General features: G+C 45.1%; 5 protein-coding genes and 2 long non-coding RNA genes across 30 annotated transcripts; 4 read left to right on the top strand and 3 right to left on the bottom strand.

Moving 5' to 3' along the window:
- Positions 1–87,766: 87,766 nt before the first annotated feature.
- Positions 87,767–88,942, bottom strand: LOC117201051 (uncharacterized). The gene is made up of 2 exons (XR_004482947.2): positions 88,734–88,942; positions 87,767–88,580 (listed from the first exon to the last, which is right to left on the bottom strand). It is a non-coding gene; the product is annotated as an uncharacterized LOC117201051 (long non-coding RNA).
- A 233-nt stretch (positions 88,943–89,175) lies between these two features.
- Positions 89,176–112,775, top strand: MAX (MYC associated factor X). Of its 6 annotated transcripts, none has more exons than XM_049706422.1 (5): positions 89,176–89,460; positions 90,190–90,216; positions 97,498–97,605; positions 109,892–110,015; positions 110,278–110,489. In XM_049706422.1, exons 1-5 carry the CDS (start codon positions 89,425–89,427, stop codon positions 110,418–110,420), a joined length of 438 nt encoding a protein of 145 aa, XP_049562379.1. In that variant the 5' UTR covers positions 89,176–89,424; the 3' UTR covers positions 110,421–110,489. The 6 variants fall into 6 exon arrangements, 5 of the variants coding, with proteins under 5 accessions (XP_049562379.1, XP_049562380.1, XP_004262182.1 ...); XR_007475739.1 differs by lacking the exons at positions 90,190–90,216; positions 110,278–110,489 and adding exons at positions 110,496–110,580; positions 111,265–111,494 and having other exon boundaries at positions 89,190–89,460; XM_004262134.4 differs by lacking the exon at positions 110,278–110,489 and adding an exon at positions 111,265–112,775 and having other exon boundaries at positions 89,194–89,460.
- Positions 112,776–113,824: 1,049 nt separating this feature from the next.
- Positions 113,825–122,129, top strand: LOC117201044 (uncharacterized). The gene is made up of 2 exons (XR_007475746.1): positions 113,825–116,240; positions 119,196–122,129. It is a non-coding gene; the product is annotated as an uncharacterized LOC117201044 (long non-coding RNA).
- Positions 122,130–123,743: 1,614 nt separating this feature from the next.
- Positions 123,744–208,655, bottom strand: FNTB (farnesyltransferase, CAAX box, beta). 3 transcript variants are annotated; one of them, XM_004262129.3, is made up of 12 exons: positions 208,180–208,652; positions 186,471–186,535; positions 175,542–175,614; positions 173,264–173,355; positions 158,040–158,186; positions 157,854–157,937; positions 147,142–147,228; positions 141,027–141,156; positions 138,023–138,155; positions 131,801–131,912; positions 130,238–130,352; positions 123,744–125,232 (listed from the first exon to the last, which is right to left on the bottom strand). In XM_004262129.3, exons 1-12 carry the CDS (start codon positions 208,321–208,323, stop codon positions 125,101–125,103), a joined length of 1,314 nt encoding a protein of 437 aa, XP_004262177.1. In that variant the 5' UTR covers positions 208,324–208,652; the 3' UTR covers positions 123,744–125,100. The 3 variants fall into 3 exon arrangements, with proteins under 3 accessions (XP_004262177.1, XP_033281399.1, XP_049562359.1); XM_033425508.2 differs by lacking the exon at positions 147,142–147,228 and having other exon boundaries at positions 208,180–208,655; XM_049706402.1 differs by lacking the exons at positions 123,744–125,232; positions 130,238–130,352; positions 131,801–131,912; ... (5 more) ...; positions 186,471–186,535; positions 208,180–208,652 and adding an exon at positions 159,878–171,138 and having other exon boundaries at positions 175,542–175,563.
- Positions 208,656–218,003: 9,348 nt separating this feature from the next.
- On the top strand, positions 218,004–242,265 carry RAB15 (RAB15, member RAS oncogene family). 5 transcript variants are annotated; one of them, XM_033425652.2, is made up of 8 exons: positions 218,073–218,838; positions 235,722–235,782; positions 236,728–236,788; positions 237,276–237,353; positions 238,020–238,109; positions 238,892–238,956; positions 239,332–239,397; positions 239,556–239,711. In XM_033425652.2, exons 1-8 carry the CDS (start codon positions 218,715–218,717, stop codon positions 239,569–239,571), a joined length of 561 nt encoding a protein of 186 aa, XP_033281543.1. In that variant the 5' UTR covers positions 218,073–218,714; the 3' UTR covers positions 239,572–239,711. The 5 variants fall into 5 exon arrangements, with proteins under 5 accessions (XP_049562373.1, XP_033281543.1, XP_033281725.1 ...); XM_049706416.1 differs by lacking the exons at positions 218,073–218,838; positions 238,892–238,956 and adding an exon at positions 218,004–218,061 and having other exon boundaries at positions 239,556–242,265; XM_033425834.2 differs by lacking the exon at positions 238,892–238,956 and having other exon boundaries at positions 218,086–218,251; positions 239,556–242,265.
- Positions 242,266–244,292: 2,027 nt separating this feature from the next.
- On the bottom strand, positions 244,293–272,384 carry CHURC1 (churchill domain containing 1). Of its 13 annotated transcripts, none has more exons than XR_007475740.1 (5): positions 272,250–272,384; positions 262,177–262,312; positions 260,545–260,618; positions 257,386–257,554; positions 252,222–254,762 (listed from the first exon to the last, which is right to left on the bottom strand). XR_007475740.1 is itself a non-coding variant. In XM_033426436.2 (4 exons), the coding sequence occupies exons 1-4, from the start codon at positions 272,367–272,369 to the stop codon at positions 244,423–244,425; spliced, it is 393 nt and encodes a 130-aa protein (XP_033282327.1). In that variant the 5' UTR covers positions 272,370–272,384; the 3' UTR covers positions 244,293–244,422. The 13 variants fall into 13 exon arrangements, 9 of the variants coding, with proteins under 9 accessions (XP_033282327.1, XP_033282390.1, XP_012386977.1 ...); XR_007475742.1 differs by having other exon boundaries at positions 257,386–257,551; XR_007475741.1 differs by having other exon boundaries at positions 260,545–260,615.
- Positions 245,357–248,950, top strand: GPX2 (glutathione peroxidase 2). The gene is made up of 2 exons (XM_004262132.3): positions 245,357–245,726; positions 248,276–248,950. Exons 1-2 carry the CDS (start codon positions 245,505–245,507, stop codon positions 248,624–248,626), a joined length of 573 nt encoding a protein of 190 aa, XP_004262180.2. The 5' UTR covers positions 245,357–245,504; the 3' UTR covers positions 248,627–248,950.
- Positions 272,385–281,466: the final 9,082 nt, after the last annotated feature.

Below are 281,466 nucleotides of genomic sequence, written 5' to 3'. Positions count from 1 at the left end.
TCCCAGTCTTGAAGGAAAGCCACAAGAAATGCAAGGCAGTGGTCTCATTCCTCATCCTCCCAGCACAGACCCCAATCTGTCTCAGCTATCAGGTTCAACTGGGACTCAGATCTCTCCATGGGAAACTTATCAAGACCTGTTTGGCACTAGAGTGGCTACCTCTCTGGGAACTTCTCTTCCAGTCCAGAGAAGCCAGATATTAGATCTAAGTCTGGGCCCGGAGCAGAAGCAGCTGCTTCCCTTCCGGTCATTCAAAGAAGCCCAGCCTGGCCAGCAGCACCGTTCCTACCCAGTGGGACTCCTCACCAGTGAGGCTCAGGCAGCCTGAGAAGTTCACAGAGGTCCAGAGCAGAACCCCACAGTGTGCCTGGGTTCCAGGAACTGAGCATGAGGCTTGGTGAAAAGGAATGGGGGTGGGTTGGGAGAGAGAGCACAGAAACGTCAATCTGGGCAGAGAAGAAAGTTTGTAGCATCGACGAGATTCAATAATTCTTCCAAGCTTTGTGGAGCAAGCGCTCTGCTCAGTTTCTACTTTTGAGACACATGCACCTTATGGGGAAATGCAACACAGCCACAAAAGAGACTCAACAGAACAGGAGTCGGCCCTCTGACTTCATGCCCTTGGAGAGGCAAGGGCAGTAAGGGAAAGAGAGAGCCTGATGGCCAGAGCTGTAAGGGAAGCCTTCGTGAGGAGGGGAGCTTGAATGGGCTCTGGATGGGAGGGACAGTTGGCCAGGGAGGACATTCTGGGCCCAAGAAGGTAAAGAAATAACTTCACGGAACTCCATGGAAGTTCTTTCCATTGGGTGAGTGCAAGTTCTAACTTTGAATATTTCCCTATGTGATTTCCCTCAGGACAGAGAGAGCGTCTCTTCTTGCCCTTTATTCATTCCTCCAAGTAGTCTCTAAGGAACCAGAGCACCCCAGAACCTGGTGGTAATCTGAATACTGTTATTACCACCACTAATAATAATAATAGTGCTCATGACTATCATTTACTGAACGTCTTCTCTGCTCCAGGCACTGTGTTAAGTGCTTTACACACGTTAGTCTCATTTAATCTTTACAACTACTTTACCATATGAGTACTATTATTATCCCCATTTTATAGGTGAGGAAACTAAGACTTGTAGATGCTAGATTATTTGCCCCTATGAATAATAACTGGTAAAGCCCAGGCTGGAACTGAAACTTTAACTCCAGAGCGCTAACATTTAACCACTAAGCATATGATCCCACAGTCCTCAAGTATTTCTTTGCCCAATTAGACAATGGATGCCATGTTTCTAGAAGATGGATTTATCCAACTCCCCTCTGCTCTTCTTGAATTAGGGAGGCCTAGTTCAAGTCTCATCATACCTCTGAGACCCTCCCCAACCCCTCCAGCCCTCACACAGCACCCCTTTTCCTGAATTCCCACAGCGCTTAAAGCACGAGTCACTGACGACAGCTCGTCATCCAAGGTCTCAGGTCATTATCTCATTCAAGGAACATCTTGTCTCTCCAACAAGGCTGCAAACGACCTCAGGTAAGGACATGTCTTACTTCTCAAGGCAAGAGAAATACTTGGTGAATTGGACGAATAACTCCTCCTCCAAGTTGGCACAAAGGCAAGCCTGCGGCGTGCCCTCCAAAGGGCCCCGCTCCAGACTTCAAGGTAGCCGTGCTGGCCACTGGTTTATCTTGGCTGGCGGCCCCTCTCCATACACTCTCCTTCCTTGCCCTGTATCAATATCCTCACTCACTTGCCCATTCTTACCTGGCAAACAGAAACCTGGCAGCTTTCTACCGCCTTCCTGATGGGCTGCCTAGCTCTTTCCTGCCCAGAGGAGTCACAGCAGCCTATTCCCAGAGAACTCCTGGCCCTCCCCCAGGACTCTCACCTGGGTGAGATGTGGCTTCCCTGGTGTGCTTCCCTGGAATGTCACTGTGCAGCATCTATGTCCTGATCCCCTCAGTACTTTCTCCATAAACTTCCGAGGAGGAATCAATCAACGCTGTAATCATTGGGGTGGGGGGGAGGGCTGGGAACTGATTGATGGGTCTAGTTGTTTTATTGTTAGCCAGTGTAAGTTAAGTAAGTCCAATCAATAAATTTTATAGGCCTCCCCAGATTGCTCCAGAGGCGAGACCCAGCAGCTTTCACCTCAATAGATTTAGACCCCTGCCTAAACAAAAAGCAATACTCACCAAGAGAAGCAGTTTGATTTCCTTTGGAGAGAATCTCTTATTGTCCTTGAGCCTGTCCTGATTTAAATCAATAACCTTAACAGCTTCCAAGAAGAAATCAGTTGCCTTTGGAGTGTCTCTGTGCCACCACCTGCTCTCCCCCGCACATGACAATTTTAGATTCCTGGATTGAACCACGCAAAGCAGTGAGGACTAATACCTCTGCCTGTCCTGTCCCTGGGCACCAGTCCCTCCTCCCAGCCCTGGCAGGCCAGACCTCTCCCCTCCTTTTACGTTCTCTTTCTCCTGTCCCACTGTCCCAGATCTCTCCCCAACCAAGACTCCCCATAAACCCACCCCTGCTCTGCATCCTTGGCTTCCAGAACCCTGTGTGACCAGGCTGATTACCAAGGAGCTGGTCTTCCTTGTCACTTTCAGGGTGGATGTTATAGTCCCTCCATGTGGCACTTTTGTGTCTTTACAAGAGTATCTAGGAAGCAGAGTGAAGATGGCAGTAGTAGTAATAGCCATAGTAGTAAGATCTCAGTGGAGTGACTGCAATGGTGAGGTTTTCAGGCCGCGGGCTGGGGAGTCTATCTTGGGCCAGTAACCTTTCAAGTTATTCCCCAGAGAGAGTTACCATCTCTGCACACTTAGGGCCCAGCCTGGCCCTACCTGCCAGGACTGGTTTAAGGATCAGCCTCATTGCCTTAACTCTGTCCCTTCATCAGGCTGGTGAGTCTCCACTTCCCTATTCTGCAGGGGCAACCACAATGGAGCCAGATGTGAAATGGTCTGTCTAGGGGCCAGGAGCCAGCAGGAGCTCAATGCCCAATGTCAGGGCATTATGCCCATGAAAACCCCCAAGCCACCCATCTGGGATGGTGGCTGGAAAGGCTCCCACACTATTTTCATTCTTAAGTGGGAGCAAGACCCACCACTCCTCAGCCATGGGACCAAACTTCTATTTTATTTTATATTTATTTATTTTTGGCTCATGCCAGGTCTTTAGTAGTGGCATGCATGCAGGATCTAGCTCCCTGACCAGGAATCGAACCTGGGCCCCCTGTGTTGGGAGCGCACTCTTACCCAATGGACCACCAGGGAAGTCCCCAGGATCAAACTTTTAAATACTGGTATTTCCATGGTTGCTCCAAAACCCATTCTGTGCTGCCAAGACAGATTCTCCAACCAGGCCATTAAATGGTCAAGATCAGGTTGTGTTAAAACAATTCCTATGCTGGAAAAACCTTCAAATAAAATGTCGAGTCTTTGTCCTAAAGAGACCCAGGAGTTCCTGCAGCCCAGAGGCCATCTCCACCTGAGAGGCTAAGCAGACCTCAGAGCAGTGGCGTGTTAGCACCACGGGCAGATCATTTTTAACATCCTCCTCCTCCTCCACGTGACAACTTTGAGCAATAATCAGGAAATGAAACAAATGATAATAATGGCCAGAAAAGGACAGGTTTTTCAGAGATTCATATAAATCCCATTTCACAATTAATTTCAGAAGTTGTAATGCTGTCCATATATTTGTGTGTTTGGGATCCATTTTAGCTGCTTTCAAGTGGTCTCCACAGTCAAAAAAAATTCAGCTAAAATACCTTCATCAGAAAATTCACCATAAATTTCTATTATAGTTGGTAAACTTCTGAAGTTTTTCTTCCGTAAAAAAATCAGAGAAGGGCTTCCCTGGTGGCACAGTGGTTAAGAGTTCGCCTGCCAATGCAGGGGACACGGGTCCGAGGCCTGGTCCGGAAGATCCCACATGCCGCGGAGCAACTCAGCCCGTGCGCCACAACTACTGAGCCCGCGTGCTGCAACTACTGAAGCCCACGTGCCTAGAGCCTATGCTCCACAACAAGAGAAGCCACCGCAATGAGAAGCCTGCGCACTGCAACGAAGAGTAACCCCTGCTCGCCACAACTAGAGAAAGCCTGCACGCAGCAAAGAAGACCCAATGCAGCCAAAAATAAATAAATAAAATAAATAAATTTATTTTTTTTAAAAAATCAGAGAAAATGGCTGAATGACAGTAGCTATTGGAATTACTTGATATGTTGCTTTAGAACGAGCATCCAGCTCTTGATGAAAACAATCAAGTCATTTAGACATTGTTCTTTTGAGTTCTTCTGGTATGGTCACATGGACAACAAAATGGAACCATCTCGTATTCTGTTTCTGCATGTTTACAATCATTTGCTATCACTGTTATTTTGACTCTATTGTTTACACACAGGAATATGTAGTTCTACAGAGTTTGGAACTGAAGGGTTTCCAAATCATTAGGTACTTATTCTGGAAACAAATGTTTGTGGGTGAATCCACTTGAGTTAGGGGCTAATTCTCCAAATAACGTCCATGTAGAACAGAATATTCATCAATAGATAAGTTATTTAAATCTGTTAATTTGAAGCATATATAGATATATTTAGATATAGATACAGATATATTTAAAACTCAACAAGAACCATAGCAATTATTTAGAACTTAGACCAACAAAAGATTTTTTTTCAAGGAGGCTATTTTTATCACTGACATTGTTCAGGATTGCCAACACATGTTGATCATAAAAGGTAGACTGAATTTTAGTTTGTTTTATTGTTTTAAAATCTGCTACAATGTATCGCTTATTGGCTGCACATGGGATGGACAGATCCCACTGTCTGCTCCACCCCTGGGGCCCCACTGCTCAGATGAGCGGCAGGGATAATTGCAGCCCCTGGCCAATAGCGGGTCAACCTATGAGTCTTGCATTCAAAACCTTGCAAGGGGGACTTCCCTGGTGGTCCAGTGGTAAAGACTCCCCCTCCCAATGCAGGGGGTATGAGTTTGATCCCTGGTTGGGGAGCTAAGATCCCACATGCCGCCAGGCCAAAAAACCAAAACTAAAAAACAGAAGCAATATTGTAACAAATTCAATAAAGACTTTAAAAATGGTCCACATAAAAAAATCTTGAAAAAAAAGAAAAAACCCTTGCAAGGAAAGTCTGGGTGAGAACTCACAAAGTAGAGGCCTGCATCCAGGTCACAGACCTATTTTGGGGGGCCTGTAATATTAAAAAAATAAATAAAAATATAACCCCCAACAGACAGTACCTCAGTGTCTTCTGGCAGGGCGTGTGCTGTAATTTACCACAGTCTCTACCACTCCCCATTTCTACCTTGTCTGATTTGCCCACTTGAGTCAGCTGCCTGGCCCTTGTAGGCATCTGAGTTTGTGACCCCTACTTCATGACTGTTTCTAGCGCTGTCCTGATAGTAACCTAAATGTTTTCCAGTTATTTCGTTTTGTAGGGTCTGCTCTGTTCTTCTTTGCCCTCACTGACCAGAGCTCATGGGCCTCTTCTGAAGCCTTCAGCTCCACACTTCAGAGACCCTTTTCCCTCTTGTTTAACCTGGTGGTTCTCTTCCCTTACATCTCATGTCACCAGTGCCACTCTGCTTCAGGAAGGAGCACTTGGGCAGCCACGGAATGCTCCTTCCTGAGCATGAGTCAGGCAACTGCCTCCCTCTGAGTGGGAAACTTGGACTTCAGCTTCATCTGTGACCCCGCAGAGAGGCCAGCGAGGTGTGGCGGGCACGCACTCAGCCTCCCACACTCAGAGTCCAGCAAACAGCTGTCTTCCCTGGTTGGCAGGTGGGGAAACAGGGGGAAAAACCACTTTCAAGCCCTGAATGTACATGCCGAGTCCCACCGTGGTTGGCTTAACTGAGCATCATGCAAGACACATTCCTGGCCAAACTGCCCCACACCAACTTGAACAAGTACTTTCAGCCAGTGGTGTGCGGGAGCTGGCTTGTGCCAATTCCTGAGAAGCAACCGTTAAGCACTCTGGCATTTTACCAGCGAGTAGGTACCTTGAAATTAGCCCAGGTAGAAGTATTTACACCAAGGAAACTGACACATGTTATAAACCAGGGCTTTATAGGGGGAAGAGGGGGAGGCAGCTTACCAGCATACCACTGCTTTTAGCCCAACCCAACCTTTCCTTTGAACCCAGACAATGACTAGAAACTCTCACTTATGCTTTAAGAGAGACTGTACAGTGCTGTAAAGAGGTGGGCTCTGGAAACACACCACCTGGGTTCAAGTCTACCTCCTACCTGTGGGACCCTGAGCACACTGTGAAACCTCTGTGCTTCACTGTTCGCATCTCGAAGGTCGAGGTAGTCATAGCACCTTCTCACAAGACTTCCATGGGCTTAAACGAGTTGATACATGTAAAGTACCCAGAGCAGTGCCTGCACATAAAAGGCACTGCACAAACATTAGCTATTATTATTCTAAAACTGAAATATCTTTTAGTTCTCTTATTTCAGCTGTGTAGCTAGAAGATGCAAATATCTAGTAACCAGTTTAAAGCCTGCATGGCTTGCTGAATATAAATATCACTAATATACACTCTTTCAGATGAGTGTATATCAAGTCAACTCATGTCCTCTTCCTGTCAAAAAAATAGCAATGACACATGGTAAAAAGCTTATTAATACGATTATTCCAAAATATGGGTATTGGTTTTGCATCTTAATCCCAGAATTAGAAAAAGTCTCCTCTTGTTAGTTTTTTGTTATAAATTCTGCTTTTTATTTTCTTCATTTTTAAAATGCAATGTATTTTTTACATGTTAACAGCCATGGAATCAGGATGGGTATTTGAACTGATGTGTACATATGACGTGACCATGTTTCTTTCTCCCGCGCTAAAAGCAGTTATTAAATTGATGATGGATCTTACAATCAGTGGTGTCTGAGAATCTGGGAAAGGCAGTAATAATAGTCAAGGGCAAAGTCAGGACAGGACCCAGGACTCCAGCATCCATGCCTAGTGTTGTGTCCCCAAAATGGACTTTTTTTAAATGCGCAAAGATTCATCCTCATTCTTCAATTAAAAGCACAGTGCACCATCCCAGGGGCTGCGATCTGACCACCAGAAAGGAAAGCACTAAGACAACGTGAAAGCAAAGGGGACGTAGGAACTAGGCTTCAGAGCAAGGGACAAGCACAGTTGTGCCAGGCAGAAAACACACACACCGCGCTGGTATTTGGTTCTACTCACCCCCTTCCTGGTTTCACATGTTTGGTCTATACACCACACTTTCTCTATAATCTCAGTTTCCCCCACCTGGTTTCTTCCCCAAGCAGCTTGTGGAGTTTAAGAAGGAGAAATCAACAGAAGACTCAAAGGGCCCCTCCCCAGCTGTCTCCTGAGCACACGCTTCCCTCAGTCAGTCGCTCTGGGCACCTTTAACAACCACCGTGGGAGACCCCGAGCCATAGACCCTGGGGTGCACCTGTGTGAGGCTGAGGCGCAGCTACTGGGACCCCGAGAGAGCTGCAGCCAGAGCAGAAGCCACAGGAGAGACCACGCACAGAAGCCAGTCTATCATCCACACGCCAATGTCTTTTGTTCTTGTTTTGTTCTTACTCTGTGTCCTGTGCCCCAGATCCCCAACAACACAGCAGCGGGAGGGGAACACGCAGAACACGCAATCCAGGGCCTGGCCCATGTGGATACGGCAGTGTTGGCAGCCCTGCCCTAACCCTTTTCCTGTTTGCAGGACCCAGGAGACCAGGTAGAAGAGGAGGACGAGGCACAGTCGTCTCTGGCACAGAAGGCCTGCGGTGCTTTGCAGCAGGAAGGCGGAGGCCAGCTCCACCCCCGCCCCCCCTCCACTGCCCCTTCCTGGCTCCGGAGGCACGCACATGGCAGCCATAACATGTGCCACTCAGCCTTCCTGCTACAGGGAGCAGGCCTGGCTGGAGGCCCCCGCTGCTGCCCCCCAGGATCCACCCCCAGGTCCACATTGAGACCACACTCCCCAGGCCTACTCCCAGCAGATGCTGAGCATGGGGGTGGGGGAGGACTCTCCCCCAGGTCCCCAGGAGTCCTTCAACAGGCAGCTTTGGCTCGAGCGCTCCCCATCCACCTGCCTGAACCTTTCTCAGAGCTGCACTACTGTCTGAGACTCTTCCTACCTGTACAGTGAAGAATCTAACCTTGCCCCCAAAGTGGTCTGGCCTTTGCCCTTGGCTCCCAGGAGATAATCTGTTTGCCTGGGGCCTTGGGCTGGCCAGAGAGTAACAGTACGGTAGGGACTGGCCAAACCAGAAAGACCAACAGTTTAATTTAGGGTGGGGCTTTGAGTCATGCAGTATCAGTCAACCTGGTGACTGAGATCAACTACATGGGCAATCGATGGATCATGCCTACATGACGGAGCCCCAGTAGAAGCTCTGAATACCAGAGCTCAGGTGAGTTTCCCTGGTTTGTAATACTCCATGCATATTGTTACACATCAGTGCCAGGAAAGTAATACATCTTGACTCCACAGGGAGGAGACCATGGAAGTTCAGAGTCTGGTACTTCCCTGGACTCTATCCTATGTACTTGATCCTTGCAGATTTTAATCTGTATCCTTTCCCTGCAATAAACTGTAACCACAAGTAAAATAGCTTTCAGTGAGTTCCCTGAGTTCTTCTAGCAAATTACTGAAACTTGAGGGTGGTCTTGGGGGCCTCTGAACCTGCAATTGGTGTCTGAAATGAGGGAAGTCTTGTGGCAACTGCTCCCTCTAAATTTTGCAGTTGCCCATGCCTCTCCTTCCCAGTCCCTGCACTGGGGCCCAAGCTCATCCCCTTCCTGGGCTCCCACCCTTTCATCATCCACAGACATTTCCCCACCAAATTTCTTTTGTGTTCAATCCCATCTTGGTGTCTCATTCTCAGTGGACCTGAATGAACATAGGTGGTCTGTGAGCCACCAGCACTGGAAATGCAGATCCTGAGCTCTACCTCAGGCCCGCTGAGCCAGACTCTCAGAGGTGGGGCTGGGGATCCACCCTGCGGATCACCTGCCCACATGATGCAGATGCCACTGGCCTGGAAGACTGACAGTTCCTGAGCAGCTGCTGCAGTGAAGACTCAGAGAAAAGGCTGCCACCTGTGGGAAGTGAGCTTCTGAAGCACCACCGGGCTGCTGCCCTTGGTGTAACGCTAAGTTCTCGGCCGCAGGGTAGGACGAGTGCAATGACTGTAGCAGCTGGTCCCACACATTAGGCCAGGTGCTTCCTGCCCCTGGCACCCCTACTCCTTATCTGAGGCATCAGTCCATCATCCTCACACTCAGCCTGCTCTTTGGGAGCCCATGCTTCAGAACATCTCCCTGCAGCATCTCCGACTATATTCTTTTTCCCACCAGGATACTGGGGCCCCAATTCCTTTCTAGGGCTTCTTGTAGGCCAACGTCACAAAAACTCAATCATTCCAAAGCCTGACAAACACAGGCCACTTCCTCTTTGCATTTCCTCGTACAGATTTCCATTTTTTACAATACTTCCATTTATTCAACAAATATTATAGAATACTTAGTACGTACCAAATACATACTAGAGTAATTGAACCTAACCCCTGAGTGGAATCAGCCCAGACACAAGGGACCAAAGAACTGCAGAGCTTGAGACCACATAGGTATCTGATCTCGTAACAAGAATAATAAGGTGGCCAGATTAGTCACCTAGAGATTGTCCTAGAAATAAATGACCATGAAATCCAACAGGTGAATGCACTGCTGATGTGATTAAGGTGCCTCCAAAACTCCCCTGGGAGCTTGGTTGGTATGAATCAGTGCTCCTGACCTTGATGACCACATCTCTCATCCTCTCCTCCAAGACCTGAACCTAGATGGCTGAGGACAATAACCTAGACAAACAGCTCTTAACACCTTTTGGATTAGGGACCTCTTTGAGAATATGATGAAAGTTATGGACCCCTTTCTCCATAAATAGCATCATACATGAAAAATTGTGTATACATTCCAAAGAGTTCCATCCCCAGCTCACAGATTTAGCTTCAAGGATGTTTATCACAGCATTACTAATATTAGCAATTAAAAGAGAAAACTCTCTCTCTGCTCACACTTCCGACTCCAAATGTTTGTGAAGACCAAATATATATATTTTATTATGTCACAGTAATAAAAACATTATAAATGACCTAAATGTCTAATAATGGAATTAAGTATAGAATGTCCATATAATAATGTATTCAGAAGCCATTAATATATTTTTAAATAGCCTTGCTGACATGGTAAGAGCTAACACATATTGCTTATCCTATGACAGACAAGATTTAAGTTCTTTAATTATATTAACTCATGTGATTCACACCAATACCCTACCAGGTATATTTTAATTTTACCCTTATTTTACAGATAAGGAAGCTGAGGTAGAGAAGTTAAGAAACTTACTCAAGGTTATAGCATTATTAAGTGAATCCATTATTAAGTGGATTCATTATTGAATCCAGGAGATCTGAGTTTATAAACACACAAAGGTAGGATACAAAGCCACATGTATAATAAGATCCCATTTTGGTTAAAAAAACAAAAAACAAAAAACTGACTGGAGATCCCCTGTAGTGTTTTTAATATACATCCACAATTTCTTTGATTCTTTTTGTTTCAAGAGTTGGAGGTTAAATCCTCTCCCCTCGAGTGTGGACTTGACTTAGTGATTTTCTTCTAACAGAGTGTGGCAGAAGGAACAGGGTGTGACTTCCAAGAAGGTCATAAAAGGTATTGCAGCCTCCTCTTTGCTCCTTCTCTTGGATCACTTGGTCTGGCAGAAGCCAGCTGCCATACTGTGAAGACACTCAAGCAATCCTGCAGGAAGTCCACATGGTGGGGAACTAAGGCCTCCAGCCAACAGCCTCGTGAGTAAGTCACCTTGGAATCAGATTCTCCAGCGCCACGCAAACCATTCATATCGTTCCAACCCTATGAGAGATCCTGAGCCAGAACCACCCAACTAAGCTGCTCCCGAATTCCTGACCCATAAAAACTGTAAGATAATAAATGTCTTTTGTTTTGAATGACTAAGTTTTGGGGTAATCTATTATGCAGCAATAGATGAGTAATACATCCCTAAACTGTTAGCCATAGTGAGATTATGGGAATTTTCATTTTTAATTTTGTCTTACCTGTATCTTCAAATTTTTCAATAAACCTATATTATTGTATATCCAAACAAGCACATGTAAAATAATATATTAAAAAGACTAGAAAGAATAAAGAAAAGGACAGCCACCCACCATTCTGGGTTATGGACATCCCATCAATTACAACTACTCTGTGAGACGTTTGACTTGAAACATCTGAATCATCTTTTGCAACATATGTTCTATTAACCTCACTGGGGATGAAGCTGTGAAAGGAGACGTTGTGGCTCTAAAGGCAAAATGGCTGAGCAGAGCAGGTCAACCTGGACTCCTTCCTGATTCCTGATGGAGTAGGGCAGGGTGGAAACAGCCCTGAATCTGTGCCCAAGAGAACTAAGATCTCAACTTGTATGTGGCCTCAGGCAAGTCACAAGGTCAGCAGGTCCATTTTCTCATCTGTCAAATGAGCATTACTTCTGCAGAATTCATTAAATTAGATATTGCCAAATATATACCATCTTAGTCTGTTCGGGTTGCTGTAACAAAATAGCACAGCTTCGGTGGCTTAAACAACAGGAATTTCTTTCTCACTGTTCTGGAAGCTGGAAATCCAAGATCAGGGTGCCAGCACGGTCACATTCTCGTGAGGGCCCACTTCTAGGTTCATAGCTGGTATCTTCTCACTATGTCCTCACACAGTGGGAGGGGCCAAGGATGTCTCTGGAGTCTTTAATAAGGGCACTAATCCCATTCATGAGGGTCCCACCCTCATGGTTAAGCACTTCCCCAAAGCCCCTCCTCCTCATACCATCATTTTGGGGGCTAAGGATTTCAATATATGAATCTTGGGGGGACAAAAACATTCAGATCATAGCATTTATATTTATGATTATATGTAATATAAAATAGAAACATTACTTCCCTGCAAGAATGATTCCTGCAACATATGGTTTTGTGAATGTAATACCATGAGCTAACAACTCTTGTTTTTAAGCTTGCTTAGTTAATGCTGAAGTATTTTAAAATAAATTATAGATATCATGATATTTCACCCCTAAATACCCTCTCTAAAAAGTAAGAACACTTTCCTGCCTAATTGCCTGACATTTTGGCCAATCAAACAGCAAGAAAATTCAGCCAATCAGAATTCAGGAATGACTGCATTACCCTCACAAATACCTTGCTTATAAGCCTAGGTTATCTGGATCCTGTAATTTAATGGCAGTAACAGTTGATTGGTTGGCCCTTTGTAAATGAACTGAAATGGACCAGCTGAAATGGAGAAATATCCATACCTAGAAACTTACAATAGAATAGGTTTTACCCATCTACAATGTGAGGTAGGATGCAGTCTGAAGAGGTTACACAAGAAACAGAAGGGAGCCAGAAAGAGACTTCCAGTCCCTGCCAAGTTGGCAGATCAGGAGGGCTGCTGGCTCCCTTTCCCAAATCCAGGCTAGAGAAACTACAGAGGAAAACAGGGATTCCAGGAATTAACAACAATAGCAACAAGGCGTGAGAAGCCCCTGGAGAGATGGCTCAGAGAAGGGCCTGGCCTTGAGCCATTTCCTGTACACCTCACCAGACAAGCAGCCAGTGCTCCCAGGGAATATGTGCCCCCAAACAGGGCACTGTCACTCCTTCAGAAGAAAAACAGCAAACTACACACGCTGCTATCTGAAGAAGAAGCAGTAGAATATGAACAAACAGAAAAACATCTAAAACAAGACTCAAGTAAAACGAAACAGATAAGACAGAAGTGATATTAAACAAAAAATTTAAAGAACAAGTAGAAATGTTATGTATGAAAACTCTAATACTGAATAGTGGGCATAGGTCCAGGTGGGGTTGAAACAAGACCTAAGGACCAAGCCAAAGAGATAACAATGTAGACCTGGACAGGGAGACTACGGAGCTGATTCACCACCTCCCATCCTTCCCCGACCCCAGTCTGGCGTTTGCCTTGAGAGCTTTCTCATTAAAGGGGTTGAAAGAGAAGCTGGCATCCCTAATCTCTGGCGCACTTGCTCTGCTATGCTTGCTGTCATTGGACCTGCACCTTGGAGGTCCCTCTCCCTTCCTACCTGGCCTTTTGGCCCAGTGACTCCAGGTGAAATTTCTCCCTTCTGATGCCCAACAGGAGGAACTAGCTACATAATCTGTGGGTCCCAGTGCAAAATAAAAATGCGAGGTCCCTCGTTAAAAAAATGATTAAGAATTTCAAGATGGCAACAACAGAGCATTAAACCAATGGTACAGCCCTTCTGAGGGTGGGTCCCTGTGCGACTGCTCAGACTGCAAGTCCACAAAGCCTACTCGGCCCACAAGGTTTGGGGGCTCCAGGGCCTGCCCAGCCCCACCCTTGCAGCTGGGAATGCGTGGATTCCACTTTTGTCAAAATCCACCCCAGGCCATCTCTCCTTGCAGCATTCTGGCTAAATCTTACCAGAAAGTTTTGCCTTTTCTCACCAGAGTCTTCCCATCAGATGAAACCTCAGAGCAGCAGTTTCTTTGGGAACCTCTTGAGGCCCTGAATTGCTCCCAGGCAAGCACTCCCACCCACTCAACCTCCAGCCTCCAGCTACAGGGGTAGGGGGCTGCCAGCAGCCATTCTGGGGCTGGGGGGAGGGGGTGTCACTACTAAAAAAGAAAAAATTAGGGCTCATCCCTTCCCTAGGGCCATCAGTTCATAAAATTGCATTATCAAAAAAGCCACCAGACTTAGAAAAATTTTGAGTCAGGCTAGGAAATTTTGTTTATCTGCTGACTGAAAAAAGTGGAAGGACAGTGAGGTAGCTCAGAGTCATTAAACCCCATGGTAAAAACCTAAGGGTTCTGGCATTTTTCATCCTTTCAGTGGGTTCTGATTGGGGCAGATGGGAAAGCCTGTGCACTGAGGGGGAAGGGAGGGTAAAACATATATATCATAAAGTCTAACCATTTTAACCATTTTTTAAATGTACATTCACACTTGGTGGTGCAACATCTCCCCTATCCGTTTCCAGAACTTTGTCATCATCCCAAACTGAAATTCTGTACCCGTTAAACAATAATTCCCCATTCCCTCTTCCTCCCAGCCCTTGGGCCTCTCTATTCTACTTACGGTCTCCGTGAATTTGTCTATTCTAGGTATCTCATATAAGTAGAATCATACAATATTTGTCCTTTTGTGTCAGGCTTATATCATTCAACATAATGTTTTCACTTACTATACATGCTGCAGCATGTGTCAGAATTTCATTCCTCTTTATGAGTGACTAACATTTCATTGTATGTATATATCGCACTTTGTTTATTCATTCATCTGTTGATGGACATGTAGATTGTTTCTACCTTTTGGCTATTGTGAATAATGCTGACATGAACGTTAGTATACAAGTATATGTTCAAGTCCCGGCTTTCAATTCTTTTGGGTATATACCTAGAAGTGGAATTGCTGGATCATATAGTAATTCTGTGTTTAACTTTTTAAGGAATCACCAAATTATTTTCCACAGCAGCTCCGTAAGTTTTCATTCCCACCAGCACAAAGGCTCCAATTTCTCCACATCCTTACTAACACTTATTACCTTCCAAGTTTTTTGTTTTGTTTTTTGTTCATTTTTATAACAGACGCCCTAATGAGTGTGAAGTAGTATCACACTGTGGTTTTGATTTGCAATTCTCTACTGACATTAAGCATCTTTTCACGTGCTTATTGGCCATTTGTGTATCTCCTCTGGAGAAATATCCAAGTCCTTTGCCTTTTTTTTTTTTTTTGCTGTACACGGGCCTTTCAGCGTTGTGGCCTCTCCCGTTGCGGAGCACAGGCTCCAGACGCGCAGGCTCAGCGGCCATGGCTCATGGGCCCAGCCACTCTGCGACATGTGGAATCCTCCCGGACCAGGGCGCAAACCCTCATCCCCTGCATCGCCAGGCAGACTCTCAACCACTGCGCCACCAGGCAAGCCCCCTTTGTCCATTTTTGAGTTGCATTTTTGTTGTTGTTGCATTTCGGAGTTCTTTATATATTCTGGATATTAATCCCTTATCAAATACATGATTTGAGGATATCTTCTTCCATTTTGTGGGCTTGCTTTTCACTCTCTTGATAGTGTCCTTGATGTACATAGTGGGGAGGTTTTTGAAGAAATAATATTAACATGGCAGACTACTGATGCCTAAAAAGGGTGCAAGATATTTTTCATTGGTCCCCCCCATCCCAGATCCACTCTCCAACCTTTCCCACCCTGCTTCCGTCACTAGGTGGCTGGCTTCTAGGTACAGCAATGTAGGGGTCCCTTGCCCTCTGCTTCCCAACTGGGTTAAGTCAAGAAGAGACATCATCAGGAGACCTGCAGGGCCACAGGTTGCCTGTACCTCTACCAAAGATGACAGTTCCTGTCAGGTGGCTCTATGATTTCCAGGTCTGGTAACTGGCTCACCCTCGTGCACCTTAAGGCCTTTCACATTTAGGTGCAATAATGGCTCCCTGCTAACCCTAGCCAACAGATACTGCACCATGCATGTCTGTTTCCCTTAACCCTGAGTAGGGGAAGGAAACCTCACCTAGGACCCTCTTAGGGTCCCTGGTTGGGTCTGAAAATTAAATGGACAAAGACAGATTAACAGGAAAAAGCATACAAATTTTATTAAAATTTTACATGTACATGCGAGCCTTCACAAGAGAATGAAGATAAGAAGAAGTGGATAGATCAGGAAGCTTTTATACCTTTTAGACAAAGAAACAGTAAATTTGTCAAGATTTGAGAAAACAATGGGGTTTGGGCTTGGGGTAGTCCATAGTGAAGAAGTATCTAGGAAGATAAGGGCTAGATTAACAATATTTGTTTGTACAGATTTCTCTGCCCCAAATTCCCATCTCTAGTGATAAGAATGTCCCTCCTGGTACAGGGAGGGTACCTTTCACATGGGAGTTCAAAATGCCAAGGTGTCATGTTTTAGGGTAGCTTGTCCTGAACCCCATCACCTGCCTACACCTTTGTAAGCATCTCCTTTCTTAAACTCTCCTCAATTACTCCACTTGAGCATTTCCTGCTGGAACACTGACTGATACAAATGGAAACACTTTAAGAGGCACTTTAGAGGCAGGAAGACCACAGTTCAAGTCTTGGCTTTACCACTCAATAACCACTCAACCACTTAACCACTCAACCTCCGACCAGTTCATCTCTCTGAGCCTCCTCGTCTAGCAGGTGGAGAAAATGACCCTTACCAAATAGGGTTGTTGGGAGGATGGAAAGAAAGAGCAAACGTGAATACCCAGCATGCAGTATATGCTCAAAAAGGGCTAATTCCCTTTCCTTTGCTGGACAAAGCTGGTCTTTGGCCCCTCTCCCAGCCTCCTTTTACTTCCCTGTTCTGCTGTTCTTATGTAGAGCTCCCTATCTTGGTGCTTCACCACTGGTCTGGTCAAGTCCTCACAATCTAGATCTCTTCCTTGCCACCTAAGTAGCCCCCTAAACAACCTCACAGACCCTCGTCTAAACCAGCACACTCAACTGTCCCATTCCTTTAGAAGTCTTCCTGCCTAATGGAGTGGGTGAAAACATGTTTTCCCAACAAGCTCATCCCACCCCTTTACTCATGCAAACATGATAGTCCCAGGTAAGAAACATGCATAACTCAATTAAAATTCCAAACTCCTTGAAGTATATGTAAAGCTGAGAAGAAATGCTCAGGACACTTGGCTAGAAATTCTCCCACACTCTGGCCCATTACAACTTCTGAAATCCTGCCAGACGTGTACTGGGATGGTGGGAGGCAGCACAGCAAAAAGCCGAGACTGAGAATGTGGCCTCTGGAGTTGGTCGTCCTGGGCTTAGATGCCAGCACCCCCACTCACTAGCTGTGTGACTTAGGCAAAGACCCAAACCACTCTGATCCTTAGTTTCCTCACCTATGAAATCAGGGTATTCATGGCAACTTCATAGGACGAGGGTGCTGATTACATAAAACAATCAACTGTAACAACAAAGTGCTGAGCATGGTTCTGGGTACATGATTCACACTCAATAAAATCTAGTTATTTCAATTCTACTCCACACTAATGTACTTAGAAGGATCCACAGGGCACAGTGGAGCCAGGCACTACAGGCAAATGTTTTATCATATTGTTTTTAAAATGTTTCTTTTTTGTTGTAAAGGTAATGACTATTCATTGTGTAAAGTTTGGAAACTATGAAAACATATAAAGAAAAAAATAAAAGTCACCTGTAATCTTACATACAAATACAACCACTTTTCAGTGACTTTCCTTCAGGACCAATACACATTTATTTTCTTTCATGTGTATTTGTATTCACAGTTGGGTAGTTTTTATAAACCAAGAATTTTTATACTGATTTATCACTGCCACGACCTTTCCCCCATGTCGCTGGTCTTCTAAAACATGATTTTTAACTTAAGCCATATATTGGTTTAGTTGCACATACATCTTTAAAATCACGTACTGTATAAAATAACACACTAAAGTAGAAATACAACTTTCTTCCACTCTCACATTTCATGACATAATGTATTCAAAGTTTTCCCATGTCTCTTTCACATTTAGTGTCTCTGTCATCCCCTGAGCCACTTTTTGAGTCATCTCACAGTTTTCTATAGTACATTACCTTCTCTTCCATCTCAATTGTTTCGAGTTATAGCACTTTTTGAATCTACTTGCTGTTACTGGAAATTTTATCCTAAAACACAAGTAGAACAGTTAATTCTACCTAAAACAGTTCTGTTTTTCTTTTTAAATACAATGTTAAATAATAGAAGGTAGATTTTTCATGTGCCATGTGATCTCTACAACATAATTATTTATAGTTTATTTTCCAAATGTTACCTTTCTAACATTTGAAAAAAAACTATTTGTATTATAAATACAAATCAGTATTATATGGACATGATACAATAGCAAAAGAAAAGGTGATTTTTCACTGATTCAAAATTTTCCTTCTTAAGATAGAATGTACTTAATCTGTCCCCTATTAATGGATATTTAGATTCTTTTCCATCTTTCATGGAGTTTATATTTGAAATGGCTTGGAGAAGAGCTGGGAGAGAAAAAAAAAACCAAGATCCACTTCAAGCGATAACCTCTATTTTTGACTGTTCTTAGCAGCATCCTGCTGACCTCCTCCTACCATCTTCAGAACTGATGTTCGTTGACTGTCACTAGTACTCAGGGGGCTGAAGCCCCAGGCCCAGGGATAGTTCAAGGTCAGAAAAGGAGCGGGTCGGGGGCAGGGCAATAATTTGTCAACCAGCTCCGCTTGCCCCCTGCTAAACTCCAGATGCCCCGGGAGCTGCCAGCCGCAGGGGATACAGTCCAGCAGGGGATCTGGTCATCAGGCAGATGCCCAAGCCTACACAACCCCGAGTTCCTGCAGGCCAGTGTCCCACCCCTTTGCCAGTTCCTCATTTTATATAAATCAAGGTCTCAGGCCTCCAGGGAGTCACCAACTGAAGACAAGTCAGGACTGAAAAAGGAAAGAGAATTAGAACAGGGATAGTCAAGCAGAGGCCTCTGGCCCAACAATGTGACATCTAGGATTGGAGTATCCCAACAGACAAATACACCATTGACAGGGGACTATCAGGGACACTGACAGTTGATACTCTGGAGTCTGTCTAGTGGAGTATAGAAGGAAACAGAGCATTTCTCTCCTGAAAATTCCCCCCAGTTGCCTAATACCTCCAGAATCTACGCAGTTCGCTTTGCCAAAGTCATCCAAACTGAGTGGCAGGATGAGTTTTTCGTGGCGATTGAGCATTTAGAATGTTCAGAACCAAGTGAGAGTCCAGAAGCAGCTGAGGAAGTTGGGTTCTGCCCAAAGGTGTGCTGGTAAAGGTTTAACAACAGGCTCTCATATGTCTGGGGTTGGGGGAGCCAGAGCCCCAGCAGTAGCACTTGCCAATTTCTATGGTGTGAATACTCCCATCATGGCCAATTTCCAGCTATGAACATGATGTCATTGAATGCAGAGTTGTAAAGAGATGTGCATTATATAATATTTCCACCATACAGATACAATAGGCAGAAATAACCTCAAGAGCATGGATAATAGCATAACAGAGTAAAATAGTTACGATGTGATAAGTTTTATGCATTTATTACCTTTCATTTTAATATAATTTATTTAATTATAAGCTTACATAATTTAATTTTTAATAATACATGTTTGACGGCTTGCAAAACTTCTGAAAATCAATCAGCTTTCATGAGCTGGTACGAGACAGCACACCATTTTGCCTTTCACCCTCCCCTATCACTGGCATATCTTTAATCCCCACTTCACTGTAGAGTCAGGACAGCAACCTTGGGCAGAGTGAAAATGCCATGTTGAATCTGAATGGCATTTGGACTGTTTCCTCATTTCCCTACTTCTCTGATGACACAACCTGTATTAGTCAGGATTCTCCAGAGAAACAGAAACAATGGGATATAGATAGATGGTAGACAGACAGATACATAGAAAGATGAGACAGAGAGAGAGAAGAGGAGATTTATTACAAGAATTGGCTCACATGGTTATGGAGGCTAAGAAATCCCACAACCTACTGTCTGCAAGCCGGAGAACCAGGAAAGCCAGGGTGTAAGGCAGTCTAAGGCAGTCTGAGTCCAAAGGCTTGAGAACCAGGGCAGCCAGTGGTATAATTCCCAGTCCCAGGATGAAGGTTTGAGAACCAGAGGGACACTGTTGAAAGCTCCAGAGTACAAAGACCCAAGAACCTGGAGCTTCAATGTCAGTGGCAGGAGAAGATGGACATCCCAAGTCAAGAAGACAGAGATAGAATTTGCCCTTCCTTGGCCTTCTTATTCCATTTGGTTCCTCAACAGATTGGATGATGCCTGCCTACATAGGTGCAGTCAGATCCTCTTCACTCAGTGTACTCAATCAAATGCTAATCTCTCCAAGAAACACCCTCACAGACACACAGAAATAATGTTTTACCTGCTGTCTGGGCATCCCTTCACCCAGTCAAACTGACACATAAAATTGACTGTCATACAACCCAAAACTCCTCTTTAAAATTTGTTTCAGGGCTTCCCTGGTGGCATAGTGGTTAAGAATCCGCCTGCCAATGCAGGGGACACGGGTTCGAGCCCTGGTCCGGGAAGATCCCACATGCCGCGGAGCAACTAAGGCCATGTGCCACAACTACTGAGCCTGTGCTCTAGAGCCTACGAGCCACAACTACTGAGCCTGCAAGCCACAACTACTGAAGCCCGCGTGCCTAGATCCTGTGCTCTGCAACAAGAGAAGCCACCGCAATGAGAAGCCTGCACATGGCAACGAAGAGTAGCCCCTGCTCGCCGCAACTAGAAGGAAGCCCACACATAGCAGTGAAGACCCAACGCAGCCAAAAATAAATTAAATAAATAAAAGATTTTTTAAATTTAATTATAAAACTTGGCAGATGTGCAAATAAAAAATGCACAGACAATAATATAATGAGAATTTGTGATTTACCCAGTTCAGAAAAATAAAATATGTCAAACTCACCTGAAGTTTTCTGTGTATCCTCCTCGTCACATCCCCTTCCCTCCTCCCCAGAGGGGACTACTGTCCTGAATTTGATGATTACCATTCCCACATTTATCTTCATAATTTTAGTACATGGTACATATATTACATAGTATATATGTATGTATGTATATACATGTATGTGTACATATGTTTCTAGTCTCTTTTTACAGATAGGAAAACACAGAACTCAGAGTCAATCTTGCTTGAATAAAAACATCTCTTTTATTAACTTTTTCCTTAAGTGTCTGAAGAAAAGAGCTCACCCAAAACAGCCTTGGTAGTGAAACTGGCCCCTTTATTTCTAGCCTAAGGACAATTTAGAAGGGTGGGTGCACAACCGCCCATTTCAGGACTGGAATAAACGCTAACGAGCAAAGGGGAGTCTTTTCTAAGACTTCCAGATGATGGCCTGTCTTCTGTTTCCCTGTGAAAGCCAGCAGCAGCAGACCATGGTTGTCACTAAAGATACCATCTTCTGGCTTTTCACAGTCTTTCTTTATAAATGCCACTATGAAGACATCTTATTCCATCATATTATTATGGAATCCTTTACTAACAGTAATTTCCGTCTAAGAGGTAAGAGTTTACATAGTATTTCTATCTTATCCCTTTTTAAAATGACAAATATTGACAAACATCAAGCAGGAAGATGTTATTAACAAAGGTTGTCGTAAGCTAAAAGTTACAAGAGGAAGATTTGTGATTCTTTATCGAACTTGATTATAAAAGTTTTTATCAAACGCTGTCAGATTCGTAAGCTGGGGAGAGACTGCAGCTTTATAACTTGGACCTAAATGTGCAAAAGCAGATGTAAAATCTTAGAATTTAACATCAGCTTTGAAAATGTTAAATTGAGAGTTTGAGCCTTTTTCACTTTATGAACTGGCACACTGTAGAAAGCAAGGGCTGTATTGATTTCTGACAGAAGAGGCCATCTCTCAAATGGATTTGAGCCTTTTCATATTCCATTTCACTCTAAAGACACACTTTAACTGATGTCCTCTTCATTTCCATTTAATGTGTGTGACTTAATTGAAGAAGAAAGAAAACAGCTTTACAGAGAAGGAACTCTTCCTGAGAGCCTGTTGGGGTCACTGCGGGGGTGGAGAATATAACCAAGAAAATCTGCTCACTGACATGAAGTTCATGTTGCGGATTTTTTCCCCCAAGTGTTCTAGTTCAAAGCAGATTCAAAGCCCTTTCCTTGGGCTATTTTTGCAAAAGCCCAAGAAGAAAGTTGCCCTTTGTGTCACTCTTTAATTTTTTCACCAACCATCCCTCCCTGGAGAGGCCTCCTCGCCACCTCTGTCTGCCCACTTACTTGCCTTTCTGGGAATGCAGTGCTCTCACCTCAAGGTTTTGGGGATGGGAGGGCCTGGTGAGCAGTGAAGGACAACTTCTGGGAACCTGCTTATCTGGGCAGAAACTCACTTTAGAATCAGTTGTGCATGTTATGAGACAGATAACCAGGGTGGCTTTTATGCTCAGGATTCCAGTCCATTGGTGTCTGTGTAGAGACCCAACATTGGTTGGCAAAAAGGCTAAGCAGGTCTTAGTGTAGCCTGTGATCAAAGGATGTTGGAAAGGAGCCTCTACCCCAAAGATATCCTCTGTGTTAGTTTTCTACGTGTAATTCTGTTACAAATTATACAAATTTAGTGACTCAAAACAGCACAAATTTATTATCTTACAGTTCTGGAGGTCAGAAGTCCGAAATGGGTGTTATGGGGCTAAAAGCAAAGGTAGTGTTCCTTCTGGAAGCTGTAGGCAAGAATCCTTGCCTTTTCTAGGTTCTAGAGGCCTCCTGAATTTCTTGGCTTGTGGACCCCTCACTTCCATCTTCAAAGTGCATCAATACAAGCTCTGCTTCTGGCATCACATCTCCCCTCTCAGCTTCTGACCCTCCTGCCTCCTTTATATAAGGACCCTTGTGATTCCATTGACGCTATAATCCAGAATAATCCCCATAGCTCATGAGCCTTAATTTAATCAATCTGCAAAGTCCCCTTTCCCACATAAGGCAACATATTCTGGGGACTGAGAGGTGCACATCTTTAGGAGGCCATTTTCAGCCCACCACACCTCCCTACTACTAACCTGAAATTATGCCATTTGAGAGACATTCCTTTGGGTCTTAAATTTCATTTGTTTAAGAATCCCTTTTAAAATGCAAACACTCCGCTAACTTCCCTGGTGGTGCAGTGGTTAAGAATCCGCCTGCCAATGCAGGGGACACGGGTTTGAGCCCTGGTCCAGGAAGATCCCACATGCTGCGGAGCAACTAAGCCCATGCGCCACAACTACTGAGCCCGTGTGCCACAACTACCGAAGCCTGTGCGCCTAGAGCCCATGCTCCGCAACATGAGAAGCCATCGCAATGAGAAGCCCGCGTACCTCAACGAAGAGTAGCCCCTGCTCGCCACAACTAGAGAAAGCCTACATGCAGCAACAAAGACCCAACACAGCCAAAAATAAATAAATTTATTAAAAAATAAAAAATAAAATAAATAAAATGCAAACACTCCTGGTAAAGGTGATGCCAAGTGTATCTGAGAAAGACCTGGCCTGCTCCTGAGTTCCCTCTGCCCTTAATTCTGCTACCCAATAAGGCTGAATTATGTTGGTCTATGGAAGCCACCACCCTGGCCCTAAAAACCATGAGACAATGAGGAAAATAAGATGATAAGATTATATAGGTGAATTCATCCCTTAACTGATCAGACAGAGATGGCCAGAGTCACCGTAAAGAAAGAAAACGAGCAGGAAGATCCCTGTGTAACCAGATCAAAGGAATTATTCTGGAATGTCTCAAGCAGAAGCAAGGTGATCTGACAAGGAAGCAGGGGAAAGAAGAGGCACAACGCTCACAGGCCCACATGCCCAGGATCTCTGTCTACCTGTCCAGATCCACTCTCTTCCTTCTCTACCTCACTCTGTGATCTGAGAGGCTGGCCCCTCTCAAGCTTTTCATCTTCCAGCTGTGTTCAGATTGCGGAGGCCACAAGCAGGATCAGGGGACAGTAGGAGAGACAGGCCCGAGTATTTCCTCCCCCCATTCCCTCCCTGCTAGACTGTTTTGGCAATGGCCGTATTCCTCCACCAAAGGCCATGGATCCTGTGGAAATGCTCTCCCTTACAGCTGCAGTTACCGCTCTCTCCAGGTTCTGGTACTGCTTCTTTTTTCACCCTGGAGGTGGTAATTACTCCCAGAGTTGCCAGATTGGAGATAGACTGGGGGTGATTCAGCATCCCCTGTTGGTTTTGAGATATGTTTGAAAAGAATCCCTTCTTTAAACTCTCTGCAATTACTATTCCCTTTTGAGTGTGCAGTTTTTTTTTCTTCCTGGGCCTAGTCTGATACCTGCCGTGTCCTAGCACCGCCCCGTTTGACGGGAGCATGCGCCTAGCCATTGGGCCCCAGATTTTCATGCTCAATGCCATTAAACTCTGGTCTTTACCTAACTCCCCCTGTGCCAATTCCGGAAGCCCTGAACAACCAGCTGATACCTTGATTCTTCACGTAGCTTCTCACCCCACGAGAGAGAAGGCACCCATTGGGCTAAAGTCAGCTTAGCAGGTTTGTGTCTTACTATACATTAATAAATCAGCTATTTTTGGTTTATATTTTTCTTTGAGCCATGTTACTGTAGGTCATCATTGTTGCATCCAATCAAACTTGGGGCATGAGAAGACAGAGTGTCTGGACTGGCAAGGCTAGAAACAGACCAGACGCTGGACCATAGGAAATGCCTGAAGGTCAATGCCACCTTGCAAGGTTTCCTGGTAGCCAGGCCTTCTGGTGTCTCCTGTGATGTCACACATCACACTTGCTTTTAGACTCCCACAGCCTTTAATATCCTTCATTGGGCTAACACTGTATGATCCTCCCACAGACTGTTATCAGCTAACACCTTGCAGGGATTATGACAGCTGGCTCAGAGCAAGAACGTGTAGAAATGGGACATGGCTCAATGCCCAGAGGAGGGAAGGAGGTAGGAGGGGGAGAGGTGGGGTGAATCTGAAGCAGGACGAGGCTGACAATAAAGGGGCGGTCAACTCGATTTGTGTTACTTTATTGCAGCTGTTCCCTGGAGCTCTCAATCCCTGTCCCCTCTGTGGGTCCAACTGCTAACGTTGGCTCTGCCACTAACCACCTGTGCAAACCTTATCTTCTTCAGATAATGATTTCTTCAACTGAAAAAGGAATGCTAAAGATCCATGAGTCTATTCTACATGCATTTAGAATGTTACATTCAAGTATTTTTTTTTTTAAGTATATCAGAGCAGCATCTAGTTGGGAAGGAGAGATTGAGTTTAACATGGGTTATTTAGGCTTCAGGTTTAGAGCACAGGAGACTGAATGAATTTAGGCTTGGAACCCAGCTCCACTACTTAATGGTGACCCTGAGCAAGTCATTTAACCTCTCTGAGCCTAAGTTCCTCATCTGTAAAGCAAGAAAATGCTTCCCAGCTTGCTCAATTGTAAGGATGATATCAGATAATGTCTATGTACCCTGGACGTAAGCCAGGATCTCATATCCCCCAGGCTCTGCACAGAGTTACAGTTGAAGAAGACAATTCTAAAACCAAATGGAATTTATAAAGTTTTCTAATCATACCAGCAGCACTCAAAGAACATAAAAGGGGATCCAATTCACTTGAGGAACATAAAAGGGGATCCAATTTATAAACCACAGCATAAAAATAATCTTTTCTTCTTCTGCCCAATTCCCCTACCTCTCACCCACCTACTACGTCAGAATCTCAACTCTAGAAATCTCACAAAACTCTCCCAACACTAGACTTGTCAGATTTAGCAAAACAAAACAAACAAGAGAAAGGATGCCCAGTTAAATGTGAATTTCAGATACACAACAAATCCCTTTTTTTTTTTTTTTTTGCGGTACGCGGGCGTCTCACCGCTGCGGCCTCTCCCGCTGCGGAGCACAGGCTCCGGACGTGCAGGCTCAGCGGCCATGGCTCACGGGCCCAGCCGCTCCGCGGCATGTGGCATCTTCCCGGACCAGGGCACGAACCCGCGTCCCCTGCATCGGCAGGCGGACTCCCAACCACTGCGCCACCAGGGAAGCCCCAAATCCCTTTTTTTAGTATAAAAATTTCCCATGCAATATATGGGAGCGTACTTATACTCAGAGATTATTTGTTATTTATCTGAAATTCAAATGTAACTGGTGTCCTGTATTTTATCTGGCAACCCCAACTAACACCCAACCCACAAAGGTTTTTTTCTGCTTTTCATTCTTCCCCATCCCATGTTTGTTATGTAGGTTTGTCACAGCAAAGCCCATTAACAATTCCTGGGAAATAAAAATAGAAACTGGGTAATAAAGCCTAACCTTTCTTTTTTTTCTTTTCCTTGGTGCTTCGTCTAGTTTCCGTTGCTCACGGGGTGCCATATGAAGAGGTCTCGCGCACGGCACTTCAGACCACAGCTCCCAGTGTGACACGCCTGCACCACCACCTCAGCTGGGCGGGGCTGGGCGCAGAAGCGCTGAGCACGACGTTCAATTCAAGATGGCGGCAGCGGGCCGAGCGCAGGGGCACTGCACCCGGCACTGCGAGCTGTAGCCTGAGCAGCCCAGCTGTAACAGATCCCGCGAGAACTCGCTTCCCTCCCTGATGATGAGATCCCTATAAAGCAGCCCCACCGGGGCATTTGGGGGGAGCCTGTGGTATAGAGCAGCTGTCGCTAACTATTTTGGCATCAGGGACGGGTTTCATGGTAGACAGTTTTTCCACGGACGGGGGTGGGGGGATGGTTCAGGCAGTAGTGCGAGCGACGGCGAGCGGCAGATGAAGCTTCGCCCGCTCACCTCCTGCTAGGTGGCCCGGTTCCTAACAGGCCATAGACCTGTACGGGTCCGCGGCCCGAGGGTTGGGGACCCCTGGTCTAGAGCACAAGCTTGTGCTTCTCCATTCTTGGATCCAAGAATAAGGCTTTCCTTTGCTTCTGAACCAAACTCAGCCTATTCTATTGGCTCCAGTGATACTGGGCAGGGGGGATTCTTATTGGGTCCCAATTTGAAAAGGTCAGTAACAGGTTAACTTACTAAGTTTCTCTCCCTTCATTTTTTTTTTTTTTTCCTTCTACACTTTCCCCAGTACCAGCCTTGTCCACAGCAAAGGAAAGCTTTGGAGCTGTCTCAGCAAGAAGAGTCCTTTCCCTTCCCTCCTGCCTCTCCAGTCCTGCCTCTCCGTACCCTGATTCTATATCTTCCAAAGCTCAGTAGCCAGGAAAACTCTGAGAAGGCAGGAGAGAGGAAGAAGCTAACTGTCAAAGAGTAAATTTTTGTCGGGGTTAGGGAGTGAAGGCATCACTCTCACACATAAAGAAGGTACTTAGCCCAGGGTCTGGAATATAGTAAACACAGAGGGCACACCTGCTCTTACCCCAGCTCCTCCCCATGACTGCTACTAGGGAGACATCCTTTCCCACCCACCCAGCCCAAATCTGCAGCCTCGTTCTTTATAGAACACTCTAGGAAGCTTAAAAGCCTAAAAGAGGCCTGCCCATCCCACTGCTCCCACACAGATACTGTGGTGGTCCTAAGTCCCCTGGGGCTGGATCCACACCAACTCACAGTCTCCCCATTCCAGGAACAGTCTCTGCTCTGCTGCTTAGAAGCCCCAGGTAATCATAGCATCCCTCTGTTTGCAGGGTCACATGACCCACTCTGCTGGCCACCCAGGAAGTTCAAGATTTCCAAAGCACCCAATGAGCCAGGGGTGCCTTCCAGGATAGTGGCCTTGGTTCCTGTTCCAGATGCTGCAGCCCCACTGCTGCTGAAGACAGTAATGCTCCTCCATTCGGGGCCACCTGAGGGAGTTAAATTCCCATTACAAAGACAAAGCCCACTGAACTGGAAGAGAGTGGTCCTGAGTGCCAGCAAGAGCCTTGCCTCAGTCCCAAAGGGGTGCCGGGTCCATTAAAGCTTTGCACGGCTGATTGCTCACCTGTTCTTTATTTTCCACTTCACTCAGTGCACTAAACAGTGTCCTGGAGAGAAGGACCCAGCAGAACAAACCAATAAAATTGAACATTTCCCCCTCAATGCTCTTTGAGGCAGACCCTCCAGGCTGACTTCCCTTTTTTCCTTCTAAGAATGGGAATCCAATCTGAGACAGGTCAGACCCAGGGCTTTAAAAAAAAAAAAAATTGCCACCACATTCATTTCCCCTTATAACTACCAGGGGGTTTCTCTACTGTTCTTTCTTCTTTCTATATCATTGCTACTTCCCAAAAAGAATCACATAAAAAACAAAAAATAAGCTGAGCTGCACGGGACTTTCTAATTTCAATTCATTTCAACAAACATATGCTCTGAGGAATCAACCCAACTTGGAGGATACAAACTAGGATAAAGCCAGCACCCATCCTCCTGATGCCCACAGTTTTGTGAGAGACTCAGATGTAAGCAGCACAAAGCAGGCCTGCCATCACAGAGAGGAGCTGTGTGCACGGGGAAGGGGGTGGGGACAGGGCAGGGATGAGAGCTGGATTTAAAAAGAGGAGCAGTGTTATTGTGTGTCTGCTTTGTTATTGTGTAGTTTTGTTCTGTTGTTTTGGTTTTTTTACTTTCTTTCATTTTCTATTCCCCTACTCTTTTTGTCATCAAGCCCATCCCCCAGGAAACGGGATGGCCGAGCTTGAACTTCATAATCCTCCAAACCCCTCAACATTTCCCCCACCTCTGACTCCAGAAAACAGACCATTTCATCTAGCTGTTCCTATAGGTCATTCTGTCCATAAGAGGTGCAGTATGCAATATATATTTTTTTAATTGAGCATTTACTATGGAAAGCGATGAGAAAATGGCTCTGGAAAACAGCCATGAGCAAAACACATAGACCCCACCTTCGTGGAGCTTACAGAGCAGCGTTGAGCATAAAGTTAAGGTTTTAAATGCACACACTTTGGAGTTGAAAAGAGCTGAGTTGTCTTACCATGCATGAGACTGTAGGCCAATTAAATTCTCTGTGACTCATTTTGCTGATATGTAAAATGGGGACAGTAATACGCAACTCAATGGTTTGTTATGAGGTTTAAATGAGATGTGCGTAAGTGCTGGGTGTGTGTCAGCATCTATTATTAGTGTTTGTGGTGGTATTATTGTAACACATATTTCAGCACCAAAAACGATAATGCTGACATTACTGTGCTTTGCTGTTTTCAAGTTGTTTCACATGTGTCTGTTTCATTTCATCAACAATATCATAAGCTTCTTGAGGGCATGACAGCACATGGTAAGTATTCAACAAATAGCTGTTGATTTTAGGTTGCAGGAGAATGTGTAATTTTTCTGTAAAACCACTGAGGTTTCCATTTTAGGCAAGAGCATCTCCAGTCAGAGAATCTCCATGACTGAAATGCCAAATGCACCCGTTTGCTCAGCGAATAAAGCAGAGGGAAGGATCAAGTGAATTCCAAGTGGGCTGTGACAGCCTCCTGTGACAGATAGCCTGTGGAGCAGAGGAGAACACAGCTGAATAAACCCAGGCATAGAGAGAAATGAGTGCAGCCATGGGGACGCCCGGTGGCATGAAAGATAGTGGGCCAGTGTGAGACTGGAGAGGAAACCTCATTACTTCCCAGAGAGAAGCAGGGGCTGCTCTTCAGGTGGAGTGGTGCTCAGGAAATTCCAGAACATGGTTGCATGAGAATCCAATGGAACAGCTAGTGAGTGGCAACCACCAACTCAGAGGGTGGGGAGGTAAGTGATCAATAGATGCATAATTGAGTGGAAGGATGCTTCTTTTCAACACCCACCCTCACCCCCTGCCATCCTCCACCTCAGAGAGCCAGGTTCCACTGAAGAGAAGCCTGTGTGATACGGAGAGATTGGGAAATGTTTGTTTTCCTGGGAGATCCCACAGATGCCTGGCGGATAGAAGGTGGCCAATAGATATTTACGCATGATTATTTGAATTCTAAGAATCAGAAATCTATAATGCAGTGCTATAAGGGGATTATCTAGGCCTGTCTCTTGTTTATTGGGTGGAAAACTGGTCCAGAGAAGTCAAGTGACCTGCCCAAGGCCCCGCAGGTCCTGAAGTAGCTGGGAATCATAGATCAGATTGCCCACGTCTGGGCTCATTGCTTGTTCTTTAGGCAAACCTGTCCGCAATTAGCAGCGTCTCTGTCTCTCGTGGCTGGAGCCTCAGCAGCACCTCGACCTTCATTCAAGCTAAGGTGGCTTCACCATGGTGCTTTCCTTTTCCCAAATTCTCCTCCAACCTGGATTACATAGCTGCTGTGCCTTGTTTCCTCCCCCCTCTGGTTCTAACCACACCTCTTTCAAAGTGTGAGAAACCTTAGTGATGAGCCAACATTCCTTCCTTCACCGAGCAGAAGCCTCGGTCCAGCTTACCTCTTGTTATTAACACTGTCATTATCATTATTATCATTTGGGCACCAACTACTAGCAAGGCCCAGGCAGTGACAGGCCAACGACTGAGCTGGTCCCCCCCTGCCCGGCACTTAGAGCCCCTCTGTCCCCTGGCAGACACTGCAGGCCTCCTGCAAGCCTCCCACAGCCAGGAACAGGAAGAAAAAAAACGAGTTGATGCTGGCCTGAGCTGAGTCATAAAGACTCAGACCGCAGAGTCTGAAGGAAGGTGACTGGACCGTCTGGGCTTTGTGAGCAAACAACTCAGAGACTGTAGGAAGATCACTCCCGGCCCCTCCTGGTGACAGAGTCCCTGCAGGTGATCTGCAGGGCCCAGGATGAGCTGGGGCTCCTCGAACCAGCATTTTATTGCTGATTTTTAAAAACTGCCAGTCATTGCCAATCCCTGTTTTACACCTTTTAATGGTTTCTAAATTGTGTGCTCTTTGCCCTGAGGTGATTGGAACACCAAGGGCAGCACTTTATAAAATAAATAGATAATGTATTTGCTTCCCTGCAGGATGGAGATGAAGCAAGCAGGAATGGGTGGGAGGAGACACAGAAGGAAGCCTTCTGAGGGTTTGCAGGGTGCAAGGCCTCCCTCTTGGCAGGACCTTCCTTCCCTTGTTCCCCCTACAGTGCTACACTGGGCTTCTGAGCACCAGCAGGAGCCAGAAAATTGGAAGCTAGGAAGTTGCCTGGAGTCATTTGGAAACGTCTATGGGCTTTGCTGCTGCCCACCAACCAGGCACAGCCACCGTGAGAAGATGGAACGAAAGGGACTGTGTCCTTGTGCAGCCTCAGAGAACATAGGAGGGGAGAAGTAGGATTAAAAAGGAAAATCTAGGGCTTCCCTGGTGGCGCAGTGGTTAAGAGTCCGCCTGCCGATGCAGAGGACGTGGGTTCATGCCCCGGTCCAGGAAGATCCCACATGCCGCGGAGCGACTGGGCCCGCGAGCCATGGCCACTGAGCCTGCGCGTCTGGAGCCTGTGCTCCGCAACGGGAGAGGCCACAACAGTGAGAGGCCCGCGTACCGCAGCAAAAAAAAAAAAAAAAAACGAAAATCTAGACCAGCAATTCCACTCCCAGGTATACATCTGGAAAAAACAAAAACACTGATTCAAAAAGATACACGGACCCCAATGTTCATAGCAACACTATTTACAATAGCTGAGGTATGGAAGCAAACTAAATGCTCATCAACAGATGAATAAAGAAGATGTGGTATATATATGCACAATAGAATATTAGCCGTAAAAGGAATGAAATTCTGCCATTTGCAACAACGTAGATGGACTTAGAGAATATTACGCTTAGTGAAATAAGTCAGACAAAGACCCTATGATATCACATATGCGGAATCTAAAAAATATTGATAATACAAACAAATGAACATAGCAAAACAGAAGCAGACTCAGAGATATAGAAAAAAACTAGTGGTTACCAGAGGGGAGAGAAAAGGGGAGAGGGACAAATTAGGGGTATAGGATTAAGAGAAACAAACTACTACGTATAAAATAGATACATAGATAGCAACGACGATGTATTGTATAGCACAGGGAATTATAGCCATTAGCTTGTAATAACTTTTAATGGAGTATAATCTGTAAAAAAAACTGAATCACTATGCTGTACACCTGAAACTAATATAATATTGTAAATCAACTGTACTTCAATTTTTTAAAAAGAAAGAAAAAAAGAATAATCTAGAACATCTTCCCCAACTCCAACTGAAAGGCCAAAAGGCCAACCAGGAGTTGCTGACAGCCTCATTGTATTCCTTGCAAAGTGGCCAATTCAGCCTGGTGATTAAGAGGGAGAAATTTCTTTGGGAGCTTTCCTGGTGGTGCATTGGTTAAGAATCCGCCTGCCAATGCAGGGGACATTGGTTCGAGCCCTGGTCTGGGAAGATCCCACGTGCTGCAGAGCAACTAAGCCCGTGCGCTGCAACTACTGAGCCTGCACTCTAGAGCCTGCAAGCCACAACCACTGATGCCCGCAAGCCTAGAGCCTGTGCTCCGCAACAAGAGAAGCCACCACAGTGAGAAGCCTGCTTGCAGCAACGAAGACCCAAAACAGCCAAAAATAAAATAAATATATTTATTAAAAAAAAAAAAAAAGGGTTCTTCGGGATCAGATCTGGATTCCAGTCCCCTGCTCTGCCACCTACTTGATGTGTCATTTTGGGCAAGTGGCTTCACTCTTCAGAGTTTTAGTTTATTCATCTTAGTTAATTAAATGGTGATAAAGAAGGCAAAAATACCTTATTCATATAAATGTTGGGAAAAGCAAAAGGAGATGGATAATCCAAGTAAAGTGCTTACTTTGCCCAATGCTGGGCACATGGCAAACAGTAAATATTAGTTATTATTGTTATTATGTATTTAGTGCTGTATTAGGCAATCATGGGAGAGGCAGAAATAGTCACTGTCACTGAGAAATACGTTCTCCAACATCCCACCCTGTCTCTTCTCTGCCCACCAAATCTGATTTATGTTCAGAAGCTTCTCCAGGGAGTGCAAAGAGCCTGGATTTGTGCCCCAGCTCTGCCGCTCACCAGCCCTATGCCTCTGCATACATCACCTAACTTCTCTGAACCTCAGTTTTCTCTTCTGTAAAATGGAAATAGTCATAAAGACTCTGCCTACTTCATAAGGTCGCCATGAGGTTCAAATGTGATTATGTGTGAATATGCCTCAAAAGTTGTAAAGTTCTGCAAAACTTAAAAGTTATGATCCTACCCAATCCTATAGGTTTCACTCAAGCCCCACCTTTTCTGAGTGAAATCCAACTCAAACTGTCTTAAGTGGGAAAAAAAGGATTTTCTTAGCTCTTGCAACTAAAAAATTCTGAAGTAGCTGGCTCCAGGTTTCCAAAAGACAAGCTTTTCAGAAATCTGGTTCTCTCCTTTTCTCAGCTCTGCTTTCCTCTATGTTGCCTTTATTCTCAGGCAAGCTCTTCCTGTGAGGTGGCAAAGACAGCCACAAGCTGCTCTGGGCTTGCAACCTATCAGCTCAGCAACCCAAATAGAAACCATCCACCCCTGTCTTGAAAGATCCAGCAAAAGTCCCAGAATTGAGTCTCAGGGGCCTGACCCAGGTCCTGTGCCTGTTTATGGCCATTTCACCTGTGGCCAGGAGAATGGAATATGTTAAGCCTGGGTCATGTGCCAGGTGATGAGGTCATTCCACCCCCAACCACATAAACAGAATGAGAGGAGGTGGTCCCTTAGAAGCAAGGCAGGGCGATGTTGCTAACAGAAGGGAGAAGGAGATTCTGGACAACAACATGTCCACCACACACAGATTTTACTCTTGTATTTTCTGGTACGACGTAGGAAAAAGAAGTAAGAGACAAACAAAAAATCACAGAGAGCAACCAAACACTTGCTTGGTGGTATGTGGTTGAATCAACAGTTTCTTTCCCTGGAAAACTCTGCCTGGTAATATGACTTCAGGGAAATGAAGGTCCCAGCCCATTTCAGGAAGAGAACCCTCCTCTTGCTGAGAAACACAATGGTGAACGATAAAAGGAAAGAGAAACCTATTTCCTGACTCATTAAAGCAAGAGGGTATTTAATAAATAGTATTTGATGATAAAGTTCTGACAAGGCCACTCACTTAATAACCATGATTCTGACTCTGATTCCTATTTCACTTAAGAATCTACATGACCCCAGAGTTCCGGCTGCTATTAATAGAGGTCATGTTTTGGGCAGGCTGCCTGAAGCAGGTTCTGTGCACAGGAGGTGGGTGGGGGCCCCATGAAACCACAGTTATTTCAGTCTAAGTCACAACATCATTTCAGCCCAATTCCACTTCCCGTAGGGGCCTGGCAGACCCTGCCATCCTATCACTACTTCTGCCTCCTAAATAACACTTATTTTACTGTTTTATCATATTAGAAAAGCTATATTACTTTTTGAGTTTCCTGAAAAAAATGTACATACTTATTTCAGGAAACTCAAATAAAAGCATCAAGTTCCCATATACTACTCAGTCTTGTTGCAAATCCTCACATCTTTTTCCAGGCATATATAAATACAGTACATAAGATTTTTAAGTGAGATCATATTGTTTCATAACATATACTGGGAATACTTCTCTATGCTTATGACACCCTCCTATAGCATCAATTTTAATAAATTCAAGTTTTTTTATTATATGAATGTACCACAAATTATTCATACAGGCCCCTAGTGTTGGACAGCTAGATTGTTTCCAAATGTTACTATTATGGTATTCTCTGGAGACATTAAAAAGTAAAATGAATGCACACCTAGATAATGGGGTTACAGAAGGGAGATATAATGGCCAGACAGCTAGGGTAGGAAATATGGGGCTCAATACAGAAAAGGAACTATGAGAAAAAAGAGTTGTTCTCAGAAAAATATTATTCCTGTCTGACATCATGTAGACCACAGCTGGAATCCTGGAGTTTTTCTGGGCTCTGCTCCCAGCTCAGTGGAATTTTTGCTATTTGAAGAAGCTTTATCCATCTGGGTCCCCTTATCTCCATCTGGTAATAATGGATGGGTCACTAATTCCATGAGCTTTGATTGTATATGTTTTAGTTAACTAACTAGACAATAAATCACCCCAAAACTTACTGGCTTAAATCAACCATCTCATTTGCTTATGATTCCGTGGGTCGGCAAACAGGGCTCTGTTGGGTGGTTATCCTGCTCTGTATGCCACTGGTTGGGGTCACTCATTTGGCTTCATTTACTTGGTGGCTGAGCAGGTAGGTCTAAGAAGATTACTCACATGTGGGGCACCTCAGCACTTCATCACATGGTCTTTCTCTCTCCACGTGGTTAACTTGGGCTTCCTCACAGCATGGAAGTCTCAGGGTAGCCAGACTTCTTACATGGCAACTGCTTCCAAGGAGGACAAAATTGGAAGTTGCTGATGTCTTTAAGCCCAGCCTTAGAAGTTACACTGTATTATTTCTAGTGCACTCTGTCAAAGCCAGTCTTAGGATCAGTCTAGACTCAAAGAAAGAGGACATAGACTCTACCTCTTGGTGAGAGGAGAGGCAGAGAATTTGCATCCATCTTTAACCTACCACAGTAAATATCATGAGGACAAAGGTTATAGGTTTCATCTGTAATGAAGAAAACTGGAACATTATCATGTTGCAAATCACTAAGTCCCAAGTATGGACTCAACCAGCTAAAAGAGTTTGCCCCAATTCTGAGCAATTAACCAAAAAAGAATCTTACCAGGGTGGCATGTGGGAAATGGAATCCCTGGCAGAACTCACAGGAGACAACAGTAACACTCATCCTGACCCACTGTACCCACCCACAGTGCTGGAGAAGGGTATTGGGCCATGGGCATCTCTCCCAACTCCTCCCTCTGCCGTGGAGCTTACTTGTCCCTGGGCTCCAGCAAGGCATCTGCTTCTCCTTTTGCAGATTCCTTCCTCACTCCTTAAATATAGCAGTTCCTTCCCAAGTCTATGTTATATGAGTTTTGAGATCTTAGTAAGAACTTTTTTTTGTTGAAATTACAAATATTGGTTCTGAAAGTGTTGATATGCTTCCTCAGACTGGTGAAATAAAAGAAGGTACAAGTTGCCCTATGAAAATAATGAATTTCCTATGTAATAATAATAATATTTTAAAATAATATTTTTCCATATAGGAGACTTGAAAAAAAAAACTAAAATCCCTCTCATGTCATTGGGCCCTAGAGGTCTGATGGAAGGACCCTGACTATACCCGTCACAGTTATTGTGATGACACAGGGAGTTTCTTGGTCACCCCCACTTCTATCTGAGAGCTAGTTTTATAGTTTCTTACAGGTTTGTCCCAGTGCTGAGCATGGTCTAAATTTTATATCAAGTCATTTATTGCCTGATTCCCACTTGACTGATAAAAAAAAAAATGCTGCTACCTGGTGTATAGTAACTCTGAAACAAAGCCATGTGGCGGTAGTATGTGGGCAAATGGGCCACATGATGGCAGGAAGTTGGACCCTCTATAATCTGTGCACAACTTCAGACCCAGCCATGGAGGTCTACCTTCTCTGCAGAAACATACAGACTGTGGCCTCTTTAAAAAGGGCTTACACTTAGTGTCTTTACTTTTCACTCTAAACTGATCAGATTAGAGCTGACCAGCTCTTAAATATTTAAAGTTTATTTTTCGCGGTCCAGCCTGAAGCCTTGTGCCTATTTGATTTTTATACCTCATACCTAGCTGATGGTTGATTGAGACAAATATCATCTTTTCAGAACTGAAAATGACTCCACTTTTTTCCTTCCCTGTGCCTCCCTCCAATCACAAGACAGTGGTCTAAATGCTGAGGGTGGAACAGATGCCCACTTCCAGGGGTGAGGGGAGCTTCTACCCCACCCATCCCTTAGGCTTCTCTTGTTATTGTCCCTAGACCACTGGGAAGAAATCAAGACATTATTTCATTTGATCAGAATCACTTAGAAATAGCAGAACCATTTTCTGCTTCACTGCAGCTCACAATATTGAGATGAATGAATTAAAGTAAATGCCTACTAGAGAAAGCAGTGGAGTGAATTTTAATGCAGCGCATGGAAGACCTTCCTTTGGAATCTTTTCATGTCATGACCATTGTGTAGACATTGGGGCATGTGCTTTGGGACTTGTATACCAAGTTCTTGGCCCTGGATACAAGCTCTGGACAGGCTGAACCAAATGTAGGAAGATAGGGCACTGGGCCTCACATGGTCCTCCCATCCACCTTGCCACCTTCTAAGTCTGAAGTTAGCAGGTTTCCACATACTGAGCTTCCTTCCGTGCTCCCAGAGGAAGAAAGCGCCCCCTTTTGTGGAGAGTTGTTCTGTCCCTGATAGAATGGGCTCGTTCACCAGGTACCAGAGTGTTTGGAAAGATTCTAGGAAATAAGAGGAAAGAGGCGTGTGTGTGTGTGTGTGTGTGTGCGTGTGAAGGGGGGGTGGGCGTGAAAGAGAGAGAGAGAAAGAATGAGGGTTCATTCCCTGGCTTTCTCACATCGTAGGCTGGCTCTCAGCTCTCACTGAGCTGGGTCAGTACATCCCACCCAGGCCACGCCCTCCCTTCCCTCAGAAACCTGAAAGGAGTCACTAAGGGGCGTTTGACTTCATTTCCCGGCCTGATCTGGGCATTGTAACAAATGACTTTATCCTGGCTTTATGTTTGGCCTTTGGTGACACCCTGAGGGAGACGCTGCATCTTCCTCACACACACAGGCACACATAAAGTACACCCCCCTCACACTCCCCCATCATGGCAGTACTTTCCTGCTCTGTGCAGGAGCTGTGAGGACCTAAACACTACAGTGTAGCATCGGTGTGCAGGAAAGAAAAGAATAGAAGGAAATTTCACTTAAAACGACTTTGAGTCTGAAGATGGGCTATTTTTTAATCTTTATTTTGAAATCATTTCAGACTTATAGAAAAGTACTTTTTACAGAAAAATACAAAAGTACAAAGAATTCCTGTACATGCTTCACCTCATTTGCTTATCATTTTCTATCTATCTATCTATCTATCTATCTATCTATCTATCTATAATCTATCCTGTATACTTTTTTCCTAAACTGGTTGAAAGTTAAGTTACAGATACGATGCCCTTTTATCCCTAAATACTTAAAAAATGGTCATTCCCTCTTATGACCCCAATACAATATCAAAATCAGGAAATCACTTTGATTCAATAGTAGTATCTAGGGGCTTCCCTGGTGGCGCAGTGGTTGAGAGTCCGCCTGCCGATGCAGGGGACACGGGTTCGTGCCCTGGTCCAGGAAGATCCCACATGCCGCGGGGCGGCTGGGCCCGTGAGCCATGGCCGCTGAGCCTGCGCGTCCGGAGCCTGTGCTCCGCAACGGGAGAGGCCACAACAGTGAGAGGCCCACGTACCACAAAAAAAAAAAAAAAATAGTATCTAAACTACACATCTTTTTCAAATTTCATCAGTTTTCCTAACAATGTTCTTTAGAGCAATAGACAAAAAAATATTTGATCCAGAATCCGATCCAAGATCACCATTGTCAGATCTCTTTAGGTTTTTTTCAATTAGGGTAGTTCCTCAGTTTTTGTCCTTCATGAATTGACTTTTTTGAAGAATATAAGCCACTAATTGAATAGCCTGTCCCTTATTTTTGGACCTTCTGATGTTTCTTCACAGTTAGAGTCAGGGTGTGCGTTTTCGGCAGGAATACCACAGAGGTGATATTGTGTCCTTCTTAGCATATCACATCCGGAGAGACATGATACTGATTTGTCCCATTTGTCCCTTGTGATGCTAACTTTGATCATTTGGCTCAGGTGGGGTCTGTCAAGCCTCTCCACTGCAAAGTTATTATTTTTCTCTTTGAAATCAATAAATATTTTATGAGGAGGTATGTTGAGATTGTATAAAAATACTGCTTCTCATCAAACTTTCACCCACTGGTTTACACATCCATTGACAGTTCTTGCCTGAAGGCTGCCAGATGGTGATTTTCTAATCCTATCCTTTCTTCTACACTTATTGGTTGGAATTTTACTGTAAGGAAGGGCTTTTTCTGTTCCTCCATTTTTTTGTTTGTTTATATCAGTATGAACCTATATTTTCTTATTTTATTCAATGGATTACAAACCACTACTATCTTTTTTGTTTTTGAAGTTCAGATTGTCCCAGATTTGGCCAGTGGGAGCTCCTTCCAGCCATCATCTCCTTTGTCCTTTTTTTTTTTTTTTTTTTGCGGTACGCAGGCCTCTCACTGTTGTGGCCTCTCCCGCTGCGGAGCGCAGGCTCAGCGGCCATGGCTCACGGGCCCAGCCACTCCGCAGCATGTGGGATCCTCCCGGACCGGGGCACGAACCCGTGTCTCCTGCATTGGCAGGCGGACTCTCAACCACTGCGCCACCCGGGAAGCCCTTCCTTTGTCCTTTTGACAGGTCCAGGCAGGGCTATTTTTGAGAGAGGATGCTCCAGAACTGGTCCAGAATATTTCTCCAAACTATGAAAATTTCAGTAGCAATCAGGAATCTCATTTTTAACATTATGACAAAACAAACATTATACACCAAGGAATTTTAGAGTGCCAATGGAATAACAAAATGTTTATTTAAATACATTTTATTGCCTCTCTATGTACCAGACTCATGTTTCTATAAGTGAGGGCTTGACTCCTTCCCCCATCTCCTGGCAAGTCCATGTCACAGTGGACCTACTGAGGAAATAGCAGGGGAGAGAGAAGAGTCAGGGAGGTGAGGGAAGGAGAGAGTGAGGTAGAGAGGGAAAGGAAAGGAAAAGAAAGAAGGAAAGAGGGGGACTCCTCTCCTCTCCTCATTCATTCAGACCAGCCTGGCACCTACAGCCTCCTACCATTCCACATCCACACTGACCCCCTCCAGGAAGTCAGCCCTCTGCTGCCATGAGCATTCGTGTTGGCGGAATGAAGGATATTTTGTCAGAGGTTAGAAACAGTCACCTTCACCTCACAAAAGGCGCTGGGAGACAATCTGGGTTGTATGGAAGGAACTCAGGTTTCTTCAGCCCAGAAACACCACCGGAAGGGAGGGAGGAGAGAAAACACTGGGTTTGTGATGTCCGCATCTCTCTCCTCACTGGGACGCGCATCACAGGCTGGAGGCGCTTCCGGCAGAATTGAGCGCTGGGGAAAGCCGGCAATAAATCAGCTCTGTCTTTACTAGCCGGGGGTTGCTATGGCAATAGGAATACACTGTAGGGTTTAAGAGATGTAATTTTCTGTGATTCACTGTATGTTTTTAGCCATTTTTCTTCCTGTGTTATCTTCGTGTGGCAATTGCCTATTAATGCTGCTCCACACCTAGACTGAACTAAACCGTCCCTTCTCAGAAGTGATGAAAACCCTGGAGACCAGTAAGTACAAGAGGGTTATGGCCCATGAACCAAGGGTAACCTGGGAGAACAGCCAGACTGGTTCAGGACATGGGTCACTTAGTGTGGGTCACGCCACATGTAAGGAAGAATAGTGGAGAATGAAAGGCCCCAGAAATGTGGCGCTGGGTTGCTTGGAATGGGAAACTGAATCACAGTACTCACTGCAGTCAGGGTGCTCACATGGTGTCAAGGGCAAACCCCATGAGTCAGTAACAAACACCCTGAAGAGGGAAGCTAGGACCCAGGTTTCTGGACAAGGAACTAGGAAAGCATACTAACCTTCTGTCAGTCTAGCTCAAGTTTTACTGCTGTGTGTTATTCCTTCCATTTCTTCCTTTCTTCTTCTTTCCTTCCTTTAATTTTACTCCTTTTTTTTCACCATAAAATATGGAGGAGGGACTGAGAGGAAATAGAAAACTCCATCAGTCTGCTTGGCTAGTTGTTAATAGTTGTACCAGTAGCCTTTTCATTTCAGGCAACAGAAAACCCAACCTAAACTGTTAAAGCAGAAAGAGAACTTACTGTCTCTTATAACTGAAAAGTCCAGGGCTTTGGGCTAGCCTTAGGCACTACTGTCTTCAGGGGCCAGATGACATCATCAACATCTGGGCCCTCTGTCACACTAAGTTCTACCGATGTTTTGGCGTTTTGGCTGTAATAACATAAAACTCAGCTAACAGAGGCTTCAAGGAAGTGAGGTTTCTTTTTCTCACACAAGAAATCTGGAGATAGGTTTATTTTTCTCATATAATAAGTAGCCCAGAATAGGCATAGATGACACTACCATGCAGCAGCTCGGTGATGTTATCAAGAACTTAGCCTCTGGGGCTTCCCTAGTGGCACAGTGGTTAAGAATCCACCTGCCAATGCAGGGGACACAGGTTCAAGCCCTGGTCCAGGAAGATCCCACATGCCGTAGAGCAACTAAACCTGTGCGCCACAACTACTGAGCCGTGCTCTAGAGCCCGCGAGCCACAACTACTGAGCCCGTGTGCCACAACTACTGAAGCCTGCGTGCCTAGAGCCTGTGCTCCACAACAAGCCAAGGCACCGTAACGAGAAGCCCGCGCACCGCAACAAAGAGTAGCCCCACTCGCCACAACTAGAGAAAGCCCGCACGCAGCAACGAAGACCCAGTGCAGCCAAAAATAAATAAATTTAATAAATTAATTTTAAAAAAAAAAGAACTCAGCCTCTTTCTTCATTTCAGCTCCACCATCTTTAGAGTCATAGGAGGACGGCTCCAGTTCCAGGCATTCAAGGCAAAGAGAAGAGGCTAGCTGCATCTGATTCTTTTATCCAGAAAAGGAAATCCTTCCCCAAAGCCCCTAGTTGTTTCCAATTGATTGGACACATAAGTGTCACGTGCCACATGGCCACCTAGCCACTAAGGAGGCTAGGAAAGCATGGTCTTGGGTTTTTCTGGTTCCTACAGCAGAGGCAGGGTTTGTCATTGTCGCTGTGTTTTTTGTTTTGCTTCAGCTAATAGTCAAAGAAAAGCCATACCCAGTATTGTGGAATGGTTCTGCCTCTTCATTACAGGGTCTGACTGGTTACTCCATTGTTGTCATTTCCCAGCCAGGAAGGGAGAAAGTAGAAGAGAAGGGCAAGAAGATTCCTTTTAAGGATGTGATGCCGGAGTTGCACTGATTACTACTCTTCTGCTTGCATCCCACTGGCCAGAATTTAGTCACATGGTCAGAACCAGCTGCAAGGGAATCTGGGAAATGTAGAATTGGGGTAGCCATGTGCCCACCTAAAACTTGAAGAGTTCTGTTACTAACACAAAGAAAGGGAGGGGTATTGGGGGACAGTCAGCAATCTCCCCCAGAGCAGTTATGCAAGAAAGGGTTTGAATGGGTATTGGATGAGCCAGCCAACCATTTCTGTCTCTGTCTTATTCTCAGAGAGGCTTACCTTTGAGGAAGTAAGACAGCGTCAGCATCACCATCCTGACACCCTCTCTGGTCCAAGCTCATTTGTAAAAGAGCCCAATCTCTTTGCAGCTACCCTGGCCACTCTCATTAAATCTCCTTCGTTCTGGTGGGTCCCCCACCTATTCCTGAACCAAGGGGATGCAATACAGTGCTCTGATTGGTCCTACCTGACTCACCTGCTCTGCCAAATCACCAAGACCTTTATGGGCCTCAAGTTGTTCTTCTGTAAGATAGACATAAGAGTAGAATCTACCTCACAGGGTTGGTGGAATAGCGCTGCGGGTAGCCATTTTCCATAAATGCATCCTCACTTGGCCTACTGACCAGACTCACCCTAACAATGCCATCTTAGAAGACCTTTAAAAATCAAAGCAAAAAAAAAAGTTGTACAGCTGCCTATATTTCATCTCACAGCACATTCCAAAGTAAACATATTTATTCAGCACTTGCTTCAGGCACCTGGCACTCTGCTAAGCACGCTACATACATTCTATCATCATTGTCACAGTAACTCCAGGAGAGAGATGCTTTCACTGTTTTCACTGAACAGATAAGGAAATTCAGCTCCTGGCCCTAAGGTCACAGCCAGCGCAGCAGTGGAGCCACCAACCTAGGAGTAACTTTGAACCTCCACACTCCGCTCCCTTTTGCTGGGTAAAAATAAGCCAAACACTTGTGGGATCGTGGAACTCTTCTTGCTGATTGGGGCAGTCACAAGAGAGTACCACTCAGATCTCCCTTAGGGAGGGAACCTGCTGCAAGGGACGTAGCCGGCTAGCCGCCTCCAGCCATGGCACCTTTGGGACCCTGCAGCTCGCACACTGAGCACAGCAGGGGAACCTCAGCCGGGCCAGGACACTCCTCAGCTCTTGGGCTTCCGATCAGCCTGGCCAAGACTTTCTCAGCTTAGCTGGGCTCCAGTCTAAGGTTCTTCCTACCCAACCCTCTTTCCTGTCCTCTCTCCTTTGGCAAGTCTCAGACCTGCATTGTTGCCTGAAGGCTCTTCTCACTGACCTCTGCTCCCCTGCCCTTTATCCTTCATAGATATTCGTTTATTGCATACCTAACTCCATCCTGGTGTCTGTTTCTCAGAAGCCCCAAAATGACATGCTTCCTGTACCTGCTTTGACTCACTGCGTGGACTACACCACAGGTATGCATGTTTCCAAAGATTCTTGAGTGTTAAAAAACAAGCAAGCAATGAAAAGAATAATTCAAAATTGGGGGTGGGGCGGATCTAATGCAGACCAATGAGGAGGCTCTTGGCCTGACACTCAAAAAGTGGAGGCTCCTTCTCTGAGCAAGTTTCTAAATAGAGAACAACAGCCATTGCTGATCTTTTTTTTTTTAATATGTCTCAAAATAGGTTTTTTAAATATAAATTTATTTATTTATTTATTTTTGGCTGCATTGTGTTTTCGTTGCTGTGTGCAGGCTTTCTCTAGTTGAGGCGAGCAGGGGCTACTCTGCGTTTCGGTGCGCGGGCTTCTCCACTGCGGTGGTTTGTTGCAGAGCACGGGCTCTAGGCGCACAGGCTTCAGTAGTTATGGCTCATGGGCTTAGCTGGTCCGTGACATGTGGGATCTTCCCAGACCGGGGATCGAACCCATGTCCCCTGCAACGGCAGGCGGATTCTTAACCACTGTACCATCAGGGAAGTCCCAGATTTTTTTAATTATACAAGTTTCAGATGTACAGCATTATAATTCAACAACTAAAAATAAACAAATTTCAATGAGTACAACATTGGTATTGCCAAAATAATTTTAAGAATGGTAATATCAAACAATTCCAGGGTGCTTAGACTGCTGCATATTCTTTAGACACAATGACTAATTTAATCCTCATAACACCTTGAGGAGGTAGGTACTAAGTCACTCTCATTCTAAAGTACAGAGGTTAAGTCATTTGTCCAAGGTCACACAGTTACAGTCTGGAGGAGTCAGATTCACACTCAGGCATTTTGGTTTCAAAGTGTATGCTTCAATCCTCTTAGTTATATGTCTCATACTCAGCCCACACTGGCACTTTTTGGTAAACTCATTTTGAACTTTCATAACTAATCTGCCTCTTAGTTTGCTGTTGAATCTGTTGAAAAGAAAAACCAGTATATAGAATGAAAATTGGTATTTTTAGAAGAGGTTTAATTAAGCCATATTTTGTATTCTATCCTAATTTAAATCTTGAAGTGATTTTTTTTTTACTTTAGACTGTTATCTTATTTTTTTTAACTTTTTATTTTATATTGTTTTTTAGTTTTTTGGGGGGTTTTGTCTTTTTTTAAAATTTGGTTGCACCAGGTCTCAGTTGCAGTATGTGGGCTCCCTTTTAGTTGCGGCAGGTGGGCTCCTTAGTTGCAGCTCGCTGGCTCCTTAGTTGCAGCATGCGAACTCTTAGTTGCGGCATGCATGTGGGATCTAGTTCCCTGACCAGGGATCGAACCCAGGTCCCCTGCATTGGGAGCACAGAGTCTTAACCACTGTGCCACCAAGGAAGTCCCCTTATTTTATAGTGTTGTGGAGTTGATTAACAATGTTGTGATAGTTTCAGGTGTACAGTGAAGTGATTCAGTTATACATATACATGTATCTGTTCTTTTTCAAATTCTTTTCCCATTTAGACTGTTACATAATATTGATCAGAGTTCCCTGTGCTATACAGTAGGTCCTTGTTGGTTATCCATTTTAAATATAGCAGTGTGTACATGTCAAAAAAAATCCAAAACAGTGCTGATCTTAAAAGGGTGGAAACCCAGCTGCTTTGGGTGTGTTGGAGGGAGTGGGGGAGGGGTCTGAAACTTGCCTGGAGTCACACCGCAGGGTTGCAGATCGATTCCAGTTAGTCTAATTCTCATCCAGATGTTTCCCACACTACTCAGGCAAGGAATTGATTCTTTACAGAAAGAGCAAAGACTTAACTCAGCCAAAGGGAAAAAATGATCAATTAAGCACAATATCAATACACTGGCTTTTGACAAGGATCTCCAAACTGCCGTGGGATTGCCCTTGCTGCCCCTGGAAGCATGCGTCACAACTACCCCACCGCACCTTAAGGCTTATCCAGTGATTGCTAACTGGTAGCACCGGTGGATGCAGCCTACAGCCATGTTTGACTTGCTCCCCACAGTGATTTTTATAAAACTTAAAATTAGTTGACAAGATTTATCAACTGGGATATTTTACATAAACATCTGGACTCCTTGCTTCTGCTGCAAATCAGATGATCTGGCCATGCTCATTCTGCCCATCCACTTCCTGCTTCAGACAGGGCCGGAATCCCCACTACTGCTATCTTACTACACCTGCTGGCCCTGAAGACTTTTGAGTTCATGACGCCAGGGTTATACTGCTCAGGACAGTAAACTTCCCTGATTTTGAGCACTCAGGTTCAGATCATGAGGCCTGGAGAGCACTGGGCTGAAGTTAGCTGTGAGCTCCTTAAGAAAAATGAGTTACTAAGCAAATTAATTTGGGATTAAGGATTTCAAGAGGGAATTTTTTTGAAGTACTTTTCAAGCATTCCAGCAGGAATGATAAGCATTATTAGCCCAGCTGGGAGGTTTGTCAGCAGTGACAGTTTGGGGATGGGTGACGACCAGAGGCAGAGACCTTGTATTAGAAGAGGTGGGACTTCTGTCCTGGCTTTGCCCTTACCCATGATACGATCTTGAGGGTTTCCTTCACGCTCAGATCAGGTGCCTGGTGTTATAACAAGAATAATAAGAGCTAACGTCTGCTGAGCGCTCATTACCTGCAAAGTAGTTTGTTAAGTGCTTTGCGAACCTCCTCCCATTTCACACCAAGCCTCCAAGTCAAGTACCAGTGTTACCTCCAAAGCACAGGAAGGCTTCGTGACCTGTCCAAAGTCAGAGAGTCCGTAATTGACACAGCCAGGACTTGAAGCCCAGACACTGACTCCAGATCCCACACGTGTATCTACTACACTGTGACGCTTCCACCTGCTTCACGGGGTTGTCCTGAGAATTTTACAAGATGATGTAGGTCAAGTGCTTTTATAAACTATAAAGTGATATAGCAATGTTCACTATTATCTATCACTTGAGCATTGCAATTTTTTTCAAAATTGGTGCTTTACCTAAAAATTACCAAGTCAGTTTGGGCCGTTTCTGTTTCTTTCAAATTAATGATTTTTTTTTTAAGATAATCGGAGGAAGCCATAACTCAAACATCATTTGTCCTGTAGTGCCCTCTGCTGGCAACAGTCAGGAAAATTATGAAATTATAATAGGTGAGAGTGATTCCCTCGTCCCACTTGAACAACTATTTCTGGAGCACGTACTTTGTCCCGGGCATTGTACCAGCTGTCACGTGGCCTAGAGGACACAGGAGGTCCCATTCCAGCCCAGCTTGCCCCCTGTGATTTAGGTATAGGAAAATGAAAGCCACAGGGCAAGGGTGACCCCACTTCCCATCCTGACACCACAGAGAAGAGCCCAAAGCCAGACAGCGTTGTCATTATCTCCCTTAAAAGGACAAAGTGAGCCCCAAACCGTGAGGTAAAGGGCACTCCTGCCCAGGGATATGCAGGTAAATGTTTAACAGTCAATTCTCTGGCAGGGAGAAGCTCTGATTTGTGGCATTTGTCCATTTCGATGGTGGAAATACTCCCACTATGACCAGTTTCAAGCTACCAGCATGACGATTCACAAGATGCTTAAAATTTTAACAATTGGCCTCTCAAAAGCCGGCAGGAGCTGCCTCCAACACACCACTTCTTTTATCTCTCGAAAAAAACAGACCTTCTCATCTTCCTTCCCAATCAACTGGACTCGAGAATTCTTCCAGCTGGTCCACACTAACGATCAGGGACAGATCAGCCTCACCCCAGCAAGGCTGACATCTAACAGAGAAGGGCGGACTGCCAGCTGGAGTGTTCCCTGAGCATCCTCTGGTGGCTCTAGCCAATGGTCCACTTCCCCTTCCCTCTTTCCAGCTCTGAAAGGGAACCTCCTTCACATTCCACCTTCCTGTCTTCATCTCCAGATTCCCTGCCTCAGCCCAGAAGCCTCCACTCCAGCAGAGGGCACCTCTTAGCTCCTGGAGGAGCCCAGGACCAGGGCGTAAGCAGGCAGGCCAACACTGGACCGTATGCCTCTCACTTTGTCCAACACAAGGAAGAAGCCCTGCCTTGGGCCCAGGAAAGAAGGAGGAAAGTATGGGGCCATGGGTGACCTGGGGAAGGAGTTCCCCATTGTATCCAACTAGAGAGGTGAGCCAGGCAGAGCAAAACCCAGCTGCTGGGAGCTCCAGAGGACGCATATCCCGAGGGCAAGCTTTCTATTCAGCCCAGAAATCATCCCTGGGACCCACCAAATAAAACCAGAAGAATGACGACCACAGTTCTCCAGACAGCAGCTACCAACCTCCACCTCCCATGAGGTTACCATTGCCCCTTGCTTCCTGCCCCGACCTGCCCTCAGATCTCCTTCCGCAGCCTCAGTCCCCTCATCCCCAGGTTCTGGCATCCTAACGGATGAGGAAACCCACAGTGAGAAGACTGGGTTCCACTCTGGCTTGCATGGGTCCTTGAGAAAGTTTCTAAACCTCCTGAGGCTTGTGTTCTGAAGCCAAAATAGAAAAAGTCATCAGAGAGTGCTGTGGAGAGGATTAAATTAGAATGTACGTGAGAAGGACTTTACAAATCAGAGTGTTCCATAAATGTTTGTTATTTTTCTACCTGAGAGAAGTATTTATTTATTTTTGAATTTTATTTTATTTATTTTTTTTATACAGCAGGTTCTTATTAGTTACTATTTTATACATATTAGTGTATATATGTCCATCCCAATCTCCCCATTCATCACACCACCCCCCTCTCCCCCCTCAACTTTCCCCCCTTGGTGTCCATACGTTTGTTCTCTACATCTGTGTCTCTACTCAGAGAGGTATTTATGTGGGGTGGGTTTTTTTCTCTCTTATTAAAGGAACATATTTTTTGTGGAAATTTTGAAAAATACATTTGAGTATTAAAAGAAAAAAAATTCAAATCACCTACAGTGAGCCACCATGCACATCTGGTATTTCCCCCAGTCTTTTTTTCTATGTATATAGATACACCTTGGTTAAAAGAAAGGATGAGGATATTAATGACTCAGGGGTAGTGGTCTCTCCCTGCTCCAGCCTGCAGGCCTGACAACAGCGTTTCTCTTCATCCCTGCAGTAGGAAAGAGGGCAGTTAGTCTCTCACTAGAAACAAGGCCTGCTGGGATCCCAAATAAAGAGAGCTCGGAAATCGAACCTGTTCTTCCTGATAGAGGCCTTCAAACTTTTTGTTCTCCAAGCCAGTTTGGAAAGACCACATGGCCTTAGGGATCTCCTTGCCTGCCTATCGTGATTTGTAAAATCAATTTTTAAAAATTAAAATTGGGAAGCTTTTCAACTAGTAAAGCATATATTGCTGCAGTCGTGCTGTTCAAATGCTGATTCTCGGGCACTTTTCAATGTGGAACTGAATTTGCCGTAGGAAATACTTTTGAAAACCTCACCGTCTTCTGTGGCTGGCCCACGAATCACCAGAGGAACCCATGTAGAACATCAATGCAAATCTGTTCCGCTGGGCTCTCTCTCGGTATCTGACAAAATGTCATCTTTTCATCGACGTTACCAAGATCCTCTCCCTCACTTCTGCCCTAAAACAGGTGTTTCTTTGGCTGTCAGAAAAGACCTGGGTCTCTCTTCCTCTATAATGATAATGGCTGGGCCCCGCTGCCTGAGTCCTACTCACCCTGACTTCTCCAATATTCCAATCCAACTCGGAGTAGGAGGTAACTCCAGGTCTCCAAACACTTGGGAGGGGCCTGAGATGCTCACATGACTTAAGTGCATTGATGGGAGAATGCGTCCAAAGAGCCATGTCCCGAATGTCACTTCTGTGTGGCTGCATGTACTAGAAGAGCTTGTGACTAAGTATTTCCAGTCCAGATGTTTCAGGCTAGAGAGTGCGAAAACCAGGACAGGCACTCTTCCCCTAAATGCCTAGGATAAGTCCAGCAGCTTCTTGCCACTGCTTCTCTCCAGACACACACAGTAAGTGCAAAGAGCAAAGGACACCCCCTCCATTGGTCCTCTCTGCTGCTGCCAGAACAAAGGTCTCGGTGACTTCTGTCTCCTAAGAGAATGTTCAGCCCCACCCAGAGGACAGGTCCTGTCATATTCCTTCAGGGTCCCTTACTGTTTGTGAGAGGTCACCTCGTATCTACGGTAAAAACCTGAGCTTGGGACTCAGCCTGACCTCGGCTGGAATGCTAGCTCCACCTCTTCCCGGGAAGTTTGGCCTCAGGCGAGTGTTTCTACCTTGTGAGCTTGAAGAAGGGGCTGTGAGTGTGTCCAGAGGTCATTTGTGAAAGAACGCTTTGCAGGTGCTCAGCGAATGGTGATGAGGGATAAGGGGCTCCTTCCTGAAACAGGCCGCTCAACACTTCGCTCTCAAGCAAAGCTGCAGCAGTAGGACAAGCTAGCTAGGCTCAGCAAAGGTAGTCTCACGGCTCTCACGCCCCTGTTGGCAACTGTCTCTTTTCACTGAACTTTCACAGTCCCCTTGCGGCCCTTCCAAAGTCAGCACCTACCAGTCAGGACTCTTCTCTTTGGTTGAGCTGTGCTTCTGAGTGGCCAACCCCGAGGCCTTTCCCACCTCTTAACCAGGACGTCCCCTGTCAGCAGGGAAAGGGAAAGGGAAAGGGAAAGGTGTTGGGCCATCACCAGCTCTTGGTAAAGCGCATCACCTTTTTATGATCTCCTCTTTGTAGGCTCACTTCCCAGCACCAGAACAGCAACAGAAGTCCAGGGTTCCAGAACCTACTTCAAAGCAGGACAAGACCTCTCCGGCTCCTCCCCACCCACCAGCATGCATGCAGCCTCCCTTTCCAGGGGCAGAAGTCAACGTAGAGGCAGGAGCTCCAAGCCCTAAGACCACCCAGATAACTTAAATACGTCTTCACCCCTCACCACCAGAGCCCAGGACATCCAGTTCATCCCTTATCCCTGACTCTCTTCTCCATAAGGCTCAGATGTCACCTGTCAGTGAGGCCAGCCCTGGAAAAGCACACACCCCTCACCATCCCCTGTCCCCAATTCCCTATTAAATGCAAAGTCTGATCTTCCCTGTAGAAACGTTTTAGAAAAGCACTTCTCTTCCCAAATTCTCTTGAGATGTGACTCAGACAATGTCACCCTGCCAACTTCTTAGAGTCCTTCGTAAGTCTCAGGAAGCCAGCCTTCCGGCCCCTCCCCCAGCCCTGGGAGCAGCTGGAGCCCTGTGGGCTCCGTGGGATCGCTCTGGGAAGCAGCCGTCACATCTCCCGTGGGTTCACATCTTTCGGGGCCAGCACGGCGGTTACGGCAAGGCACTTTCCCAACATCCTGACCTGACAAACGGGGAGCCCCTTGGGCCGGGGAACAGCCCTGGGGCTAAAACCCTTGCTGGCTTCCCCACCCTAAACAGTCTCCTTCCCCTGATACAGGGGGCCCCCCCGCAGGCCCGCTGAGAGGAAAGCTGCAGAACTGAGAGAAGCAGCTTGTGACCCGGAAAGTGAAAGGAACCAAAGTAAAAAGGCTCAGATTACTCGTAGCTGGTCTGGGAGGCCACGGTCAAGCTTTCCGCTCAGAGGAGACAATGAAGAGAGTGTGGAGACAAGGAAAGTGAAACTGAACCTGCCATGGCCGCTGCTGATCCACTCGCCACCCAAGGAAGAAGTCACTGCTGCATCTGCTTCCAGTACTGCCGAGACCCGTAATCACAGAGTGCGGCCACAGCTTCCACCAGGCCTGCCTCATCTGCTGCTGGAAGCGGGCCTCACCTGCCCTCCTGCCCCCCTGCCTCCAGTGCCACCAGAGCCTTCAGGCCAAGAGCTTCAAACGCAACAGGTAGCTGGGAACCGTGGATGTCACCAGACTGCTGCTGGAGCAGGAGGCAGGGCCCTTGCCTCTCCGGTCTGTCAGAAGCACCTGGAGGAGACTCCCCTGGTGGCGCAGTGGTTAAGAATCTGCCTGCCAATGCAGGGGACACAGGTTCGAGCCCCGGTCCAGGAAGATCCCACATGCGGCAGACCAACTAAGTGACTAAGCCCGTGTGCCACAACTACTGAGCCTGCGCTCTGGAGCCCACAAGCCACAACTACTGAGCCTGCGCTCTGGAGCCCGTGAGCCACAACTACTGACGCCCGCACGCCTAGAGCCTGTGCTCCGCAACAAGAGAAGCCACTGCAACGAGAAGCCCACACACTGCAATGAAGACCCAACACAGCCAAAAATAAATGAATAAATAAATTTAAAAAAAAAAAAGAAGCAGCACCTGGAGGACTAAAGCCATTGGTGCGAAGGACCAGGAGGCCCACCCTCTGCGGGGTTTGCCTGGACAGCGGAGCAGAGTGACGATTCCCATTCACATGGGCTGGCAGGGTTTAAGGCAGAGGGATGAGAAGGGGGTTTAACCTGGAGATGATCAGAGAAAGGGAAGGGAAGTGGGGGAGGGATGGAGGAGGGATGGGGAAGAGAAGGGAAGAGAGGGGAGGGGACCTGGCAGGCAATGCCTAGTTTTAGTGGAGTGGAATATTTTCCCAGTATAAGCCACCATCATGTTCACAGAATTATTCTTAAAAGCTTTACAGGAGAAAGTCATTTTTTCAAGTGGCCTGGTGGTTAAGAGTTAGGGATCTAGAGTTAGTCATATAGATTCAAATCCATGCTCTGCTTCTTCCCCCAGGGGTTGCCTTGGATAAATGTCTTAACTTCTCTAAACCTCCATTTCCTCATCTATAAAATGATGGCAGTAGTTCCTACCTTTAGGGTTCCTGTAAGAATTAAGTGAAGTAATGTTTATAAAGCACTTAGCACAGTGCCTGGCACATAGTAAACTCTCCGTTACTACTCTTTTTATTATTATTGTCACGAGTGGTAGATAAGCATCTGAATGAACAAGGTTTTCCACAGCTAAACCTTATGGAAGATGCATGTCCAGCCCTAGGACAACAAAGATCCAGAAGAACAAATTTCAAAATAGCCAGTGTTCGGGTGCTAATGGCTCCATCTATAGTGTTCAGTGGATACGGCTTGATCTACGAAGTGTATAGCCAGACTCACTGCAAACATGCTCCGTTGACAAAAGCAGACAATTTGATTTCCCTATTTCTTGGTTCTTTTTCTTATAATGAATTTTCTCTGCCTCCCTCCAAGATTGGATCTGTAAGGCCTATTAATTCACAGGAAGGGCCAACAGAAGCAGGGAGAGCACTGACACATCATGGCCCAGTTCCCCAGACCTGCTCATGGCTGTAACTTGGGCTACGAGCCTTCCTGTTCCTCCCCTGAGAGTACACGGAAGGTGTGGAGATGCCATGACACAATCCACCTCTCAGGACTTGACCCATGGTATCAGGAGATGGACTCATCGTGGCCCCCTTGAGGCCAAAGCTATAAGCTCAGTTTTCTCAAGGTCACCTTTATATCTTCAAATCAGAGAAGATCGCAGGTGCTTGAGCTATCCAGGTATGATCCTAGCTCCATGGCATGAGTTCAGAGGTGCTGCAAACCACGCCCCCCAAATCTCCCTTCCAAACCCCTGTCCCAACACCTGCTATCTAGACCAAAAAGGTCACTCCTTGTGTCACAGAAATGACAAATAGGTTTCATTGCAAGTGCCAATTCCAAATTATTGAGATTGGATTTTGTTTCAGAAAGATTCTCAGGCCTTTTCTGGTCTCAGCAGCATGTTTGCAATCCATTAGCAGTATCTGCAATGGAGACTGGAAAAGAAGCGCCAATGGTTTTGCACAGGACTGTCATCCTTAAAAGAATTCTTGTTACATTTACAGTGCAACTATACGCCAGTCGAGAACACATGAACTTGTGATGACTAACAACCATTACTAGTAGGGCCTTGAGGTCACAGGAGTCAGAACAGGGACTTTCTGAGAAGGGGGTTTGAGAATGGCATGCTGCCTGAGATATGGTGCTGGTGGTTGAGGAGGACCAGCCCAGATGGGGGCGCAGATGGGAAGCTTGGGTGCCTTTGGAGCAGCCCCAGGCCTTGGGTTTCTTGGGAAGGGACCTAAAGGAAGGTAGCTGCCTCCAAATGGGTCACCAAAGCAAATTCTAGTGCAACCTTTTGAGCCCCACCCTGCTGCCAGTCTGGGGCACTCCCATGCCCTCTGCCCAGAGGGAAGCATACAAAATTCTGACTGCACTGGAAGTAGCAGCCATCGTGTACCTTCTACGCTCCAGCTCCAAGCTTGGTGGCTTCACACACACTGTACACATTTAACCCACTCCCACGTGGTAGGATTTTCCAAATTCTCCAATATTATATGTTATTGACCTATTTATTATAATTATCCTGTGCTCATAGTTTTTTTTAAAAAAAATCAAATAGTACAGAAGGGTCTCAGATGAAGAGTAAGCCCCAACCCCACTTTCCAGAGATAACTACTCTTCAAAGTCTCTCATAGGACACCCATGTCTGTGGCAGCATTATTCGCAATAGCGAATTCATGGATAAACAAAATGTGGCATGTATGTACGATGGAATACTATTTCGCCAAAAAAGGAGTGAAATGCTGACACATGCCACAGCATGGATCAACCTGGAGGACATTATGCTAAGTGAAATAAACCAGACACAAAAGGACAAATATTGTATGATTCCACTTACGTAAGTTTATCTAGAATAGGCGAAACCAATAGAGAGAGAAAGTAGAAAGGTGGTTACCAAGGCAAGGGGGAGAAGGGAATGGGGAGTTACTGTTTAACAGGCACAGAGCTTCAGTTTATGACGGTGAAAACATTCTGGACATGATGGTTGTCCAACACTGTGACAGCACTTCATGTTACTAAACTGCAGACTTAAAACCAGTTAAAATGGTAACTCATGTATATTTTACCACAATTTAAAACAACGACAACAAAAAAGCTGTTCTGTACTCTTCCATGAGGAAGTAGAGGTAATCTCACTTTGCACAGCAGTGCAGGACCCTAAACATGACTGTGCAAGCTGACACCATTGAAACTGACCTAAATAGTCAATGCGAAAAATGATGATTGTTCTATGACCTTTAAATGTTTTGTCAAAACGTTAAAAACCCTCTTACTGTCCATTATAAATGTAGAGGGAAAAAATAGTAACTCTATATAATACACCGTTATTTAAAACATTAGGAATTTTGAGAGTTAATTGTTCTATTTCTTGGTAAAAAACTTATCAAGAGTAGTTTGAACAGTGCTTGCCTTCTTTTTCTATTCACATAATTTACAATACAGAGCAAGCATCATTTGCATGCCTTCATGAATTTTCATGCTTCTTTGGATCTTTCCAACATTTTACCCATTGAACATTCAATGTCGTGAAATAGATCTAAGGGGTTCTTTAGTGTCAAATGTTTATTTATTCTATTTTTTGGCTGCATTGGGTCTTCGTCGCTGCGCGCAGGCTCTCATCCAGTTGCAGCGAGCGGGGGCCACTCCCCACCGCGGTGCGTGTGCCCCTCATTGCGGTGGCTTCTCTTGCTGCAGAGCATGGGCTCTAGCCACGCAGGCCTCAGTAGTTGAGGCTTGCGGGCTCCAGAGCGCAGGCTCAGCAGTTGTGGTGCATGGGCTTAGTTGCTCCGCGGCATGTGGGATCTTCCTGGACCAGGGCTCAAACCCGTGTCCCCTGTATTGTCAGGCGGACTCTTAACCAGTGTGCCACCAAGGAAGTACTCAAATGTTTTTTTGTGTGTGTGTGCTTTTTGTTTTTTTTTTTTTTTGCGATATGCGGGCCTCTCACCGCTGTGGCTTCTCCCGCTGCGGAGCACAGGCTCCGGACGCGCAGGCTCAGTGGCCATGGCTCACGGGCCCAGCCGCTCCGCGGCACGTGGGATCCTCCCGGACCGGGGCACGAACCCGCGTCCCCCGCATCTGCAGGCAGACTCTCAACCACTGCGCCACCAGGGAAGCCCTACTCAAATGTTTTTTGATGTCATTTTTTTCTGAGACTTCATCCTTTTTGTCACCACCACTTTCCTCATTTATACTGACATGCCCACCTTCACTAGGTTCCTCTGCCTGCACATCTAGAGTCTCTGTAATGGCAGCAGTGTCAACATTCCTATGGCCATCTATTTTTTTTTTCTAACTTCATTTACATTAGACTCAAATCCTGCAAAGTTATTTGCACAGTGGAGTAAAAGTTACTGCCACACTGCACGGAATCCAAAGTAGAAATAAATGCTCCATTTCAACCATAAGCAGCTTTCTGTTCCTAGTACAATTTAAACTACAAGATGTTGCTACCAAATGTAAAATAGATAGCTAGTAGGAAGCAGCTGCATAGCACAGGGAGATCAGCTCAGTGCTTTGTGACCACCTAGAAGTGTGGGATAGGGAGGGTGGGAGGGAGACGCAAGAGGGAGGAGATAAGGGGATATATGTATATGTATAGCTGATTCACTTTGTTATACAGCAGAAACTAATACCATTGTAAAGCAATTATACTCCAATAAAGATGTTTAAAAAAATAATAAAATAAACTACAAGAGGTTGAAGGGACTTGAGCTTGCTTTTATATTCATTGGACTTTTTCAATATAATTTGCACCGTAGCTTCGTGCAGGTTTAGATCCCATCCTACCTTTGCTTTGACGTTGCCATTTTCAGATTTTTTGGTCACATACAGTTTTACTTCCAGTGTTATCCCTTTTCATTTGTTTGCTCCACTTCCATCTTTGTTGGCCAATTCTCTTTTTTGATTAACTATCTCCGTAAAATGGCATGTGGGTTTATGACCGGAAGACAAGGAAGCAACGCAAGCAAGTGCTTTGCTATCTGTACATGAACCGAATAACAGATGTGCGTGAATTGAATAAACAGATTGGTTTAATAACCAATAGGCTTTAAAATAAGTGACATGACTGGTCACTGATCACGATGTGCATCTGTTGTTTATGTAGTGATCTGTGGAATGAAGAGCTAGCAGTGAAGTTTGTACTTTATGCAATTACATTTAATATACAGTGGTAACTGAAATTGGACACATGTTATTGGGGGACTGATGTTCCTTAAAATGTGGTAACTTAAGTTTGCATATTGGAACTATGCAAAGCAAGGACTGCCTGTAATAATAATGGATGTTAGACTATTTGTTATATACCAGGCCTTATTCTAAGTGCTTTAACCTATAATCCTCCCAACCACCACTATTGGTTCCCATTTTACAAATGAGGAAACTGAGTCACAAAGAGCTAAAAGACCCAAGGTCACACAGCTGGCAGTGGTGGAGCTGAGTCTGTGTTTTAAATTTATATGCTGTACTTCCTTTGGTAGAGATGAGAAAGAGTGATTTTTTTTGGGGGGGAGCGTGTCATGTGGCTCATAAAAGTGGCAGCGTGTGTGCCAGTCCACCACAGCTGCCTCTCCCTCCCAACCTACCTAGGAAGATTATCATTCCAACAAGAGTAGTTATCACCACTTTCCCTGCTCACAGAGGAAGAGGTGTGCAGCCTCAAACACCACCTTTGTTTCTTAATTTTTTTCCATTTCTTTTGGAATAGGTAATACATTCACATAAGCTAAAATTCAAAAGGTACAAAGGACTACATCACCCTCTCCTCCAGCCATGCCTCTCCTCCCCAGAGGCAACCGAGGGTACCAGTTTCTTCTCCCTCTGCTCTGAAGCTGTCCCAGAACGTCTCATACCACCTGCCCCTCCTTTCATGTATCTACTAAAACTCAAGTTTGAACAGGGTCAGAATTCTGGGTTATAGAAAATTTTGGAGTACAAGAAATAATAAAAGCACAAAATTCTTTAAAAATTATCTTGGGTTTGTTTGTTTCCAGGGACTTGAGAACCACTTGGATACCATGAGGAAACGGAGTTTGCTTTGGAATTTGAGGACGGAGGAGCAATGGAGAACCAAGAACTCCTGGTAGGATGAATGGGCCAACAGGGCTGCTCAGAGAGGGCCCTGACTCCCGAGGGGCGGGGAGAGGAGGGGAGGGGAGTTCTGCAGCGCCCTATCCCACCTCGTAGTCTGCCAGTCACTCATGCTCAGAGCGGGCTCTGTACGCAGGCTCTGAATCTCATACTGTCTAGTTTTTAAAGGACTTAAAGGGCAAAGAAAGGAATATCTTCATCTACCATGCTGGCTTTTTCAGGACAATATTGATTTCAAATATTCTATCCTGCTGTCCCCTTGAGCTATCACAAATGTTTTAGAAACCCCAACTTTGCAGTATCCAAACCACATCTTCGAAACGGCCTCTCTCCTCTAAACCTCTTATCTTCTGCAGCACAAAATCCTTTCTTTGAACACGGATCTCAAATTTGGGGCTCAGATAATAAGGTAATCATAGAATACGTGAGTAGAAGGAACTGGCAAATTAAAGCAAAAGGGAGGGACAGTCAGTGTAAGAACACACCCTAGCCCATTTTTATTGAGAGGCCGTTTAGTGTAGCACTGATGGGCATGGATGCTGGAACCAGTCTGCCTGGGTTCAAATCCCAGCTTTGATGCTTACTAGCTGTGTGTCCTGGACACAGGGGTTAACCTCTCTGTGCTTCAGTTTCCTCATCTAGTAAAATGAGGGGATGGGTACCTGGTTCTGAGGGGCTTTGTGAGGATTAAGTATGTTAATACAGGACAGTGCCTGGGGCAGAGTGGCGCTCTGTATGGAGCCGGTCTAGCCACTGGGTCCTCACCCTGTGCTGGCTGCTAATCTCTTTACACACACGAGTTCATCTAACCTCCACAGCGGCCCTCAGTACTTCCACTTGGCATGTGAGGAAACTGAGACCCGCAGAAGCTAAGTGACATGCCCAAGTCACCCACCCGACGCAGAGGAGCCAGAATTCAATCCCAGCCCCCAGACGCGCGCATTTGCCACCACCCTGCACAGTGCGAACACACTCAGGGGCACAGTGAGAGAGCTGTTTTTAAGCAGGCCAAGTCCTCGTTTCTCTGCAGCCTTGCACTTCACTGTCTGCTCACCTGAGGTTGCTCAAAACCACTCTGGTTGCCTCGATCCAATGGCTTCTCGATATCAGCCGCTGATGAGTCCATGTCCACCTGACTCCAGTGAAACTGTCATCACGTGCGAGAGTCAGAGGAAGGCCTTCTGACAGGAACGACATCCTCCAGCCAAATGAGGTATGGGTGGAATGAGCTTCTGGGGCCATTCTGCTCTCCAGCACCATTGCCGGGAAAGACTACAACAAAATATACCCACATCTGCTTAGAGGAGGATTAGGGCAATGTGGAAGGAAGAAAAGGTTGCGGGAATATATGATAGCTTGGTACACACTTTGAAGCCTTTGGAAATTATCACTGTCACTGTTTGGGCACCTTTCACCAATTAATCAATATGTCTGATTAGCTGGGATCAAATTTAGGTTAGCGAGTTATTAAAACACGAATATAACGTTCTCACAGAGGCACATGATGACTATCGATAAGAATATTCATGGACAATAATGTAAACAGGGTAACATAAAGACCATCAGACCTGGAGTGGCCCAAATGAAACTAATTAACGGGCTGCATGTGGCTATACGGACTGCTAGGGGCTGGGTGACTTTGGGCAAGCCACGTCACATCTCTGTGCCTCAGTTCCTCACTGGAAAGGAAAGGGTTTGACCGGGCCATCTCTTTCAACTCAGCACCAATCGAGGCAACAGTTCTGAATGTCTCACAGATAACGCTCCTCATAGCACCCTATGTTTCCTCCATGACGCTTCTCACGATGTATAATCAGGCACTTGTTTTCATGTTTAATCACTGTCTACCCAGCCAGACAAAGCAAGGACCACATCTGACTCAACCACAACACGTAGCACGGGGCCTGGCACATGTGTATGAGTCGGTTCATGAATGAAATGCAGGAAATGTGTTAGACACACACTATTCACTAGGACATAGTGTGGTATTTACTAGGCCAAGTATGTGAAGAGTCTGAACTTGCAGAGAGCAGTGATTAAATCTAAGAGAGCGAAGGACTGAGAAAGATTTTCTGGAGTTTTGTTTTATCTGCTCTGGGTCCCAGAAGATCCCCAGGCAGATATATATGTGTTTGCCGTGCGGGGGAGGATTAAAAACTGGGAGGAGGGAAAAGAGGAATCTTGTGTATTAAGACTATCAAAGAAAGGCCGAAAATACATGTTTGGGGGGAACTTCGAGCCATCTGATATTTCTGGAGCATACAGTGGGAGGCAAGAATAACCTGGAATAAGAGACAGCAGCACCATTGACAGGTCAAGGTACCAGAGGAGGCCAGGGAGTGAGGATCTATAATGTGGAGCTTGGCAAGCACCAGGGCCACATCTTCTTCTGAAGCAGGTGGTGAGGAGGAAAAGATAGGAGAAGGAGTATCTGAGCTCTGAGGGGGAAGGAGTCTGTTTCTGTGTTCCTTTGACACAGAGGTCAGCAAACTTCTTCTGTAAAGGTCCAGACAGTAAATCTTTGGCTTTGTTGACCACATGGTCTCTGTTGCAACTTCTCGGGTCTGCATGCGTGAGGCCAAAGCAGCTACGTACAATACTTAAATAAATGACGTGTCTGTGTCCCAGTGAAATTTTATGTATGGACATGGAAATCGGAATTTTACATAATTTTTACATGTCACAAAATAGTATTCTGCTTTTGATTTCTCTCTAACCATTTAAAAATGTAAAAACTCTTCTTAGCTTACGGGCTATACAAAAACTGTAGTTTGCCAGCCCCTGCTTCGAAGGAGATTTATTGAGTTTCTACTATGTGCCAGGCACTAAGCCAGGTTTTTAGGATACAAGATCACTTCCTGCAGGACTCACAGAGTGGCACAGGAATAGGACATAGAAACAAAAGACTACAGTTATATGCAAGCCAAACCCAGTGCCTGAGGACATGAATAAATCAATGTCCTCAATAAAAGTATTGCATCAAAATAGCAACATGTATATAAGTTTGGACTTTGACCACCATGAGGGCTGCATATACCATGCACTGCACAGATCCAGAAGGTACCATTGACATAGGCTCCAGTGTAAATGGTACCCCCTGGAGTTGTGTGAGGGCCCTGGTGGGAGCCCAGAGGAGAAATATGAATTCATCCTAAAGTTGTACAGGAAGGTCTCACAGAGGAAAAGCAATTTGAGCTGAATCTTGTAAGTTGAGTAGGAACTTTGCCAGGCAAATAAAGCAGGATAGGGCATTCCAGGAGAAGAAACGGCATGAAAGAACACAGTATGTGCATATAGAAAAAAGCAAGCAGTTCAGTTGGAGCTCAGAGTGTGGAGTGGTGAGCCACAGAAAATGCGGATAGGAAAAGGGCAAAGGGGCAAACCGATGAGTCCTAAACAGCTGTCCTAAAACAGCTGTTTATCATACTAGCTACCAAAAGTTTCAAGAAGATGAACAACAATCTTAAGTTTCTTCTCAAAGCATTATGTTCTCCAGTATTTACTGAGCGACTGCTACGTGTAAGACATTGACGATAAAATGAGGCATGAGAAATATGACCTCAGTCCTCAATCCTTGAGATAAAACATTTTAAATCAAACAAATAACATTAGATACCAATGCCATCAATCCCCTCTACTATTTCATGTCTGGTTTTGGAAAAGTGATTTATCTCAGGCTACTACAATTAACAAAATATCTGAGCAGCTTCAGGACCTTCTGGATATGTACACTTAAGAAAGAGTAAAAGGAGTTTCACCTCTCAGCAAAAGCCAGTAGAAGCTCACTTTCTTAGATATGACTGAATAGGTTGGGCTTAGCAAGCAGACAGACCTGGGTTTGAATCAGGGTCTGGCACTTATGGCTGCATTATTGTATACAAGTGTAACCTCTCTGAGCCTCGGTTTTCTCACCTGTAATACAGGGGATAATCACCTGGTAGAATCAATTAAGTGAGATAGTACATGAGAATGGCTTGGCAGAATGCCTGATACTTGGAAAGTGTTCAATAAATAGTGGCTTAGGGCTTCCCTGGTGGCGCAGTGGTTGAGAGTCCGCCTGCCGATGCAGGGGCCACTGGTTCGTGCCCCGGTCTGGGAAGATCCCACATGCCGCGGAGCAGCTGAGCCCGTGCGCCATGGCCGCTGAGCCTGCGCGTCCGGAGCCTGTGCTCCGCAACGGGAGAGGCCACAACAGTGAGAGGCCCGCGTACCGCAAAAAAAAAAAATAGTGGCTTATATCAGTCATTCATTACTGACTTACTCAATGCTGTCAGCTGGGCAAGTGAGCTAGATATGGTCACTGCCTCTCTTCCCCCATATTCTCCATCATTCGATTCTGATCAAAGGCAGGTTGATTGGGCAGAAGCAGTTCTGCTCCCCCTTGTCTTGGAATTTTTTCTGGAAAAGATGCATTACGTATTCTTTATTTGCGAAGAGTGCCTTTTGGCCTATGGCCAGTTTCTCCCCCAAGTCACATGGGAGTTGAGGCATGAAGTAGGAACCAGCACTTGAGCTAAGATCTATCACCATCATTTTCTGCTGATTCCTGTCACCAGTGATTAATAGTGACAAATTCAGGGAGCACAAGACCACAGTTAGATTTACTTCTAGCATAGGGAAATGAACACAGTAAAAATGGACTATTAAATATCCTCAGATGATTTTTACATATTTTCAACATGTTCCCCATGAAACATCAGTCATACTATGGGAAGCCCAAGTGTGGGCCATCTGTCTGTTTCCAAGCCTTCCAGCTGGCTCTGGTCACTTGCATGGTTGGAAACCAAAAATGTCCGCATGCTCCTAGTTGGGACTGTGTTCTCATGGCTACCTCTGGTCCAATTTCTTGTTTATGCTGAAATCTGAATCTCCTTCTAGCCCTGCCTCCTTACTACTGTTTTGTTCCCTTTGCTGGCATGGACCCAAAGAAGGAAATCGGTCCTTTTTGCATTTAAATTGCCAAGGCAACTGATGACCCAACACTTTTTACCAACGGTGTGGAGTAATTTCTTTTCAGAAAGTAGACGTGATTACGCAGCACCAGACCTGGCTTCACACGTGTGCAACTCATGCTGTCCCACAAGCACCGGTGCTCAGAGGGGCCTGCACTTAGGGTTTCATGCTTTGTGGTCACTTGTCTTTGAAAATCTTTCCAAATTCTTGAAATTTTATCTCTGAATTTGTGCTCTTCTGAGTGAAGTCTGATTGATCAACAGAGCATGCGTCTGGGACTCACTCGCAGTCCTCCCGCCAACTCCTTGCCTTCCTGGGGCAGGTTCTCAGCTGCACCCCTACTCCAATCCCCATCCCCTGCAACTACCTCCCACGTCTGCATGGTGCCCCAGGCCCCCCTTCCCACCCCCACCCTGTGACCTACACCCAGCCTCTCACATGTCCACGGTGGGGTGGGATGGTGGGCACGTGGGAACTGGAGAAGTTTGGTCTGACTTCCTGGCCCAGGCCAGGTCCGGAGCAGGGAGCTTACAGATGGTGGGCGGCATGCGCATGCGCCGAGTCGCAGCTGAATCCGGGCGCCCACAAGGATCTGCACTTGTGGAGTCCCCTATGCATGTGGGAACACGGGTTAAATAGCAAATTAAAACCAGCGAGACAGAGAGAGACTGCAGTTGAAAGAAAAAAGGCTTTATATTTTAGTACCTCTAACGTAAACTTTTGCTGCATTTTGAACGTTTTCATTTTGCAACGGGCTCCACAAGCTCTACAGTCGATCCCGGCTGTCGTTCAGTGCGTTTCTGACCGTCAACATTCCTCACCACGTTTCTTTGATTCTTCTTGACTCCCATGGAGGCTGCTCATCTCCGTCTTTTCCTGTTCACCTCTCAATCCTTTCTCCGTGCCCCGCCCCAAAGCCCAAGTTGTCCTCACTGTGCTATGCAGAGTTATTTAACACTCTTTGTTTCCATTTTCCACCTACCAGATCCAATTCCTGAAACCTAACTTTTCATGACCAAATAACCTAGAAAATGTTTTGTGAAACAAAAAACAGGTTTCCCTCTGAGAGAAATTCTACCATCAGTTTTTTGGGGGTTTTTTTGGCTGCATTGGGTCTTTGTTGCTGCTGCGGGCTTTATTTACCGTGAGCAGGGGCTACTCTTCCTTGCAGTGCAGCAGGCTTCTCATTGCAGTGTCTTCTCTTGTTGCAGGGCACGGGCTCTAGGCGCTGGGGTTTCAGTAGTTGTGGCACACGGGCTTCATTGCTCCACGGCATGTGGGATCTTCCCAGAGCAGGGCTCAAACCCGTGTCCCCTGCATTGGCAAGCGGAGTCTTAACCACTATGCCACCAGGGAAGCCCTACCATCAGTTTTTAATTAGCAGGATTTTTTTCCTCGATTGTGTGTGTATAAATCACCATTTTCTTTTCATCAATATTTACCAAGTCATATTCCCTGGATCATTAGTCCCACAGAAGAGCCCATTTGAAAAAGAGAAAGAAAAGAATTCCAGGGACAATAAGTATTTGGGAAACACCAAATACTCTGCTTCCCTCCTCCCAACTTTTTTGTTGTTGTTGTTGTAGATGTCCTTGTGGCATTACTTTATTAAAGAAACTGGTTTGGGGACTTCCCTGGTGGTCCAGTGGTTAAGACTCCACACTTCCACTGTAGGGGGCGCTGGCTGGATCCCTGGTCTGGGAAATAAGTTTCCACATGCCCAGCATTGCAGCAGAAAAAAAAAGAAAGAAACTGGTTTGATTTTATTTAAAATAGCATTTCCCAATTTATTTGTCAATGGAACTCATTTCTTGGGGAAGAGCTACTAACTGCCCACTTTGCAAGAACTGCCTGAGAGCTGGCAAACTTTTTCTGAACATGGCCCACTAATAAATATTTTAAGCTCTGAGGGCCGTTTAGTCTCTGTGCAACTACTGACCTCTGCAACCACACACAATATATTACTGAGCGTGGCTGTGTGCCAATAAAACTTTATTTATGGACACTGAGCTTTGAACTTCCTATCATTTTCACATGTTACAAAATACTCTTTTGATTTTTTTCAACCATTAAAAAATGTAAAAACCATTCTTAGCTCAATGGCCAAACATAAACAGGTGGTGTGGGTGGTTCTTGGCCAGCAGGCAGTAGTTTGCCAATTCTTGACTTAGAAGAAGACCAAGAAAAAAAGTTACTTGTAAACACAAGTTGAGTACCGTTTCTCTACCTTAACGGTTACTGATTCTGAAGTTTTTCTAATTGAGCGTTTTATATTTAGTCTATTTTTAAAAAGTGTTATTACCACTTGTGGTTCAAATGGTTCTGCTCCCAATACGTCAGCTCTTGGTGATAAATAATTATCTCATGACTGCTACTAATTATCTACTAATTACCTCTCAGCACACGCTCTCCTGATCCAAGCAGGTTAGCTCTCCGAAGCACCTGCCCTCTGCCTTTTGTATTCCCTCTTCATTCTCCATTCTGCAGTCACTCTGATACTTGTCAAGGATAGAGTCTGGATGCAGTAGAACCAGTCATGTTCCTTGAACTCTTTCCATTTTCACGTTTTAAGATACATATACTTCCCTAGAGCCCAACTCCAGAGCCAAGGAACTGAACCACAAAGCAGACACCCACATGCTTTACAGAATAACTTACTCATTCCCAGTCTTTTCATAATTACACCCACAGACACATGTTCTTGACTTCATGACATGTCCCATTCTCCCTTAGAAATACATGGGCACATCTATTTTTGAACTAAGGTGAATTAAAATTAATTTTCTGAGAAGCTATTAAGATTATCACTTAAGATCACTGAAGGTAGCCTTGAAGTTGCAAAAACTCAGTTTGAAATTCCATTGCGTGATATACACTTTAAAGTTCTAAATATATTTGTGTTTTGTCTCCCTTTTTAAATTCCTTTACAGTGGGTATGTGATGGGAATAGAATCAAACAAAGAAGAAATTATAGAGCAGCATCTGTGGGAAATGATGAAAAGGAAAGAATGCATGTGATTACTTCAGTGTTCATGTGACCACTTGTCTCTATCTAATTTAGAGACAAACAGAAATTGAATGACAGAAAGTCACCTGTGAGCTTGAGAAACTCTATCAGTTCCTAGAGGATAAGGGAAAAAGTCTTCTGTCCCAACTGAGAGACTTCAACAAAACCATTTTAAGAAACAAACATGAAAATATAAACAATGTCTTAAATGAGGAGTTACTCCTCAACTACCCAAGCTCGGTCAATAAAGTTTTAAAGATGGGATGTATTGGAGGACTGACCATCAGGATGGTGGCAGTGGGTGGGTAGGTGGCTGGTGACATTCATCCTTAGGCAACTCCAGCCATATGGTTTGGAAGATATATGAGGGAAGCCATCAAAGCAATACTCCAGGAGGAAAGCCATTGGTATTGTTCATGTCTAAAAGCTCCCTAAAGACTCAGGCCTCATTCTAAGGAAGGGGAAGTTGATTACCTGATTCCCTGCTTACTTTTGACATAACACTCTTAGAATATTTACCCCTGCAGCACAGCCAGAGCCAGTGGCTGGTGCATCAAGTGGCGAGTCAGAAGATACAGACTGTCTTCTTAGCTGTGCCACTGACTTGCTGGGTGAGCTTGAAATTCCCTCTCCAAGTTCTGCTTCTGCCACCATCGTCACCAGATGCTTAGAAGCACATCAAGGCCTTAGAGTCCAGTGGTTGAGAACATGGGCCCTGAAGCCAGACTGCATTCAAATCCTGTCTTTCACCTACAAGCTGGGAGACCTTCTTGACGTTCCTTAGCACCTGTCTCTGTGTTAAGTTTCCTCTTTTTGACAAATGTCACTTGACGAGTGTTAGTCATTATTGGGAAGATTAAGAAATGCCCTTATCCCCTCCTAGCCCTGCCTCAGGGGTAGAGAGGGAGCCAGGTCTAGCCCAGGTGGCAGTGAGGATCTAGGGATTTGAGGGATAATAGTAGAGAATCCTCATCTGATGCAATGAGGCCCTGACAACAAGGAGAAGTCAACATGCTTCTTGAGGGGTGATGATGTTCCTTTACGTGTGGTACTATGTGCACATAATAACTCTGTGAAGGCTGTTATTCTGATTCTAATTAGCTCCTTTTTTTCTTTTTTTTTTTTTGCGATACATGGGCCTCTCACTGTTGTGGCCTCTCCTTATGCGGAGCACAGGCTACGGACGCGCAGGCTCAGCGGCCATGGCTCACGGGCCCAGCCGCTCCGCGGCACGTGGGATCTTCCCGGACCAGGGCACGAACCCGTGTCCCCTGCATCAGCAGGCGCTCTCCCAACCACTGCGCCACCAGGGAAGCCCTAATTAGCTCCATTTTGCAGATGAGTAACCAAGACTTAAAGAGATCAGGCAAGTTGTTAAACATCCCAGAGCTAGTGAGGGGCAGAGCAAATATTTCAAGTCAGGTTCCCTGGCTCTAAGGAGCATAAACACTACACAAGCTAAGGATCAAAATTCCAGGAGATGGGAAGTTATTGCTTAATGGGTACAGAGTTTCTGTTTGGGGCGATAAAAAGTTCTGGAAATAGTGGTGGTGTTACACAACATTGTGAAGGTAGTGAAGGCCATTGAACAGTACACTGTAAAATGTTCAAAATGGTAAATTATGTAGATTTTACGTACACACACACCAAAAAAATGCCAGGAGAGAGTTTGGAAGGGCCCCAAAACTCCCTGAGGTCAAAGACGGATAGGGAAATCAGGGACCAACCTAGGAGTCAGCAATTGAGAAAAACAAAAATTAGAATGTACTTTTGTCCCTCCCTTGCAAAGAAGATAGTTTGTAAAACTCTGGAGCAATAGCAAACTTGAGTTTATTCCTTGAAGAAAGCATTTTGCACCCTTGGAAGCCCACAAACTCAAACACACCAATTTTATGAGCCATTTCTAGGGCTTCACAGAGAAAATGTATTTTAAAAGCTGGAGAACTACCAAGGGGGAGAAACCCCACCTTTTAAATGAATAAAACCGTAATAAGTACACTGACAGCTGTGTCTGTTGGACAATATTTCTTTCTTATATGATTAAGGTTTAGAATACAAAATGTTCTTGCCAAGTAATAAATGAAGCTAAATAAATGTGTGGAAGAGTCAGGAAAATAGAACAGACAACACCTCTGTAAATCCCACAAGAGAGATTCACAATAAGCAGGTTCTTTCCAGTCATAAAACAGCCTATGAAACAACAGCGCACAATGAATGCTGGTCCACTTTGTTAAGGAAGCTGTGGATTATCTAGGAAAAGTCATGGAGTCTCATTCAGGACTTGGGCCGGCATTTGGGGAGTACCTGAGCCCTCTTTGTTTTCTTTACAGAATAGCAGTAATAGCAGTTCCCTCTCTGGCCCTCCACTTTGGTCCCTCAGGACCAAAGTGATATTTTCACATACACACATACAACGAAGCCCCAGCCCCATCTTCTAGACAACAGTCCCCAAATTTCCTGCCCAAACAGTCCTGAGCTTACTTCCAGGGACTGCATTGTGTCCTTCTCTGGTTAACGCTCCCAAAACCCAAGGGTGGCCAAGGGCAACATATGGATGGAGCTCAGACATGCAGACTGGTGTGTCCACATGTGTGTGCACAGGCCCCTCTCGGTAAAGAGCAAAGCCACAACAGGAAGAGAAGGGGGGTGGGAATGGCTGGGCAGGCACTCCTTGGACTGCCATGTCCGTGGGCAGAAGTCCAAGAATTCTCAATTTGAACTTGACCTTCTAGGTTATTATGAAAGTATACATGTCAAAGTAGGAGGATACAACTTATTTTATTAAGCAGTTCCCTGGCTTGATCTATAACTTTTGAAGATGTAGACATGTGGTGTGTGGGCCTCCATTTGTCCTTTCCCCCCAGGCCTTGCAAATGTGAGGGGAGGGCTTGTTCCTAGGTTGCATCCTTCTCCTCCAGATGCCACTTCTGGGGAGCAGAACATGCAGTTCCCCCTCCTGCTTATACCTAAGAAGTAAATCAACTCATCCTTGTTTTGCAAAAAAGTCTGTGTTGATTCCTAGAGGTGAAAACATTAAAGCTAAACCATTAGTCTCCAAGTTAACTGAACTGGGCAAGAGAACCAACACTTTCTCCAGGAGGGGTGAACAATTCAGTGATATCCCACAGGAGCTAAAAGGTGATGAAAAGTCCTGCTTCCCCCTGGGGCGGTCACTGTTAGTCTAGGAACAGAGGAGGAAGGCAGGCTTCTCCCTGCAGCTGGAAAGCAGCCCTGGCTTTTTCTTTGTGTGAAGAGAAGATACATGTGGAAAACACCTGTTGGCTGGGAGCTCAAAGCATTTTCCTTTTTCTGTCCCTAAAGAACCTGTCGACAGCCCTGGAGGAGACGGGAGGTAAATTGCTCAGAATAACAAGTCCAGTGAGACATCTGAATGGACACCAGCCCGTGTTACTTATGGAAGGGATAATATGCCTGGCAAACCCTGGAGACTGAGACAGGTTTGTCAGCAGTCAGCTGCCCTGAGTGTGCAGAGAGGGTGCCCGGCAGGAACCCTTATCACATTCCTTGTCATCCTAAAGTGTTTCAACACACTTAAGGAAAGCACCTGGGTAGGGTTATTGACATGCACGTGGAGAGAGAGGAATCAGTCCCCCGGATGAGGGAGAAGTGAGGGGTGAGTGATGAGCAGTGGGTCTGGGAGAGCTGATAGGCTGAGCTTGGCCAGCGGCCTCAGGATGGCAGTGAAGCTTAAGCCTAAGAAAGGCTGGCTCCTGACCGCTCAGCCCAGTGCTGGGAGAAGGGCCAGAGCCCAGGGGAGGGGGTACTTGCCCGACCCTAAGAGCAAGCGCCTCTTTAACTCTATACCTTTGGCACCTTGTCTGCCCCGCCCTCCTCACCAGGCGCGGCAGGTGGTTCTGAGGCACGTGCTAAACTGGGCCACACATGGGTCCCCCAGGTTTTCCCTGTCTTGAGAGAGGAAAAGTAAGGCCTGCTGCAGGTACGCGGTCCTCTAACGGCTGGTGAGCTCGCCCAAGCCTGGGGCAGGCAGGCTCCCCTTCCCTGGCAGAGATGTGGAGGGCACCGCCCCAGGCACAGCCTTCTTTGGACTCAAGGCTGCTCTCCCAAACTGACCCCATCCCTGCCCTAAGCCGCCCACCCAGCACTCCCTCTGGTCGCCTCTCCCCAGACAATGTGATCCTGGGCCCAGAAAGTGCCAGTGCTTACCTCCAAGCAGTAGGTGACGTGAGAAGAATAAACACAGAAAAAGCTATCTGTGCCTTCCGACCTAGAGAGGTTCTCCTTCCTCTGTGTGCTGGGCACTGTGGGATCTTGTCAGGCAGGCACTACTGGGACATGGATGTGGCCTTTAATGGCTACTGGGGGCTTGGCATTGTCAAGGAATCTGGCAAAAGGAAAGAGTGGTTTAAACTAAAACCTGAAAAAGGCTGTAGGGATCTATCAAAGTCTCACCCACCTCTGCAGTGACATCTCTTAAAAGACAGACCCAGGAAGATGCCAGCGTCTTTGGATTATGAAGGGGGTCACGTGTCATTCCACAATGTGGTGATTTGACTCCCATTCTACCTCCTCATCCATGTTTACTGAGAAGATCTTTCCTTTTTGCTGGTTGCCCTCAAAAGGGGCCGATACAACACTTTGCCCCTAATAGGAAGCCCCTTGTGAACATACGTTTTCCCAAGAAACTGAGGGTGTGGGTCAGAAGCAATGAGGAGCTGCTCCTTTAGCCATCTCTGCTGATGGCAGGAGAGCATGGGACTTCTGCTGCTTATGGGACAGTTTGTGCGGTCGACCACATAAGTAGAAATTAAAGGAACTGGGTATCCCTAACCATGCACTTGATCCTATTTTAGTGCAGTAGTCAGACTTTTCAGAGCTCATTCTTTTCTTCTTTTGATACCTGTGTCTTCATCAAATGCCTTTAAAGCTCTACTTCAATCTCTCAAATAAAACTCAACTCACCTGCTCTAAAAACTCCTCTGCTCAGTAGCGAGGAGAACAGGTGAAGATAATTGTGTAGCCATAGAAAAACCTTTATGACAAGGGCATTATCAATAACCATATTTAATACATACATGTTATTTCCATAGTAAGATGTAATGGGAGGGCAAAAATGATGACTCTAAACGTTCTGAATAGTATCTAAAGTGTATTCAGACAGACTGTGCGCATGAGTATACCACGTCATAATAAAGACTTTTCTAAGTTTCAGCTGATACGTTCAGTGTGGCTTTCTTAAGGACTGGCAAAATTAGACACTACTTTTCCATCTGGTCCAGATGGTACTTCCATTTCCATTTATAGCAATAAGGTAATTATAGAGCCTTAAAGACTAAGACTGACCAAAATAATTTTACTTTCCCTTCATTTCCTATTAAATGCAGCCCCAAGCAATATCCACAGTGTTCCTTATCCTCTGCCTGAGGGTAGGATTCTTCCATTATCTGAATGACCCCTGGCCCCCAAACTGGGCAGCTCACTGGGACTTGGGGTAGAGGACAGAGGGGGCAGCCCATACCCGTAGTGGGGCATCTGTCGATGAGGGAAGACGGTCTGCCTCTTGTTTACCACTTTCCTCAGAGCAGAAATAGTCCTCCCACGGCACTATCCTGTCACGGGGGGACACATTGGGACCTGAGAGGATGTGCATTCCTATTCTCACTGTTGTGGCCTCTCCCACTGCGGAGCACAGGCTCCGGACGCGCAGGCTCAGCGGCCATGGCTCACGGGCACAGCCGCTCCGCGGCACGTGGGATCCTCCCGGACCGGGGCACGAACCCATGTCCCCTGCATCGGCAGACGGACTCCCAACCACTGCGCCACCAGGGAAGCCCACAAAGACCTATTTTAACAGGAAATGTGTATACGTTTTTTGTTGTCTTCCTTTATTGCAACTGTCAGCCTATCTTCTGGAAAGGGTGTTCAGATCTTGGAGTTCCACTGCTTAATCCCAGTAGATAAGCGCCACAACACGATGTAGAGTTTGTGAAGTAAATAAAGTCTATTCATCTTATATGCCTCCCACAAAGACATAAAATCATTTCTTGGTGGTGTTAGAAGGTCTCAGGCCCCATAAGGTATTTCCCAAGGGTCTTGCATAACAGAAGCTCAAAAACTTATCATGAGCTGAGGTTACACCAGTTGTAGACCCTTGTCTTAGAAAAATCTTTACAAAAACCACTCTCCAATAAGCCCAGTACAAAATGAACTTTCCCCTGAAACTATTATAAACAGAATTACTTTAACCAAAGGAATTTAATCTACTTATATTTTGAGGTGGGTTTTATAGCTATCCCTATGTTGAGTTGGATACAGACACAATTTTTTAAAATAATTTATTGAGGTGGAATTCACTTAATTGTTTTTTTAATCTGTAGTTGAGAGAATAGCTGGAAAGAGGATCTCCGGCTTTTACCTGCTTGCAAAGCTACTCCCAAGCCTCCCCAACACGTGCCCTCCAGGCAAGATTTTACCACCTGTCTTAGTAAATGAGAATGACATTCCTCGTGCTGTAAATGTACTAATTCACACTATATGAATGGTATGTTTACTATGTGGTTATTATCAGGTTGTGAAACTATAATAGGCAGATTTTACAAGACCCTTCCTTGTGTGTAGGGACTCATTTGAGTGAATCATCAATGTTTCTAAAGTAGGTAGAGCCAAAGACTTAAGTAGGAAGGGCTTAAAGATGTCCATCCGCATTGCCTGAAAGCTCAGCTGTGAACTAGGTGTGCCCGTATACTAACTTGTACTAGGAGAACATGAGCGGCTTCTAGAGACTCCAGCAGGTTGAATTTTAACGGAGCTGGCGTTTGTCCCTGCGTGGAGCAAGATGTATGTGTTGGACCAGCTTCCCTGCACTAGGAAACAAGAGGGCACCCAGAGAACACGTGACTAAGAGGCAGGCAGAGGAACTGGGAGGATAGGAAGACAGACCAGGTGCCTGCAAAGTTATGCTAGGCCTTGAAGAGTTAGCGTGAAATCATTTCAAGAGCAGAGAAACTTAGGGCTATGTACAGGTCTTAGATATTTTCACAGAGTTTTTTAGAATAAAACACCAGACATAGGTGGCTTAGTTGTTTTTACGTTGTACTATCAGACATTATTTTCTTTATATATTCCCTTGGTTTTTCATAAAATAACTTTTGTTCCATTAACTCTTTCAACTCTATTAAGGGAGTTTTGTCCATGCTTTCCTTGGAGTGAATAGGTGGTACGTTTTACCCCTAGGGCCCTGAACAGTGGGGAAGGAGGAATCAAAAATGAGAGAAGTTAAAGGAAAGACAGAAACTCAGGAAGAAAACTGCCTCTCATGCCAGCTAAGCCTCTCCCTCTAGCCCCTCACCCTGGCTCAAATCTCTGAACCAGGTACCGACTTCCCCACTCTCAGAAACAGCCTTCCCTCTGCCTCCCATGAGCCTCTTTTCTTCAAAATCATCACATAGCCAAGACCTTCCCAGTTGTGCCCCATTTGTTCAGTCTGTCCAAGTCTGCCAGTATCAGTCTTCCTTCTTACCTTTTTTTTAAAATTTTATTTCATTTTAGTTTAGTTTAGTTTAGTTTGGCTGTGCTGGGTCTTCGTTGCAGCGCATGGGCTTCTCTGGTTGTGGTGCGCAGGCTTCCCTCTTGTTGTGGTGCGTGGGCTTAGTTGCCCTGCAGTATGTGGGATCTTAGTTCCCCAACCAGGGATGGAACCTGTGTCCCCTGCATTGGAAGGTGGATTCTTAACCACTGGACTACCAAGGAAGTCCAGTCTTTCTTCTTTCTTATGTCCTCTTCTTTTTTATAGCTGCAGTTTGCCTGTAAATTTGTGTTTCCTCTTGTTATTATAAGTATTCTGTACCATATACATAATTTTTACATTGTTCTATTAGATTTGAAGTTCCTTGAAGGTGAATAGCTTCTATCTCCTTTTTAAATCTCTACCATATCACTTATATTAAATGATTCTTCAAAAGTAAAATATCTTTATTGTGTTTGTAAATTTTTCTTAATTTTTTTAAATTTTTAATTCAATTTATTTTTATTTTTGGCTACATTGGGTCTTCGTTGCTGCACGCAGGCTTTCTCTAGTTGCGGCAAGCAGGGGCTACTCTTCGTTGTGGTGCGCGGGCTTCTCATTGTGGAGGCTTCTCTTGTTGTGGAGCACAGGCTCTAGGCATGCGGACTTCAGTAGCTGTGGCCCGGACCAGGGCTCGAACCCATGTCCCCTGCATCTGCAGGCGGATCCTTAACCACTTCGCCACCACGGAAGTCCCTATTGTGTTTTTTTAAATGCATCACCCTAAAAAAATCCAAACAGTAAAGAAGAAAATTCATAATTTCATCCCAAAGAGATAATATTTTTAACATTTTGGAATATATCCTTCACCACACTTGGTCTTTGCAGGTATAAAAATTGACAAGATTGGGGATCTATTCTATTTCACAACTTTCTCCTTTTATTTTTATGTTGCACAGATGTACTTCATTCCTCTGAATAACAATATAATATTCCAAGGCATAGATGTTTCAAAATATTATTAGTCTATCAGTAGATACTTAGGTTGTTCCAAATGGACTTTTAGGTTATAAGAAAGATGCCAAGGATGACTCCCTTATTACAAGCTTGTATTTCTGGATAGATGGTGGTAACACCAATTAAGATAGAGAATACCAGAGAAGTAGCAGGTCTTGGGTAGATAGATTATTCTATCTTGGGTAGATAAATAATTCTCTGATTATTTCTCTTTACAGTAATCTCACCATCAAAATCAGGAACCAACATCAACACATTACTGTTATTGAATCCTCATGTTCCATTCAAATTTCACTAATAGTTCCAATATCACCCTTTGTAGCAAAAGGATTCAATCCAGGATCATGCATAGCATTTTATTGTCATGTGTCTTCAACTCGCTTCAGTCTGAAATAGTTCCCCAATCATTCCTGGTCTTCAGTGGCCTTGAAACATTTCAAGATTATAGGGCAGTTGTTTTCAAGACGTTCCTTTTATGGGGTTTGTCTGTTGTTTCCTCATGATTAAATTTAGTTTATACATTTTTGTCAGGAATATCACAGAAAAGATGCTGTGTGCTTCTCATCACATTCTATCAAGAGGTGCTCGATGTTGATTTGTCCCATTGCTTGTGATGTTAACCTTGATCACTTGATCAGGTGGTATCTGCCCATCTTTCCCACCATAGTTACACTTTTTTTTTGTAATCATCAAATATTTGTTGGGAGGTACTTTGAAGTTATGTAAATATCCATTCCTCATTCGACTTTCACCCATTACTTAAACATCCCTTCATGTTGTTTTTTTTTTTAATGTTTTGGCCACGCCGCACAGTATGTGGGATCCTAGTTCCCCTACCAGGGATTGAACCCCTGCCGCCTGCATTGGAAATGAGGAGTTCTAACCACTGGACCACCAGGGAAGTCCCCGCTTCATGCTTTTTGGCTGAATTTTTATTATTTTGGTTGCCAAAGTGACTTTCTAATTCTATCTTTATTTCATATTCATTAGTTAGCATTTCATGGTTAAAAATAAAAAAGCTTTCTCCTCCCTCCATTTATTATTCATTTATTTCAGTATAGACTCATCGATTCTCGTTTTATTAAGTGGGTTATAATCTGTAACTATTGTTATTTACCTTGATACTCAAATTATCCCAGATTTGGGAAGTTGGGGTCCCTCAAACTGGCTTCTCTGTTCTTTTGACATAGCTCCATTCTTCTTCTAGATCTTCCTTAATTTCTGACACAAAAAGGATTCTAGGCTCCTCTTGTACTTTCCTTGCCCCAGCCCTGAAATTAGCCATTTCTTTAAAGAGTTCTTTTAGTGGAGAATGTTATTTAGAAGACGAGACCTGGGTACTGGTATGTTCATTGCTATTACAGCGCTGTTCCTTCCTGAATTTCTCAGAGTATAGAGCCAAGGAGACCTATATTTCTATATCTATATAGATATAGATATATAGATATATCATAACTTCTCTGTCTGATATGGCGACACCTGTCCTTCATTATTCTATTTTTTTTTTTTTTTTTTTTTGCAGTATGTGAGTCTCTCACTGTTGTGGGCCTCTCTCCCGTTGTGGAGCGCAGGCTCAGCGGCCATGGCTCACGTGCCTATCCGCTCCGCGGCACGTAGGATCTTCCCGGACCGGGGCACGAACCCGTGTCCCTTGCATCGGCAGGCGGACTCTCAACCACTGCGCCACCAGGGAAGCCCGTCCTTCATTATTCTTGATACATTTATTTGATCAAGACCCCTGTATATAACCAATCTTCTGTTGCCATCACAACCCTTCACAGATGCCCTCATCACCTCACCTGGCCCCCTTTCTCCCATACGCTGGCATAGAGGCCCTTCTCACTCAACTCAGATCCTGACAACCCTGTTGGGCAATCACTACCCCCTATTCATAGATGATGCCTCACTCCATTTGGGTCCCTATACCTGTGACAGGCCACTGAAACTACCACTACCCACTCTCCATTCGTCCATACTTTGTTTTGGCCCAACCTAATAGGCCAAAATTATTCAGAAGGAAGGAGGGAGATAAAGAAAACATGCCCCTGATTATTTTTCAATTAAAAAATTAATGCAAATATCATTGAAGATAAAGACTGAGGAAAATTTTTTTAGAATAAAGATTGAGGGGACATGACAACAAAATGCAGTGTGGAATCCTGGACCAGATAAAGGCCATTATTTGGCAAGCGATGAAATTTGAATAAGATCTATAGATTCATTAGTAACTTTATACCCATGTTAATTTCCTAATTTTGATTATTGTACTGTGACTATGTAAAATACTAACATTGGGGAATCTGGGTGAAAGGTATGTGGGAACCTTCTGTATTATTCTTGTACTATCTTCTATAAGTATAAAATTATTTCAATGTAGAAATTTTTTTAAGTACAGTTGATGCTTGAACAACTCGGATGTGAATCCATGTATAACTTATAGTTGGCCCTCTGTATCCATAGTTCCTCCACTTCTGTGGCGTCAACCAGCCACGGACTACGTAATACTGTAGTATTTACTATTGAAAAATATTTGCATGTAAATGGACCAAGGCAGTTCACACCCACGTGTTCAATGGTCAAATGTATTATATTCTCTTTAGAAAAAATTTAAATAATATAGAAGTATTCAAACTAAAAAATAAGGAAGAAAATAAGAAATAGTACCAATTTTACACAAACTCACCAAGAAAATAGAACCAATATTGGACCAATATCCTTTTGAAGCTAAATGTGACAATTCTTAACAAAATATTAGCAAATCAAATCCAGCAATATATAAAAAACATAATACATCATGACCAAGTAGAGTTGATCCCTGGAGTGCAAAGTTGGTTCAACTTTTAAAGAAATCAACATTGTAATTCCCCTTATCAGCATACTAAAAAGAAAAACTATGTGATCATCTCAATAGATGCAAAAAAAAAAAAAAGGCAAAAAACATTTGCCAAAATCCAACATCTTTTCATGACAAAAACACTCAGGTAACTAGGAACAGAGAAGAACTTTCAAACTGATAAAGAACATTATACTTAATGGTGAAAAACTGAATATCTTCCCCCTGTAATTGGGAACATGGCAAGATGTTTCTTCTCACTCCTTCTATACAACACTGAACTGGTGCTCATTGCCGGTTCAATAAGGCAAGAAATAAAAGGCATACATTTGGGAAAAAATAAAAATACTATCATCTATGTAGAAAATCCCAAAGAATCCATAAAACAGCAAAGAGAACTAATGAGTGAGTTTAGTAAAGTCACAGAATACAAGGTCCCTACACAAAATTCATATCTCAACATACTAACAGTAAACAATTACAAATTGAAATTTTAAAAATAACATTCACATTAGCATAAAAAACATGAAATTCTTAGGAATAAATCTAATAAAACATATGCAAGATTTAATGCTGAAAACTGTAAAATATTGCTGAGAAAAATTAAAGAAGACATAAATTAATGGAGAGATATGCCATGTTCGTGAATCAGAAGACTCAATATTGCTAAAATGTCAGTTCTCCTTAAATTAACCTGAAGGTTCAAGCAATCCCTATTAAAATTCCAGCAGCGTTTTTTTTTTAGAAGCTGACAAGCTGATTCTAAGACTTATAGAAATGCAAAGGACACAACATAGTCAAAAGTATTTTGAAAAAGAAGAACAAAGTTGGGGGACTCACGTTACCATATTTCAATTTTTTTATGGATCTATTGTGTAATCAAGACGGGGTGATTTTGACACCTGGATAGCATGTAGATCAATGGAAAAGAATAAAGAGTTCAGAAATAGACTCACACATGTAAGTCAATTGATTATGGACAAAGCTGACAGAGAAGTTCAGTGGAGAAAAGATAGTCTTGTCAACAAATAGTGATGCTGTAACAGTTGGACATACATGTACAAAAAATGAACTTTAAATGAAAAATGAACCTTACACTTATCATATATAAAAATTAACTCAGTAGGCAAATCTGTAGAGACAGAAAGTAGATTAGTGGTTGCCTAGAGCTGAAGGGATGGGAGGGTAAATATGAAGTCACTACTGGTAGGTATGAGGTTTCTTTTCAGTTTGATTAAAATGTTTAAAATTAGATTGTGGTGATGATTGCACAATTTTAAATATACTAAAAACCACTGACTTGTACACTTTAAATAGATTAAATGTGTAGCATGTGCATTTTATCTCAAGCTGTTAAAAAATTAACTCGAAATGAATCATAGACCTAAATGTAAGAGCTAGAACTATAAAGTTCTAAAAGAAAATGTGGAAAAAATCTTTGTTACCTTGGCTTAGGCAAAGGTTTCCTAAATATGACACAAAAAGGAAAAACTACATTAAAAAAATAAGTTACATTTCATCAAAATGAAAATGTTTTACTGTTCAAAAGACACTGTTCAGAAAATGAAAAGATGAGTCACAGACTGCGAGAAAATATTTGCAAAAACACACCTCTGATAAAGAATTTATATCCAGAATATGTTAAGAACTCCTACAGTTCAATATTAGAAAGAAAACTCAAATTTTTAAGTGGACAAAAAACACATCACCAAAAATAATATACGGATGGCCAATAAGTGCATGAAATATCATTAGTTCAATATTATTAGTCATTAGAGAAATGCAAATTAAAACCATAATGAGATAACACTACCCACCTATTAGAATGACTCAGATCCAAAGCTGCCCATATCTAAAAGGCTGAAGAAGATGTGGAGCAGCTGGGATATGCATGGCGGGAATGCAAAATGGTACAGCCACTTTGGAAAACAGTCTGGCAGTTTCTTATAAAAATCAATCACGTGGGCTTCCCTGGTGGCGCAGTGGTTGAGAGTCCACCTGTCGATGCAGGGGACACGGGTTCGTGCCCCGGTCCGGGAAGATCCCACATGCCGAGGAGCGGCTGGGCCCGTGAGCCGTGGCCGCTGGGCCTGCGCATCCGGAGCCTGTGCTCCGCAACGGGAGAGGCCACAACAGTGAGAGGCCCGCGTACCGCAAAAAAAAAAAAAAAAAAATTAATCACATACTTAACTTACGACCCAACAATCTCACTCCTAGGTATTTATCCAAAAGAAAACTTATGTCTACACGATGACTATACAAAAATGTATATAGCAGCTTTATTTATAATTGCCAAAAGCAGTAAACAAGCCACATTGGCAAATGGGCAAACTATAGTACAGTGGAATACTACTCAGCAATGAGATGGAATAAACTACTACAAGCAACAACATGGATGAATCTCAAAAGCATTATGCTGTATGAAAGAAGCCAGGCATAAAAAACTAGGTGTTTACTGTATGATTCTATTTATTCAGATTCTAGAAAAGGCTAAACGGTACCGATAGAAATCAGAGCAGTGGTCACTTGGTCTGGGAGTAAGGGCAGGAGATTGGCTGCCAAAGGACAGAAGAGACTCTCTGGGGGTGGTGGAAATGGTCTATATTTTGATTGTGGTGATGCTTACATGACTGTGTACATTTTTCAAAACTCATCTAGCCATACACGTTTAAAAAGAGTGATCTTACTATCGTATATGTATAATTACTATATAATGATATGTAAATTTCACTTCAATAAACCTGACTTTAAACAATGATATTGTAATAAATACCAAAGAATATTGGAGGAGGGAAACAATGCATTCTCTTTAGAAAGATTCAAATAATATCAAAGAATACATAATAAAGAATGAAAATCCCCTCTCTGCCTTCTTCCATCGTGCTTCTATTAAGAGTTTGTGTATATTCTTTCAAATACTTTTATGCATACTCACTTACATTTTTAAAAATACGGAAATGTGATACCATGTTATGCCTTGTTTTGGAACCTGCTTCATGCATGTCACTTTTCATTGTTGTTTATCAGTACGTAAAAATCTCTCTCATCTCCCACCTCAGCATACCTCGCTGTCCAGGATGCAGTAGGCTTTCCATAACGTTTGTGGACCATTTCCTCTTGCCATTAGTCAACTGGCCAGAGAGGGTCGTCCTGACCATGAAGAGGAACAGACTTAACCCAGCAGCTGTCAGCCTCCAGAGGACACTGTGTTCCTTGGACCTATTACCAAACCAGCCAGGTCAGTTTCTCCTCCTATTTCAAAGCAAATTTCCTCTGGTACTTCTTGAATGGCCACAGCACTTGGCCTGTAATTGCGCGGCAGGGGTGGGGGGAGGGGGGAGTGTGGCCCGGCAAGAAAGTTTTCCTATGAACACACAACATCGTCGTTCCTCATTATTTATTTATTTGAATCAACATGCTTACAGCTTAAACAAGTCAATTGATCCCTGAGAGACTTGTTCAAGGTCAAACAAGCCACTGGCCCTGATGGGAAGGAAGGGGGCAAGGTGGCTGTGCTGACTTCAGCCTGCAGAAAGGCTGTGCCAGGAGCTGCCATCCCTCAAACCCAGAGGGAAATGCCAGAGGCTTGGGTTTCGGTGTTGGCAGTTGGAAGAGACGGTTAGATTTTGGAAAGGTAAAGGACAGCTTCAGCAGCGTTTTCCCTATTTGCCCTAAAAGAGAGCACCCGGGTGCTCTAGACACATAACTGTCTACGTCACAGCCTGAGCATCTCAGTCTGCTGCCTTTCATTGCCCTGACACCCTTGACCTCCCGTCTCAGTCAAGTGTGTGGCAACTTCAGACTGTGCTGATCACAGAAGGGTCCCCACAGAAGGAATTTGCAAGCCGGGGTTCTCCAACTCACTACGCTACCAATTGGAGCGGGCAGGAAGCTTATGCAACTTGGTAGAGGTGGCAACAACTACGCTGAGTTCGATTAAAAGGAGTGGTTTGGGATCATATGGCTAGGTCATTTCCAAAGTTCCCTCCCATTCTAAAGTTCTCTATTATGTTCCCAGCCAAGGCAGCAGTGCTGTGGTTAAAATCACGCATTTCGGCATCAGAGAGGCTTGCGTTCAGATCCTGATTCAGCCATCTACCAGCTAAGCGATGTTGGGCAAGTCACTTGACCTTGCTCAACTTCAATTTCTTCATCTTCAATGGGCTGTGATGATGCAGGACTTAGCACAACACCTGGCACAGCAAAAATGCACAGTACTGTGCTACCATTATTATTATTATCATTATTATTATTAAGAAATGTCTCTTTCTGGGAAAACACACAAAGTTTTTCTAGACACCAGGATCCTTCCTTCTGAAACTGTTACTGAGTAGAATAAACGAGGATGTGACAATCTGAAAGAGAGGACTGGTCAGACGGTTCTTTTTATTTTTTTTTACTTTAAAAGGTCAGAGTGATTACCATAAGGTATGGTTCTCAGAGGTAATTACTGAAGAAAAGTGAGAGGGGAGGTTAAATGACTGTTCAAGGTCACAAAACTAATTAATTTGCCAATCTGTTCCTAACCTCAAATTTCTCCTGTGTCCCAGTAAAGCATCCTGCTTGCGACACCAGGCTGCCTAACTCTAACTGTGCTCTGAGATACCTTGGTATTAGAAGTGTCACTCAGAGTCTCTGGGTTGTATTAATATTAAGCTATCATTTATTAAGCACTTGCAATTTGCCTGGCACTGTATTCGAATCATTGTTCACTCAGTCCTTAAAACACCCTGTGTGTAAGTATCACTTCCCTATTTTCTGGCAGAGAAACTTAGGCACAGAGAGGTTAATCACGTTGCCCAAGGTCACACAGCCAGTAAGTGGTAGAGTCAGAATTCTGGTAGCAATTTAATTCATGGGTCCAAGGGGGTCCGAATGTGACGGGGTCCCTGTCAGCTTGAAATCACGGCTGTATGGGATCTGAGGATTTAAGATTCTAAGGTACTCTGAGGCACCCAACATTTGGAGCACAAGAAGATCCCCCTAAAAACTCTGCCTCCTTGTGCTTCCGTGTGTTGGTGGGAATGACTCACATCAAAGCAAGAGCTAGACAGGAAGAACCTGATCTTTGCTTGGCAGCAGACTCTCAGCCTGACCTTCTCAAACTGAAAGAGAAACGTCATTCCATTGGACTTCCCCACATTCAATGGCAAGAGGCTTTCTTCCTAGAATATTCTCCAAATCGCCAAAGACATGATGTGCGACTTACAGCATGATTCAGAGGAAGCCAGTAAGGCTGAGAGTTGAGAGCTGAGCCTGGCAGGGAAGACCTGTAGGTTTGGGCTGAAGGAGCAGCAGCAGAAAAGTTCAGGGCTACCTGGCAGAAAACTTCATATCTGCCCATGTTCTGGCCTGGTTTCTGTGTGCAAAGAAAAGCAGAAGGTACAATCTGAGGAGCATTAATAACTAGTAGTAATTGTTAGTAGCGAAGAGGCTAGCATAGGGGAGCAGTTATAAGGGTACAGTGTCTGGAATCCAGCACACTTGGATTTTATTTCCTGTCAGGTCTATTAGGAGCTGGGTTGCAATTGGTATGTCATTACCCTCTCTGGGCCGTGTGCCCTCACCTGTAAGGTGGGAAAATAACAACAGTCATTGTGAAGAGGCATGTAAAGCAGGAAGCCCAATGCCCAGGGCATGGAAAGTGCTCAACAAATGTCTGCCAGTATTAACTGTGATTCTAAATAAACACTCTCCTTTGCAGCATTGCTCCAAATACTCAGTAAACATTCTCAGCTGATTCCTGTGGCCTCTGTTCGCTGGTTTAGCACACAAATTTAGAGCTGTCTCTGAGCTGCCCTTCACAATCCTGGGAGAGTTACTCTCTACCTGCTTTTATGTGATGTGTAGAAATTTTTATTTTTCAAAATACTGTCATACATACTCATATACTGCTGGTGGGGATGCAAAATAGTACCCGCCACTTTGAAAAACAGCCTGGCAGTCTCTTATAAAGTTAAACATTAACTTACCGTACGACCCAGCAATCCCACTCTTAGGTACTTATCCAAGAGAAATGAAAACTTATCTTCACACAAAAACCTGTATGCAAATGTTTATAGCAGCTCTACTCAGAATTGTCAAAAATTGGAAACAACCCACATGTCCTTCGGCTGGTGAATGGATAAACAAACTAGTATATCCGTCAATGGAATACTACCTGGCAAGAACAAGAGTGGACTGGTGACATATGCAACAACTTGGACGAATCCCAAGTGCAAAGTGAGAGAAGCTAGACCCAAAAGGCTATATACTGTATGATGCCGCTTCTGTGATATTCTAGGACAGGTAAAATTATGGCTATAGAAAATAGGTCAGCCACGGTTTTCAGGGACTGGGGGCGGTGGGAGAGGTTGACTAGATAGAAAGCAGCACAGGAGAATTTTAGAGGGTGGTAGAACTGTTCTACAGCTTGATTGTGGTACTAGGTTGCATGACTGTCAGAAATGCATGCTTAAAAGGGTGAATTTTACTTTATGTAAGTTATACCTCAATTCTTAAAAAAAAAAAGGAAATACTGGCACATGCATAATATTTTATCTGCATAGCTCCATCACCTAGGGCGGGTTCTCTCCTGTTTGCTCTGGGAAGGTGAGGCTTGTAGAGGGACGTGGAGCTCCAGTAGAATCAGGACAAGCCCCCTTACTTAGAGCTACATCCACTCTGATTGTGAGGTGCTCCAAGATTATAGCCCCTGCAGTCATTTCTCTCTCCCATCTTTCCTTTCCCATAAATGTCTAATGTTTTGAGCCATATGTTTAAATAACACTAAGAATTAATCAATTAATTTGTGAATTAAATGTTTAGTGGTGGGTATCTGAATTCCACGAAGCTTCAGAAAGCCGTATTCCTTCCAAGGTCCCCAGTTTTGTCACAGGGAGGAGACAAAGGACACTTCTTTGAAGAAACCACGTGCCCTGGGGCATACATATGGAACTTGGGGTTGGTAGGCAAAATATTCTTGGCATGGTAAGCAAGAAGACAGATCAAAGCCGCAGAATCTGTCACACTTAGCAGTGACTTCCAAACTGCCTTGAGGAATGCATTTTGCTTTTGGAGAGCCTCACAATGAAGACTCTGATTGAATTATTATTTTAAATAAAAGCTATTGTCCCATTCAACCTCAAACATCTCCACTGAAGATCTGTGATTTTTGCTCGTTTACCCTTTTTAAATTGAGCTTTGATCATATGATCAAACATAGAGAAACATTATTCCATTATATTAAAATTTCTCCTACCTAATATAAACTACTGTATATCACTAACAGTAGCCAAAGTGATCAGTGGAACAAATTCCATCAACAAACTTCCAAAGTCTATAAGGAAACTGACCCTATCAAACAAAACATCCTCTGCTGGCCCTTTCTTAAGAAAGCTGTGAACAGATGCCTTTCGTTTTCTGACAAAGGAGTCAAATTAGTTCAAGGACTACAAGTAAGGCATGGCTAAACACAGATTGGCCCTTGACATAATCTCCTCCTCTCCACGCTGACCCCTAAGTCCTCAGAATTGTTGAAACACATTTTGAGAGGAATTCAGAGCCAGGCATTATTAGCAGGGACTGCCCTGCCAAGCACAATGTGTGGAGCAAAACCTAAACAAATAGCCTCATCGTTTTCTATCGACCCTGGGTGTTCAGGTCAGGTAGGGAAGTGCTACTCAGCTCTCTGGCAAAGGTGAAACCATCTTCGTGTTTTTTCTCCAGGTACTTCTAAGAATGAATTAACATTTATCTATGCAGTCGATATAGTATGATGGCATGGAAATAAACAATTGCAAGGTTCAGTCCCACACTGTTTATTGTGTACCCACCACGTGCTAGCTACCGTGCTGCGTGCCAGGGATATGATTAGGAGCAAAATGGGCATGGTTCCTGACCTCACAGAGCTTACAGTCCAGTGGGGTGATTGTCCATAAATAAGCAAATAAACACCAAATAAAAACAGATGGTGATCGTCTTAGTTGATTTGTGCTGCTATAACAAAATACCACAAGACTGGATGGTTTATAACCACAGAAATCTATTGCTTACAGTTCTGCAGGCTGAAAGTTCAAGGCACTGAACAGTCTACTCTTCAGAGAGAAAAAAATATAGTAGGAATACTCCGGTTCTGTGCTCCCTCCTTTATTACCCCATGGAGGAGGAGTGACTCATCAGCCTGGAGAACAAGAGGAGAAACTGATTGCCCATGGCTCACCCCATTCCCACTAACCCAGCTTTGGAGAATCCAGGAGGACTTCCCAGAGGAGGTGATGGTTAAGCCCCAAAGGCTGAAAATAAAAGGGAAGTAAGAGAGAGTAGTTTGGGGGAGGTGCCAGAATGTGGAAATTCCTGGAGGCAAAAGAAAACATGGTCCTTTGGGGGAAAGGCAAGAATTTCCGTATGGCTGGAGTATAGAGGGTGAGAGATCAGCAGCTGAAAGATGAAGCTAGCAAAGGAGCCAGATCATGAAGGGCCTTATGTGCCAAACTATGGAGTCTAGGCTTTATCCTGAGGGCACTGAGAGGGATAGTAAGGTTTAATCAAGAGAGTGAAGATATATTATTCCTGCTAGATCAATCTGGCTGCAGGGTAGAGAAAAGAAGAAGGATTGGAAGTTCCCAGCCCTCTCTGAAAATGTGATAAAAGGAGGAAAGGGTCCTTTGCTGTGCTAGAGATCTTCCTTTTGGCCCTCCAGGTCGAATTGTCCTGGGCCCTGGGTCTGAGCTCCTGTCAGAGGGCCCTCTCCATACAGCCCCCCTCCCAGCTCTAATAACCACTCATTCCCTCTCCCCTACAGGCCGAGGAGCGGGCACAGAGTCCCAATGGTAGTGTGCAATCCCTTGTAGTTTCTTTATACCCTGCCCACATATTTATAAATAACTTTGTTATTTAAAACTCCTCAAATGATCCTAATTTGAGTACACCAGATGGTTCCTGCTGGTATCTTTGTGGTTACATCCCCCCTGCCCCCCTCAGAAAAAGAGAAAGCAAGTATAAGTGACATGGGGAAAGGATGGGACATCTTCCTCAGGATTATGCCTGGAGAAGTTTGCTGCTTAAGAAAGATAATGGTCTTACTGAGATAGTGGTTGTCTTTTTTTTTTTAAATAAATTTATTTATTTATTTTTGGCTGCATTGGGTCTTCGTTGCTGCGCACCGGCTTTCTCTAGTTGTGGCGAGCAGGGGCTACTCTTCATTGCGGTGCGTGGGCTTCTCATTGCGGTGGCTTCTCTTGTTGTGGAGCACGGGCTCTAGGTTCGCGGACTTCAGTAGTTGTGGCACGCGGGCTCAGCAGTTGTGGCTCGCAGGCTCTAGAGCGCAGGCTCAGTAGACGTGGTGCACGGGCTTAGTTGCTCCGCGGTATGTGGGATCTTTCCGGACCAGGGCTCGAACTCGTGTCCCCTGCATTGGCAGGCGGACTCCCAACCACTGCACCACCAGCGAAGCCCTGTGGTTGTCTTTTAATAGCCCTACTGTTTTGGTGAGAATGATGCTGCTCACTTAAAAAGGAAAGAAAAAGAAAAATCTTTGGAAACTTCACCTCCCAGAGACAAATGCTGTTAACATTTTTGCTGAATATTTTTCTACACATTTCTCTATACATATATACTCATACAGATACGTTAGACTTCATATGAATGAATCATACTCCAAATGCTGAATCAAACCTACATTTTCTCATCCAGAAGCCTCAAGTTTTGAGTTGCCGGTGGACAAATCCAAGTAGACCTGTCAGGAAACAAACTGAATATAGTCATCTAGAGTTCAAGTCTTGAGGTTGCCATCAGAGAGAGATGGTCATGAAAGCCTCATGAGGCAGAGGATCCCATCAGGCAGAGGGTGGGAGGGGAAAAGGTGAGGACCACTACAGAGCCACTGGAACTCAAATACTGACAGTTCAAGAAGAACCAGAGGAGACAGAGAAGGAACAGTTAAGGAAGTAAGAGAAAGGAGAGTTCTTGGCCTTTGAGAAAGAGGCGTGGTCCACGGTGAAGAAGGCCACTGTCAGGTCAAGGGAGGTAAGGGCTTTGGATATAGCAGTAAAAAGGTAGCTGGTAGCCTGGATAAGAGTGATTTTAGTTGGGAATTCCCTGGCGGCCCAGTGGTTAGGACTTGGCGCTTTCACTGCCGGGGGCCTGTATTCGATCCCTGGTTGGGGACCTGAGATCCTACAAGCCACTTGGCATGGCCAAAAAAAACAGTGATTTTAGTCAAGTGGTAGAGTGGAAGCCAAATTGTAAAAGAGCTGAGGAGAAAATGGAGGTAGTCTGCCCCCCAATTTGCTGTCCCCCTCCTCCCTCATCAGAGCTTTTTCAAACTCTAATGTGTATATGAATCACCTGAGCATATTGTTACAGTGCAGATCTGATTCAGTAGGTCTGGGGTGGGCTCTGTATTTCTAGCAAGCTCCCTGGTGATGTGGATACCACTGAACCAAACTTGAAGCAAGGGGTTAGATTGGGCTGCCCAGTGCCAAGCCCCGGTCTTGATAAGTGCTTTACCAAAGACACTCAAGTGTACAGATATAAAAATGAATTCTTAGGGTCTTAGATTATTATTCACATCAGAAAATTACTAACAAGGAAAACTAGAGGAAATTTCTTCACTCATATGTCTAGCTCTGTCCTACATATGTGCCTTCCTCATGAAGGTCCCTTCACTTGGGTCACTTAAAACTTATTAGGGTTTTCTAGTTATCTTTTAGTTATTATTTCTACTTTAATTGCATTAGGCCCAAGAACATGCTAAGATCACAGTCCTTTGAATTTGTTAATATTTGCTTTATGGCTCAAAGCATGGTGAGTTTTTGTCAATGTTCCATGAGTGCTTGAAAAGAACATACTCTACCATTGGGTGCTCATTAACTGGATTGACAGGTCTTCATATTTTATCAATTACTAAGAAAAGATGTGTTAAAATCACCTGTCTCTCCACCTGGAAAGCCTTTCCTCCTCACCTCTCCTACTTGCCCAGTCTTCCGTCCAACAACTGGGGACTCATGGTGACCAAAATCTGACCCAATCTCGGCAGATCCAGTCCTTCCCCTCGTGGAGCTGACAGTCTAAGAAGATTTACCTGGTCACCAACACCTCCCCTCCTCACCTCAGACCTAGAAATAATTCTCCCTCCTCTGAGCTCTTACGTCATTCACTGCCTGTGTAGCTAATTTAACACTCAGTCTGTCTTCGTTGCAATTATTTGTGTTCATAATTTACTCCAGCTTTTATACTCCACATGAGCAAAGAGTTTCCTATTTTCTATATAACTGCTTCATTAAAATTATTGACAAACCACAAAATTCACTCTTGTAAAGTGTACAGTTCAGTGGAAGACTATCTTATTTATCTTGGCACCCTCTGTAGCAGGGGTCCTCCATCTTGGTTGCACATTGGAATCACCTGTAGAGCTTTAAAAAAAAAAATACTGCTACCTGGGTCTCACCCCCCAGAGGTTCTGACTTAACTGGTTTGGGGTGTGGCCTGGGCATCAGAATTTGTAAAAGCCCCCAGAGGGATTTTAACTTGTAGCCTGGGTTGCCTTCTAGTGCTTTGCACATAACTGCCACTCAGTAATTGCTGTAATCATGAATTAGCCCTAGGTACCAGCTAATTAACTCACTCAAGAACTACCTTCCCTGTCTCCCTTCTAGCCCAGCAGCTCCTATAATGATTTGCTTATGTCTCTCTCCCCCCACTTAGTGTAAAAGGAAGACTGAGACAAAAGCATTTAGAAAAGATAAGTTTACTTGCAAAGACGTGCTGACTTCAGTAGGACTGGACCACTGAATAAGAAATACCACAGATATTTAAAGGAAAAATGTAAAGATTACCATGTTTACATTTATCTCTTCAGCATAGACAGTATGCTCACATGGGAAGATATGTCACAAATGACATATTCCCAAATTTCTGTATTCAAAAGTCAGGGATAAAATAGTTTTCATTAGGGAATCAGTAACTGATGGGAAAAACTCAAGATTTCATTCATTCTAGACAGCAGATTTAAAAAAGTAGTTCGGATACTTTGTCTTAGGGTTGAAAGTGTCTTATTATTAGTAGTATTCTTCCTCCTGTGGGACTTGATGTACACTCTTAAAATGGCAGCAGGGCAGTCTCACTTTTGTTTCCACAACCGTGAGCTTCATGAAGACAGGGTCCGTTCCAGTCTTAGATATTATGGCATTCCCGTGCTGGCACATGTTGGACGTTCAATATATATTAGTGAAATGGATACGATCACACCTCGTGCCACAGTACTTAAATAAGATTTTAACTGGATAGGGAGCTGCACCAGTTTTCCATTTTGATACTTTTCACAATTCTTAATTATGGTGCTCTGAACTGGGGCACTCCTCAAACTGCTTAGGCTACAACAAATTCAGAAGGAGCTTTTATTTCCACGTAAACGATTGTTGAGGGGCGGTTGTCTGTGAATGGACGACCCTCACGTGAGTAACAAGATGGTCACTCCCGGATGAATGGAAGACACGATTCTCGTGGCTGGAGTGATCCCTCAGCGAGGCCGGTCATCTTGCCTATCCTGTAATACCATTTAACACCTACTATTGACACCTCCCCATAGCCAGATCCCAGAGGTCCGCGTGGGCATCCGGAGCCGCGCCCCCAAGTTCGCCGCAGCAGCATCCCCCCAGCAGGGGCGTTACGCCCCAGGGCGCAAGGCAGAGCGACTCACACATCTAGAAGACAGAGTAAAACCAGTCGCACCAAGGAGAGGCAGCGTTATTTAGGCAGGCGGCTACTCCTCCAGAGCTTCCACCCTGTCCCCTGGGCCCGGCGCCCGGCGCTCAGCCTGTGCCCGGCTCCAAGAGCCCCAGCTCCCTCCACGTGTCCTGTCTTCCCAGCAGCCACCTCTGCTGCCTCGAGAGGAAAATCTCCTGACAACTCGCGGTCTGCGGACTACGACTCCCAGCAGGCACCGCGCCGCTTCTCTCTCCGCCCCCCTCCACGGGGCACGCAGGCGCTCTGGGCTCCGTCAACAAGCCGGGCTGGCGACGACTGTTTACAGTTCCTTATGGGATTTGTAGTTTTTCTGGAGCTAGCTGGGCTGTCAGTCAAAGGGACAAGAACTACAAGTCTCGGCGGCCCCAGCGTGACGAGCCTGGTCACGTGGGAGGGGGCCGACCGGGCGTGCGTGCCGCCGTTGATCCGGTGCTGCAGTGAGGAGGTGGTTCTCGCCCGTGTTGTGTGTGTGTGTGTGCGTGCGTGTGTGTGTGTGAGTGTGTGTGTGTGAGTGAGTGAGAGAGCGAGTGAGTGAGTGTGTGTGGGGGGGGACTCGGCTTGTTGTTGTCGGTGACTTCCCCCTCCCCTCCACCCCTCCCCCTTCCCCGCCGCCGCTGCAGTGGCCGCTCCCTGGGCTGTAGGAAATGAGCGATAACGATGACATCGAGGTGGAGAGCGACGTGAGTCCTGGGGCTTCTTCCTTCCCTTGCGGGTTGTCAGGCGGGGACAGCGGCCGGGGTTCTCAGCAGGGCGACGGCGGTAGGGGGCCGGGCAGCCGCCGCCTCCTTCCCCTTCCTCACCCTGGGCCGGGACCGCCTCCGTCGCGCTCCCGGCTCGCTCTCCTCCGGGCTCTTGGCCGGAGCGGCCTTCTAGGACTGGAGGTGGGGAGGAGACACGCGGCCTCTGGGACCCCCACCTCCCCCGGTGGAGGAAGGTGCTGCGGCCTCCCGTTCCCACCCTATCCAGTTCAGGATCCGGGGGACAGGGACGGGGTGCGCCCGGGATCCCATTGTCCGGATCCTGGGGAAGGGCACCGCGCTTAGGACCTGCTCCCTCGGCCCGCGACCCCCTCCTCCCGTGACCTGCGGTGGATCCTGGCTGGTGAAGGAGGGCGGAGAGGGCTTGGGAGTGCCCAGACGCCCTGAGCTGGGTGCGAGGAGAGGAGACAGTGCTCTGGACCCCCTCCCTCTGTCCCGGGTCGGATGCCGGAAGGAGGGGCGGCGCTCGGGACCCCCCTGCCCCGCTACCGGATCCCGCTAGGGGGGATGGGGGCGTGGGATGCGGAGGGGGGGTAGGGCTGACTCCCCACCCGCCGCTTCCTCTGCCGCCGGCATTTTCTTTCTTATTATTGAATGTGAAGTGTAAAAATAACTTCTATATTTTCTATTTTTTTTTCTCTCTTATTCCAGGAAGAGCAACCGAGGTTTCAATCAGCGGTACGTCTCCTACTCTCCGTTTCATTTTCATTTCCGTTCAATTCTAGTCCTTTTTGGGGTCAGAGAGAAAAAGAGATCGTTCTGTTACTTTTAATATTGTAGTAAACTCTCCTGTTATCGCTAAGGTGAGGTGGGGCCTTGTTCTGGGGTTCTAGGTGGGGGCGGCGGGCTTGCGAACCTCATAATTCTAGGTTCTCAGGTGGTGAGGTTCAGTGACTGTAGGTGAGTGAGAATTTGTATGCAATGAAATGAATCCTTCTGTAGGTTTCCACTGGGGGCTCTAGCTGTCACTATAGAAGCGGGAAATGAGAAACACATCATGTTGAAGTAAATTGTAGTATTATTTCAGGGAAAAGTGGCCAGCTTTACTTAGGAACAAGTAGGTTCTAAACCATATCTGCATAGTTGTGTGAAGTTGAAGGCACATGCAGTAATCACCTTTAACCAAAAGTCACGTGACTGCTGTAGACCTATGGAATCTAGCACAACCTGGTATTATTCTAATGCAGAAATTGGAAATGTAGAGGGGCCAAAGGTTGAATGTGAACGTGTCACATTCAGCTGCTTATTGTGGTCTGACTATTTGAGTTGAAGGAGCAGTATAAAGACAAAAAGAACTGTTGAAGAAAAGTGGCACTGTAGAGAGAGGTTTGCTAAGAGGTGATGGTTGAGACCATACCGTGTTGTCAGTAATTTCTCAGAGTTTGGATATTAATGTTCTCAGTGGATGGTTCTGTGGATTAAGATAGACACAAATCTCATGTCCTTGGAGTCTGAGATAGTACTATGGGTGTTCCATGAATAGATTAGAGGGAGAAAAAGGAATAGAGACAAAATAGAATCAGAGGAGAAGAGAAATGAGTAAACCATAGCATCTAACATTTGACAGATGGGAGCAGTAGGAAGTGTGGGTCCAAAATTTAGATGTCTCTAGGGGGCCCAGGCAGTGAGATAGTCAGGAATAGAGAGCAGAGGTGAGGACTGGGGTACTAGAGAGCACATGCCTCTTCTGAAAAGGCAGCCACTAAAGTCCAGTGGGTTGCTGTTATGTGGGAATGAGGGCTTAGTGTTGTCTTATCTTCCTATTTTAAAAGAAAGATTACAAATCCAGACTTTGATGTTATTTTTCTGATTTTTAAAATAATGTATGAGACAATCAAGTTGATTAGGGGCTTGTTACAATTTGCCAGATGCCACTTTGAGACCGCTGGTCTAATAATTTCATTATCACAGGATAAAAGCAAGCCCTCTTAATTGTACCTGCTTTTCATTAGAGCACAGATTCTAAGGTTGTCAAAGGAATTAGGCATTTAGAAAAACTTTACTTATGGAAAGCTGATATTTCCATAAAATCCAAGAATGCAGTTGTTCCAGGGGTTTTAAAATTATCCCTGGGTACTAGTCACTAAAAAAGAATTTGTTTTGTTTTATTTTTCCTTGAAGTATTTCCTTGAAGACAATACTTTGAATATTTGAAGTATTGTCAGATACTTAATATTTATACATACGTTTGAAAATTAAATTCCTTTTTTTCAGTTACTATTATCCTTAATAATGTAAACATGGAATTTCATGTTTGGAACACAGTCTATTTAAAACATTTTTTTCCTCCAAGTCTCCGGTTGTAAAATCTGCCCTAGGGCTTGATCAGGATTGGAGGGTAGGGATTGTTTAGGCTTCCTTTGAAGAATCATTATTTAAATTGGAATTATATTGGCTTTCCAGTGAGATAAGGATTTTCTTTGTGAAATTTTGGCTTCCAGTTCTTGAGCGCTTTCTGCTTTTCAGAATGCTCGTCCACATGGCTGTTGATGTAAATCGTTTTATTAAATTATGAAAATGTCCCCACTCTCCTAGAGTGCTCATCTCATTGTCTGGTATGGAGGCTTTCAGTTCGCTGTTAAGGTACTTAGGATTTTTCCCTTTGATTTTGGAGGGTGGGCACAGGGAGTGGTTCTGACCCTTTGTTTTTAATTTGACACATCTACTTGCTGAGACATTTAAATATTATCTGTTACAAGATAATCATAATGGCGTAGAGAGAAGAAGCAATAGACAAATTTCATAGCATATCAAGCAATTATTGTGAACACGTAGGGTAAAAAGGATTTTTTTTTTCTGTGTGACTATGTTTATTTCCTGACATTTAGTATAGATAAATATATATATTTTTTAATTTGGGGGAAACTGTTCTTAAGCTTTGCCTTCGTTCAGAAAAGGGTGTGGACTGTGAACAACCAAATATTTAGAACTGCAAAAGAACTTTTAAAAAGTTATTTTGAAACGGTCCTGTGGGTCCTAATATAAAAAAAGGTATTCATTCATGTTTTATAATGTCACTACAATAGCTACAGCCTTACTACATAAGAAATGTAGGATACTCAGCAATAACAGAGTTAGGAAGTGAGGCTAACAGTAACAGAAAGTGAAACTGATTTGACGAGTATTTTTTTCTGTTGCCTCAGTGTGAACAGAAAACAACTTCTCCGGTGACCAGTAAGCTTTGTTAAAGGAAGTAATCCCAAACAATAATTTATATTATTAAATTCAATATGTCTCAGAATCCCACTGATATTATTTTATTTTTATTATTTTTTTGGAGGGAAAAAGTTGCATTTCAAAGACAGTTTTCTGGGGCAGGTATATTTCATGCAAGGTGATCTTTGTTTTATTTCTGCTTGAGATTTATTTTTTCGTTTTTAAAGAATGAACGTATACAAGAAACGTAGGGTTAGTGTGTTAGTCGGAAGCCTAAGACCTTTTTCAGCTTATCCTTCATGACAGCTGCATGTGTTTCAGTTACAGTATATCTTTGGGGGGGTTAGAAACAGATTTGTACAATTCTGTTTCTGGACCTTTCTGGTATGAAATATTTCTAACTTCTCAGAGCTCTTTGTTTCTTTAGAAATTGCAATGTATTCAGAAGGGAATGAGCTTGGTCATCTTTGAGATCAGAATTTACTCAGGAAACTACTGTCTTTTACCCGGAATTAGTTGCATGGCAGAAGTGCTACATGATACATGTACTTTGTGTCTGCTTAGAGTGTTGACAGTGATGTGGATGCCAGGTTTGGTTCCTAAAAATACCTGTTGAAGGGTGTTCTTATATTTAAAAGTCTTTTTTCAAGATTCCAGTAATGGTAAAATAGTTGATCAAGGAAAATGGGTATAGTATGATGGCATATTTGGATGATAGCGTTCCCAAGTTTTTTTAGGCACCAAGTGATTTTTTTGAATAGCCTGGAAAACACATGTGTGTATTGGATTTTAAAAATGTATACCAGGCAGTCGGCTTCAAACGGGAGAGGTGTTGGGAAGTTGCAATTTGTATCTCCTATTCAGTTTTTATTTATCCTATTTGCTTCCCATCAGAAGTAGTAAATAGATCTTTTCTGATGAGAATTTTGAGCCTGTGTATTTCCAGTGTTAGTGTTTAATAAGAGTAGCTTATTAAGTAATCGTAAGCAACACTATCTTCTTTCTAAAATATAGCCTTTAAATTTCTTAAAGGCAGTAAATGTTTACTGGGCAACTCTAATTCCATATATGGTGGGAATTTTCTATATTGGAATTGAGAAGATTCCCCTTACAGATGGGGTTAGGTGTCACGTGACCTGCAAGAGAGGGCATTGCTCTGGAGAACCTTGCTCATACTTGAATAATGGATCATTCATTTCCCCTTGTGATTTGCCTACCTAGAACTTGCAGGAAATAATGCTGCTGACTGATGTAATGCCTTTAAGGAAGACGTATTCTCTATGCAGTAAGTTGGAAGGAAATAATTTAAAGAGATTTCTTCAGTTTTGAACAGCCCTCCTTAGCTTGAATGACCTACTGCCAGTTTAGCAACTTCTTGGCTAAGAAAATAACATTTGCCTTCAATATTTAACAACACTTAAGATAACATGTGCTTGTTAGTGTCAGAGATGGACAAATTGTAGGTGAAGATTTTTATTCTGGCTGCCAGTATGGAAAGTTTGGTGGAAATAATACTGAGAGGCTGAATAAAAACCTTGGCAGAGATGTCAAAGCTGGAATCGATTTGGTGTCGGAGTTCCTGTTGAGCATCTGTGGGCCACTCTTAAGATCACACGGCTCTTTAGTATTTCTGTTAGCCTAGGATGCCCTGAAGGAAGGGTTGTCTGCTGGAAACTGCAAATCCAGCGTACTTAAAGAGTGACAGCATCCAGCCACTGCTCCTGTAGGATGTATAGGGGAGGTATTTGTGGGCCTGCTGTTCAGCCCAAGAATGTTTCTGTTGTCTCCTAGAATTTGTTTGGTATCACCCGTTTTCATTATCAAACATCTTTCTCAGTATAGCTGAGAGAAAGCTGACTCATCTGAGTTGAGCTTTATTTGTTCAAGACACAGCAATTGTTTGGCCCTTCCCCACCTGTTGTTTTTTTTTTTTAAACTAGTTTTGAGTTTGTGGGAGGATCTCAGGTGCCTTACACTGGGAGTCTTCAAATCTTGTCCCTTTCAAAAAGGGTTGCCAGCAAGCAAAGATAGTTAACAAAGCAGTGATAAGCCTGGCAACTGGCCCTCCATTTGGATGAGTTGCGGGGGAAGGGAATTCATCCGGCTGGACGTTTGGAAATGTTTCCCAAACAGAATTCTCAGTCTTGTGTAAAGGTTTTTCATACGTGTAAAGGTCTTTCAAGCCACTAGAGGTATTATTTAGTTCAGAGTTGCCTGGAATTAGGCATGTTAGTTCTGCATGTTTTTAACTTGCTCTTTCAAATGAGGCTGGAGAAGAAGAAAAATGCATCATTGCCATTGTCTCTGAGAGCTTCAAAATGGACTCTGGTTAAGTGTAGCAGCTTGGGGATGGACATGGCAGCAGGGAATGGTCTAAGATTCCACTCTTCTGCTGGTTAAATTGGGCCTGGAACCACCACAGAAATTCCATCCACTGCTTTGAGAACAACAGTCCCCAGCCCAGGCTTTCTACCAGGCAGTGGACTGCTGCCTTTCCTTGTTGAGCCAACTTCTCAAACTTGGCTGGCTTCCCAGATGAGAAGCCAAGATTTCTGCTGATGGTCCACAGCCAAGTTCACTTACAATCCTCTAACCGAAGACTTGTCCATTTGAGTCCTTTCAGGGCTCAGTGAATGGGAAGGGGGTAGTGCATTGTGGGGATGATTATGGTGTTAGATTATACTTAGCTCCACCCTTCTAGTGCAGGCGTGAGTGAAACCAAGTCCAACTTGATTCTAGCCATTTGAGATTTGCAGGGCTCTCCCAGAAAGAAAACAGACAATTAGAATTTTATTTGTATCAACAAGAGGGATTGTGGGTAACTGGTGTCACTGCTTCTGTGCACAGCTCTTAAGCTGGGAGGAGGGCCAGGAATCAGGGTGATTTAGTAGACAGGAGTATCTTGGGCTGCTGCTGGATACCAAAGCTGGGCGATTATTTTGCATGTAAATAAACCATCCTAGGGAGTGTGTAGCAAACACAGGAGAGACAGATAGGTGCCAAATGCCATCTCTCAGCCCTCTAAGTCTTTAGTCTAAGACCCAGCCAACTTACCTATGTATCAACAGATGACTAGAGGGAATGGTAAGTTAGAAAAGGACTAGATACTTAAATATGTTTAATTTTTTCAGGCTCTTCATACTGCTGATAGAAGGAACCTGCACTTTTCCTGCTCTAATGCTGTATGATACCTTCCTCTAGCCTCAGGTTATCTGATCATTCCCTCAGTTTCCCTGTAAATTCCACATATCCCTGGAGTTCGGCAGACACACATTTTTACAGAGAATCCAGGCGTAAGATTAGGAGAGCTTTAGAAGTGTTCCAGGCATCTGCCCTGAAAATGAGTGCTATGCCGTGGAGAATCATGGCTGTGATGGGAACCATGTTTCCAGTTCAGCAGAGCTATAGGTGAGGTGTTGTGCTCGAGAGACCAGGAAGTGACTAAAATTACCACAGCTGCTCACAGCCTCTTCCTCTGTAATGACTCAGGCTTTTAGGATTAGATACTAGAATTTCAAGTCCTTTCATTCCTATAACTCTTGTCTCTATAGACTTTTGTCCGAACATCTTGTCTAGTATAAAGATTCATTTGAGGCATTCTTGTGCTAAGCCAAGTTATTTACTCCTGTTGCTTCATTTTTAAAATTCCTGGTGCTGTGTCTGGGTAGATTAAAGGTACCTGAACTTCCTCTGTACAGACTTCCTCTTTAGGTTAGCCCAGTGCAACCTTGTGTATTGGGGGTAAATTCTCAGAGTATAGTATTTCCCATAATTCCCGGAGTGCAGATGTGAAGTTCTTGCTTTAGGTTAAGGGAGCGTTTGTGCTTCATTGGAGGGACCACCCCTTTAATGGGGACCTGCCGAAACTCTCTTGCAGTGTTCTCCAGCACTGTCACTTCCACCTGAAGCCAGTGTATTTTGCCACTGATTACTTGGCATCCCTGTCCCTCTCCAGCTGATCTTTGTGATTCTAAGCAGGACAGGATAAGGAGTTTGGTCTGTGGGTATTTAGATACCGCCAATGACCGCCACAGGTGCCTGAGGAGGTGTATTGAGAATATGTGAGTGTCAGAGGTTTACTGTCTGAGAGCCGCCTTTCTGGCAGCCTGTGTGAGGGAAGCCCTTGGCTGAATATCACCTTAGATGCACTTTAAAAAGTAGGAGCTCAGAATGCAGTTGGCGTCTATATCAGCTCTGTCATAATGATCGCAGATTCATGCATCTGGGTTTTCTAGAGGTTTTAGTTTCTATTGTATGATTTGGCAAGAAGGTCTTAAAACTAGTACCTCTTAGCGAGCTGGAGACCAGAGCGGACTCATGGTGATGGTTTCACATGGAAAGAAACAGTGCACCACTGACCTAACTCCTTTTCTGGGTACCCACCGTGGGGAATCTCTTACAGTGGGGGTGATCACATCTTATGAAGGGGCCCACTGCAGCTTTTCCCTGGTCACCTCCCAGCCATGGACTGGCGGCTGTTGTGTCACATAAGTAAGTTGTGGGAGAAAACTGATGCTGCAGGAGAGCCACACTTTGTCCCCATGAATAACTTTTATTTTACTTATGCATGAACTGGATGCATCGAGCTACTTTGGATGTTCCTGTCGAAAGCCTTGCTCACCCCTTTCTCCCCCTTTAGCAGAGCCTAATTCTGGAGACTCCTAACTGCCCACCTCGACAAATCCTTCCCAGTCCAGTCACCTGGGACAGCGCTGACAGCATATACTTCCAGGCTGTACCCACTCACCTGTACCAAGCAGAAGGACTGACATCACTAACGTGCTCTTTCTCCCATTCTTCCAGGCTGACAAACGGGCTCATCATAATGCACTGGAACGAAAACGTAGGGACCACATCAAAGACAGCTTTCACAGTTTGCGGGACTCGGTCCCATCACTCCAAGGAGAGAAGGTGAGTTTATTGAGAAAGCTGATTAGCTTAGCCACCACTAACTTGGAACTCACTGTGGGGCTTAGCAGGGCATTCACCATTCTGGAAAGAAATGGAGTCAGCGATATTTGGATGACATGGTTTCCTTAATCTTTGATTCTTCAGAGAGTCATCACACACCTTACCTACTGTAGTTCATCCTTAGCAAACGATGTCAGATGTAATGGAGCTGCTTGTTAAGACATCAGTAGGAGCTCTCTTTTAAAATTAGTATTATGTATAATAAATTACTCATTCAAGAAATTATAACTCTACAGTGTAATGTAGAGAGTAGCATATAGTCGTTTGGGATAATGCTAAGGATTCCAGAGGTCAGTGATTCTCTGGACCTCCATGAGAATTCTTTTTATATGGTTCGAAGTGAGTACTTATTTTAAATGAAACTTCCCAGGAATGTATGTGAACCAATCTGGACACCAGTGATCTCCCAGTCCAACAGTTATTATTTCAAAGGCATATAAAGAGCATTTTTAATGTGGGACTTGAGTAAAGAGACGTGTTCATACGAAATGGAAGAAAAAATAACTACTCTTCCTCCACCATCCCCCTACCCCACTGGTGGCCTTCCAGAAACTGTTTTCCCTGGAGAGGTAGGCACCAGCTGTTTCTACATTTGCAAAACAAAGTCCGAAGCTTTGAGTAAAAAGTCTGTGGGTTAGGGTCACTCCTTGGAATTTGGAGAAAATATGTGTTTGCACAGTTCGTTCCATCCTTGACACACAATATAACTGGCTGCTCTCTGCAGCTATTCAGTGTATAAGTGGGAAACTTGGAAGAAGACCTGTGTGTTTTTGGTTTTTGGTTCAATAATGCAGTGTTAAAGAAGCAACCGAAAAAAAAAGCAACCGTTTTAAGAAAAATTGTTGCTTTCAGGTGGGCTTTGAATGGCTTTCCAGATTTAGCTCTGTGGTAGGAGTCCTGGTTTTGTTTGGTTATCCGGAATTAAACTTGGGACCATTATGGTTTCATTTTATTTATACTTTCAGTCTGGTAAGCCACTTGCTTTATATGTTATCTAAGGTGTGGCTGTGTGGCTATAAAGGATGGGGTAGGTCTGACCTTTATGCAAAACATAAAATAGGCCATGTAAATACCTAGCATTGCAAAACCAGAATTTGCCCTAGGTTAGGCCTACTTAGTGTGCACTTGGCTTAATGGCCTTGGACCAACGTGCTTACCTGGAATAACAACATTCCTGGGTACAACACTGTTAAGCACCACGGGAAATCTTTATGATGGGGGGAGAGGCTCACGCTTTTAGTCAGAGTACACATGTACAAAGGATTATCTCTTGTGTTTGTCTGAACTATTGACAGTAGGTGCTTATTCATATGCCATGGTATCAATTAAAATGGCTTTGGTGAAGTAAATGGACAAGAGCTACCTTTTTCTAAGTCTCACATCTAATCAGGAGTGGCGCCAGGGCAGCGTATCCCAAGAAATGGCCTGTGAATCACCCCCATCAGAATCACTACTGAATCTGTCTTTCTGGAGGCAGGCCTAGAGATCTGTATTTATAACCTGCAGTCAGGTGATTCTTAGGCTTTCTTAAGTTCAAGAACACTTTGGGAGAGGTCAGTCTTAAGAGCTCAACTATACCTTTTTCTTTATCCAGTCTATTTTACATTGTCATAACATTCTTCCTTAAGTCCTTAAAATCACATTACCCTAAATCCTGTTGTCTCCTTTCTTCAAGGAAGATGACAGTTTGAATTTGGTAACCTTACAAACCAAACAGTTGTCATTCTTTGTGGCCTATTCGTTTGTTCACTTACTCCATTCAGCAGATACTTACTGGGGGTCTGCTACATACTAGTCATTGTCCTAGATATTAGGAATACGGCAGTGAACAAAGTAGACAAAAGCAGAAGCTCTTAGTGTGGTGAGGAAAAGATAGAAAATGAACTAATAAATATATATATATAGTATGTCAGATAAGTGCTATGGAGAAAAACAGGGAAGGAAGGGTTGCAGTTTTCGTTAGGGCAGACAAAAAAACACACTGGCAAGGCAACATCTGAGCAAAGACTTTGAAGGAAGTGAAGGAAAGAACCATGCATCTATCTGGTGATTAGCATTCCAGGCCAGGGAAGGCGAGTGGAATAGTCCAGGGGCAGGAACCTGGGAGCATTCCTGGGCCTTTCAAGGAGACAGAGGCCAGAGTGGCTGGAGCAGAGTGAGTGAAGGGACCATAGCAGGAGATGAGGTCAGAGAAGTAGCACGACTAGGGGAAAGGAGTGGTCGAGGGGCCAGGTTTCTTTCTAGCTGATCAAAGCCCCAGTGGAAGTTAACCAGGTGCCTTTCTGATTTCAGAATGCTTTTGTGTGTTGCAGTGCAAATGTTCATGTTGAGCATGAATAAAGGAAGTAAGTGGCTGTTAGCTCTGGTTGAACCCCAACCCCTTCCCACTAAGTTCCACAATCTTCATTATTCTCCTTCCCTGCCAACAAACACTGTTTCACAGATGCTGCAGTGAGTCTAACAGAATACTTTGGTCTCTCAGACTTCCTAGTTCTCCCTAAATGTTGCAGTTTTTTTAAAGTGGTATTTGAACCAAAGGGAATTGAGTAATTCTTGATTTGGATTGCAGTAATTAAGGTTCTGACATTATGTAAATAATCATGAAATGATCATTTTGCCCTGTGAGTTTTGGGGGTGCTTAGATCAGTTTCTTGAAGCGAAGGCCCCCAGTCTCCTTTGCCTTGTTCACCTTTATGTTCCAGGTGACTTCTCACTTAGTATTTGGATTATCTGTCCTATGTGTTCTAATAAGCCTTTTGTTTTTTAAAGAGAAACTAATACTGATTGAATTGGATCCTAACCAAGAATGGGGTGTACTTGTACTAAAACAACAACAACAAAAAAAAACCCTTTAAACGTGAGACTCAAACTCTATTTATCCTTTGTTCCCTATATTTCTACTATAAAATGGTCACCTTTTGCTTAAGTAAAAAATTCAGTATTAACTAATATCTGTATTGCAATGTAAAATGAAATCTGCACACCAGTTCTCTGAGGTGAGTACTACACTATTATAATTGGACAATTACTACTGCTAGGGCTCCTGCCATCCTTCATGTATCAGAGATGAGGAAACAGGCTCAAGATCAGTCTATAGCTGGACAGGGACTAGAACTCAGGACTGCTGGTTGCCAAGTTCAATCTTTCTACCACACCGTAGGGGTAAACAATTTAAGGATATTTTAAAGAAATCTTGCTTCAATTCTTATATCTTGTCTTTATATTGGGAGCTTCCCCTGGATAGAGTCAGTAATCTTGGCAGTATGTCATACTAGGGTTGCTACTAAAATATTGTCCCCTGAAGTAGCATATGTAGACAACACCAAAGTGCAGAGTTAAGGGTCACTGAAAGTTTATAAATTTGTCTGAGTCCACGTAGCTGTTCTGAGAAATAGATCATTATAGTTGGCAGTCCAGCTGGGTTTTGCCGTAGGTCACATTGTTCACAAGTAGACTCTTGAACTCTTGTTGCCTGAGCCTTTTGTTTCCCATAGTTTTTCAGCTAGACATGGAGCCCACAGGAAAGATGGAATGGCGTTAGAACCATCAGCCAGTCAACCAGAGTAAGGGAGCAAGGGCAGGAACGACTGTGGTCCCACTTTTCAAAGGAAGACATTAGTGTTCTTGAGCAGAATTATTCCTTGTTTTGAGGGTCCTTGGTTGGGTGCTAGGGAGTGTTGCCCAGTGGCTTGCTGGCACTGAGCTCACGCTGTTATGTGGGGGGCAAACGTGGTGGCGAGCCCATCAGTCTGCCTTTGCGTGGGGCTGTAATTCTGTGCCCACCCCCGGTGAGTTAGCCCCAGCACCTGCACCGGAGTGACTGTATCCAATCACAGTGTCTCCTTAGCACGGCTGACTTTAGTGAAAGAAGGTTCTGTTTCAGTAGTGCCATATGTAGCTGAACAGTGGTGTATAGTAAATTTTCATCTTCTAGGTCTCTTCCTAAATGCCTATTTATCATACTTAATTGCTTTCTCAGGCAGTTGTGCTCTGAATTTCTCCTTTCTGGATAGAGCTATGTTATGTTAAAAAGAGATTATAACCTAAGATGAAAATAAAGAAGAAAAGTGTTTCTTCTAGTCAGCAAGTAAGAGTTCTTATAGTCAGTGAGTCAGTCCCTTTGTTTTAGGTGAGACTATGAAGGCACTGCCTCTGCCGGCTGCTGTCACAGACTCCAGCTCGTGGTAGGTTCCCAGAAAGGAGCTGAGGAGTGAGAGTGCCAGAGGAAACAGTGGGCTTGCTCAGCTCTTTGACGAAAACCGCCACAGCCCACATGGTTGCGCTCACGTTTTTATATGTGAGCACCGCAGAGATTTAAGAGGTTTAATGCAGGGTGTCTACTCTTGAGGATCTTGCTCTCTTGTTGGGGGAGAGGATTATACCTAACAATTAACAATAATAAGATAACATGCTGAGCATCGAGTAAGAGGTTAAAACACTGAGCTAATTTGTTTCATCTTCATTAAAGCCCAGTGTCCTTAACAGGTAGATGTTGAAACCAAATAGCCCCTTATACCAGGGAACATAGTAGTTCTTACTGCTGAAGGTCAGTCTCCCTGTTAAACTCACTCAGCACTGTGACCCGGGCTTATCCCAGGTGTAACTGTATACATATTTGTGTGGTTACTTGATGACTGTCTACCCGTCTTCCATACTACACTGTAGTAAGTACTGAAGGCAGGGAGAATATCTTTGGTCATATTTCTTCCCTTGGTGCCTGGCACACAGTAGGGAGCAGAGCGAGTGTTTATTGACTGAAGGAAGGAAGCCCTCTCTCCACCTGGCCTTGTTACACTGGGAGGAGCTCACTCTAGTGGACACCCTTTAAGGCAGGCAGTTCATTCAGCAGCAGTGTTTCTGCATCATATCTGGGCTGCTAAAGGGGTTGTCTTTTAAATGAAATGTAAACTACAGCCCTACCCATTTCACCTTATTACTCAACAGGGTTATTACCTGGCCAGACTCCAACTTGGGCAGTTCTTTTATTCTTAAATTTTCTACATCTTAAGTTGTTGTCCATAGTTGTCCAGGTCTCCCTTAAGCTCCAGGCTCAGCAACTGTAAATGTACTGATTCATTGAATTCTTTGTTTAACTGTATTTTTGCACTGCCAAAGCCTCCAAGGGCTTTTCAGTGCCCATCAAGGTAAGGACTGGCATTCCATGTTCTCTGAATAAGGTACCCAACTTGTCCTCCTGCTTTTTCTGCTCCTTCCCTTATTGTGAAGCAGTGTACACCCTCCTGTGTTTCCCCAGGAATGTCATCTTCAGGTTTATCTTAGTTCTTTCCTTCCACCAAGGTCTCAACTCCAGCTTCACCACCCAGATGACATTGGGGTTTCACAATGAAGAGACCCACTTACAAGGGCTCCCCAGCTCCCCATGTTTCCTGCCTTCCTGTGTTTCTCCCCAATGAGGCCTCCCCTGCCAGTCAGTCTCCACCTGCCCATTTTCAAGGGCTGTATCAAATGCCTCAGCACCCTGAGAACACTGGATTATCACTCTCCCTGACACCCCACTGGCCCTTTATGGGGCCTCTCCTGTGTCTTCCTTTTTTCTGTGACAGTTCTTATCACCTAACTGAAGGGTGCACTCCTTGAGGGCAGAAGCTTTGTCCATCCTTCTGGAAGTCTCTGCACTACAGAGTAGGGGAGGGCTCACTCCCATAGAGAAGACTAGAGAGTCGGGAAACCCACCGCTTTTCCATCTGGAGATTTGAAAGAAGAGGAATTGGTTACTGGGCCTTCCCTCCAGCATTTCTCTTTTCTTTCCCCTCTAACAAAATTGCAGAAACTTTGGAAAAATGGGAAGAAGAAAAACAGTACTTCCATTCCTCTAACACAACTACAACCTTTCCTTTATTGTAAGATTCTAAGACAAGTGCTGTCCAGTGGAATTTTAATGTGAGCCACAAATAGCAGGTAAAATTAATTTTAATAATATAGTTTATTTAACCTAATATACAGAAGTAAGTATGACTTCCATATATAATCAGTATAGTAAAAATTACTAGTGGGATATTTTATATTATTTTCTTCCGCTGTTTTGATAATCCAGTGTGTGTTTTATACTTACAGCACATCTCAATTCAGACTAGTTACATTTCTTTTTTTTAATTAATTTTTATTGGAGTATAGTTGCTTCACAATGTTGTGTTAGCTTCTACCACACAGCAAAACAAATCAGCCATACACATACATATATCCCCTCCCTTTTGGATTTCCCGCCCATTTAGGATACCACAGTGCGTTACAGACTAGTCACATTTCAGTACTTATTAGCCACCTGTGGCTGGTGGCTATTGTGCTGGACAGTGCGGTTCTCCCCATCCCACACCGCATTTTAACATGACTGAAATTGGGTGCCATCTTAAAGTGGATGTTAAACAAAGCTCGCCCCTTTTTTTTCCCTCCCCCGGCAAAGGCTGCTCTTAAGTCCATGTGTTTATTGATGGAGTCTAGGAGACAAGAGAATAATGGTGTTATCAATCTGTGTATCCCCTCTGGTCTCTTCATACGCATGCTTTACATGGGTAAAGGCTATAGCTTGATGCTTTCACATAACGTGCCCTTTCCCCAAGTGATAGAGTGTTCATATTTAGCCATTAGGCATGTTTCTTTTAACCATTCAGGTTGCCTCCAGTCTTTTAACTTTATAAATAATGTAGTGATGAACATCTTGGTGCATGTGGCTGTTTCTATAAAACAGATTCCCAGAAGTTGGATTGCTGGGTCTAGTGGTAAGAACATCTGATTTTTTGCTGTATGTTGCCAAAATGCTTTCCAGGAGGATTGTTTTCATGTCTTCTTTCTTTTCTTTCTTTTTCAAGCAAATTCTAAAGATTAGTCTTTTGGTATTGTTTTGAGAGTACCAATTTTACCACCACTGGAATTTTTTTTTTTGGAGGGGGTGACTAATTTAATAGGCAAAAGGTAGTAATTAATTTTGTATTTTGTTTATTGCCTGTGAGATTAAATCCTTTTCCGCATGTTTGTTTACTAGTTGTATTTCTTCTTTGAGGAAACCCTGTGCTCCCGTCCCTTGTGGTCAGAGTTTGATGGGGAAATGTCACACCTTCATTTCAGACTACCAAGGGCTCAAGATAAAAGAATACAAAGTTTGAAACATGATTTGTGTTGACCCTTAAACAAATGTCTGGCTCCCAGCTTTAAGCCCTTAATGGGGCATGATAGCTTTGCCTTCCCCTAGTAATCAAGAAAATGATCCTTTGGGCTTGGAAGGGCCAGGCACAAGAAGCCTTTGAGGGGCCACATGGCTGTGCTGGCTCTGAGCCCACAGCCTTCCAGCCTCCCTTTTTGGCATTGATGGTGGTTCCATTTTGGAATGAACTAGTTTAATACAGACCCGAATTTATTGTGCTTTGATATTTGTTTCCAGAACATGGCTTATTCAACTGAAAATGTACACCAGCTTTGCCCTAGGCCTCCCTTTACCTTACTATGCATAGAATTTTGTGCAGGTTTCAGAAAATAATGGTTTTATTTTCTTTAAAATAACAAAACATGTCAACTGGTGAGTCAGGCAGTAGTTCTTTTTTCATTCCCCAGGATGTGGCGTTTTGGTTCTTGGCAGAACCAGGGCAGCCTGGTAGGATCTGATTTTGACAGGAGGAAAAAATGATAAATACAGCAAAGGTGACTGTTTCTCAGGTCAGCATTAGGGCCCTAGGGAAGAGCAACGGTGTTCCTAATGTTAACAAGCTAGTACGACTCTTCTCTTCCTCACCTCTCCCCACCTGCTTTCTAAACAACTTGGATTTTTGTCTAAACAAAGATTTACAGCTCCGGAAATGTGTGGGACTCTTGCCCTATATGAAAAATTTTGAGAACCACTACCTTAAATGGGATTTAATGACCTTGGATGTCATCCTAAATATCAGTGTTAACTACTTCAAGAATCATTTGGGACCTTTAGGTGCTAATTAGAATCAAACTCTTGGGTTTGGGGCCTCTCGTGAAATAGGTAGTTGATTCTTGCTGCAGCACACCAGGTGAGTACACTCTGTTCCCAAACAGAGTTCTGTTCAAGTGGGGGCCTCTGGAGGCTGGGGTGGCCCTTTCCTCCATCTCCTTGCTGCTCTGGGCAGGGATGCAAACAGGCCAGCAACTGCGTACGAGCAGGAGAGGTGGCACAGGAACCGCTGGGTCCCTCTGCCACGCTGGGTCTTCTCCGCTGTCCATTTCGGGTTTCCCCTTCTTAGGTAATGAAGCCAGAGCAGTGCGGGGGGCCAGCGTTTCCCCTGGCCCAGGCCCAGGTTCAGACAGTTCTTTCAAGCTAACTTGCATCTTCTGGCTTTTCTTCTGTATTTGCTTCTTCTCTGCTAGGGATCACTTTGAGTTTCACCTGCCTTTAAAAGAAAAACAGTCTTCCTTCAATGCTGCTGTTATTACACGCTACTTTTTTTCCATTTCTTATTTTTTCAGCCTCATTCTAAAAACCAGTCTTCATCTTTGCTTCAGCTTCAACTCACTCCTGCACCCATTACCTGTGTGAAGATGATTTACCTAAAATCACTCCTTCAAGGAAATCACCCTCACCAGGCTCTTCATTGACATCCTTATAGACAAATTGGGTGACTCTTTCATTGTCCTTTTCTTCCTGCTCAGACTCTCCAAATTCCATTGATCTTCTTCATTAGTTCCACAGCCTCCTCTGTGGTCCCAAAATAGGGTGTTCTGGAGGCCTGGGTTCAAATCTTGACTCACTGTTACCCACTGGTTATGTAATATCAGGCAAGTTACAGCTCTGTGCCTCAGTTTCCTCCTTTATAAAATAGGGGAAATAACACATCAGAATATTGTATGAGGGTGCCTGGCATTTAGTAAGTACTCAGCTGCTGCCATTATCATCATCATTTGTATCGCTTTGTGCAGCCGTGGCTCTGGAACGCGATTGGGCAAGGGGTGCAATGTCCTTTTGCGTGGCTCCCAGAGGGAAAGAGAAGCCTGACTGCCGCTGTGCGTTAAACTACTACCCAGAAGGCCCAATGCCTTTTCAGTGCCCTTGGCCATGGGCCATCCTGTGTCCAAACCATTAAAGAGATACGTTTCTGCTTAGAAAGGCAGAATGAGAATTGGTACCTTCTAATTGTAAAAACTAGCAGGAAAGAAATTATTCAGGTCCTTACTGGGTACCCAAAGGCAACAGTCAATCTGTGGACATGTTGACCTACCAAGTGTTATCTGCTCAGGGACACTCACACGAAGATTGCTGACTTAGCCAACTGGGCACGGTTTAGAAAACAGAAACCAAAAGCCCAGGGCCACTCCATAGTCCAGGCTGTAAAGCCCAGGGTTCTTGCTGGCTTCATGTCTGCTGTTCACAGTATAAACTCATAAAGGCAAGGGCCTGCCCACACCTTAACCCTGTGGCAGGTCACATGATCTTGCATGGTTTGTAAAACTGGAAGAGGGGATTTTAGTTGAGTCTAGCATTTTCTACCTTCAACCTTTTGCTTTTTCTTCGCTGGACTAGATGCACATGTAAATTTGGGGGAATTCTGTATTTCGTACTTTAAATTTTTTCTTGTGGGACTTCTTGTTGAGTACCCTGGAGGGGGCAAAATAAAGTTAATTGAACCATGCTTTTGGACTAGTAAGTGAGGGTCAGGGATACCCCAAGTGGCCTAGGTGCTCCTACTTAGGCAAGGGGCTGTGTGGAGGAAGGGCGGTGCTGATTAGCATTCTGGAGGCCTCGTGCTGGGTTTATTCCAATCTAGCCTTCTGTGGAGACCTCTTGATCCCAAGACACTGTTTTCTGAGCATCTGTGAATTTTATCTTCATCCAAAAACTGCCTTGAGGTGGAAAAACTTCCATCTCTCATGGCATCTTTCTCTTTGGTTTGTTGTGCTGTGCTTACTTCTCCCTTTTCACTTCGTGGTTTCATGTATAAATATGTGAAGAAGAAACTGGGAGCGCTCAGGCTGCTACTCAGTGTGGTCATTTGTTAAAAATTATCTCTGAACATTTGCAAGCGCCACCAGGGAAGTCCGCAGGTGCTCTCTTGTTCAGAGATTTTGCTTTCTTCCCTTGTGCCAGATGCAAATGAGGAGTTAAATAAGGGTTAATGTTGCTTTCTGGGAACAACAGTTGAAAAAATAGACAAATATAAAGAGAGACTGGGATGTAAATATGCATAACAATTAGATCAGTGATGGAGTGCATAGAATTTGGAAGGCTGGGTGGGGTCTGAGAGAATTTCTTATCAGGTAAGGAGTAGCCACGGAGAGAAGTACTGTGTCTGCAGTCACAGAGCCCATTACAGATAGGACCTAGGAGGTACCCGTCTCCTGGATTCCTAAACTCTTCTCCCTACTCTGCCACCTATCCTACAGTACTTGTTTTTAATCCCATCTCTAGCATCCAGAGAGGCAGGGTATTTTAATTAGTCCCTTCTAAATATGTGCCCACCTTTTTTTTTTTTTTTTTTTTTCATTTTATCACCTAGTAATTAACCCTAATAAGTCCCCTTTGGCAGAAATGGGAAACAGCTTCTGAAGCGACCTTGTAGCCAGAATTGCAAGCCCCCATTGGTAGGTGCTCTCATTCTTTTCTACATAAGCTGACTTACTCAACTAAAGAAATAGGCCTGGTCCTGTCCCCACCCTCATGCCCTTGCTTGTGCTATTCTCCCTGCCCAGAGCAACCCTTTCCCACAGATTCCACCTCAGTCTAACCCAGGGTTCACTGGTTCAGATAGGAGCCTGTGTGTGCAGAGCCGAGGCTAATGCTTGGCACTCAGAAGGTGATCACCCCAGCCAGAAGCCATCTTTCCCATGGCCTTTCTAATCCGTACTACTCAAGTTACACTTGTTGGTACTGCCCTGTGATTTGTCTGTATATAAATACATTTATCTCCTCAACTAGATAGTAAGTTAGCTTCTGGGCAAAAGAAGCCACGACTAATACATTTTGTTTCCCCACAGTGTCTGCTCCGTGCCTTGTATGTAATTCGCACCAGATAAAAACGGTTGAATATGAACAATTTCCCTTTGAGGAAGTTGCCTTAAGGATGCTATAAGAGGAAAGCCTGGAAACTCTAGTACTTGTGAGAACTGGTGAATAAACCCAGACCTTCCAAACCTCTCTGATACCCAGCCCTGCTGAAGTCTATGAGTTGAGATTGTCAGAATATACTACAGGTGGATTTAGTTTTGCTCGCCTGAGTGCGGCTGTTTTCTTTGCCACTTAAGAAGCTTTACTGCAGTTCAGGTGCCTGAGGTGCCTCACCACCATACTTCGGCTACTAGACTACCCTGCCTTGAGCTTCAGTTCTCTTGGCTTTGTACCATTCCACCAGTTCAGCTGGTTGGCTGCCTGGCCATGAGTAACTCTGGCCATGTTTGCAACCTGGAGGGAATCTTCCAGGTACTTTTGACCTCCAGGGGCCGAGTAACCTGACATCCATTTTATTAGCTCATTAACTTGTTCCTCTGACAGGGCAGTGCCTAGGCTACCCACAGCCATGGTAAAGGTGTGGTTGCTTCCTGAAATGGCCCAATCTCATGCCCTTCCTGTGTTGACATCAAGCTCTGACAGCTTTCACAAAATTCTCTTTAGCCAGTTACGCTGAAATCATGACAAAGCAGCATGGCTCAGTTGGAACTAGTTAACAACGGTCTGAAAGCTTGTCTGAAATCTAGGACCTTGATGAACAACATTGTACCCATTCGCATCCTGACAGTGTTGTACCCATTCCCATCCTGAGCCACCTCCAGCTGAGATCTTGATCTTGTCTTTCTGGACCAGCTGCCTGTAGTCAGGCCCTAGCAGAGAGTGAATGGCCTAAGGTCTCAGTTAAGTAGCATTTTAATGTTTTCAGAATAGCCTGGCTGAAGACATGAAAGCAACCTAAAGAACCAAAGTGGGTGGGCAGGGTACAAGTTCAGGAGTGAGTTGGACCTGCGTTTGAATCCAGGCTCTGCACTCCTTTATTTTGAATAAACCAGTAAACTTCTCTGAGCCTTGGGTTCCTGGTGGAGCTACCTCTCTCAGAGAGAGCCAGTGAGGTAAGCTATGTAAAGCCGCTGGTGCCTTGACTGGTATAAACAAGATTCCTGATAGCACTTGTGCTGTTTCCTCAGCCTTGTGCCCCCTCACCCTCCTGCTTCCATTCCCTCATGCCGTCTTTGCTGAAAGGCATGGTTTCTTCACTGCGTGGACTAGGTCTTTATTTTGTCCCCTTTGCTTTTTCTCATATTGCAACAGGCATCCCGGGCCCAAATCCTAGACAAAGCCACAGAGTATATCCAGTATATGCGAAGGAAAAACCACACACACCAGCAAGATATTGATGACCTCAAGCGGCAGAATGCTCTTCTGGAGCAGCAAGGTGAGCAGCAGAGCTTGTGGGGCATCTGGCCCTGCTGTGCTCCAGCCAGGTCAGGGCTTCGCACCCAGGCCTGCTGAGTCAGAACCAGTTACGGAGCGTATGCTCCTAAGCAGCTGTGGCCCTGCTTCTTGGGCCTGAGTAGTCGAGTATAGAGCCATCCTGAGGAAGGACCTGAGCCCTCGGTGAGGGAACAGTGGAGTATAGGGGTTAGACACTGGAGACTTTTTTCTGACCTGCTCTCTCTCCCCTTCTTGGGGCTCAGGTGCTCTGCTTGTCGTAGGGGTCACACCTGGCATCAGGTGTCTCAAAAGAGCTGTGAGGTCCTTGAATTGGAGTGTGCTGTGTAAGCGCCACAGAGACTCCAGGTGTTCAGGGACAGTGAGCGCTCCCCGTTGTCAACGGTAGTCCAATCAGGGCAGCCTATGGGCCAGGCCCATGCTGTTCTCCAATGCTCACATCCGCCTTTTCCTACAACCACAGGGGAAAGCGAGAGCTGATCAAGTTCTTTGTTCCTGGGGAATTCACTTCTCTTCCTCCCTCATGGAAGATGCAAGTAAAAGGAAATGCAAGTAACCACCTGGGTTAGAACATCTCAAATAAACTAAACTAAAATAAATGGGCTGACCTTCCAGGCTCAAGATGAGCTGAAACGAGGGCTGGGCAGCGGGAGGTGGCAGCGGGTTGGTCACCGGGCCGAGCAGCCTGCATGTAGGGGCCGTGTGTCGGAAAGCCCAGGTATTCTGTGTGTATTGGTGACTTGCTTCCAAGTGTCCAGCTTGTCTTTCCAAGTGGATCTTGTACATGAGAGCTAAGCCAAAACTTTTCTTTGGCTGATACATCTTCTGTCATCCTTTCCTGTTGATGTGTGGCCTTCACACCCTTGTGGAGCCTGGCATTGCCAGGCCAGCTTCGCTGTTACTGCACCACTGGGTCCCACAGGGAGCTCGTGCTCCTGTCTCTGTACTGGGCTTCTACAGCAGGACAGTGACATCACAAGCCTTCTCTTTAGGGTTGGGTGGCATTGCAGAGTGGCTGGCCACATCCACTGAGCACTCAGCTCTGGCTGGCAAAGGCAGAGGGAAATGAAGTATGCAGGTGGAACAGCCACCAGAAGGGAGTTACTTATGAGCCACCCTGAGCCTCGGGGGCCAGCAAGCCCTTCGGAAGAACAGGCTGGACCCTGACCTGAGACTCGGTTACTCCCCCAGTCTCCAGAAGGCTATAACCCACTCGCTTGGTTGCCTTTCAGTCCGTGCACTGGAGAAGGCGAGGTCGAGTGCCCAACTGCAGACCAACTACCCCTCCTCAGACAACAGCCTCTACACCAACGCCAAGGGCAGCACCATCTCTGCCTTCGATGGGGGCTCAGACTCCAGCTCGGAGTCGGAGCCCGAAGAGCCCCAAAGCAGGAAGAAGCTCCGGATGGAGGCCAGCTAAGCTCCACGGGGCAGGCCAGCAATAAAAACTGTCTGTCTCCTCCATCGTCTTATCCTCTTTTCAGTTCATCTTTAAAACCCTCAGAACCATTTAAGAGACTCTTTTTTTCCTCCTTTTTTTTTTTTTTAATTTTATTTTTACGTAGAAGCTCTTGGACAACAGCTCTCGTTCTCCTTCCCCATTTCCACTATTTTTTTTTTTAACGTTTCCCTTCAGGGATTCCCTGTCCCCACCAGGAATATTCAAACCAAAACACCCCAACTTGGCAGCTTTTTCTGTGGAGGACAGACGGCCGGCCAGACCTCTGAGCACATGGTGTCCTGACCACCCACCAGCTCCTCCAGCCCTGCCGGGCGCATGTGCCCCGGGGACTCCTGCCCCTCCCAGGCCTCTCCTCCCGGGCCACCCTCACCTCTGTTTGATAGACTTTGTGAATCTGTGGACTGCTCTACTTTAAGAAGATGACCAGTTTGGAGTAATCAGAATTATTCCCCCTTCTTTTTAAGGATTTTTTTTTTTCCCCTAAAAGGCTATTTATCGCTCCTGTTGAAAGACCAGAGATCCTTGAAGAAGTTTGTGGTATAAAAGGAAGTGGGGACAGATTTGCAGCGCAGAGTCTTTGGCCTGTTTCACTCCTGCTTCTCTCAGCCAGCCTTAGGGAGGGCCGCGTGACACTCGTGTGGTTTGTTGGGGGACAGCAGCAGTGAGGCGGTAGCCACCAGGGGGTGGGAGGGGGTGGGACGAGGAGGGAGGGTAGGGTGGGGTAGAGGTTTTGTATTGAGGGCCAGTGATGATGTTTTGATATTTATTTCCTGCTACTGAAATTTGAATCTGAGTGAATTGTCCCTATTTCTGATGATGTCAGTATTGCAAAACGACAGATTCATAAAGTAATGATCAAATCTTCCTTTCTTTCCGTGTGTATTTCTAAGAAATAGAGCCAACTGATTTTCTATGTAAATACCAAGAGCGGTTCACCTCATACTAAACCCACACCCCAGTGCAGACCCCTCCCCACCCTCGTCCCTCTCCCCTTCCAGCTGTCCTGGAACCTGTCCCCATTATGTGATCCAGCCCTGGTTCTGGCTGCGGTCCGCAGATCCCAGTGAAGGGTTTTGTGTGTTTAGGCCTCATTTCTTTGTCTTTTTCCTACTCTGTTCCTGGCATTTGCTGATTTCTAGTGTATACTCTGTAGTCTCAGTCCGTGTTTGATTCCATTCCATGGAGATAAAAAGTATGTTGTACATACTGCTGAAGAATTGTCTTGCAAGTTAAGGCTTCCCCTTTACTATAAGACTATAAATAAAAACTTATTTTATCCTTCTTGGTGGTGGTGTCTTCTTGCCCCGGCAGAGGCCAAGATATCTTGGTAGAGGGAAGCACCCCCTGGAGGCCGCTGGGCCTGTGTGGGAGCCTGGGAGAGGAGCCTGCAGGCTGGGAGCAACCGTAAGACAAAGTGGTTTCCCTTTGTGCTCTAAGGGCTCAGTGCAGCCTGGGCAGGGGAAGGTAGCTAACCCGGTGGTGGTGACTTCACTCATTGGATAGAAGCTTTTAAGGCTCCAACAGGGATGGGGTTACCCAGGGCAACATTTCTGGATCCAGTTCCTGCTAAATAAATGACCCTTGGGGAATTGGTAGCCCAGAGCTGTGAGTTTGGGTTTCTCCTGGTAACGAAACGTCCAGTCCAGGGGTGGCTGGTATGCTCTAGGACTTTTCAGTTTCTAGAGAGTTCCGACATGGTAATAGGAGGCAGCAGTGCTGCCATGGGCTGGAAGTCAAGGAGGCTTCAACAGCATCCAGTTAGCTCTACTTGGGCTAGGGACCAACACCGGCCTGAACTCATTTGACCTTGAAAGAAAGGATTTATGGCCAGAATACAGCTCAGCTTTGGTTTTCCTGTCTGGCTGACAGGAAATACTGCTGTTCCTAGTCCAAGGGAGGGAGAGAAGTCAAATCAGTTCTTTGATTTGTCACTCTTTAGAGTGGTGGTGCTGGGGCTTCTATCAATTGGATGTCAAATCCATGGTATCTCGTTTTGGTTAATGGGAGTTGACAGGTGGTGGTGGATCATGTTTCCATAAGAGGCATTTTTTAAAATATTTTATTGAAGTATAATTGACTTACAATGTGTTAATTTCTGCTGTACAACAAGGTGACTCAGTTATATATATATATATATATATATATACTTTTTCATATTTATAAGAGGCATTTTGTAACGTGATCAAACCAACCCCCAAAAACTATGATCGCAATAAGGAAAACAAGGATGCTGGGAGAGAGCAGCATCCCATTTATTGAAGTATTCTTTTTAAGATGGAAAGAGACACGAATAAGGGGAAAAAAATGGGAATGAGAGGTCAGGTGATTTCCTAAGCCTTCAAAGTTAGTATGATTTCCTCCCCTTTCATTGTGCTTTACTACATCCCTTTGTATATCTGGACTTATTTGTAGATTCCATATTACACACAGTTGGCTTGGTCAGGCTGGGCATCAGAACCAAGCTGCAGCTGGGGCCGTGTTGGTCAGGAGATGGAGTGTGAAGCAAACAGTCGAGCCAGCCCTGGGGTAGGGGATGTCCCCGAGAGCCAGTCCCTGGCTCCAGGATATTGGCTGGACAAGGGGTTGAGTTTTAGGCTTCTCAGAATTTCAATAAACCCGTTGGAAGAAAAGGGCCACAACAGGATAGCTGATTCACCTGGGAAAATCCAAACCACCTGACTGACAAGTGGTGGAGAGGAGGCGGTGCCACTGGGAGCAGCTGCCTGGAAAGGAGAACCAGGTAAGAGCAGCCGGGCTGGAGGTTGTGCTTGCTGAAGGGGACAGATGAAAGCCACAGCTGAGTTCCTTCTGGTTCGCGTGTCTAGGAAGCCAGTGTCTGTCCTCCATGTCACCGAAGTTGGACCACGGTTCACTCAGTGAGGTTATTCTTGGTGGCTGGTTCTCGGCACTGCGCTCTGGACTGCCCTGGTGAGTTGCTTGGTCCTGTGAAAAGCCACCTCTTTCTCTTGCAGAGGTGAGCTTGATATTTTCTTTCCTTTATAGTTGCCCCAAGGTCAAGGGTATTAATGGCCCAGTTTTTTAAATTCTTGATCTGCTAATCCCATCTGTAGAGTAGCTACCACTTCAGCAAAGAACTGCCTCAGCTTACAGAGCTATCAACTTGGAAAGGTTTAAAAAACAAGACTAGAGTAGGTGAGAGCCCTGAACTAGGACTGAAGAGAGCCACGTTCGATTTCTAATAATAGAGCGGAGTGGACTATGCTTGAGCTCTGAAGTCAGGTTGCCTGAGTTCAAAATTCTGGCTCTGTCAGTAGCTGGTAATCTCGGGCGAGTTACTTCTCTCAGCCTCAGTGTCCTCATCTATAAAATGAGGATAATAGTAGCTTTAACCACATGACGTGTCTGTGAAGACTAAAGGAAATAATGCTTATAATGCACTTGACCTCAGGACCAAGGGAGCACTCAGGTGCCAACTGTCGTCATCTACGTAGAGCACGTGACCAGGGCTGAATCTGCAAGACGGAAAAATCCGGCTCCTGCGGCCGTCTCCAGACTGCGTGAGGGTGGACTTCTGGGTATCTCACAAATGCTTCCCACCTCTGAGGTGTGCCCTCCCTGTACAAGGCAGAGTGAATAAAGAGACGGCAGGGGACCCCAGAACTGGAGTGACACACTCCAGGGTTCAAAACCGGAGAATGCACCTTAGATCTGTCATCAGCCGGAGTGAGACTGTGTCATCCCCTCCCTCTGCTACTCAGTGGCATCTCTAAACTTTGGGCACTTGGTGCTCTGCCTGGCAGAATTGTTCAGAAGCCCCCATGGTGTTGTTACTTAAAGTGGATCCTTGGCCATGCCCTGGGGGTGCTTGTTAAAAGGATTCCTGGGCTCCAGCTCTGACCTGCAGCATACCTCGGCCCACCAGCCAGAGTCGGGCTGTTTAACAAGCTCTCCCAGGTGGTTCTCATGCACTCAGGTTTGACTCCCAACAGCAAAGTAACCCAGGGAACAAAAGGAAGCTCTTGGGAAAAGTGAGTCACAGCTGAATTAGCCAGGTGGGTCTGAGACCGGGCTCTTTAAGGCTGCACTCGGGGAAAGGGGGCGGAGAGGGGCTTGTTAAACAGTCCTATTAATAGGACTGCCTTGATGGTGTTTCCCTTCTCCCAGTGGGTTTCCAACACTAGTGAGGGCTGCCCTGCCACCTGTTTTTGAAGCCCTAAGCAAGGGTGATATCATGGGGCAGCACCCATTTTTATGCCACACACTGGCTGTCCTCTGTCACCAGGCAGGTTTATAAGCCAGCCAGAGCAAGGCTATCTCTCAGGCCTGTTTGCCAGGCTCTGTTCTGGACAGCCTCCGGGAACATGAAACTAGAGCTTTTCTTTGCTCAAAACAGTTTCTCTAGCCTGAGGAGGAAACCCAGGTAGGGAAAAGGAGTTTACCAGCCTCTACATTTGGATGCACAGTGGAAAAACCACGGTGGGAACTAGGACCCTTCTGAAGCACTGCTGAATCATGAACGGGCAAAGACAGTGTCCTTCACTTGTGGGGTTCGATAGTTTGGGGTTTACTAAGGCACGGGCTTAATTAATACATCCCCACACTTGCCGTGAGAAGGGGATAAACAAAAATATTTTCTAGTTCATTTCTCAGGTAGAGAATCCGATTGGCCAAATAATCATTCCCGGACCGGGTTTGAGAAGCAGGCTTAGCTGTACGCAGGACTGATGGCATCAGGCCCCTGCTCGAGTTCTGGAGGCTCTCCCAGCAAACATCATTACCCAGCTGGTAAGTGTTGTCCTTGCTCCGTTAGGGTCAAGGGGGGGACAGGGAGCCCGAAAGCTTCAGAACCAGTGCCTGGGTGGTTTAGGTCACAGGCTCTGAGCCCACCTATCTGGACTGGCTCTGGGTGACACTGCTGTGGTTTCCTGAGGCATGAGGACAGCAGTAGCACAAGGTGCCATTGTGAGGTGTGAAGGCATAAGTTGGAAAGCCTGGCACTTTGGAAGGACTCACATGTTAACAATTCTTAGGTCTAGCCGCCGGCATGGGTCCTGGCCACGCAAACATTTGAGTTTTGTTGAAATATGGAGAGAATAAACCCTATCCTTCAGTGTGTTCAAATCCTCACAAGAAAGGGGCAGTAAATATATGTCGAATACCAAAGGGTGTGGTAACAAACAGGCTTTGCTTGGCTTCTGAAGGGATTCCAGCAAGACGTAATCTGTTACCATCTGAAAATATCTCAACTTAGGAAATGAAATACATGGAGTCATCAACGGCTCGGAGGTGGCAGGGACAGATCTGGGGCTAAAGGACAGTGGCCAGTGGCTTTGGACCAAAAGGCCACAGCAAGGCCAGCCAGCTTAGAGGAGGAGTGCCGCATCCATAGCAGGCTAGTGGGAGACTTGAGGTACAGGAACTCTGGTTCAAATGACTTGACTGTTTCCCGACCAGGTAGTGAGTCCAGGGCCCACTCCTTTGCAGAGAGCTGCCGTGAATGGTTTGGCAGGCCTTTCCATCTGGGAGCTCCCGTGGGGCCAGGTGTGGTCTTCGTGCTTGCTAGTGCACCCCAAGCACAGCGCCTGGCCTGTCACAGGCACCACACACGGACACAAGCGTGTGTGTATGTTCATCTCTGAGCACTGTTAGGTCAGTCCTGAGGTTGCCTCTGCATGAGTTCAATCCATGGGTATTTGACCGGCACGTATTCTCAGCCCAGCCCTGTGCCAGGCACTGGGGAGATTCAGGGCGCCTAATGAAGCCTAGGCCCTGCCGCCAAGAAGCTTAGAGGAGTTGGAGACCAGATTCACGCGCGTGGCACAAGTGTGCATGCCTGGGCTACAGTGCTAGAGGAGTTCAGAGGCTGGGGCCCTTGACGAGAGAGGGCTGGCAGGTGGGAGGGGCAGGGAACAGGGCCAGGTCATTGCTTCTCAAGCTCTTGCTGCGCTCTCCTTCCTACCTGAGCAGAACCAGCCCCGGGCTCCCGGTGCAGCCGGCAGAGAAGCTGGGTGGAGGCTATGGGTGAAAGGAGGGTGGGCCAGAGCCCACGGGATGGCTAACCATTCACATCCCACCACGTAGACTGGCCACCGTGGGATCCAGGCCCAAGGCAGCCACTGCTCTCGAGACGGAGGGGAGGGACTCGAGGGGTGGAGCCCAGTGAAGCATTCACCTTCCTTGGGAGCATGGTGTAGGTCTCCAGGGTACCCATGTCATCATCCCCGTCATCATCCCCCTCACAGAGGGGCCACTGCAGGGCACTCACCACGCTCCTGCCAGGCACTGGTCAGCACGCCTGGGCAGCAGAGTCCCTGCAGCCCCAGGGTGCACCCAGCCTTCCCCTTGAGAGAGCTGTGCCACTGAGTCTGCTCTGACTCTGGTAGCTGAAGTCCCAGGCTCCTGTCACCCGCTTTGTCTCATTGGCCCAGGCCATCACAGGTACAGCAGATGGCAACATGAAGTCCCACATCCAAGAGAACAAAAATGTTGGGCTTCCCTGGTGGCGCAGTGGTTGAGAGTCCGCCTGCCGATGCAGGGGACACGGGTTCGTGCCCCGGTCCGGGAAGATCCCACATGCCGCAGAGCGGCTGGGCCCGTGAGCCATGGCCGCTGAGCCTGTGCGTCCGGAGTCTGTGCTCCACAATGGGAGAGGCCACAACAGTAAGAGGCCTGCGTACCGCAAAAAAAAAAAAAAGAGAGAACAAAAATGGAATACCTTTTATTATGGAAAGAATTTAATGTGACCAAAGGTGGTGAGAGTAGAATACTAAACCCTAACGTAGGGACTACCCTGGTGGCGCAGTGGTTCAGAATCCGCCTGCCAATGCAGGGGACACGGGTTTGAGCCCTGGTCCGGGGAGATCCCACATGCCACGGAGCAACTAAGCCCATGCACCACAACTACTGAGCCTGCGCTCTAAAGCCCGTGGGCCACAACTACTGAGCCCACGTGCCACAACTACTGAAGCCCGTGCACCTCGAAGTATAAAATAAATATTCGTGAGTGCATACTGATATAAATGATTGAATAAATGGAGCACAGACAAACCTCCCAAACAAAAGAATTCCAAATAATTTATGTAGCTACTCTACCCTCAAGGGTGTGGGGCATAACTCCCCATCCCTTAAGTGTGGGCTGTGCACACGGACTTCCTTCTAAAGGGAACAGCAGGGGAAGGGGAAGAAAGAGGAACCTTATGGTGGGGAAACCTGGCAAGCCTCAGCCAGGTGGCCAGGGTTAACAGCATTAGTGATGAGCCATGTTGATAGCATGTACCATTGATAGGATGTGATCAGAGGGCACGTGACCTCTGTGGTGTTCCTCCCCCCAGACTCAGTCTAATCAGAAAAAATTGACACAAATCCCAGTTGGTGGACATTCTGCAAAATACTTAACGAGTCCTCAAAACTGTCAAGGTCATTCAAAGCAAGGAAAGTCTAAGGATGTCACAGCCAAGAGCAGCCTAAGGAGACATAATGACTATATGTAATGAGGTATCTTGGATGGGATCCTGGGGCAGAGAAAGGACATCAGGTAAAAAACTAAGGATTCTGAACAAAGTATGGACTTTAGTTAATATATCAATATTGGCCAGTAGTTAGGATGAATGTATCATATTTATATGAGATGCTAACAAGAGGGGGAACTGACTCAGGGGTATATGGGAACTCAGTGCAAGTTTGTTTTTTAAAATGCATTATTGTCATTGTTGTTATTTTTCCTCATCTGTGTTTCTGCAGGGGGCAGAGAAAGCTTCCCATTAAGTTGGGCTGGTGATGAGCACTCTGCCCGCCTGCCTGGCTTTCTTCTTGGATGTGCCCGAGAAGTAGGAGGGAGGAACATCAGCCGCCTGGCCCCGTCCTCTGAACCTCCTGCACCAGCTGGTAAAAACCAGAGGCAAAGAGGTTGTTGCGAGGAAGTGAAAGAGGATGTCCAGGAACCAGTCAGGCATGCCGGGCTGGAGTGGAGAAGGCTGGCTGTGGTCAGCTCCCGGGAAGACTGCCTCACCGGCGCCTTGCTTGTGACTCACGCAGCATCACACTCTGCACAGGGGTGGCATGCATTTGGTGCAGGGGGCATTGCTCTACGCCAGGGACCTGACAGACAGTGGGCAGCGGGTTAGAAGGGTGAGGTGAGCCTGCCCCTGCAGTTCGCTGTCACCATCCTTGTCCTGGTGGAAGATGGGAGCAGGCATTCAGGGCCTCGGTCATCCACCGCTGGAGCTAACTTGTGCATGTTCAGCTACTGCTGCCCACCCCCGAGGCCGCCCATTTCAGAGACCTGGGGTGGTGGAAGCACATGGGCTTTGGAGGCAGCAGATCTGGGTTCAGGTTCAGACTCCACTACTTGATAGCTAGGAAACCTTCGGTGAGTCACTTAAGCTCTCTGACCTGTTTCTCCAGTTGTAAAATGCAGACACACACCTGCCTCACCCACCTCATGAGGTTGAGTCAAGGATCAAATGAGGAGAGACAGTGACCAGGAGGCGCTCTCTCAGGGGTTGTTTGGATGGAGGTGACAAGAACGATCAGCATCCTTCAGGCAGAAGGTAAGGAGTTCATGGCTCTGGGGCTAATCCGGAATAGAGTTTTCTGTGTATCAGGATGCTTTGGGTTGCAAGAAATAGTAAATCCAACTCAAACTGGTTTACACAGCTGAAAAATGCAGAGGCAGATCCAGGCTGCAGGAGTCATGTGACAGGGTCCTGGCCGTGTTTCTCGGTGTCTCAGGGAGTCTGTGTGGACTGGCTTCCTTCTAGGTAGGAAAATGGTGGTTGGAGTCCCAGGCCACACATTCCACCATCTCTAATAGGAGAGAACTGCTTTTCCCCTGTCATCAAATGTCCAGGGCTTCTCTCTCTTTGGTCTATTTTAGGCCACATCCTTGGCTCTGAATCAATCACTGAGGCTAGGACAGACCATGCTGATTGGCTTAGGCCTGGTTATTATTAAACCTGAACAAATTACTCAAGCAGAGGGATGGATTAAAATGATTGGTTTAGGCCAATCAGGGCCCAGCCTGGAGGTAGGAGGGGGGACACACCCACACAAGCCTTTTGGCTGCCACAGCTGGGGAGGGGAGGAATGGATGCCACAGTGTCCACTACAGGTTTCTAGAATCCACCATGGGAGAGAACGTGGTGACTTTGCCTCTCTAGCATCCATCTCCCCCTTTTGACTACAACCCTAATTTGCACTGGGGCTTCATTCCTTCCCCATTTTTGGACTATGTGCTTCTGATGGAGCCCCATTTCCCACTCGTGGATGAAGCATTTGATCCATCAGTGCACTGTAATCTCCCGGCCACAGGATTGCATCTCAGAAAGGCACTTGGCTTGATCAGAGTCAGTGAAACGCAATGATACTCACTGGGAAGACAGCGCCAGCTGCCCTTGTCTGCTCAACTTGACCCTGAGGATGTAAGATCTGGAGCTATTGCTACTGCCATTGTAGAACCACATGGAGGGAGCCTGAGACTGGAGCCGATACAGAAAGCTGGAAAGAAAGCCACTGAAGCCACTCAGAAAGCCAAGCTAATTCCTGGACGATTCAGTTTATGAATCAACACATCTCCTCTTTGCTTTAAGCCTGTTTGGGTCAGGTTTTCTGTCAGTTGCAACAATTCCTTAAATCATACAATTCTCCTTCCCGTTCAAGGGCAATGAATGCCCTGAGCAGTGCATGTGGGTGGCTAAAATGTTTGGGCCGGGGGCTTCCCTGGTGGCGCAGTGGTTGAGAGTCCGCCTGCTGATGCAGGGGACACGGGTTTGTGCCCCGGTCCAGGAAGATCCCACATGCCGCGGAGCGGCTGGGCCCGTGAGCCATGGCCGCTGAGCCTGCGCGTCCGGAGCCTGTGCTCCGCAACGGGAGAGGCCACAACAATGAGAGGCCCGCGTACCACCCCCCCCAAAAAACAACAACAACAACAACAACAAAAATGTTTGGGCCGAACTTTACCAAGTACATTTTGTCATTTAACACTAATATTATGTACCTGGAAAGCATCCCAGCCATGAAAAGATGCAGAAGAATGCTAAATGAATATGGATGGGACTTAGTCTAGATCAGGGTAGGCAAACTACAGCCCATGGACCAAATCTGGCCCACCATGTTTTCATAAAGTTTTATTGGAGCATAGCCATGCTTTGTCTGCAGCTGTTTTGTACTACAGTGGTAAAGCAGAGTTGAGTAGTTGCTTGCAAAGCCTAAAATATTTAGCAGTTTGGCCCTTTACAGAGAAAGTTTGCTGCCCCCTGGTGCAAATCATGGAAGAACAAAATATTAGCAAAATACTTCCCCAAAATGAATACCTGCGTCCCCAAATGAAAGCAACACTGAACAGCCCTCCATCATAGACCTCCGTATCCTTGTATTAACATCAAGCCCTATTATCAGCGTTAGGAGAGCAGACTTTCATTGTACCGAACTTATCCCAGACGGTGAACGAGACATCCTATGTCTTTGTTAAGATTTGGTCTCTGCAGTGCCTGTATCTTAGTAGCCCTGGCCACAGAGGGTCTAGGAAGCCTGCAGGCCTAAGAACAGTCATTTCCCACCCCAGCCATTACCCTTTCCTCTGACTCGGGATGCTGAAGCTACTGGCTATTTCCTGCACGTAGCCCAGTGACCCTCTTCCATAAGGAGGTGGGATCAATGTAAACATGGTGGGAAGAAGAGACAAGTTCTTTTGCTTTCATAATGGAATGTCAGCATTGTTATCTGTACATCTCTGACTTCTGATGCCAATGGATTCCACTTCTACCAACAATGTAGTGCACTAAGAAGCTCCATGTTTAGTTCCCGGCTATCAAGCTCCCGCCAGAAGCACAGCATAGTTAATAGCGGTGAAATAGCCAGGGTCATGTAAGCAACCACCCTGCCGGGGGCTTCTAAACGCCATCTCTCTGCCACGTTAAATCACCAGGAGGCAACGTACCAAAATCTAAGGCTAGTCCTCCATGGTAGGACGTCGTGGAACTGTTATTTAATATTACGGCCTCTGCTTTTGTGTGAGGTCTTCCTGAGAAGTGGCTTCCTCAAAGACACTCCTGCATTGTCACAACACAGTGGCCAGAATCTAACTAGTGGCTTCTGACTCAGAAACGACACCACGAACAGAGGGCAGTTTAGGAATACTATTGACTGGTATTGTTATCTCAGGCAAGTCCACGCTGGCTTATCCACGAGGTCCCCCTTCTGCTCACCGTAGGGTCTGGAAGGCTTCCCAACTTACACAGCATTCAAGGTGGGTCCAAGATCGTTCCAAGGGGGACGTTGGGGCCCATCTGGATATAGAGATCTGTAGCCGGCTTATATTTCTTTATTGATAGGGGGAATATTTATTTGGGGCAACCTACCTTGAATGCTATGTAAGTGCCTCCGACTTAAGGATCCACATGATAATCTGAGAATCTACCGGCAGGACCCACTTTGAATGCTCTGTAAGTTGGGAAACCTCCAGACCCGAATGGGAGCAGAGAGAAGCCTCATGGATATGCCAGTGTGAACTCCCCTACCCTTTGGGCCCACCTCAAATCCTCCCTCCTTGGTATAAAGCCAGTTCAGACTGAAGCAATCCCTTCTGTCTCTTAACCACACCAATTATCACTGCAATTAATCTCGTAATACCTTGCGGCTAGTGGTGGTAGAGGGTCTGGCTTTTTGTTGTAGCGATGGGAAGGGTGCATTTCAATATGTTGCTTTGTCGCCTGAACTTTTGTTATCCCAGCAAAAAACAGCATGGGGGCAGGAATTGCATTCCAGGACGTGGCTCTGGCTCATGCTCCACCTCTGAGGGTACCCTCTCCTCTCCTGTCAAGGAGGGGCAGGCCACAGAGCACCCGCCTTCTTGGCTTCTCCCTGGGAGAGGGTCTCTGCCCAGACGAGGAACGCAGGGTGACACAGGATTCCAACCCGTCCCTGTGACAGCCACCCTGCCCCGGCCAGGACGTCACCCACCCCACCTGCTGCTGAGTGCCTGCGTGAGGGCTCTGGAGCGCAGTCCCTGCTCGTAGCCAGGTGGAGGAGACAGACTCCCAGACCCTGAAACCGTGTGTGGAGTGCTGAGACAAACGGAAGTGCTCCAGCGCGCTTTTCCCCTCCTTGTCCTCGACTGGAGAAAGGGATGTGAGGGAGGAAGGTAAGTCAGACCTCTTCGTAACTACCGACTCGCCCGGCCTGCAGTCGCACACAGGAGGAGACTGGCGACCCACGAGCAAGCTGCAGAACTCCGAACGCTGGGCACTCGGAAGGAATTTTCTTGGTACCAGTCACAAATGAGAGACATCATAGAAAAGGTTATTCTTTTACTATTTCAAGGAGGTAATACATAGCCCAATACACCAAAGCACTAGGGAATTAGAGGCAGCAGATGGCCAGAGTTTTTGAGAAGAGCCTTATGCTGCATCTCCAGGCCCCCATCTGCCCACAGCCCATGGCTGCTTATGGAAAGGCCAGACCGGCGACTTGGAGCTTGCTGTGACCGTAGCAGGGGACAAGTGAGCCAACTCCTCAAGACCCCACTGACTGAGAAAGGGTTCTTCTGTGAGGGCAGCAGAGGCCCTGCCAGGCTGAACACAGCAGGCAGCGCTCAGCCCTGCCCCGGCCAGGTTTACGCGGCTACTGCCTCAGCAGCACCCAGCTTATCTAGTGCTTGGCTTTATTTCTCTGAGCCTGGAGTGGGCAGGATGTGAATAAATCCTGAGTCAGAAATTAAGGTGAAAGTCCTTCTTAGTAGTGTTAATAATTGGGGTGAGAAAAGACAACACCGTCTTTGAGGAGGGTGGGCTGGGAGTCGGTGGAAGACAGATGGAAACAGACTGGCCACAGGCTGAAGGTGCTGCCTTGCGGTCCTCAGAGGGCCTTTTCAGGGCACCTGGGGGGGGGGGGGCTCTGGGGCTGCTTCCTCTGGCACAGAGTTGAACTAGAGGTTCATTTTCCACTCATAATTGGCTTTCCGGGTCTAAGTCACCACAAGTGGGGCTAAAGCAAATCCTGCCCATGCACCTGCCCAACCCGGCCTTGGAGATGTGTGGTCAGTGCCCAGTGTGGCCAGGGAGGGACTCACACCTCCCGAGACCTTTCTCCTCCCACCCCAGCTCCTTCCCCTTGCAAGTAACCAGGCTGGGAGGTGAGCGCCTCGGGCACCTCTGAGTGAAGTACCACCATGTCTTTTCCTGGAGAATTCATTTTGGTGGGACCCAAAGCCCCTGCCTAGGCATGGAGCAGACTTATTTCCACCCACGGAGGCCACCTTCCCGGTGACTTAACGGTGGCACAAAGAGGAATCGCAGCAGCAACTCCAGATGCCGTAACACTCATAAACATCATTCACTTCGATGCGACGGTCGCACTGGAGAGCTGCATGTTCTCCAACCAACCCTGGCCAGGCCAGGGCGGGTTCAGATGCCGCGTGGCTGAAGATTTTTGGTTGGACAGGAGTGGAAAGAATTTTTTAAAAACCACACCACTGTGTTCTCTAAACACAGAGCCATCAGTTTTGTTTTGTTTAACAAGAAAGGACAGAGAACCAAGCTTCACAGCGGCCAAGGCTTGTGCAGCACAGAATGCAGTATGTATCGAAACGTATAAACCTTGGTCTGACTGGGGAGGTGGGTGAACACAGAGCTGCGGGACACCATGTCTTCTAGTCAGTGGCAGGCTCTGCTGTTGCCTCATCCTGATGCTCCTCGAAGCCTGGAACTGGCTTTTGCAGAAAGTGCATGGTGGCCTGGATCACCTTATCTGGTCCAATATTGTACACAGGGTGAGTGGGCTGCTGCAAAGAGAAGAACAGATGCCAATTAATCACCCCAGTGGTCCCTGGAAATGTGCACAGCCTCTGCCCATTAAATGCACTTGTAAAAATGTAACATAAGGAATCATCAGAGATGCACTAGGATCTCACAAGGCCCTAATGTTCAACAACAGGGTATTGGTAAAAACATGTTACAGTATGTGGGACACAAAGGAACATTATAGAGCCATTAAAAAACATGCTTTCAAATATTTTACGATATTGGCAAATACTTATATTAAGGTGAGGAAAACAGTATGCGTGATATTATTCCAAACTTACTTTTTAAAGTGTTGATAGATGTGAGTTATATAAATAGGCAAAAAATGGACATATGCCAAAACAGGAACCATGACATGACTGTTTTAAATTTTCTTATTTATACTTTTATATATATTCCAATTATTAAAACAATGAACATGCATCTATATTTATAATCAAGAAAATGGACCACAACCCTGTTACACTTAAGTAAAGGTGTCAGGCCATATATAAATTATTTTATATTATCCCACTGCACCACAGAAACCCAAAATAAACTTTGGTCTCAGACAGGGCACAATCCTAGGCCAGTATTCAGGACTCTTCCACCCTAGGACAATGAAGAAGGGGACATAATTGCAAGAGATTTAAAAAATTTTAAGAAAATACTATGAGCAACTTCATGCGAAAACATAAAAATTCAGATAAACTGAATAGTTTTATAGAACAATACGAATTTTCAAAATTGCTCAAGAAGAAATTCTTTAAAACCTATATGAATAAGTTAAATCAATAACAATTGTTTTTTCTGCTACCACCATTCCCCCCAAAAAATACCAGGCCTACATGGTTTCTCAAGCAAGTGTTAGCTCACAAGATAATCTCTAACTTATACAAACTTTTCCAAAGAAAAAGTAGAGTAGGAAGACACCTGTCTAATTTTATGAGGTTATATTATCCTGAAACACAAACTGGAAAAGAATACAATAAAACAAAATTTTCGATCAGTCTTTCTCATGAACACACATGCAAAAAATCCTAAATAAAAATACGAGCCAAAAATACCAGCAGAGTGAATCCAGCAGGTGTTAGAACAGCACATACACCCCCCACACTCTGTTATCACCAAGCAGGGCTTATCCCGTAACATCAAGGTCACATCAGAATATGTATTAACGAAACACAACATCAGATTAAAGGAGAAAAGCCAGATGAGGAAAAAGCATTCAATAAAATTTAACACTAGATTATGACTGAAATAAAACAAAAAAACAACCCAGTAGACCAGGAACAGAGGGGAACATCCTTAACCTGATATGAAATGTTTGCCAAAACCTCACAGTAAGCATCCTCCTTAATGATGGAATTATAGAAACCTTCCATTACAATCAGAACACTTTCTATTACCACCTCCAGTCAACACTCCATGGGGGTTTTAGCCAACATTACAAGGCAAGAAAAGAAAGAACATTCTTGGGCTTCCCTGGTGGCGCAGTGGTTGAGAGTCTGCCTGCCGATGCAGGGGATGCGGGTTCGTGCCCGGTCCGGGAAGATCCCACGTGCCACGGAGCGGCTGGGCCCGTGAGCCATGGCCGCTGAGCCTGCGCGTCTGGAGCCTGTGCTCCGCAACGGGAGAGGCCACAACAGTGAGAGGCCCGCGTACCGCAAAAACAAACAAACAAAAAAAATTGAAAACATACAAAACAACTCTCTATATAGTTCGTGGATACATACCGCAAAAAAAAAAGAAAAAAAGGAAAGAAAATTCTTAAGAATCAGGAAGGAAAACGCAAAACTCCTTACTTGAAGATGACATTACATTCTAAATAAGAAATCCAAGAGATTCTATAGACAGACTGTTACAACTATCAAGAGAATTCAGAGGGAATTCCCTGGCGGTCCAGTGGTTAGGACTCCACACTTCCACCGCAGGGGGCCGGGTTCAATCCCTGGTCAGGGAACTAAGATCCCGCAAGCTATGCGGAGCAGCCAAAAAAAAAAAAGAATTCAGCAAGGCTGCTGGGTGCAAAATTAAACTATAATTATCAATAGCATTTCTATACATTAGTAACAACAAATTACAAAATAAAATGGAAAAAAATATTCCAGTCACAATAGACACAAAAACTATAAATTTCTTAGATGTAAGTCTGACAGAAGATGTACTAGTCCTTTATGGAGAAAATGATAAAAGACCATTAAAAGAAATGTAAAAAATCTGAAGAATTGTGTTTATAAATGGGAAGCCTGAATATTAAAGTCAGTTCCCTCCCATTAATCTTACATTCAATGTAATTCTAATAAAAATTCCAGTAGTTTTTTTTGTGTGTGTTACTTGATAAGCTGATCCTAAAATGCACAGGAAATCCTAAAATGCAGAAGGCAAAGAATAGCCAAAGCAGTTTTGAAGAAAAAGAATGAGGTGGGTAGGTGAGACCTGCTTACCTGCATTTAAGCTTTGCTTAAGACAGCAAAGATAACAGACCAATGGAACAGTGTGTCCAGAAACAGTCACCTCATATACAAAAACTTGAGTATGTGACACATGTGATACACATCAATAGGAAAGGCTGTAAACTTCAATAAATGGTGCTGGTCAATTGGTTAACCAAAATGGGAAAAAGATAAAATTATATCCCACCTTCACTAGAGACGGAAATCAATTCCAAGAGAATTAAAAAATTACATGGGATAAGCAAAACTTTAAATTGTTTAGAAGAAAATATATTTATGACCTCAGGGTAGGAAAAGATTTCTTAAGGGTAGGAAAAGATTTAAGTAACGCACCCCCCCAAAAAAAAACCCTCAAAAACTGAAAAGGCAAATAAAATTATTCACTTTAGAATTAAAATCTTCTATTCAACAAAAACCCTAAAAACAAAGTGAAAAGACAAGTCACAAACTGGAAGAGATTCACCACACACACACCACTGACGAAGGATTAGTATCAAGAACACACAAAGAACTCCTACTACACAAGAAAAGAGCAAACAAAATTACAAATCAATACGAAAATGAGCGAAGGATAGGAGCTGGCTGACAATTCACAGAAGACATAACACAAATGGCCAACAAACGTTTGAAAAGATGCTCAGCCTCACCAGTAATCAGGGAAATGCAGAACAAAACTGAGACACCAGTTCACATCTGCCAAGTTGGCAAAAAGGAAAAGTCTGACTATGGAGCAACTCATCTTCGTGCCATGTGAGCGTTAAATAACCCAAGCACATAGGGGCGAGGTTCAGGGCCATCTGGTGAGGATGAAGGTGTATCTCTCTCAGAAACTGTAACTCGAGAATGTTCACTGCAACACCTTGTGTAATAGCACAATCTGAAACCATCTCAGTGTTAACCAACAGGAGACTAGAAAATTAAACTGGGGTACATTTAGGCAAGGGAATACCGTACAGGAGTGAAGATGACACTTAGGCAAGGGAATACCGTACAGGAGTGAAGATGACACTTAGACAAGGGGATGCCGTACAGGAGTGAAGATGACACTTAGACAAGGGGATGCCGTACAGGAGTGAAGATGACACTTAGACAAGGGGATACCGTACAGGAGTGAAGATGACACTTAGACAAGGGGATGCCGTACAGGAGTGAAGATGACACTTAGACAAGGGGATGCCATACAGGAGTGAAGATGACACTTAGACAAGGGGATACCGTACAGGAGTAAAGATGACACTTAGACAAGGGGATACCGTACAGCAGTTAAGATGAATAAACTAGAGCAACACATATGAAGACGACTAAGCCTCAAAAGGGTAATGGTCGGTGAGAATGTGATGCAGAATAAATGGTGGGGTAGATACTGTTATAAAACATTTGAGGGCTTCCCTGGTGGCGCAGTGGTTGAAAGTGCCTGCCGATGCAGGGGACACGGGTTCGTGCCTCGGTCCAGGAAGATCCCACATGCCGCGGAGCGGCTGGGCCCGTGAGCCATGGCCGCTGAGCCTGCGCGTCCGGAGCCTGTGCTCCGCAACGGGAGAGGCCACAACAGTGAGAGGCCCGCGTACCGCAAAAAACGAACAAACAAAAAAACATTTGAAAACATACAAAACAACTCTCTATAGAGTTCGTGGATACATACCTATGTAGTAATAGCACAAGCATATTTGCAGGCATGATGAATGTCAAATCTAGGATGGGGTTACGCTGAGGAAGGAGGGAGGGAAAAGAACGGAAGAGGGTTGCATAGGAGGCAAATACTTGAAACAGCTGAAGGGTTGTTACTTGGATTTTCTCAATTACTAGTGAGGCTGAGCATCTTTTCATCCACCTACTGGCCATTTGTGTTTCTTCTCTTGGAATATTTCATGACAATCTGCTCAGGCCCCATCATCTGACAGCCGCAGACAATCTCAGCCGGAGTTGAGTCTCAGGATCGTGACTAGGCTCACAAGCATCTCCTGCAGCCAGGCTGGCCCGGGACTGGATGCAGTGGTGAATAGCTCGCCCGCACGGGGCTGACAGTTTTTGAGGGAAGCAGATAAAACCCAGTTAAACACACACATGACAAATCGTGCTGGTGCTATGAAGGGCACAAACCAGGCCCTGGCAGAGTGTTTTGGGTCATCTCATTTACAGAAGGTGGTCTGAGAGGGCTTCTCCGGAGGGATGGCCGCAAGCTGAGAGCTCCAGAAGACAGTCAGCCACATGGGGAGGGCTGCTGGCTACAGATGCAGAAACTCACTACCTCTGAGCCAGCTTCCTGGGAGATGGGAACTAATGACAAGTGGTCTGGGTCCTAGGCTGTGGGACAAAGGCACAAACCCTCTGTCACAGTTTGGACCCTCGCCTGGAACCTCGAGCTTGCCAGCCAGATGCTCATGAACGGAGAACGAGCTGCAGACAGAGGGTGGGGACGGTGAGTTCACCAGCCTGTCCATGTCCTCGTGCAGCCGGTTCGGCAGGCCAAGAGCGGGTGCTCTGCTCTCCTGCCAGCCCCATCCTGGGGGCCCCGTGGAGAAGCAGTGGTAAGCCCCCCATCCCACCTTACCAGGGCATTTTCAGGCACACCCAGGACCACATCGTGCAACATGGCTCCACTGCCGAAGTGCTGGGCTATGGACAGGCCGCTCAGGCAGTAGCAGGTGTGGTAGAAGTCCCGGGACCTGGAAGGACGGGGCGACTCTTAGCAGGTGTCCTCTGCTCCCCACCGGCCCCAGCACAGCCTCTGACAAGGCCACCGCACAGACGAAGAGGCCCGGGGAGCACTCACGCATCCCATCCCACCCTCCACGAAACTCGAAGCCTGGCTTCCCCCAGCAGCATTTTTCAGAGCCCCATCCTTCCGCCCTGCTTGATAGCAGGAACTGTAACCTTACAGTCAGTCCTGTCAGCTGTCTTCCGGAAAGGGCTCTCCAGGGTAGTGCTGGCTAAATTAATATAGTTTAAAAAAAAAAAATCCCACAACAAAATTTCTAGGAATGGGCCAAATTCTTCCTGATAAATTGCTGGGGACTGGCCTTCAGCTGGACCAGGATGCAGAGGTAGCAGGGTGTGTGTGTGCTGGGGGAGTGGGGAGTGAGCAGCAAAGGCAACAGGACTTGACTGGTTTCCCTTTTGGCACCTAAAGGTATTGAATCTACTCGGTAATAGTCGCCTTGATTATAATCTCTGTTTATGACACTCAGGAGTTTTAAAATCCTGTATCCTCTTCTATTTAAATCAGTTTGGTTAAATAAGAGGAGGGGCTTCCCTGGTGGCGCAGTGGTTAAGAATCTGCCTGCCAGTGCAGGGGACATGGGTTTGAGCCCTGGTCCAGGAAGATCCTATATGCCGCGGAGCAACTAAGCCTGTGCGCCACATCTACTGAGCCTGTGCTCTAGAGCCCACGAGCCACAACTACTGAGCCTGTGCTCTAGAGCCTGCGAGTCACAACTACTGAGCCTGCATGCCACAAGTACTGAGCCTGTGCTCTAGAGCCCACGAGCCACAACTACTGAGCCTGTGTGACACAACTACTGAGCCTGTGCTCTAGAGCCCACGAGCCACAACTACTGAGCCTGTGTGCCACAACTACTGAGCCTGTGCTCTAGAGCCCGTGAGCCACAGCTACTGAGCCCGTGAGCCACAACTACTGAGCCTGTACTCTAGAGCCCGCGAGCCACAACTACTGAAGCCCATGCACCTAGAACCCGTGCTCCGCAACAAGAGAAGCCACCACACCACAAGGAAGCCACCCTCTCCACAACTAGAGAAAGCCTGCACGCAGCAACGAAGACCCAACGCAGCCAAAGATAAATAAATAAAATAAATAAATTTATAAAAAAATAAATAAAAATAAAAAAGAGGAAAGAAAAGCTACCAACACAGCAATCTGTTTACCTAACTGGCAAGGGGGTGCAAGTAAGCTGGGTAAAAAGGAGAGCACTGGAGGGGCCAGGATGGATGGATGGCACTGGATGGGGGTGCTCCCAGCTGGGCTGCTTCCTCCCATGCCACACGTGCACTAAGCAGCAACAAGGAAAGGCCCACCCCGTCTGGCTCTGAGTAGGCCTGAGGTGCTCAGCCCTCTCTCCCCGCCCCGTCCCTCCCTCCCCAGAGGCAAGGCACTCACTTGCCAGGTTTATCCAGAAGCCCCCCGGTGGGGCACTGGCAGCACATAAGAATGTACTCCTGCAGGGCCTGCTGATGAAACATCCAGCGGCTCATGCTGAGGGCAGGGTCACCTAGAGAAGACAAAGGATCAGTGTGGGCTGGAGCCTAGGAGAAGTCCAGCAAAGGATCAATGACTTCTTTGTACTTTAGGATCCATTAGGAACTGTCAGGGTTTCCCTCTAGTCTCCTTGGACTAATCTTGAAAACTACATTCTTGGGACACTCGATTTCTTCACCCAAGTCCCGAGACACGTCCCTTCTCCTGAACCTTGAAGAGTCAAAGAGCAGCAGGTCAGAGCGGCACTTGGCTTTACTTGAAGTGTCCCCTTACCCTGGATGACCACCCTAAACCACATCCCTTGCAGGCACAGACAAACTGTTTAGCTCAGCTTACCAGACTGCCCTCTGCTACTGCTCCTGACTTGGTTCACAATTCCTTTCCCTGGGCTCCTTAAGACATTTCCTCCAGTGCATCTCTGAAACTTGTTACCCAGACTCTAGTTAGCCAAGAGAACTCTAATGGGGTGATAATGTCTGTTTCTTCTACTGATACTTGTCTTAGCCTGGATTCAGTCTATCTCTAAAGGGACTTAGAGAATTTCCCTAAGAAGCATTCTAATAACCACCCTCCTGCATCATATAATATGATAGCCCAAGCAGAAATGGACAATTCTGGTGATAATATTAAAGTACTGTCAATCAGCAGTACTTTAATCAGCAGTCAGACTCCTGCGGACCACTCGGTTATCAAGGGTGGAGGAGGGACAAATAATCAATAGATAGATGTGCACAGAAACATTTATGTGGGAATACACACATAGAATGTGCATTAAGTCTCTGGTTAATTTTATACTTTGATACCTGGGCTACAAAGGTAGCAAACAATCTGTAAATGACAACCGAAAGCTAATTTTTCTTCCAGTCTTCTTGTGTTTCTATGCATTTTTCTATACAGGTATGATCATTTTGTATCTTACGTTTTTCATTTAACTCTACAGGCATACATTTTTCTGTTCTGCTACATAATCTTCATAACCGTCATTCTAAAGAGCCCTACAGCATTTCATTAAGTGGACACATAAGGTAATGGCATCAATACAGGCTCTGGATCCAAACTCTCATATATATGAGCAGAGAATCTTCTGTGGTAAAAATTCATCAAAGTTTATAGTAAATGTGGTATATAAAGAGAATATGTAGGCAAAATAGTTAATTTTGGAATATTTATATACATAGAATACTACAGAAAATAATCATTTTTAATTTCTTAAATGAGAGATGGGAGGAGAGATGGGTGCAGCTGGAAAGCGATCGCCGTCTCCTGGGTTGGGCACTGGATGAGGTGCCCGGTCAGCTGATGTTTGGGGGCCACATGCAAAAGCCACTCATCTTCAACACCCGAGTCCCGCCCTGCCCCTGAGATGCTCACACTCGAAGAGGCACATGGGAACTGAGCCCAAGGAAGGAGGAGCACTTTCAGGTCCCCCCTCTCATGCTCAGCCTGGCACACAGGCTTACTGAAGGAAGTGCTCACACTATTTTAATTACTTTCCTCTTTGTTCTTTCTCCACCTGTGAGCACAGTGGACTCTGTAGGAGATACATACATATATGATGGGACTTCACTCTATCTTGTTTCCAGGGTTGTTTCCAGTTCCTTGCAATCATAAAAAATGCCGCAATAAACATCTTTGTGAATCTTCTCTATGTCTAGGATTATTTTCTTCAAGTAGATTCACAGGAGTGGAATGATTCAGTTAAAGGGAATAAACATTTTTAAGGCTTTTAATAGATACTGATAAACTGCTTTAAGACTTTATATAGCTGCCAGCAAAATTTAAGATTTTCCTGTACTACTTCTAGCACTGGTTACTTTGAAAAAAAAGTTCTCAGCAATTAAAATGTTAAAAAGAAACAGTACCTGATCATTTGTTTTGCCGTGCATGCCTCTAGTTACTAATTAGGGTGAACTGTTCCCATAACTTTTGCTTACTAGTTCTATTTCCTTTTGAGAGTGTCTGTCCTTTTGTCTTCTGAGATCCAAGAGTCAATTTTATTAATCTAGCTTTTTACTGTATTTACTCTTTATCTGTATCGTATGGTATACCTATTTCTCCCTTTTGGCTCTACTTTTTTGGTTATATGGGGTTTTTTTTAATTGCATAAATATAGTTTACACATATGCTGTAATCACAGTGTTGATTTTCTCCTTTGTGATTTCTTCTTTTAAGAAGCACATTTAGTGGGTACAGGGATTTGGGCGGGCGGTGATGAAAACTCTAAAATTGATTATAGTGATGGTTGCACAACTCTGAATACACTAAAAACTACTGAACTGTACACTTTAAATGGGTAAATTGTTCAGTATGTGAATTACATCTCAACAAAGCTGTTATTTTTAAAAGCATATTTACTAAACTTTAGGGTAACTGCATTAAACATCTGTACAAAATATACCTTTACTTCATATCCTATAAGAAATAAAAGACGGTTACCTTAAGGTAAATGATAACCTATCGCTAGAACTGGAATCTGAAAAGAAAATGCTATGTTTATTATTAAAAGATTACAGAGTGTTTCAGTTACCCCCTATATTATTGAAGTCTAAAGGCTCAAAGTTCATAAACTCGACAAGGAACTTCCTGAGATCTTGAATTTGCACATCAACACACATAATTACGGTGAGATGAAGGGAGATATGATTACAGGCTGATAACTGTGCACTGGAGTCGGCCTTTTAAATCCTTTACATCTCTCCCTTAAAATACAGATCCCCATTATAATGTCATTTTGCATTTCAAAGGTTCCTTTTATCTGAGAAATCAAAAGTTTTTCAAACAGTAACTGACAGGTACAGCACATGTAGCTCAATTTCACAGGTGGACAAATAAAGCCTGGGGTACATCCCAAAGAACATGGCAGCAACTAGTAACTATCAATCCAAACAGAAACTCACAGGCCTGCTGCTATCCTACTGCTCCACAAAAACAAACTGACTCACTAATTTAGTCAGCATTTGATATTTTAAAGATATTAATAGCAATTTGTTCTTGTACTCAAATACTGTCTTCTATACGTAAGGCAGCCACCGCATGGACTACGCAAGAGATAGGGATTGGCCTGGGTTCATGTGCTACAGTGTGCCGGTCCCATGTCATCTTTTTAGTTATCAGTATGATCATCATCATCACCTTTTAAAAATGTATTTGTTCACTTACTAAAAGTAGTAACACACATGGTAAAAAAAGAAAAGAAAAAAGCAGCCTACAGTACAATAGGAAAAGTACATTTCTCTCCCCCCATCTCCTACCCCTCTCCCAAAGGTACCCGTTGTTAAAGGGGAGTTGTGTATACTTCCAGGAAAGCTGGGTGGATGCCAGCCTGTGTGCACACAGACAGACTGTTCTCGGCCTGGCCTGGCCTTTGACACTTTCCGTTGTGTCCTGGAGAGCTTTCCATGTGAGCCCATTGCAATGCAGCTACTGTATGAAGAGATCATAATTTATTTAACTGTTAGCCTTTTGGTGGGCAGTTGGGTTGTTTGCTATTAAAACTCCACTTCAACACACATCCTTTGCAATGTCTGTGCAGATAAATTCCTGCCAGTGTCCTCACTGGGTTTAAGTAATTTAAACTGATGTCTCCAAACTACCCTCCAAAAAATGACGCACCTATTTACACCCCTCTAACAGTGAAAAGTGCCTGTTTTCCCACACTTTCCCCAACATAGGGTATCAAATTTTCTCATCTCTGCTAATCTGACAGTAAAAACAAATAGGGTCCCACTGCTTTTATTTGCATTTCATTAACTATCACCTGTTTGTCTGATTAATGGCCACCTACAGATGGCAGGGCTCTGATACCATGATAGGTGGCAATCAGGTATAAAGCAAGTCACTTACCCATGCTGTACTTTGTTTCCTCACCTGTAAAATGGGAATAATGATAGAACCTGTTTCTTTTACTTTTTCTTTTTTTTGGCCATGCAGCTTGCGGTATGTCAGTTCCCCAACCAGGGATTGAACCTGGGCCACAGCAGTGAAACCCCGGAATCCTAACTACTAGGCCACCAGGGAATTCCCGGATAGCATTTGTTTCATAGGACTGTTTGGAGGATCAAATGAGAAAATACATGTGTAATACTCAGTTCTGCCCCTGGCTTGCGGTGAGCACGTGGTAAGTCTCAGTAGTTGTAGCAGCTGTAGTACAAGCAGCAGTGTAGTAGAATCCTCTGCCTGTTTTTCCGTTGGGTTGTTCATGTTTCCTACTGCTTGGTATGACTTTCTCAAATGAAATTAAGCTCTTCATCATTTATCCAAATATTTTCCCCACCTTGCTACTAGTTTTGTCTATAGAATTTCTCTTTTGTAAAATAACTTTTGTCGTTTTCCTTTATGTAAGAAAGATATATTATTGTAGAAAAATTAGAAAATAGAAGTGAAAAAGAAAGAAAACAAACGTCACCTGGCATTTCACAACCCAGATACCTTCCATTAATTTTTTGGAGTCAACTCTTCACTGAAAATGGAATTACATACATACTGCTTTGAAACCTAACTTTGATCACAGTACATTGTGAATATCGTTCTACGTCGCATCTCCTTTTGACCCTCAACGTCAGCATTTTGCCCACCACTCAAAACACTCCCGTCTTCCGGAGCCCTGCCTAGTCCAGGCCCACTGTTAGCTGAGGCGTGAGCTTTGGGCCTAACATGGGCCTCCTTCCAGGCAGTGAAAAAAGCTGGAAGCACCAAGATTCACAGGCAACTAACTTGTCCCACAGGCAGAGCTTTGAATGTGACTAGTCCTCCAGAACCTGCACTATGATAAACAAAATGTGAACCAGGGCCCCCTGAACACTTTGGCAGGTAGCCCTCCTGTTACGCTCTCACTAGATTTTCCTGGCAGCTGCAGAATGACTGCATCTTAATCCTGCCAGGGACAGGTTTGTGAGAGGCTGACGGTGTGACCCAGAGGCTTGACCTCACCAGTTCCAAATAAAGAGATCACTAAAACCCCAAGTTATTTCTGTTTTGAAACGCCGGACTCTCGGGGGACTTCTGACTTCCCTACTATAGTGTTCAGCCAGAGACCGTGCAGGTTCCAGAGTCAGGGGACGTATCTCAGCTGAGACATATCTTAGCACCCTGAAACTGAAAGCCCACGGGCTCCAGGCCAAGGATTCTCAGGACAGACCGCGACGGGGAGGATACAGCGATGGGGAGACAGGACAGAGGCTCTGCTGACTTCAATTCGGTACCCAAAATGGCCACAACTTAAATGAAATTAAGAAATGAAAGAAAGGGGCTCAGAAAAAGACAGCCAAACAAGAAGAACACGTGTGTGGGGCAGGGTGGGGGATGGGGGCAGTAGAAAAGAATCTCATCTTCTACATTTGAGCAATGAATAACCCAACTACTAAGTCCAAAGAAAAGCTTCCCTCTGGGCCAAGGGATCTCATTCCAAGACCAGATCTGTGCCCAGCAGGGCCTCCAGACCTCCCCTCTCCCGCTGGTTTCCTCAAGACACCCTGTTCTCACATAAAATGAAAAAGATGATTCCGGAGGCAGCCAGTGGCCTGAGATGTCAAGAGGTAAAGGGAAGGCTCCCAGAAGTTTGCTCTCTATCTCACTGCTTGGATCTGCACTCCCACCTGAGGCTCCATAGAGATGAACCCAGGTCTCTCCGCTCCAGTGGTGCGGGGCAGGGGGGACAAACCCGCATCCAGGATTCTTCAATGAATCTAAAATACAACACTTCTAATGGCGGCAACCACGCAGCCAGCCAGGCATGGTGGGTCTTTGCTCCAGGGTTTCTGGTTCTCTGCCCGCTTACGCAACTGCCTTTCTGTCACTGCTGTGACCACGTGCATAGTGTGGGTTTTCAGTTCTGACGTGACGCACAGAGAGTTCTGCACCGGAAACTGCAGCTTCACATGGAGTTGAGGTGGTGGTCACCGTGGAGCCGGGCACCTGCCTCCCCCTAGCCACGGCCAGGGTGAAGCGGAGTGGCCCCTAAAGCAATGGGACGGAATCCTAGCCTGAGGCGGGAAGGCCCACACTGGGCGCCTCAAAATCCGGGGCAGACAGCCTGTTCCAACCCTCTAACAGAGCGCCCTGGCCTCCGACTCGGTCAGCAGCTGAGGGGAGTCACCCAATCCTGCGTACAGCCCCTGGGCTCACCTTGGGCGTGCAGTGCACGGTGGAGCAGAGGCAGGAGCCCCGCCTGCCAGAAGGAGTAGCAGCCGTCCACCAGCTTGTTGCAGCGGCCCTGAAATCCACCTTCAAACCGCATCTGCCGGCTTGTCACCCATTGCTGAGCGTGAGACAGAGAAGGGAGAGGCAGCTGTAGGTTAAAAGAGACCCGAAATCCAGCGAGCCCAGATCCCCAGAGGCCAATCTGGGAGAGAGGGGTCCCATCTCTTGGCTTCCTGGCACCCGAGTTCTGGTGCTCTGGCCTCGGACTTCCTCACCCTCACTGCCGCAGACTACACTACAGTGCAACACCTAGTCTAACCCTCTTGAGGCAACCAGCATGAATCTCTGCTCAGGGCCTAACAGACAACTAACCACCTTTTCCCGGGTTCCAAGTGGGTTCTGGTGCTGAGAGAACAAGTGCGCCAAATTGGCCTGAAAGGAAACCTGCAAGCATCTCTTTTTTTTTTTTTTTTTTTGGCGGTACACGGGCCTCTAACTGTTGTGGTCTCTCCCGTTGCGGAGCATAGGCTCTGGACGCGCAGGGTCAGTGGCCATGGCTCACGGGTCCAGCCGCTCCGCGGCACGTGGGGTCCTCCCGGACCGGGGCACGAACCCGTGTCCCCTGCATCGGCAGGCGGACTCTCAACCACTGCGCCACCAGGGAAGCCCAAGCATCTCTTAATAAATAAGGTGTAACTAGGAAGTTTAAGGCCAGACCACCAGTGGCTCATTTCTATTCACCTTCCCTGCTCAGGGAAGTTTATTAAAAGCAGATAAATGGAATTTTGTGCTACAAGTCATCAGCTGATCTCAAACTACTCTTGCCTTTTACTTGGCACCTGAGGAAATTCATCCAAGATTTCTTAGCATGGCCCTTGTCCCTCGCAGGACTGGGGGCAGAAGCCGTTAGCCCTGGTGAATGAGGATGGCTCTGTGTGGTCTAGCCTCTCTGCTATCCCAGGAGAAGCTGGCTGGCTGACAGAAGAAAAGAGTTTACTTTGAACCTGTACGATGGCTCTTGGTGTCACTCAGTGGTCACACGAGATGCATGCTTATCTCCAAGTTTTCTAAACACACTCTACTATGAATATGGAGATAGTGAAGGGTTTGGCCTCAAGGAATGAGTAGAACCAACTGGCCGAGCAGATAATATCTCCACTTCCCTCCCAGCCCCCCAAGGCAGTTCCAGCCACCTGCCAGCGACTCACGGGGCAGCCTCACCAAACTGAAAGGTACAGAGTATGGTATTTCCCCTGTACCTACGTTCTTACTAGACTGAGTTCCTGAAAGGAGTCACTAAGGACCCTCTTCAGAAGGAGTCCAGCCCTCCTTTAATTAATAATTGTAGACTTTAGGTTATATCCCTGTTCAAAGTAACACCCACCCACAGAGAGTCACAATCCAAAATTCTTAAAAAGACACAGAAAAACTGCACTGCAGGTGCAGGCACTAACATATCCCCAGTCAGTCTTAAATGAACCAGCGCTTTAGGATTGATGCCATTTAATGAAAGCAGGCAAAGCATTACTCAGGAAAACGGGCACTACAGTAGGGAGTCCATTCTTCACTTTTACTTACGCCACAGATGAAGTGTTTCTAACCTAGACTAATTATTTTTTTCCAGTGCCTAAGTCCATGAATTTATTCTGTTTCCCTTGCCTATATGAATTCATAAAATCCTTCAAGTATGGGTCCTAGTTCTCCCAGAGCAAACAGAGGGGAGGGAGTAGTTTGGATAAGAAGGTCGCACCTACTATGTACCAGGCTGTTTATACCTGTTCTCTCCTTTGACCTTCAAAGAACTGTTACTTCTACCTTACAGAGGAAAAAAAAATGAAGTTAAAAAGAGATTAGACCATTTTCCCAAGGTCATATGGCTGTGAAGTGGCACAGACAGGGTTCAAATCCAGAACGCTGTTATTGTAACTGAGGCATCTACTTATTCCTTGTTTCTGCCTGGGAAATGGAGCTTTTATGTTTCACGCCTTGTTGGTGATCAGTTTTCAAAATGTCTGATAAACTCGAAATCTGGGCACAAAGTTGGCCATTTTGGCATAAACCTTCAAGGCTGTAAGAACCTTCAGGAAGAGTATGCTATAGGAGGCTTCCTAAAGGTGCGGACAAAATGCTGCTGGTCACATCTTATAGATATAATAGAAACTGTCTTGGAAGCTCAAGATGGGTCTCACAATGGTTCCTATGATGGGAACCTGACATCTGAACTTGGGGAGAGGAGATGAGTATCAGTGGCAGCTGGTTTGCTTTGAGGTCATGGTGAGGGAATAAATGCTTCCCCAAAGATAGCTCCTTCGTGGCTCTGTGTGTGTGTGTGTTTATGTACTAGGCCTCCAATGATAATTTAGCTATAATCTAACAAGTCCCTGAAGCTGACTGTGCTCTGAGTTCATTCTGAATATTGGGCAGGAGCTTGGAGTTGAGACATAAATGCCTGGGCCACCTGCTCTGTGCATTACCCGGCTGTGCCTAGCTCATGTCAAGGTAGTTACTAAACGTTCACATAGTGCAGCAGGTAATAAAAGCTCGGCTTCAGAATGCCTCAAAACTCTTCTCATAACTTCTTCTCCCAGGAGAATCTTTCCAAGGCACATGATAACCTCTAATTTTAAGAGGCTGAAGCTATACTTCTCTTTGAAGTAGGAGGAAGGTACTCTGGCCCATACCAGATGTCTGAGGGATTCAAGAAGCCTCTGGAATTGGCCTAACACACTGTACAGAAAGTTCAGAGCAGGAAGATGGAAAGGCAGGAAGAAGGGAACTGAAACCGAGCACAGATGTTCACCCCTTGCACTTTCTTGGTACAGTGCTGAGCACTCCAACAACTGCATCTGAAGCTTCGTTACAGGACTGTTAGTTCACAGCTCCAGGCAGGAACTGTTAGCCCTTCCCACAGCCAACCGTCCCTTCAGCCGGCATGCCTGAGCAGTCACATCTCAGGGCCTGAGAGGAAGACGGATCACCAAGTACTTACTAATAAGCTCTTCAAGTTCAAGAAGCGTTCCTTCTTGAGGATGACCAGTGCGGCCAGGCCACAGAAAGTATAGCCACCGTGGGCTTCCATCCCTGGCACCCCGCCAATTCCACCTTCCCAATTCTGACACCTGGAAGGAGATTGAGAAAAGCAGACTGAGTGTCAACCAACGAGCACAAGTGCAGGACCACCCTGGATGGCAAAGGATGAGTTTGCTTAGTTTAATGCAACTATATTCAATAGCTGTAACTATACTCAATAGCTGTAACTATATTCAATATCATGTAATAAACTATAATGGAAAAGAATATATATATAAGACTGAATCACTTTGTTGTACACCAGAAATTAACACATTATAAACCAACTATACTTCTATTAAAAAAACAAACAACATTGCAACTATGAATGGAAAGATGCTAATTAACTTTTAGAAATGCCTTTTCCTCAAAAAAAAAAAAAGGAAACTCAGACATAGTCTACTAATGTAACAAACACAGTACCTCAAATCATTACTTTTTGGAAAAAGTTATAAAATCATACGTATAGTGAGATAACCATCAGGTTAAAATAAAATTGAAAAATAACTGCTAATTCTGGTTATCTTTCAGTACAGGTCTATTGCTGATATTTTTCCTCTTTATTTTTCTGTATTTTCAAAAAGTTTCTATAGTGAAAATACATACCTTTATAACCATTCAAAGTAAACTTATTTTTTTAAATTACAATTTCCTACATTTTCAAATTACTTTATTATCATAGTAATTATTTGGGATTAGACTATATATTTAAGAGTGTATTTTCTAGTCATAAAAACATGAGTAATCTTTGGCTCAGCAATATAGGGTCATTTCTAGGAATTAATCTTACAAAGTAAGTAAGAAATGTGTTCAAAAGTCAGATTGTAAGAATGTTTACTGTATTCCCATTTATAACAGTGAAATATCAGAAACAACTCAGAAGCTCAACAGTAAGGGACTCGTTATATAAATTATGGTATATCCGTATAACAGAACACTACAGTCATTTAAAATAATGCTACAGAAGTATACTTAAAAATGTTCCAAATACATTACATGAAAAAGTTATAAAATGATAATATACTGCATGATTTTTCTGGAATTCTGGAAACATATACAGCAAATGAGCGGTTAGTGGTGGATTACAAGCAGTTAGATTTTCTTTTTGCTTGTTTATAATAAACATGTTTTATCTGTGAAATAAGAGATTTTCTTTTCAGTGTATTTTCATATAACATAGAACTTCACTTCCAATGATCTACAGGTATGTACATAGAGTCACACTCCCTACAGGTGTGTCTGCCTCACAAATCCTGACAGGTGCACAGGTGGATGAGCACTTAATCCAACTTCCGGGTAGAAGAGAAAGGAACCTGTAACACCTCCTGTCTTCCAGGTACCTCTCGTTAAAGGAGAGGCCTTGGGAACTCAGAGGCCCTTTTCAGAGAGGCCCAAGATCCCGGGAGATCACAGCAGAGTGCTGAGTCAAGAGCTGGCTACCATCCCCTGAACAGATTCTTCAGCATCCTCTATCCCCTAACCCCACCACCACCCAAAGACACACAATCCAAGTTTTCTTTCCAGTGCATTTGGCTTCATGGCGCACAGGAACAGCTCAAGTTTGAAAGGTCTGATGAGTGAAGAACATGCAAAGGACCTCTGAATTTTTTTTTTCTTAACTTACCTTTAAAAATGTTTTTTGAGTTAAAAAAAAAAACAAAACAGTATAAAAGAATAAGCAATAAAAAGTTACAACTGCTGAGCCTGGCCTCCTAGTTCCTCTCACCAGCTGAGTTTCTATGTCTCAGTCCCTCTTTCTCTCCACACATACACGCATGCACACACACACAATATACATTTATTTACATATTCCACTTTCCATCCCTGTTTTTACATGCATGAGAGCAATTTAGTAAAATTCTTTGGGAGTATCTTCTAGTTAAATATAACTGATTGAACACAAGAGTCCAGTAAAATGAAAGTAAAGGAATTTTAAAAAAGGATAAACCCACAAGGGTAAAGAGAATAGGAGAGGATATGAATACAGACAGGAGATAACAAAATTGTGAAAGCTGGAAAAGGAGAGAGGTAAGACGTAACTGACTTAACAGAACCGACAAACCTACACCAGCCCTGGGAGGAAAGGAGGGAAGAAGAAATAGAAAGCAAGGTGGTATGTTCCAATGACAAGCCGGGGGACACAAGGTACCCCTAAAGTGGGATGAGTTTGAACCAAGTTGACTGGTGGTAAATTTATAAGAGAATCAGCTATACCTCCAGGTACCCAGCAGAAGATGGGAGGTTTCAGGGGCTGAATGAAGAGGAACTGAATTCCAGGATTTCCAGCACAGCTGAGAGCAGGTGGAGACACTGTGCTGAGCAGGGGGATTAAGTGAGTCTAAGATCTGAGCACAAGCACCCTCAACCCCTTTCCCTATTAGTATTTCACAAAGCTGGCCGCTAACTTCATACCCCAACCAGGAATCTGGAAGATTCTTCTCTAGGGAAATGGATAAGCCCAAGGGAAAAACCCTACAGATATTGATATATGAGAATCCCCCCATGAATGGCTGCATCCCAGCCCACCGTGGCACACACAGTTTTTTTAGCACCTGACACTTAAATATGAACACCAGAGATTTGAGCAAAGTCTCTTAGGTGAAAGAGACTTTTATGTAAAATATGAAACAAAAATAAGACAAATAAACAAAAATAAATTGGAGGAAATAATGTAGGGAGCAGAAGTAAACTTTAAGTTATATCTTTAGATAAAATATTATATACAAAATAAAAACACTGCAAGGACAAATATCCCTGAAACAAGAACAGGAGAGAATATAAAAAGGAAGTATTCTTTATAAATGGAGATTAAAAGTTAAAATAGAACTGCAGAAATAAAAACTCAACAGAGGGATTAGAAGATAAAAGGTAAGGGAATCTCTTAGAAAGCACAATAAGAAAGATGAAGAGATGAAAGATAGGCAAAAAGTTTTTGAAAAATTAGAAGACCAATTCCACTTATTGGATGTTATAAAAAGAGCAAACAAAGAAAATGGAGGGGAAGAAGTTATCAAAGAAATAATAAAGTTTCTTGGAAGTAAAGCACATGCAATTCTAGATTGAAGATAACTGCTGAGTGCCCAGCACAATGAATGCAAAAAGAAATCCATATCATGGTTCATCATCATGAATTTTTCAAACAGCAAGAATAAGAGAAACAAAACAAAAACAACAATGGCTTGGGAATACAGTAGATTGGGAGGCAGTAAAGCACAGTGGTTACCCTAACAGGTTTTGGTCACTTAATTTCTTTGTATTTTAGCTTAATGTCATATTCAATATCCCATCATTTGCTATATAGGGAAACTATGGCATGGAGAAGTTAATTTGTCCAAGGCACAAAGCTAATAAATGACAAAACTGGGCTTCAAACCCAGGCAGTCAGAATTTCACATCTAGTTAAGGGCCTAACAAACCAATCCTGCAAATAACTATATACTCTGGACAAAACACACGAAAACAACTTCCTGAGGGCTCAGCAAACTGAAAAAAGCTGGGGATTTGAAAGTTGGAGCAGTCCGTCCCTCCCCTCCCCCACCCTATTTTTTTTCTTCCTGATTTGCCCTGAGGATGGCTACAGTCACCTAACAGTGGCAGCAGCAGGTCAGGGGAAGGCAGCTGAAGCTAACAGAAGGCCCACCATGTTTCTGGCAAGAAGAACCAGGCTGACAGTAATTGAGGAGGAATCCCAGAAAGAGGAGAGCCAGAGGAGGAAAACCCAAATTCCATGTTTAAACTTTGCTTAAAATTTTACCTGACCCTGAATCACACATGCATTGGGCAAACTGAAAGCAGCTTCTGACCAAGAACTGATCCAAGACCTGAGCCCCTGCCCACTGCAGGTGTGTCTAACCAAGTTGATTGCCTGCTAAAGGAAAAATATCAACACTCTTTAAAGCAATCTAACAGAATCCAATCTCTGCAATATAACATCACAATGTCCAGGGTACAGTCCAAAGATTACTTGACATAGACACTCAGGCAAGTGAGACATGTCAACTCCAAGACAGCCAGATGTTGAAATGACCAGGCAAGAATTTTAAAGTAGATATTATAATTTTATATTTACCTTAGTGAAGAAAAATACACTTGTAATGAATGAAAAGATGGGAAATCTCAACTGAGAAAAACAGAAAGTATAAAAAAGAACCAAACCCAGGTAGTCCAGAGCAAAAGGCTATATACTCTCAATCTTTAAACTATCGCTCTCTTACTATTCAGTATTACATACCAAATCCTCAGTAAATGCTGGTTACCATTATTATCAGCCTTTCTAACAATGACACTGGTAGCCAAAAGATAATGGAGCAGTGCTTAAAAATTTTGAAGGAATACAATTGATCCAGTTTCCAATTGAGAAGTCTCTAACCAAATAAACTATAAATCAAGTGGGAGACTAGAATAAAAATACATGCAAAATCTTTAAAACGTACCGCCGAAGTTCTCTTATTGGGGATCTGTTGGAATACGATATGTGATTCATTAAAATGAGTGAGTAAACCAGGAAAAAGGAGGATGGGGCTTTAACAAAGCAGAGAAGTGAAGTGAATTTCCTGCTGAAAGGAAGCTGCTGGATGCCTGCTGTGCAGCAAGCTGAGAGCAATCTGTCCAGTCTGTAGCAGGAGGGCAGAGGCCCCAGGAGGGATAACTCAAAACGCACGTGCACACACACACACACACACACACACACAAAAGAGAACTGATACATTACCTGAAGTGTTTAACTGTATTGAGAATAATTTTATAGCTCTGGCACAAAATTCGGGAATTAAGAGGTAATAATTAATTCCAGGAAAGTAAAAGTTATACATAAAAGTAAATATGGGGCTTCCCTGGTGGCGCAGTGGTTGAGAGTCTGCCTGCCAATGCAGGGGACACGGGTTCGTGCCCCGATCCGGGAAGATCCCACATGCCGCGGAGCGGCTGGGCCCATGCCGCTGAGCCTGCACTCCGCAATGGGAGAGGCCACAACAGTGAGAGGCCCGCGTACCGCAAAAAAAAAAAAAAAAAAAAGTAAATATGATCATAGTATCTCATTTGGTTTAGCTGTAAATTGTATTTTCATAGTAGTAAGTACTACTTTGATAAAAATTAAAATGTAAAAAATAAAATACAGCTTGGATATAATTCCTCAATAATACATATAAATCTACTATACCTTTTTTTAAAATTATGAAATAATTTGAAGGATCCATGAAAGTATAGCAAATAATATATAGAACATACATGTACCTAACACCTAGCTTTGATTTAGCCATATGCATTTCAGGTTTTTTTTATTTTAAACAAACAATTACAGATACAACTGAAGTCTCCTGAGTAGAAGTACAGACTCCCTTAATCTCATTTTCTTTACTTTCTCCCCCGAAGTAAGCACCATCCTGAATTTGGTGTTTATCCTTCCCAGCATGTTTTTATATTACTACATGTGATTCTTCCCATAAACAGCATAGAATTGTTTTGCATGTTTTCAAATTTTAAGCAAATGTGATCTGCATGTTTTCTTTAACATCCTTTTTTTTCCTCAACAGTGTTTTTGAGACTCACCCATATTGATACGTGTAGCTCTAGTTCATTCATTTTAATTGCTATATTATATTTCAATATGACTACACCACAACTCACTTATCCATCTTGTGCTTGTGAACATTTAATCTGTTTTCAGCATTTTACTATTATAAACAAGTCCTATGCTTGTCTCTTTCATGCATGTGGTGTGATTTTCTGGAGAAGTGGAATTTTGGGGTCATCAGCAAGGGCATCTTTGAGATATTTCCAAATTGCTCTCCAAACTGGTTGAACTCCATTTAGACTCTGACCAATACTGTTTACCCAAGGTTTTGATCCTTGCCAATCACATTAAAGAAAGTTTGGGAAAAAAGAGAACTTTTAAAGTATTTTTGAAATGCACAATCCTTCAACCCAGACATCTCTTGTAATTTTATATTCCCTTCTCTGGTCCTTCTACACTTTATTTTTCAGAAGTCTTGACCGCCTGCTGTCTAAGAGGCAGGACAAATCTCAGCTTCTCTCACCTTGCGATCCATTCAGCAGTGCCCTCAAACAGGTCTGGAGTGATGATGTTGGTCAGAGAAGCTACTGAGGCGGCACAGTACGCACTTCTGGAAGGACAGAAATAGAGGGGGAAGTGTTAAGCTTTAAGGAGGAGCTTGAACAAGGCTCACTGAACTTTTTGGACAGATTGCTCTCTGCCTCGTAAGCTGTAATCACTGCCTGGCCTCACTCCAAGCCCATGGCCAGTCCTCCTGGGTCTCCAACCAGGAGCTCTGACATTCTATTTCGATAGAGTTGCTCATGGCACAGCCTCAATGAAAGAACATGACGTTCTATTCTCCCTACCTCCACATGGTCAAATCTACACCAGATGAAATAACAGCCATCACAATTCCTGTCGACAGTGAGTTCAGCTCTTCCTTCAAAGACCTACAACGGCTCCCCAAATTCCATGCTGTCATTCAGGTATTTCTGACATGCTCATTCAGTTGTCAGTACTGTTTTTAGATCCAGGACTTGTCTGTTTACGGCATGGACAAGCTAAAGGTTAACTGTATCTTTTCCAAACAGACACAACTCCACAGCAGGCCGCCAGACCACTCTGGCTGCTTAGACCAGGCAAGAGGGACCGAAATGTATGAGCCCACTCAGGTCCATTCCTTAGGCTTCTAGAGCAAGAAAAGGGTTTTGATTTCAAGCATCCCACCAGTACACACACACACACACACACACACACACACACACACACACACTCTTTAAAGGGAAAAGAAAGAACATGTCTTCCCCCCCCCCATGTTATCCTACATGATTTGGAATAATTCTTGCCATTCCATTCTGCCAGCCCTAATTCTTCTCAGGACACCTTTTATTTCAGCTGATCCCTCTATTATGGAACACGTCTACAAACTGTCTTTTCTTCCCTTCCAGGGTCTTTTCAAACATCCGACATCTCAGCTCTGTTTTATGAAGACAAAACCAGTTTGTTCCAATTCTGTTTACAGATCCTTTTTCTAAGGGCTCCTCAGGAACATAAAAGGGAGGAGAGAGAAGGGTCCAGCTTCCGTATTGTTCAATATGGACATAACACTGAGCCAAGTGCACTGGGGCTTTCCAGTGAGCCGCAGGCATCATTCTCCTCCCAGCACTTTTATCAGCCTGCTCACGCCGGCCAAAGGCACAGCAGAGGCTGAGTTATACCAGCAGGCATCAGAAGCATGGAGAGTCCTTTCTGCCAAATGTTACCATCTACCATAAGCTAAATTCAAAAGCCTGACCTAACTGCTCTCAGGTCTCAAGCCTCTCAAAGGGCTTCAAGGGTATTTGCTCTTGAATCCGAACATAACCTCTGAGGTGGGGAGGTGGCGGACACAGGGCGGTCGCCTCATAAATGGAAGAACTGAGACCTGCTGCCAGATCTCACGCTGAGACCGAGAGCGAACAAAACACACCTTTTTCGAGCATCTTCTTCCTCTCTCCCTCTATCCAGTCGTCACATCTCTCAGATTTGTCCACTACCCTCCATCCTCTCTGCTGTTACCCAAATCCAAGTCACCATTAACCTGGGTCAGTTTCCCTCTAGCCCTGAAGCCAGAGGATTTTCACTAAAACACTACAATCTATTCACTGTAACTGCAGAACTTCTAATAAAATACAAATCAGACTGTGTCACTCCCTACTTACAACTTGTCAGTGGCTTCCCACTACCCTTAAAATAAACTCCAGCCTTCTCAAGACTTCGGGGCCCCTTGGGCTATTCCCGGCCTGGCCGTCCAGCTTCATTTCTCCCCCTGCCCACCAGGCCTCTGCACTTCAGCCACACTGAACTTCTCCTTTCCTGAACACACTCTATGCTCTGTCGCCAAAACTTTTGCAAATGCTGGGTCCCTATCTCCCCACTACCCGCCCAGAATGCTTCCGGTTATATAACCTAGATTAGGAGGTCAGGAGTACATAACTGCTCCTTTCTTAAGAACTGAGAAAAAAATGGTGCTTGCTATGAGTTCATTGCAACTGGATTAGTGGCAGTCCACAGGAGCTGTGAATGCCGGAATAAGCTCATCTCAGAAACTGGAAGGAGTTGTGATAGACCTGAAAGATCAAGAGACCAGTTCTGCCTAACCCAGAATGAGACAAGCTAGCCTCCAGATGCCAAACTGTCCCCATCAACTGCTGCTTCTCTTCAGGTCAAATCCACTCAACAGCACTCAGGAGTAACTGCTGATGCTTCCAGGCAAAGACAATTAAAGGAAGACAAAGTGAAAAGTGATGGAACTGGGGCACTAGAAACCACACAAAGCAGGGAAACTGCACGAGACCTGCTAGGTTTCATCCATCATTCACATCTTTAATCCTCTGTAAATGAAAAGCATGGCTTGAATGGCAGAACATTACCAGAGGAGCTCGGGTAGAGGAGGAATATGGCTACAGTGCTCTTCAGTGAAACAAACATTTTTTATGTCTAGCAGATATGAATAAGAAAACAGAAGGAGAGAAAGACAGACAAGATGAAAAAGCAGAGGGCTATGTACCAGAAGAATGAACAAGATAAAACCCCAGAAAAACAACTAAATGAAATGGAGATAGGCAATCTTCCAGAAAAAGAATTCAGAATAATGATAGTGAAGATGATCCAGGACCTCGGAAAAAGAATGGAGGCAAAGGTCGAGAAAGATGCAAGAAAGGTTTAACCAAGACATAGAAGAATTAAAGAACAAACAGAGATGAACAACACAATAACTGAAATGAAAACCACACTAGAAGGCATCAATAGCAGAATAACTGAGGCAGAAGAATGGATAACTGACCTGGAAGACAGAATGGTGGAGTTCACTGCTGGGGAACAGAATAAAGAAAAAAGAATGAAAAGAAATGAAGACAGCCTAAGAGACCTCTGGGACAACATTAAACGCAACAACATTCACATTATAGGGGTCCCAGGAGGAGAAGAGAGAAAGGACCCGAGAAAATATTTGAAGAGATTATAGTCAAAAACTTCCCTAACATGGGAAAGAAAATAGCCACCCAAGTGCAGGAAGTGCAGAGAGTCCCATACAGGATAAACCCAAGAAGAAACACGCCAAGACACATAGTAATCAAATTGGTAAAAATTAAAGACAAAGAAAAATTACTGAGAGTAGCAAGGGAAAAACGACAAATAACATACAAGGGAATGCCCATAAGGTTAACAGCTGATTTCTCAGCAGAAACTCTACAAGCCAGAAAGGAGTGGCATGATATACTTAAAGTGATGAAAAGGAAGAACCTACAACAAAGATTACTCTACCCAGCAAGGATCTCATTCAGATTCGATGAAGAAATCAAAAGCTTTACAGACAAGCAAAAGCTAAGAGAATTCCGCACCACCAAACCAGCTCTACAACAAATGCTAAAGGAACTTCTCTAAGTGGGAAACACAAGAGAAGAAAAGGACCTACAAAAACAAACCGAAAACAATTAAGAAATTGGTCATAGGAACATACATATTGATAATTACCTTAAACGTGAATGGATTAAATGGTTCAACCAAAAGACACAGGCTTGATGAATGGATACAAAAACAAGACCCATATATATGCTGTCTACAAGAGACCCACTTCAGACCTAGGGACACATACAGACTCAAAGTACGGGGATGGAGAAAGATATTCCATGCAAATGGAAATCAAAAGAAAGCTGGAGTAGCAATACTCATATCAGATAAAATAAACTTTAAAATAAAGAATGTTACAAGAGACAAGGAAGGACACTATGTAATGATCAAGGGATCAATCCAAAAAGAAGATATAACAATTATAAATATATATGCACCCGACACAGGTGCACCTCAATACATAAGGCAACTGCTAACAGCTATAAAAGAGGAAATTGACAGCAACACAGTAATTGTGGGGGACTTTAACACCTCACTTACACCAATGGACACATCATCCAAATAGAAAATTAATAAGGAAACACAAGCTTTAAATGACACAATAGACCAGATAGATGTAATTGATATTTATAGGACATTCCATCCAAAAACAGCAGATTACACTTTCTTCTCAAATGTGCATGGAACATTCTCCAGGACAGATCACATCGTGGGTCACAAATCAAGCCTCAGTAAATTTAAGAAAATTGAAATCATATCAAGCGTCCTTTCTGACCACAACGCTATGAGATTAGAAATCAATTACAGGGAAAAAAAACGTAAAAAACACAAACACATGGAGGCTAAACAGTATATTATTAAATAACCAAGAGATCACTGGAGAAATCAACAAGGAAATCAAAAAATACCTAGAGACAAATGACAATCAAAACACGACAATCCGGGCTTCCCTGGTGGCGCAGTGGTTGAGAGTCTGCCTGCTGATGCAGGGGACACGGGTTCGTGCCCCGGTCCGGGAAGATCCCACATGCCGCGGAGCGGCTGGGTCCGTGAGCCACGGCCGCTGAGCCTGCGCGTCCGGAGCCTGTGCTCCGCAACAGGAGAGGACACAACAGTGAGAGGCCCGCGAACCACAAAAAAAAAAAAAAAAAGATAAAAACGACAATCCAAAACATATGGGATGCAGCAAAAGCAGTTCTAAGACAGAAGTTTATAGCTATACAAGCCTACCTCAAGAAACAAGAAAAGTCTCAAATAAACAATCTAACATTACACCTAAAGGAACTAGAGAAAGAAGAACAAACAAAACACAAAGTTAGCAGAAGGAAAGAAATCATAAAGACCAGAGCAGAAATAAATGAAATAGAAACAAAGAAAACAATAGCAAAGATCAATAAAACTAAAAGCTGGTTCTTTGAGAAGATAAACAAAATTGATAAACCATTAGTCAGACTCATCAAGAGGGAGAGGACTCAAATCAATAAAATTAGAAATGAAAAAGGAGAAGTTACAACAGACACCGCAGAAATACAAAGCATCATAAGAGACTACTACAAGCAGCGTTACGCCAATAAAACGGACAACCTGGAAGAAATGGAAAAATTCTTAGAAAGGTATAACCTTCCAAGACTGAACCAGGAAGAAATAGAAAATATGAACAGACCAATCGCAAGTAATGAAATTGAAGCTGTGATTTAAAATCTTCCAACAAACAAAAGTCCAGGACCAGATGGCTTTACAGGTGAAATCTATCAAACATTTAGAGAAGAGCTAACATCCATCCTTCTCAAACTCTTCCAAAAAATTGCAGAGGAAGGAAAACTCCCAAATTCATTCTATGAGGCCACCATCACCCTGATACCAAAACCAGACAAAGATATTACAAAAAAGAAAATTACAGACCAATATCACTGATGAATATAGATGCAAAAATCCTCAACAAAATACTAGCAAACAGAATCCAACAACACATTAAAAGGAATCATACACCATGGTCAAGTGAGATTTATCACAGAGATGCAAGGATTCTTCAATATATGCAAATCAATCAATGTGATACACCATATTAACAAATTGAAGAATAAAAACCATATGTTCATCTCAATAGATGCAGAAAAAGTTTCTGACAAAATTCAACACCCATTTATGATAAAAACTCTCCGGAAAGTGGGCATAGAGGGAACCTACTTAAACATAATAAAGGCCATATATGACAAACCCACAGCAAACATCCTTCTCAATGGTGAAAAACTGAAAGCATTTCCTCTAAGATCAGGAACAAGACAAGGATGTCCACTCCCACCACTATTATTCAACATAGTTTTGGAAGTCCTAGTCATGGCAATCAGAGAAGAAAAAAGAAATAAAAGGAATACAAATTGGAAAAGAAGTAAAACTGTCACTGTTTGAAGATGACATGATACTATACATAGAGAATCCTAAACATGCCACCAGAAAACTACTAGAGCTAATCAATGGATTTGGTAAAGTTGCAGGATACAAAATTAATGCACAGAAATCTCTTGCATTCCTATACACTAATGATGAAAAATCTGAAAGAGAAATTAAGGAAACACTCCCATTTACCACTGCAACAAAAAGAATAAAATACCTAGGAATAAACCTACCTAGGGAGACCAAAGACCTGTATGCAGAAAACTATAAGACACTGATGAAAGAAATTAAAGATGATACCAACAGATGGAGAGATATACCATGTTCTTGGATTGGAAGAAGCAGTATTGTGAAAATGACTATACTACCCAAAGCAATCTACAGATTCAATGCAACCCCTATCAAATTACCAATGGCATTTTTTACAGAACTACAACAAAAAATCTTAAAATTTGTATGGAGACACAAAAGACCCCGAATAGCCAAAGCAGTCTTGAGGGGAAAAAATGGAGCTGGAGGAATCAGACTCCCTGACTTCAGACTATACTACAAAGCTACAGTAATCAAAACAACATGGTACTGGCACAAAAACAGAAAAATAGATCAATGGAACAGGATAGAAAGCCCAGAGATAAACCCACGCACCTATGGTCAACTAATCTTTGACAAAGAAGGCAAGGATATACAATGGAGAAAAGACAGCCTCTTCAATAAGTGGTGCTGGGATAACTGGACAGCTACATGTAAAAGAACGAAATTAGAACACTCCCTAACACCATATACAAAAATAAAGTCAAAATGGGTTAGAGACCTAAATGTAAGACCGGGCACTATAAAACTCTTAGAGGAAAACATAGGAAGAATGTTTGACATAAATCACAGCAAAATATTTTTTGAACCACCTCCTAGAGTAATGGAAATAAAAACAAAAATAAACAAATGGGACCTAATGAAACTTCAAAGCTTTTGCACAGCAAAGGAAACCATAACAATATGGAAAGACAACCCTCAGAATGGGAGAAAATATTTGCAAGCGAATCAACAAAGGATTAATCTCCAATATATATAAACAGCTCATGCAGCTCAGTATTAAAATAACAAACAACCTAATCGAAAAATGGGCAGAAGACCTAAATAGACATTTCTCCAATGAAGACATACAGATGGCCAAGAAGCACATGAAAAGCTGCTCAACATCACTACTTATTAGAGAAATGCAAATCAAAACTACAGTGAGGTATCACCTCACACCAGTTAGAATGGGCATCATCACAAAATCTACAAACAACAAATGCTGGAGAGGGTGTGGAGAAAAGGGAACCCTCTTGCACTGTTGGTGGGAATGTAAATTGATACAGCCACCTTGGAGAACAGTACGGAGGTTCCTTAAAGAACTAAAAATAGAATTACCATATGACCCAGCAATCCCACTACTGGGCATATATCCAGAGAAAACCATAATTCAAAAAGACACATGCAGGCTTCCCTGGTGGCGCAGTGGTTAAGAATCCTCCTGCTAATGCAGGGGGCACGGGTTCGAGCCCTGGTCTGGGAAAATCCCACATGCCATGGGGCAACTAAGCCCGTGCGCCACAACTACTGAACCTGAGCTCTACAGCCCGTAGGCCACAACTAATGAGCCCACGTGCCACAACTACTGAAGCCTGCGCGCCTAGAGCCCATGCTCCGCAACAAGAGAAGCCACAACGATGAGAAGCCTGTGCACAGCAACTAAGAGTAGCCCCCGCTCACTGCAGCTAAAGCCCACGCACATCAACGAAGACCCAACACAGCCAAAAATAAATAAATTTATTTATTTATTAAAAAAAAAAAAAAAAGACACATGCACCTCAATGTTCATTGAAGCACTATTTACAATAGCCAGGTCATGGAAGCAACCTAACTACCCATCAACAGACAAATAGATAAAGAAGATGTGGTACATATATAGAATGGAATATTACTCAGCCATAAAAAGGAACGAAATTGGGTCATGTGTAGAGACGTGGATGCATCTAGAAACTGTCATACAGAATGAAGTAAGTCAGAAAGAGAAAAACAAATATCGTATATTAACGCATATATGTGGAACCTAGAAAATGGTACAGATGAACCAGTTTGCAGAGCAGAAATCGAGACACAGATGTAGAGAACAAACGTATGGACACCAAGAGGGGAAAGCGGCAGAGGGGTGGTGGTGGTGGTGGTGTGATGAATTGGGCGATTGGGATTGACATGTATACACTGATCTGTATAAAATGGATAACTAATAAAAATAAATAAATAAAAAATAAACATACACAGGTTATTTGTGAGTAAAAAAACAAACAAACAAAGAACAAAGTATTGGGTCTCTTTGAACTCCAGAATTCAATGGACACCTCTTGCAGGAAAAAAAAAAGAAAACAGAAGGAAACCGGCGCCAGAACGAGTAAGTTAGAGAGTAATCATATCTGAAAAAGGTATGTGATAAAATGCCAAAGCAATCTTGCCAGGGTTTCTTTGCTTTCACCTATAATCTCAGGAAACTTTAAAAAGCTAAATTTGGAGTACTTGTAGAACAGGATGAAAATGTAGTGACCAAGAGGGGGAAAACAGGGCTTCTCTGGTGGCGCAGTGGTTGAGAGTCCGCCTGCCGATGCAGGGGACACGGGTTCGTGCCTCGGTCTGGGAAGATCCCACATGCCGCGGAGCGGCTGGGCCCGTGAGCCATGGCCGCTGAGCCTGCGCGTCTGGAGCCTGTGCTCCGCAACGGGAGAGGCCACAACGGTGAGAGGCCCACGTACCGAAAAAAAAAAAAAAAAAAACAAGAGGGGGAAAACATTTTTTAACTTTTTTCTTAAGACGTCAACACAATACTGCTTTTCCTCAATAATTATATTGGCTTCACTGGCATACACAGTGTAAAAACAAGACCACAGGCCCAAAAGGGAGTGTCCCTTGTGCTAAACTCCACATTGCCAAACCGTGACCTCATTATGGTTTCTGCCCTCCCAGAAATGGAATCTTAAACCCGTCAATCAGGAATCACCTGACGAGCAGCGGTGAGGGAATCTGCCTGGTGGACATAGCCAACCCGCTTTTTTGCCTGGTTTAACTTCCTTGTCCCTGCTCCCTTCTGCCCATAAAAGTTTCTCATTTTGTACAGCTCCTCAGGGCTCCTTTCTGTGTGCTAGATGGGATGCTGCCTCATTCAAATCAATCTTTGCTCAAATAAATTCATAGAATTGTTAATGGGACTCCATTTATCTTTTAACAACAGATACCGGGATACTGTGATATAAGAAGAAATACGTATTTGGTCTTCCCCTCAGCACAGAGCTCATAAAACCCATTTGGAATTTCCCGACTGATGGGCGATAGGAGAGTCTTGTTATTCATAAAATGCGCCCTTCGACCACACCTGAGTTTATGCTAATGAGGTGACTCCTGGAGGATGGGGGCTGGTTGCCAGAGGCACCAACCATGGGATTCGAGGGTTGGAACTTTCAGGCCCACTCTCCAGAAGACTGAGTTAATCACCCAGTGGCCGATGAGTTCATCAATCATGCCTACATAGTGAAGCCTCCATAAAAACCCTAGATGAAGGAGTCTGGGGAGCTTCTGGGCTGTGGACGCACCCCCGTGCCTGCTGGGAGGGTGGAACATCCCAACGTCACGGGGACACAAATCCCTACGCTTGGACATTTCCAGCCCTCACTCTATATACCCCTTCATGTGGCTGTTCATTTGTATCCTTTATGACATCCTTTATAATAAACTAGTTAAACAGTAAAAAATTCTCCTGAGTATTCTGAGCTCTCCTAGCAAATTACTAAAATGAGGAGGGGGTCGTAGGAACCCCTGGTTTGTAGCCAAGTCAGGCAGAAGTGTGGGTAACTTGGGAACCCACTACTTGTGACCACTGTCTGAGATGGGGGCAGTCTTGTGGGACTGAGCCCTTAACCTGTGACGTGTGCTAACTCTGGGTAGTCAGGGTCGGAACTGTTTAATACGAGGAAAAAACACCCCGACATTTCATGTCAGAAGCGTTGGGAGTAGAGAGACAGTTCTCCAGGTACCTAGGTTCCCAGATACCTGGTCTACTTACAGACAAAAGAATATCCTTCACTGAAGGTCTTTGCAGCCTGGTTACCTACTTTTATCTGCAACGTGTTTTGTGCTCCACAACTTTCATGTTTTTTTCTTCCCCTATACTTTCAAACCAATAGTTAAGCCAGAATATTAATCAACTTGTGTAGAGGAAAATACATTTACAAATAGGCAATAAGATGGCTTTGATATAGAAACCTCATAAAAAATGTATTTATCAGACTAAAGAATAATCATCTGGTATAAAATCTCAATGATCCACACTGCCTTTGAGTAATGACTAATTCAGTGAATTCCCTATATGCTTCATAGGCAACCTCCTGCCAGGTGAGTAAACTACTTGCTAGGTACTTGTAATTCTTGAGAAAAATGATCATTTTGAGCCAGCTGGTTCCATCAGTTCATGCAACTGTTTGTCATACACCCTACTGGCCCCTAAGAGTTTCTGCACCACCCAAAGCAATTCTCACACAGTTGTTAAACAGTCTCATGATTTCATCAAATTCATTCAGAAAATATCTCCCATTCCCATGCCAGAGAGATGAAAGATTATATTACAGTATACAGTTACATCTTACAGTATATCCTTTCATACACAAATGTATTTTTCATTTTTAAAACAAAAGCATTTGATTTTATTTCTGTGTTACTCATATTTTGGCATTTACATAAAAGAAGTCAAGCGACAGTGACCCCTGAGTACATCTGTATCGTATGTGCAGTGATTATGAACTGTGTCACTGACACTTTACACTGCATGTCATTCGGTGAGACAAGGCAGCAGCTTCCCTGTATTGTTCCCCGGGCTTGGCATCTCTGATGGCAGATAAACCCGAGGATCTGCTGATGCAGCTGCCTGAGAAAAACCCCACTCACCTCACGTCCACCTCACCTCCAACGTGCATGAGAAAAGAGCCATCGGGTTGCTTCAGCGAGTACAAATACTGGAGAAGCTTCTCTCTGAGAAATGAACAGGAGAGAGGCAGGAGATGGCGATGGTCAGTGCACTGTCAGCAGGCGGGAGCCCAGCTGGGTGCCCAGTCCTGCTGGCTTTGACTGTACCTGTTAATGACATCATAGGCCTCTTCGGTGCCAATGATGCACAGCGCGTTGACTGCTGCGTACGTGGGCGCAAGGTGTGGGTACTGGCCAGGGCCCCCTCCAAAGCCACCTTCTGGGCTTTGACACAGCTCCAGGAACTGACACACGCTAGGTACACAGCCAAAGGGAAAGACAAGGTCAGACAGCATTCATTTCAAAACACCAAATTCCACCAGTCCATGCCTTTCCAAGCCTCCGCCTTCCTCAAAAGGGAAGAAACCTCCCCTCCCCACCTAGTGAATATATACTGGATACAGTCAACACCTGTAAAGGGCCTAATTCTCTAATGATAGCCTGATTCTCTGCTATCATCAGCTTTGTGTGCCCTCCTTTCTGAGTTTTGTATTTAAGCATTTGCCTCGTCGTGAAGCAAGGAACATAAGGCCGGGCAGTTCTTAGAACTGGGAGTAAGTCTCATGCTTCTTGACCCAATCTTTCCCATACTTTTCTCTCAATTTGCCACCCTGGATCTATGGAACCAGCCCGTTCTCCTTGCCTCTAGGGTACCTCCCAGGCTTCGGATTTTGCCTAAATCATGGTGATACTCAACTGCTGGTCTAGAGCCATCACCTAGGCCTACCAGGAATATTTAAAGAGATGCCTTCTCACCCCCATTGCCGTGTAAGCCCCAGTGGGCTACTGATTTTTACTCCGCTCACCGACAAGAAACAAGCTTCCAATGGAGTCTGCCTCCATGGTTAGGAGAATAAGAAAGAGGTGAGCTTCTGCTTGCTCAGCTCACTGTGGCAACCTTAAGCACTGCTGACTCCTATCACAGGAATGCATCCCAGGCTGGAGGCTTTTGGAGAGTTTCTCACAGAGGCTCCAGCTCCTTCACTGAGGGAAACTGTTTATTGAGGGTTGGCCTCCAAGCCCTTGCTTCCAAGCATGGCATCAGTCTGCCCAGAAGTTATCTTCTTGCTTTAAGTGAAACCAAGAGAGCCCCTCTTTGTCTAAGGCCCTCTAAAGTTCATCGGAAAGGGGTGCCCCCGGAGAGTCCTGGCTCTCGAGCTGTTTCCTCACAACGTAGCAGGATCACAGCTTCCTACTAGGACAAGTCCTCAGTTAAGAGAACCAGCTGCAAATCTGTGTCCTTCTAGTGCTCAGACAGCCTTCTTTTCCTGGGCTCTTTTATCTCATTTTTTCTTATCTACTGCTGCCAGAGAGGTCGCACAGAGTCTACTTAATCTCCACTAAGACACAAGTTGATTGCCTTTCCCACGTCATATTTGATGACTTTTGATTTCAGACCTGCCATTATCTGGGCAGGGACAGCCATAGAAAAGCTGCTGACTTCCTAGTAAAGCCCTGAAGTCATCACAGGTTAAAAGCAATCCACACTCACTTCACGTTCCACCCACAATTTTACTGTAGGAAACACAAGGATTGAAACTGAAGTTGATAATCAGAGAAGGAAGACAGTTCTGTGACATGTTTTTAATAGCAATTAATTTTTGCAGAGAAAAATGAGTTTTTTACTAACATGTTTCCCAAACCCTCATCAATTCTTATCCTATTTCCCAGAAACAAATAGCTAATAAACTCCTGGTCTAACAAAAGTTGGCTGCATTAGCATACAAAAAGTTTCCTGGGGGCTTCCCTGGTGGCGCAGTGGTTGAGAGTCCGCCTGCCGATGCAGGGGACACGGGTTCGTGCCCCGGTCCGGGAAGATCCCACATGCCGCGGAGCGGCTGGGCCCGTGAGCCACGGCCTCTGAGCCTGCGCGTCCGGAGCCCGTGCTCCGCAACAGGAGAGGCCACAACAGTGAGAGGCCCGCGTACCGCCAAAAAAAAAAAAAGTTTCCTGATCACAAAAATAAAGTTTTTTGGCTGACATAAAACTTAACAGCACATTTTAAAAAAGGAAAAGAGTCATCTAGTTATCCATTCCCTTCCCCAGCTCCCATGACAGACTTACGGCAAATGCAACACTCCTGACCCTGTAGCCTGAAGTCTGGAATGGGCCGGGATCTGAATGTACCAGAGACACCATTAAATCACCCCTCCACACCAACTGCCCCCAGCTGACAGGCTGCATCTGACTGACTGAGGGCTATGTGGGGAACAGGGGTTGGGCTCTTCTTGAGTCTGAGACGCTTCTGTACTATAGAACATTCTGATCCAGAGTCTTTCCAAATTGTACCTTAAGGAACTGGCAAACTGACAGTGAAGCTACCAGCTGTCGTGAGCAGAACTCCTAGCAATTCTGAAAAGCAAAATGTGAATGATACTTCTAACGGTCCAAAGGGGAAGAAAAACTTGTCTTAGAGACCAGAAATTCACCAACTAATTTTAAAAATCACACACGGGAAACACTGAGCAAACACCAAGAGTGGCACACTTTGTGAAAAACAAGTCTTCATAAATCACTCATTTAGTCATATGACTGAAAGATCTAGTAGATCAATTTTCTTTCAAGTCAGCAAGGCATTTCATTCTCACTTACATGACGACTTCCAACAAAGTGGGAAACTATCTTCCAGATCAGGAATTTAAAAACCCCAAATGTGGAGATCAGAATCGCTGGAGGGCTAATAAAGGACCCAGACCTGCTGAAGCAGGAAAGAGCTGGGCCTCTGTATTTCTACCAAATTCCCAGGTGATGTGGATACACACGAAGTTTGAATACCACAAGTCTTTGCTGTATAATTAGAATCACTTTGGGGATGTTTTAAAAAAAAAAAAAAAAAAAAAAAAAAAAAAAAACCCAAGCCCAGGCCACACCTAATACCAATTAAATCAGAGTCGCTGAGGGTGGGCCCAAGTGGCAATAGTTTTAAAAATTCCCCATGTGACTCCAATGTACAGCCAAGTATCAGTGCTTCTCAAACTCGAGTGTGCCGTGGAAGTCACCTGAGGATCTTGTCAAACTGCAGACCTAATTCAGTAGAACTAAAGGGACCCGAGATTCTGCATTTCTAGCAAGCTCCCAGGTGATGGCAATGCTGCTGGTCTGAGGACCACATTTTGGGTAGCAATGTGATACATCTGCACTGTCCAATAGGTAGCCACTAGCCACATGAGGCTTTTTGAAATTTCAATTTAAATTAATTAAATTTAAAATTAAGCTCCTCAGTCACACAAGCCACATTGCAACTGCTCAACAGCTACATGTGGCTAGGGGCTGCAATAAAACATAGACTATTTCCATGACCTTGTTAAGTTCTATTGGACACCACTGCTTTATCATCCAGCTATTGAAAAGTATGTAAAACCTGTAAGAGGATGAAGTTCAAAGCAAGATTATCGATGATTTACTTGGACTTTTAGGGGATGGTTGAGGACTGCCTTACGGTGGTTATTCTGGACATCACTGTCACCCGTGTGGATGGAGGACTCAAAAGCATGCATAGTATATAAGCAAATAATACATAACGAGCAGGGAAACCCTCCAAGGAGTGAAAGTCCAGAATAATATAAAACAAATCAGAAGCCAATAAGAATAAAACAAGTGAAACAGGTGTAAGAAGCAAGTAATATACTCAGAGATGGCAGGAGTAGGGGATAAAGCATATAAAGCGTATAAATATAAGAAATAACTAGGAACACAGCAGAAAAAGGACCAGAGGTTAGGGCCCACGACTTGTAAACAATACAGAAAATGCTTTTTCAAAGCATCATATACACAGTATTGGTCAAAACTATATCTGGCTCAAGCCTCCATTTTCCAACTCAAAGGAATTTCAGAATAGAGTTGTAAAAATGGCTAAGTATCAAAGGGATTAAAAGGCTTACCATTAGAGAAAACCACAGTGTGGAAGCTACTCAGCAAAATACCTCAAGTATACAAAGGGTAATTATGCAAACTTTCTAGTAAAGAAACAAAAATTGGGGCTTCCCTGGTGGCGCAGTGGTTGAGAGTCCGCCTGCCGATGCAGGGGACATGGGTTCATGTCCTGGTCCGGGAAGATCCCACATGCCGCGGAGCGGCTGGGCCCGTGAGCCATGGCCGCTGAGCCTGCGTGTCCGGAGCCTGTGCTCCGCAACGGGAGAGGCCACAGCAGTGAGAGGCCCGCGTACCATAAAAAAACAAAACAAACAAACAAAAAAATTGAAGCTAATCTGCAGCAAGAATAATTTAGGTTAGATTTAAGAAAACCTTCAGCACCAGACAGGTTACCACAGATAGACTTAAGGCCTAGAATAAGTTAGAAAGATGATAGCTTTGGAAATAGGCACAGTCATTCTTGAACAGATAACTTAGGAGCAGATGCAAAGGCAGGATGGATGACTTGACATCAGGCTAAAACATCTATGTTAGGTCTTCCGATTTTCATACTGTAAGACAGCTTCAGCTGACAGAAGGGAGAGGAAAACTCCTTCCCTGGCAGAGGAGAGCATTGAACAGGGGAAAGACAAGCAGGCTCTCCTGTTGATTCCAGGAGGCCAGTGTCGCCCTGGGGAGGACGACAGGTTCTCTGATTTCATCAAGAGGCGATGCCTGGTGTCCTGCTGTTTTGGAAGTGTGGTCAATCTAAAGTTGGTTATTTTAGAGCAGGGGTTCTCCACCGTGGCACTACTGACATTCTGGACTGGATAATTCTTGGTTGCGGGGACTGTCCTGTGGAGGATGTTTAGCAGCTTCCCCAACCTCCACCTGCTAGATGCCAGCAGCACCTGGCCAAAAAATGCCCAGAAGACAAATGACCACGAAAGGTATCTTCCCTGAAAGATAAGGCAACAAATTAAATTTAAAAGGAAAGATATTTCAGGAGCTAGCCAGGGGACAAGCAACTAATAACCTTTCAAAAGGGAAATAATAAAACACTGACACATGAAAATTTAAATTTAATCTTTAGAAAAACTTTACAAGTGGAAAAGTCCTAAAACAATTTTTAAGTTAAAGATAATTTTCAGATCTTACAAAAGCTAAAAGACCTAACAGTACAGTAGTTTCCCTGTGGTTTTCATTTTACTCTGTTTCATTAACATAGCATTCAATAACAACGCATGAGATTCTCATTAAAAGATGCTTCCTTTAGTTCCAAAATCATTAACAAAGCAAATGCACTTAGTATGGTTCCAAAATATTAATTTATTTTAGGTAAACACATGCATAAATTTGTGGATACAATCTCTTAAGAGAGTCACACTAAATTCCTACCTATGAATATATTATTCTTGAAAGGTCTGATACCAGCAGTAAAAGCCTGGCCTTGCTGGCTTTGGTCAGCAGTCACAGTAGCTGACAAAAGTGGTTTTGTCCACTAGAGGGAACTCAGCTTGTCATATTGTTCCCAGAACAAACAGAAGTACAACAGTGAACAAAATAGGAAAGAGAGAGAAACTTGCGTACGTGTGTGTGTGTGTGTGTGTGTGTGTGAGAGTGTGTTGCACACTAGGCTGGGGAGGGGGAAGAGAGGACAGCAGAAAAATAACTAAACTCTAGAGCTAAACTCAACCTCTAGGTCACCTTAATATTTGTATAAAGACGAGGGAAACAAAAAAAACCTAAACACATTTTCAAAGCATTTCTTTTCCCTGTGCAAAATAAATAAAAAGGCAACATCCAAAATCAGGTAGTCTTTTTTAAAAAAAAATCTCCATATTTTTATAGAAGTCATTAAGATTTCTCTTTCTTACTAAAAATAGTTTATTCCCTTATAAGCCAGAGCTACTAGGCTCTGTTCATTACAAATATTATCTGCACCTAGAATTAACTACCTGCTAGGCACAGAACAAAGTACATTATTGGAAAGTCAAAGTAATTCTTTAAAAGTCTGTTAAATCAATGCTCAGAAGAACCATAGGTAAAGCTTTTAAGTTGGCTGTGAAACAGAAAATTTTGGTCATTAACTATCAAGTGGTTCTTGCAATCAGGACAAATCAGCTTTTCTTTTTTTTAACATCTTTATTGAAGTGTAATTGCTTTACAACGGTGTGTTAGTTTCTGCTTTATAACAAAGTGAATCCGTTATACATATACATATGTTCCCATATCTCTTCCCTCTTGTGTCTCCCTCCATCCCACCCTCCCTATCCCACCGCTCTAGGTGGTCACAAAGCACCGAGCTGATCTCCCTGTGCTATGTGGTTGCTTCCCACTAGCTATCTATTTTACCTTTGGTAGTGTATATATGTCCATGCCACTCTCTCGCTTTGTCCCAGCTTACCCTTCCCCCTCCCTATATCCTCAAGTCCATTCTCTAGTAGGTTTGTGTCTTTATTCCTGTCTTACTCCTAGGTTCTTCATGACATTGTTTTTTCTTAAATTCCATATATATGTGTTAGCATACGGTATTTGTCTTTCTCTTTCTGACTTACTTCACTCTGTATGACAGACTTTAAGTCCATCCACCTCATTAAAAATAGCTCAATTTCATTTCTTTTTATAGCTGAGTAATATTCCATTGTATATATGTGCCACATCTTCTTTATCCATTCATCCGATGATGGACACTTAGGTTGTTTCCATCTCCGGGCTATTGTAAATAGAGCTGCAATGAACATTGTGGTACATGACTCTCTTTGAATTATGGTTTTCTCAGAGTATATGCCCAGTAGTGGGACTGCTGGGTCATATGATAGTTCTATTTGTAGTTTTTTAACGAACCTCCATACTGTTCTCTATAGCGGCTGTACCAATTCACATTCCCACCAGCAGTGCAAGAGTGTTCCCTTTTCTCCACACCCTCTCCAGCATTTATTGTTTCTAGATTTTTGGATGATGGCCATTCTGACTGGTGTGAGATGATACCTCATTGTAGTTTTGATTTGCATTTCTCTAATGATTAATGATGTTGAGCATTCTTTCATGTGTTTGTTGGCAGTCTGTATACCTTCTTTGGAGAAATGTCTGTTTAGGTCTTCTGCCCATTTTTGGATTGGGTTGTTTGTTTTTTTGTTATTGAGCTGCATGAGCTGCTTATAAATTTTGGAGATTAATCCTTTGTCAGTTGTTTCATTTGCAAATATTTTCTCCCATTCTGAGGGTTGTCTTTTGGTCATTTACTGTGCAAAAGCTTTGAAGCTTCATTAGGTCCCATTTGTTTATTTTTGTTTTTATTTCCATTTCTCTAGGAAGTGGGTCAAAAAGGATCTTGCTGTGATTTATGTCATAGAGTGTTCTGCCTATGTTTTCCTATAAGAGTTTGATAGTTTCTGGCCTTACATTTAGGTCTTTAATCCATTTTGAGCTTATTTTTGCGTATGGTGCTAGGGAGTGATCTAATCTCATACTTTTACATGTACCTGTCCAGTTTCCCCAGCACCACTTATTGAAGAGGCTGTCCTTTCTCCACCGTACATTCCTGCCTCCTTTATCAAAGATAAGGTGACCATATGTGCGTGGGTTTATCTCTGGGCTTTCTATCCTGTTCTATTGATCTTTCTGTTTTTGTGCCAGTACCATACTGTCCTGATTACTGTAGCTTTGTAGTACAGTCTGAAGTCAGGGAGCCTGATTCCTCCAGCTCCGTTTTTCGTTCTCAAGATTGCTTTGGCTATTTGAGGTCTTTTGTGTTTCCATACAAATTGTGAAATTTTTGTTCTAGTTTTGTGAAAAATGCCAGTGGTAGTTTGATAGGGGATTGCATTGAATCTGTAGATTGCTTTGGGTAGTAGAGTCGTTTTCACAATTTTGATTCTTCCAATCCAAGGACATGGTATATCTCTCCATCTATTTGTATCATCTTTAATTTCTTTCATCAGTGTCTTATAATTTTCTGCATACAGGTCTTTTGTCTCCTTAGGTAGGTTTATTCCTAGATACTTCATTCTTTTGTTGCAATGGTAAATGGGAGTGTTTTCTTGATTTCACTTTCATTTTTCATCATTTGTGTATAGGAATGCAAGAGATTTCTGTGCATTAATTTTGTATCCTGCTACTTTACCAAATTCATTGATTAGCTTTAGTAGTTTTCTGGTAGCATCTTTAGGATTCTCTATGTATAGTATCATGTCATCTGCAAACAGTGACAGCTTTACTTCTTCTTTTCCGATTTGGATTCCTTTTATTTCCTTTTCTTCTCTGATTGCTGTGGCTAAAACTTCCAAAAGTATGATGAATAAGAGTGGTGAGAGTGGGCAACCTTGTCTTGTTCCTGATCTTAGTGAAAATGCTTTCAGTTTTTCACCATTGAGGATGATGTTGGCTGTGGGTTTGTCATATATGGCCTTTATTATGTTGAGGAAAGCTCCCTGTATGCCTACTTTCTGGAGGGTTTTTATCATAAATGGGTGTTGAATTTTGTCGAAAGCTTTCTCTGCATCTATTGAGATGATCATATGGTTTTTCTCCTTCAATTTGTTAATATGGTGTATCACGTTGATTGATACTGAAGAATCCTTGCATTCCTGGAATAAACCCCACTTGATCATGGTGTATGATCCTTTTATGTGCTGTTGGATTCTGTTTGCTAGTATTTTGTTGAGGATTTTTGCATCTATGTTCATCAGTGATATTGGCCTGTAGTTTTCTTTCTTTGTGACATCCTTGTCTGGTTTTGGTATCAGGGTGATGGTGGCCTCATACAATGAGTTTGGGAGTGTTCCTCCCTCTACTATATTTTGGAAGAGTTTGAGAAGGATAGGTGTTAGCTCTTCTCTAAATGTTTGATAGAACTCGCCTGTGAAGCCATCTGGTCCTGGGCTTTTGTTTGTTGGAAGATTTTTAATCACAGTTTCAATTTCAGTGCTTGTGATTAGTCTGTTCATATTTTCTATTTCTTCCTGATTCAGTCTTGGCAGATTGTGCATTTCTAAGAATTTGTCCATTTCTTCCAGGTTGTCCATTTTATTGGCATAGAGTTGCTTGTAGTAATCTCTCATGATCTTCTGCATTTCTGCAGTGTCAGTTGTTACTTCTCCTTTTTCATTTCTAATTCTATTGATTTGAGTCTTCTCCCTTTTTTTCTTGATGAGTCTGGCTAATACTTTTTCAATTTTGTTTATCTTCTCAAAGAACCAGCTTTTAGTTTTATTGATCTTTGCTATCATTTCCTTCATTTCTTTTTCATTTATTTCTGATCTGATTTTTATGATTTATTTCCTTCTGCTAACTTTGGGGGTTTTTTGTTCTTCTTTCTCTCATTGCTTTAGGTGCAAGGTTAGGTTGTTTATTCGAGATGTTTCCTGTTTCTTAAGGTAGGATTGAATTGCTATAAACTTCCCTCTTAGAACTGCTTTTGCTGCATCCCATAGGTTTTGGGTTGTCGTGTCTCCATTGTCATTTGTTTCTAGGTATTTTTTAATTTCCTCTTTGATTTCTTCAGTGATCACTTCGTTATTAAGTAGTGTATTGTTTAGCCTCCATGTGTTTGTATTTTTTACAGATCTTTTCCTGTAATTGATATCTAGTCTCATAGCGTTGTGGTCGGAAACGATACTTGATACAATTTCAATTTTCTTAAATTTACCAAGGCTTGATTTGTGACCCAAGATATGATCTATCCTGGAGAATATTCCATGAGCATTTGAGAAAAATGTGTATTCTGTTGTTTTTGGATGGAATGTCCTATAAATATCAATTAAGTCCATCTTGTTTAATGTATCATTTAAAGCTTGTGTTTCCTTATTTATTTTCATTTTGGATGATCTTTCCATTGGTGAAAGTGGGGTGTTAAAGTCCCCTACTATGAATGTGTTACTGTCGATTTCCCCTTTCATGGCTGTTAGTATTTGCCTTATGTATTGACGTGCTCCTATGTTGGGTGCATAAATATTTACAATTGTTATATCTTCTTCTTGGATTGATCCCTTGATCATTATGATTCTTTGATTCTTTGATTCTTCTACTAGTCTTTATTTTAAAGTCTATTTTGTCTGATATGAGAATTTCTACTCCAGCTTTCTTCTGGTTTCCATTTGCATGGAATATCTTTTTCCATCCCCTTACTTTCAGTCTGTATGTGTCTCTAGGTCTGAAGTGGGTCTCTTGTAGACAGCATATATATGGGTCTTGTTTTTGTATCCATTCAGCCAATCTGTGTCTTTTGGTGGGAGCATTTAGTCCATTTACATTTAAGGTAATTATCGATATGTATGTTCCTATTCCCATTTTCTTAGTTGTTTTGGGCTTGTTATTGTAGGTCCTTTCCTTCTCTTGTGTTTCTTGCCTAGAGAAGTTCCTTTAGCATTTGTTGTAAAGCTGGTTTGGTGGTGCTGAACTCTCTCAGCTTTTGCTTGTCTGTAAAGGTTTTAATTTCTCCATCAAATCTGAATGAGATCCTTGCTGGGTAGAGTAATCTTGGTTGCCGGTTTTTCTCCTTCATCACTTTAAATCTGTCCTGCCAGTCCCTTGTGGCTTGCAGAGTTTCTGCTGAAAGATCAGCTGTTAACCTTATGGGGAGTCCCTTGTGTGTTATTTGTTGTTTTTCCCTTGCTTTTTTTTTTTTTTCCTTGCTTCTTTTAATATGTTTTCTTTGTATTTAATTTTTGACAGTTTGATTAATATGTGTCTTGGCATATATCTCCTTGGATTTATCCTGTATGGGACTCTCTATGCTTCCTGGACTTGAATAACTATTTCCTTTTCCATATTAGGGAAGTTTTCAACTATAATCTCTTCAAATATTTTCTCAGTCCCTTTCTTTTTCTCTTCTTCTTCTGGAACCCCTATAATTCGAATGTTGGCACGTTTAATGTTGTCCCAGAGTTCTCTGAGACTGTCCTTGGTTCTTTTCATTCTTTTTTCTTTATTCTGCTCTGCAGTAGTTATTTCCACTATTTTATCTTCCAGGTCACTTATCTGTTCTTCTGCCTCAGTTATTCTGCTATTGATCCCATCTAGAGTATTTTTAATTTCATTTATTGTGTTGCTCATCATTGTTTGTTTCATCTTTAGTTCTTCTAGGTCCTTGTTAAATGTTTCTTGCATTTTGTCTATACTATTTCCAAGATTTTGGATCATCTTTACTATCATTATTCTGAATTCTTTTTCAGGTAGACTGCCTATTTCCTCTTCATTTGTTAGGTCTGGTGGGTTTTTATCTTGCTCCTTCATCTGCTGTATGTTTTTCTGTCTTCTCATTTTGCTTATCTTACTGTGTTTGGGGTCTCCTTTTTGCTGGCTGCAGGTTCGTAGTTCCCGTTGTTTCTGGTGTCTGTCCCCAGTGGCTAAGGTTGGTTCAGTGGGTTGTGTAGGCTTCCTGGTGGAGGGGACTAGTGCCTGTGTTCTGGTGGATGAGGCTGGATCTTGTCTTTCTGGTGGGCTGGTCCACGTCTGGTGGTGTGTTTTGGGGTGTCTGTGGACTTATTATGATTTTAGGCAGCCTCTCTGCTAATGGGTGGGGTTGTGTTCCTGTCTTGCTAGTTGTTTGGCATAGGGTGTCCAGCACTCCAGCTTGCTGGTCGTTGAGTGAAGCTGGGTGTTCGTATTGAGATGGAGATCTCTGGGAGATTTTCGCCATTTGATATTATGTGGAGCTGGGAGGTCTCTTGTGGACCAGTGTCCTGAAGTTGGCTCTCCCACCTCAGAGGCATAGCACTGACTCCTGGCTGCAGCACCAAGAGCCTTTCATCCACACGGCTCAGAATAAAAGGGAGAAAAAGAAGAAAGAAAGAAAAGAAAGAAAAGAAAGAAAGGAAGGAAGGAAGAAAGGAAGGAAGAAAGAAAGAAAGGAGGGAGGGAGGGAGGAGAGAAGGAAGGAAAGAAAGAAAAGATAAAATATAATAAAATAAAGTAAGATTAAATAAAATAAAGTTATTAAAATAAAAAATATTAAGAAAAAAATTTTTTTAAAGAAAAAGAAAACGGACGGATAGAACCCTAGGACAAATGGTGGAAGCAAAGCTATACAGAGAAAATCTCACACAGAAGCATACACATACACACTCACAAAAAGAAAAGGGGAAAAAATAACAAATCTTGTTCTCAAAGTCCACCTCCTCAATTTGAGGTGATTCGTTGTCTATTCAGGTATTCCACAGATGCAGGGTACATCAAGCTGATTGTGGAGCTTTAATCCGCTGCTTCTGAGGCTGCTGGGAGAGATTTCCCTTTCTCTTCCTTGTTCGCACAGCTCCCGGGGCTCAGCTTTGGATTTGGCCCCGCCTCTGCATGTAGGTCGCCGGAGGGCGTTTGTTCTCCACTCAGACAGGACGGGGTTAAAGGAGCCGCTGATTCGGGGGCTCTGGCTCACTCAGGCCGGGGGGAGGGAGGGGTACGGAGTGCGGGGTGAGCCTGCGGCGGCAGAGGCCGGCGTGACGTTGCACCAGCCTGAGGCGTGCCTTGCGTTCTCCTGGGGAAGTTGTCCCTGGATCCCGGGACCCTGGCAGTGGCAGGCTGCACAGGCTCCCCGGAAGGGGATGTGGAGAGTGACCTGTGCTTGCACACAGGCTTCTTGGTGGTGGCAGCAGCAGCCTTAGCGTCTCATGCCTGTCTCTGGGGTCCACGCTTTTACCCGCGGCTCGCGCCCATCTCTGGAGCTCCTTCAAGCAGCGCTGTTAATCCCCCCTCCTCGCGCACCAGGAAACAAAGAGGGAAGAAAAAGTCTCTTGCCTCTTCGGCAGGTCCAGACTTTTCCCCAGACTCCCTCCCGGCTAGCCCATGGTGCACTAACCCCCTGCAGGCTGTGTTCACGCTGCTAACCCCAGTCCTCTCCCTGGGATCTAAGCACCGAAGCCCGAGCCTCAGCTCCCAGCCCATGCCCATCCCGGCGGGTGAGCAGACAAGCCTCTCGGGCTGGTGAGTGCCGGTCGGCACCAATCCTCTGTGCGGGAATCTCTCCGCTTTGCCCTCCGCACCCCTGTTGCTGTGCTCTTCTCCGCGGCTCCGAAGCTTTCCCCCTCTGCCACCCGCAGTCTCCGCCCGTGAAGGGACTTCCTAGTGTGTGGAAACCTTTCCTCCTTCACAGCTCCCTCCCACTGGTGCAGGTCCCATCCCTATCCTTTTGTCTCTGTTTATTCTTTTTTCTTTTGCCCTACCCAGGTACGTGGGGACTTTCTTGCCTTTTGGGAGGTCTGAGGTCTTCTGCCAGCGTTCAGTAGGTGTTCTGTAGAAGTTGTTCCACGTGTAGATGTATTTCTGGTGTATCTGTGGGGAGGAAGGTGATCTCCACGTCTTACTCTTCCGCCATCTTCCTCTCCTCTCCTCCAAATCAGCTTTTTAGTTTTAAAACATTCTTTTAATTACAAAACAATAGTTTCATTGTAGAAATTTTAGAAAATGCAAATCAGCTTAAAAAAGAAAAGAAAAAAAATCACCTTCAACCCCACCATCTGCACAAATAACTACTACCATATGTGTATATATCCTTGTTTTCTTCTATGCATAGAACCACCTTTATTTTTAATCTATAAAAAATGAATCTTTATCTTTTCTCATTTAAATATCTTTCTATATACATACATTTTTATATACAGATATACACATTTATATATATATGTAAATTTTTAATTGAGGTATAATTGACATGTAACATTATATTAGGTTCAGATGATTTGACATTATGATTTGATATCTGTATATACTGGGAAATGATCACCACAATAAGTCTATTTAACACCTGTTAACTTTTAAATTTTTACGTGGCTGCATAGTATTTCATTGTGTGTATCATGACATAGATACTTTACCTAAACTTTACACTTATAGCATCCCTGACTGTTGATATTTAGGTTGTCTCCAATCGTTCAGTGTGAAAAGCCCTCTAAGGGGGTCCTCTCTTCCTATATGATGTTGCCACAAAAGCTGCTCTGACACTTATTCCCTCAGAAAAGCCTTACATATAAAATACCAAGTATACAACCTGGACAAAACTCAGAATCGATGCTGACCCGAGTTTTTCCACGTCAGGAAGCCCCTTATCACCATCTTCCCACTTCAGACCGGTTTACGTCCACCTCTAGGGGGCATCCTTCCTGCTCCAAACCACTGCTCCTTTAGGGGGTATCTGCACTTCACTCACAAAATCCTCCCATGTCTTTTGTCTTCTGTCACATACGACTTTCCCATTCCCATTCCCCCAGCGTGCATCCTGATTGTGTATGTGGAGGACGGGGGGAACGTCCCAAACAATTCACAACCCCCAACTGGTATTTCAAAAACACACAGGCCTTTATTTTGACAATTAAATTCCTGTTACTGCAGAAACTGTGTCCAACTCTACATCCAGAGCTAGAAGCAACTAGGCTTGCAGCAGCTCTGTGATGTGGAAGACAATGCATATTTTTCCTCTCCCTCTGAAAGCATCATACACATCACAAGGGTTAATGGCCTAATTCTTTATTATCTTCCCTATCCACATTCATCACAAGACACCCTGCCCAGGAAGGCAAGAATGAGAGGTTATTGTTAAGACGGAATGAATGAGACAATGTGTGGCTCTGTTCTTCTGACCTGACAGTGTGACCCAGGCAGGGGGACTGCGGCCAGGGAAGGGTATGTGCTGGCCTCCACGCATCCCGGCACAGCTGCCCCTGTGTGCTGCGGGCAAACGAACCTGGCTCAGGGGCCTCCCTCTGACTCTCCTTCCGGAGCAGCAGCAGGAGAGATGAGGTCGAGGTGCTGCTGAGGGGATGCGATCTCTCTCAGTGAGAACTGGAGCATTAGATCCAATTCCTGGCGGCTCTCTGCTACCTCAGGTACCCCTCAGACTAGAGTGATGATCGGTTTCTTCTTTAAAATACAAACTATGAGCGTCTAAGGATGAGAAGCCACACTGAGGACACCATGTGCACCAGCACTTTGGGAAGAATCCTAGTTGCTTAGATCTTTAACCATAAATCAGAAGCTTAGGAAAACGATGTCATGACATTTGTACACCAAGACGGTAACACATCCACTGCCACCAAGAGCCATACTGTCCCTCCCACGCATTGGTGAGGAGGGACTTCTATGGAGGTGTTTACGGAATCAAAGGCATTTTGGTCCATTGGGTTGCCACGTGTTTCCCCACAGAAGCTATTCAATTGCATACTGTACTTTCTGGCAAAATCATATTTCTCCAGAGTTGATGATGAAGACTTTTCTCAAAGACCAGAGCAAGAGCCAAAAGAAAAGGCCACAGAAGAAACAGAATCCTTATCTTGGGAGTTCAAAGTCTTATTCTACCCATGAGCATACAATGGGCTTCTGAAGTGGAAGAGTTTCAGGAAGTTACTGGAGGTCAAGAGAAGGGCAACGGTTTCTTTGTAGTGCTCTGTGTTTTTCATTCAAAATAAATAAAACAGAAACAAAACAAAAAGAACCCCAAAGTCAAAATACAATTTCAGAGAACACCCCAGGTTCCCCAAAGCCAGACTCACTCTGTCGCCACCATCTGGGGAATGGGCTCATCTAGGAGTTCCAAGCTGTGCAGGATCCAGTAGCAGAGCCATGGGCGGCTGGCATCCAGACACTGCAAAAGGAACAGGGCAGAAAACACACCCCTTATTCAGAATCATTCCAAGACCCTGCTGAAAAGGCAGCGGGGTCTCCAACTGTTCAGTGTGAAAAGGGAGACATCTGTCTCCCTCCTGGCAGCCTGGCAAGGAGGAGGAGGACAACCTCTGAACAGTGAATGAAGGACAGTTTGCCTGGTGGCTTTAGCCAGGAGCTGAAATGACCATATGTGAGAAAAGGACAATGGGACAAAGGAGTTTAACCTGAACCCAATGGGTCCCTCCCTGACAGACATCCAAAGAAGCCGAGCAGAGGACTTCTCACATGCCAGAAAGTTAAGTGCTACTATTTTCTCAGTGCAGACCCAAGAAGATACACAACCTCAGGATGGGATTACCTGGAGTAACTCATCCAGTAAGTATCTCCTCATGCCAAGCCCTGGGGGCACAGTAATGAGTAAAATTCAGTTCCTACTCTTAAGATACTTTGATTAGGATGTGTGTGGTTTTCCGTAGAGGAAGAGGGCAATTAGAAAGACATGTAAGTACAAGTGTGTTTCTGAAACAAGGCAGAACAAAACTAATGCATACATATACCTGGATAAACGCTATAATGGGCACATGGAAGAAACTGACTACCTCTGCCTGGGGAGCTGGGAAAGGTTTCCAAAGGTGACATGTGAGCAGGTCTTGATCCTAACTCAAGCCATAAATATTCAAGCATTCAAGGCTAGGCGGGCAGGCAGTATTACTGCCCCAGTTTTACAAATCCAAAGTGTATATATGAGATCCAGAGAGATGAACTTTTTACAGATTACAGACAGTAAATGTCAGAGATAAGATAAGACTGCCAGTTTCTAGACTCTCAGTCCAGTGCTCTTTCCATTGTCCCAAACTGCCCTCTTCATAAATGTGCACATAAATGTGCTAGCTCCCCACCTGGGGGCAGCTGGTGTGGTGACAGAAGACACTGCTAACGGTTTCAGTGCCAGCTTCTCCTCTCACTAGCTATGTGCCTTTGAGCAAATACTTAATCTTGCTATGCCTATTTGCTTATCTATGAAGAAATAAAGACTTACCTACCCCCTGGAGTAGCTGTGAGGATTAAATGAGACAATGAACGGCAAGCTTTTAGCGCACCCTTCAGTGAATTGTTAGCTGTCACGGTATTAATTGTATCAGGGTTGCCTGGACCCTAATCACTGAGGATTGAATACTGAAAGTCCACAGGCCAAACGTAACCCAGGGATGCGTCCTGCTTGTTCCCTGTAGTGTTTTGTTTGTTTAATTAGAATTGGTTGTAACATTTACGTGTTGAGAGATCCACAGAGAAATCTGAATTTCTGGCTTCATTTGGAAAAACAAGAAGAGATCTGGCAACCCTGGGTCTGCACTGCGGTTTGGCGGCAACTGGCAGGAACAGAGTAAAGGCGTGGGTCCTCTGCTTTGCCTCAGTTCCACCCCGCGCACCGTCCCCCAACCAAGCCCACGTCTCTCGTTTATGCTACCCGCTTGGGTCTATAGGCCCAAATTCCTGCTGTAAATAATCAAATGTAGAACCCCCAAATAAAAGCAAATTCAAAGCAGAGCTGCTCTATGTAAAGTGGGGCAGGGAAACTGGCGGCCTCTGGTTCACATTCACCCTCTGGCTGCTACTCACCCCTATTCCCAACACCCCTTCCCTCCACCTCCGCTGGCCTCCCCTGAGCCCCTCTCTGGACCCCTAGGGCTCTAAGGTATATTGATTTAAGATCCACTCCACGTTTGGGCATTTTTACAGTGTTAAACCGCAGGGACTTATATACTGGTCCTTTGGCCAGTAGAGAAATTAGAACAGCTTACAGGGCCAAGGGGTGGGGATGAACAGGTATCTAGACCACCTTTTAGCGGTCAAGGGGTGTCTAGAAGAACACCATGTGAAACCCCCTCAGCCACGATAGGGGTGAAAGCCCCACCCCATCTGGGGCCTCCACCAGCTCTAAGGGAGGACGAGACTAGAGATCGGGTTCTGTCCTTTCGGAAGTAGGAGTCCCGGCTCTGTGGGGCAAAGCTGCTGCAGACCCGGTTCTCACCAGAGCCACACGGGACGGTGAGCGACTCTACGACAGGGCAAGCCCATAGTGTCTTTTACATCCAAACAGTAAAAAAGGAGAAAGATCTGACTGATAATTTGATAGAGAAAGCTCCTGGGCAAGGTGTTTACCTCGTAGGCATCTGTCAGCTGTCGGAGGCCTCTCTTCAGATAATGGAAGTGCTTCTCCCTCTGCAAAATAAGCCTGGAAAGATAAAGAGCTTTGTAAACCTACTCTAGCCTCGGCTTCCCCCACTACAGAACACACGCACACACTCACTCACACCTTCTGGTCATCCCCCCACAGTCAATGAGCAGAAAACAGCAACTTCTTTAGCTCCCCGGGGCGGCTAAACCAGAGAAAAGAGGCCAGCCTCTGAACGTCCCTAACGCGTCTGGAAATGGCGCCGGCAAATGTTTGGGGCGGGGCTTCCCTGGTGGCGCAGTGGTAAAGAATCCGCCTTCCAATACAGGGTACACGGGTTCGAGCCCTGGTCGGGAGCTAGGATCCCACATGCCGCGGGGCAACTAAGCACGCGCGCCACAACTACCGAGCTCATGCGCCTCAATGAGAGAGAGCCTGCGTGCTGCCAACTGTGGAGCCCACGCCCTCTGGACCCCAACAAAGAGCCCGTGCGCTGCAACAAAAGATCCTGCATGCCTCAACGAAGATCCGGCGTGCCGCAACAAACACACAGCGCAGCCAAAAAATAAATAAATAAAATGTTAAAAAAATTAAAAATCAGGGCCTCCCTGGTGGCGCAATGGTTGAGAGTCCGCCTGCCGATGCAGGGGACACGGGTTCGTGCCCCGGTCCGGGAAGATCCCACATGCCGTGGAGCGGCTGGGCCCGTGAGCCATGGCCGCTGAGCCTACGCATCCGGAGCCAGTGCTCCGCAATGGGAGAGGCCACAATAGAGAGAGGCCCGCGTACAGCAAAAAAAAATAAATAAATAAAAAATTCGTGCAGACAAAAAATAAATAAAATGTTAAAAACAAACTCTCCTTCGGGGCCGGTAGCTTTGGGCTAGAAATGCCACTGTGAGCACACTTAGCCAGGCGGTAACAAACCACCCAGAAAGTTCCTCCAGGGTCTAGCTGAGAACAGACACCTTGCAGCTCCCCATCCTGTAAGCAATTTAAACCTGAGCCTCGCCACTTCCCTGATTTGGTTAGCCTCTGTCGTTCTGGTCATTTCTTCTGGGGTCACTTCTCTGAAGTCTGTGGTTTGTACCCTGCCTGCCCCTCACTCATCCATCTAGTATTCCCTCCCCGAAATTCCACCTCCCACGTGCTGACCCACAGCCCCGGCCTGAGGATCATGTCTGTATTCTGCAGCCAGTCGCTCTCCTCGGCCCTGATGTCAGCAACACTGGCTCTAAGATGGACTGTGCTGGCCATGGCCACCTGCACAGGCAGGCAGAGGACAGGGGCTGCACTTCTCTCTGGGTCTGACAGAAGGGGTCTGTGTGATTACGGAAGGAAGGAAAAAAGTAAAGAATTTAAGACATTCACTGTGCTTGCTGATTCCAGAAATAAAATGAAAGAAGAACCAGTCTCTTTCCTAGGTATTCAATTCAACAATTGTTTATTGAACTCCTACTGCACTGTGCTGAGAAGAAGTAGTCTTTACTTCAAAAAGTCTAATTCAGTCCTGGAAATGAGATAAGGACATAAGCGGTTACAATATGAGGAAAACTGGGTAGGTTTCATAAAGGGAAAACAGATAAAATACTAGAAGCTCTAAAGGGTTTGGCGGAGGGCATCTCATTCAGAAAACAACGATCAGGGAAGGTTGTGTGAACAGGTGGAATTTGAGGTAGGGGCCCTGGAAGAAGGAGAATATTCTAACAGGCAGAGGAGGTGAGGAGTTGATGGGAGGACAGTTTAGCCAAGAAGGAACAAAAACAAAAGGAACCGACCAGGGCCGTCCAAAAGAACTTCCAGTGATGATGGAAGTGTCTTTGTCTGTGCTGTCCAATAGGTAGCCACGAGCCACATGTGCATACTGAGCACTTGAAATGTGGCTAGTGTGACTGAGCAACTGAATTTTAAACTTTATTTAATTTTAATTAATTTACGTTTAAACAGGTACAAGTGGCTAACGGCTACTACACCATGCAGACAGGTATAAAGTGTGCAGAGGGAGTGCAGGTCGGGGATTTGGCCTGGCTATTAGGAATGAAAGAGGAATGGTTAAGAGGCCCTTTTTACAGGGATCTGGGATGCCAGCTGAGGAATTTAACTCAACTTAATACACAAAGGGAATTTGCGACAACATGGATGGAACTTGAGGACATTATGCTACGTGAAATAAGTCAGATAGAAAAAGATAAATACTGGACGATCTCACTCATATGTGGCACTCCAGGGCTTCCACCAAAAAAACAAAACACAAACAAAAGCCCTGAACCTGTGGATACAGAAAACAGATTGGTGGTTGCCTGACGTGAGAAGTGAAGGGGGAGGGCAGTGAAATGGGTGAAAGGGGTCAAAAGGTACAAACCTCCAGTTATAAAATAAATAAGTTATGAAAATGTAATGTACAGCACAGTGATATGGTTAATAATACTGTACTGCATATTTAAAAGTAGCTAGGAGAGTGGGTCTCCAAAGTTCTCAACACAAGAAAAAGAATTTATAACTATATATGGTGCTGAATGTTAACTGGACTTACTGTGGTGACCATTTTGCAATACATACAAATATTGAATCATTGCGTTGCACACCTGAAATGAATATAATGTTATGTCAGTTATACCTCAATTTAAAAAAATAGGCAAAGGAAAACCCTGAGGGTTTTCAGCTGAGAAAAAATGACCAGAACTGTGCTTTAGAAAAATTATCTGACCACAGTAGGTATTCAATATGTGTTTACAAACTGTACTGATGAAAGCAGTAAGTGGGGAGAGAGATGAGGTGGGAAGACAGGGTAAGATGCTATTAAGAGTCAACCAGGTGGGAAGAACTTAGAGTTCTGAGGGCTCCACCTAGAACGGTGCCCAAGACAAGCTGACTGTGGACAGGTGGACTCTGAAGCACTGGAAGTGTATTCAGGTGCGGATGTCAGTCACATCGCTGGAAACACATGTGAGACTCTGAAGAGGGATCCAGGTGACACAGACGAACTGGGAATCATTTATCTGCAAGCAGGTGACAGGTGAAGCTGCAGGAGTAGAGGACAGAGCAGAGAGAAAAGTTTGAAGGCAGAACTGAGGGAAGACCCATCTTTAAGGGCTTGGAGGACCAGGAGCCAGAGGAGAGAAGTAAAGAGCAGTACACAAGCAGAGGAAGGACAAAGGCAGTGTCGCCTCACAGGCAGAGCAGTAGGAGAGAATTTCACGGAGGTTTTTTGTTTGTTTGTTTGTTTGTTTGTTTTTTTGCGGTACGCGTGCCTCTCATTGTTGTGGCCTCTCCCGTTGCGGAGCACAGGCTCCGGATGCGCAGGCTCAGCGGCCATGGCTCACGGGCCCAGCCGCTCCGCAGCATGTGGGATCCTCCGGGACCGGGGCACGAACCCGTGTCCACTGCATCGGCAGGCGGACTCCCAACCACTGTGCCACCAGGGAAGCCCTCACGGAGGTTTTTAACAGCGGCAAACAGTGCAGTAAGAGTGAGGAAAAAGAGGACAAACTACAAAGTGGCTGGTGACCTTCAAGAGAGTCAGGGAGTGAGAAGAGCAGATTCCAGATCATAAAGAAGAGATGGCCAGACTCAATTTCTCTTTCAAGGAGGTCCAGGGGTCAGGGCTCAGTGAGCACAGGCACAGGTGGGCTTTAAGCACTGGAGGTGTATTCAGGTGAGGGCATCAGGAGGAGAGGTGAGTCTGAAAATAATGAATGAGTCTACATTCTCAGAACAGAAACAATGGGAGAGTGTGAAATTAGACAAACAGAGGACTCTCAAGTGGGGAAGAGGGAAACCAAGGAAACGTGGGACGGCCTCAGTTTTCTCAGGAATTAGGAGGCAAGACCTGGGAGAGTGTGCGTTGGCCATAACAGGGAATATGCTAGGAAATCTACACAAGATGAATGAAGGATGATAAACCGGGGTGAAGGCCCAGCTGAAGCTGAGGAGTATAAACTTTTGATGAAGCCATTCAGAAGGCACTGTTGTATGATTGTTTTTCTTGGCAATCTTGCTAGGACCCTTTAGCAGAAGCAGCGACAGGGGTACTGTGGTTAGGGCTCGTAAGACGGGAAGAGCAGAAAGGTAGAGGTGTGAGGGAGCAGAGTGAGATCAGCGGACAGCTGACGAGAGCACACCGCGCGGCCTGGCCCTGGCTGGGCAGGCTGAGTGTGGCCAGCATAGGTGTGATGGACGAGAAAAACCAGGAGGGCGCAGGAGACCGTTAACAGGGCAGGCAGGGACCCACTCAAGACGTGAGAGGAGGCTGAGAAACCCAATCCAGGTGAGGGCAAGCACAGAATTTGGAGGCAGAACTCCTGACTTCTAACTACGAAAGGATCAGGTCACAGAGGGGTTTCTACAGGTCAGTTCTTTCCAGTCTGAAAAACAGTCAGAGGAATTTGAATATGCCAAACACCCTGGGATGCTAGGTCACAGAGGAGAGAAGGGAAAATACTCTGTTCCAATAACGAGAACACTTTCCACCTCATTTAAAATGTCGGGCAAGACAGCATTAAAGGTTTCTTGCGAATAAAATTTTGTGATCCTAAGTGTAATGCTGGGGAAAGGGACCAGGTACTGACTGGAATTCCCTGTTGGGTCTGCCTGCCTACTGCATACCCTATAACCCCGGGAAGGGAGCTCGCATCTAGCTTCAGCACCTGGGCCCAGCACAGAGCAGGCTCTCCACATTTACCGTCGAATGAACAAGAGAAAGAATAGAGGAACGGTAGCGTCGGTTTCTGACTAGCCCAAAGAGACTTCTCCCTGGGTCCGTGTCCTGTCAATTAAAAAGAATGACAAATCTCAAAGGGAAAGTGAAAATGCGAGCAAGCAGAGAGGACAAGGAGGGGTTGGTTAGATCGCAGATGGCATCCACTCTGGCTCAGGGGTGCTTCCCATCAGTCTCTCGTGTGGTCACACATGCCACACTGCAGGAGACCTGTCAGCCAGGGGTTAAACTTCCCTGGAGGACTCGGTATTTCTAGAGAGCTGAATTAAGCCACAAACAAATCCTTCCCCTTATTGTGGGGAAAAGGAAAAACCAACCCTGGAGAATGAACCCTTTCCCTTGTCTTCTCACTCCTCTCATTTGACAAGGGGCTTGTCCGTCCTAGGAAATGAAAGACCTCAGAGGATAAGGCTTTTCTATGTGTAGGGAGGAAGAGACTCTGCTACTCCTCAGGGTCCTGAAGTGACAAGAAGCTACCTGAAGCCTCACCTGGCCAGAAACATCTAACTGAAATAAGCTTCAGGCACCTTTTCTGCAGCTCTGAGTTGGTCCCTAGAGGTGGGACCTGAGGCAGCCCAAAGGGGGCTCCCCAATAGCTCTCCTCCCACCCCGAACCTCACTCACAGATAGCCAGGCCCTGGGAGTCCTACTAAGAGGGAACTAGTGAATTCCTTTAGCTGGTTTCATCTGAAGACCAACTCTGGCCACAAGCAGGGGAAGAGAAATTTCTTTCAGTGGCTTTTTCCACAAGGGAAACTGTCCTTTCACTTTCATCAACTTAATCATAAACACATGTACACATGCATACAAGCACACACACAAAAATGCTAATATGTAAATGTTATTCTAAAATCTTGGGAAATGTTTCTTTGTTTATCTAGAGCTTCAAGGGCCACAATGCTGCTTGAATTTTAACTTCTTCTTTGAGGTTTATGATTCTTTTAAATTGAAGGGACATATATCCAGTTTCTTTTGGTCAGCCAGAGACTGTACTAAGGGCCTTACTGTTATGGACTAAATTGTGTCTCCCCCCATCCCCAAATTTCATATGTTGAAGCCCTAACCCCCAGTGTGACTGCATTTGAAGATAGGACCTTTAAAGAGGTATTTAAGGTTAAATGGGACCTGGTGATCCTATAAAAAGAGTAAGTGACACTGGGGAGGAGTCCACACAGAGAAAAGGCCATGTGAACACACGGTGAGAAGGCGGTCTCTGCAAGCTAAGGAGAGAGACCTCAGGAGAAACCAACCCTGCCAGCACCCTGATCTTGGAATTCCAGCCTCCCAAACTGTGAGAAAACAAATTTCTGTTGTTTAAGCCACCCCATCAGTGGTATTTGATTATAGCAGCCCTAGCAAACTAATACTCTTACCATTCTTTTATTCTAAAGTCACCTCTAGATCTAAAACTCTTTTCTGTGTAGGGCGTTAGAAAAGAAAAGCTAGAGCTCTTTCCCTTTCCTTTCTGAATAATTCAGCCCCAAAGCCATTCAATCAGGTGGAGCAGAACAAGCCAGGCTCTGCCAGGAGTGGGGTGGCAGGGCACGCCGCAGGGCACACCGCAGGGCACGCCACAGGGCACGCCGCAAGGCACGCTGCAGGGCACGCTGCAGTGCTCAACTGGCTGAGGAGGGCATCTGTGTGGCTGCGGAGAGAGGGGTGGGAGATTGGGACACACAGGAATGACCAAATAAATGCATATATTTAGGATACTGGCAGCCTGGTTCCACTGTTGGAGAAGTATCTTAGAAATACTTGTGTACCGTGCAGCATGTACTGTACAGTCCCATGCCCTCACCAAGCTCCAGGCACACTGCCTTGGGTGCACTCTGCTCTTTTCAGTCTCAGAGCTGTAGCTCATGTTTTCCCTCTGCCTGGAAAAGTCCCACCACCTCCTAAACTGGCCAATTCCTACTCACCCCCCAGGTGTCAGCCTAAGAGTCACTTTCTCTGAGAGGCCTCTGCTACGATTTAATGTCTACATCCCTCCAAAACTCTTATGTTGAAATCCTAATCCCCAGTGTGATGGTATTAGGAGGTGGGGACCTCTCTGCATGGTGATTAGGTGGTCAGGGTAGAGTTCTCATGAAGGGATTAGTGCTCTTATAAAAGAGACCCCAGAGAGCTTCTTCCACCAGGTGAGAATACAGTGAGAAGATGCCATCTATGAACCAGAGGTGCGGGTCCTCGCCAGACACCAGATCTGCTGGTGCCTTGATCTTGGACTTCCCAGGCTCCAGAACTGTGAGAAATAAACGTTAAGTCACCCAATCTACAGGAAGTTGCTACAACAGCCCAAATAGACTGAGACACCTTCCCTAATTTACATCCAACCTAATTTACACCCTCCCTGTTACTCTCTCTCGGAGCTCCACGTTCCCTTCTTAAAACAGTTACCTTCAGGCTTCCCTGGTGGCGCAGTGGTTGAGAATCCGCCTGCCAATGCAGAGGACACGGGTTTGAGCCCTGGTCCGGGAAGATCCCACATGCTGCAGAGCAACTAAGCCCGTGCGCCACAACTACTGAGCCTGAGCTCTAGAGCCCGCGAGCCACAACTACTGAAGCCCACGCACCTAGAGCCCGTGTTCCGCAACTGAAGTCACCACAGTGAGAAGCCCGTGCACTGCAACGAAGAGTAGCCCCCGCTTGCGGCAACTAGGGAGAAGCAACGAAGACCCAACGCAGCCAAAAATAAATAAATAAAAGAAATTTATATTAAAAAAAAAGAGAGAGACAGTCACCCCCTTGGTAACTATGTTCTTTGAATTCATTGGTTTAATAACTACCTTCCCCATGAGACTGAGAGCCCAGCAGGAGCAGGACCTGGGTCAGCCTTGCTCACCCTGTTCCCAGAGCCCAGCAGTGCCTGAGCCCCTAGATACCGTTGCCAAATGGGTGAAGGAATGAATGACTTTAAATGAACACAGCAAACTGAATGACAGCAAACACACTCCCTCCCCCTAAACGTGGACCATCCCTGAGACTCATGCCTTTGTTTGTGACAGATGAGAGATCAGGGATTCGGTCCATTGTTGGCTGCTGGGAGGGTTTTAAACCCACTAAAGCCAGGGGCTTCTCCAGTCAAAAAGTAAGCCTCTGGCACATAAGCAGTAAGTCACTTGAGAGAGGGTGGGAGGGAAGATGAACTTACTTGTATGAACCTTGGAAAGAACAACTGTATGAAGGACCATATCTTTCAACTGCTCAGGATTTGGAAAATGCTGAAGTATCATCACATAGCGAAATGGCAGAAAACATGGAAGCTGAGCAGGTGCCCGTATGAAAACTGCTTTGAGAGCTTAACTCAGAGCATTCTGGCTTCAGAGCAACTGCCAACACTTAACCTTTAGTGCTCTGTTAGCATTATCAATATTTCCCCCTTGCAAGGAGCACCAGGCTACTTTTTCCCAAGAAAAAAACAATTGTTTGTTTGTTTTTTGGCCACGCTGCACAGCTTGAGGGATCTCAGTTCCCAGACCAGGAATTGAACCTGGGTTACGGCAGCGAAAGCCCAGAATCCTAACCACTAGGTCACCAGGGAACTCCCCGACAATTTAAAAATTTCATGTGAGTGTGTGTGTGTGGGGGGGGTGGTTTATGCATTTCAGGTGTCTTACTAAAGCTAATATAATACATGGAAAAGGGTAAATTCATAAGCATGTGAAACTGTGAGAATGACTAACCACGGGGAAAGAAAAATTAACTTTTATGGGAAAGCAGGATACTGATAAACAGAACTGTTCAAAGCATGGTCCAAAAGCTCCTTGGGAGGGACCACCTCACTCCAGGAGAGAATGCATGTTTCACAGTCTGAGAGTGAGGAAGATCATTTCTGGGATGGGGAATAAACTGGAGAATGTAACAACATTCAGCTTCAGCCTTGAACTTCAGCCCAATCTTCTACTTGGCAGTGGCTCTGAAAGGCTGAATAGATGGTTGCCTCGCTCAGCACCATTGCTGGCATCCCCGGACCTGGGCGTGGTCGGTGATCCTGGGAGTGTGTGTGATTCTGCCACATCGGATCAGCAGCATGACCTCAGAAACACAGACGAGCCATGTCACCTAGATTAATTGCTCTAGCTGAATATTCACTTCAGCTAACAAGGAAGTTTCGTTCCTGCAATACAATACTAGACTTTTAAAATCTGACTACTAAAATGTTAAATATTGTAATTGTGATAGTAATTTAAAATGCTGATAAATTTTCATACTTATTCTTAAACCCCAGAAGTTCATTCTATGGTGAAGATGTTTGGCTCCAGCCTTATGTTGATAAGTTGATTTACATTCTCAGCCATTTGGCCACAGTGTGTAATATCTCTAATATTAATTAGCATGCCGTGACATAAGATGCTAATTAGCATCCTTTAAAACACTCATTTTCATAGGCAACAATGACAAAATGGGAAATGTCAGATTCCTGACATAAACCCAGAGCCCTGGTATATTCTATTTCCACAAAGGATACAAACCCAACAGAAACATTTTTGTTTTCCACCCACACCTGACCTAAGACCTATGAATCAGGGGATTCTACTCCTTTACTGTCCTCTACCACCACTCCCAAAACACAGCTTCTTCCCAGATTGTAACCTCCTATTCTCCCTCCCATCTCAGTAAGAATAAAAGGAAAGTCCAAGGGCTCTATTCTGATGGTGGGTGAAAAAGGAATGTCAAATGATCAAAGGTCCCTTTGGAAATACAGAGGATATGTGTCCACAGAGCTGGTGACAGGGCACAGTGACTCAGAGCACAATCAGGTGAGTCATCGTGATGCAACTCTAACCACAAACCCCTCCTGAAGCCACCATGCCCCTCACCATCATCAAGTCCTACCACCTCTGGGGAAACAGCCTGTACTGGGCAGAGAGCTCCTTCTTCCCGAGCTGTTTACACAAATGGTGTCATTTGCTAAGCTCCAACTGTGGCTCACGACAAAAGCAATAATTCATTGATTGAGGTCTGGGCTACGAGTTAAAGTAGAAATTTAGGTTAGCAGTTTGGAAGAAGACTCCTCTGGTTAGTTGATGCTTTCCTTTTCTGCTCTAGGGAAGAAAGATGAAGAGAACTTTTCCACCTGTCTTTCCATTTTTCCAACTGTTTTCTGCCTTGGCTAATCAGAACATTTTAACTAAATTTCTTCTCATGGAAATAAGGGCAAAATGGAATGGTGGCAAAAAAAGACACGAAGTTAACTCAGGCTAGAAATATTTGTAATGCTCCAGTAAGCAGAAGTACCCAGAGACTGACTTGCCAGGAGTTAGTGTGTTAGGAGGCCTCAGGAAATTGGGAGACATGATAAAGGAGGTCAGGCTGGACCTCAGACCCTTCAGCTTCCCATCCAGAGAGAATCAGCCAGCGGCCCAACTAGACTACGTCCAGAGACTGTCAAGGAAAAGTGCTATAACATTAAGATAAAACAATGACCAAACACAATTTGGACTACTGATCAGGAAAGATAACACAGGACAGTTTCAGAGAAGCAATCTGTGATTAGAAGAGAAATGCTAATAAATGAAATAACCTTATGAAATTCTAGTGTGATACATTACAAAATTGGGGGAAAAAAGAGAAAATGAAGGTTCAAATTAATAAGTTTCTGCTTATAATCCTCCTTTTGGAATTTCTGACATCAAAGAGCTCAGAAGGCTTCAACTTACTAAGCACCAAGGAAAACAAAAGGCATTTTATTTCTCACTTGAAATGTCGCCCTTGGGAATCTGCTGCACAATCACCAGTAAAGGCCAGGCTGGGAGAAGCTCAAACTTCTCACATGTTCCCAGTCAAGTCATAATATACATCAAAGGAATCCATCCTTTGCCATCCCCCTGGACTCTACATCTGTTTCAAAGTGTTATATGAAAAGCTTGAGAGTTCTGAACATCAGCACAGCAGGTCAGAACTAAGCTTCAAGATCATGAACTTCCTCTCTCCACCTTCAGAGCTCAGAGTTCAGGCCCTGAGGGCATCCCCATGTAACAGCTGATGGCTCAGTTCAAGTGAGCAGCTCCTCTAGACAGTATTCTAATAGTGGCAGGAGCTGGGGTCACGAGCATCTCCAGGGAGCCACAAGGTCAGGGAACACCAGCCTCGCAGCAGACTCATCCCCTGAGGTTGGACAAGCTCAAGGAGGAAAGAAGAAAGGCTCCCATGGGAGATGGTATTTCCCGGATCCCCTCAAACACTTAACCACAGCTTACCTTGGTACAAGGTGGTTGAACTTGTAAGAACTGAAGACCTCTTGGATCTTTTCTTCTACTTTTGCCTGGTAAGGATGCAGGAGATGGGAGAGAGAAAACAAATACAGATGAGACCTTTATCCACTTTATGTTCCTATTGCCACAAATGCCTACCAGCTAGAGTTCCTTGGTGTGACTTTGTACCTCACAGCATAACAAGACTGCATTCAGGGGCTCTGCAGGATGACAGGCTTGGGACAAGGACAGAGAGAGAAAGAATGCCCTGTACCACATTAGCATCACAACCGACTTCTCCAGTAAACTAATCCATGGTATCCAAACTAATGGCGATTCTGGAGTTTGGCACCCTGGCAACAGTTACTCAGGGAGCAGGTGAAGATGGACCCCTTTTGCTTGAAAGACCTGTTCTTGCCTGCTCTATGAAGTTGTTTAGGTGTTCGTTAACCGGCCATTCTCAAATATGCAATTAATTTCTGCCAAGGGTCCTACTTCTTATTGTCAGATTTAATGGTTTAAATATAGATTGAACAGTATTAAAATCCCCAAAGGGATTTACAAGAACATCAATCACGGAAACACCAAAGAAATAGCACACCTGGTCATTGGACCTGTGTCACACACCAGACTCCACAGTCCCATAAAACAAAGGATCTCGGAAAGTCAGGTCACAAAAGGAATGAGATGACCTGTCTCCTCTGAAGATCACACCATGATGTGGTCAGACAGCACAGCTTCTGTAAGGAAAGGGTACGGCAGTGCAGGAGGGGGCTGGTCAACGGGATACAGGGTTTCACCTTCACGGCCATCCCTGCTTTGTGGTGAGGCAAGTCCTTGCTGAGATTTCAAGATATATAATAATGTCCTCTCTGGGAAATATCAAAAATGCATTTGTTTCTGAAACACCTGAGTTAGAGCTTCCAGTCCCTTTGACAAGCTTCCAAAAATCACGATGAGGGGAGCAGTGATGTGAGTCAGCTAAAATGGCAGCCCATCTAAAATTCATTTATATTTGGTTTTAGGATATGCTTTGGTATTTGCCTTTGGACATGAGTTTCAGGGATTACCTGGCCAAGAATTTATAATACTTCAAAAAACAGACTGAAGTCACTGTGAGAATTCGACTCAGAAGAAGTAAGAAAGTTCTCCCAGACCCCTCACGATGCTTTCTCCATGCCAGACACCGATGTGGGACTAATACAAAGCACCAGCCTAAATGAAACACAGACTGCATTTTTCAGTCGTGCCTTCCTTGGCTATACGTTGAAAGGGATAAAAAAAAAAAAAAATACGAGAAACATATGTCAGGAAGATCATGAAATAAAAATATTTGCCTACCAGGTTTGGACACACAGTTTTTCTGGGCAGGAGCGCGCTGTTTCCCCCTTTGCCTGCCAAAGCAGTAAAGCTATTCTTTCTACTTCACCCGAAACTCTATCTCCAAGATTCGATTCAGCCCCAGTGCACAGAGGTCGAGTTTTCGGCATCACTAGGAGTGGAACCGCTGGATCATTATGATAACTTTATGTTTAATCATTTGAGGAACTGCCAGACTGTTTTCCAGAGCAGTTGTACCATTTTATATTCCCATCAGCAGTATATGAGAGCTCCAATTTCTTCACATCCTCAGCAACACATTATTATCTATGTTTCTGATCATAGCCATCCTAGTGTGTGTCAAGTAGTATTTCACTAGTTGTTTTTTTAAAAATAAATTTATTTTATTTTTGGCTGCGTTGGGTCTTCGTTGCTGCGTGTGGGCTTCTCCCTAGTTGCAGCGAGCGGGGGCTACTCTTCATTGCGGTGCACGGGCTTCTCACTGTGGTGGCTTCTCTTGTTGTGGAACACGGGCTCTAGGCATGCGGGCTTCAGTAGTTGCAGCACGTGGGCTCAGTAGTTGTGGCTCGCGGGCTCCAGAGTGCAGGCTCAGTAGTTGTGGCACACGGGTTTAGCTGCTCCGTAGCATGTGGGATTTTCCCAGACCACGGCTTGAACCTGTGTCCCCTGCATTGGCAGGTGGATTCTTAACCACTGAGCCACCAGGGAAGCCCTCACTATAGTTTTGATTGCCTTTCCCTGATGACTAATGATGTTGAGCATCTTTTTACAGGCTTATTGGCCATTTGTAGATATTCTTCGGAGAAATGTCTATTCAGGTCTTTGTTCATTTTTCAAAGTGGGTTGTCTTCTTACTAATGAACTGTAATAAGTCCTTATATATTCTATCAATAGATACAAGTTCCTTGTCATATTCCCATTCTGTGGGTTGTCTTTAGGAACTAGTGTATTTTTTAATAGAAAAAGATCACTTCAGAGCACAAAGTATGATTTTTAGAGTACAACTTTTAAAATAATACTAGCAATGAGCCTGTATTTTTTTGACAAATAGTAATGGATTAATATACAAATTTAAAACTAGTCATCTGAGGATAAGAAAATGAAAGTCATCCCCAAAATATAACATCCTTTTTTGCCTCTCCTTCTCCACATACAGTCTGCTAGTGTGATATAAATCGTAGTAATTTTGTCACTGGGAAGATGTAAGCATTCTTTGAATGTTCTGATTTGCATAGTGGAAGGAAAGGAAGAAAGCTAGTTGTATACAAAAGAGTTAACACAGCAGGCCTGAGACTACCATCCTTAGAAAGGCCTACTTGAAAGGTAGACCCTGGCTGGAGTCTGGGAGCCTGGATCTCGGGAGGGCTCTCACCATTCCCAGAACTGATAAGACAGGCTCACTGAGCCTAAACTGTATAAACAACGTGGTTTATGGTGAACAGCTATCTTCCTTCTGGGAGTCTGGAATTATGCTAGAAAGAGGGTGCCTATGTGACCAGCCCCAGTAAAAACCATGAGCGCCCAGTCTCTAATGAGCTTCCCTGGTAGCTCTGCATGTGTGGTCACAGTTCAATGCTGGAGAAATTAAACACGTCCCCTGTGACTCCACTGGGAGAGAACTCCTGGAAGCATGTGCCTCACTTCCTGCAGACGTCAGCCCATGAGCCTTTTCCCTTGGCTGATTTTGTTCCGTAGCCTGTTGTAATAAATCATAACCATGAGGACAGCTATATGCTGAGTTCTCTGAATCTTTGTGTAAGCAGATAAGGTAGAGGGTCCCCGGAGAAAGAAAACCAGTCATGGCTTTCTTGACATAAGAGAGGCCATTTTGGCCTAAGCCATTCTGGGATCTAAGCCTAGCCACAATGCTTGCCCTTTAATAGGTCTTAGAAATCAATGATCTTAAGAGAAGAAAGAATGCAGACGCTGACTGTTATCAGGCAAGAGAAATAACAATAGCAAAGATAATATATTAGTTATAAAGACTCCCAGTTCTCTTTCAATGGTAAAGAGTAGCCTGAAGCCTCAACCACCAGATGTAGTGGCACCTAAGGGCTGATGATGTTGACCTTTTCTGAACTTCTGACTTCAATCAGCTAAAGCTTGGACTCTGTTGACCACCCAAGCCCCATCATGAATATGCATGTGCCCTTAGCTTAAAACTTCCCCAATTTTGCTGTTGGGAGAGACACTGCTTTGGGAAAGACCCCCAGTGTTCTCCTTACTTGCTGCAAGGAATAAATCCTTCCTTCTCCCCATCTTTGGCTCCGTTGTGTCTTTTGGCTCAACACTCACCAAGAGGCAAACCAGTTTTCAGGTAACACTAGTAGTGAATCAGTGAACCTAGGAGTGGTCTTGGGGACCTCCAAAACATGAGGAGAATTAAAAATTTAGCCTTTGGGACAGAATTAAGAGAAGCAGTCACAACAATTGCATAATGTCTATGAAGCAAGATCTATAGTTAAATTCCTTTTTAAAATTTTATCGAAATTCTCACTTTAAATATAGGAGAACTGGGGGTAACTATTAAAAAACAAAGTTACCTAAGTCATGAAGAACTCTAACACTACACAGCTCTCAAATCAGAATTAGGAAGGGAGGAAGGGAGGAAGGGAGGAAGGGAGGAAGGGAGGAAGGGAGGAAGGAAGGAAGGAAGGAAGGAAAGAAGGAAGGAAGGAAGGAAGGAAGGAGGGAGGGATTGGCTTCAACATAGGGATGCTAAAGCATGTCTGCCTTTCCCTGGCCTTTCATTTTATCTTGAATTTCCATGTTTCCTTTCCATCCCGAAGGAAGGGACCCTTCTGTTTTAGTTAATTTCTCTTTTCTTCATGAGAGCTCCCACAGGCAAGGCAGCTATCAACTGAGTACAATACAAAGGGTTATTAACAGCCCTACAATAGCAGATAATTTTCTCTTGCATAAACAGCAAAAAGCCCATAGGTTCATTTCCCTTGGGCACAAAGCACACAGTTTGTGACCATGTTAATGAAAGTGATATGGCTCTCTTGGGAGGAGGATGACATCCTAAAGCATCTGTTAGGTTTCAGAAACATTGCTACATGAAATGTTATAAGAAATACCATCAGGACTAGTCACCAAAAAATTCAGTCCCAAGGGATTAGCTCTTCAAAAATTTTAAACAGCCTGAAATAAAGGAACCTTGACTGGCTCCTAATTCAAAACACACACCAAAAAGATATAAAAAGAATTTTGAGACAATTGGGGAAATTTAAAAATAAAGTGGAGGGAATTCCCTGGTGGTGCAGTGGTTAGGACTCCGTGCTTTCACTGCCTGAGGGCCAGAATTCAATCCCTGGTCAGGGAACTAAGATATCACAAGCCACATGGCCTGGCCAAAAACAAAACAAAACAAAAAAATAAATAAATAAAAAATAAACTGGATATTAGATGATATTATACAATTACTTTTAATTTTCTTAGGTGTGATATTATTGCCCTGATGTAGAAGAACATTATTCTTAAGAGACGCATGCTTTATTATTTAGGGGTAAAGTGTCATAATATCTTCATCTTACTTTCAAAGATTCGGGGAAAAAAAACCAGTCATATACATATATACACGTGTGTACATACACACACATATAAACATACACACACACACACCCCCAAAGGAAAAGTTGTGTCCATCACTGTGAAACAGGAGGGAAGGGGGCAGGGCACTACCCTTGAAAGAATGACATAGACCGAGGACATGACATAAACTGATTAGAACCAAATGGGTCCAAGATGGCAAACAAGTCAACTTCCACTAGACCTTGAGTCTCAGTATACACTCGCTGTAACACATCAGGAAGCTAAATGACACACCCACAGGCACCAAGACAGTTCTAAGACTGACCATAAGGATCAAAAAGTGGGCGGTGGGGCTTCCCTGGTGGCACAGTGGTTGAGAATCTGCCTGCTAATGCAGGGGACACGGGTTCGAGCCCTGGTCTGGGAGGATCCCACATGCCGCGGAGCAACTTGTCCCGTGAGCCACAACTACTGAGCCTGCGCGTCTGGAGCCTGTGCTCCGCAACAAGAGAGGCAGCGATAGTGAGAGGCCCGCGCACCGCGATGAAGAGTGGCCCCCGTTTGCCACAACTAGAGAAAGCCCTCGCACAGAAAAGAAGATGCAACACAGCAAAAATAAATTAATTAATAAACTCCTACCCCCAACATCTTCTTTTAAAAAAAAAAAAAAGCGGGCGGTGGCCCAATTCCTGGAAATCCCCGCCCCTTCCCAAAATAGCTGAAATACTCCTGCCACTCATTAGCCTATGAAATTACCCAACCCTATAAAAACTGACAACCCCTTACCCTGGTGCCTTTCTCACCTTCTGAGATGGTCCACACTCTGTCTGTGGAGTGTGTTTCTCTCTAAATAAATCTACTTCTTTTTTTTAAAAAATAAATTTATTTATTTATTTATTATGTTTTGGCTGCGTTGGGTCTTTGTTGCTGTGCCCAGGGCTTTCTCTAGTTGTGGTAAGCAGGGGCGGAGCACAGGCTCTAGGCACGCGGGCTACAGTAGTTGTGGCACATGGGCTCTGTAGCTGTGGCTCGCGGGCCCTAGAGTGCAGGCTCAGTAGTTGTGGCACACAGGCTTAGTTGCTCCATGGCATATGGGATCTTCCCGGACCAGGGATTGAACCTGTGTCTCCTACATTGGCAGGTGGATCTTCAACCACTGCACCACCAGGGAAGTCCCTAAATCCACTTCTTACCTATCACTTTGTCTCTCACTGAATTCTTTCTGCGATGAGACATCAAGAACCTGAGCTTCATTAAGTCCTAAAACCAGGTGTGTGATCTCAGTTGGAAGAACCCTGGTTCTTCCTAATTCTGATTTGTGTGAACCCTGGTTTTGGCCAGGTTCAAGTCCCAGCCTCGTGGGTTCAAGTCCCAATCAGGTTTTTGGCCGGGTTCGAGTCCCGCCACGTGGGTTCAAGGCCCAATCTGAGGTGCATGGTTTCAGCTGGCAACCACGAAGGGATGGTGATAAGGTAAGAATGTTGAGAGTTAGGTTTTGATCCTAAAGAGGCCCTTGTGATGCTGCGACCCAGTATACTGGGGAGGACGCTCTGCCAGTGTCTGCTCATTTTTGACCGGAAGGTCAATCCTGTTGCTTGTGCATATGCAACAGCAGATCCAGGACAGAATTGTTAATCTCTATACTCATCTCCCTGACTCTGAGGTTTTTCTCCTACATTCTTGCATTCTTGTTCATTCCTACTCCGTTTCTTTCTTTCTTCCATTAACCCCAGAAAACCTGTGTGACCACCAAGGTGTACCTTTTATTGCTTTTACTCCCCTCCCTCTGACGCTTACAAGTGCTGACCCTTTTTTTTTTTTTTTTTTTGCTGTACGCGGGCCTCTCACTGTTGTGGCCTCTCCCACTGCGGAGCATAGGCTCCGGATGCGCAGGCTCAGCGGCCATGGCCCACGAGCCCAGCCGCTCCATGGCATGTGGGATCTTCCCAGATCGGAGCACGAACCTGTGTCCCCTGCATCGGCAGGCGGACTCCCAACCACTGCGCCACCAGGGAAGCCCCATAAATGCTGACCCTTTATTCCCAACTTATAGCTAGACCAACTCCCACTCATTATCAACACCATTGGGGATGTCTTCTATGCTGTTTCTTTGTGACAACTTTTTGGGCACTAACACCTGGTTGGGAGACTACCCTGGAAGGGACAGCATCTAAAGTCATAAGTGCAAATCTTCACCAAATTGCACGGTGGATTTTACTTAAGAGTGGAGTTTTGGACAGCTCAGGAGCTTGTCTAAAATGGGTCAGGCTGCATTAATCCCAACCAATACCCCTCTGGGCCATATATTCTGGGATTGGGAAAGATTTGGACAACAGGAATTAAACGGAAAAAACTTAGTAGGTTATGTAATCAGGTTTGGCCGCAATATGAGTTAGGAAATTTAAAATTGAGTGAAGTACCCTGTGTTCAAATTTCCATGGCCTTGTATCTAGGCAATGGAACCCAAAAGGAATTTAAGGCATGTGTAGCTTGGAGGGATAACTCTAGGAAGTACACTGAGTACATTTTAACTGACCCACCCTACAGGGCCATGGATCCCGAAGGAACGTGGTTCCCTTCTCCCCCCAGGTACAGGCCCTTTTGGCTATGCATTTCATAGCCCAGTCTGACCCAGACATCAGGAGCAAAATTCAGAAAACAACTGCTGGTCCTCAGACTCTGATGAACAATTTGTTCCAATTGGCTTATTTGGTTTTCGGTAATAGGGATATGGTCGAAAAGGCTGAACGCACCCAGAGAAATGTGCAAAAGGCCCAGATGACGGCAGTGGCTTTGTCCACTCAGAGACCACCAAAGGGGAAGTTGGCTTTTCTGGGCCAACCTGGCCCTGGCAGACCACAAGGCCCATGGGTAGCCATACAAGGCCAGTGTACCCTGTGTGGATACAACAGACTGGAGGGAGGATTGTGATCAATGTGCCCTTTGCAAACAGCCAGGGCATTGGAAGAGGGAATGGCCCTTACGCCAGAGAGCGACCGGGGCGGGGGGGGGGGGGGGGGGGGGGCCCTCAGTCATTGATGGTTTTGCAATCAGAAGACTGAAGGGGCCCAAGGCCGAAAGTGGCTCTGCCCAGAGATACCATCTACATAACTAATGTAGAGCCTTGGGTGGTCACTGATGTCGTGGGCCACATGACAGGATTTCTTAACGACACTGATGCAACCTTGGTCTTAACCCAAAGGATTGGAAACCTTAGCAATCATAAGGAATAATGGGGTTGTTAGGGAAGAGACAGGGGCACACCTTCCTGGAACCCCTTTTGTGCAAGATCAATGGCCAGCTGTTTTTATATTCCTTCTTGTTTGTGCCTGACTGTCCCATCCCTTTAATGGGAAGAGATTTATTAACTAAGTTAGGGGCCACTCTGTTTCTTGAGGGGCAAGGGAACCACCCTCATCACCAAATGGTTCTAACAAAAAGCAACAAGGAACAGATAATCTGAAGCTAAAATAGAAGACAGTAGACCCTGGAATGTGGACTATCGAGGTTCTGGGCTTGGCCAAAGGTATCCAGCCAGTGGTTATTAAGTAAAAAGGGTTATATAGCGTCTAAATATAAGGTACAAATTTCTTAAACCTAGGGAAGATCCTCAAAATTGTTTGTAAATAGATTACCAAAACAGGAGGCCACTGGTCTGACTAAACTAACCATAGCTGATATTCAGAGCCTGATAGGAATTTTGGAAGAGGCCTTCTCCCCTAAACTAAATGAGGAAAAGTAAAACTTTCCAACTTAAATGAATGGGTATGTCAGTCCTTCAATATCATTGAGGTAACCACCCAATTCTCTGAGAAAGAAAACAAGACTGCCCTTGTTTTACAAATGTAGTCTTTACAGGACCGGAGGTGTGGCTCCAAAAATAATCCAAAACCCACCAATCCTTTTACCACTCCCCAAACCTTCCCTATTTATCTTAAGAGACTTGTAAGTGTTAAACAAAGGGGAAACAGTCATCCTAGGAGGAACTTGCCAGTATCTTTGAGATGCAAATGTCCTATCTGGTCTTCTCAGGAACCCTTATCTCTGCCATCTTTTTAAACGCAAATTTTAAAAAAGAGGGTAAAGTAATTTAGAACTTGACTTGTCAAGGATAAATAGAAATCCTAAGTGTCTTTTCTGTAAACACTAGTAAAAAGGGTTTAACCATCGACATAAGGTGACCTTGATTTGTTCCATCTGCCAGAAGCCCAATTTGAATCCAACCCCTTGTAACTGATAGGTTTTATGTTGTATCTGACTCAGGACTGAAATTTTGGAATGGGAACTATGAGGCCTCTGTGTTTGTTTGTGTGTTCATATGTATCTATATGTGTGTTGTGGGCGTGTGATATTGCCAAAAATGAATTCGTAAAAGAGCTCTACTTAACTGGCTAAAAAAAAAATTAAGTGTTTATATAAATACTCAGAAATAGAAAATAATCTGGCCAGAATGCATTTCAGGTTCATGTCATCTGAAAAATATTCAGTACTAAACTGATATCTGGTATTGAAGGTGGCTTAAGCTTGTTGGTTTGATTAACACAGACCTGTTAGAGTCATCAATGATCAATGTCAAGTATAATCCTTCTGTTGTACCTAGGTTTATTAGAGGTCAAATAAGACCTTTTTCTGTTACAACTTTGTCAACAAGTAACTCAATGTGAAAAAAACTTTTAAGAAAAGTAAGATATGTGTTTTTAGTAAAAGAAGGTGTGAAGAATGAAGAATATCGAAAAGAGTTATACATGATCAGGATTTTCTAAGACTGGATTAAATTTAGTTGGGTAAATGGATTTTGCTGGGAATGGGCTGGGACAAGACTGGATTTGGTATGTTTCTTTGCCTTTTAAGTGATCTGTATTTGTTTTTGAGATCTCCTGTAACTTTAGTTAGGGAATAAGTATTGTCTCACAGTGACCTATGATCTTATTTGACCAAGTGTTTTGAAACTTTTTGACAAGCTTCCCAAATGTCAAATTTTAATTGTTTCTTTTGATTTCCAGCTAACTTTGGGGTAGAGGGCCCCTGAGGTATCTCAGAGAGAAATATTTAACTAGGATTATTTCGTATGTTAAGTTAAATGTAATCATTTGTAACTCTGGCTATTATAACCACATTTCTTTATCGATTACACTGTTACCAGATGTTTAACCATGCCTTTTGTCATTTACTGATATTTTTGTACTCTGATGCTGTTACAAAAAGTGCTTCATCATCAAGGAGATTCACAGAAAGACCTTGGAAGCAGTTACAACAGTTCCACACCAAGATGATGGCTATGCGAGGACTCCAGCCCATACTGACTTAGAACAAGGAGCTGTATTGCCCCCTGGGGCCCCTAGATCAGGCATCCAGAGATTTTTACTCCCTGACAGGCAGGGTGAAGCAGTTACAGAAGACGGACCATCGCCCTTCTGCTTCCCATAAGAATATGGGATAGGGGCTTCCCTGGTGGTGCAGTGGTTGAGAGTCCGCCTGCCGATGCAGGGACACAGGTTCGTGCCCCGGTCCAGGAGGATCCCACATGCCACGGAGCGGCTGGGCCCGTAAGCCATGGCCGCTGAGCCTGCGCGTCCAGAGCCTGTGCTCCGCAATAGGAGAGGCCACAACAGTGAGAGGCCACAACAGTGAGAGGCCCACGTACCGCAAAAAAAAAAAAAAAGGAATACGGGATAAAATCTCTGAGGGGGGAATGAAACAGGAGGGAAGGGGGCAAGGCACTACCCATGAAAGAATGACATAGCCGGAGGACATGACATAAACTGATTAGAACCAAATGGGTCCAAGATGGCAGACAAGTCAACTTCCACTAGACCTTGAGTCTCAGTATACACTCATTGTAACACATCAGGAAGCTAAATGACACACCCACAGGCACCAAGACAGTTCTAAGACTGACCATAAGGATCAAAAAGTGGGCGGGGGCTTCCCTGGTGGTGCAGTGGTTAAGAATCCGCCTGCCAATGCAGGGGGCATGGGTTTGAGCCCTGGTCCGGGAAGATCCCACATGCCGCGGAGCAACTAGGCCCGTGCGCCACAACTACTGAGCCTGTGCGTCACAGCTACTGAGCCTGTGAGCCGCAACTACTGAAGCCCGTGCGCCTAGAACCTGTGCTCCACAACAAGAGAAGCCACCACAATGAGAAGCCCAAGCACCACAATGAAGAGTAGCCCCGCTGCGCGAAGATAACGCAGCCAACTATAAATAAATTGTTTTAAAAATTAGAAATCCCCGCCCCTTCCCCAAATAGCTGGAATACCCCTCCCACTCATCAGCCTATGAAATTACCCACCCCTATAAAAACTGACAACCCCTTACCCTGGTGCCACTCTGGCCTTCTGAGATGGCCCACCCTCTGTGGAGTGTGGTTCTCTCTAAATAAATCCACTTCTTATCTATCACTTTCTCTCTCACTGAATTCTTTCTGCGATGAGACATCAAGAACCTGAGCTTCATTAAGTTCTGAAACCAGGTGTCTGATCTCAGTTGGAAGACTGTGGGTTTTGGCCAGGTTCAAGTCCCAGCCTCGTGGGCTGAAGTCCCAAACCGAGTTTTGGCTGGGTTTGAGTCCCAATCTGAGTTGCATGGTTTCAACTGGGTTATCTCCACCTTTGTCCTTTTTTTTTGTGGGGGGGGGGTGGTGCCAAGCTGCACGGCATGTGAGATCTTAGTTCCCCCGACCAGGGATGGAACCCATGTCCCCTGTGGTGGAAGCAAGAAGTCTTTAACCACTGGACCGCCAGGGAAGTCCCTCCACTTTTGTCCTTGACAAGACTATCTCACAATTCTGTAGAGGTAGAATTTGCAGAAAACTGATAGTGATGCAAACAATTTCTGTCCACAGAAATACAAATTGTATCTAGTAAAATGGAAGTACTTGTAAATGCAAGTATAATGAATATTGCCCAGTTTTGCATCCATTTGCAAATTTACTTCAGCATCCCTATCTGACTTCAAAGGTGGTATGTTGAGTTCCTGTCTGAACTAGTTGTAATATCTTACTGGGTCCATGAGTCAAATAAAATCTTGGACATGTGTTCATTTTATATTTGTGTGAGTCGTGATTTTATCTTCTTTTAAAATTTATCCTTGAACAGTTTATATGGCAGAGCAGGGGGGATTAGGTGGAGGACAAACAGATACTGTCAATTTTTCTGTATATTTGACATTTTTTGTAATAAAAAGTTAGAGGAACCAAGATTCCATCACAACTTTATCTAGGTATAAGAAAGATTTTTGAAAAGTCAAATACATCTGCACACACACACACCAGTACTTTATATGTATAGTAGCTAAATAAAGGTTTAAACCAATTAGAGAGTGTTTCTGTCAATTTAAAAGCAAAATACTCTACAGTGTGACACCGGCAGAGACTTTCCTTGACCAAACTTTAGTCAGTCTCCTCTGAATCCTCCTCCCGACTAGGCCTTGACTTTTTTTTTTTTTTTTTTTTTTTTTTTTGCGGTACGTGGGCCTCTCACTGTTGTGGCCTCTCCCACTGTGGAGCACAGGCTCCGGACGCGCAGGCTCAGCGGCCATGGTTCACGGGCCCAGCCGCTCCACGGCATGTGGGATCTTCCCAGACTGGGGCACGAACCCATGCCCCCTGCATCGGCAGGCGGACTCTCAACCACTGCTAGGCCTTGACTTTTATACTTCCATGTCCATCATCCTATCACCTATTTTTAGCAAGAATCCTGCTAAGTTGGTTTAGCCAGAATCCCCCATCCCCACTATCTGATCAGGTTCCTCATCCTCCACCATCCCCCAGTGATGTTTGACCACCTTGGCCTGCCTTCACAAGGAATCCTTTTAAATCAGTTTAGCCAGATTCCCCACCTACCTTTGATGATTCCTCTTACTAATATACCATCCACCAATCCCCCCACCTTGCTCCTTGGCTATAAATTCCCACCTTTCCTTGCTGTTTTCAGACTTGAGCCCAATCTCTCTCCCCTACTGCAAAACCCCATCATAGCAGTCCTCCTTGAACAAAGTCTTCCTTTAACAAGTGTCATGAATAATTTTTTCTTTAACAATACCTCTCCACACCCACCAGCAGAATGACTAAAGTTGAAAAGAGGGAAAACACCAAATGTTGGCAAGGATGTAGAGGAACCAGAGCCCTCACACATTGCTGATGAGAGTGTAACATGTCTGATCACTCTGGAAAAGGCCAGCAGTTTCGTTTAAAACTAAACATACACCTACCCTGTGATCCAACGATTCCACCTGTAGGTTTTTACCCATGAAAACACATGATCATAAAAAGACTTCTACGAGAATGTTTATAGCAGCATTATTCATTATATCCAAAATCTGGCAACAGCTCAGTTGTCCATCAATAGGAGAATGGATTAAAAAACCAGCAATAGCAACCATTAGATCAAGTAGCTCAGAGGCAGTTTACCTGCAACCAAGCTGATCTTGTTAAATATGTAAACTCTCAGGTCATAGACGTATAGAATCAGAAACTACTGGGATGGGGCCCACCCAGAGGATTCTTTTTAACAAGTCCTCCAGAGGATTCTGATGCATGCTAATGTTTGATATATCAAAGGTTTTTTTTTTAGTAGTGGTAACAGTCACTGGATTTCAGCTCAGAGGCTGATGCTTGAGTTTGACGTCAAATAGAACTTTCTTTTTTTTTTTTTTTTTTTTTTGCGGTACGCGGGCCTCTCACTGTTGTGGCCTCTCCCGTTGCGGAGCACAGGCTCCGGACACGCAGGCTCAGCGGCCATGGCTCACGGGCCCAGCCGCTCCGCGGCATGTGGGATCCTCCCAGACCGGGGCACGAACCTGCGTCCCCTGCATCGGCAGGCGGACTGTCAACCACTGCGCCACCAGGGAAGCCCAGGACTTTCTTAACTTATTGCTGGTTTTTTTTTTAACCTGCTCACCACACTTTTCTTCTTCTTAATTAGCAAAGGATAAACGAAGGTGAGAAGGTAAAACATTCCTCTGAACAAATATCCTAATACTTTGAGTACAAAAATTCAGAGGGAGGTCAGAGTTGACCTAGTCTCCTTAACCAGCTGGCAATCCTCTCTATCAAGGCTGAGATCCCTTATGAACCATGGGTTCTCAACCCTGGCTGCATATTAGAATTACCTGAGGAGCTTAAAAAATACTGATGCCTGGGTCCCACCCTCAAAGGTTGTGGGTTTTTTTTGTTTTTTTTTTTTTGCGGTACGCGGGCCTCTCACCGCTGTGGCCTCTCCCGTTGCGGAGCACAGGCTCCGGACGCGCAGGCCCAGCGGCAATGGCCCACGGGCCCAGCCGCTCCGTGGCACGCGGGATCCTCCCGGACCGGGGCACGAACCCGCGTCCCCTGCATCGGCAGGTGGACTCCCAATCACTGCGCCACCAGAGAAGCCCCAAAGGTTCTGTTTTAATTGGTCTAGGGTACAACCCGGGGTGGTGGGCAAGACCAAAAGCTCCCCAGGTGATTCTAATGGTCAGCCAGGTTTGAGACCCACTGCCCTCACTGCCAATTCCCTTAAAAAAAAAAACCTTGTTTTAACATCAGGTGTTCCAGAAGTAACGAAGGAAAACTAAGTTTAAATCATAAACCAAAATGAACACTAGAAAAAAGTTCCCAATGGCCTACAGATCCACAGGCTATGTTATCAGCAGTAACCTGCCTCATTCAAAGGACAGGTGCTTATCATCACTGTGCTATAATAGTCAACAATCCTCCTCTAACAGCATGTTTCATTAAAGAATTCCTAAAAGCCCATGCATATATGAAAACTTGGTTTAAGGCAGAGATGGGAAATTCTAATATCAAAGGAAAAAACATGGACAGTAAGTGTTGCTAGTGTAAAAATTACTTCCTATCTCTGATCCTAAAAATAATAAATAAATTCCAGGTTGATTAAATTTGAACATGAAAAACTTGAGTCAAGTCATTAAAACAGCAATATAGGAGAATATCTTTATATTCTTGGGATAAAGATTTCTTCAAAAAGCCCAAACTATAAGGAAAAAGACAAAGAAGAACATAAATATAAGCAAGGTTAAAGGCAAACAAGAGCCTAGGGGAAGATATTTGGAACATATGTAAAAGATACTATTTTTCCCAAATTAAGACCGCTGACCACCAACAATATCAAGTCTTAGAGAGGATGTGGACAAAATAGATCTCCAGTACACCACTAACTAGTGCTTAAATTACTAGAGTCACTATGGAGGGCAACATGGCAGCAGGTAATAACACTGAAAAGGCACAGACCCTACAACCCAGCCATTCTAACTCTCCAGTAGAGACGTACCTAGAAAACCCTTGCTTGCCCTCCCAAGCCTCTTTATAACATAACTTAGTCCTAACAGTACATCTCTCACTTTTCCAGTCATGAGGCACTTGATCACTTAGGATATGGCGAAAGGGGAACACAAGAGTTCAGAGGTAAGTCTATTAGTTTGTCAGAAGTTTACCCCTGCTTCTGACGGGGCACAGGCTAGTCGTTGCTACGTACAGAATGGTTTTGCGTTTGCCGAAGTAAGATTATACATATTGAGGAGTCCTAGAATATGCCATCCCAAAATATGCCTCGTTGGCATATGGATTATTCTGAGCTAAAGGCCATTGATAACCAGGAGGTGAAGGAAAAGCTCTAAAAACAGGGCATTACGTTTCCTTTTGTAAAGATGTCTCCCTCTCCACACCAGGAAGTGGAGGACTCCAAACAACTCTTATCTATGGAGAAGGCACGGACTTGAATCCGAATAACAAACCTTACTAAACAACTCTTGTTTACCATACTTTTCCTGGACTTAGGGGAAACATAAGTTGTCTCCCCAACCCAGAAGCCCCAAACCCTTTTCTTTGTTTTAGCCTAAAATGGCATATAAACTCAAGTTCTAACTACCCCTTTGGGTGACTCATCGATAGGTGCTCCCATGTATACACAACAATGCACATGTTAATAAATTTCTGTTTATTTTTCTCTTGTTAATCTGTCTTTGGTCAGTCTAATTTACAGGGCCCCAGCTAGAGAACCTCAGCCGGGTAGAGGAAAAGGTTTTTTCCTCCCCTACTATATATTTATGTGGAAGCATATGCACATGTATCTTTATATAATATAAACTAATAAATATATATTTGTGTGTGTGTATAGTCTGTGTACATGCCATAAACTAGTATGTATATTACTTTGTGGTTTTCAACGATGGAGGGATTATGTGAGAATCTAGGGGTCAGAGATGAAGTGACTGCACCCACGTCCCCAAGACTTAGGTGCCATGGCAACATAGATGCAGATCTAACCATCTGCCTGCATTCTTGACAGCTCTGTTTAAAACATAGCTCCTGGAATTCTTCTAGAAATCCAATCGGAAGCACAGAATAATATCCATTCATAGCTGAGTGGTAAAAAAACAACAAATGCATTTAGAATTTTCTCTTTCACAGCTTCTATCTAAAGCAAATCTCGTGATGCACCAACTTTCGTACCATAGACCTTCCCTTCTCCCTACATCTCCCCCTCTCTCCCAGAGGAGGACCCTTCCAGAAAGCAGATTTGCTGCCTGAGACTCATGCTAATGCTGAAGATGTGGTAAAAGAATCATTAATAGATTAACTATAAGAAAAAGATTCTTCCTAAAAAAAAATTATCCCTCAGAAAAAACAAGTCACCTTATAAGAAATCCTTACAAAGTTAACTCTTGCTGTGGGGAGTTCTTTCAATTCTTTATTTTGAATACAAAGTACGAGTTGGGGTTGACACATCATCCTGAAACAACCTCAGTCAAGGTCTGGTGTTGGCTGCCTACAGAAGTCAGCTGATGGTATCAATGAAAGGAGACAAATTAAACACAGATTTAATTCCTGGGGATATGAACTCACACTTGCACGTGCAAACTGCCACTGTAAACCCTTTTAAAGATCACTTTAAAAGTTAATAAAGTGTTTAAGTTGCGATGATCAAAGATATGCACCAACTGGACACACTGTAAAAGAATTAGAATTGTAATTTGTGATAAAATATTCAATATCTTCCCCATATTTAAAAGGGATGTATCTCAAAAAACTGAAAGTGTGGTCTGCAAAATCATATTCACTGATCCAAAGTACAGCTCCAGTGATGGTAAAAACACAAAGGTCAAAGATGGATGTGAAGAGTTTGAAGACAAATATTCTATGAATTTATGAGGAGGAGAAAGAACAATATTTCTAAATTAGTGTGATTTTATAAAGTATGCGATTTTAAACAGGCACAGGTACCTAAATTTAAAATGCAAATCGTGTAAACAAGCCTTTGGTTCGTTTACCTACATACCTAATAGTATGTGTATTCTCGAGTTGACCAAAAAACACTTTAGGGGACTTTTTAATAGGGAAAATGGGGAAATTTTGATATTTGCACTTTCTAATAGTTGGGCAACATGGTATATGCTGAATTTCAATAAGATAAAATTGATTCACATAGCTAGCCTACTGACCACTTAACAAGCAGAGCTCTGGTCCCATCTATCAGAAGCATAAAAATCTAGTTAGTGTGACTATATTTAGGGATTTGCTCCACCTCTGTTTAATAATCTTTCAGATACTAGAACTCGAAACAAGTCAACAGCAGGAGCTCGGGATTCATTTCTGGATCCCTAATGTTCCCTCCTTCAGGATCTGCAGTGGTGCAATGCCCGTCACTTGCAGCCAGCTCTTTAGCCTGGCTCTCCATCCTGTCCCCACCCGCCACCAGCACTCACTCGTCATCAGGTCAGCCCCACCCATCCAGCTGACCTAATTCCCTACCACAGCCAACCTGGTCTTTCCCTCGTAACGGCTCCTCCCACTGGCATGGCTGCCGCCCTAACTCCATCCTTTACAGCCTAAGCCGAGTCCCACAACCTCCATGAAGTTGTCCTGACCGCCTCACCCCACAACAGATCGGCTTCCACTCCCTGAAATCCTCATGCAATGCAGTTATAATTTAGCACTTCATTACATGCTCTGCTGAGTCATTCTGTGATTGCTTCCGGCATATTCTTTTTTTTTTTTCCCCCTCTAAGAGAAAAGAATTTTGACTGAGACAAATAATTCTTCTAGATTCCCCCCAGAGTTGACTGGCACTTGACTGAATGTCGTATAATGACATCATGCCATTTCAAATGGAGAATGTTTCTGCCCCTGTTCAAGGGCAGTCTAAAGGGAAAACAAAAGTAGTACCTTCAGTAACAACTGTTGTTGGCAAACCTGCTACCTCTGAGATTGTACCGGTATTACCCTACCGGCCTGAATCACAGAGCATTTGCAATGGGGTGACTGCAGGTGGCACAAAAAAGGAAGACAATCGCTAATAATACAACCACATCTTGCTTTCTGGAGTCATAAAAGGTTCTCCGAGCATCAAATTCATCAGCTTGTCAAGAAATAAAACAGCCTGTCACAACAGAGACCTTCAAAAGATACCCAGAATCTCACCACTGCTCATTACGTCTACTACCACAGCCCTGAGCGAAGCTGCCATCACGTGTCACCTGCAGTACTGCAACAGCCACTAACTGGTTTCCCTGCACCCACGCTGGCCTCCTCACAATCTACTCTCAACAGCGACCTAAATGAGCCTGCTGAAATGCTCAACAGATTGTGTCAAAACCCTTCAATCATAGATCAGTCTGACTCCTGGTAGGAAACAGATGGCACATTCAAAGTGGGTGATTTGAGGAGAGTTCATATCATAACACAGGGGCTAGCAACACAAGGGTACTTCACCCCCTTCTAGACCCGAAATGTGAAGAGAAGGGGTAGAGAGGGAGACAGAGAGCTCCACGGAGAAGGCACCTAATTGGAGATGTGACCTTAAGTCTAGAGACACTCCCGCCCACACAATCCTGCGGGAAGGGAATATATATGCCAATCTCATCCTTCTCCCTCACTCTCATCCCCTATCAATACTCCCCATGGCCAAATGCAAACAGAAGGCAGAAAGCAAGGTTGCCTGTCAGTGCAGGTCCACCTCCTGGGGCACATCTACAGAGCAGGGTAGAAAAGGGTAGAGTGAATCTGGGGAGGTAAATGGAAGCTATTCAGCCTAATGGCTTCCCATCTCAATCAGTGTATCTGAAATTACGAGATCCAACCTTATCTCCTGTTCTGTTTGCTAACCTCTCTACTCAGTAGCTCTCCACTCACCAGGCACACCCTGCCTCAGGTCCTTTGTACTTGCTGCCTTCTCTGCCCAGAATGCTTTTCCCCCAGATACACACATGGCTTGTCCCCTCACCTACTTCAGCTCTCAGCTAAAACGTTACATCAGCAGAGGTTTCCTTTACCACCTTATATAAAAACCTCCCTTGCTCCTATCCCACCCATGCCTGGCACATCTATCTCCCTTATCTTGCTGTATTTTTCTCCACAGCACTTCTCTCTAACATTAGATAGATAGATGGATGGATAGATATTTTTTCCCCTTTTTAATTGACTGCCTCTCTGGCCTAGAACAAAAGTTTCATAAAGGCGTCCACTTGGCCTCTTTTGTTCACTCCCTTATACCCAGTGTCTAGAACAGTGCCTGGCACAAAGAAGGCACTCACGTATTTGTTGCATGAATGAAAATGAATGAATGGAACAGAAGAACCCATAGCTAAGGACTCTTTCCACTGTTCAGAGGTTTCACTCCTACTATCAAATCATTGTTAAGCAAATAAATAGGCTCCTGATAATCAGACAGGAAGCAGGTGACAAGCATTTTTTATTGGCAATGGCACAAAATTGAGTGCTGTCAGCAAACCCCTAAGAATAAGTGGAATCTTCAGTCAGAACCAAAGGAATAACAGCAGTGTCTTCTGTAAACAACTCCTAGCAAGGTTGTTTCTTCTTATGACTATATCATCATTAACCTACCAACCTAGTCCTTCTATAAGACTCAGTCTTCTCATCTGTAAAATGTGTAAGGATTGAATGACACAATGTATGGAGAGCATTTATTGGGTATGGAACCCAATAAATGGACACTATAATGATTATTAAAACATTGAGGAAGCCATGAGAATGAGATACCATGTTATCTTCCTATGATCTGGAACAGTTTATCCTAGACTTTTAAAACGTGAGCTGGAATAATGACACGGAAAAGAAGTATAAGATGCTTTGCTATCCACCACACAGTTGGGCCTAGATCTGAAAGACATCCTACAGTACCAGTGCTCCATATCAGAACCTAGTTTCCACACCTGGCCCAGACCTTGGCCAACCCTTTTGCAGGCCAGTACCTTGTTGCATCCATTTCTGCATCGCTCATTATATCTAAGCACTTAGAACATAAGTGCTGCTTTGTCCGTCATAGGAACTAAGCAGGGCATGTGACTGCAAAAATAGTGTAAGCAAAAGAGAAAGAGCAGATCAGTACAGCTCCTGGTGATGCTCCTGTTTTTGACTTACCCCTCTAACCATGGAAGTCTCTGTTCTGGTCCGCAAATTAGACCAAATTCTGATTCCATTTTCTCCACTAACATTTTATCTATCCATAGCCTCATCTGCTGGGTCAATTCAGTTAACTACGCAAAAGGTGACCCCATAGTCTTAGGTCAGATAAAAAGAAAAAGGCTTGACCTGAATCCACTCAACAATCCATCACTTAGGAATACTGCAAAGATCCTGTAGTAGCTTTTTCATTGATGGGAGATTTCTTTGCAATTTTTTGCATAAGATTTCTGTAGAAGGACACACTGGTGGGCTAACTAACCTGGGAAGCTAGATTCAAAAGGTAAGTTTCCTTTCTACCCTAAAACCCATGAAACTTAAATCTCCAGTTAAAATATTCCCTCTGCTACTATGTGTATACGTGTGTATTCAAGCCCTTGCTTTTGTTATTTTAGTCATAAATATGCAATATAATAATTATCATTACTGATTTTTGCCAAAACTGAGGCTTCCAACCTCAGGCATGAAAATCAAAGCAGGTCCCTCCAAGATTAAGCCTAGGGATTGATCTTACTAAGAGATCTTATTTTAGTAAGCAGCCTGATGCTTACTTGTTAGTGCTAAAAAAAATCATTCTGATCACTTCTCCTAGTGACAGATGGGTAACCATTTCCACAGTAACTAACTTGGGACCAATTCCAATTGAGGAACGAGAAGAAAAACAAAACTATAATTCACTACTCATTCCGCAAACACGTTTCAAAGTGATAGGTCCCATCTACTTCGAGGCCTCAGTGAATGGCAAGTAGTACAAAATTCACACTCTTATTACAGCACTTCCCAAACTGTGCTGTTTTTCTCTCTGTCTTCCCCAACCATGCTCCTGATCAGGGGCTGTTTTATTTCTTTGCATTTCCATTGTTCCACATTGTGACCAACACACTGCTGGTGCTCAAATGATTGAATGGCTACTAAAATGTCCCCCCACGAGGCAGGCGTCAAACCTGGCACTGTGGGTCATAAATTAAACATCATGGAATGGCATGACCGCAGTCTGGCCACTTCTTTTCCCCTCTATGTCCCAAAACTATAAGCAGGGTGGGGAAAGTGCATTATCCATACGAGAACCTCCCGATGTCTGGCAAAATGGAGTGGGCTGTCCGACCCACCCGGGCTGCTTCAGTCCTCCAGGAACAGAACAAGATTCTCTCCGCTCCCTAAGGCAGAGGGGGCCCAGGTACTGTCCTCTCCCTCCAACCTTGACAACTACCCCTCCCCAACCGGCCCCACAAGCATTCCACTCTCCAGCCCAAGCCTGGGCGCCGGGAGCGTCCCAGAGGTGGGGGGGGGGGCGCCGCGGAGCACTGTGGGAGCTGTAGTTCCCGGGTGGGTTCCGCACCCCGGCGGCCCTGAGGACCAGACTCCCGCTCCCAGAAGCCCCCGCGCGGGCGCCTCGCCCAGTCAAGCCAGCTCACCTGTTCCGTGGACGTGACTGTTTCTACCGAGTCGTCCTGCAACCGCTCCCGCGCGTGCTCGGGCCTCAGACTGTACAGCGGCTCTGACCAGACAGGGGAGGAAGATGGAGGGCAACAGTAGGTGAAGGAACTCGGAGAAGCCATGCTCTGGAAAGCAGCAGGCGGTGTATAGGACTCAGCTTCGTCAAAGAACAACGCGCCTTGAAACTCTAGCGGGCTAAGGCGCTACGGAGAGCGGGTAGAGTCAAAAGATTTTGAACGCGAATCGCTCCTGTCGCCTACACAACCTCAGGGAGTGAGTTGCTGGAATGCTGCCGCCCCCCATTGGGCAGAGGAGCTGCTGCAAGAGGCTCAGTTTCCTGGCGCGCAAGGAAGCATGTGTACATCTGAATTTCATTTCCCACACACACACCTTTTCAACATTCTGCTCATTCTCACCTACTTATGTCAGTAGTTCACAGTTTCGGGTGCCCAAGAACCCAATGAGGGTAACTTTTTTTTTTTTTTTTTTTGCAGTACGCAGGCCTCTCACTGTTGTGGCCTCTCCCGCTGTGGAGCACAGGCTCCGGGCGCGCAGGCTCAGCGGCCATGGCTCAGCGGCCATGGCTCACGGGCCCAGCCGCTCCGCGGCATGTGGGATCTTCCCGGACCGGGGCGCGAACCCATGTCCCCTGCATCGGCAGGCGGACTGTCAACCACTGCACCACCAGGGAAGCCCGTGGGTAACTTTTAAAAAGGCATTTCTGACAGCTCTCCTGATTGCCTCAGTCATACTATTATGAACAGAATTATTGCACACCTTTGGGTACATGACAATCGCCCAGGAGAAGCCAGCAGCTTCCCCACAAAGGAATTGCCACCGCAGTAGTCAGTGATGGAGGGAAGTGGCACTGCAATTCTATCAATTTGGGGGTTACAGTGCAGTAGCAGGAACTAAAACTCAGTAGAAGGGACAAGTGTAAGTGAAACAACCATGGAAGCATTCGTTCATTTATTCAGCAGTTTTTTTTATAGAGCACCTACTACATGTCAGGCACCCGTGCTAGGCCTCAAGGATACAAAAGTGAACAAAACAAACAGCGTCCCCCCCGCCCTTGAGAACCTTACAGCCTAATGGAATTGATAGAATTAAGTGAACGAACACTAAAAACTCTGTGAACACTAGTGATGAATTGTATGAAGAAAAATGACAGGGTCTATGAGAGAAAGTAAACGAGGAGGGGACTAATTAGATTGGGTGGTCTGGCCAAGCCTCTCTGAGTAAGTGACATGTAAGCCGAGACCTGAAGGATGACAAGGAGACATCCGTGTGAACAACATGGGGAAGCGCCTCATGAGGGAAGGGCCTGCAAGCTTGACAGAACACGCCATAAATACACTCATGTGTGTTTGTATTCATTCTGATGTTTAATCTGAAGGTGTTCTGAATAAAAGAAATTCCTGTTGAGTGGGGTTAATCATCATATATGCCTCCATTAAATGTTCAAGTAGTGATTTTAGGAAAACCCTGCTACCTTTGGACGAGCAATAGAAGAGGACCTCTTTCAGGGCCCACAACAAAAAGACTGCACCAAAATGATAACACCAAGAGGTTAAACTATTTAGAGTGGGGGTGAGGGTTTTGGGGGTGGGAGAAGATAGGATAATAACAGACTTTCCAGATAGACACAAACCCAACTTCCTGCTCGGAGCATTTTACTCTGTTCCCACTAAATTCCAAGCCACAAGTCCAGGACCCAGCAGACCGTGGTGCCATCCTTCACAACCAGCCATTCCCCTGTTCTCAGACACCAGTGTCTAAGGATGAGGCTGGGATGGCCTACGGGCCTCAGGTAGGTAAACACTATCGCCCTGTCCATTTTAGAGATACCGTTGCTGAGTTAAGTCCTGGAGGTGCCGGAATATTTCAAAATCTGGGAATAAGTAGGTGTGTGGGTTAGGGTCACAGATATGGCTGTACAACGTGAAATAGTCTCATTATTATTTCCTCTGCATTGGCATCTTATTGTCTTTCCCTTAGTTCTATTTTGGAAAAAATGATCTGTTAAGGTCTGGGTCATATCTAAGGATTCTGCCTTCTTTGTAAAGTGTTGCTTTGCCACCTAGAAATTTAAATTGAACTACTGAAAGAGTAGCTGGAACAGTTTTGTAACAGATTATTACATCTGTTACTGGTGCACCTAAAGCAATTGCCAATTGTATTCAGGAAATAGAATTCTATTTCTGAAACGCAATCTCCTCCACGGTGGGATCTGAACCATGTTAATGGAGCCGTGGCAAGAGTCTCCTGCAGGATAGTGTCTGTTCATGTGCTGGGCACTGAACTAAGTGCTGAGGAGAGAGTGGTGAACAAGCCACACACATTCTTAGCCCTTACGGGTCTCGTGATTTACCAGAAGAAACAGAGGTTAAACGATCATTACAGAATTGACTGTTTTATTGCAGTTGAGGGAAATGGCATGAGGGAGAAAGAAGCACAGCACACTGTGAGATTGCATAGCAGGGGAGACTGAAGGTAGTCTGGAAGATCATGAGGAAATGAGTTAACTCACCCAGGTTGAGAGAACATACCAGGCAGAGGAAACCCAATGACAACAAAATCAAGTGAAACAAGAAATGGAAAATATGAGGGATTTATACTCTTCGGAGCATCAAGAAGAATTTTCAGCCTTGGATCAGCGGCGGCCCACCAGTCGTCCTTCCTCTGAGTTTAATAAAATGACTCATTCAAGAAGCAGAATGTACATAAATACTGGCGGTATGGCAGAGAATGATGTATTTACAAGAGAAAGTCTTAGCAATGATAATTAATTAATAGTCACTCCAGCTTGGACCGCAGATGGTTTGGGTTTATTTTACCCAGTGTATGATATTTTTCTAAATTAAACTGTGAACTGTAATTGTTTTTTTAAAAAATAATATAAAATGTGGATAGTGTTATTTTGCACTTCTATCTAGAGCAAGAAAATAAGAAAAAAAAGTAAAGGTCTAAATGAACCACTAGAGGGCACTTCTGACCCTAGAGTAGCTTCTAGAGTAAGCTTTAGAACTGCTCTCACTGCATTACTCACACAAGTCCATATGTCAGCAAGGATTGTTTCCTTTAATATCTTGCAAATCTATGTAATAATACATAATTTGGAGAGTTGGGAAAATGGAAAGAACTCATCCATTATCCTGCTAGGTAATTAATTTTTCTCCCCCACAATTACTTCTCTCCCTGCATCTGTGGTCTCCTACTTTGCCTTCCCAGTCCCTGTCCCTCCTGTCTCCTGGATACAAGTGTTACCCAGCTCTTACCTAGGGCCAATCCCTCCCTCCCCCTCGTGCCCATTCTCCCTTGACTCTCTTAAGACATCAAATTGTTCCTGTACTTGATCATACCCATCACCCACAAACAGGCTACTTCTCCACTCATGCGGAAAAAAAAGACATTTTTAACCCTCTTGATTCCACTCCTTCTTCAGCTACCTCCCCATTTCCCATTCCCTCTCTACCAGTCGCTCCAATTCCTCTCCTCCCACTCTCTTGAACCCATTCCAAACTGGCTTCCCCATTGGCTCGTGTCAAGTCCCCGTTAAACTTCTAATTGCTAAATCCAAGGGCCAGTCTCAGCCTTTGTCTCATCTTCCTACCTGACCTCCTAGCAGTGTGTGACGGGGTTGATCATTCCCTTCCCCTTGGAATACCTTCTTCTTCTAGTGTCTGGCACCGGCCTTTGCTATTTCCTCATCTCCCTCACGCTGTAGCTTTGGAGTCCCTCAGGGTTCTCTGTCTACAATCACCTGTAGCTCAGGCAGTCCCAGTATTTCAAATACCACCAGTGGATTGAAAACCCCCTCATTTATATCTCCAAACTGGATCTCTCTTCTGAACTCGAGTTCATCTCTCATATCCTATTTGCATTTCCACTTAGATATCTAATACAATCAGTCCCCTACATACGAACGAGTTCCGTTCTGAGTGCGTGTTCGTTAAGTCCAACAAAGTTAGCCTAGGTACCCACCTAACACAATCGGCTGTATAGTACTATACTGTAAAAGGTTTAAATACTTTTCACACAAATAATACATAAAAAACAAACAAACACAAAAAATAAAGAAAACACGTTTAATCTTATAGTACAGTACCTTGAAAAGTACACTAGTACAGTACAACAGCTGGCATGCAGGGGCTGGCATCGAGTGAACAGGCAAGAAGAGTTACTGACTGGAGGAGGGAGAGGAGGTGGGAGATGGTAGAGCTGAAGGATCGTCAGCAATAGGAGATGGAGGGCAAGCTGCACGTGGCAATGTACACCAGACACGTGAACTAATACGTGATTGGACATGCGAATGCACGTTCGCGTCTTTGAAAGTTCACAACTTGAAGGTTCGTATGTAGGGGTCTTAGTGTGGTAAGTGTGTCCACAACAGAGCTGCTGGTATCTCTTCCAAACCCGTGCCCTCAGCCTTCCCCCCTCAGTTAACTCCATCCTCCCAGTTTCCTCCAAATACCTTGGAGCCATCCTTGATGGCTCTCTTCCTCTCTCTCATAAATCTTGGTGAAAATACATCCAGAATTTAACCCCTGCTTACGAATTCCACTGCTGAGGTCCTGGTCCAAGCCACCACCATCTGTCACTTGGATTCTTACACTCATCTCTTAACTATGCTCCCTGTTTCCACTCTTGTCCTCCTATAGCCTAATACAAACTCAAAAGCCAGACTGAACTTCTTCAATGTAAGCAAATGAACCCCTCACTTGAAGCCCTCTTGTCATCTCAGAGTCAACCGCAAGGTCCTTACCCTGGCCTAGAAGCCCCCATGACCTGGTCTTTTCTCCTTGCACTTGCCAGCTTGTTCACTCTGTCCACCACACTGGCCTCCGGCTGTCCTGTGTCCACCCTAGGCATGTGCCAGCCTCAGAGCGGCCATGCTTGCTGTCCCCTCCCCAGCAATGCTCTGCCCGCCCCCCATGTAGACAGGGCCTGCCCTCTCATTTCTTGACGTCTTTACTCAGATTTTAATACTCTGTCCCACTCCCCTGCTTTCTTTTTCTCCACAGCACTTACCACCAGCTGACAGACTTTATACCTTATGTATTTATTTTGTTTACTGTCTGTCTTCCTCCCACTAGACTGTAAGCTCTCAGGGAAGGCTGTATTTTGTATTGTTCATCACTTATTCTCTGGCACATAATAGGCACTGAAGAAGTTAAATGACTCAAATGATTTCCAGTCACTGTAATAAACATTTGAGTGCTTGTTTGTGTAACATACTGTAGAAGATGATGACAATGAACATAATACTAGCCTTACCCTTCAGGAACTTACTAGCTAATAAATACAGAAACTGTATACATATAGATAAAGTAAACATACAAAATATAAATATAAAATAATAAATAGAGATAGACATAAAATAAGACATAATACACACACAAAATGTAGTGGGAGAAAATAGGAAAGGAATAATTCAATTCTAATCTATTAATGAAGATGGCTTTTTTTTTTTTTTTTTTGGCAGCACTGTGCGGCTTGTGGGATCTTACTTCCCTGACCAGGGATCAAACCCGGGCCCCCTGCAGTGGAAGCCCGGAGTCCTAACCACTGGACCGCCAGGGAATCCCCAAAGATGGTCTTTTAATATATAACACTTGTGTTTAGTAATAGTTTCAACAGAGTAAATATTCTCTGGTAAAGATTTTTAAATAATTACATTAGAATGTGGAAATTGTGAAATTCTATTTTCATTCTTATTTCCTGTAGCACACACAATGTATACAAATACTGAATCATTTTGTTGTGCACCTGAAGCCAATATAATGTTATATGTCAATTATACTTCAATAAAAAAAGGAAGGAAGGAAGGGAGGGCGGGAGGAGGGGACCGTCCTGTTCACAGCATCCTACCTCTTGCTTACTTCAATGAATGATTATTACAGTCACCATCGATGTCAACCCACCTCCCTCCTCCTTGTTCTCTCTAACCTGTGTCTGGTCTCTATTCCATCCTAGATTTTCCATCTGTATCAGCAACGTCACCCCAGCAGATGCCTGCACCTACTACTCTGTGAAATTTCGGAAGGGGAGCCCTGAGGGGAAAAAAAGTTTCAAATCACTCCAAAAAGAACAGCTTTCTGAACAATGATTTTATGGCACAGAGAACAACTATGAGCTTCTCAGAAAGCAATGTATCATCAATTACACACACCTGCATTATTTTACTGTGTCAAATATTGATATAAATTTAATCATTATATATTACTAATCATTACATAGACTCTACTACTGAAAACCTGTACAAAAGTATTGCCTTTTAATCCTGCTTGGGATTTACTGTGGTGAAAACTATTTTACCAGCACATACAAAATTGAAGCCGATTAAAAAGCATTGTTCACATTGAGAAATCAGAGAAATGATTTTTAAATTAATTTATTTATTTGTTTTTATTTTTGGCTGTGTTGGGTCTTCATTGCTGTGCGCGGGCTTTCTCTAGTTGTGGCGAGCGGGGGCTACTCTTCGCTGCGATGGGCGGGCTTCCCATTGAGGTGGCTTCTCTTGCTGCGGAGCACGGGATCTAGGCACATGGCCTTCAGTAGTTGTGGCTCACGGGTTCTAGAGCGCAGGCTCCGTAGTTGTGGCACATGGGCTTAGTTGCTCCGCGGCACGTGGGATCTTCCCAGGCTGGGGATCAAACCCATGTCCCCTGCATTGGCAGGCGGGTTCTTAACCACTGCGCCACCAGGGAAGCCCAGGAGAAATGATTTTTAAAACTGTTGAGAGGCAATGCTAGATGTGTACACTCCAGAGCCAACCAGTGACCCTCAACCTAGTCTGTGCCTTTAAAAATACAGATTCTCCTGGGTGTCAGCGCAGGCCTACCCAATCAGAATCTCTGGGGCTGGATCCCAGGCACGTGTATTTTTTAAAGCTATCATGCTGATACACAGTCAGGGTTGGAAGCCACCCCAGCCTTCTTTTTATGTGGCAAGAATGCTGGCTGTTCACTAGAGGTCTGATCCCTTTCCATAGGGGGCATTGCAGCTGGGAAGTGACAGCCCATCAGTCCCCCTTGCATGTAGGCAGGGCCTTCTGACTGAGTTCTGGCCAATGTAACGTGAGCAAAAGTGATGTCCACCATATGCAGGCCTGGCCCTCTGCAACCTCCTACTCACCCCCTATTTCCTCTCTTCCCCTCCCTGCCAGCAGGCAGTTGATGCCTAGGGCAGCCCTCCCTAGGCTGTTGAAATTGAGATTTTTAACTTTTCAGGCCCTCCCTAGAAAGTTAAAAGTTTCAATTAACCTAGAGATCTTCAGTGTTTTACTCCACTGGACAAGTGGTAAAATAGATTCAAAATGATTTTCTGGACAAATGTTTCAACATCTTCCAGATGTGTATTATTACCACTCCTTCCAAACAGTATTTTTGAAGTTTGCTAACTTATCACTACAGGGTCAACTCTCCCCACCCCTGCTGAGTGTCCCAAAGTTTTATCTTCCCTACCCCAGTGTCACAGAGCCCCTCCTTCCCTGCTGTCTACAAGGCAACCTCAGAGCGGGTATAGGTGTATATGCACTTGGCTCAAAAGCTTGCCCTCTCCCCTCTTTCCTCGTCATTTCAGAGTCTCTTCCTTTATTTATCAGAGATAGAAAAGAAAAAGGATGTGAATGGAAGACAGTACTGTATTGAGATAATCAGGGTGTGCGGGGTTCCATCTGTTTCTTCCAATCCTGAGATAAGGAAGAAATCCTTCTGCTAGGTGAGCACAGTACTTACAGTCACCCAGAGTTGGAAACCCGAGTGTGAGTCTGGAAGAAGCATAGCGTTTTGCTAATGAGGAGTCCCACAGTCCAACTGTGTTGAGTCTTGGCAGTGGGCTGCCTGTTGGAGCATTTCTCCAGTTAATTTAGCTGTTATTACAGCAGATCCCACAGTGGTGCCCTTGCTGGCTGTTTAAACCGGGAGCATGCTCAGTGTGCCTAGGCTGTGGGTGGCAGGAAGCAGGGCAGGCACTTGTCTCCCTGGTAAAAGAATCAGTATAACATACTTGAGAGACTGATTCTTGGAGCCTTCTTGTGGGAGAGACATCCAGCAACCATTCCTCGGATGGCTCCCAGCTCTACTAAAGACTGCCCCAGTCCAAGCTGACCTCCACTGGGGAGGACGCCAAAAGGTCCCACTGAGTGAGTAAGGTAAGAGGACGAAATTAAGTATTTCCTTTACAAAGACGCTGGTTAAAGCAAACTTTGTTGTCTCCACTAGTTTATGTAGTTCTTTTGCTAACATTGTCCCCAAATCTCAGCTTCTCCAGGGGCACGTGCGCACGCGCGCACACACACACGCGCACATACACACACACACACACACACACAGAAAAGGAAAGAGAGAATATCTCTCTATGATGGCTTTGAAAGTAGCTAAGCCAGGATGAAAAAACTAGAAGCTTGGGTTTCTAGACTATCCATTTTTGCTTTTGTTTTGGTTTTTTAAGCAATGTAAGCTACTGGATTTGAAGTCTAGTATGATGAAGTCTCTTCCATTTTTTATAAGTCTGAGCACTCATTTCCCCGGATTTGTTCAGGAAACCGCACTCCCTTTCCTGTCTTACCTAGGGAAAGCCATTTCCTTTAAAGCGAAGTTCCTTCTTGGACTAGGAACTTACCTCAGGTTGCATCTTCCTTCCTGTTCCCCTGACAGAAGCAAGCAGAGAGCCACTAATGGTCCCAGTAAGGAGGCCTGTGGAGAGTACTGACCATCACAGTGCTGAGCGATGGTAAAGCAGCTGCAGTGCCCAAAGGGGGGCAGGCTGAGCTGAACCTGCACCCTGGCCAGCCGTGTACGGTGCTGTGGAAGAAAATCACAGCAGGATGGCGGGAGTCCCTTGAAAACACCCCTGACCATCTGTGGGAAATACTTACCACCCACATATGCATGGGGAAATCACTGCGGGGTGATTTCCGTCCCTCAGCACTTAATGAGCACTGGGGTTCAGTAACATGCTCAAGACTGCACAGCTGGTGAGTGGAGGAGCTGGGACTGGAACCCAAGTGGGCCCGACTCCAGAGCCTGCGGCATGCACCTGAATCCCAGTGTAAAGCTGTGAAGAGAAACACACCTGGAAATCTTAGTGGAATCCACAGGATTGGTTTCCTTGGCTTTTAATGCCATCAAAGTAACTATCAGGTTCAGGATTTTTCCCTCTTTATTATAAATTTATACACTTTGCCTGAAATATAGCTCTTCAAGCAAAGTAAATGGACTTACTACTTTCCTTGACCTACTACTGAAAAATGCATTCTCCATCCAATACTCCGCCTGAAAACAAACACACACACTTTTTCATCACTTTTTAAAGATTTAATGGGCTAGACTTGTTCTCCCTTAAAACTTATTCTCAGGAATAGGCAATTTTCTAGACTCCAGAGAGCATTTATTTGCCTCTCTCTTGTGCTAACACATTCAGCTATAGTAAATTAGGTCTTGAAAGAGGCCCATTCATTGTTTGGTGCCATTGGTGTGCACCAGCAGAAATACTCAGTGGGCTGAAATAATGTATTGGCATCCTGAGCACCGACCCTAAGCAGCTTAGATCCAAAACAGAGACTTGCTTGCACAACACTTCCAAAGGATTGTGCATCTGGAAATGTTTTTATGATCAGCTATATTTTCAGCCTGGTGAAGGAGGTCAGCAGACATTTTTCCTGTTTAAATAGGATGGGGGGGGGAGCGCGGTTGGAGGGAGGTCACAGTCACACAAGGTTATGGAGAAGCCAGATGGCAGACAGGGAGAATTCTAGCAATAACTCCCCAGGGTTCCTGGAGACCGCGACTTCCAGAGTAGACCGGTGCTTGAATCGCGATCCAGATCAAGGCCTTCCGACCCAAGGGTGAGCCTAGGTGAGGACCAACCACTGCCCCCTCCCCCCGCCCAGTAGGCTTCCGCAGGGGCGGGGCGCTCCGCTGGGTTGGAGCTGGCAGGGCCAGGTTCGGCATGCTATTTGGAGAGAAGGGACGAGACCCGAAAGCCGAGTTTGGTAGAGGTGAGCTGGGTGGGAGCTTATTCCAACTCCCCCATGCAGGTCTGCAGGTAAACAAAAACGTTCCCCACCCCGCCACCAATCTGTCCCGGGTCCCGGCGTAAAGAGGGCGGGAGGGGGGCGGGAGGGGGGCGGGTCCCGGGGCGGGTCCCTCCCCGGGCTGCGCACCCTCTGGGCGGGGAGCGCGCACCGCCCTCGCCCCCCCCACCCCCGGCCTAGGGGTCTCCTCCCCAGCGCGCGTTCCCCGCCCCCTGTCCGGGCGGTGGCGGCGGCGGCGCAGGGGAAGGGGCGGGCGAGGGCCGGCTCTCTCCTCCCACCGCGCTCCCGCCGCACACGCTTCCCGGCACCGAGTGAGCGAACGGCGGCGAGGCGGCGCGGGCCGGCCCCGCTTCCTTCTCGCCGCCGGCGCAGTTCTCGGGCGGGCGCGCGCCGCGATGGCCCGGGGCGAGCGGGGCTGAGCCCGCCGCCCGCCCGCCCGCTCGCCCGCCGGCCCGCCGGCCCGCCGGCCCAGCCATGGCGAAGCAGTACGATGTGCTGTTCCGGTTGCTGCTGATCGGGGACTCCGGGGTAGGCAAGACCTGCCTGCTGTGTCGCTTCACCGACAACGAGTTCCACTCCTCGCACATCTCCACCATCGGTAAGGGGCGGTGGCCGGGGGCGCCCCACCCTCCCCGCCGCCGCCCCTTGTCGGGGCGGCCCCTGCCCCTTCCCCAGCCCGGGAACAAGGGTCCGCCCCTCCGGCTAGCGGCGGTGTCGTGGGAGGCGAGAACGAGGGGATGAGTCCCGGGGTGAGGGGCCACCGGCTGGGGATTTAAGCCTGGGTTCCTGGAGGTGACAGGCTCCCTGCTGCTGTCCGTGACTATGGAAGGCGCTCGGGCCTCACGCTGGGGAGCCTCCCCGTAGAAGCCGAGATAACAGGGTGGCGTAGGCCTGGGTACCCCAAGCTGGGGCAGTGAGAATCAAAGCCACCGATATGACATCCCCCCACCCTCAGGTGCAGAGGGGGAGGGGGAAAAAAAGCTTGTGCTCGGGGACAGGGGTTCACTGTGGGGGGAGCCGAGTTCTGAGTCACTGGGTACCCTCAGTCCAGGGGCGACCCAGTGTGGAGCCAGGAGGGGGAAGAGAGGAGGAAGGGATTGACTTGACAGGGCACAGTTGTGGAGGGAAGCCACAAGGTGGGACACCTGCGAGGAGGGCATGGACAAGGTGAGAGCCATGTGCCGGTGAAGGGGGCATTTACTAGCCAGCTTCCGAAAAGCAGCCAGCTGAAGCATTTGTCTTGAAGGCGGCTAAGGACCAGGAGGATTACTTGCCAGGCAAGGGGGTCAGAAAGCAGGCAGGACTCACCTTAGAGTAGATCTCTTTGCTCTGGCAACGCTGGAGCCTGTGCTTAGAGGGACGAGGCCTTGTGGTATCCCGGACAGGACGGTTATGGGCTCACTGGTCCATAGGAGTGGGTGGCCTCCCCTCTGAGAGTCCCCTCTTGAACCCTGAGTGGCCTCCTCCTCTGAGAGGTCTGAGTGGAGGACATTACACTCACATCTAACAGGTTCCCTGAGTGATGCCCTGGAGTGGCTTCAGCACTGCCCAGGTCCCCTCTCCTGTCAGGAAGGGCCCCAGACTAGGCTTCCACTTGAGACTTCCGCCCTCCCTCCCCACACAGGCTCCTTGCCAAGAGAAAAGAGGGAGCAGGTAGAGCCAGGAGGATGAGAGCCTCATGGTCCAGAGGCAGGCTTTGTTGTCAGACAGACCTGGAAATCTCACTTTGGGGCAGCGTGACCTTGAATATCACTTCAGCTTCTGAGCTTTAGTTTCTCATCTGTAGAATGGGAATGATAACAGTTCCTACCTGCCCAGCTGTTGGAAGGATTAAATGAGATAATGTTTGTAAAAGACTGCTGCTATTACCGTTGTCATCATCACTGAGCTCCTGGGGTCTCATTCTCTCTTTGCTTCACTGTCTTCAAGGGGCTCGGGGTCAGGGGACAGATAGATGCATTCATCTTCCTCAGGGGAGCTGTAAAGCTAGCTCCTAGGAGGCCCTGGAGCCTGGACTGGGCCGCTGTTTGAATGAGACACATCTCAGGGATGGGACAGGTCTGGAGACCAAGGGAGGGCTGCGGGCCTCTGGGGAAGGCTCAGGGAAGAGGAGATGTTGGGGGAGTGCCTGGGAATGGCTGAGGAACCAGACGGGATATGAGGACAGGTTGCAGGCTTGAGGACAAAGGGCAGCAGGTTAGCACTTTCTCTGCACTGATGGCTGGGTCCACCTTTACCCAGGATAGAGAGGACTTTTTAGGAATTTAGATTCCATGGAAGAGAAAGAAACCTGCCTTTCTTCACAACAGCCTTTTAAAATCTGCCCCACTGGGTTTCTTAAATGCTTTCCGGTTTAAAGCTTTCCACAGCACTTGTGACTCTGCCTTGTCTTAGGCGTGTTTTTTGGCTGTAACTAAGACTTAGGAGAAGAGTTGGACGGTCAAGAAAAGCTTTCCCTTCAGGGATACAAAAAGTTCCCCAGGGAGATGGAAGGGGCAGCCAGGAGACAAATCAAGGAGCCAAGAAAATGGGTACTACCAAGTCCTATTCATTAATTTATCCATTCCAAAAAAAAAAACAAAAACAAAAAATGTGTGTCCTGTATCTGGGCTTGGCGCTGCGACCTGATCATGGACGTTGATCTCTGCACGTTTCCCAGAGCTGCTTCTGTGGAATAGGGAAAACGGGGCAATTCACCAGTGACTACCAAGACAGAGTTCAGATTCTTGGATCATGTCAATTTGTGATTCACTGTTTAGGCCACTTACTGTAAGAGCATGTGACATTCCAGAAATGGGCCTGCAGGGGGCAGTGAGGAGACCTCCCAGGTAGGTGGAGGCACTGACCGCCCCTCTTCTTTCTGGTCAGCAGGTGGGCAGGTGGCCCTGAGCTGGGTCCGTGCCACCGGCATTTATTTCGCATGCAGCTGTGCTGACCCTGAAGGGGCCCGTGCAGAGGCGGGCAGTCAGCACTGTGATGTTTTCTGCTGTTTCTTCACCTGTTAAGCCAATTAATTAAACATTCGCTACAAAGTACCGCGCCAGGCATGTTAGAGACAGATTGCGGTCCACCTTTTCCTGCCCACAGAAGCCTGTGATCTAGTTGGGGAAGCAACACAGGCGAAAAAGAGCCTTGGCCACAATTAGAGAATCTCTTTGCAAGCACTTTGTGAAGCACTCTTCAAATGTAGGGGATGGATGATATCCTCATTGTTCCTAGTAGCAATGAAGGTATCACATTCGGTATCAGCAGCTAAGTAACCACACAAGACTTGTCTTAGGCAGCCCGTGCATGGTGAGGGGCCCGTGCATGAGTGCTAATGCTACACAAAGCACTAGATGGAGGAGGTCACAGAAGGAGAGGGGCCGTGTGGACGGAAGCGGCAGGGAGGCTCAGGGAGGAGGGAAGGCTGGAGAGAGGGCTTGCAGTGTGGGCTGCATCTCAGTTCCTGTAGGGGAAGGAGCAGATGGAGTGACGGGAGCAGAGACGACAGAGGTGGGAATTCAGTGGGTGTTCATGGAACTCTGGGCAGTCTGGCTGGAACAGAAGGGAGTTTTAGGGGAGGAGAACATTCCTCTGTTTATCTCTCTGTCTCCCAAACTATACTTCACGTGCCTTGAGGGTCAGACCAAACCTCATTCCTCTTTGTTTTCGTAGTCCCAGAACAGGGCCAGGCACGCTCTCCATAAATGTTAAACTAATGAACAAACGAGGGCAGAGGGCATTGAGGGCCTGGCTGAGGAGCCGGAACTCCAGCCTTCGTGATGGCGTCAAGGGTTTCTCGAGCAGGGGGATGACAGGATGAAGGTGGCACTTAGGATGTTGGCTGGGAGAGGGGCTTAGGCCTTGGGGCAGGGAGACCAGTCAGGGGAGACCAGTGGTAGTATGTGGGCACGTAGGACCCTCTCAGCTCGTCCCTTCTCTCTCTTCCACCCCTCCCCCTCCTGGGGCACCAACACCAAACTCCACGCAACCCCCTGTTCTTGTTTCCCTCCGGAAGCAGTGAGTAGTTCAAACCTGAGAGGGCCTCGTGCGGCTGGCGCTGCCTGCCCAGCGGGGAGATGATGTCCCATCCTAGTGGACATCGACACGCAGGGGACCTTTGATTTCCTTTCTGTGTGGTGGCCACGTGTCAGCCACTCATGCAAGCTGTAGGGACTGTCCTTGAGTTGGTTTTCTCCCCCCAATCCTTGGTCTTCCCTGAGACCCTGTCATCTCTGTCTCTGTCCTGGGGACCTTTTTGTCTTGAAGGCCACCTTCTGGGCTTCTAGGAGGCTTCGGCCTATAATTTTCCGGCTTCACTGTTTGAACGGCTGTGGCTTCAGGCTTGGTTCCTCAGGCTGGGTTTGCTGCTGCAGTAGCATCATTCTCAGGAAGTTCTCTTTGAACTGGCTCTCCTTGCCTGGGGAAAGGGCTTGTGAGTAACTGAAGATGGGGGAGTGGGCTGGGGAAGGACCAGGGGGGGAGAGATCAATAGCCTGCAATCCAGTGGCCTAACAAACATGGGGGCCAATGCTTGGGCACCGTGGTCCTGAGGTGTGCAGGCCCCCAGACCGCAAGGCACTATGTATACATGCCGTGTACACCGCGGGAGGGTCAGGTGGGTCTGTGTTCCCCACCGTGTTGGGAGGCCTGCAGAAAGGAAGGGGAGGTGAGAAGCTGAGCAGAATAGAAGGAGCGCAGACCACATGCCTAAGACTTGCCGTGGCCTTACAGACACTTAACGTCTCTGCCCTTAATTTCCACATCTGTAAATGGAAGATAGTAACAGAACCTTCCTTAATGGTCTTTGTGAAGATTACAGAGGCTAATAGATACAAAGCACTTGGCAGAGCTCTCAAAAAAAAAAAAAAAAAGGCAGCTGCTCTCATTGTATTATGATTATCCCTAGCTCATAAGAAAGTTGGAGATGAACAAACTGTCAGTATGTGCTTTGAGGTCAACCTGTCCATCAGTCGTGCATTTGGTCATTCGGGCACTCTCTGCAGAGCACCTGCCGTTCTGAGCCAGGCAAGGAGCTGCGGGGACAGCAGTGAACAACATGGGAACCAGGGTGCCAGCTGCCCTTCCTGGGGAGCACATGAGGAGACTCTGGGTTTCATTTCCGCTTTGGTGCTATTTCCCCCCTTGCCCTGACAGTGCCGGGGCTGAGAAGGAAGAGTGAGTTGGCGAGGATGTGCAGAGGCGGAGGAGTGGGGAGAGCTGTGACCCGAGAGGACGGCTCTGCCTCGAGGCTCCGACCTCAGCCAGGTGTCACCCTGCCTCCGGCCCTGCTGCGCACACCCCCGCCCCAAGGACGTGATCCCCGAGAATGGCTCAGAAGCCCTCATTTCAGCTGCTCTGTGCACCTGTGCCACCTGCACAACTCTGCAGATTCACCCACAGCTTCGAGCACCCTGGTTCCTGCTTCTCCCTCCTCTTCTCCTCCTCCCTGCTTCCCAGACAGCTTGGTGATGAGCTTTATAACATGAAAGTCGATATTTGGCTATCACTCTTCCACCCTGATTGCCCCCTCTTCTCAGAGTGCCTTTTTCTGTAATCTAATGTTTGCGCCTGTTTCCCTGTAAAAGTGCCAATTTTCTGCACCGGCCTCTGACCTCTCCTTGGCTGTTCCGCCCTGGGCCATGTGCTTTGTCAAGGGTACCACAGAGCTTCCTGGACACTTAATCCCTCCCACTGAGGAGGAAAGAACTAATCATTGGCCCTATTTTATAACTAGGAACACCGAGGCCCCAGGGAAGTGATGCTCACGTCTTGCATTCAGGTGACCCTAACTTGAACCATCTCCTCTCCTCCACTTTCCCACACTGCATTGGGTAGCCCTCGCTCACCCCAGAAGGCCCATCCCCGGTGCCAAGCAGAACCTCTCTCCTGGGAGCCAAAGGGGAGAGGACGTGTGCCTCCCTCACCCCATCTGAGGGCTCTGGGCTGGAGGGACCATTGTGCCACTGCTGTTGGCTGCTTCCTTGACATGACCCTCTGGGGGACAGTCCGGGGCCGTGATGGAGGAGTCTGGCTGGGGCACCTTTGAGGATGAGATCTGAGTGTTGCCTTCATGGTACTATTTTGATAGCATATTTACGGGGAACTCTGTGACTGGGGCCCCATGATCCAAAGAGAGAGCCGACAGTTGGCTTCAAAATATGGGTCATTCTCTGATCCCTCTTCTCTGATTAAAATTTTCTCTCCACGGATCTTTTCTACTGGAATGTACTGACTTCATTCATTCACTCATTTATTCCCTCACACACCTACTCATTCATTTTTTTTCTTTCATTGATTCAGTTTGGTTGAATAATATACACTGGGGATCTGCCTTCTGCCAGGCAATGAGACTGCGAAATGAGTGAGATGCTGTTGTGAGCTCACAGAGCTGTTGAGGAGTCAGGCATCCGGACAGACAAGCAGAGTTTATGCAGAAACCATGTCAGAATGCTTTGGAATCACACAGGAGTGATAAGTTCCTCCTGCATCGGTTGGTGACGGCTTCACGGAGGAAGTGACAGGAGGAAGTGACATTTGAGTGAGGCCTTGAAGACTAAGCAGGGTGCCCCAGGGGACGGGGCTGGGGGCGGGGTGTGTGGAAAACACCTCAGGACTCGGGGCTGCTACTCTTCTGCCTGGCCGTGGTCGCACCAGCTTAAGTTCAGCTAGAGCCTTGCTGGGACTTTGCCCTTTGGGCTCCGAGCGAGGGCAGGCGCATCGAGAGGGCCTGTTCCCTCCAAGATGTTTGCTCCTGAGGCTCCAGGCTCCAGTCTCTTCCTCCTGGAACCTTCTGCCGCCTGTCAACGTGGCCCAGCCCAGAAGAGGCTCTGCGGAGGGCGGAGGAGTGAGTGGTCAGAAGCCTGGCGGGTCTTGGCTGCCTCAGCGGTACCCACGGACCACTCAGCAGCCGGCTGAGGGAGCAAGGCCCAGGTCAAGGGTCTGCTGGAGGGGAGCAGGACGGGGTTAGCTGGAGTGCGTGGCACACAGCCCGGAGGCCCTGTGGAGGTCTGTGCATGCAGCCGTGGGAAGGGCAAGGGGACCGATGTTTCCCGAACACCTACTCTGCACAGGGATGGTGTGCTTTCCATACGTGAGCCAGTCTGTGTAGAGATCTCATCATAAAGTGGGGGGCGAGGAGTCTCCAAGTTGGCCTTGCAAGTGTCTGAGAAGTTTCTTGGTACATTCTTCAGTTAGAGCCTCCAGACAAGTTTCTATGTCCATGAATGTGTGTTTCTATGTACATGAATGTGTACGCACACGTGCGTGATGACGGTGGGTCCCCAGGAGAGCCCAGAGAAGGGCAGGGCCTTGCTAAGCTTTCCCTCTTTTATCACAGAGCAAAGAATAATGTGGCCCCTCTTTTTTTTCTCTTCTGAGGAACTGCAAGTTTGACTGAAATGTGTTCCTGCCTGGGGCCCTGATCCTTCAGATCTTCCCCCTGCTGGTACCTTCTTGTCATTTAGTCCTCAGCTCAGATGTCACCTCCTTTAAAAGATCTTCTCTGACCAGCCATTCTAAAGCAGCTTGTGCCCGGGTGTCCTCATCCTCTACTCCATTATTCTGCTTTTGCCTCAACACTTAGCACTCTCTGAAATTACTAGTTTACTTATTATCTGTCTTCCGCACTAGAATAGAAGCTCTCTGAAGACAAGGATCTTTCTGTATTATTTGCAGCTGTGTCTTCCAGTACCTAGCTTAGCTCCTGGCACATGGTAGGCATTCAATAATAGTTTGTTATGAATGAATGGATGAATGCAGGCGTACATTTCCTAGAGGACTTTTGCTCTTCCCTGAGGGAAGTTGCAAGTAATATTGCTTTCTTGGGACTCACAGACAATGAGAAGCTCACTGTGTACTCATGTACGCTTTGGAACTGGGAGAAGAGGGGAGAAGAAGGGGAGCATTTTGTAAGGGGTGAATAGTTTCCTGTAGCTTTTAGCTTTTCTGCTCAGATACACGCTATAGGAGAGGCTCAGACATAGCAGGGAGCAAGGAAGTGGCTCCCGTGATCCCTGCACGAGTCGGGTCCTCTTTGGTGAATGCAGAGGTGACAGGTCAGTGTCTTACACTAAGGTCAATATTGCCTGTTGCTCAGGGTCACTGCTGGTGTCAGATGATGCCCATCAGCTCAGCCAGGCTGCTGAAGTGACCCTCCAGGACTCTGGAGTAGGAGATCCTAGGGCTCGGGCACTGGGGCATGCGTTCCTCTCAGCATCAGGGGAGTCCACGTTTGACTGGGAAACCCTTCTGCATGATAGCCCCTGGGTTCCTGGGTCCAGGGTCTCCAAAGACTCTCCCTTCAAGATCTGATGCGAAGGTAGTAGCCTAGAGAGTTGTTCCCCGTATCACTACGTGCACTGCATCTGTTTGTGTCTTAAAAAAGAAAGGAGAGGGAATATCATTCTGAGATCGCCAGTCTTTCTTGTGGGTGGACATCTGAATCAGGGCCTTTGACCTCAGGTTAAATCATGGCCTTGGAGTTAGAGGATCAGGATTCTGTCTGCCAAAGGCCCTGCTTCCCATTGCTCCCAGAGCAAGATGGTGTGAAAGCTGCCTCATGCATGTGCTCAGAGAGCCTGGGGGCACCTTTTCCCCTGAACAAGGCCAGCACGAGGGACAGTCATTCCGGAGCTGGGTAAGAGGAAGTCAGCGGCATGCAGCCGCACAAACAGTGAGGCTAAGAGTTCCCAGACAGAAGGGAGGAAGGGCGATGCAGTAAGTGGCAGGCTTAGGGCAAAGACCCTCTCCCCCGCCCCTCACCTGACTGGTGTGAGGCACACTTGTGCCTGGAATCTTCTCTTGAGCTTTGTCTCTTAGCTCTCCTGTCTTCTTCCTCTCCCTGTTCTTCCCCTCCCTTGTCCCTCAGCTGGCGGGGAAATGGTTTCCTCTCTTGCTGAGGGCAAGGGATTACGCTGGTGCCTTGTTTGGGGTGGCAAAGTCAGGCAGCCACCTCCCTGCAGGATCTGCCTTTCCCGACAGTTTGTTTTGGGGTTGCTCGGGGTGACCTCCTGCCACATCCCATGTGAGCTCCACACGTCCTGTCCCGTACATGCTGGTTTCCTGCAGGGGGAGGGGCTGGGGTCCTTCCCGGGACTTGAGCTTGGTAACCGGAGCCAACATGGCTCCAGGGATTGGGTATCTGCCTTGGGTTTCAGATGTATTAAGTTGTTCCTGTGGTGGCGTCTCCTTGCTGATGGAAAGGCTCAGGTCACGCTGGCTGCCGGGCCTCTGGGCTGCGGTTGATCACGGTGATAACATTTGGCACCCGGAAGAGTCCTGTTTCCACTTGAAGCACGTGGCACTGGGCGGGCGGGCAAGCTGGCACCTGACATTAACCCATGAGGTGCTGGCTCACCAACAGGCACACCTGGTTTGCCAGAATCTAGGTTGCAGGCAGACTCTGGGGGCCGTGTGGCTCCCGCCACACGGTGGGCGGCAGCTTCACTTTCTGTTGAAACACTCCAGCTCAGCGTGGTTGTCTCCCCTCTCGGCACCACTCTGCTTCCTCTTCCTGACATGAGCTCCCTCCTACTTTCTAGAGCTTTTTCTATTCCCCAAGCCATGACCCTAATCTCATCCCCCCCACAGGAGATAGCTTTTTCAGCTAAGATTTAATAAAGCTCTTTGTGCCAGGCTCTGTGTTAAGGGTTTTATAGCTTATCTCATAATCCTTACAAAAATTCTCTGACATCAGGGATTGCCATCCCCGTTTTACAGGTGAGGAAACTAAGGCAAAGAGAAGTTAAGTAGCTTTCCCAGGATCACACAGGCAATTAGTGGTAAAGGCAGGATTGGAACCAAACTCTGACCTCACAATTGTGTTCTTAATGACCTCGCCACTCTGTTTCTTCTTTTTTTCAACATCTTTATTGGAGTATAATTGCTCTACAATGGTGCTTTAGCTTCTGCTGTATAACAAAGTGAATCAGCCATACGTATACACATATCCCCATATCCCCTCCCTCTTTTTTTTTTTTTTTTTTTGCAGTACCTGGGCCTCTCACTGCTGTAGTCTCTCCCGCTGCGGAGCACAGGCTCCGGACGCGCAGGCTCAGCGGCCATGGCTCACGGGCCCAGCCGCTCTGCAGCATGTGGGATCTTCCCGGACCGGGGCATGAACCCGTGTCCCCTGCATGGGCAGGCGGACTCTCAACCACTGCGCCACCAGGGAAGCCCTCCCCTCCCTCTTGCGTCTCCCTCCCACCCTCCCTATCCCACCCCTCTAGGTGGTCACAAAGCACGGAGCTGATCTCCCTGTGCTATGCAGCTGCTTCCCACCAACCATCCATTCTATATTTGGTAGTGTATATATGTCCATGCCACTCTCTCACCTTGTCCCAGCCCACCCCTCCCCCTCCCCCTCCCCGTGTCCTCAAGCCACTGTTTCTTGAGCTGCACTGCCATGCTTTCCAGGGTTTTCTTTGGAGGCAGACAGTGATGGGAAGGAGTGCCATTCCCCTGGATGTGCCCTGTTCCCTTCTTTCCACGGTCTTCCCAGGCCCTCCACTGTGGACTGGGGCAGTAAGCTCGTCCCCACAGTGAGGTATCTTAGGAGCTGAGGGAGTGCCAGTGCCGTCTCCCCTGCCCTGTCCCTCTGTCCCCAGCCCCAGTACCTAAAGCAGGGCCTCCCTGTCCTCCAGTTCTCTGACGGCAGCCCTGTTACTGTGCTCCAGGACTCTGGGTGTGGCCTGGCAGTCCCTGGGGGTTGCTGCTGAAGGAGCAGAGGCTACCCAGCCAAGGACACAGGAAGAGCCAGAGGCCACTGGTATAGTTAGGGCAGCACCGTCATAGCTGTGTCAGGGCCTGGCACTGTCACTTAACTGAGTTTTCTTGTCATTGTCTGTGAGGTGTTAAGGCAGCAGGACACATGCCACTGCTCTTGAGCCATGGGCACCCCCTCCTCCTGCTCTCTGGGGCAGGGGGATGCCACTAAGGGCATTGCTACTTTATGCCTGGCACTGCTGGTATGGAGGCGGAGATTTTTTTAAAATTATTTATTTATGGCTGCATTGGGTCTTTCTTGTTGCGTGTGGGCTTTCTCTAGTTGCAGCAAGTGGGAGCTATTCTTCATTGCGGTGCGCGGGCTTCTCACTGCGGTGGCTTCCCTTGTTGCGGAGCACGGGCTTTAGTGGTGCGGGCTCAGTAGTTGTGGCTCATGGTATTAATTGCTCCGCGGCATGTGGGATCTTCCCGGTCCAGGGATCGAACCCGTGTCCCCTGCATTAGCAGGCAGATTCTCAACCACTGCGCCACTGGGGAAGCCTGGCAGGTGGATTCTTAACCACTGCGCCACCAGGGAAGTCCGAGGCGGAGATTTTTAAAACAAACACAATATTTTGTCAAATACAAAAGTTATCCTCTGCCTCTTAGGTGCTCTGCATCAAGAAGACAAAAAGTAGGAGGTGGCAAGCAGCAGGGCACATCGTCTTCCTCCCAGTCCTGTAGCTGAAACGACTTGCCACCAGCCTGGGGGAGCCACTAGGCAGCAGTGGGCAAGTACAGGCTGAGAATTCTCAGGCAACCTGAGGTGCGCGCTAAGAAGAGGGGCTGTGCTATGAGGATGCCCACGGGCTGACACCTGGGGTCTGGCATGGACTGGTAGCTGTGCTGGGACCCATGCCCCCAGCCCCCACTCTGCACATCTGTCTGCCTCCTGCTTCTCTCGGTACCAACTGGCCAGTCCCTCTGCACCACCTGGAAGGAGCCGCTTTGGCGGAGACGGCACTGGCACTCCCCCAGCTGCTCCTGTTGGCCAGGTCACGCTGTGGGTGACCAGCAAGCCCACTGATGGGCCTCCTTTGGGTCAGATGTCCATCCTGGTCTAGGCGGGAGCTGCTTCTCCACACAGAACATGCCACAGCCAGCCCTGCTTCCCTGAGCGGAGGCTTTGGGTTGTGCACTTCCAGCCGAAAAGGGACACTGGGTGTGGCGGACACCACGATTGATGTATCTGAGGTGCTGGGAAGAAACGATGAACTGCTGGTCGTGCTCTGGGCAGTTGGTTGGGAGAGGGCCTCGTCTTCTTGACTTTCTGCTCCCAGGGCTCTAAGGTCTCCAAGAACCTCTACCGGAGCGGTGTGGAGGTAGCTGCTTGTTTCTTCACACCTGGGTGTTCCCTGTGCCCGGGAAAGGAAGCCGGTCCTCTTGAAGGATGCTGACGTGGCGCTGTGCAAGGTGATGCATCTGGGCTTAGTGAAATCATGAGCTCTCAAGGACCAAGGGGCTCCCTAATGATAGGTTATGGTGGGCTTGCTCCATGTGTACGCACTACTAGACGCCTTGTTATACCAGAACAGGGGTGGGGAAGGCAGGGGCGGGACAGAAAAGGCAGTAAGAGTCCGCAGCCTTGGAGGGTTGGGAAGCCACTGATCAAGTGAGGTGTCCTGGGTAGGTTTTGAGAAACCTGTTTGCAGTTCTGGCTCAGCCATAGGATGTGGGAAGGGAGTAAGTTACTTGGCTTCTCTGTGCCTCACGGTAATAATCCCTGCCCCTACCTCCTTCATAGGGCTGGCATGAGAACCAAGGGCTCTGGATCCCCTAGCCAGGGGGTGTGCTATAATGCTTAGCAGTATCATGAACCTTGCGTGTGTTCTACCTAGAGATGGGCTAGACAGTGATTTTCAAACGTTAGTGTGCCTTAGATGTAGTAGGTCTGGGTGGGCCCATTTGCATTTTCTAACAGGCTCCCCAGTGACGGGGATGCTGCCGGTCTCCGGATGAGCAAGGGTAGTGGAGTAGCAGGGGACTAGACTGTGCAATCCTTCCCACATCAAGGGTGCTCTGGGTTTGTTTTCCTGGCTCCTCCCCAGCAAGCCTTTATTTAGCAAAGGGAAGGTAGGAGTGAGAGAACTATCTTCTACCTATGAGGAGCTGCACATATATTATCTAATTTATACCCCACACCAACCCTTAGGAGGCCACTGGTATTCTCATTCTATGCAAGCAAACTGAGGCTCAGAGAAGTTGAGAGTTCCCCAAAGTCACACAGCAAGTACCAGAGTCAGGATTCAGACCCAGGTCTTTCTGACTCCAGTGCCAATGGATAGCTCTTCCACTAAATTAGAACCCTCAAACTTTCATCTATCTAAAAAGTCACCCATGGTCCTGTTAAAAATACAGGTTTCAGGGCCTCACTCTCAAATTCTGATTCATTAGGTCTAGAAAGTCAAAGTAGTATCTCTCTTTTTTTTTTTTTAATCACCCCAGGTGATTCTAAAGCTGAGCATCTGCAAAGTACACCCTGAGAACCGGAGAACTCCCATGCTGCCTCCCTTGACACTTCCCGTGCAAAGTCGCAGTCCAGATGGAACTCCCGCACTTCAGCATGTGCTAGAGTCACCTGGAGGACTTGTTAAAACACAGATTCCTAGCCACCTCCACCCCTCCCCCTGCCCAGAGTTTTGGATTCTGTAGATCTGAGGCGAGGCCTAATAATTGGCATTTCTAACAAGCCCTGACTGATGGTGGTGCGGATGCTGCAGGTCCGGGGACCGCACTTTGAGAACCACTGTCCTTAGAAGCCTGCTGTCAAAAGTGTGATCCATGGACCAGTAATATCAGCCTCACCCAGAGGCTTGTGTGGCATCTTAGGCCGCATCTCACACCGACTCAATCAGAATCTGCATTTTAACATGGTCCCCACATGAGTTGCATCCACTTTAAAGTTTGAGAAGTGCTGTCTTAGGGGAGCCAGAATGAGAACACACCAGGGGTGGAGTTAGATGAAGAATCTCTCTTCTCTCTAAGGAGTCTGAAGGTGCAACAGAGAGGGGCGAAACTGTTAGGACAGGATGCACACCTAGAGGGGGCTGATGACAGCTGAGAGGTGAGACTTGGAAAGGATAGAGGACCCTTCCCCAGGGAAGGTGGAGACGACAGGACATTCTGAGGAAATGAGGTGGGCCTCACAGCAAGGCTTCGTCAGGCAGCTGTCACTTTGCCCTTAAGACAGTGGACAGGGTGTTCTCTTGGATGCTTTCAGCGGTAGTGGTAGGGAGAGGGTGGACCGGGACTGAGCCCTTCAGCAGGGAAGACAGTGGCTGTGAGGAATGTGGTGGGTGAAGCACCTGGAATAAACAGCTTCTGAGCAGCGGCGAGGGCCGGCGGAGGTGAGAAAGCGTGAGTCTCTAGGCGACTAAACAGGGCCAGTCTTTTGACTTTGCCCTGCAGTGCTCAGCAGTGGAAAAAACCAACAGCCACGCAGGGACAGGGAAGGGGCCGCAGATGGGCACAGGTCACGGCAGGCCAGGGCTGACTGGTAGATGGACACCGTGGAAGGTGCAGGGTGTATGGGAGCAGAGTAGAGCAATAGATTTCACTAGAAGATCTTTGGGCTGTTAATCTTTCAATTTAAAGGAGGGGAGTGGGTGGGAGAGGAAGATCCCTCAGAAGGCATAGACTTTCTGTTTCTTCCTTAGTGCCGGTGAAGAGCCAATACTGATGCATTTTATTTCTCAGAGATGTTACAACAAATTTTATCGGTGGTCAGGAGGGTCTAGGTTGCAAGACGGTGGTGGGTGGGGGGTGCCATGAGCCCCCAGAATTCCCCAGCCTTGGTCCCTGGCCACACAGCTAAGAAGCGAGGGAAGAGGGGAGGAGGAATCCAAGCCCAGCGCTCACTCCCAGGGCGGCTCCCTGTCTTCTTGGCAGCCCTGCCTCTCCTAAGACCTGCCTTCATTGTCAGGGAAAGCTCCCTGGTGTTGGGGGCTCCTCCCCCCGCTGAGCCCTTCTCCAGAGAGAAACAGCAAAGCGTAGGTAAGGCCTCTCTGCCTGGTTAACACACTATTCTCCTCTCATTCCCCCAAGGAACAGTGCAAGGGCTCTGCCATCAAACAGGCCGCTGCTACTTGCTGTGCCAACCCTGGGCTAGTTATCTTCCCTCCCTGGGCCTTTGTTTCCTGTCTGATAAGCTCTGTAAGGGCAAGGACCATCTGTCTTTTTGGCCACTTTGTCTGCATCTAGCACTGTGCAGGGCACAAAGTAAGTTCCCATAGAGGTTTGTGGAATAAAGGATATAGATTCCTCTCTCACCAGCTCCCCACCCTTGCGACCACTTTGCACAAGGTGCTGCCCTTTGACTGGGCTTGCTGGGCTGGTATGAGGATGAGCTGGCTTTATTATGAAATGAACAGAATCCCTGGTTTTCCTGGGAAGAAGGCACTGTACCAGGAAAGAACAAAGGTTTCTTGATTCCCTTCTATGCCGGGTGTTGGGGAGAAGCAAATTTTTAAAAAAATATTTATTTATTTATTTAGGCTGCACCAGGTCTTAGTTGTGGCATGCGGGATCTTTAGTTGTGGCATGCGAACTCTTAGCTGTGGCATGCGGGATCTAGTTCCCTAACCAGGGATCGAACCCAGGCCCCCTGCATTGGGAGCGTGGAGTCTTACCCATTGGACCACCAGGGAAGTCCCGAGACGCAAATTCTTGACAACTGCTTGTCTAGGGAGGGGGTGAGCACGCTACTGCCCCCCACCAAGGCCAGGGTTCCCTCTCCTTCTTTCTCCCTCCTCTTTTTTTTACTTTCTTGGCACCCTCGGTAGAATGGCTGCCAGACGTTATCCATTTGGAAAAGTACAGCTCGATAGATATGAATCAGCTTGGGCAGGTGAAAAATGATTCACTTCCGAGCAAGTTGATTTAGTTAAGGTTGTCCAGTCTGAATCTTTTTCTCCCTTTTAATTAAATGATGATTGGTCTCAGTGGTGAGAAGGAAGAGCCTGAATTTAATGTCTGTGTTTGTGGAAAGCTGGGGACAATGTGGATAAGGGGGAAGTATTCCTGTTGGCAAAGAACTAATGCCGGGGCGGAATGGCAGGGGCACTGGGGATTCTGGCACCTTTGGGGCTGTGCTGTGCAGCCTGGGGACTACGGGCCAGAACTCTGCCTTCACCCTGTTTCTCACCTGAACACCGGTTAATGGTGCCCATTCCTGACCTGTCTCCAGGGAGAGCACTAGGACTGCAGCTTAATTAACTTCCTAGACACAGTTCTTGAATCACTGGGCACAGTGCCTGGCACAGTGAGGGCTGGGGAGAGGTGCCTCATCACTGCTGTCACTCAGATTCAGATGCTGCTGGTGGTGCTGACTTCTCCTGCTGCAAATTCCCCAGATACGTTTCTGCGCTGGACTGGTTTGCCAAATCCCTTACGTTTCCTGTGTCTTGTGGCAGCTTAGCTCCTCAAGCCCCTGGGCAGATGAGCCTGAGAACCCAATCGTCTACCCTCCCTCCCCCAATGACATGCTGTGCCACTGCCTCTTCATGTGGTCACTGGCAGTGACCCAGGAGCTCCCATGTAGGCCAGGGCTGCACTTGGTATAGTGATAGCTGTGACCCACTGAATGTCCACCAGGTGCCCGGCACTGTATCTCATTTGGTTTTCTCAGTGACCCTCTGAAATGATTGGTAATGTCCCCATTTTACTGATGAGAAAATGGAGGCTCAGAGGTGCCCAAGGTCATAGCTATGAGTTAAGTGGCCAGAGTTAGGATCCAAGCACAGGCCTGACATTGAAGCCCATGCTCCTTCTAGTAAACAACAGTGCCTCCTCTGGTAAAAGGGCCTAGTCAGCAACAGAGGCACTAGGCCGTCCCCTTGGTGGGCCTTTGTTAGGTGCCGAGGGCTCTATACACACTGTGGGGCTGAAACAGTCCTCCTCTCTCGCCAGGGTCTCTGTGCCTTCCCCACATTCATGACGGCACCATAACCCCTCCTGGTTGCTAATAAGGCAGAGAATAAACCCAGGCAAATGAGGTGGACTGCTATTCCTAGGGCTTAGAGTTCCAGGAGGGATAAATACAAGTGGTTCTCTGCAGAAGTATAAATAAGGAAGACTTTACACAGGAGTAGAGTGAGACACATTTTGGGGCTAAGTAAGGCAGCAACGGAGTGGATTCGCCCATATTCACTTCTGTGTGCCACAGGCCCTTTACTCCTGGCAACTCCAGCTCAAGGAGGAAGGGAAGCCCCATTCAAAGCCCTGGACACTCCCTGAGGGTCAGTTTTTGGTTCAAGAAGGCCTTTACCTTGTGCCATCTTTCTGCCAAGTTAAACCAAAAGGAGACCCTCAGGTATGAGTGCCCTGGGCCTTACTTCAGTTCTTCAGCGGGTATCCTTCCTTTCTTTTTTTTTCAAAATTTATTTATTTTATTTTTTGTTGCTGAGCACGGGCTTTCTCTAGTTGTGGCGAGTGGGGGCTACTATTCGTTGCGGTGCGCGGGCTTCTCATTGTGGTGGCTTCTCTTGTTGCAGAGCACGGGCTCTAGGCACGTGGGCTTCAGTAGTTGTGGCATGCGGGCTCGGTAGTTGTGGCTCACGGGCTCTAGAGCACAGGCTCAGTAGTTGTGGCGCACGGGCTTAGTTGCTCTGCAAGCATGTGGGATCTTCCTAGACCAGGGATCGAACCCGTGTCCCCTGCATTGGCAGGTGGATTCTTCACCACTGCGCCACCAGGGAAGCCCCCTTCCTAACTTTCTTGCTCACTTCCTTTCCCCAGGTGTTGACTTTAAGATGAAGACCATAGAGGTAGATGGCATCAAAGTACGGATACAGATTTGGTGAGTTGGGTAGGAGGAGAGGACCTGGGGCTCTCCCTAGCTGCCACTGCCATGTGTAAAATCCAGAGGCTTCATCTGGAGTAACTGGCCACCTTTTCGATGGAGAGAAGCAGAAGTCTCAAAGCCCATCTCCTGCTCCCATGAGCCTTAATCTCTCATCTCTGCGGCTCCCAAGATCTTAGTTCCCCGACCAGGGATTAAATCCAGGCCCTTGGCAGTGAAAGCGCGGAGTCCTAACCACTGAACCACCAGGGAGTTCCCTCTCATCTCTTTCTTAAGAAACTTATGGGACTGACCGCAAGTCACCAAAAAGCAAGAATTAGAAGGAATTGGCAAACTAAGCACTGCGGGTTTGTCTTCGAATAAAGCTTTTCCCTTGGGCCGTGCTGCCCTGCATAGCACTGAGGTAGGATTCCAAGCAGGGAGGGCTACGCCCCATCCTTACGGTGGGAGTTCCTGGTCTGAGTTCCTCACTACAGCACAGTGCAGTTCCCACAAGTAGCCACAGGGGGCCGCTATAGCTCTCTGGCCTGTTGCTCCTGGAAGCATTGCCTTTCCAGCATTTGGAGCGGCCTCCCAATTTCAGAGTGGTATGGGCATTGCCTGCAGAGGTCCCAGACGGACTGGAGATGGAGTAGTCCCACCAGTCTGGCCACAATGGCCAAATCCTAGAGAAAGTTATCCAAGACCCAGTCATGGTTGTGGCTCCTAGTGCAGATACAGTTGACAAGGACCCACAAGCCCTGTCAGCACCTATGACCAGCCCTCTCTGCTGCAGAGTCAGATACGTTTGGATCCCCTTGGGGACCAAAGCTCCACTGATTTTTCACCCTGCAGCTCTCCAGTTTCTCCTGCAAAGGCACAGGGTCTCCCAGGTCCCGTTCCTCCCCTCCCCACCTGCTTCCATGGTCCCTGCTCTTTTGAAGGGCTGGCTTTCTATTGCAGGGACACAGCGGGGCAGGAGAGATATCAGACCATCACAAAGCAGTACTATCGACGGGCCCAGGTGAGCCGCTATTTTCAGGGTTTAGAGGTGGGATGCTGCCACCCACACTCCTGGCTCTGGGCGTTTGAGATATTTGTGCCACTGATCCCCAAATGGGCCCTCGGATTGCCTGCTGGGGAGTGAGGGGGGTGGGCTCAGGGCGGTTCACTGATCATTCATTCATCAGCTACTCTCTGAGCACTCACTACTGGCGGGCCCCCACCCTCACCCTCAACTTCCACCCTCCTCCCTGGGCCAAAGACCACATCAGAGTATTGGTGCCTTTCTGCCTCAGAGAGCTCTGTGATGAGCCTAGGAAGCGACAGCTTTGGGGGTCTGAGAGAGAAGGAGACTTTTCTGGGTGCTGAGGGATCTTCATTATGCTAAGCAGGGAGAAGGGAGATTGGGACCCAGCATTTAAGGTACCACACCCGATTCTGACCCCATGACTATGCACTGTCTCTGTGTGCATGTACCTGCCCCATCTCTCTCTCCTTCTCTCTCTCAGGGTATATTTTTAGTCTACGACATTAGCAGCGAGCGCTCTTACCAGCACATCATGAAGTGGGTCAGTGATGTGGATGAGGTAGGATGTGCTGCCTCACTCTTGGGGGTGGGGAAGGGCACCTCAGAGGGGAAAGCAAAGTGAAGGCCACATGGGAAGGGCTGAAGCTGTCAGGGTTGGCGAGCAAACACTACCAGGAACCCTTGCCTTCTGCAGCCCCGGATCAAGACCTCCGGGTGAGTAAGACAGGAAGAAGCCCAAGCAGCCATGCCTTCCATGCTCTATAACCTGCCAGGCCTCCATGGCTGTGTCTTCCCCTAAAATGAGTAGAACAGAGCCTACGCTGTGAACAGCTTCCTTCCTGAAATGTCAGGACCAGGTGGAATTGCGAGACTGGGGTTCCAGTCCTGGCTCTGCCATCACAGTTGTGGAGCCCTGGGCAAGCCATTTGAACTCTGAGTCCCCACTTCTTCATCTGTAGAATAAGGGGCTGGACTTAAGTCCAGTGTCCTTTCCAGTTGTCCAGCCCGAGGAAGCATCAGTGTCTTCTACCCTGTGACATCCCTCTGGGACCCCTGGGATCAGCCATGGTACTTGGGGACGCCTGGCACCTGCACCCGGTCAGCCCACTCTGTCCCTAGGGCTCTTAACTTTGCTGCTGGTGTGGAAGCCAGTGTAGGCTGTGTGGGTGGGGAGATTGGGGGAAAGCAGGACTCACTGGCAGTTCTGTCTGTCCTTTGTCCCTAGTATGCACCAGAAGGTGTCCAGAAGATCCTTATAGGGAATAAGGCTGATGAAGAGCAGAAACGGCAGGTGGGAAGAGAGCAAGGGCAGCAGGTAAGTGCGAGTGAGCTGGCTGAATCCATCCCTTGGGTTTTTGGCTGGCTTCCTGGGCCAGGCCTGAGAACTGGGACCCAGGGTTCTATCACCATCATCAGACACCCCCCTACCTCCACAGTAGCCTAAGGCACTGGCTGAATTGCCATCCTTGAGAGTTTGTTTTCTGTCCTTTAGGACAGTGATTTGGGGTCCATCCTGAAACAAAGACCTCTCCCAACTCCAAGGCACCCAAAGCAGGATTACCTCTGCCTAAGAGCCCACCCTGGTTAGTGCAGAGGAGGGACCTCAAGTGGCTCCCTTCTCCCCTAGCAGCATCTAGGCATAGCTTCTGTCCTACAGTCATCTCACCCCTCCACACCCACTCCCTGTCCTCCTTACAGTTGAAAAGAGGTAGGAAGGGAAATGAAGGCATGAAGGGCCCACATTCGGAGAAGCCATGGTGGCAGAGAGGGTAGGAGGATGGTTTTGAGGGAATGTCCAATCACACAGGGAGACCATCCTCCCAGAGAACAGAAAGAAAGGTGGGTACCACGGAGGCCAGAGTCACCCACTTACTCTGAGGGCCTCAAGAGTTTTTCTCTCCCTCTTCAGTCAACAGCGTCCCATTAGCACTTGAAATAAAATTGTTTTTTAGTATAAAAAATAATACATGGTCATTGAAAATTTTGAAAATAGAGGCCAATTCCTACTAGAATATTTGTATTTGTTGATTACTGTACATGTGGCCCTGTGCTAAGCAAGTGCTTACAGATGCATGACCCCATTTAACTCTTCCACAGCCTTGGTTGATAGACGCTCTCATCCTCTTTGAACAGAATGCGAAGTTGGGGCTTAGAGGGAAGAGGTAACTTGTCTAAGGTCATACGCTCTTAAGTGACAGCACTGGTATTCCAGCTGGGCCTGTTTGACCTCAAAGCCCATGTTTTTCATTAGTTTGTCCCAATAATTTTGTGTCTCTGTCTCCTAACATGTGATGTGTGTGTGTTGGGTGTATATGTGTGCCTGTGTGTAGGTGGGGTGCATTTGTGGAGCATCTTCTCCCATTCTCTGCTAGCCTGTGTCTTAGGAAGTCCTAGTCTCATCTGAGAAATTATCTACTCTGAGAAACTATCGCGACACAGCGCGGGCCCTGAGTGCAGTGGCAGGAAGGATGCACCAGGTGCTGCGGGCACCTCCCTTCCCTGAGCGACGCCCTTTTGGGAATGTTCTTCTCTTGCAGCTGGCTAAAGAGTACGGCATGGACTTCTATGAAACAAGTGCCTGCACCAACCTCAACATTAAAGAGGTGAGTCCCGTCTCTTGAGCTGAGTCCAGCGAGGCGGGGAGGCGAGAGGACGGGGCAGCAGAGTGGCTGAGATCAGATGAGCCCCACCCAGGGCGGGCAGCCACAGGGGTGCCGGGAAGAGGGGAGACCTGGACTTACTGTGTTCCTTGCCCTCCCAGTCCTTCACGCGCCTGACGGAGCTGGTGCTGCAGGCCCACAGGAAGGAGCTGGAAGGTCTGCGGACACCCGCCAGCAATGAGTTGGCCCTGGCGGAGATGGAGGAGGATGAGGGCAAACCTGAGGGCCCGGAGAACTCTTCAAAAACCTGCTGGTGCTGAGCATCTTGCATGGAGCGCCCTGCACAGTCCTCTCTCCCCGCAGGAGGGCTGCGGGCACAAAGGGAGCCTGGGCTTTGCCCTGCTTCTCTTCTCCTTCGGGTGACCCTGTGGAATCTCGGCCGCTGCTCCTCCCCCTGCCTGGCTCCGGGGAGCAGCTCCTCTGTCCTGTCCGAGCAGCCTCGCCCCCCTCCCCCCACCCTCCCCCCGGGATGGCCCCCTCCAGCCTGTTTCCCCAGCCACAGGCCTGCTTCAAGCCCCTGATGTGCTACGAGCACTGCCTCACTACCCTGAGGTCCCAGGCGATGGCCCAGTCTGGAGTCAAGGCCACTGGAGGTTCCTTCTCTCAGTGCATCTGGTCTCCTCTCCACTTCTCCTCGCTTCTTCCCACCTTTCTGTCCCTTCCCCTCAGCTGTGTTCCTATCAAAGCCCTCCCCCCGCCCCCCCACGTGTCCCGTGTGGCTGCTGGTACAGCACCTTTCAATTCCTCCCTCTTTGCCGGGCTGAGGGAGTGGACTCAGGCCCAGGGGCACGTTCCCTGCTCTGCTCTGGGAGAAGCCCCACCCCGCTTTGTGGGAAATTCTTCCCGTCCTCTCCTCCCCGCCGCCCCTTCATGTGCCATGGGCCTGCCTCCCCGGTGACTGGGGAAAGAGGAACGGCAAGAGAGGAAGGAAAGCCCAAACTGGTGGTCCCCACGCCTGGGGTTGTCCTACACCCCACCCCCACCCCGCCCCGTCCCCAGCTTCCGCTGCACTTGGCTGCCTGTCCTCCTGCCTCTTGGGGGAACTGAGTTTCAGAGAAGAAAAAAAATGATGAGGGGTGGCAGGGATAAGAAGTAACCTCAATTCTCTACCTGCCCTGCAGTACATACACTATTTCTCCCTGCCCCCGGGCTCCCGAATTTAAAGATGTGGACCAAGGCCTGAGGGCACTGCAGGGGCATGGAGAGCCCTGGGGCCAACCACACACTCCAGGAAGGGGAGGTGTTTGGAAATGAAGGACCAGCTCCTAAGTATCAAGTTAAGAGCCAGGACAGCAGTTTGCAAAGCAGAGGGGAATTCGGCAGCAGCAGAGATTCCTGGGCCCCATCTTCCATTTCTTATGTAAGAAGGGCACTTCTCCACCACCCCGGCAGGTGAGAGGTGACAGAACCACGCTGGTGGTCTTTCACCGAGCCCAGCCTTCCGCTCTCAAGGCTTTCCTGAGACCCAGAGTTTGTGGGAGAAGGGCAGGGGGCTCACGGGCAGAAAGCAGGCGAGCCCTGGGTAGGAATGCTTGGTGCTGTTCCCTTCAGCCTTCAAGACCAAGTGCTCATCTTGTTCCTCAGCTCCTGAGTCAGAGGCCTGAGGGTTTGCCAACTGCACTGTGGCTACAGGTGGAGGGAAGCGGACTCCCTCCTCCAGGGCCCTTTGTTTCAGGAAGAAGTTTCTTTAACCCCATATGGTCCAAGAGTCGTTTGCAGGAGGCCCTTTAAGGAGGGAACAAGTCAGTTACCAGCCCTAGTAGGGTTCCTCCCCACCTTCCCAAGATGGGAGAAGCCTAGGGAGGAGGATCAGTCTTAAGCTGCGTTGCATGGCTGGCGCTGGAGTGAAAACAAAACTGGGCATCGAACATTCACTAATTAAAGACTAAAATCCAGGACACACACATGTGAAGGGTTAAGAGCCCCACTTCCTTACTCCTCTGAAAAAATGGGTGGGGGTTGAAATTGCCAAACCTTTCCTCTGACTCTTATCAAATCAGGAGAGGGCAGGAGAGGGTAGCTCAGGATGAGGGAATGGGGGATGGGTTATTGTAGTGGAAGGAAAAGGAAGGCAGGAATAGTTATAAATCGTCAGCTAATGAGAAATGTAAAGAGCTGCCTCTTTAGGACGAAGTCATGACCACAGCTGAGGATGTTTCCTTGAGGACTAACTCCTCAGCTGTTAAAACATGCAGCATCACTCTGGGGTGGGGAGGTCAGCAGTGCCAACCCGCGGTGTGCCCTCAGCCAGGGGCTTGGGGGAGGGGAAGTTATACTGGCCACTGGCTCCAACCTGTGGTCACTGTTGCTGCTTTCCCTGAAGATCTGGCCGAGTACCATTGCCTTTCTCTCCTAGCCCCCCTGGGGAAGAGGGACTATATTTTTACTGTACCCTAGGGGTTCTGGAAGGGAAAACTTGGGGTTAGGATTCTATGGCCTGAGAAGCCCCATCCGTAAGGGCCACAGCTGGGGAGAGGTATGGGGCAGGAGAGAGGTTGGGATTTTAGGGTGCAGCTATGCTCATGAGGTACCAGAGTCAGCCTCTCACCCCTAAACTTCTCCAGTCCCGGACGCAGCCTGGGACCTGGCCTTAGACTGTTGAGCAGGTGCGCCTGCCTGTTGGCTCCACCTTTGCACCTGTTGTCTTGAGGTTCGGCACAGCCCCAGGCTCTCCACCTGCTCCTGAGCCCCAGCATCTCCCTGTGATGGGTAAACTTCGTGTGCTGTGTCTCGGGTCCAGGATATGAATTGTGAGCAGGGTTCATCTATTTTAAACACAGATGTTTACAAAATAAAGAATATTTCAAGTCACAGGTGTGACTGCCTGTGTGAATCCCCGGGAGTAGATCTCACTGGGACCCTGGCAGTTCAGGGGGAGGGAGAGAGGCAGTGCTGGTAGAAGAGGTTCCAGAATCCTAAAGCAACAGCAGAAGAATGAATGGAAACAGCAAACGTCTTCCGTTTGGTGCCTTTCCTAATGCCACCTGCAGGGGAGCCCCAAGCAAAGCCCCCATTGCTCAGCAGTGGGCTCCCATTGCGGAAATAAGATTGAGTAGAGTCACTGGGGACATGCTGAATATCTATGTCTGAGGGTGTCTTTAAAACCAAGAGGTGGGGGGCTTCCCTGGTGGCGCAGTGGTTGAGAATCTGCCTGCCAATGCAGGGGACACGGGTTCGAGCTCTGGTCTGGGAAGATCCCACATGCCGTGGAGCAACTAAGCCCGTAAGCCACAACTACTGAGCCTGCGCGTCTGGAGCCTGTGCTCCGCAAAAAGAGAGGCCGTGATAGTGAGAGGCCCACGCGCCGCGATGAAGAGTGGCCCCCGCTTGCCACAACTAGAGAAAGCCCTTGCACAGAAACGAAGACCCAATACAGCCAAAAATAAAAAAATAAATTAATTAATTAAAAAAAAAAAACAACCCAAGAGGGTTCTCATCTGCTTGGAATGTAACAGAAACAGGTCTTCCTGAAGGCATGAGGTGGGATTAAGTAATCTTTCAGAAGTTCATCCTAGCCCTGTGCTTGGATACCCCAAGGGAACAAGGCAGTCTAGAATCTTGGGGTCTGGGGACTGATGAATACTATACTCTGGGGTCCAGAGTTGATGGAAGAGGCAGAGAATGTTTGGAGGTAAAGATAAAATGAAGAAGGAAGGAGTAAAACAAGGCAGGGCAACAGTAGCCTAAGATCTTAACCTGCATTTTCCAATTTACAGAGAACTTTATCTTTATCTGCATAAAGAGATAATGCTGCATAAAGAGATAATGCTTTATCTCCTTTATCGGAACAATCAGACAATCACGGCTGTGTGAGATAAGGAAGGTGATTATCTTTATCCAAGTTCGACAGATAAGGAAACAGGTGCCTAGGGGCCCCAAGGAAGAGTGGCAGAGTCAAGGCTTAAAAGGAACAACCGGAATTGAAATCTCCAGAGGGGAAAGCTTGGCACCTCTATTTAGAAAAATAACTACATGCAGTTCTCACTTGCAGCCAGAATTGAGAACCATCGACCTAGGCTTTCTGCCTACTAAGCCAGTGAAGTTTCCAGAACATCTGTCCCTGTGGAAAGCCATGTTAGTGCATGTCCAGAGTTACAAGCTTCTGGAAAGTAGGCCAGTTTGAGGTAAATCTGGAAACAAAGAGGTATTTTAGGAGAGCTTCATCAATTGTATTCAATCGTGAAAGGTGAGAACCTGGGCAACTCAAGGTGTCCTAGGTTGCCCCTGGAGAAAAGGGATGTCGTGTACCTAAGGAAGACAGCACCTCCACTCCTCAGTTCAGCAACTTCCATGGTCTTCCTGGAGAGGGGTCCCAGAAGGGCAGCCAGTAAGAGGCATCTGGAAGCCCAGAGAGTACTAGGGAAGTGCTAGGCATGCAGGTGAATCTGGCAAGTTCACGTTAAGAGTTTAGCCCATTATCAGGGCGAAGTTCTTGACTCAGTGGCTTAGGAGGCGTTTATTTGCTTTTTCTAGCAACTCCACCCAGCCTCAGCAGGGGACACACTTCCCTCTGCATTTCCTGCCACCTCTTCTAGTGGCAAAAGATTCCATTCCCACTTAGGTAATGGAGGCTTTTTTGTAGGGAGCAGCCAGTTAAGATGTATGGATTCCCGTGTTGCATTAAAGAGCCATGAACAGGCTACAGAACAGAACACCTGGGTACTTCCTGGAAAGTACTTCCTCCATCTTCTCAACAAATCAGATTCTCAAGACCAGCTGCTCCCCAACCTGGCTTATTCTTTGTTCTAGGAGACAGTTCCCAATGGACACATACCTGTGAAAACACTCTCTAGTAAACAACAGCATTGTTATTGAAATTTCGCTCTAAAATCCCAAAGCCAGGTAAAGCCTAATTGCCAGCTTTAATGATGGAGAAATCCAGGCATTAAAAACAAAAAACAAAATAACAAACCCCAATTTCTTGCATTGATGGGTGTTTGGAAGAATGAAGTGAAGCATTAGGTCTTTTTAGTTTCTGTGGGCTTCCAGTGCTGTGCTCCCATGATAGCTCTTAGCATGTCCCCCGATGTCCTGCAATACATTGCATGCTGGTGTTGAAAACATCGTGAGCGGCCTAGCTGGGTCTAGAACCATAGCAGCTTCGACTGCCTGCACACTTCCTTCTGTGGGGAATGACCAGCACAAGCCCCTCTGAGAAGTCTTTGGGACTGTCTTTGTCTGATAAGAGGTAGGGGCATCCATCCCCTCTGAGTTTACCCACCTGCTCTGTGACTCCTCTGTTATCCCAGCCACAACCAACTGCAGCCTCATGACCCTGTGGAGGTGGGGTGTGGGGTATTAGAGGAGATGGTACAGCGCAGGGGGCAAGGGCAGATGTGCTCTCCAGGACAAGTACCATCACTCACTGAGAGACTTTTCAAGACAAACACAGCTTCCCCTCTTCAGACTGGTGCAAGCTGAGGCACTGAAAGCCATTATTTTAGAAAACCACACACCGTCTTCCTAATGGTCCCTTTGATTTTGTGCTTGTGGAAAGTAACAGCCAAAGAGAGAAATGTGAACAGTAACATGTATATTCCATTTGTAGTCTGAGTAAAGGGGACATGCGCCCAGTCCTCTTCCTCATCCTTCAGCCCTCGGCAGACCCTGACCTCTCAATTGCACAATTCAGAGCTCGGCACTCAGCAGGCGCTCAGTAACTGTCTGTGCCAAGTGAAAACAATATGCTGGGGCAAGTAGGAGTCAATCTTGCATCCCTCCCTGCCTTTTTTCCTCCCCGTCCAACCTTTGGGGCTCTGGTTTCCTGCAAGCGGTGAATTATTCATGTCTGCTCAGAGATATCACATTGGCCCTTCCTAGGTTGCCAACAGGGTGGAGCAGGGAGGTGGCTTTGTTCAGAGTCTGTAAATAGGAGGAGCGACCTTCCTGTTCAAACAGCACTTAACGGGTAGGTGACTTTTTGCTAAGTCATCCTGGGGATGCTCAAAGTCCCATTGTGAGATCCTTCCTGGCTCCTCCTTCCTCCCCACCCCTTTAATAGACCCTTAAGTGGGGTCACACTGCTCTGCCACTCACTCTGCACTCGCACCATGGCTTACGTTGCCAAGTCCTTCTACGACCTCAGTGCTATCAGCCTAGATGGGGAGAAGGTAGATTTCAATACATTCCGAGGCAGGGCAGTGCTGATTGAGAACGTGGCCTCGCTCTGAGGCACAACCACCCGGGACTTCACCCAACTCAACGAGCTGCAATGCCGCTTTCCCAGGCGCCTGGTGGTTCTTGGCTTCCCTTGCAACCAATTTGGACATCAGGTGAGACGTCCCTGGTATTGTACCCAAGGAGTTGGGTTGCTGCAGCTCCAGTGGGCTAAAGAGAGGGGGAGGACGACTATGTGTGTTGAGTGTCTTGAATCATGGGGTATGTTTTGTTAATCTAGGTCTTTAGGTGCATGCGAGTACCAGGGGGAAGTCAGTATGATTTTGTCTGTGATAGAACACCAAACGTATGGATTTTTATGGTTTCTTGTCTTCCCACTACACTCCACGAGGGCTGGTACCGGGTCTGTTTTTCTCTCCATTGTGTCCTCCGTGCCTGGGTATAGAAGGCACTCATTAAATGTTTGTTGAATGAATGACTGGAGGAAATAGAAGATCAAGAATCAAACTAGGATTGAACTGACTCAGGAGACCTTCATTTTCACTACATTTGATTCTGCTAATAGCTCTGTGCCCCAGGAAGAGTCACTCAATTTTTCTGTTTTGGTTTCCTCTTCCATAAACTAGGGATAATACCACTTACCTGATAGGATTATTGTGAGGTTGTGGGGATAAGAGCTACAAAAGTAACTTGAAAAGTATAGAGTAATATGCAAATGTAAGCAACTTTACTATTTAGATTGAAAGGTTTTGTTTGTTTGTTTAAAATCAGCCAAGTGGAGAGTGAATTTGGGGGAAGGTAAAAGGGTTTGCAAAGTGTACGTGTCTCCTCTGGGCATCACGCGTGCCTCTCTGTCCCTGATAATGGGTCAAGTTGTTATAGATCTTCAGCCCGCACACCTCAAGTTATCTTTTAGGGGTTCTTATATTTTCACTTAGGATTTTTTTTTTTTTTTTTCGGTACGCTGGCCTCTCACTGTTGTGGCCTCTTCCGCTATGGAGCACAGGCTCCGGACGCGCAGGCTCAGCGTCCAAGGCTCACGGGCCCAGCCACTCCGCGGCATGTGGGATCCTCCTGGACTGGGGCACGAACCCGTGTCCCCTGCATCGGCAGGCGGACTCTCAACCACTGCGCCACCAGGGAAGCCCTCACTTAGGATTTTAATAGCACAAGCAGGCAGAATGTCCTCCAATTATAATCCCTTGGGTTCAATTCACAGTGGCATGAAGGCAAGGAAGAGATTATCAGAGATATAGGCAGGAAGGCTGAAATGTCATTGGCTGTGACAAACCTGAGCCCAAACCATGAGTGCTTTCACTGTTCCTTCCTTGCCTCAGTTCTGTTTCTAGGCTTGGCCAGGGAAAGAGAGACAGAAAAGGTAAAACCTCTTCAGAGGGGTCTCTCTGGCCCTAGAGATGCCTCCTTCCATCACTTCAGGCCAGCCAGTTGCTGGAGGGAATGCGTAAGCTACCAGTAGCCAGCAGGCCTTTTGCATTAGGAGATAAGATGTCTAATAGCCATCAACTCTGGGCTCAAGATGTCATGATGGCCTGGAACTGACTGTACTAATTGGTTCTAGTAGGTCAGAGGCAGGAACTTCTTGCCCTGAGGGAGATATATGACTCTTAGACTTGGCGGATGGGGGTGGAAAATAAGGGTTTCTATGGGTCTTTGTGGGCTGTCAGGGGTGGGGAATGCTAAGTGGGGATAGGACAGTGCTGGCAGCGGGGAGGAAAGACAGGCAACAGGTTGAGATCTAAAGCATCCTAGCTGAGTACAGCAAGTGAGCGTGAGGTGCAGGAAGCTAAGTGAAAGGAACGATAATTACACATTCACAACTTTTGGTCCTTAAGCCCTTATTTCCTTAACTTCCCCTTCCCCTGGCCTATTCCAGAACACTAAACCTTCAATCCTATTTAATTCATGCCTGTTGGTCATGAAGTAATTCCGTTTACAGTACGTTCATTGTTGTCTCTAACCTACTTTGCCTTTATGGCACCTGAAAACTAGTCTTCCTTGGATGGGGTTTTCCTTCATCAAAGCTTCCTCCTACTTGTACTTTAGATCTAGGACAAGATGAAAGGAAGAAGCTATAAATCCCATTCTTCTAGATCTCAATTTCACCTTTCATTTGAGGAGCTGAGTAGGGCAGAGGCCAAGGCTAGATTCAACACTCAGAGGTAATTAGAAGAAAGACAGGCAAGGCCAGGGCAAAAGGAAAGGGAAGGTGGTGGCAGGGTGTGTGTGTGGGTGTGCATGTACGTGTGGGTGCATAAGTGGAGGGAGGGTTCTAGGCAATATGACCTGAGCCTCCTTTCCCTTTCTTTCTACTGCCCAGAACTCAAGGTTCCTTGAAGCTTCAGACAGATACCCTAAGCATTGCTCAGGGTAGATCGGAGAGAGAAGTGACAGCTCAAAAGCTCTATATCTTTCAGTACAAGAACAGCCAAGCTAGGGTCTGTGAGAACTTTCAGAAATGGCCTAGCAAACCATCAGACAATAGCTGTGAGAGGGAAAACTCCGAGTCAAGAGTAGGGCAAAGCGAATGAAGAAGGAAAGAGAAGGAACGGGGTAGGGGGGTGGGGGTGGGGAATACATAATAGAAAGAATGATCCTGGGGAGTACAGGAGGGTGACTTTGTAGATCCTTCGTAGCTCCTTCATCTCTTGCATTTCCCAAGTGCTTTGTCTCTTTTCTCCCCCAGGAGAACTGTCAGAATGAGGAGATCCTGAACAGCCTCAAGTACGTCCGCCCTGGGGGTGGATTCCAGCCCACCTTTACCCTTATCCAAAAGTGTGATGTGAATGGTCAGAATGAGCATCCTGTCTTCACCTACCTGAAGGATAAGCTCCCCTACCCTTACGACGACCCGTTTTCCCTCATGACCGATCCCAAGTTCATCATTTGGAGCCCTGTGCACCGCTCAGATGTGTCTTGGAACTTTGAGAAGTTCCTCGTCGGGCCAGAGGGGGAGCCCTTCCGACGCTACAGCCGCACCTTCCCGACCATCAACATCGAGCCTGACATCAAGCGCCTCCTCAAAGTTGCCATATAACCACCAGCAGATCTCCTACTTCCTCCTGCCCCTGAGCGTCTTTCCTGAGCATTCAGTGTGCCCTCAGGAGACTCTGCTGGGCCCGGGCTTTCCCTTCAGATCAGTCCCCTGCATTGAAGAGCCTTGCCTTTCTGGTCTGCCTGTTTCCTTTCCTTGCCCCCAAACTTCTGGTTGGTGATTCAACCTGGGGCTCCAAGACGGGTGGGCTCTGAGCCTTCAGAGTGATGGCGCCTTCCGAAAGCTGTATGGGAGGTGTCTGAGAAGTGTGAGGGTCCAGAGCCAGCCTTCTGGCTGAGTCCAATAAAGGGCAGGTGTGGAAACGGCCAGGCTCTCTGTGTCTCTTCCTTGACGGAGGTGGGAGGGACGGTATAAAACTGCAGGTGGGACGGAGGGGCTGGCAGCACACAAAGGCTGAGGAGAGGGAGGCTCCGATCAAGGGGACACTCCAATTACTGTCTGGAAAGCAGGCTCAGGTCACGGTCCGGGTGGCAGGCGGAGTTTCGGGAAGTGTGAATTGTATTATTACTTTATGGCTCTTCTTCAGAACTGGGGAAAGGAGGTGATAAGGAGAAGAAAGGGGAAGAAAAGTGGAGGAAGCACTGGGAAGTTAGAGGATTCCAATCAGGAAGATGTCACTTTCACCGTGGGTACTGGGCTAAAGGTTACCTGCACCTTAAGAAGTTGAACTTAGTCCACTTTAATGACAGCAAGGGCGTGGAGAGTACAGTTGCTGGGAACACAAAGAGCACTTTACCCATTTCCTGATCACCTTGTGGAGTAACGTTTGTTTTAGATCCTTTGTTAGATTGACTCTCCCTCCTTTTTAAAGTTCACATTCCACCCTTGTCTTTCTCACACTCACAAATTCACAAATGCAGGAATAAGACAGACAAGTTTAGGCATGAATGACTGGTTTCACTTTTTTTTTTTTTTTTGCGGTACGCGGGCCTCTCACTGTTGTGGCCTCTCCCGTTGCGGAGCACAGGCTCCGGACGCGCAGGCTCAGCGGCCATGGCTCACGGGCCCAGCCGTTCCGCGGCATGTGGTATCTTCCCGGACCGGGGCACGAACCCGTGTCCCCTGCATCGGCAGGCAGACTCCCAACCACTGCGCCACCAGGGAAGCCCCGGTTTCACTTCTTCCACGAGGGTGGGGATGTGAGAGGGCCTCCCTTCAGACAGTCATACTGTTTATAACCCGCCAACACGATAGCTGTCCTGTGAGAACAGAGTTCTGCCGAATGGCTCTGAAGGACAGTGCCCCAGATTCCTCACCTAGTACAGGCATACTCAAAAGCACCACCAAGACAAGGTCCTATCATGCTCTAGAAAAGACACCAGCTGACAGGCCACTGCCCTCTCATTTTGTCCCACAAACCTCTTCTTGGAAACTTCTCATTTTGCCCTTCTTTCTTTGATCACTAGATGGAATATTTTACTTCTCTTCATTGAAGCCCTGAAGGGACAGTTCTCCAAACTGGACACACAGCTTGAGAACCCCAATGCTGAGGGATGTTCCCCGTAACTATTTTCCAAGCACTTGCATCATTTGAGAAGTAAATGTGGAATAGAGGTTAAGGGTCCCTACTGTCTGACCTTCTACTAAAGCTATGTCATCAATGGTGCTTTATTTCAAAACGGTAACCTGAGTGGTATAGTGGGACTCCCCTGGCATCCTTCTGCAGACTTCCTGCTAAATTAAGGCCATCCTTAATTTGACTCTTGAGAACTCAAGCCCTTCAAGATTCCTACTGTCAGAGCCAAGAGCTGGGGTATGGGTTTGTGGGCAGGACCAAGCATTGATGTTAGAGCAATAACTGCAGAGACAAACTGCTTCCCTGAAGAAATAAAATCAGAATTCATGTGGGATGCTAGCATGATTTGTTCATCTTTACAGTGCTATTGCCTGTTATGATGTCTAACAGCAGCGTCAGCTATCCTGGATGCTGGTATTATGGCACCGGCAACTTAGGGCCTGATATGCCAGAACAATGTGTTGGGTCTTCCCCAGGAGGCTCAAGTTGAGAGAATTATTTAGAGACTCCCAAAGGAATGGGAATTACAGTATAAGTGATTCTGCAGAGAGAGTCAGAAAGGGCCTTAGTGCTAGGAAGAGGGCTCCTCACTTGGTCAGGGAAATGCTGTTTGCTTCAGAAATGAGAAATTGTTTCCTTTTCTTTATTCTTCTTCTTGTTGGTCCCCTTTACATCCTCAGAAGTATCAGCTTATGGTCATAAACAGACACGGCAAAGCTTAATATAATCACCCACTTTCCTAGATAAACATAATCTTTTAATCAAATTTCCCTAGGGGCATTCAGGAAGTAAGGAGAAGTCCCATAAACAAGCCTTCCCAGAAGTGCTGAGATAATGCTACTCGATTTAGAGGAGGGACAGAGGGAATCTTTCCTCTGAGGGCTCTTACAAAAAATATGGCTTGGAATAAGTGATTTAGGGGGCCAAGATACATAGACTGAAACTGATGATTATTTCCATGACTATGTTCCCACCGTTGCATCTCCTTAGTTTAAGGAACACTGAGCCAAACCCTTATTGGTGATTTCAAATCTGGTGATTTCTTATAATCACCATCACAACCATCATCCAAATTACCATACACTATACTCCCACACTGCACTAAGTACTTTCTATATGCTAGGTTATTTAATCCTCATACGGACCCTGAGGAATTTTCATCTCTATTTAAAGAGAAGGTAACTGAGCAAGACACTTTTCAAGGACAAAGGGCTAGTGAGGGGCAGAGTTGAAAGTTAAACCCAGGTCAGTCTGACTCCAAAGCTTCTACTATTAACCACAACACAATAGTGCTTCCTTCTGTCTCAGAGTTTCTGCATTAAGACTGCTGAGCTGCCTCTCCACAGCAATGTATGACCTAATGACACTTTCACTTACATTATATCATTTGATTTTAAAACTCCGTAAAGGGGGCATGATTATGTCTGTTTTTCCACTGAAGAAACCAAGGTACTGACAGAATGACTTGCCCAATGTCCCACCATGAGCAGGTGGCAAAGCTAATTTCAGACCCAGGTCTCTTGATTTCCTTTCTACCCAACCATAGCATATCTCAAATAGAGACTTGTACTACAGTCAAGAAACATACATTTTAAAACTAAGAGCCTCAAATTCAGTCAAGTAAGTTAGCTTTTCTCAGGAAACAGAAGAATGAAACCGAAAGGATTCTTGTTACACTGAAATAAAGAACAGTGAATGTATACTTATTACTGATGACTTACAAGTAACAAACCATATCGGGCTCTTCCTAGACTATATCATATGTCAATTAATTACTACTGGGAGAACCCAAGATCATTTGAGGAAGACAGAGCTAGCTAAAACAACACGACAGCAAACAGGCTGAGCTCTGAACTCCAAGAGCCTAACCAGGTCGACCCCAGACCTGTACATCATGGAGCAGGTAGAGAAAGAATGAGGTGCTAGGACAAGTTCACATTCCCCACTACACCTACAGGTGATTTCTTCTTCTTCTTGTATCTCAGAAAGGGAAGCAAAGAAGACCAATGCCTTTGCCTGGTTCCCCTTTACTTAAACAGAGAAATATAGATGCAGTAGAACTGAGTTCAAGAGTTCTTTATTCTATTAGATCCATAAAAGAATTCTAGAAGATGATAAAGTATTGCAAAACACAGTACAATGCTGGTTTAATAATAATGAAATATATGGATAGGATCTTATGTTTAAAATTTTTGTAATACATTGTCTAAACCAGATAATTACACATTCTGCAAGAGATGAGGATATCAGGAGGGGCATATAAAATCATACTCTTGAGCTCCAAATGACTAAGTTGGAAGCATTAGCAAACTCCATGAAGGGACAATTCAGAAGCTATAATGGGCTTAGTGCTGCTATTTAAGGTAATGAAACATTTTCTCTGCTTTCTGGATTCATTTCACCAAACGATTTCCTCAGCAGGTCAGATATAGATTTGCAGAAAGTGGAAAGCATTTTCCAGGAATAAAACAACTGATCCTTAAGGAACAGCTGCCTTAACTTTTCTCAATAATAAATCTTGGTCTGACATGCCTAGATTCCTCAGAGTGCTGTCATTGATATCCTCAACCTCTTCCTAACCTTGCTAGACTCTGATACTTCACGTGTACTGAACACTATTACTGAGGGCATCACTGTACTAACTATGTAACCTGGACTAAGTTACTTCTTTGTGCCTCAGTTTCTCTGGCTCTAAAACTGGGCTAACAATAGTACCTACCCTCATGGAATTGTTAATGAGGATTAAACAACTGCTTAAAAAGGCCTTGGCACATAGTAAGTACTCAATAAACCTCAGCTGTTATCATTATTCCTGTTACAAAACAAAGCTTTTCCCTGATGTCAACAACTTTGCTCACTCAGTTCAGAATGTCTGAGATATGAATAGGAAAAAATTCTGTTTTAATGCCTGACCCTTAAGTTTTGATTTCATAATGAGAAGAACTAACTGAAACCATCTCATTCTGTCTAGAACTTTATATGCCTTCCAAAGCATTTTATATTCATTATTCATTTGGATCTTCTAACAATACTGTGAAGGAAGTATAACATCAATTTATACTAGTCCAATTTTATAGAAAGGGGACAATAAAGTCCAGAATAACACTTTGCTTAATGGTTATACTGCTAACAAATGGCAGAGGCCTAAATGCTAGGTTTTATGACACCCAAGCCAGAATTCTTTCAACTATGCAAGGTAAGATATTCTAAGATCCCTTTGGAGTAATTGAAACCATTCTATTTATATTAAATAAAGTCCACACTTTATTCAGATTTCCCTAGTTTTACCAAATGTTCTTTTTCTGGTGCAGGATCTCATCCGGGATACCACATTACACTTAATAGTCATGCTCTTTTTTGGCTGTGAGAGTTCCTCAGACTTCCTTGTCTTTGATGACCTTGACAGTTTTGAGGAGTACTGGTCAGGTATTTTCCTCAATTGGGATTCCTCTCTCAACTGGGATTTGTCTGAAGTTTTTCTCATGATTAGACTGGGGTTACGGGTTTTGGGGAGGAAGACCACAAAGGCAAAGTGTCATTCTCATCACATCATATCAAGAGTAATGCTATCAACGTGGCTCATCATCAATGATGATAATCTTGATCACCAGGCTAGTGTTTGTCAGGTTTCTCAGTGAAGTAAAAGTTAAAGTCTCTTTTCCCCCTTTCCATACTATACTCTTTGGAAGGAAGTCACTATGCAAACCCATACTTAAGGAGTGAGGAGTATCTACATACATTATTTGAAATTTTTCTGCGTGAGGGATTTGTCTATTCTCTCCAATATATGTATTTATTTATTCAGTCATTCATTTATATCAGTATGGACTCATGAATATTTATACTTTGGTTTATAATCCAATACTACTTTATTTTGTTGCTCAAACTGTTCCAACTTTGGTCTCTGGGAGCTCCTTCAGCTGGCTCTTCTGTCCCTTTGACACACTCCCAATCATTGGGATTTTTCATTTCAGCACTTCGCTTTTTTGTGGCTCAAGATGCTCCAAGCTCGTCCTGTGTATTTACTGCCCCAGTCCTAGACTCAGTCATTTCCCCAAGGAGTCCTAATTCCTTTACTGGAACCAAGATCTGGGCACTAGATGTGCTTTCCATCCTAGTTATTTTTCAGCCACATAGCTGGTAACAAAGGTGCTTCTTTCTGGCTGCACTGATGTGCACTGGGAACTTTAGCAGAAAAGCTCAGCTCTAGAGAACAGCAATCCCCTAAATTACTTTTTCTAACTTTTTTTTTTTTGGCCGTGCAACTTGATTTATGGGATCTTAGTTTCCGGACCAGGGATTGAACCCGGGTCATGGCAGTGAAAACGCCGAGTCCTAACCACTGGACAGCCAGGGAAGTCCCACTTTTTCTTTCAGAGAATAGGTAAGCCTAAGCAGAAAAAAATAATATGCAAATAATTTCCATTATAAACTAAGTTAGACAAACCATCAGGCTTGCTGTATTGTAAACCAACACCACATTGTGATTACAGAGCTGCAGAAGGATCCTTAGAATAACAGAGTCATTTGTCGGGGGTCGTCAGGGAGAATACTGATCGTATCTTCAGCTTTACCACATAACAGACACAGCATGGTATACTCCTAGAACAAGATAAAGTGCACAATTACCTTGAGGAACTGGGAGAAAGATGCTTCGTAACTTTCTCTGGTAAAACCGTTCTCTGTAAATTGTCATGGATATGGTGTCTGTACATTAGATCAATTTCTTCAACACCTATAAGCAATGTCTTAGGTTTAGTCTGTGTATCCCAGAGCCTTCTGTTTATATAAATTGAATACATGCTGACGCTCTATTTACTATGTATACGAGAATGTCACCTTGGAAATGCATGGCTATTTCCTGGACTTAGAAACACACATACTGGGCTTACTTAGTGCTGCTATTTAAAGTAATGAAGCAATTTGAGTGTGGGCCCCTGAGGACAAATTCCTGTTCTTAGAGTTGTTCCTTTCTAGAATATTCAACACTAATAAGCAACAGAAATGAGTTTTAAAACAACAAAAAAGGAAAAAAATTTCCAAACCCAAACAGCTATTTTTATCTACCCCAGAAAAAATAAACAATTATGTTAAATCCATTAGTATGTCATGTCTCATATTTAGATAGCTAGTTGTCTAGAATTTGATCTATTTAAGGAGCTTTTTGTTTCTTGGGTTTAACAAATGTCCAGACTGGTGACAGAAGTTATTTTGTTTTAGGCAAAAATCCTTAGGGCAAAGTCCTGTTCTTATAGCTGTTCCTTTCTAGAATATTTAATATGGTCATAAAGTACAGAAACATATTTCTTTCAAAACTTTTACTCTAAAGCTTTTTATCTTCTTTAGGAAAACAAGCATCTATACTAAATCTATTAGTATTTCCACATCTGACTTTGAGATTGTTGGCAGCCTGGAAATTGATCAGTCAAGGCAGTTTGTGTTTCATGGGTGTCTCACTAGAGAGAGGGTCACGAAGATAAACAGTGGCTACAGTACAAAGACTCAGAACCAGGCAACTGCCTTTCCATTTCCTACTAGAGAGTTCAGCAGGGAGACCTAGTTGTAGTAGTGGAAAGACTGTTTCTTAAAGACCACATTTAATTTTTTTTTTTTTTTTTTTTTGCGGTACACGGGCCTCTCACCGTTGTGGCCCCTCCCGCCACGGAGCACAGGCTCCAGACGCGCAGGCCCAGCGGCCACGGCCCACAGGCCCAGCCGCTCCGCGGCACGCGGGATCCTCCAGGACCAGGGCACGAACCCGTGTCCCCTGCATCGGCAGGCGGACTCTCAACCACTGCGCCACCAGGGAAGCCCCAGAGGGCACATTTAATTTTAAAGTCTATTCTACACAAACAGTAGAAACACAGGCTATAGCTCAGCAAACAAATATGAGTCTCATGAATCAAAAACAAAACTAAAATCTACTCTCTCCAAGGTTTTACTGCTTTCAAATCCTACTTTCACCTACCAGACATTACTAGTAGGATGTCACCCTCTCACTGGAAATGAAGAAAAAAGTAATAAAGTCAAAATGGGAAAATGTGTGAAGCTAGACAACTATTTGAGTTTTCAACCAATCTATCCATTGACAAGTTTTTATTAAGTGCCTAAAGGCTCTGCAATGCGCCAGGTGCGCCGGAAGACATGAGAGAAGGCAAGGACAAAGTCTGACCTTGCAAAACTTACAGTCTAACTTGGGAGAAAGGAAAAACCTAACACATGGTATAATCTGGAAAGGCTGTTAAATCAGTAAGACTGATTACACCTGTAATCTTTCATTTATAGGCAGTCTGGAATCCAAATTTCATTGTAGGTCAATTATTTGGAATTCAGAAGTAGTTTCCCACAGAGGTAACGTTGCACATGGCAGTTAGGTTCCCAGGGAAATCCAGGAAGTCTTTTAAATTTATACTGCACAAGTACTATAGAATCTAACCACATATAGCAGTGCTTCTGTGGGAAAATATGTCTAGAATTCTCACTTGGGATGCCAGGAACACATTCTCACTTGGGATGCCAGGAATATGATTGGATCAGGACATCCTTCACCCAAACTGACCAAGTTAGGAGAATCAGAATTCCCCCCAGTCATTCATGGAGACCTTCAAAGGCTCCACCTGGGCAAAGCCTGAGGGTAGAGATTTGGAAGGAAAGGTGGAGTGGTGGAATCACCTTTGGGCAAGATCAGATCCTTGTTTTATGCTGAGGGTCCCATGGGCCTTTTCCCTCTATTATTACCTGCTAATTCTGACCCTTAGTCCTCTCCTTCCCTGGTCCACAGAAGAACAGGGAGCAGTCTCACAGTTTCCCTCTTGTTTTCTGAGGCAAATATATAGTCCTTTTAATGGATTTTAGGGTGATATAAAAAATATCAGATACCTGTAATCATTTATAATTTATTTTCTGTTTAAACTCTGTACTTATGTCTCTATTTCCCCTCTACTCTTGCCATCAGAAAATCTTACTTTGTTTAACAATGGTTTTGTTAAAAATGAATTTGTTTAAAAACAGAATCCTTATCTTTTAGAGATTCATATTGAAATATTTACAGAAGTAGTAATATGTTTGGGATTTGCTTCAAAGTAATCCTGTGGGGAGATATGGAAATGGTGAGGTACAAATAAAGCAAACTGAAGCTGGGTATTGGAGATTAATACACTATTCTGCCTACTTTTGATTATGTTTAAATTTCCCATAAGACATTTAAAACAAAACAAAATATTACCAATGGTGGGAATCCCATCTTGAACCTCAATGGCTGCTGGAATAAGATGGGGGCTGGAATGGGGTGGGGCTGAGGAAAGTAAGTCACAGCGGCTGAGTATGAAGAGTTCTTGGGTTCATCAGACTAAGATGGAAGTTACCAGCTGGCCAGTCACAGGAGTCGGGGCCTGCTGTAGGTACAAGAAGAGCTCAGTAAAGGGAGAAAGCAGTATGGGCTGAACTTTTAAGAATAAGAAGGAGATAGAATTTAAGTTCAGCTTGAAAGAGGTAAGATTTAGTTGGCTTGAAGGTAGTGAAAGGGACACGTTAAGTCAAGGAAAAAGCACGAATAAAGACAGTGATATGGAATAGAGCAAGCACATCGCATATGGAGTAGCAGAGGAGTGACAGGATGATGTGTTTCCAGAAGATTAATTTGAGGGCAGTACGCACGACTATACTGTGGGGACTGCTGCAGTAATTTAGGTTTCAGCAGTATGGTCCGTGATACGAGGGGTGGCAGTGGAGACAGACAAAAGCAAGAGAAACTAAGGAAGAAAGGAGGGCATTAGGGTTAAAGAAGGAGATCCGGGAGATATCCGATAGGTTTCATCAGGCACTGAGGGTGCGTTTGCTCAATGTCTGGGGGAGTACAGAGAAGGTTCCTAGACCAGAGACCAAAGCTCAGGGGAAAAGCAGTTAGGGAGAAACAGGAGAGGAAACCAGAGAGTAAGCAAAGGAACAGTCAAAATGATTTAAAAAGAAAGAAAAAAGTCTAGATCTATGGACCCCAGGGGAAGAAATGCTTCAAAAAGACAATGGTGGGCTTCCCTGGTGGCGCAGTGGTTGAGAGTCTGCCTGCCGATGCAGGGGACACGGGTTCGTGCCCCGGTCCGGGAAGATCCCACATGCCGCGGAGCGGCTGGGCCCGTGAGCCATGGCCGCTGAGCCTGCACGTCTGGAGCCTGTGCTCTGCAATGGGAGAGGCACGCATACCTCAAAAAAAAAAAAAAAAAAGACAATGGTCATCAAAACCAGATCCAGAAGAGATATTAAGAGAGAGAAGAACTGAGGCAAGGTCCCAGGATTTGGCCACCTTATAGGAAATCTATGAGAGAACAGTTTTAGTAAAGTGAAAATGAAAACCAGTTTGTAGGTTGTTAGGAGGAGCACAGGGAAATAAGGGAAATAGGGTAAAGAGCTACTCAAGGAAAGAAGCAAAAGGAGAGATGATCAGAGGATGAATCAAAGAGGCAGCTGAGTGAAACAAAAGGATTTTAATTTATTTCTAATAAATAAAGAAGAACTAAATATATTTAATGTAAAAATGCTTTAAATCTCACAGAGAAAAGAGGATGCTAGGAAGAGAGAAGATAACATGAGATTCCTGAGGAAATGCAGTGGGGGTAGCCATAGAGAGGAGGAAATAAAAATCTCTACTACAGGAGGGAAGGAAGAGGGTCTAAAGTTGGGGCAATGCTATGAATGGTGTGCAAAAGGAGAGTAGTGAGAAACGAGGGAAAGGGAGGCTGGCCAGCCCAGCAAGAACCTGGGGAAAGGGAGCTTGGATATTATACCATAGCTGAAGGTGAACTACGGAAAGGCCAATGAGGTAGTCTGAAAGCATTATTTTAAGAAAAATATGCTGGTGGCAGAATATAGAATATGGGGGACAGGGGGAGTGGATGTTGGGAGAGAAAGGACTGGCAGTGGAGAGTCTAGTTTAAGAGTTTTTTCCAAGAGAATTCCACATTATATAGGCATTGTGACTGTAGCCATCTTCCTTTAGCTTCTTCCTACCCCAAAGGAACTTCTGGGGAGCTTTGAAAATGGCTGTGCTCAGTCATAAAGGAAAATCAGCTAGACTTTGGTCTCATGGCAGTGACACACAATGGCTCAATTAGGGTATAAACAGGCAATCTCAATATCCACTTACAGACTCTAAAAAGCTCACAGGAGCTTCAGGAACTGCTGCAAAATAGCTATAAGCACTCCCTTCCTCCCATGAACGGACAGAGCTGCTTGTTTAAGCCCCCGACATGTTCATTCCCCTATTTGGCCACTATTCATTCACTGAGATCTCGATTTTGCCGTAAGTGACATCTATCATATAAGTATCTTTGAGGCATAATTTTTGGATCCTGGGGAGATGTGGTCAGGATGTTGTTAAGATGGACCACAAGATATTAGACCAGATTCTGACAGGTGACTAAGTGCCTTCTTTCACACTGAAATAAGAATGAATGAAAGTGGTTATACTATTTTATAAGATTCTGCTGTAGAAGATTTTTTTTCCCCTAATTATATAGTACCACCCAAATTTAAAGGATTAAAAAAAATTCCCTTGCCTGTTAAAACTCTTACCTCACATTTATATCCTCTGGATGAACATGTAGTTCACACTAAATAAGTAACTCAATCTGAGGGCTTGAAAGCTGAGGCAGTGAGGGACAGATACAGGTAAGTGTGTCCTCATGCTTTCCAGTTTGCCCTTGGCTCTCCCTCACTGTCCAGCTTTTCTTCCTGGTCATTAGACCTGTGAATCTTCAGCAACTTCAGGCCTACACCAGCCTGTAGAATTCTGTAGAATTCTTCACATGCTCTCAGAATTGTATAAGGACTAATCCTTATACTACATCCGTATTCTCTATCCTTATATGGTTCAGCTTCTCTCCTCCAACCATGATACACCTATCTTGTCATTTTACTTATCAAATAATATTAAAATATCCTATTGCAATTGAGACTACAGAGTTGCTTGACTCTACAGGTCTATAAGGGAAGCAAAGATAATCTCGTTAGCATGATTTCCACGCTCAGCAAGTACGGTGGCAGTGGGCAGGCCAACACTTAAAGCCAAGAATTGTGCAATCATGTAACTGGGTAGAGAAAAAAGAGGCACAATAGTAACCTCATATGAAGCCACAATGTGCTGTTCTTTACAAGCAAAATGAGATATCATTTGTAAGGCATGTGTTTTGCTTTGTGACTGTTGTGAAGACAGGTTTGAACAGATCCACCCACATCTGAAGTGTCTCTCAACTTACACAAGTGGAAGACAGGGATGGTCTCCTCTAAGATTCACTAGTACTTCATTTATGAAGACTATACCTAGATTTTTCAAGGGTACTCTTATTGTTCCCCTCCCCCCGCAATAACATACCCACATTTACACATTTACCTGAAATTCATCCATGATACTGAACGTATACTCATGCCTGGCTATTACATGATGACAATTCCTACAAAGATCTGCTGAAACAGAGAAAGACTTAATTAAGTCTTAGAAGGTGCCCTAAGACAGTAAAATTTCTAGTCTTAGCATGGTATTGCTTTGAAAGAATCTTAACTCTGTCATATTTAACACAGCAGGAAACCCATTATAATATCTACCTTGATAAAAAATCCAGACTCTGTCACACAGCAACACTATATAATTAAGAGCCTGAACTCAGAGACTTAATGTGCATATATTCATTCCTATTGAAAGCTCTCTAAGGTAATCAATTAACGGATATGTAAGTGTGTTTTTGAAACTAGCTGGACCTTTCTAACTATGTAGGAGCTTTTATTCTCAGGAATGATAGAAATTGTGCTACTAACCAATCATAAACAAAAAGCTAACACTAGATGTTAAACTGAATTTAGCAGTAAAAAAAGGCTCTAGTAAAAACAATACAGTAGTAATAACTATGATACATTGAGTGCTTAATGTGTGCCAGATACTGTTTTAAATACTTTGTAACTGTTTATTCACTTAATGTTCTCAGAAACCCAATGAGGTAGATACTACTCTTATCATGTTTGTAGGGATAAGGAAACAAAGGCACACTATGGATAAGAACTAGGAAGACCACAGCTGAGCTACAAAGTGTTGGAATCAGAATTCAAACCCAAGCTTTCTTGCTCCAGAGCCCTTGCTTTTGACCACTACCCTCTACTACCTGGAAAAAAATAGAGTTTAAAGGGGTACATGATACAGGAAAGAAAAAGATTCTTCTAATTTAGAACATTTTTTCCATAGTCTGACTCTATTCTAAAGGCTTAGTGTCTTTCGCACCTTTCTTTCAAAATATCATTATTTGCACATTTAATCCTCATATAGTCAGAACATACAAAAAAATCAGGAGACAAGCAAAAAGCAAATGTGAACAATTTAAATAGTTGCCATAAGATCTGGACACGAAAGTGCACATATACTTAATTTACTTGTAGAGATTCTTAGTGCCAACCTCAGAACTTATTTATTTTTATTATAGTTATTTGATTTCCTAGTATCAAGGATAAGGAATAGCATATGAAGGTAGCATACTTAATACTTACAGTAGCAAAAGAAAGAAACTATAAACTGACAGTAACAAAAGAGACAAAAGCTATAAAAGCAGAAACAAGACTAAAAAAACCATAGCATCCCAGAACCATTTAGTATAAGGGCAAACAGCCCTAAACACTTTAATAGCTGTTGGAGCACATCACTGTATTATATTATAGTAGAAAGTGAAAATTCACATGGAAGACCCTAAGTTAAAAAAAAAGTCCCTATATCTTGTTTCAGAAGACACAGTCTTTAAAGATAAACAAAAGAAAATTGGTGCCTGAATCATAAGCTTCAGTTATCTGCAAAAGTCATTTATGTGGAATATCTGATGATGCTACATAAATGAGATGTTACCAACATTTTCCTCTTAAAAAACTAACTAGTGATTTTGTGTTGCAATATGATAGTGAAACAGGCCTCATACGACTTTGCGCAACCTAACTCCCAAAAGCTGATACCTGCTAACGGGCTCAGATGGAAAAAAAGTCTACTTACGATCATAGGTAACTATTTCTTCTCCATCTTCCTCTTTCAAAGATTTGTTTGTGATCAGCATAAAGTCCCGCTTACTGCACACTGCACAGCCTATAAAGTTCAGCAAGAAAGATCCATTCTCCAGGCAGATGTTACCCTAAAATAAGAAAAACAGAATTTAGTTTTCTTTTTTGAGGGGATTTTAATTTTCTTATATTTCAAAATCCTTGGTGAAAATGATTAATAGACTTACAGTCTCTAAAGACAAAAAACATGGCCAGAATTTACTTGCTTGAAGTGTACACCAAGTAATTTTTGAAATTACTAGCTTTCCTCTAGAAGTGTTATTCATAGTAAATAAAACTGAAGAAGTGTTAGAGCTTAGGACTGCAACTGTGTTTAAGAGGACTAAATGCAAATGGATATTTAGAAACAACTTAATGAAGTCTTAATACAACATGTGAAAAGGAAAAATCAGAAAAATCTAATAGCCAACACTATTAAATGAGGTATCATATTATAAAGCTAGAATGAAAATTCAATCAAAATGGAAACACTGAGCCAATGATAAAAATGATCTTATCCACTGTGATGCTCAGTTGACTGTTGAAACAGCATTTTTTCAAGCCTTAAAAATACCACAAAATAAACAAAGAGAAATAAACTCTCAGCTCTACAGATGTCAGTCACTAGGATATGTGTGATTCAGGCAGAAAAGGTAAGTTCCGCAATTCATCAGATTGACACCATGGCATTTAAAAGAGAAAGGGTTTTACTTGTCACTAAGAAACTGTAAACAACATATACTCCTGGCTCAAGGGAGGTCTTTGCTAAAGGCTTACTAATAATTGTTCAGAACTTAAAGTCACTTCATAAACTACCTAGTTCTACTCATTTCTTTATTTTTTAATTTTTATTTTATATTGGCGTATAGTTGATTAACAATGTTGTGTTAGTTTCAGGTGTACAGCAAAGTGATTCAGTTATACATGTATCTATTCTTTTTCAAGTTCTTTTCCCATTTAGGTTATTACAGAATGTTATTTCTTTTTTTAAAATTATAGTTGACTTAAAATATAATTAGTTTCAGGCATGCAACATACTGATTCAATATTTTTGTAGATTACACTCCATATAAAGTTATTATATAATATGGGTTATATTCCTTCTGCTGTACATTACATCCTTGTAACTTATTCATTTTATACCTAGTAGTTTGTACCTCTTCATCTCCTTTACGTCCTCCCACCTCTCTCCCCTCTGGTAACCACTACTTTGTTCCACGAATCTGTGAGTTTGTTTCTGTTTTGTTTTGTTCATTCGTTTGAATAAACAAATTTATTTATCTATTTTAATATTTATTTATTTATTTAAATATTTATTTATTTTGGTTGCACCGGGTCTTAGTTGAGGCACATAGGATCTTCATTGCGCCATGCGGGATCTTTAGTTGTGGCATGTGGGCTTCTTAGCGGCAGCATGTGGACTCTTAGTTGCAGCATGTATGTGGGATCGCCAACCAGGCATGGAGCCCGGGCCCCCTGTATTGGCAGTGTGGAGTCTTACCCACTGGGCCACCAGGGAAGCCCCTGCTTGATTTTTTAGATTTCACATATAAGTGAAAACATACAGTATCTGTCCTTCTCTGACTTATTTTGCTAAGCATAGTACCCTCCAGGTCCATCCATGTTGTCGCAAATGGCAAAATTTCATTCCTTTTTATGGCTGAGTAATATATATTGTGTATATATACTACATCTTCTTTATCCATTCATCTGTGATGGACACTTAGGTTGCTTCCACATCTTGGTTATTGTAAATGATGCTGCTATGAATACTGGGGTGCATATATCTTTTTGAATTAGTGTTTTCATTTTCTTCAGATATATACCCAGGAGTGGACCTGCTGGATAATATTGTAGTTGTATTTTTAATTTTTTGAGGACCCTCCACACTGTTTTCCATAGTGGCTGTACCAATTTACATTCTCACCAACAGTGTACTGGGGTTTCCTTTTCTTCACGTCCTCGCCAACACTTTATTTTTTAAGTGGCATGGGTCACATCTAGGCTTCCACCATGCTTCTATCAGCCAGACTTGCATTAAATTAAATTTAATTAATTAATTTATTGGTCGCACCACACGGCATATGGGATCTTAGTTCTCAGACCAGGGATTGAACCCATGCCCCCTGCAGTGGAAGCATGGAGTCTTAACCACTGGACAGCCAGGGAAGTCCCACCAACACTTATTATTTGTTGTCTTTTTGATAATAGCCATTCTGACAGGTGTGATGCGATTTGCATTTCCCTGATGATTAGTGATGTTGAGCATCTTTTCATGTGCCTGTTGGCCATGCCTTTCTTTGGAAAAATGCCGATTTAGGTCCTCTACCAATTTTTTTTTTTTTTTTTTTTTTTTTTTGCGGTACGCAGGCCTCTCACTGTTGTGGCCTCTCCCGTTGCGGAGCACAGGCTCCGGACGCGCAGGCCCAGCGGCCATGGCTCACGGGCCCAGCCGCTCTGCAGCATGTGGGATCCTCCCGGACCAGGGCACGAACCCGCGTCCCCTGCATCGGCAGGTGGACCCTCAACCACTGCGCCACCAGGGAAGCCCCTATTTTTTTTTTTTTTTTTGATAGTAGTTCAACCTCATTTCTGACCAACAAAAAAACTGAGGTATTTTTAATAGTTAATGTGACTAAAAACCATTCAAACTAATGCATTTCTCCAATGCAGCTATGTGCCTGATACTGTGCAAAGCATGGTGGAGGATTCCGAGGACTGCAGGATGAGTCACAGACGTTTCTACCTTCAAGGAGCTTATGAAGTATGAGGGATTTAAGACCCATCTTAACCAATGCCACAGTGGAGCCTTCCTGGATTCCCAGCACCACCATTAACTAAGTGCCTTCGTAGTGCTATGTATTAAGAGGTTAACTCTGGTGGGGGGAAATCAAACTAACTATGCAGTTTGGAGATACTAAAACATAGGCACATCAACATTAACTACTAAAAGGGAAAAAAAGCCTTGGGATTAAAGTATAAATTTCCAGCTATTAAGAACAAGTGCTTTGATTTTTTTAAAAAATAAACTTTACTGAGGTATAATTTACATACAATAAAATCCACACATTGTAAGGGTATACATGAAAGAATTTTAACAAATGTATATACCAATGTAATCACTACCCCAATCAAGATACAAAAATTTCTGTCTTCCCAGGAAGTCCTTCCTGCTTTGCAGTCTATCTCCAACCCCTATCTCACCTCAGACACCCACTGACCTGATTTCTATCTCCAGAGATTAGTTTTGCCTGTTCTAAAGTTTTACATAAATAGAATCATACAGTATACTCTTTTACACCCAGCTTCTTTTGCCTAAAATGATGTCCACGTTAATTATCTATGTTGTTGTATGTATTGGTAGTTCATTGCTTTTTTAATGCCAAGTAGTATCCCATTGCATGGATCGATCTGTTGATAGACATTTGGGTTCTTCCCAGTTTTTGGTTGTTATGAATAAAGTAGCTATGAAGATTCATGTATAAGTCTTGTGTAGACATATGCCTTTCTCTTGAGTAAATATCTAGAAGTGGAATTGCTGAGTCATACAGTAAAAATATGGTATATATATGAACTTTGTAAGAAACTGCCAATTAGTTTCCATTTTCTATTCCCACCAGCAATGTGTGAATTCCAGATTTCCCACATTCTCATCAACACTAGGTATTATGTCTTTTTTATTTTAGCCATTCTAATGATGTAAAGGGGTGTCTCATTGTAGTTTTAATTTATATTTCCCTGATGGCTAGTGATGTTGAGCATCTTTTCATGGTGCTTATTAATATATCTTATTTTGTGAAATATCTATTCAAGTCTTTTGCCCATTTTTTGAAAAGTTAAATTGTTTATCCTCTTATTGAGTTATAAAAGTTCTTCATGTATCTTAGATACAAACCCTTTGTCAGATAAATGTATTACAAATATGGTGCACAGGCTTAACTGTTCTGCGGCATGTGGGATCTTCCCAGACGAGGACTCAAACCCATGTCCCCTGCACCGGCAGGCGGACTCCCAACCACTGCGCCACCAGGGAAGCCCTGGTTTGCCATTTTTTAAATGGTGTCTCTTGAAGAACAGTTTTGATTTTTATGAAGTCCAGTTTATTAAATTTCTTTCATTGTTTGTGCTTGTATTCTAAAACATCTTGCCTACCCCAAGATTGCAAAGATTTTCTCCTTTGTTTTCTTCTAGAAATTTTATAGTTTTAGCTGGTAGGTTTAGGTTTATGATCCATTTTGAAATAACTTTTATATATGGTCTGAGGTAAGGATCAAGTTTCATTTATTTCTATATGAATATCCAGTTGTTCCATCAACATTTGTTGAAAAGACTATCCTTTCCCCATTGCATTACATTGGCAACTCCGTGGAAAACTCAAATCATCCTATATATGTGGGTCTACTTTTGACTATTCTTTTCCCTTGATTTATATGTCTGTCTTTTGCACTGATCTCACACTCTTTTGATTATTGTAGCTTTATAGTAAGTTTTTAAATTAGGTAGTTTACGTCCTATAATTTGGCTAGTCTAGGTTCTTTTCATTTCCATATAAATTTTAGAATCAGCTTATAACTTTTACAAAAAAGCCTGCTGGGTTTGTTTTTTGTTTTTTTTGTAATTTATTTATTTGTCTATTTTTGGCTGCACTGGGTCTTCGTTGCTGCGCGTGGGCTCTTCGTTGCGGCGCGTGGGCTACTCTTCGTTGCGGTGGCTTCTCTTGTTGCAGAGCACGAGCTCTAGGCGCGCAGGCTTCAGTAGCTGTGGCACGCAGTCTCAGTAGTTGTGGCTCACAGGCTCTAGAGCACAGGCTCAGTAGTTGTGGCGCATGGGCTTAGTTGCTCTGCGGCATGTGGGATCTCCCCGGACCAGGGCTTGAACCCATGTCGCCTGCATTGGCAGGCGGATTCTTAACCACTGCACCACCAGGGAAGCCCCTCCTGCTGGGGTTTGAACTGGGACTGCCTTGAATCCATAAAAGCTGACTGCCAAAGACTCCAAGATATTAAGTAATTTTTTAAAAAGTCTTAAAAGAATAAAGATCTAAATACCATTTCCAAATAAACAGAACTCTGAACAGAACTGCACACATAAACACAGGTACCTTATACAATATGGTCTAACCTCTGTAATCTGACTATATAAGCAGGCAGAATGTAAACTCTAAACACTGAGGGAAGAGAAAAGGGATCTATGTATCAGTTGTGAGGTAGGGAAATAAATTCTTGAAATGGCAAATGCAAGTACAGTAAATAAGAAACTGATGGGGCTTTCTCTAAGGGACTTGGTCATTTGAACGTGAGGATAACCTTCATCAGTGAGGCATGATTCTTTTATTAGATGAAACAAGATTATTAATGTCCAAATTTGGGAAAGTAAATTAAAGCATACAATATTCAGAGAAGCTTTTGAGGCTCTCACAATGGGAGGAAAAAGAAGAAAAAAATCTAAATCAATTCCACAGTAATAACAGTAAACTATAACAGTTTCGAGAAGACAGGAAAAGAGACAAACATTAAATATCCTTAGAAAATGTGATTCAGCTAAATCCTGGTTGAGGATCTATAAAGGTATACAAATGTGCAAGAAGAAATGGTTGAGGGACTTCCCTGGTAGTTCAGTGGTTAAGAATCCGCCTGCCAATGCAGGGGACACGAGTTCAAGCCCTGGTCCGGGGAGATCCCACATGCCGCAGAGCAACTAAGCCCGTGTGCCACAACTACTGAAGCCTGCGTGCCTAGAGCCCGTTCTCCACAACGAGAAGTCACCGCAATGAGAAGCCGCGTACCGCAACGAAGAGTAGCCCCCGCTCGCTGCAACTAGAGAAAGCCCGCGCACAGCAACGAGGATCCAATGCAGCCAAAAATAAATAAATAACTAAATAAATTTATTTAAAAAAAAAAAAGAAATGGTTGAATACTATAATGATAATTAGTATGAAAGTATATTATGATAAATTCTTACAAATTTGAGAAATCCGCAACTATACTGACAATGATTGGGCCAATTTGCTTCTTCCAAAAAACTATTATTTCAGATGGTATAACTTAACAGTGCATACGTTTTGTCAGGGAGTACTTAAAATTGAAAATAGAAAATACAGTTTTTAAAGAACCAAATTCTAGTTTTGCTAATTTTCTCTATTGTTTTTCTATTTCCTATTTCATAATTTCTACTCTAGTCTTTATTATTTCCTTTCTTCTGCACGCTTTGGGTTTAGTCTGCTCTTGTCTTTTTCACTGACTTAAAGTGGAAAGTTAGGTTATTGATTCCAGATTTTTTCTTTTAATATAGTCATTTTAAAATGCATCATTTTAAAGCATCCATTTCCATACAATTGTTTTACCAATTATATATCAGACTCAGCATTTAATTAAATATGGTTTAATGCTAAGCAACAATTTGAGTACGTGAACTTTTGTAGTTTAATTTTAAGTGAGGTATATAAAACATAATTTCTAATTTAAACATAACTAATTTACACTGATTACGTCCTTCTGATTAACCTAAATTTAAGCTATATTTCTGTATTGCTGCTGAATTACTAATACTTTTAAAGCTGAAACTTGAACTATATGAAATATAGGTTTCATTTCCAGTTTGATGTGGAAATGTTTTATTACAATTTTGGGCCTGATCAGTTATTTTAGAAAACGCAGTCTAGTTCCAACTGGTTTGCTAAATGCTTTTCTGAATGAAAAAAAAGTTTGGTTCACAGTTGAGTAAAAAAATTTGAGTTCAGAAAATTAGTATGGTTCATTTTCAATCTGATTCATGCTTGAGTTCAAGTTCTTGGCGTAATTTTACAAGCAAGTGGGCCAGAGCTCTGTTAGAAATTTTCTAGCCTGTGGAAAACATCCACCACAAAACTCCAGAAATTTTATGAAACCAAAGATAAATAATCAAACATTTATTACCTCCTCATTCTGCATTTAGACCTACCCAACATGCTAATCCATTATTTTCCTCTGCCAAACTTTCTGAATGAGTGGACTATACTTGCTACCACCACCTGAGTACCTTTTCCTTTGCTAGGCTTAAGTAGAGTGGCTTCTGCTCTTACCGCCCTTAAAAATATCTCATGACTTAAAAAAATCCCAGAGTTGGAAGGATCCTTGAGATTTCAAGTAGTCATTTAGTCTCTACGGAACAAAAGGAAGAGAGTTCAATTCCTCTAAGGTTACCCATTCTATTAAAAAAAAAAAAAACTGTTAGAAAATTCTTTATTCTGATTCAAAGCCTACAACCCCCTAACATCCACCCACTAATTATTTCTAAATCTGCCTTCTGAAATTTCAAAGAAAAGCTCAATTCTTCCTCATGACAGCCCTTTATTTCTTTGAGAACAGAATAAAATCAGAGAAAACTGCTTCAGGTACTTTCCTGGTTTTCCAGTCACCTCAGTGCTTTTCTCTACTCTTCTTCCTATACTTTTATTTTCATTTCCTAAATTAATTTATCCCCTGAAGCTCAGTTCTTGATTGTGGTTGATTCTGTACATTCTTTTCCTAAGAGAACAAATTATTTCTATTTTGACTCCTTTATTTGGCTGATTCATCTGTTTGAATCTCTTACCCAAACTGCCATCCTATATTTTCACTTGACTCCTGGGATGTTACACTCTCAACCTCGGATTAAACATGATAAAAAAAAAATCTGATCATTTGCTCCCCCAATTTTGGTTCTCCCTCCCTCCCAGATGGCTCCAATTTCTGTAATACTTCCAAATTTCCCAGCTGCCTAGATTGAAAACCCTTAGATCATCGTCAGCTCTTCTTTTCTTCCTTCCTACATTAAATTGGTTGAATCCTGTTAATTCTTTCTTTGAAATGAGGACTTGTACTTCCCTAGTGGTGCAGTGGTTAAGAATCCGCCTGCCAATGCAAGGGACACGGGTTCAAGCCCTGGTCCGGGAAGATTCCACATGCCACAACTACTGAGCCTGTGCTCTAGAGCCCTTGAGCCACAGCTACTGAGCCCGCGTGCTGCAACTACTGAAGCCCACGCTCCTAGAGCCCCTGCTCCGCAACACAAGCCACCCTAATGAGAAGCCCGCACACCGCAAGGAAGAGTAGTCCCTGCTCGACATAAGACGCAACTAGATAAAGCCCCTGCAGAGCAACAAAAACCCAACGCAGCAATCAATCAATCAATAAATGAGGTCTTCATCATCTTATGCCTATACTACTGTTGCTATTTGGTTCCCCAAATGCTCTGTAGGGCTGTCCTTTTACATTTCCCCCCATCCCATCATCTTAACATACAACCATAAGATTCACTTTCCTAAATAGCAGATTTCAGAATCATTTCCCTATTCAATTTTTTTGTATAGTTGCCCAATGTCTAAACTTCTCAATATAATTTTTGTCTTTTGATTAGCTCAACTCTTAAAATTCCAACCTAACATCCTTTTTTTTTTTTTTGGCCACACCGCAGCATGTGGGATCCTAGTTCTCTGACCTGGGATCAAACCTGTTACCCCAGCAGTGGAAGCATGGAGCCAGGGAATTCCCCAACCTAATATCTTTAACACTATCCACAGCAAACATCTCCCTCATGGTGCCTATAATGTGCAGTTTTTGTTACTGCATTCACAAAAATCTTTTTAAACTTAAAAAAAAGTATGAAAAAGAACACAACACAGAAATGTGAAACATAAAGTACAGCATAATGCCTCTACCTATTAAATATCAATAGTACCCCAGTGTGACAACCAAAAATGCCTCCAGATATTGTCAAATGTCCCTTGGGAGGCAAAACCACTCCCAGTTGAGTGCCACTGCTCCATTCACTTTCATTACTCATTCACTCATGGTGTTCCATTCTATGGCTATATCACATTTTTCCAGTCTACTACCACAAACAATGCTGTTATGAACATTCTTATACCAGTCTCCAGGAACACACTAGGCACATGCATTTATCTGTCTAAAATGGGAACTGCTGGGTCATTCAGCAGGCATATCTTTAACTTTTTTTTCTTTTTTCTGATAATGCTAGACCTTTTTCAAAGAGGTTGTACCATGAGTGCTCATGTTGTTATAAAACCTTCCCAAAAGACTAAGTATTATTCAAAATATTAAGAGACAGGACCAACTACAAAGATTTTCTACCTCCCAACCAATATGAGAATCCTTGTTCTTGTTATTTTCCCCCAGCATCAGCTCCTCCTTTCCTCTTCTACCCTAGTCACACCTATCCTTCAAGTCCCAACTGAAGTCCACCTTTCTGTTGGGAGAACAGCGCTATCCTCTATTGCTCTCCCCTTTCTCTAAACCGGAATAGCATTAATGGACCGTACTAGTCATTTTTTGTTAATCACGTGCTCCCGTAAAATGTAAGCTCTTTGGCAGCACGGAAGCTGCCTTTTATTTCTTCTTGGGTATCCCTTTCTGGCCTGGCAAAGTAATCTAGTTACACGCATACAAACGTTCAGTAAGTATACCTTGAATGAATGAGAGTAAACAAACTTCTCAATCTCCTGAGCTTGAAAGGAACAGAGATTTAAAAGAAAGTAACAGCCTGGAAACCTGAGTTCTAGTCTTGGCTCTCACACAAACTAGAATGTGCACTTCGCCAAGTGATTTCCCCTCTCTAGGCATTAGTTTCATCTGCAAAATTGGGTTAGAATAGATGACCTAAGAGGTCCCTTCCAGCGCTAGAATTCAGGAAGAGCACTGAACGTTATCAAATGTAGCTTGAGGATGAGACCAGGGTAGAGATGGGGGTGTCCCTCTGTTGTCGACTGGGTTGCTGGTGGTGGTAGGGTTTCATTCGTTTTCCCCTTGGAGCTCAAGAGAAATGGGGTGACGGCTGCTATCAGTCGCCAGAGCGGGGATCAGCAGGAACCAACGGCTGCAGGCCATCCCCGCTGTCAAGTGCCTACATACAGCTGCCGCGTCACTGGATGGGGCGGAGCGGCTGAGTCCGCCCCGCGCCCGGCCTCCCATGAAGGCCGGCCGGGGATATGAGAAGCCTCAGGGGCGGCCATGGGCCAAAGGAGAGGGAAGTTCTCGGCGCCCACTCGCTCACCCGGTTGGGATATTCCTTCTCCACACAGTCCCCACACATCGCGACGCAGTTAACGGGGAAGTTCCTCCGCTTCTTCCGGGAAGAGGAAACCTCGCGAGAGCTCAGAGAAAGTCGCCGCATGCGCCCAGAGTACTCACCCTGGAGTGTTGGGTCTTGAGCTAATTCCAAGTCTCCGCCCCTTAGCAACTATTGTTAGGGCTGGGTCTGGTCTCCCAGACAACAACCGACGGCAAAGGGTAGGACTTTAGAAACCTTCCGAGAGAGAGGAAAGGGAAAGGGATCTTGGACCGAGCAAAGTTCCAATAGGCGCCTTCCTGAGTCTAGGCTGACAGAAAGCCAAGTCGCAATACACAAGAAAGGGAATTGTTTTTTGCTGCTTCAGCTTACTCCATATATAAAGCTGAAATTACAATTTGGGTACCTTTCCGTACCATTTCTTAGGGCAGTGGGAGTGATAGTTCAGATCTTGGCAGGGGAACAAGCAATAAATGAAGTGTTTGGTAAGAGGCACTTATAGTTCTGCAGAGAATCTCGTGAAAACACAAAATGTTAATAATAAATGACCATTCCAGAGTCCTCTGGAGGACAAAGCAATGGGAAACGTGTTTCTATCTCTCTATGTGTCTTCCTTTTCAGATGAGGAAACCAAGGAAACAGCGGTTAAAGGTCTTGTCTAGGGTAACAAAATCACTCAGTAGTCAGCCAGGACTAGACTCAGTTCCTACCCTGGGCTCAGCACCTTTTTAATACAGTAGCCAGTAGCCACGTGTGGCTATGAAGCACTTTTTTTTTTTTTTTTTTTTTTGCGGTATGCAGGCCTCTCACTGCTGTGGCATCTCCCATGCGGAGCACAGGCTCCGGACGCGCAGGCTCAGCGGCCATGGCTCATGGGCCCAGCCGCTCCGCGGCATGTGGGATCTTCCCAGACCGGGGCACGAACCCGTGTCCCCTGCATCGGCAGGTGGACTCTCAACCACTGCGCCACCAGGGAAGCCCTATGACGCACTTTTAATGTGGCAGACTGAACTGAGATGTGTTGTAAGTACATCCTGCACACTAGATTTGGAAGACAGTATAAACAAGGTAAACTATTTCATTAGTAATTTTTATATTGATACATGTTGAAATAATTGTGCTAAAATATATTATTAAAATTAATTTCACCTGTTTCCTTTCTTTAATCTGGCTACCAGAAAATTGAAAATTACACAAATTATATTTCTACTGGATGGGACTGGTCTATGCAGTTCTCTCTTGATCCACTTTTAAATGTGTCATAATTATTCCAGCAACTTTATTTAATTTTAATTAATTTATTTTTGGCTGTGTTGGTTTTTCTCTAGCTGCGGCGAGCGGGGCCTACTCTTTGTTGCAGTGTGTGGGCTTCTCATTGCAGTGGCTTCTCTTGTTGCGGAGCACGGGCTCTAGGTGCACGGGCTTCAGTAGTTGTGGTGTGCAGGCTCAGTAGTTGTGGCTCACGGGCTCTAGAGTGCAGGCTCAGTAGTTGTGGCGCATGGGCTTGCTCTGCATGTGGGATCCTCCCAGACCAGGGATTGAACCCTTGTCCCCTGCATTGGCAGGCGGACTCCCAACCACTGCACCACCAAGGAAGTCCTGTGTCACCTGTTTTTAAAGCCTAATGCAGACTTAATTTTACTAACCACTGTATCTGTTTTATTCAGTTCTATAGACATTTGTTGAGTGCCTTCACTGCAAGGAACGGTGGCAACAACAGAAAGATGAGAAAGACTTTGTCCTTTCCTACTCTCCAGATCTTCACAATAGAGTCTGAGAGATAAAATGAGCACAAATACCTATAATTACTGGCAGATTGTGTTATAAGAGCACAAAATGGAAAGACTATTTCCAGGTGAGGGATTGGGAAAGAGGAATTTAGGGCTTGAAGAATATGTAGGATTTCAAAAAGCAGAGAGTTTTAGTATACGAATTCCAGGTGGACAAATGCAAGGAGTTTGGATTTTACTCTGCATGTAACAGGGAGCCCCTGAGAGTTTGAGCAGGAGAGTAATAACAGAACTGTGGTTTAGGAGGATTATTTTAGCATTTTATTGGGATTGCTTGGAACTGGTAGAAATTGGACATGGAAAGGCAGACCCTAACAGGAACCACAAGGGGGAGATGTATAGCTTTCTGCCTCATCACTAATAAAAAACATGTATAATTTTAACAATTAAACAAATAGAAAATTACGCTGCAGTCAAAGATCTCAAAGAGTAGGTTTTTGGCATGAACTGATTTAATTTTCTGAGGCATGAAAGGCAATCTACATATTTACCAGCATCGTTTTTACTTTCCCAGAGTGATATAGTATCTTGTTACTAAAATGAGCAAGTGAATAAAAAGGTCATCTTATTCATAGGCACAAAAATTCAAGAGCTAAACGCTATCCACCCAGTGAAGTTCTCTGGGTAAGTGTCATTCCCAGAAGGGAATGGTATGTGTCATTCCTTCCATTGTCTCGAGGAAAGTGTGAAGTAGGAGTGGTGAAGTAGGAGTGGTATTTACCTGGCCTCACCTGCCTGGGGTGAATGAATTAGCAGCAATCCTGGGTTGACCCTGTGAGCCCACGTGAGCCTGGCTGAAAGCAGGTACAACAGAGCTTCTGAAAGTTCAGGGCTGGCCTTCTTTTTTTTCAGTTCAGTAGCCAAATTGTACTTTCTTCCCTTTATGGTTCTCATAGCTATTCAGGTTATAAACTCTGGCTTTTAAATACATGGCATTAAAAAACAAGGGAATAGGATGAAGTGAGAGAGTAGCATTGACATATATACACTACCAAATGTAAGATAGATAGCTAGTGGGAAGCAGCTGCATTGCACAGGGAGATCAGCTTGGTGCTGTGTGGCCACCTAGAGGGGTGGGATAGGGAGAGTGAGAGGGAGATGCAAGAGGGAGAGGATATAGGGATATATGTATAAATATAGCTGATCCACTTTGTTATACAGTAGAAACTAACACACCATTGTAAAGCAATTATACTCCAATAAAGATGTTAAAAAAAAAAAGCAATGGAATAGCTACTGTTTCATTTTATTCTGTTTTCTTCAGCTCTCCTCACTTTTTTTTTCACATACAAATGATCATTTCCATATGCAATTTTAATGATTTATGTCAAAATCTCTGATGTAGTAGCCTTTGGGGAAATATTATCCCTCAAATCTTACATGGATTGGGATGGATTTAATAATCAAAATGTAAGAGGGTCTTAGATATGCTTTTATCTTATTCTATTTCTAATGTGTGCCCCAAGAATATAGTAAGACTCAGAACAGACTTTTGTTCTCTCCTACCTATGTTGACTCTGAGAGGTGAAGGAGTTTGGAAATTTCGGAGAAGCTGAGGGAGTGAGGAAAGGGAAGTCAAGAGGCTTCTATTTTGTCCTGGAGAATGGCCAGCAGAGGGAGGGTTTGCTTCCAGGAAATTCAGGCACAAAATCCACAGGAGTCAAAAAGCTTGGTTAATTTTGACTTGGAATGGAGAAGGGGTACATAGACGCTGCATGGTATACTTGGGAAATAACATGATGATATAAAGTTAAAACTTTAGGGACTTCCTTGGTGGTCCAGTGGTTAAGACTTTGCCTTCCAATGCAGGGGGTGCGGGTTCGATCCCTGGTTGGGGAGCTAAGATCCCACATGCCTCGTAGCCAAAAAACCAAAACATAAAACAGAAGCAATACTGTAACAAATTCAGTAAAGACTTAAAAAAAAAAAAAAAGTCCACATTAAAAAAAAAAATCTTAAAAAAATAAAAATAAATTAAATAAAGTTAAAATGTTAGATTCCAGTCCTAATTGTATCTTAATAAAAGTAGGACCATAAGCAAGTCTACTTATTGGCTGGGCGTCAATGTTCTCGTCTGTAAAATAATGAAAATAATGAAAATAATGAATATAACTACCCTACAGGGTTACTTTATAAAATGATACACAAATGTTTTAGGTATATGAGTATATACATATGACTCAAGGGTGCCAAGAAAAAGAACTCTGGCCATAAGCACGAGGTTGTAGAAGAGAGGATATTAAATTAGGAAGAGGGGATTGGTAATGACTAATAGCCTGCCCAATGTGTGAATCTGTGTCTAGCTGAATTGGGTAATATGAGACCGTGTACTTTGACTAATTTGTACAAGGTGGTTTGGGTGCACTTGAAAAGACTGAGGGAACATGTTGGAGAGGACACCGTGGGGGAAGAATTGTGCTAGGGAGGGAAACCACAGGAGATGGGGAGAGAGCAAAAAGCCTCCTCCAGGAAGTTAGAAAGAGCTAGATAGGCTTCTCCAGTCTTAGAAAGTTACCTAAAGGCACAAAGAGGCAGGAGCTTTCTCTGTAAGTGCTACTTTGGGTTCATACCTAATCAACAATTCCCAACCCTATTGCTGGTTCCTTGTACTTTTTTCTCTTGACAAAATCATCTTTGAGAATTAATGAGAAAGTATATACCAAAGTCTGAGAGAACTGAGGCATATATTTTTAAAAAATTTATTTATTTTTGGCTGCACTGGGTCTTCACTGCTGCGCGCAGGCTTTTTCTAGTTGCAGGGAGTGGAGGCTACTCTTCACTGCGGTGCGCGTGCTTCTCATGTGGTGGCTTTTCTTGTTGCAGAGCACTGGCTCTAGGCACGCGGGCTCAGTAGTTGTGGCACACGGGCTTAGTTGCTCTGCGGCATGAGGGATCTTCCCAGACCAGGGCTCGAACCCGTGTCCCCTGAATTGGCAGGCGGATTCTTCACCACTGCACCACGAGGCAAGTCCTGTGAGGCATATTATTAAACAACTATGTAAGACAGTGCCAAGAATGTAATAGAACCAATCTCATATCACTTTAAAAGCTCTGAGATTCCCTATTGCCTTCAGGATAAAGACCAAGTTCCTTACTACAACATTCAAAACCTTTTAAAATTTGGTCCCAGTCTACTTCTCTCACTTCATGTCCTGCTACTTCCCACATCTCCTTTTGCTGTCCATTCTTCGTCATCACACATTTCCTATTTGTAGCCTCCCCCAACTTTTTTTTTTTTTCTTTGCCGCACTTGTGGGATCCTGACCAGGGATCTAACCCGGGCCCCCACCATTGGAAGCTCAGAGTCCTAACCACTGGACCACCAAGGAATTCCCTCCCCAAACTTCTCATGGCCCTACCGTACCAAATTCTTCCAAGTCTCCTTTTGAGCTTTTTGTGTGCTGCTCCCTGTGCCCAGAATGGCCCTTTCTCTGCCTGTTGAAGTTATATTCAGTCTCTCAGACATGGTTCAAACATCACCTCTTCCAAGACTGGCTATTAGTTTCCTGTAATCACACTTAATTCATTCTTCTATTATAGAAGGCACAGTCACCACTTGTCTCTGAGCTTCTTGAGAATGATGCCTGTTTCCCAGCTCCTAGCATTATGCCTGACAGATAGTGGGTACTCAGTAATGTTTTTTGATTGGTTGCAAAAGCTGAACACACAGTTTCACCCATCCTACCACCTTACTCCCAATTTCATGGCCCAAAGCAGCCACCATTTCACCTGTCTCATTTAGACTTCACTGTGTTCACTCCGGGTCATTTGCTTTCAAAGATTTTAAAAACAAATATTTTTTTTAGGAGAAGGAGTTTTGGTTCAAAAAAAAATTTAATCCAATATCCTCTTCTTCAATTACTCACCAAAAATTTATTGCTAAGTCATATATACATGCTGTGCCCACCAAAAGGAAGATTCTGCCTAAGGAACAGATGCCTCAACAAAGAGAACAAACTGCCCTAATATCATTCAACTTAACACCTCATTGCTCTCTAGGAAATGATCTGTAAATTTAGAGTTCAGTTAGTCACCTCATTCCTAGAGATTTAACAATGTCTTTTCTGACTTCAATTGATTCTATACACTACTTTTTCTTTTGTGGGTAATTTGATCCATAATGGTTTGTTAATTTGGGTTGGAGGGAGTAGGTGACTCTCCTACCAGTGTGGTTTCTTTGTCCTTTGTCACCAATTCAGTTAATACTTGAGATGCTTACATCAAAGAATCTTCCATCACAAAATTTTACATGGTGCTCAAAGTGTAAATACACCTGGAAGAAGTAATATTATAACATTAAAGCTCAGGGATTCAACTTGATTCAATTCATGTAATGTTTGGCGTGCCCGTTCCCTACCTGCCTTCAAGCAGCTTACAATCTGGGGGGAAAGAAATCCCAATTCTAACAATATAGTGTAATAATTGCTCTTAGGGTTGCTATTGGGACCCAGAGAAAGGGCAAGCATTTCAACATGGGAGAGGCTGGAGTGAGAAGGGACACAGTGTCAGCAAAGATTTTCCAGAAGAGTTGATATTTCATCAGACTTAAGCACTGGTGGACATTAGTGGCTGTTGGGCAGGGTGTTCTCTAGACGGGGGAACAACATGTGCAAAGATACAGAGGAATGGGAAGACAAGTTTGGAAGGCTGGTGTATAAAGTAGGTAGCATTCAAGTGAAGGATAAAGTTTTAACCCTTAAGTCAGGGGCGGCTGACTTTATAATTATGCATAACACAGCCTTGGTGGAAGTTAACATGTAATAAAAAAATTTTTTTTCTTATTTCTTGGCCGTATTCCGCGGCATGCGGGATCTTAGTTCCCTGACCACGGATCAAACCCTCGCCCCCTGCAGTGGAAGTGTGGAGTCTTAACCACTGGCCCGCCAGGGAAGTCCCTGTATTGAATTTTTAAATTGCTTACCATTTTTCCTAATATATATCAGCATCACGTTTTCCACCAAAGTGGTTGTGTGAAGACATACAGTTGTGGATTCACATCCTAGCTCTGGTGCTTATTAGCTGTGTCACATTGAGCAAGGTACTTAACTTCTCTGTGCCTTTTTCCTCATTTGCAAACTGGGAATACATCTACCTCATCTAGTTGCTGAGTGAATTAAAGGAGATAATCTACTTAGCACAGGGTCTGATATATGTACTAAGTATTCAATACATGTTAGCTATATTGATGAAAATGAGTCCAGAGAATCTAATAAAGATATAAGAGCAAGTGGGTAGTAATCAAGGTATCGTAATTAACTGAAGCCCCAGAGAACCCCAGAGGTAGAAGGACTCTCAAGAAGTTATCTAATATAGAACTCTGCATCTAAGAAGATCAATGCTTAAATCAACAGTATTGGGCCCTGCCTGGTATCAAAGGCCCTAAATATATCTGAGAAAAGATGGTGTGGGAGAATAGAATAAATAAAATCTCAAGCAGAAAGAGGGGAATGAGAGAGAAAGGGAAAAGGAAGCCAAATGATTGGACAAAGGGGATGAGAAATACATTTCAGTAGCACATCTGCCATTAGCTGCCTATTTCTGGCTTAAATTTTCCAAAACAGATGGTGACTCTATTTGAGATAATGAAATGAAAGGTTTGGGAACTCTAAGAGGTAATATATTCAATACTCCCAGAGAGGTCTAGGTATAAAAATATCCTAAGTAGAAGGAAGAAGGGCATCTCTGGGAATATTTGGGAGTCATCTTTTCCAAAGAGCTCTTCCTCAAACTCTGGAGAACATTTAGAGACTCCCTAGTTAGATTACTATGTTTATTAAGACCGCTGTTGTCAGGAGGGGCTGAGAGATTGCTACCTGATAGAAGGGGAAATGCTAGGACAAAGGCGTACAGATGAAATCTCTCTGAGAACCAAGTTTTAGAAAAGTAATCCAGGGCAAACTTCCTTGCATTATTCCGTGTAAAAACAGATAAATGCTGCCTGACGCTGGTCACCTACTTGGCAGGAGGCATTTTAGTAAGCCCCAAACCATCAGTAGTTTGAATGAAATGGTTTTCCTTCCAGGAAATTTTCAATATGCCCCCATACCCCCATGTGATTTTTTTTTTTTTTTTTTTTTGCGGTACGCGGGCCTCTCACTGTTGTGGCCTCTCCCGTTGCGGAGCACAGGCTCCGGATGCGCAGGCTCAGCGGCCATGGCGCACGGGCCCAGCCGCTCCGCGGCATGTGGGATCTTCCCGGACCGGGGCACGAACCCGCGTCCCCTGCATCGGTAGGCAGACTCTCAACCACTGCGCCACAATGGAAGCCCTCCTCCATGTGATTTGGACTTGATGCTCTTTGGTAATATGACTCTCCATTACATATTTACTCCTGAGAGATGATTCTGTCCTAATTATTTCTTTCCCACATGTCTTCCATTTTTCAGTTTGTGTTTTAGTTTATTTTTGGAGCCTAAGCTATCATGAGTGCCTGCTGCCTTTTTCTGTTCTTAGGCCTTCTTCCTTTTTCTCCTTTGGTTATTGGTAGTTTAGCAGGGATGATGCTAAACAGGAGGCAGATGTTAATTAAGCAAAGCAAGTCAAGCAAATCAAAACTTCCAAATATTTGGTTTCAGGTTAGTTAGTCACAGCAGCATCTTCTTAGATGTGGTTTTACTTTGATGTGAGTTATATAAAGCCTCTGGTTGGAGCTGTCAGCTTTCTTCTGTGTGGCGTCATGACGGAGCAATGGAAAGAGGATGCTGTCAAGATAGAGGGCAAGGACATTCCTAAGTAACAGGCAACAAGGCAGAATCGTATGACAGAGGCCATGACCTAACCCTCGCCAAAATCTTGAGGAAATTTTTTGATGTAAATATATCTTTCTAGGGTCACAGAGAATTTTGTCTTCCTGCCTGAATCATAATTGGATGAATTTATAACTTTTGTCAGTTCACTCCTAGCCCAAGCTTCACTGCTAAATAACAGTGAAGACATCATCATGATGAACAAACAATTTTTAGAGTATACTATATGTGAGACACTGGCCAGGCACCAGGTGAACACAGAGGGAGAATACGTGATTTTTACTCAGAGGATTTACTGTCTTGAGGAGATAAGGCATGTACACTTAAATATATACATTCACTTTAACAAACAAAGAAACAAAACCTTCCAGACGACACACACTGAGTGCCGAATGAGTAATATATAAGTAGCTGATCATATGCCTCAGTTTGTCCCAGTTTATGCCTGTTGTTCCAGAGTAATTGTGTCCCCTGTAACTCTCAAACATCACAGTTTAGATGATAAATTAAATTGTGTATAGACCAGTGGTCTAAGAACTAAGGGGAGGGAGTCATTATCTATGGCTAAGGAACTTGGTGGGGAGTTCATGGAACTGGCAGAACCTGAGCTGGGCCTTGAAGGAAGAGTTAGGGCAGAGGCAAGAAGAGAGCGTTCTACAGGAGAAT

The sequence above is a fragment of the Orcinus orca genome, chromosome 2 (genome assembly GCF_937001465.1).
Source record: "Orcinus orca chromosome 2, mOrcOrc1.1, whole genome shotgun sequence".
Lineage (NCBI taxonomy): Eukaryota > Metazoa > Chordata > Mammalia > Artiodactyla > Delphinidae > Orcinus > Orcinus orca.
Note: the sequence above shows the minus strand (reverse complement) of the source record. Positions and strands in the feature narration are given on the sequence as shown.

What these genes read in the sequence shown, in the direction of transcription:
- MAX (XM_004262134.4), top strand. Translation starts at nt 89,425, where the DNA reads ATGAGCGATAACGATGACATCGAGGTGGAGAGCGAC. An exon ending in ACATCGAGGTGGAGAGCGAC is followed by an intron (nt 89,461 to 90,189) that starts GTGAGTCCTGGG and finishes CTCTTATTCCAG; the next exon opens with GAAGAGCAACCGAGGTTTCA. An exon ending in CATCACTCCAAGGAGAGAAG is followed by an intron (nt 97,606 to 109,891) that starts GTGAGTTTATTG and finishes ATATTGCAACAG; the next exon opens with GCATCCCGGGCCCAAATCCT.
- FNTB (XM_004262129.3), bottom strand. Translation starts at nt 208,323, where the DNA reads ATGGCTTCTCCGAGTTCCTTCACCTACTGTTGCCCTCCATCTTCCTCC. An exon ending in TGAACTTGAAGAGCTTATTA is followed by an intron (nt 138,156 to 141,026) that starts GTAAGTACTTGG and finishes TCTCACGCTCAG; the next exon opens with CAATGGGTGACAAGCCGGCA. An exon ending in CTTCTGGATAAACCTGGCAA is followed by an intron (nt 130,353 to 131,800) that starts GTGAGTGCCTTG and finishes CCGTCCTTCCAG; the next exon opens with GTCCCGGGACTTCTACCACA.
- RAB15 (XM_004262133.4), top strand. Translation starts at nt 218,715, where the DNA reads ATGGCGAAGCAGTACGATGTGCTGTTCCGGTTGCTGCTGATCGGGGAC. An exon ending in AGTACTATCGACGGGCCCAG is followed by an intron (nt 236,789 to 237,275) that starts GTGAGCCGCTAT and finishes TCTCTCTCTCAG; the next exon opens with GGTATATTTTTAGTCTACGA. An exon ending in GGGTCAGTGATGTGGATGAG is followed by an intron (nt 237,354 to 238,019) that starts GTAGGATGTGCT and finishes CTTTGTCCCTAG; the next exon opens with TATGCACCAGAAGGTGTCCA.
- CHURC1 (XM_012531523.3), bottom strand. Translation starts at nt 272,369, where the DNA reads ATGCGGCGACTTTCTCTGAGCTCTCGCGAGGTTTCCTCTTCCCGGAAG. An exon ending in AGAAATAGTTACCTATGATC is followed by an intron (nt 260,619 to 262,176) that starts GTAAGTAGACTT and finishes TCTCTGTTTCAG; the next exon opens with CAGATCTTTGTAGGAATTGT. An exon ending in GTATCATGGATGAATTTCAG is followed by an intron (nt 254,763 to 260,544) that starts GTAAATGTGTAA and finishes ATCTTGTTCTAG; the next exon opens with GAGTATACCATGCTGTGTCT.